The sequence below is a fragment of the Stegostoma tigrinum genome, chromosome 7 (assembly GCF_030684315.1).
Source record: "Stegostoma tigrinum isolate sSteTig4 chromosome 7, sSteTig4.hap1, whole genome shotgun sequence".
Lineage (NCBI taxonomy): Eukaryota > Metazoa > Chordata > Chondrichthyes > Orectolobiformes > Stegostomatidae > Stegostoma > Stegostoma tigrinum.
In genome coordinates this window covers 42279404-42504315 of record NC_081360.1, presented here as the reverse complement: position 1 = coordinate 42504315, position 224912 = coordinate 42279404, and the positions used below count along the sequence as shown (strand labels likewise).

The window sequence follows — 224912 nt, the reverse complement described above, 5'->3', positions numbered from 1 at the left end:
AGATCTGGCAAGAAAATTGTAATTGATGTCATACTTGCAATAAAGATCAGTGCCCCCAAGCTTTCTATGAAGTCATTGATGGTCATGTGGTGAAATATGCAGCAATTACTGAGGGCTGGTGCAGCAAGAATTTGTAGAGCGTATCTGCTTCATACAGAGACAGTTCCTGGCTGATTGCACAACTTGTGTTTTGACACGTCGATAATGGATAAAATTACAGATCTTTCAATACAAAAAATTGATTTTGGACATTAAGTTTCAACCAGAGTCTGAATTTGCTTATAAGACTGACTTTGATTGAATTTTAAAAATGACTGCTTGCGACAAGGCCTACTTGTGACAACAATTAAACAATTTTATGGGAACAATGACTTTGATTTACAGAAAATGGTGATGTTTACATCAGACATCTGTTATACTTGGAAATAAAGGTGGAGAAGCTGAATTCTTATGATCTGAAATCAAACATTTGTTAGAAAAGCGCTGTGTTGCACACAGAGAACATTGGAAATAGACATTATTTGGATGTGGGGAAAGTTATGCAATATGCTGAAACATTTCTAATGCCAGTGTATACAATGTTCAGCAGGTCAGTTATGAAGGAAGGACAATTTGAAGATTTTTCCAAAGTCACAACCCACTTCACCTTTAATGACAAAATATACAAACAAATCAAAGGAACACCAATAGGATCCCCAATATCAGGCCTGACTGCAGAAACAGTAATGCAAAGGTTAGAATGGAAAGCTGTCCCCACGATATCACCCAAACTTTGGGTCCGATACGTAGATAACATTTTTTTGTGATTTTAAATGCACAAAACTAGAAGAAATTCATTGACACATAAACAACATCCTCACCGGGATAAAATTTATAAAAGAAGAAGCGAAAAACTGACTACCCTTCCTGGGCATAATGGTAGAGCGCACAAACAATGGGGAACTCCAGACTAGCATACATAGAAAGATCACACACATATGGACCAGATACTCAATTACACCGGCAACCACCCCAACACCCACAAATGGAGCTGCATCAGGACACCACTTAAATGAGCCACAACACATTGCAGCAACCCGGAACTATGCAAAGCAAGACAGGAGCACATATACGGAGTGTTCAAAAGGAATAGATACCTGAAAAGCACAATCCACTGTTACCTCTGAGACACACCTCAACAACAAGACACAACACATCCAGATTCACTAATCACCCTACTGTACATCAAGGACATTTCAGAGATGACCATAAGATCACTCATCCCCTTTGGTATCAAAGTAGCCCACAAACCAATATCCACCTACAACAGTGACTGACCAGTGTAAAGGATCCCATACCCAAAACCAGCAAAACTGGGGTAATATACAAAATACCATGCAATGACTGTGAGAAACACTACATAGGTCAAACTGGAAGAAAACTGGCAACAAGGATACACGAACACCAACTAGGCACCAAGAGTCACGGCCGGTTTTCACTTGTCTCACTAAACACAGGCAACGAGGGGCATGAATTTGACTGAGAGAACACACCTATAATTGAACAAGCCAAACAGAGACACGCCAGGGAATTCTGAAGACCTAGTATTCTAATTGAAACTCCATCAACAAATGCATTGAATTAGACCCTGTGTACAAACCCCTGAGAAACAGAACCAGAAACAATACCAAACACCTCAGCAAATGGTAGCATATAAATAACAAGTGGGACAGAACACCAATACTTTACTGTCGGTGAACTGATGATGTTACTTAGCAGGGTGCAGCCAAACCCACTGGCTCATCGATCATGTCAACAACCTCAACCACAACCCAAGCTACAAATCTTTTTGAAAACTTTATACTGAGCAGGTCTGGCAGCATTCATCGAGAGAAACAAAGTTAATATTTTCAGCTCAGTGACCCTTTGTCAGAACAGCTCTGACAAAGAGTCAGTAGACTCAAAAAGTTAACCTTTTTTTAAGCAGATCGCAAGAGCAATAAACCAAAGACCCAGTATCTAGATGAACTTGGTTAGTGGAGGGATGAAGTTAAGCTCCTGCTGCTGTCAACAGTGATGTGGTCAATGTTGTTATCCTTTAATTTATTCAACAGTTATGTGACCACCTGGAAGGCAGTTTCCAGAAGGGGAATTAAGAAAGTGGCATGCATTTGTCTGGTGATTACAGCTTAATCAATATTGTGCAACTGATATTGAAACATTCCACTTGCATACCAAGCTACAATGAAAGTCTGGCCACAACATTTTTGACGGATATTCTGACTTCAAATTTATGGTTATGGAAAAACTTAAGATATATTCCATTCAGACATCCAGTGATTTAGTGGGCTATGCTCTAAAAATGACCAATTTAAAGAAATGTCTGATATTCTGGGCATTGTTGCAATATCTAAGGCATCAAGTGCTGACTATGAGCATGGATTTAGCCTCATTAACTTGCTTAACTGTAAAGCCAGAAAGAGATTGGAAATGGATCACTTAGACAATGTGATGTGAATTAAGTTACACATTTCATCTGGACAAAATGTCTACCTGAATGCAGTATATAATAATTAGACAGCAAATAAAGATTGGAGTGAAACTCTGCTAAGAAGGAGTGAATAAATTGTTAGTGTATACTTTTGGTCATGTACTACATGCAGTATACCTACTGCCATCTCTAAATGGGTACTGATATGGTTGGATAATTTGGTGATGGGTACTAACATGGAATGTGAATCATGCAACTAGGGTTGAATATAGAAAGGTGTAAGTAGATGTGTAACTTTTTCATTGGAAACTCTTATTTTCAGGAATAGACAATTGGAAGCTTATCTGTAAAATGATATAACACCTTAGTTTTATCGTAAGGATTTGAGCGGGATACCATTTTCTTGAAGTGTACATCTCCAATGCGCGCATGAATAAACATTTATAGAAGGAAACCTGCATCTTATTTCTCTAAGGAAATGAAGGGTTAAATTCACCCTTACAATGCATGTAACTGTAACTTAATATAAATCCATACTTTTAACAGTTAATCAGCTGCAAAAAAAATTGCAATATGATTTTGGCTTAATGGACGCAACATGCTGCTCAGATGACCTTGGGTTCTGCACAGGTCCCCAAAGAATCAGACAGAACATTGCTGATCACTGCTGACAAACATGACAGGCTGCCTGGCTTTGTGTCTCTGTTCAAGGTAAGACAGAAGAACTATAAGGCTGTAATTTCTGAATGAGATAGAAAAGTGCCAGGAGGCATGGTAGAGATGTTGTGAACATCCATTAGATGCAAAGTGAGTGAGCACTAAGAAATCAAGCTAACAGCCCTGTGATTCATCCTGTTCCAATGCATGAGATGGGTGTCTGTGCACATGAAGAGGTCTGTCAGCAGCATTGCAATGAAAGGTGATCTCCGATTTACGGTGCTGAAATAACGAGCTGTATCAAGAGTATTCAGATTTGTGACCTGATTATGCAGTGACGCTTATGCATGTCTGATGCCAACCTCTACAGATGGAGGGTACAAGCAGTTTCTGCCCGTAGATTGTGCCTAAAGATGTCATGGGATATTAGCCAAGATGGAGTTCCAGAGGAGCAAGTGATGAACTGGAGCCACATATGTGTCTTGACTTTTATGTCAGTTTTCTCAGTTTTTCTCTGCCACATGGGAGAATGGCAAATTGCATATAAATGACGTGAGAATAGGTAGTAATAGGATTAATACACGCAAATAAGCACCTTGTTGATCACTCATGAGATTCTTGCATCTGTGTTAAAACCTGAGGTAGCAAATTAGGCACTTCTTTTTTGAATTTGTGAGCCTAACGTTTCCTTTCTTGCAACACTTTCTGAACTGACATAACATTGCCCATATGGTTCAGGGACCAGGATGATTCGGCCAAGAAGTCTCCCTGAAGTAATTAAGATCTCAGGTTTTAGTGAGAGTGCAGAATTGAAATAAATTAGTATTAATTTTTTAAAAAGTAGTAGCAAGAAATTTAATGGTACTCAAAAGTTGCTAAATCACTGAACCCAATGATCTATGTCTGAGAGTGTTGGAATGCATCTTCTGCAATTCTATTAATTCTGCAATGGTATCTGCAAATTGTATGGTTGTAAACGTAACTCTACTGTTTAGGAAAGGAAGAAGAGAGAAAACAAAGATCTACAGATTTGTTAGCCTAATTAAACAGTAGGGAAAATACTAGAAGCTATTGTAAATGCTGTGATTACTAGTTATTTCAAAAATAATTGACTTCCAATAATAGAAAGAGTTGCCATGGATTTATGAGCAGCCAAGGGCCAGTATTTTGTTTTAAAATCAGTTGAGAAGAATCAGGAAGACAGTTCAGAAGGACAGTTTCCTTCTAGCAGAAGAATCAAGTTTTCAGTTCAGGAGAACTGAAGGATTTTAGTTCGTGGAATCTCCAAGCTGTAAGCATTTGTATAAAGGTTTCAATTTTTCAGAATAGAAGGGAGGTTCAGGCCATTCGAGTTATAAAGGAGTTAAAGCTGTTTCAACAGTCTAAGGAAAACTAGAAAGAGTTAAATAAGAATTAAGGAGGAGAGGTAGGAAGCATGATCTAGTCAGTCGAGGAATGATGTTGCAGAAGGATTTGTTGCAGAGTTACCACATGACAATGAGATCTTTGACAAGGGGAACCCACAGAGTAAATTGTGTGGTAAGTACATATTATTGTTTGGTGTGTTAATAGGGGAACTATACCAAGTGGAAGTTGCATTTATAATTGTGCTTTGTATCATTTATGCCAAAGTTTGGGGAGGATATTAGAAAGTAGGGGACCTTGTTTGACTTACAGGAGTTTGGAGTAAATTGTATAGAATTGTATGGTGAGACTGTTCCTTTTGCTTATGGAAGGATATTTGTGTCAAAGGAGGAATGCAGCAGAGGTACACCAGGCTGATTCCCAGGACAATGAGACTGTTCAATGAGGAGAGGCTTGGTTTGGTAGTATGAGAAGTGATCTCATAGAAACTAACAAAATTCTTAAAGGGTTAGGCATAGTAGATGCAGAAAGGATGATCCCCCGGTTGTGAAATCTCAAACTGAGGGACACAATCTCAGAAAAAAAGGCAAGCCAATTGCAGCTGAGAGATGGAAAAACAACTTCATTCAGAGGGTGATGTATTTTTCCCATAGGATTGGTGAAACTCAATCAAATTTAAAACACACAGATTGGTAGATTTCTAGTTACAAATTACATCAAGGAATATAGGAATAACAATGGGAATGACATTACTAAAACATTTGACAAGGTTCCTCATTGTAAGCTGGTCCAATAAGATCAAATTGCATGGAATCTGTGACCTATTTTGGAAAGGTGGGTACAAAATTGACTTGGCCATAGAAGATGGGGATTTTTTTTGACTGGATGTCTATGACCAGTGGTGTTCTGCAAGGAACAGTGCTAGGACCTCTGTTGTTTGTAATGTATATAAATGATTTGAATGAAAATGCTGGTGATCTGATTAGCAAGTTTGCAAATTACATGAAAATTGGACAAGTCTCGGGTAGTGAGGAAGGATATCAAAGGATGCAGGAGCTTATAGATAAGCAGGGAAGTTAGGTACAGAAATGAAGTTTAATCCAGATAAATGTGAGGTGATATGTTTTGGGAAGTCAAACACAAAAAGGTATGCTGTAACTGGCCAGACTCTTAGAAGCATTGATATACAGAGGGTTCTTGGGGTTCACACCTCCCTGAGATGGGCAACATAAGTGGTAAAAAAGGCATACCGCATGCTTCTGTTCATTGGTAGGTGCATTGTGTGTAAAAGTTGGCAAGTCCTGTTGCAGCTGTATAAATCTTTGGTCAGACTGCATTTGTACTGCTGCGCACAGTTCACGTCATTTGCAGGCGTGTGGAGGCTTTGGAGAAGGTTTACCAGGATGTTACCTGGATTGAAGTGCATTAGCTATGAGGAGGGGTGGGACACACTTGAATTGAGTGAGGGCAGTGGTCAGCAACCTGAAAGAAGTACATAAAATTATGATGGGCATGGATAGGGTGGATAGTCAAAGTCTCTTCCCCAGCTTGGAAATATCAAATACTTGGAGGCATTGGTTTAGGGTGAGACAAGGAAAGTTTAAAGGAGATGTGCAAGGAAAGTTTTTTTTTGAACAGAGGGTAGTACGTATCTGGAACATGCTGTTGGGGAGGTGGTAGAAACAGATACAATAGCAAAGTTTAAGAGGCATTAAGACAGACACATGAACAGGCAGACAATAGAGGGATACAGATCGTGCAGGCAGTTGGGATTGGTTTAGAATAGTATTGCAATTAATAGAAACATGACAGATCAAAGGGTCTGGTCCTGTGCTGTACTGTTTTATGTTCTAGCATGGGAACATGGCATTGACATGGATGATCAGCCATAATCTAGAATACTGGAACACGTGTGAGAGCTGAAAGACCTACTCCTGCTCTCCGTTTATATCTTCCAAATCTTCTACAAAATAGTCAAAACATTAAACACTCAAATTTTAGGGTAGTCTTTTACAAATGTCATGTAAATATTTAAATAAGAGTTGACATTAGAAACTCAAATTTAACTGTGATATTTGGGATGTTTATCCTGCAATAGCTTTAACATTCTAAAATCATAATGCTCATTTTAAAAGGAGTTAACTCAGCAATGAAGTGGTATTTCTTACCGAAATTTCTCCCAGTAATGAAATACTTCCAGAAGAGGCTTCACTGATATTGGAAATATGCATTTGCATCTCGAGTAAAAACAAAATGTGGGCTTGTTCATTCCAACGACACCCTGTCTGGACCTAACAAAAAAAAAATTAACTGGAATAAATGTCCACCAGAAGAATTTCTTCAATAAGGCAGAAACCAGTCCTTGGGTCCAAGTGGTAGCAAAATAGTAAATTAAGGTAAAGTTGCCATTGCCCTAGAGGACAATGAGAGAGGGACGACTGGTGGTAGTTTAACCTGAGGGTCACCACATCTTAGGCAAAGGACAAGGTTGAAAAAATGGGACTTTCACAGTAACCTCAGTCTCAGCAACACAGTAACCTCGATGATAGAAGCTATCAACATCTCAAGGAGTTCTAAAGGAGATAGCTGAAGAGATAAGTGGAAGTGTTAGTGGTGATCTTTTAAGAATCGCTAGAGTCAGGGAGGGTCACTGAGGACTGGAAAATTGTTAATGTAACACCCCGTTTAAAAAAGGAGTAAGGCAAAAGATGGAAAATTACAGGCCAGAGTCCATTGTAGAGGATGGGATTTCTGAATACTTGGAAGTGCATGGTAAAATAGGGCAGAGTCAGCATGTTTTCATCAAGGGGAGGTCATGCCTGACAAATTTGTTAGAATTCTTTGAGGAAGTAATGAGCAGTTTAGGCCAAGGGGAGCCAATGGCTGTTATCTACCTGGACTTCAAGAAGATCTTTGACAAGGCAACACACAAGAGGCTGCTGAGTAAGATAATGGCCCATGGTATAAGAGGCAAGGTGCTAGCATAGATAGAAGATTGGCTGTCTGGCAGAAAGCAGAGAGTGGGGATAATAGCGTTGTTCTCAGGATGGCAGCCGGTGACAAGTGGTGTTGCACAAGGTTCAGTGTTGAGACCACAACTTTTCACTTTATACATTAAAGATCTAGATGAAGGAACTGAGGACATTCTGGCTAAGTTTGCAGACAATACAAACATAGGCAGAGGGACAGGTAGTATTGAGGAAGTAGCGAGGCTGCAGAAGGATTTGGACAGGTTAAGAGAGTGGGCAAAGAAGTGGCAGATGGGGTACAACATGGAAAAGTGTGAGGTCATGCACTTTAGTGAGAAGTAAAGAAGCATGGACTATTTTCTAAATGAGGAGAAAACCCAGATGCCTGGAGTACGAAGAGACTTGGGATTTCTAGTCCAAGATTTTCTCAACGTAAACTTGCAGGTTGAGTCAGTACCTTACAATCCCTACAGTGTGGAAACAGGATCTTTGGGTCCACCCTGACCCCCAGACCCATCCTGCTATAACCCACCTAAGCTACACATCCCTGAATGCTCCAGGCAATGTATCAATAGCCACCACCTAGACTGCACATCTTTGGACCATGGAACAAGCCCACACAGATATGGGGAGAACGTGCAAATTCCACACAGACATTTGCCCAAGGGTGGAACTGAACCCAAGTCCCTACTGCTCTGAGGTAGCAGTACTAACCACTGAGGGACCATATCTTTAAACACAGTTCATCCCCACCAAGTTTTAGCATAACAGCCAACCAACACAACAAGCTACCAGCACAAGTGGCAGCAGTGGGATTTGAACCCACACCTCCTAGGAGACTGGAACCTGAATCTAGTGCCTTAGATTGATCAGCCAAACTATAACAAATAATATGAAGGGGACACCCAGAGTTGAACGGGGGACCTCTTGATCTGCAGTCAAATACTCAACTACTGAGCTATACCCCCACGGTTTAAATAAAAGCCTGAATTCAAGCAATCAGGGCTCATTTGGGATTTGAACCCAAGACCTCTTGTATATCCACCACATGTAATCCCCAAAGCAAGAATCATACCCCTAGACCAACAAGCCATTGCTACAAAGCAGAACATCTATTCCCTGACCAGGAATCAGACCCAGGTCATGGCAGTGAAAGTGCTACATCCTAACCACTAGGGAACACATAATAATTTCTTCAGTGTTCAACTTGTGGCTAGAATCCTACGCATTTGGTCATTACAGGGATTGAACCCATGACCTTAGTGTTATTAATGCCACACTCTAACCATTTGAGCTAACCAACTACCAAGTAAATAAGAAGGCAAATACAACTTTGGCAAATATTTTGAGAGGACTTGAATATAAAAGCAGAGATGAATTTTTGAGGCTTTATAAACCTCTGGTCAGGCCACATTTGAAGTATTATATACAGTTTTGGGCCACATACCTCAGGCAAGATGTACTTGGGCTGGAGCAGGTTCATAGGAGGTTCATGAGAATGGTCCCAGGAATGAAAGACTTAACATATGAGGGATGGTTGAGGACTCTGGGTCTATATACTCTATGTAATTTAAAAGGGTGAGTGGGGATCTAATTGAAACTTACAGAATACTGAATGGCCTGAACAGAGTGGATGTTGGGATGATGTCTCCATTGGTAGAAGAGACTAGGACCTGAGGGCACAGCCTGACAGTAAAGCGAAGGCCTTTTAGAATGGAGATAAGGAGAAACCTCATCAGCCAGAAAGTGATGAATCTATGGAATTCACTGCCACAGAAGGCTGTGGAGGCCAAGTCATTGAGTACATTTAAGACTGAGATAGTTAGGTTCTTGATTATCAAGGGGATCAAGTGTTACAGGGAGGAAGTGGGAGAATGGGGTTGAGAAACTTATCAGCCATGGTTGAATGGGGGAGCGGACTTGATGGGCTGAATAGCCTATTTTCCTTAGCTTTATTAATAAGGGTGTAAAGTACAACAGTAAAGAGATGATGTAAACCTTGTTTGAAGCAGTGGTACATCATCCAATTGGGATGTGAAGACCAGTAAGTATGCAGGAATCATGTAAGTGGTTCCAGGGATGAAGAACTTCAGATGTGAAAAGGTTACAGAAGTTTGCTTTTCCGAAAGTTGAAAAGAGATCTGATAGTGGTATTCAAAATCACAAGGGATTTAGTTATAGTAGATCAAGAAATCTGTTCCCATTGGTGGAAGAATCGAGGAGAGGGCATGAAGTTGAGGAAATTAACACAAGGATACATGAGGAAACATTATTTAATGTGGCACGTCAAAGATCTGGAATGTTCTGCAAGAGGTTGCAGAGGAGATAAGTTCATTTGAGGAACTTGCACTATCATCCTAACAGAATGTGCAGCATTATGGAAAGGTGGGTAGGTGCAGGGTGAATGGCCTCCTTCTGCACAGTAATGATTCTGGGACATGGTCAGGTCACTATTTTAGAAGTCATCACTTCTTGTCACTAGGCAAAAGATGCCCAGCACACAATTTACATTGTAAGATCGCTCACTACTCTTCACTGAATTTAAATATTAGGTAAAAACTTGTAGTTCATGTACTATAATTGCCTTGCAAAAAATCAAGAATTTAGCTTCCAATAGTATTCAAAACAATTCTGCTTGTCAACCGAAGTTCAATATTTGAATGTACAAGAATATTTATGTTCTTAAGATCCAGGATAAAAATCAGTTGGAAGATTAAACTCTGAACTGTTGTAAGATTGGAGAAATAAAAAGAGTAACAAATTGATAAGTGAAAATACTCAGAATACTGAACATACGAATTAGATGAGAGAGTCCCACTCCTCCCTCTAGTGGAAGAATAAAAAGGGATTAAAATGATGGAACACATGAGTTGATGTCAAAAAGAATTTTTGCATTTATGTAGAAGTATAATACATTAACTATCCAAATTCCATATTTAAGCCAAAGCAAACTTTCCTCGCAACTTGTAATATGGAAACCAAAACGTGGAAAAAAAAGTATGCTTACACTTTTGCTCAAGGCATAGGAAAATATCTCCCAAATTAGGTAGTGATGAGGATTGTGGAGAAATATGTCGAGAATTTAAAAAGATTTGATTCTCAATGTTGGGGCCACTTTTAGAATACTGCGTATAATTCTGGTTGCCCTTCTATAGGAAGGATGTTGTTAAATTTTAAAGGGTGCAGAAAATATTTAAAAGAATGTTGTCATGATTGGAGGATTTGAACAATAGTGAGAGGCTGAATAGGCAGGGTTTTTTTCCGTAGAGCGTTAGATGCTGAGGGTTGACCTTATTGAGGCTTATGAAATTATGAGGGGCATAGATTGAGTGAATAGCCAAGGGTGTAGGAGTTCAAAACTAGAGGATATAGGTTTAAGGTGAGAGGAGAAACATTTAAAGAGGACCCATGAGGTAGGTTTTTCATGCAGAGGGTGTTGTGTGTATGGAACAAGCTGCCAGAGGAAGTGGTGAAGGCGAGTTATAATTACAACATTTAATAGGCAGCTGGATAAGTATATGAATAGGAAGCGTTTAGAGGGATATGGGCCAAATACTGACAAATAGGACTAGGTCAGATTGGGGAGTCTGGTCGACATGGCCGAGTTGGACCGAAGGGTAACAACCTTCTGGGCTGTATGAGAAATTTTGCAACTTTTTCCATTAATGTTTCAATGGCATGATCAGTGTGTCACTGATAATCTGACCACCTTATTTCCACACTTTCACAACTCATTAATATGTCAACTCACCTCTTACATGCAGCTTTTGCTTCTTTCCTCTCCCGTGAAACCAGATATAATAATGTCCCATTTGGGATGGATTCCAATCGGTAATGGCAAGGGTGACCATTCCACAATCCTTGTAGAAACAAAATGTTCTATGGATGCATCTCACTTTTTTTCTCCAGGCCTCCAGGTCCCTTCACTAATATGTCTTTGAATGTTCAACATAAAGCATACTCCTCCCTCTTTTGTGCATGGAAACCAACCAGCCTCACCACATTATAATGATTCATCTCCGACCAACTTCAGAATCATCTTCAGTCGTTCACTTTTGAGCTCAGGCATGCCTTTGACTCACATGCTCCTGCCAGGTTGCCTTGTGCACAAAGTTACACAGTCATCTTACAGCTTCCAGTTTCATTTCTAAGTACTTCTGCAATTTGTGCTTACTTGGAGGCTACTAGACTGTGAACAAAGAACAATACAGTGCAAGAAAAGACCCTTCAGTCCTCTAAGCCTGTGCCAACACCTTTTGGCCTTCCATACTAAAACTATCTTCACTTACATAATCAGTATCCCTCTGTTCCCTTCCTATTCATGTATTCATCCAGGTGCTTCTTGAATGCTGCTGTTTTGTTTGCTTCCGCCACCTCCTCTAGCAACGCGTTCCAGGCATTCACCACCCTTCGTATGAAAAACTTGTTTCACACATCTCTTTTAAACTTCACTCCCCGTCCCCTCGCATCTTAAACCTGTGTCCCTTAGTAATTGACCCATCCACCCGGGAAAAAGCCTTATACTTTCCACTCTATTCTCACCATTCACAATCTTATAAACTTCTATCAGGTTGCCCCTCAACCTCCTGTGTTCCAGTGAAACTAAACGCAGGCCATCCAACCTTTCCTCACAGCTAAAATCCCCCATACCAGGCAACAAAAGGGAAACCTTTTCTGTACCATCTCTAAAACATCCACATCCTTCTAGTATTGTGGTGACCAAAACTGTACGCAATATTCCAAATTGGCCTGACTAAAGTTCTAGAAAGCTGCAATATACCTTGTCTATTCTTATACTTAATACCTTTTCCAATGAAGGCAAGCAAGTCATGAGGCTTTTTTCACTACCGTATCTACCTGTGTTGCCACCTCCAGTGACCTGAATCAATACTCCTAAGTTTCCACCTTTCACTGTATAATTTCCACTCGCACTTGATCTTCCAAAGTGCATCACTTCTCATTGTCCAGATTAAACTCCATCTGCTATTTTTCTGCCCATGCCTCCAACTGATCTAGATCCTGCTGTATCCTCTGACAATCCTCCTCACTCCCTGCAACTCCACCAATCCTTATATTGTACGCAAACTTACAAATTAGACCAACTACATTTTCCTCTAAATAATTTATGTCGACCAAGAACAGCAGAGGTCCCAGCATTGATCCCTGTGGAATATCACTGATCACAGCCCTCTGTTTCGAAAATCATTCTTCCACCACTACCCTCTGTCTCCTAGGACTAAGCCAGTTCTGTATCCATCTTGCCAGCTCATCCCTAATACCATGTGACTTTACCTTTTGTACCAGTCTGCCATTGTCAAATGGAACCTTGTCAAAGGTTCTACTGAAGTTTACATTGACAACATCAATGCTTTTCCCTCAAATATCTTCACCACCTCTTCAAACAACCCAATCAAGTTAGTGGGGCGTGACCTCCCCTGCATAAACCATCCTGTCTATTACTAATTAGGGTATTTGCTTCTAAATATGTATAGATCTTATCCCTGAGAATCTTTTCCAACAACTTCCTTACCACCAACGTGAAGGTCACAAGCCTGTAATTTCCAGGACTATCCCTGTTATCCTTCTTAACCAATGGGACAACTTTGGCTATTTTCCAGTCCTCTGGTACCTCACCAGTGGCCAAAAAGGGTACAAATACATTTGTCAATGCCTCAGCAATTCATTCTCTTACCTCCCTCAATATCATGGGATAGATCCCATCAGGACCTGAAGATTTATCTACCTTAATACTTTTTAAGATGCATAACACCTCTTACTTGTTAATCACAACTTGGCTTAGAAACTTGACACTCTCTTCCCTTCTCTTTAGTGAATACCAAAAGAAAGTATTAGGACCTCACCTAGCTCTTGTGGCTCCACACATAGATTCCCTTCTTTGTCCTTGAGTGTGCCAACCTTTTCTCTGGCTACCCTCTTGTTTTTTTTATTATGTACAAGAGGTCTTGAAATGTCATTAGCAAACAGGATTAAGGAGAATCTCATAACCTGTTTTAGCTTTTCTACTTTCTCCTTTAAGTTCTTTCCTACTTTCCTTGTATACTTCAAGGCCTTCATCAGTTCTTATCCTCCTAGACCTTTACGTATGCTTTCTTTTTCTTTCTGACGAAGCTCATAACATCCCTGGTCATCTAAGGTTCATGTAGCTTGCCATACCTATCCTTTGTTCTCTCAGGAACATGCCACTCCTGAACTGTTATCAATTACCATTTGAAGTATTCCCATGAATCTGATGTAGATTTACCCACAAACAGCCACCTCCAATCAACATTCTCTAGTTCCTGCCTAATATTGTTGTGGTTCACATTGCCCCAGTTTAACACCTTCACCTAAGGACTGCTGTAACCCCTATGCATGAGTATTTTAAAACTCATGGCATTACAGTCACTGCTCCTGAAATGTTCCCCCACTGAACTTCACTCACCTGGCCAGGCTCATTTCTCAAAACCAGGTCCAGTATAACCCTTTCTTCAGGCAACCACCTAGAAACTGATGTCCATTTCAAGCCCACCGACTCCCACAGCTACCGAGAATACACCTCCTCCCACCCACCTTCCATCCCCTATTCCCAATTCCTTCGCCTCCACCGCATCTGCTCCCAGGATGAGGTATTCCACTCCCGTACATCCCAGATGTCCTCGTTCTTCAAGGACCGCAATATGCCCCCCCACCCCCCGCAGAGGTTAAGAACGCCCTCGACCGTGTCTCCCGCAACTCATCCCTCACATCCCGCCCCTGCAAAAACCGCCAAAAGAGAATCCCCTTTGTCCTCACATACCACCTCTGGATACAATGCATCATCCTCCGACACTTCTGCTATCTACAATCCGACCCCACCACCAAAGACATTTTTCCATCCCCACCCTTGACTGCCTTCCAGAGAGACCACTCTCTCCGGGACTCCCTTGTCCACTCCACAATCCCCTCCAACCCCACCACACCCAGCACTTTCCCCTGCAACCGCAGGAAGTGCTACACTTGCCCCCACACCTCCTCCCTCAACCACATCACAGGGCCCAAGATGACTTTCCACATCAAGCAGATGTTCACCTGCACATCTGCCAATGTGGTATACTGCATCCGCTGTACCCGTTGTGGCTTCCTGTACATTGGGGAAACCAAATGGAGGCTTGGGGACCACTTTGCAGAACGCCTACGCTCGGTTCGCAGTAAACAACTGCACCTCCCAGTCGCGAACCATTTCAACTCCCCTCGCATTCCTTAGATGACATGTCCATCCTGGGCCTCCTGCAGTGCTACAATGATGCCACCCGAAAGTTGCAGGAACAGCAACTCATATTCCGCTTGGGAACCCTGCAGCCCAATGGTATCAATGTGGATTTCACAAGCTTCAAAATCCCCCCACCCCCACTGCATCCCAAAACCAGCCCAGCTCGTCCCCGCCTCCCTAACCTGTTCTTCTTCTCACCTATCCCCTCCTCCCACGTCAAGCTGCACCTCCATTTCCTACCTACTAACCTCATCCCGCCCCCTTGACCTGCCCGTCTTCCCCGAACTGACCTATCCCTTTCCTGCCTCCCCACCTATACTCTCGTCTCCACCTATCTTCTTCTCTATCCATTTCGATCCGCCTCCCTCTCTCTCCCTATTTATTTCAGAACCCTCTCCCCATCCCCCTTTTCTGATGAAGGGTCTAGGCCCGAAACGTCAGCTTTTGTGCTCCTAAGATGCTGCTTGGCCTGCTGTGTTCATCCAGCTCCACACTTTGTTATCCCAGTATAACCCTTATGGATTGCATAGCTTCTGAAACCTGAGAGACGTGCAGGATTAGTCGTTGTGATGGATGGGAAATGAGTGGACATGCTGTATGCAGTAGTGAGGTTGGTAGTCCAAGAACACTGGTGAAGTTTTTATGTGGTGGCAGAGTTACAGTGAGCATGCGTTAACAGAAAGGAGATGCTGCCCACTTATATCTGTGGAGCAGAGATCACTGAAACTTCTCCTGCACTGGTGTGTATTCTGCCTAACCTTGGAGATGGCATTGACTTGAGCTGCTATGTCCAGGCCAGCTGTATTTTGTACCTTGGCCTTCTCTGAACCCTGGATAGAGGTCAGTCCTCTCATTGACCATTCTATCAACCAGAACTTCCAGGTCCCTATCTGGAAAGCAGGGTGCCAGATTCCCTTCTGAGGCATTTCAGTTTCTTAAGAGGACAGCATGCAAGTTAGTAATAAAGAGTGCAGGAGAAAAGCAGCAGCTCAGGTAGTATCTTTACAGAAAGAAACAGAGTTAACATTTCGTCCAGTGTGACTCTTTGGAAACAACACTCAAAATGTTAACTGTATTCCTCTTTGCAGATGCTGCCAAATCTGCCGAGTTTCTCCAGCATTTTGTTTTCATTTCAGGTTCCCAGCAGTTGCAGAATTTTGTTTTTAATCTGAGCATGCAAGTTAGTTCCAGAATTGTAGCCAGGCTTCAGATATAGTGCTGATGTTTGAGTGCCAGAAGGTCCTGGCAGCAGCACAAATTTTGCCTCTCAACACACGTTTGCATGAGAAGAACATCAAAAAGGCCAAGTGCATAATTTAAAAAGTCAGAAGAGAAGGACAACACGAGAAAAATCACTGATAGCTATGATGGCACAACCACTATTGAAAATCCACAAAAATAACACTTCGCCAAGAAACTGGAAAATTAAGACTTTCTTTAGAATTTCATTATCCAACATCCTACATTTTGCTTGTAAAGCTTCATTTTCTTGATTTCAAAACAGGATGTGTTCTATAAAATATATTACTTAATTTCCACGCATTACGTTTGACAGTACTTTCACAATCAGCCATGAAGTGATTTTACTGTTTTACAAATCCCTATGTTAAATTCCACTGGTTTCTTACTGTAATATTCCTGTTATTTGCAGAATGATAAATAACGAACAGGTTATACACATATCCTCATTCTTTTGATTGTAGAATGAAACATTTGAACAATACACCATCAGAATTTCACCATGGGCGACATAAATATCACCAATTTTGAAATTAAATGAACACTGTTAACAGGAAATCTTTCTTTAACATTACAGAAACTGATAAGCAATAGATAACATTCATAAAAGTACACTTCTCAGAAAACAAAATGTCAGCTATATAATTTATACACAAGTATGTTAGGCAAATACAGAAATTAATTAAAAGTAGACATTTGATTTAAAAAAAGCACAATTGCACAGAGATTCACTGTGGCTATGGTCTGAAAATAATTCTGCTTCATCTCGTCAGAAAAGTTCAGTGACTAACAAACCACTCTAGGAAACCTTTGGTATTTTTGTCATTATAGGCAGCGGCACTTTACTGTAATATCATCACATTCTTCAATATTCTTTCCATACAGAGTAATTAGCTGTGAGTGGATCCTATGAAAGTCAAGTGAAGAAAACAATTCACAAAATTCAGAAGACAGCTTTCATTTAGTGATCCTATTCTACGCTGACCAGTAGATGGTGTTTCAATAATAATTTCTATACATCATGAGCTCCAAGATTACATTATTAATTTTTATTGTTTATTATTTGTTCATTAATAACAAATTAAAAGTTAAGAATTTAATCCAATATATGCACTACTTGAATAATTTTCAGATCACAGGAATAAACTAAGTGGCTTAGCAGACTTTTATTCTCTATTTGGTTTTTACATGTTTTCTCCTCACAAAGTTACTCTTGAATGAAAATGTGTAAAATATTTACATTCTAATATCAGCTTTAAAGAGCAGTACAAAAATTCTAACTGTTGCATGTGTCAATAGTTAATGCTTACTTTATATGAACTTCTGAAGTTCCCTCCATCAAGTTCCCATCAACATTCCATGGACAGTTTTCCTTCAGAGAATTCACAGAGGAGTGATATGAATGAGAATCAGCATTTTTGTCTGAAGTTATGTCTGTCCATCTGTGTGTGGTTCCTGGAAGAATTTTAACTTCCTGGACTGTATATGTCTGCACAAAGGGGAAATCAAACTGCAAGCAAAAAGACAATGTACAAATGTTCACTTAGCTTAAAAGTTAGATAAACTAGCTGTTGACTATTTTTAACATACAGGTTTATTCACACTGTAGTTGACACAGAGTAAGGGCTCACTTAAAGGAATGGTTTACAATGTTGTGATTATCCAGTGCAAAACCCCAAAAAGGTAACATATCAATTTGGAGATGATTACTTAAATCTAAATACATTGATTTTTTTGTTTAAAACACAGACAATTCCACAAATAACTATAGGTAAGAACAATGGATTGTGAAATCATACAAACAAAAATATACACTGATAAAACCTAATCTGGATTAGGTTGTGCGGCATTTTATATTAAATAACAATTCACTGCTTCGTGTCTTGTGACAGGGAATTAATCCTCCTAAGGAGGGAAAAAAACATGCTAACATAATTAGGAAATCTCTACAGGATTTGCTATTTATTGGAAAACTGATGAGGTGCATGTAACAAAAATACCACATGTTTCAGTTTACCTGGTTCTTCAAGTTACCATATCGTTTTAGGTGTTTTATGAAATCTGCTCTCGAACAATTTTGGACAGCAATAAGTGACATGCTTCCATTATCCAAACTAAAATAGAAAATTAAACACTTTCAGAAGGCAGATCATTTCAGTTTAAATAGTGAATTAAAAACTAGTATGGGAAATATTTCTGGTATGAACTGTTAGTAACCATATATATTACAATTACAATTGAGGATATTAGTTGGGTGAGCATTAATGTTGAATGGATTATTGAGACCATTTAAATAGTCGACAGGGATGTTCAATGAGAGTATTAAGACCTTGTCTGCTAATTTTGCTAACAATTATTTTTGGTTTTTAATAATAAAGCTCAGTACTGTTGATACATTGAAGTCAATGAATGCAACACTTAATACAAAGTTACCGATGCACTTCGAAGAGATCACAAATATTAGAAAAAAAATGCTGCAAGGTTCTTATAATATTTGATGTGTTTTTGGTCAGAATATTCAGTCTGTAGTACTTTGATTTAGTACTGAATTGGTTGGTGTCTTGTTTTGTCGGTAGCATTCAAGTGCTTTGAAAAACTTGGATTACCAATTTCAGATAAATTGTTTAGCAAGTTTGCACGTTACCTACAAGTAATAGAAGCAGGCATGATTTTCTAAAATCTAATTTATTATCTAGCCTTATCTGAACATCATCCACTGGTTATTTCAACTCTGACCTCAGCAGTTCCAACAGCAACCATTTAAAAACCACAGGATTACTGTGTCTACTACAATCCATGCCCTCATAAAGGTCTAGAATATCTACAAAGTATGTATTTCTGGAATGAGTCCAAAAGGTTATCAGAAGAATAAATATCATAGGCAATGGCCTAGACCACTTACCTGGTATAAGGTGCTAGGCCTCTTGGTGCCACAGTACAAAGACATGGAATAGCCATGATGCTAATATTGAGGAAATGTCCCTGTATGGTTTGCCATTTATCTTCATCATCTGGAAAGAGGCAAAAATTAATTTCTGCAAAGGAAACTACAAAGATATTTTCGCACTTCAAATTTTAAATTGTAGATGTCTTTTAGTACTCACTACATTGTTCAATAGCATTCATTTCATCTTCATTTCTAAAACAAATTGGAAAGACAAGGAAACCAAGATTATCTAAAGCAAATGTATTTTGTTCGGAAAATATAATGGCTTGTAATTTGTGTTAGGCACAGTGGTAAAGCTGACAACACTTGCTATTTCAATGAATGAAGTCTGACAGCAAAAAATACTTTTGGAGTACATTTATCATCAAAATTAGAAGCTGCCATCGGAGACATTCTGACCCCCAACAGAATACACTTTTGCATTCCTTGCTGAAAGATTTGCCATTCAAAGGACTGCAACAGCAGAAACATGTTGCACTTGGCACTGAAAGCAGCTGATACTGTTAGGACTGGTGCATTCAACAGTAAGTGAGTTTTTAAACAGTGTGAGAAATGATAAATTCTAACGAAAAATGCCTCTGATCCTTCAGTTTAACTTGACAAGTGTGATATCTCATTCTCAGGAAAAAAGTCACATTAGATACTTAGCTATTTATTTTCTTTTTATGTTTCTTTTCTGTCCCTTATTCTTTATGTCACTTTCTATATATCATTTTAAATCCAGTTTTCATTTCCTACTTTATACTTGCTGGTTTGAAATTTTCATGCCTGAGTAGTGACATTTCAATGTGCTTGGTTGAAGAGTTTCACTGCTGCTTGCCTCAATCATAGATGCCACATATCCCCTACAGAGGGAATCATGATGGAAAAGTTAATATATCAGAGAGAAAACCTTAGCTATTATGTCCACAACAGGTCTGTGGGCAGCTATTAACAGGATGAATGGTAAGTATAGAACGTTAACTGCTAACAGAAATAGCTGGGCCATTATCTGACATACACTTACCTAAAACAGGAAAGAAAAAGATACTAGTGTTTATACAGTTACTTTAAGGGCCAATTAAGCATATTCAAAGTAAACCACATCAGTTTCTAAGTATACTCTGAAAACGTGAAGCTTTTCCTCGTACCATTTCTCTTGCTCACTTTAAATTATGACTGGGCTGCTTGGCCAAACTTCAGTAATGGATGAATAAAAATTAAATACAGCAAACTTTGTTTTACCTGGCAAAAGTTATATACTTCAAATATCGTGATGTTTGAGTATTTATACTGTAACTAATATGTAATGTTTATACCCCTTGTATTACATTTCTATTATATAGAGTGTGTTTTTACATTGATTCCAGGAGGTGTGTTGTTTTTACATTTTTTTGAGGGATGTTCATATCTTGAAACTTTGCTTGGTCAGGATTTACTGTGGTTATATATAGCTCTTGATTGTCCAGAATATTTGATCAACCAGCACACTCCTGATTCCATAGATGCTGGTTAATAAAAGTTTGTGTTAGAAGAGTGAGACTAGTGGCACTTTCGTCACTGCCACAAACTCCACTCCCCAACTGCTGGCTCCATCCCTCTTTCTAGAAACAATCTGAGATGAAATCTATTTGCTTACAACTTCAGTGTCATATCTGATCTGCAAATGAGCTTTCACCCACATATCTGAGCCAGCACTAGGACTGATATGACTACATCCACTTTTGTAACATCACCCTAGTCAACCTCGACTTAGCTCCTCTAATGCTGAAACCCTCATTCATGTCTTTATTAATTCTGAAGTAGATTGGTGCCTAGTAAAGAAACACCTTGATTTTAATATTTTCATCCTTTTCCAAATTTCTGCTATGGCCTGACCCTCCCATCTTGTGTCCTCCGTTTACAACTCTTGAAATATTTGTACTCATCTAATCGGGTCTCCTAAGCATCCCTAATGATAATTACACTGACATTGGGAGCCATATCTTTCAGCTGCCTTGGCCTTAGGACAGGAATTTCTGCCCTAAATCACTCTGCTTATTTTCTTCCTCTATTACATTCCACAAAACCTATCACTTTTATCCAGTTTTTGTTCGTCTAACTTAAAGCCCCTGTATATAGGGTAGAGAGATAATGTGAACTGCAGATGCTGGAGAATCTGAGATAACAAAGTGTGGAGCTGGATGAACACAGCAGGGCAAGCAGCATCTTCGGAGCACAAAAGCTGATGTTTCGGGCCTAGACCCTTCATCAGAAAAGGGGGAGGGGCAGAGGGTTCTGAAATAAATAGGGAGAGAAGGGGAGGCGGATCGAAGATGGATAGAGGAGAAGATAGTTGGAGAGGAGACAGACAAGTTAAAGAGGTGGGGATGGCAAGACGAAGAGATTACAAGAGAGTTGCAGTGGGAGACAAATCCCCTGAGGTTTGTCTGGAGGGAGGAGGGTAACTTCTTCAGGTTAGGCATCCTTAGAAGAGGCTTCACTGTGAGGTTAAAATTGTTGCTGTGTTCATGCAGCTCTACACTTTGTTATCTTGGATTCTCCAGCATCTGCAGTTCCCATTATCTCTGATACAATTTTAACTCTTTAACTTGTCTGTCTCCTCTCCACCTATCTATTCCTCTATCCATCTTCAATCCGCCTCCCCCGCTCTGTCTATTTATTTCAGAACCCTCTCCCCCTCCCCCTTTTCTGATGAAGGGTCTAGGCCTGAAATGTCAGTTTTTGTGCTCCTAAGATGCTGCTTGGCCCGATGTAAAGGGTAAATGCCATTCATCAGAGCTCTTGTGACATTGTGGTAGTGAACCTACCCTAAGACAGGATACCCAGTTTCAAGTCTTATTTCCTCCACAAATGTCTAAGATCATCTCTGAACACCTGACTAGAAAATGTCTAGAAGTTAGTAAACTCAGCCCCAGGAGAACACTACAGGAGTTCCTCAGGTCAGTGTCCTCGGCTCAAATATCTTTTGCCACTTCATCAATGATCTTCCTTCCATCAAACAATCAGGAGTGGGGATGTTCACTGCTGATTGCACAATGTTCAGTACCATTTGCAACTCTTCTAGAAGAGTGTTCATGTTCAAATGGAGCAATATTTGGACATTTGGACATTATCCAGGTTTGGGCAATTAAGTGGCAAATAACATTCATGCCATACAAGTGCCAGGCATTGACCATCTTCAAAAAGAGAGATTCTAACCTTCCCTGACATTCAATGGCCCTACTATTGCTGAATATCCTAACATATCAATATCCTGGGGTTACCACTGACCAGAAACTAAATATAGCTGTAAAAGGCTAGGAATCCCAAAGGACCAACTAGGACTCCCCACAGTCTGACAACCGTTTACAAGGCACAAGTCAGGAATGTGAACGATGTACTCCCTACTTGCCTGGATGTGTGCAGTTCCAACAAAATACAAGAAACTTGACAAAATCCAGGACAAAGTACCCTGTTTTATTGGTACCACATCCACAAACATTCACTCCCTCCACCACTGATGTACAGCAGTAGAAGTGTGTATCACTGACAAGATTCACTGTGGAAGTTCACCAAGGCCCTTTAGGTAGCACCTTCCAAAGTTCGGTAATAATTGCTGCAATAATTGAAATCATAAACGGGTGTTTCAAGATAGATGTGGAATGAATGTTTCTAAATAAAGAAAATCCCACATCTCCAAAATTAATAACATAACAAGGCCAATCAATTTAAATTGTCCATGCTGTTTTCATTTTAAAATTCAATGTGTCTCTACCTCCTCACACTATTTAGCATATCCAATTCATTTTTCTCTCATCTCTTCATCTGGTTTCGTTTGCAAAGCACCAAATCAGCTATTTGACACAATAATTTCCCGTGACAGTGATGTCCTGATTCTAATCACTTTGAGTAAATAAATTTTTCCCCATATTCCTATTGAATATCCCTAGTTTTCGACTTTCCCCATATTCACTCCACATCCATCTTGACATATGTCGTTCAAAGACCTTTATCAGATCACCTCAAAATCTTCACTTTTCAAAAGAAACCTTAACGCATTCACTTGTTCCCAATAGCTGTAATCTCTCAGTTCTGATTTCAGCCTTGCATCTTTTCTGCACTGCATAAAGTGCTTCTACATATTTCCCTATGGTATGAAAAACAGAATTGTGCACAGTATTTTTAAATGCATCCTGACCAAGGTTTAGCATTTAGCATAAAGTCATTACTCTTGCATTCTGTAACCCTTAATTATATCCAACTGCTTCTACAGCATTTTTACCATTTTTAATTTTGTTCACATACAATACAATTGTCTTATAATTTGTTCATCAGTATCGGTGGATCTCTTTGCTCCATATCCCAGTTATTTCCTTGCTTTCTGTTTAAAAGGCCAGTTAACTCAATTGTCTAAATGGTTGGTATGGAGATTTATAGTAACAACAGTAGCACGAGTTTGGTTCCTGTTCCAGGATCTGACTCCTTGTTCTGTCCTTAAAAATGGGTGACAAAGGCAAACCACTATTAAGGAAATACAGGTCAGAAATGGCTAAGGGTACTGCGTCAGCAAACAGTAGCTAAGTACCTGGACATGGGGAGAGTGCTTATGAATGCAATGATAATTCTATCTTTCCTAACAAAATACACCATTCTACATTTATTTTTGTTAACTTGCCATTTATTAATTTATTAATGCAATTTTATTAATATCTTCATGCATCATGTACTCGTCCTTAGTGTCTTCTATTACCTCCAGAGCCCAAATTTCAGGACATTCTTGAATTTGGTACTGAGTTTATAGTTTCCATGTCGAAATCATTAGTGTAAATCTCAATCCGTCTTTATCTATTCTGTGTTGAAAATAACTGTAGTTACTTTAGTTTTTCTTCATAGTGTAGATCCTTTAGGCTTAGATTTATCCTGGTAGCCAGCACAACCAAAGACTTTTAAAGAAAAGTGTCTAAAACTGCTCAGCTCCACTTCCTTCTATAGCATGTTGGTGTAATTTCTTGAGTTTTAATCCATAAGACCACAGGCAATGATCATCTTCAACAAGAAAGAATCTAATCATTTCTGCTTGATTGTCAAACAAATTACTACAGCTGAATCTCTTTAGTCTCACCAATTTCTTATATTTTAGATGTCTTCTGTTGCAGAGACAGAAACAAAATACTTGTTTAACCTCTCTGCTATTTTCCTTATGCCTCAGTATAACATGCCCTATATCGCTATCTAGGGAATGCTTGTTTATTTCACTATTCTCTTTCTTCCTTCCAAACTTTTAGAAATTTTTAGGCCATCTTTTGCTGGTTTCTAAAAGTGCACCAACTCTTAGATATATTAGTCTTCTTTACAACATTCTAAGCTTCTCTTGACGAAAATCCTCTTTAGATAGTTGTGGATGCATTCAGGTAGCTTTTTTCTCTGTTTTTCCTTGACTTGACCTTATTCATTGAAGCAATATTATTTATTGCTTCCTGTTAATCCACTTGTATCTACCTAAAGTTGCTGCACTATGTTCTCATTTCTTCTTTTTAGATTTATATATATCGACTCTTACCTGATACATCCACACCCTTTTTTGTGCTGCCACCTAGTTATTTGATTCGCTAAGATATTGCTCCCAGATGTTTCAAGTTGAGCCTATCAGATTACACTTTCCTCAGTACTAGTGCCAGTGCTGTGAATCAACATCCTTGGCTTCCACACCATTCTTTCAAATATGCACTCAGCTTTTTGATTTGCTTGACATAATGCTATATTTTTATTTACCTCAGGTAGTATTACAGAGATTGTTATCTTTAAAGTACTGCTTATTAAACAGGACACCAGCTGCTTAAATCCCTTCAGTAGAACTTCATTCTTCATTCTACTTACGGGCTTGATTTTTGTGTGGACCACAACAAATCGAATTATCTGCCACCTGCTCTATGTTCTTTAGTTGTGATGTGACACGTTCTTACCTGGGCTCGGACAAGGAACACACTGTTCAGAATTCCTGATTGTTACTGCAGAGAACAGTATTTATCCCTCTCACTATAATGTCCCCATCATTACCACATTCCTTTGCACTCCCTGCTGCTGGGTTTATATCCTAAAATCCCCTTCCATCCTGCAGTTGGATGAACTTGGCTGGGATGAATGGAACTTCCATAAATAGATTATTTGGTTTATGTGAAAAATAAAGTTAACATGATGGATTATCTGATAAAATTCAGTTAATTGAAACTTGAACAATTAATGAGCAAATGAAACTGTTTATATCCTACCTTTTGCCTTTCTGAGCTACCACATGAACATCTTCTGATGGTAGAAAGGATAGTTCACAATTTTCAGGCCTAAAAACATGAAAAGTTATCAGTTCCAAGTTGTTTTTGTTAAAATTAAAATCACAGGAAATGTTCAAATATGAGTTATAAATAAAATGATAGGGATGTGTAGCAATTTTCTACCAACATAACATAATCTAGAGTACTGTCTAGGATTTTGGCCTTATATAAGGAAGGACAATTGGCTGAATTCTAGGGTAAATGGATTATCTTAAGATGATGGATAGGTTAAGTCTTATCTATACAAATGGTGACCTTATTGAAGCATAGAAGGATCTGAGGGGACTTGACAGTGTGGATGGTGAAAGGATGTTTAGCCTTTGGGAGGGGTTAGAATTAAAAGACACAGTTTAAAAATAATGGGTCTCCCATATAATATAGAGATGAGAAGTTTCTTTTCATTCAGAGGTTCTCAGCTTGTGGAGCACTCTTCCTACAGAGTGGTGGGAGCAAGGTCATTATATAACTTTTAGGCTGAGTTAGATAGATTCTTGACTGATGAGGGAGCTAAAGGTTATCTGAGATTGGCAGGTAAAGGGACTTGAACCCATAATCAGATCAGCTATGATTTCATCGAATAGCAGGACAGTTTTGAGCAAACAAATGTCTATTCTTGCCACTAATTCATATATTTGTCAGTTTGTAATTGGGCTAAATTTCCTCATAGGAAGAACCAAGTTGGAGCTAAATAAAGGAAATGTTTATTTTGTATTGAGTAAGGAGGGCAAAAGACTTCTTGGATTAAAAATGTTGTCTTTCTTACTTAAGATTTGTCAGTGTTTTGATAACAGCAAACTCCTTCCGCTGGCTGGAAGGCATCCAACGATGCTTTTCTGCTAAGGCCAGGGTTCTTCCGCCAAAGCCAAACATAGCTGAGAAACCAAATTGAAGTAGCCTGTTATGACTGCTAAAGGTGCAAACATCCACTTCTTGGAAGTTACCTTAAATGCAACAAGAAAATAAGAATAAAAAAAGACAATATTAAAATTTATCAACAAAGATCTGTTCTGTCATTCCACATCATCAAATCAAAATGACGTAGAAGTGTGGTAAAATAAAAATACCAGACTTCACAACAAAATATTAAACATCCTCAAAACAAAAGAAGACATGTAGAACGAATATACTAGCAGCATTGCACATAAAAAGGCAGCAAATTAAGCTAAACTTTTATGAATTAATGCCTGGGACCCTGCTCGAATATTGTGTTCAATTCAGATGCAAAACATGGTAAGTATTTTGATACCTCAGAGATGGCAGAGATGACATCCCTCACACCCCGCCCCCGCCACAACCGCCCTAAGAGGATCCCCCTCGTTCTCACCTACCACCCTACCAACCTCCGGATACAACGCATCATCCTCCGACACTTCCGCCATTTACAATCCGACCCCACCACCCAAGACATTTTTCCATCCCCTCCCCTGTCTGCTTTCCGGAGATACCACTCTCTCCGTGACTCCCTTGTTCGCTCCACACTGCCCTCCAACCCCACCACACCCGGCACCTTCCCCTGCAACCGCAGGAAATGCTACACTTGTCCCCACACCTCCTCCCTCACCCCTATCCCAGGCCCCAAGATGACATTCCACATTAAGCAGAGGTTCACCTGCACATCTGCCAATGTGGTATACTGCATCCACTGTACCCGGTGCGGCTTCCTCTACATTGGGGAAACCAAGCGGAGGCTTGGGGACCGCTTTGCAGAACACCTCCGCTCAGTTCGCAACAAAAAACTGCACCTTCCAGTCGCAAACCATTTCCACTCCCCCTCCCATTCTTTAGATGACATGTCCATCATGGGCCTCCTGCACTGCCACAATGATGCCACCCGAAGGTTGCAGGAACAGCAACTCATATTCCGCCTGGGAACCCTGCAGCCATATGGTATCAATGTGGACTTCACCAGTTTCAAAATCTCCCCTTCCCCTACTGCATCCCTCAACCAGCCCAGTTCGTCCCCTCCCCCCACTGCACCACACAACCAGCCCAGCTCTTCCCCCCCACCCACTGCATCCCAAAACCAGTCCAACCTGTCTCTGCCTCCCTAACCAGTTCTTCCTCTCACCCATCCCTTCCTCCCACCCCAAGCCGCACCCCCATCTACCTACTAACCTCATCCCACCTCCTTGACCTGTCCGTCTTCCCTGGACTGACCTATCCCCTCCCTACCTCCCCACCTATACTCTCTCCACCTATCTTCTTTACTCTCCATCTTCGGTCCGCCTCCCCCTCTCTCCCTATTTATTCCAGTTCCCTCTCCCCATCCCTCTCTCTGATGAAGGGTCTAGGCCCGAAACGTTAGCTTTTGTGCTCCTGAGATGCTGCTTGGCCTGTTGTGTTCATCCAGCCTCACATTTTATTATCTTGGAATTCTCCAGCATCTGCAGTTCCCATTATCTCCGATACTAACATTCTGGGGACCCATTTTCAAATCCTGTCATGGCAGAGTCAAGCAACAGCCCAGCATGTTCATACTTAAAGAATCATACCTTGCAATGTCCAAGACATAACCATTACCCATCCCTGGGACTCCTCAACATTGACTCCAGATCTCATGAAGTCTCGTGGCTTCAGGTTAAACACAGACAGGTAAACCTCCTGCTTATCACCACTTATCGTCCTCCCTCAGCAGATGAATCAGTACTCCTCTGCATTGAACAACACTTAGAGGATGCACTGAATATGGCAGGGGCACAAAATGTACTCTGAGTGGAGGATCACCATGTCCACCCACCAGGAGTGGCTTAGAAGCAGTATTACCAATCAAACTGGTCGAGCCCTAAAGGACATAGCTGCTAGACTGGGTCTGTGGCAGATGTTAAGGAAACCAAAAAGAGAGAAAAACATACTTGACATCATCACCATTATCAATCTGCTGGCAATAGATACATCTGTCCACAACAGTATCGGTAAGCGTAGCCACCGCTTGGTCGTTGTGGAGACAAAGTCACCTTGAGAAAAACCTCCACTGTGTTGTGTGGTACTAGCATTGCGCTAAATGGGACAGACAGATCTAGCAACTCCAGACTTGGTATCCATGAGGTGCTGTTAGCCATCAACAGCAGCAGAAATGTATCCAGCAAAACCTGTTGCCTCATGGCCTGCATATCCCCCACTCAACCATTGCCATCAAGCCAGAGGATCAAACTGGTTCAATGGAGTGTGCAGGATGGCATACCAAGAGCAGTACCAGGCACATCTGAAGATGAGCTGGTGAAGCTACCAAGCAGGATTACATGCAAACAGCTAAGCAGCAACTGATAGCCATAGCTAAGTGATCCCACAACCAACAGATCAGATCAAAGCTTTGCAGTCCTGCCACATCAAGTTGTAAATGGTAGTGGACAATTAAACAACTCACTGGAGGAGGAGGTTCCACAAATATCCCCATCCTCAATGATGGAAGCGCGTAGCACATCAATGAAAAAGATAAGGATTTTGCAGCAATCTTCAGCCAGAAATGTTGAATGGATAATCCACCTTGCCCTCCTCCAGTAGTCCCCAGTTAATTTGATTCACTTCATGTGATATCAAGGAACTGTAGGAGACACTGGATTCTGCAAAGGCTACAGACCCTGACAACATTCCAGCAAGAGTACTGAAGACTTGTGCTCTAGAACTTGCCACTCTTCTAGCTAGCTCATCCAGTACATTTATAGCATTGGCATCTATGCATCAATGTGCAAAATTTCCCACATATGTTATGTACATAAAAAGCAGGACCAATCACTGCCCCACCAGTCTATTTTCGATCATCAGTAAAGTGAAGGAAGTTGTCATTAACACAGCTATCATGTTGCACCTGCTCAGCAATATTCTACTCAGTGACACCCAGATTGCATTCTGCCAGGGCTACTCGGCTCCTGATCTCGTTACAGTCTTAGATCAAACATGGACAAAAGACATGAATTTCATACATGAAGTGAGAATGTTAGCCCCTTACATCAAAGCTGCATTGAACTGAATGAGGCATCAAGGAACCCAAGCCAAACTGGAACCAATGGATATCAGGAAGCAAACACTCCACTGATAGGAGTCAAACCTGGTATGTAGGAAGAGGATCATGGATGTTGGAGGTTAGTCATTTCAGCTCCAAGACATGTCTGCGGGACTTTCTCAGGGTAGTGACCGAGGCCAAACCGTCTTCAGCTGTCGTATCAATGACCTTCCCTCTATCATAAGGTCAGAAGTGGGAATGCTTACTGAAAATTGCACAATGTTCAGCACCAGTGGTGACTCCTCAGATACTGAAGCAGTCCATGTTTAAATGCAACAAGATCTGGAGAATAGAGATAATGGCAACTGCAGATGCTGGAGAATCCAAGATAACAAAGTGTGGGGCTGGATGAACACAGCAGGCCAAACAGCATCAGAGGAGCACAAAAGCTCACATTTCGGACCTAGACCCTTCATCAGAAAAGGGGGCTGGGGACAGGATTCTGAAATAAATAGGGAGGGAAGGGGAGTTGGACTGAAGATGGATAGAGGAGAAGATAGGTGGAGAGGAGAGTATGGGTGGGGAGGTAGGGAGGGGATAGGTCAGTCCAGGGAGGACGGGCAGGTCAAGGGGGCGGGAAGAAGGGATAGGCGAAAGGAAGAACAGGTTAGGCAGGCAGGGACGAGCTGTGCTGGTTTTGGGATGCAGTGGGGAGAGGGGAGATTTTGAAGCTGGTGAAATCCACATTGATACCATTGGGCTGCAGGGCTCCCAAGCGGAATAATGAGTTGCTGTTCCTGCAACCTTCGGGTGGCATCATTATGGCACTGCAGGAGGCCCAGGATGGACATGTTGTCTAAGGAATGGGAGGGGGAGTTGAAATGGTTTGCGACTGGGAGGTGTTTACTGCGTACTGAGCATAGGTGTTCTGCAAAGCAGTCCCCAAGCCTCCGCTTGGTTTCCCCAACGTAGAGAGAGCCACACTGGATACAATATACCACATTGGTGGATGTGCAGGTGAACATCTGCTTGATGTGGAAAGTCATCTTGGGGCCTGGGATGGGGGTGAGGGAGGTGGTGTGGGGGCAGGTGTAGCACTTCCTGAAGTTGCAGGGGAAAGTGCCGGGTGTGGTGGGGTTGGACGGGAGTGTGGAGCGGACAAGGGAGCCACGGAGCGAGTGGTCTCTCCGGAAAGCAGACAAGGGTGGGGTTGTAAAAATGTCTTTAGTGGTGGGTCGGATTGTAGATGGCGGAAGTGCCGGCGGATAATGCATTGTATCCGGAGGTTGGTAGGGTGGTATGTGAGGACTAGGGGGATTCTCTTTTGGCGGTAATTTCGAGGGCGGGGTGTGAGGGATGTGGTGCGGGAAATGAGGGAGACACAGTCAAGGGCATTCTTGACCACTGCAGGGTTGGGGGGTATGTTGCGGCCCTTGAAGAACGAGGACATCTGCGATGTGCAGGACTGGAATGTCTCATCCTGAGAGCAGATGCGGCAGAGGCGAAGAAATTGGGAATACGAGATGTAATTTTTGCAGGAAGCTGGATGGGAGGAGGTGTATTCCAGGGAGCTGTGGGAGTCGGTGGGCTTGAAATGGATTTCCTACCTGCTAACCTCATCCAGCCCCTTGACCTGTCCGTCCTCCCCGGACTGACCTATCCCCTCCCTACCTCCCCTCCCATACTCTCCTCTCCAACTATCTTCTTCTCTATCCATCTTCAACCCGCCTCCCCCTCTCTCCCTATTTATTTCAGAATCCTCTCCCCATCGCCCTTTTCTGATGATGGGTCTAGGCCCGAAACGTCAGCTTTTGTGCTCCTAAGATGCTGCTTGGCCTGCTGTGTTCATCTAGCCCCACACTTTGTTATCTAAGATCTGGACAATATTCAGGCTTGGGCTGACAAGTGGCATGTAACATTCATGCCACACAAATACCAGGCTATGACCATCACCAATAAAAGACAATTTAAACAGTGCTCCTTGACATTCAATTGTATTATAATGACTGAATCCCCCACTATCAACACCCTGGGGTTATCATTGACCAGAAACTCAACTGGACTTGCCATATAAATACAGTGGCTACAAGTGCAGGTCAGAGGCTAGAAATACTGTAGTGTGTAACTTTCCTCCAGACTCCCTAAAGCCTGTCCATCATCTACAAGGCACAAGTCAGGGTGGTGATAAAATATTCCCCATTGCCTGGATGAGTGCAGCTCCAACAACACTCGAGAAACTTGACACCATCTAAGACAAAGCAGCCCACTGGATTGTCACTATATCCACAAGTATCCAATCCCTCCACTGCTGATGCTTAGTAGGCACAGTGTGTACTATCTACGAGATAGTCTGTAGAAATTCAACAATGATCCTCTGCCAGCGCCTTCCAAACACATGAATACTTCCATCTAGAAGGAGAAGGGCAGCAGATACATGGGAACACCACCACCTGCAAGTTACCCTCCAAGCCATTCACCATCCTGATTTGGAAATATATCGCCATTTCTTCACTGTTGCTGGGTCAAAATCCTGAAATTCCCTCCCCATTGTCGGTCAACTCACAGCAGCAGTTCAAGAAGGCAGCTCACCACTGCCTTCTCAGGGGCAACAAGGAATGGGCAATAAATGATGGTCAGCCAGCAATGCCCATATCCCACAAATGAACTTTTAAAATCAGAATTTTTTTCACCCAAACAGCGGTGAGCCTGTGGAATGCTCTACTAATAGAAAACAGTTGAAGTTCAAACAACTAATGTTTTATAGTCCTTAAGACTAAAGGGATCAAGGATATGAAACAAAACATCAAAATTCTGAACTTCTCAGTTGTGGTAAGTGCAATGGGACTTCAGTGAGGTAACAATGCACACTTTTCAGGATTTGTCCAGTCTTGATTATTTGGAGGCCTAAGATCTGGGCTGTTATTAACTAATCCTGTCCTGCTTTCAACATATTACAAGACAGAAATTGACTGACAGACAAATCTTAGCTAGTACCGCATTTGCAGCAGATAGCAATCATCACACAAATCGGTGGCACATGTAATTTTCAAAACTGTAGCTACGTTTAAGTTGAAGAACTCAAAATTAACCTAATGAATAGTACTTTTGAATTTTTTTGAAATATATACTTTAAAATAATTATTTAAAGGCTTGAAGCATACATACCCATAATGATATGCATTGCTGCTGTACCTGGATGTTTAATTCCATGCACAGAAAATGCCAAGATATTTGTGGAACCTGAAAGATATTAAATATATCTGAGTACAAATAATAAACAAAACACATATATAAATTTAGTAAAAATTATATTATATATTAATAATTTCTACAATCGTGAAACCGTTGAGGTTGGTTGGCTTGCCGAGCTGGTTTGTTGTTCTGCAGACGTTTCGTTACCGTGCTTGGTAACATCCTCAGTGCAGCACCGAAGATGTTACCCAGCATGGTAACGAAACGTCTGTGGAACAACAGACCAGCTCGCTGAGCCAACCAACCTCAACACCCACAACCTGATCTACAGATCTACTCCAAAACCTTGGAGTTGTGAAATCATTTATTATATATTATGAGGACAGGCAACTAGTTTCACTTGCATTTCAGTTCAGTGGAGATATCATAGCAGTATGAGACTGAATGGCTGATTTTCAATTTCAACCAAAAAATGGCACAATTTGCCTGCTCAGTGCAAATGAAGCCTGGAGCTTAATGCTGACTTAGCCACAAGACATCTGATTTTGCTGACTTCATTTTGCTTCTTCAGTTTTGGGGCAGAGTGCACTTTCATAGCCAGATGCTTGAAAGAGTTTGTGTGCCCAGACAAGCCAAAATTTAAGAAAAAAAACATTTATCAATAACTAAATAAAAAACCGAAACAACTGCGGATGCTGGAAAGCAGAAACAAAAACAGAAATTGTTGGAAAAAAAATCAGCAGATCTAGCAGCATCTATGAAGAGAAATCTGAATTTATGTTTTGGGTTCAGTGGCCCTTCTTCAGAACCTGCTGCCAGATCTGCTCAGTTATTCCAGCAATTTTGGTTTCTGTGTCAATAACTAAAATGTGCTTGTTTTAATTTTGTTGCATGCTTTCCATTGGGTGTCAGTTGGCTCAGTTGGTTGGATGGCTGGTTTGCAATGCAAAAGGATTCAACACTATGTGTTCAATTCCGCAATTGTCTGAGGTTACCATGATGATGTATGGTGGCCCTCTGATTTAACCACCATTAGTTGTCTCTCTATAACAAGAAAGCAGTCCTGCAGTCTGGTAAAACCATGGTAACTTCATTCCTTTCCACAATCATCCATTTACTTACGTTTTTCTTTCCTAATTTACTTTAATTCAAATGATTTTTAAAAATGTATTTAATTAAATAAAGTTTTTATTGGAAACTAAACGCCATTGAAAGACTTTATATTTCCCTTTTTGGCTGAGACAATACACCTTGAAATCCTGAAGGCTACAAAGAAGTTCTTATTTTTACAAATTTCTTAATAGTTTCAACATTTCTTAAGTCTTCCTCAAGATTCAAAAAAAGTCTTTTGCAAATTTGGCATCTGCCACCTACTACCAACATCAGCACAGAGGCAGTCGGGAAGGTCGGAGAGTGTTATTTAAGTACTTACCTCGAAGCCAGCGGTCCTATTTGCAGCTGAGAGTGGCGGGAGCCGGGCGGAAGTGAGGTCGCAGCACAGAGACAGTTGGGAAGGTCGGTGAGTGCTACTTAAGTAGGCGTGTTCTAGGCCCCAGGTCCTACACGGTAGAGCCCCCCTCCCACCCTCCTCCTCTAACCTAATTAAGAGTCCACAGACTCGCAGCAAGAAAAAAGGGGGTCGAGAGAAGTGTCTGGTGAGAGAAGTGTGCGTCTTTGGCTCTGGAGTCTTGATGAAGAGGCAGAGTGAGGAGATTACACCACCGTTGAAGAGGGTGAAGACATGACTGCCAAGCTGATTCAGTGTGCTTCGTGCATGATGTGGGAGGTCAGGGACACTGATGGTGCCTCTGGCTCCTATAGCTGTGGAAAGTGTGTACACATTCAGCTTCTGAAGGAGCATGTTGCAGCACTAAAGAAAGAGCTAGATGACCTCAGGCTCATCCGAGAGTATGAGAATTTTCTGGACAAGACCTTCAGCGAGGTCATTATACCAAGGATGCCAGAAGAGAGAAGGGAGATGACGATGAGGAAGGAAGAGATGATTCAAGTACAAGAGACCCCGGGGGAAGTACCTCTCGTGAACAGGTTGACTCTCTTAGAAACTGTCGAGACAGACGACACTGCCAGTCCAAGAGGCGGACAGGTCTGCCAATCGAAAATTGGCGTGAAGGCAGAGCCGAGGAGGCAGACATCATGCAGAGCCGTGGTAATAGGGGAGTCCATAGTGAGAGGGACTGAAAGGGGTTTCTGCGGCAACAGGCGGGATTTGAGGATGGTGTGTTGCCTTCCTGGTGCCAGGATCCAGGACGTCACCGACAGAGTGCAGAGAATCCTCAAGGGTGAAGATGAAGACCCAGAGGTGGTGGTGCATGTCGGCACTAATGATGTCGGATAGAAGAGGAGGGACATTCTGCAGCGGGACTTCATAGAACTCGGAAGAAGGCTGAAAAGAAGGACTTCCAGGGTCGTTATCTCCGGTTTGCTTCCAGTTCCTTGGGCTGGAGAGGATAGGAACAGGGAGATAATGGACTTGAATGTGTGGCTGAGGAACTGGTGCAGAAAGCAAGGATTTAAATTCTTGGATCACTGGGATATGTTTTGCGCTAAGGATAAATTAGACAAGAGGGACGGGTTGCACCTTAATAGGTGGGGGACCAGCATTCTGGCAGGCAGGTTTGCCACTGCAACGCAGGTGTGTTTAAACTAAGTAGTGGGTGGGAGGAGACAAACTGGAAATGTAAGAAGGAAGTTAAAGGGAAAGTGAAAATAAGAGAAGTTAAGAAAGACAACAAAACCAACTGAGCAGAAAACTCACAAAGGGTTCATACAAAATGGCCAGGTGAAATAGGGATTGATTGGAAGGGTGAGGGGAATAACAAATTTAAAATATTATATATGAACGCACAAAGCACAAGAAAAAAGGTGGATGAGCTTGAGACTCAGTTGGAAATTGGCAGGTACGATGTTGTGGGGATAACTGAGACGTGGCTTCAAGTGGACAGGACCTGGGAAATGAATATTCAAGGCTATACGTGCTATCAAAAGGACAGACAGACGGCCGAGGGGGTTGGTTGGCCCTGTTGGTGAGGAATGATATTCAGTCCCTTGCGAGGGGGCACATAGAATCAGGAGATGTAGAGTCAGTATGGATAGAGCTGAGAAATTCTAAGGGTAGAAGGACCATAATGGGAGTTATCTACAGGCCCCCAAACAGTAATCTGGATGTAGGGTGTAAATTGAATCAGGAGTTGAAATTGGCCTGTCGCAAAGGTATTACTATAGTTGTAATGGGGGATTTCAACATTGCAGGTAGACTGGGAGAATCAGGATGGTACTGGACCCCAAGAAAGGGAGTTTGTGGAGTGCCTCCAAGATGGATTCTTGGAACAGCTGGTACTGGAGCCTACCAGGGAGAAGGCAGTTCTGGATCTGGTGTTGTGCAATGAACTGGATTTGATCAGGGACCTCGAAGTAAAGGAGCCATTAGGAGGTAGTGACCATAATATGATAAGTTTTAATCTGCAATTTGAGAGGGAGAAGGGAGAATCTGAAGTGTCAGTATTGCAGTTGAACAAAGGGAACTATGGAGCTATGAGGGAGGAGCTGGCCAAAGTTCAATGGTACAATACCCTGTCAGGGATGGCAATGGAACAACAATGGCAGGTATTTCTGGATATAATGCAGAAAGTGTAGGATCAGTTCATTCCAAAGAGGAAGAAAGATCCTAAGGGGAGGCAGGGGAGGCCGTGGCTGACGAGGGAAGCTAAGGACTGTATAAAGATAAAAAAGGAGAAGTATGACATAGCAAAGTTGAGCAGGAAGCCGGAGGACTGGGGAAGTTTTAAAGAGCAACAGCGGATAACTGAAAAGGCAATACGTGGAGAAAAAAATGAGTTACAAACGCAAACTGGCCAAAAATATAAGGGAGAATAGTACAAGCTTTCTTAGGTATGTGAAAAAAAAATGGTTAAGACTAAAATTGGGCCCTTGAAGTCAGAAACGGGTGAATTTATTATGGGGAACAAGGAAATGGCAGAAGAGTTGAATAGGTACTTTGGATCTGTCTTCACTAGGGAAGACACAAGCAATGTCCCTGTTGTAATAGTGGCTGAAGGACCTAGGGTAATGGATGAATTGAAGGGAATTTATATTAGGCAGGAAATGGTGTTGGATAGACTGTTAGGTCTGAAGGCTGATAAGTCCCCGGGACCTGATGGTCTGCATCCCAGGGTACTTAAGGAGGTGGCTCTAGAAATCGTGGACGCATTGGTAATTATTTTCCAATGTTCTATAGATTCAGGATCAGTTCCTGCGGATTGGAGGGTAGCTAATATTGTCCCACTTCTCAAGAAAGGAGGGAGAGAGAAAACAGGGAATTATAGACTGGTTAGCCTGATGTCAGTGGTGGGAAAGACGTTGGTCTCAATTATAAAAGATGAAATTACGAATCATTTGGATAGCAGTAACAGGATAGGTCAGAGTCAGCATGGATTTACGAAGGGGAAATCATGCTTGACTAATCTTCTGGAATTTTTTAAGGATGTAACTATGACGATGGACAAGGGAGAGCCAGTGGATGTAGTATACCTGGACTTTAAGAAAGTCTTTGATAAAGTCCCACATAGGAGATTAGTGAGCTAAATTAGGGCACATGGTATTGGGGGCAAAATACTGGCTTGGATTGAAAATTGGCTGGCTGACAGGAAGCAAAGTGTAGTGATAAACGAGTCCCTTTCGGAATGGCAGGCAGTGACCAGTGGGGTTCCACAAGGTTCGGTGCTGAGATGCAGCTATTTACAATACATATTAATGATATAGATGAAGGCATTAAAAGTAATATTAGCAAATTTGCTGATGACACAAAGCTGGGTGGCAGGGTGAAATGTGAAGAAGATGTTATGAGAATACAGGGTGACTTGGACAGGCTAGGTGAGGGGACGGATGCACGGCAGATGCAGTTTAATGTGGATAAATGTGTGGTTATCCACTTTGGTGGCAAGAACAGGAAGGCACATTACTATCTAAACGGAGTCAAGTTAGGTAAAGGGGAAGTACAACGAGATCTGGGTGTTCTTGTACATCAGTCAATGAAAGCAAGCATGCAAGTACAGCAGGCAGTGAAGAAAGCTAATGGCATGCTGGCCTTCATAATGAGAGGAATTGAGTATAGGAGCAAAGAGGTCCTTCTGCAGCTGTACAGGGCCCTGGTGAGACCGGACCTAGAGTATTGTGTGCAGTTCTGGTCTCCAAATTTGAGGAAGGACATTCTGGCTATTGAGGGAGTGCAGCATGGGTTCACGAGGTCAATTCCCCGAATGGCGGGACTATCATATGTTGAAAGATTGGAGTGACTGGGCTTGTATACACTTGAGTTTAGGAGGATGAGAGGGGATCTGATTGAGACGTATAAGATAATTAAAGGATTGGACACTCTGGAGGCAGGAAGCATGTTTCCGTTGATGGGGGTGTCCAGAATCAGAGGACACAGTTTAAAAATAAGGAGTAGGCCATTTAGAACAGAGTTGAGGAGAAACTTCGTCACCAGAGAGTGGTGGATACATGGAATGCTCTGCCCCAGAAGGCAGTGGAGCCCGAGTCTCTGGATACTTTCAAGAAAGAGATAGATAGAGCGCTTAAAGATAATGGAATCAAGGGTTATGGGGATAAGGCAGGAACAGGATACTGATTGTGGATGATCAGCCATGATCATAATGAATGGTGGTGCTGGCTCGAAGGGCCGACTGGCCTACTCCTGCACCTATTGTTTATTGTCTATTATCTCTGAGACTGTAATACTTCTAAGAACACAAAGTTGTAGCATGAATTTCTAACTTGGTTGAAGAATCCAGCCATGAGGTAGACACTGAAGACTTCAGAAGTAAACCTGAAGTCCTTCTGGTACATTTTCTTTATTGGTAAAGTCAAATTTTAATCTAGAATTATAAAACTGTCACCTGAAAAAGTTGTCCCTTTGGTCTCTTTTAAATTTTTCCTCTCTCTCCTTAAACCAATGCCCTCTAGTTTTGTGCTCCATTACCCTTGCCCTTGACTATTCACCCTGTCTATGCCCCTCATGATTTTATAAGCCTCCATACAGTCGCCTATCAGCCTCCAATGCTCCTGAAAAAATAGCCCAATCTATTCAGCCTCAGCTCAAACCGTTCAACCCCAGCAACATCCTTGTAAGTCTTTTCTGAACCCCTTCAAGTTTAACAAATCCTTCCTAAAGCAAGGAAAAGACCAGGATTGAATGTGGTATTCTAAAATTGGCCTAACCAATGTCCTCTATAGTTGCCACATGACATCTCAACTCCTACTATACTCAATGCACTGACCAATAAAGACAAGCATACTAAATGCCTTCTTCACTACCCTGTTGAACAACTTTACATTTATACAATTTGTCAACAGAAAACAATCTAAATGTTAAAATCATTAACCATGATATTTATTGCCACTCTGCTTTGGTTCATTGCTTGTGGTGCCAATATCTTGGTGTTTCACTGTGTAAAGTTACTGTCTGTGCTGAAAACACAAATTGTGAATCTTGATAAAAACTGAAAGAAATGTGGATGCTGTAAATCAGGAACAAAAACAGAAGTTGCTGGAAAAACTCAGCAGGTCTGGCAGCATCTGTGAAGAAAAAATCAGAGTTAACGTTCTGGGTCTAGTGGCCTTCCTTAGAACCCAGTTCTGAGTTCTACGGGAGGGTCATCAGATCCGAAATGTTAACTCTGACTTTTTCTTCAGTGATACTGCCACACCTGCTGAGCTTGACAATCTTGATGTTGGTTTTAAGAACAATGCTTAAGTGTCTGAACAAATGTAGAAACTCCAAGGTTCAAATACATAATTCCCTAAAGGTTAAGTGCAAGTTGAGGCCATAAATAAGGTTAGTGGTATGCTGTACTTCATTCCACCCAAGTACTTGATGACTGCAATGAACTTCAGCAAATTGGGAAGGAGTGCCTGCTGCTAGTAGTGACACCAACCTGAGGCCAGGAAAACAATGGATCCTATGCCACAGGTTGGGTGTAGGTGAAAAGGGAGATTAATGGGTTGATGGATGGGTGACAGGAGAGGGGAATAGCAACAAGGGTGGCTTTCAACTGGGCTTCCCCTCCTACCCTGGGCAAAGCTTTAGTATTACTTCAATTTCCTTTGTGGAAATGGCAATATGAGCATTAAGAAATTCTTAATTATTCTAAGCATATAAACTGTCTTTTTCATGTGGACTTCACAAAAGTATTAAAAACAGAAATTCCATATTCTGAAAAACAAAAAATCTGCATGCAACTTTATTTTATTTTGGGTGCTGAAATTCAATTATTTCATATTGAGCTGAATGTTTCATTGGAGAAACTGGGAATTTAACAGAAGTTTAAAAATGCTGGATGACTAATATGCCTACAAATAGCCTACAGATATTCTGTGCCCCAACGAAATGACACTATAGATATTTGTCAGTCTCTTGGTTCTCTGGGAATATGCCACATGCTTAAAAAAATGAATGCAGGTCCTACCTGGGTAGGCTCCACAACTGTGTTAGAGAGAGTGAACAGCTTGGGCATGGGAAGAGATGGGTAGTTAATTTTACATTTATGCCACTGTGAACATTCTCAGAGCAGCAAAAAGTGACACTGCTCAACATGGGCACTGATAAATTAATTAATATATTCATTATAAATAAAATCTAATTGCACCAATTTCAGCAGCGAAAGGAAAAGTCGATATCAAAGATACAATGGGGTCTCATTTATTTTCTCCCATTTGATGGCAATCTTTTCAGATAAAATCACGGTAAGACTAAATTGAAGACTCAAGACTTTAATAGTTCAGGTAAAGTATGACTAATGAATGAATCAAGCAGAAATTGTTTTAAAAATTGTCCTTGGAAGTGCGAGCACTTCTGCAGGACAATTAACTTAATTAACCAGATACATGCATATTCATAAGGCTGTTAATGTCTCCCTTTTCCAGGTGATGAATGTGTTGTAATGACTTTCTACTCAAGCATATCTGAAACTCTTAGAAACTAACTTAATACTAGCAGTTTAAATTAGGTTTTTTTCTCTTAATTTTCACTTAAAATAGAGCTAAGCAACATTTTTGCCCACAAAATTACTTGGCAAGTAAACAATTGTGAATTAAATGCTAAAAGTGTGCAAACTTTCATGTTCACAACCTGAAATATATACTCTTATGGTAGGTTGTTTCACATTGATTCATAAAGCTTTTAATTTGTTGTCAGCCTTAAACACAATGTATCTTAATTTTTTTTCCTTGCACGTCTATACATTACCAGACAACTGAGAAAGATTCTGCTTTGCAGATCTCAAAAAAAATTTCCTTTCAAATCTTATCTAGTAAAATATTTATGAAAAAAAGATTTAAGCTTCATTCTTTGAACCAGTTGACACTTTTAGGCTATTATAACACTAAATTTTAAACTGAAATGCTGCATTCAATGTTTTGTTATATACATAGCGCTTTTACATTCTAGTTAATAACAGATTTTACATATTCAGATCTAATAAAAAGTGTCTATAATAACCGAGGCAGCCACCATAATCATGCACCAACCCATTAGAAATTAAATGTGCAGGTTCACATCCTGATACTACAACGCTTCAAGTGAATAATTTTCCAGTAATCAACTTAATTTTGTTGATTATACTTAATAATACAATTAAACGTCTCACGCTTGCTTATTCTGTCTCATTTTATCTTTCCTCAGTATCACATAGCAAAGTCTAAGTGAAATTTGCACTCGATAGCCTCAAACGTTATACACACATAAGGATCAAATTATTATTAACTGGACGATGCTAATTACCTGAAATATTATTAAGGAAGGAAGGAGACTTGACTGACGCAATCTGTTATTGACAGTTCAGAGACATAGCCATACTCTGAATTCCCATGTGATTTGGGGTGGATGAATGAGCAAATGGTTATTCAAGGCTTCAAATTCACCCACTTATCATTTTACAGAATTGCACAAGTGATACATGTGAAGTGTTGGAGTGCAGAGTGCAATTAATTCAGGGGGACTTTAAAGCCAAAAGCTAAAAGCCAACATATATTTTAATGTCTGTAGCAGTTCAGTTAGGCAGCTAAGCTAGAAGGAAGAATACAGCAGATACTGTTAAGTTTTATTTCTCATATTACAGAGAAAATGAATTTCTATATATTATATGTATACATATACATACATATATAAACTGTATATATAATCATAATGTAGCAGTTCTAAAGTGATGTTAGGAATGGTAGTAGGAATCACCTAAAGTTTGGTGAATGGTGAGTTATAAGCACAAATAGCAATATGGGAATATGCTGTGACCATAATGAAATTGTGGCTTAAATTAAGAGGGATGGGTATATAAATACAAGGAAACAAAGTGTTCAGGAAATGAGAAGAGAAAATGGAGATAAAGTGGCATAATGATTAGGGAAGATGTATAGTTTTAAAGAGGGTTTTCCTCAAGGGGGTAAGGTCGGAGTCGATTTAGTTAGAGTTGAGAAGCAAAAAAGGTAAGACAACAATACTTTGGGCATTTCATCTAAAATTTTGTATTTGTTAAATGTATCCAAGGGATCCTGAGTCTCCTGGACCTGCAGTCTCCTGTCCTTTTGACAAATAGTTACCCAGAGGGTGAACAGAGGGAATTGGTGAGAAGTAACTGGAGGATTCTGGCAGAAGTTGGCTCAGTCACCACAAATAAAAAAGGAATTGTGCAGGGCCTGGTGCTTAGCAGGAGAAATAGCTTCCAACAGAGGGCAGCAGTAAGAAGCAACTGAAAAGAATTCTGGAAAGGCACTCTTTTGTCTGCTCAAAACTTGTCGGTCATTCAGAGCAAAAAGTTGATCACGGCTGAGTGTTGTGGACTGGCACATTGCAAAGTCTAGGACTGCAAGCTGAGGGATACACTAAAACATGGGGCAGCTACTGCCAAGGCACACTGGGAAAAGACCACTGTCTGAGGTCTTTCAGCCAAAATACAATGGGGGTCCATTCAGTTATCAGACCCTCCTGGTGTTTCAAACAGAAGCCTTGGGTGTGTTTGTTCTACACATGTGAAGACTGTAGTGAACTGAACTGCTCTAGTGACTATATATGTATATACAAGATTTCTTTATGAATAAAGTATGTTTTTGGAAAAAAGAATTCTGCGAGAAGTTGGTTCAGTCACAACTGAGAAGAGGATTGCACAGAACCCAATGCCAGAGAACAGTGAAGCCCCAATTGTTTACACTTCTGTAGTGTTTTCCTCTTTCTCCCCACCATGATCCAAAAAACAGAGAAGCGGTCTTAAGAAAATGGCTGTGACTTAGAAACAGCAGAACCTCAGTAGCGTGCAATATCTTGACAAGTAAAGATGGTAAGTAATAAAATGTGAGGCTGGATGAACACAGCAGGCCAAGCAGCATCTCGGGAGCACAAAAGCTGACGTTTCGGGCCTAGACCCTTCATCAGAGAGGGGGATGGGGTGAGGGTTCTGGAATAAATAGGGAGAGAGGGGGAGGCGGACCGAAGATGGAGAGAAAAGAAGATAGGTGGAGAGAGTTTAGGTGGGGAGGTACTTTGGGAAAGCTTGTGATGTATATGGCATGTAAAATGTGGGAAGTTTTGGATCCACAAGACATCCATGACAGTCACATTTACATGAAATGCCAGAGGATAGCAGTCCTTGAACAACGTGTGGCTGATTTGGAGCAGCGGCTCTCCACAGTGCACACCATACAAGGAGGACAGAAGTATCTAGAATAGTCTCACCTGATAGTGGTCACTCCACATTGTGACAAGCAGGCAGGAGGAACATAGAGAAGGCAGGTGAATTTGCCAAAAGGGAAGTAAAAGCAGGTTCGGGAAACCCAGAACTCTTTGAAGCTATCTAACAGGTATGAAATTTTATTTACTGAGCAGAAAGAAGAACTGAGTCAAGTGTAGATGTCTAGAGGGAAAACCACAATACCATGAGGTCTAAGGCTATTCTGGGGGGAAATACAGAGAGGCTGTTCGGCAGATTATTAAATAATCTTAAGGGGTGTCTCATTTGCAAGATAGCAGTAGTGGGTGAGTGACTGAATAGTTCAAAGGATGGACAGTCTAAATTGCAGCCAAGATCTTGATTCCTGTATGGTCTGTTGCCTCCCAGGTGCAAGAATTCGGGATGTAATGAAATGGTCGAGTAAACTTCTCCAAACGTAGGTTGAACAATCAATGGTTGTGATTCATATGGAAACAAACAACATAGGGAAGGATGGATGGAAGATGTGTAGGATCAGTCTCAAGAGGTAGCAAATGAAATGCAAGTCGTCCAGGATAGTATCTCAGAAATATCACCTGTGCCAAAGCCTTTACAATTTAAGCAAAGGCAGATCAGGGACGTAAATGTGTGGCTTGAGGGATGGTGTAGAATGGAGTGGTTTGGATTTTTGGGAGGTTAGGATCACTTTTGGGAAAGGAGAAACCTGTGGAAAATAAATGGGCTTCGCCTGAGCAGAAAAGGAACTGATCTCCTGGATGATAAATATTGTTGTGAGGGCAGATTTAAACTTGCAAGGCAGTTGATTAGTGCTTCTAGTTTTGTAAGTACCAGAAAGGGCTAAACATAGAAGATGGGAAACAGGAAAAAGAAAGTAGGAAGGCTTCAGTGTTGACAGTAAACAAAGAAATAGTCATCTTCCCAATGGCAAGAAAGAGGTAAGGGCAGGGTTAAATTGTATGCACACAATGCATGGAGTATAATGCCCAAAACTAGGGAATTGAAAGCAAAAATTGCTCTAGAAGCACTGACAGCATTTTAATTTGATTTAATGTAGTCATGTGTACCTCACACAGTGAGAAGTTTTGTTTCGCGAGCAGTACAGCAGATCATAGCAAACAAGGACACACAGATCATAGGGTGCTTAGACACAGCAAGGCATAAAAGATTATGATTATGCAGGAAGTGCATAAAGCAAGATCAATGTTAGAAAGATCAACATTATTTGAAGTTAAAGAGGTCCATGCAGCAATCCGATAACAGCAGGGAAGATGCTATCCTTGGACCTGTTGGTGCATGTGTTCAAGCTCCTGTATTTTATGCCTGAAAGAAATACAGCTCAAACTAGAACAGGACTGGATACAGGTATTTCTGCTATAATACTGGTTTTGTTAACATAAATTTGCTGTAATGCGATTGATAAATAGTGAACAGTCCTTGGATGATGCAAGCAGGGGGAGGTGATGACCTAAATGGTGATGACAATTTTCTTAAGAAGGGTCTAGGCCTGAAACGTCAGCTTTCCTGCTCCTCTGATGCTGCTTGGCCTGCTGTGTTCATCCAGCTCTACACCGTGTTATCTGAGGTGATGGCCTAGTTGTATTATCGCTGTTCTGTTAATCCAGAGACCTAGATAATAGTCATAATAATGCTTTATGGTCCAATGAGTGAAAGTTAGCATTATACGTTTGCCACTGTAGCAGACGGTCACACATTAAACTGGATGCCAAGCAACTCCATCAGATGCTTTGTGTTAACTGTTCAGTACACTAGAGCTACCAATGCACTACTTGCGCAACAGTGGGAATGCCTCTCAAACATCTTCCAAAGTTCACAGTTAAAACATGAAAGAAGCTAAAATATGCTATCACGTTGCTGACCTTTCAATTCAACTAGGAAAGCTTGGGAGGACACGATGGGGTCATGGTAATGTCAGAGCATTGTTAATCCTGAATTTAAGCTAACGGTCTTGGGAACATAGGTTTGAATCCCATCATGGAAAATGATGAAATTTGAAATCTGGAATTAAAAGCTAATCTAATGGCAACCATCAGTCAATTACTATAAAAACCTATCTGGTTTACTTTTACCCTTCCCTCCACCCACCATCCCCCCACAATACAAGAAAGAGAAAAAGGAAAAAACATCTGATGTGTTTTCATTAAAAGGATCCAAGAAGCAAGATGTTTCGGTCAAAACATCTCAGACATATATTGTTTTTCACCCAAGTATTTGATGAAATGGAAGCATTATTATTTCAGAACCTCTAACTCAAATGACATTCCTCTTACCAGCAACAGTAAACAGACATCCACAGTTCTGGGGACTGGGAAGACCCTAAGATATAGGAGCAAGATTAGGACATTTGGCAAGTTGAATCTGCTCCACCATTTCATCATGGCTGATATGTTTCACAATCCCGTTCTCCTGCCTTTTCCCTATAAGCCTTGACACCCCGACTCAAGAACCTATCTGTCTTATATATTCACAATAACCTGGCCTCCACAGCCTTCTGCAGTAATGATTTCACACATTCATCATACTCTCGCTGCTCTTGTAGCCACTGTATTTATTTGGCAAGACCAGTTGAGTTTCAGAACCATGGTGACCATCAGGATGTTGACAGTGGGGGATTCAGTGATGGCAAGACCATTCAACGTCAAAGGGTGGTGGGTAGATTGTCTCTTTTTGCAGATGGTCACAGCCTGGCATTTTTGTGGCTCAAATGTTACTTGCCATCTATTAACCTAAGTCTGGATATTATCCAGACCTCGTTGCATTTGTTCATGGACTGCTTTGGATTGAAGGAATCGTGAATGGTGCTCAATACTGTGCAATCATCAGGGAACATCCCCATTTCCGACCTTATGACAGAGACAAGGTCATTGATGAATTAGCTGACGATGGATGGGCCTAGGATACTACCCTGAGGAATTCCTTCAGAAATAAAAACGCGAATATTAGATTAGATTAGATTCCCTACAGTGTGGAAACAGGCCCTTCGGCCCAACAAGTCCACACCGCCCCTTGAAGCATCTCACCCAGACCCATCGCCCTGTAACCCACACATCCCTGAACACTACAGGCAATTTAGCATGGCTAATTCACCTAACCTGCACATCTTTGGACTGTGGGAGGAAACCGGAGCACCTAGAGGAAACCCATTCAGACATGGGGAGAATGTGCAAACTCCACACAGACTGTCGCCAGAGGCGGGAATCGAACCTGGGTCCCTGGCACTGTGAGGCTGCAGTGCTAACCACTGAACCACCGTGCCGCCCAATATCCATTACAAACCCACCGACTCCCACAGCTACCTGGACTATACATTCTCACACCCCACATCCTGTAAAGACTCCATTCCATTTTCTCAGTTCCTCCGTCTCCGTCGCATATGTTCAGATGAGGCCAACTTCGACAAGGGAGCCTCCGAAACGTCCACATTCTTCCTTAACCGAGGATTCCCCAGCTCCATTGTCGAGAGGACCCCCAATCGGGTCCGATCCATCTCCCGCACTTCTGCCCTCACCCCTTCTCCTCCCTCCCGCAATAGCGAAAGGGTTCCCGTTATCCTCACCTACCATCCCACCAGCATCCACATACAGAAGATCATCAGACACCATTTCCACCGCCTCCAGCAAGATGCCACCACCAGACAGATATTCCCCTCCCCTCCCTTGTCTGCCTTCCGCAGAGACTGTTCCCTCTGGGACACCCTGGTCCACACTTCCTTCACCCCCGACACCTTCCCACAGCCCTAAGGCACCTTTCCCTGTAACTGGCAAAGGTGCAACACATACATATTTACCTCCTCTCTCTCCAGTATCTAAGGGCCCAAACATACCTTCCAGGTGAAGCAACATTTCACCTGCACTTGCAAGAATCTAGTCTACTGCATTCGCTGATCACAATGTGGTCTCCTCTACATTGGGGAACATCTACGTTCTGCGTGCAAAATAGACCCTGAACTACTTGTTGCCTGCCACTTCAATGCACCACCCTGCTCTCTGGCCAACATCTCTGTCTCTGGCTTGCTACAGTGTTCCGGTGAAGCCCAACACAAGCTGGAGGAACAACACCTCATTTTCTGCTTAGGGACCCTACAGCCATTCGGGCTCAATATTGGGTTCAAAAATTTCAGGGCCTAAACTCTCCCATGTCCCAGCACCCCACCCCACACACCTGGCCTTGTTACCACATAGCCTGCCACTACACATCCACTGTTGGCATTTGATAAGGTTCCCCATGGCAAGCTGATGGAGAAAGTGAAGTCACATGGGGTCCAGGGTGTGCTGGCGAGATGGATAAAAAAACTGGCTAGGCAACACGAGACAGAGTACTAGTAGAAGAGAGTTTCTCAAATTGGAGACCTGTGACCAGTGGTGTTCCACAGCGATCTGTGCTGGGACCACTATTGTTTGTGATATATGTAAATGATCTGGAGGAAGGTGTAGGTGGTCTGATCAGCAAGTTTGCAGATGACACTAAGCTTGGTGGGGTAGCAGATAGTGAAGGAGACTGTCAGAGATTACAGCAGAATATAGAAAGACTGGAGAGTTGGGCAGATAAATGGCAGATAGAGTTCAATCCGGGCAAATGCGAGGTGATGCATTTTGGACGATCAAATTCAAGGGCGAACTATACAGTAAATGGAAAAGTCCTAGGGAAAATTGATGAACAGAGAGATCTGGGTGTTCAGGTCCATTATTCCCTGAAGGTGACAACGCAGGTCAATAGGGTGGTCAAGAAGACATATGGCATGCTTTCCTTCATTGGATAGGGTATTGAGTACTAGAGTTGGCAGGTCATGTTGCAGTTGTATAGGACTTTGGTTCGGACACATTTGGAGTACTGTGTACAGTTCTGGTCGCCACATTACCAAAAGGATGTGGATGCTTTGGAGAGGGTGCAGAAGAGGTTCACCAGGATGTCGACTGGTATGGAAGGTGCTAGCTATGAAGAAAGTTTGAATAGATTAGGATTATTTTCATTAGAAAGACGAAGATTGAGGGTGGACCTGATTGAGGTCTACAAAATCATGAGGGGTATAGACAGGGTGAATAGCAAAAAGCTTTTTCCCAGCGTGGGGGACTCAATTACTAGGGGTCATGAGTTCAAAGTGAGAGGAGGAAAGTTTAGGGGAGAAATGCGTGGAAAGTTCTTTACACAGAGGGTGGTGGGTGCCTGGAACGCGTTGCCAGCAGAGGTGGTAGACGCAGACACGTTAGCGTCTTTTAAGATATATCTGGACAGGTACATGGATGGGCAGGGAGCAAATGGACACAGACTGTTAGAAAATAGATGAAAGGTTAGACAGAGGATCTTGATCGGCGCAGGCTTGGAGGGCCAAAGGGCCTGTTCCTGTGCCGTAATTTTCTTTGTTCTTTTGTTAGTCACTAACAGTCCCCATTAACAACTATTCAACCTCCCAGCCTGATCGTTAGCAACTCCTTTGTCTGTTCAACTGCCTTTCTCTCTCTTTGGGCTCTATCCTATCGTTTACTCCGTACCCCACCCACCTCCCTATTTCCTGCATATAAACTGACGTTTTCCCAGCCACCATCAGTTCTGAGGAAGGGTCACTGAACCTGAAACGTTAACTCTGTTTTCTCCTCCACAAATGCTGCCAGACCTGCTGAGCTTTTCCAGCAACTTTGTTTTTGTTCTTGATTTAGAGCAATCACAGCTCTTTTAGTTTTTGCTTTTCTTCAGAAATATCCTGACTGTCCTGCTACAATTACAATCATTATTCTATGTGCCAGGTATGACTCCAAACAGTGGAGCGTTTGTCCTGATTGCCACTTATCCTAGTTTTGCTAGGATTCCTTGATGTTGCACTCAGTCAAATGTGACCTTGGCATCAAGGGCTGTCACTCATCTCACCTCTGGAATTCAGCGACTTTGTCCATGTTTGAACTAAGGTCGTAATGAGTTCAGGAGGTGAGTGGCTCCAGCTGAACCCAAATTGGGCATCAGTGAGCAGGTTAATCACACAAGAATAGACAACTCTGCCCATAAATTAAAAAAAAATCAGACTGGTACATGGCAAAATGTGGAACCAAAAAGGAGAGGCAGCATTCATAATCTGAAGTTGTTGATCCCAAGGTTGAGTCCAGAAGGTTATAAAGTGCTTAATCAGAAGGTAAGCTGATTCTCCTTGAACTTGCATTGAACTTCAATGGGACACATTAGCAGACTACGGGTAGAAATGTGAGTACATAAGCAGGGTGGTAAAGGGAAGTTTTAAGTAATTGGAAGCTCCTGGCATGTTTATAGATTCAGTTACTCTGCAATGGACTTCCAAAGGGAGAGAAAACTAGGGAAATAGTATACTACCAGTATAGTGCACTGCTGCTTTACCTGTAAGGAGTGTTTGGGACCACGGCGGAGATGTGATAAATGGCAAGTGTTATGCCTCCAGCAACTGCCTGGCAAGATGCTATCGAAGGTGGAAGATATCTGTTTGAGAAGTGGATCAGGGCCTTGTAGAGGTAATGGCCCCTTCAGAATAATCAATGGGAGGGGAGAGTTTTCACTATTGGCATTGTGTCGAAGTGGCAGTAACAGTGGTGGTAACATGATTCTTTGAATATGTAGGTTGGTGGGGTGAAAATTAAGGACTTTTGGAACCCTATTGCAGTTCTGCAAGGGAAGGGGTGAGAGCAGAAGTGTCAAAAATGGGTTGGATATGGTTAATAGGCTCATCTAATCACAAAAAGAGGGATTCTTAGGTTGAAAAAAAAAATCAAAATCGCCTTTGTGGAAGCTTGCATCATCAGGATAGATGCAGCAGCGAACCCAGAAACTGCGAGTAATAATGCAGCTCCAACAAGAGGCAGGGTTTTAGGAGGCATTAACTTCAGGAGATTCATCCCAGAAATGGAAACAAAGTTTAGGATGAGAAGGGAACTGTTGGAAATGAATCACATCAAGATGAAAGAGTGGGTGAAATTGCAAGTATGTTGATTTGCTCCCATTTTCATTCAGTGCCAGTTCGAATCTTGTTTTTTATGTCTCTGTTTTCACACAGTGCTGCTCAATATTCTGGCATTTACTTTCTCTCCGGAAAAATGCTTTGACTCTTTCCTCAACCATTGCCATTCCCTTTGCCTCTTGTTTCATGAAATCTTTGTAATTTACCCCTTTTGTCCTTCACAGTCTCCCAAATCTTATTGTTCTTTCTCTCCTTCACTCTTTTCATAACATATAACCAAACCACCACATCATGACTGACCTTTAGTTCTGAAGAAGTCATTTTCAACCTGTAACACAAGCTCTATTTCTCTCTTTATAGATGTTGCCAAATCTGCTGGCTATTTCCAGTATCTTCCATTTTCATTCCAGATTTTCAACATATGCAATATTTTGCTTTTATTTAGCTGATATTACGCTGTTCATTAATTTTTTTCTTGCTTGTACTTACATTATTAATGCAGTTAATGAGTTAAATGGAATTTTAGTTTTGAAATCATAATCCACAATGCTAAAATGGCACCTGCTCATGTGCAGACACAGTCCAATACGCCAACTCACCAGGACAAAATACACCCTTAAAGCCAGTGAATCATGATGGTACCATCTACAAGATGCACTGTAGTAATTCATCAAACATCCTCCAGGTAGCACATTCCATATTTCTACCACCCTCAGGGTAAAAGTTGGTTTTCTCAGATCACCTCTAAATGACTTACTCCTCACCCTAAACTCGTGCCTCCTCGTCTTAGGTATTACAGTTATGAGGAAAAGGTTCTCACAATCTGCCCCGTCTCTGCCTCTCATAATTTTGTACATCTCAATCAGATGCACCCTCAGCCTTCTCTACTCGAAAGAAAATAAACCCTGGCTATCCAGTCTCTCCTCATAACCAAAGCATTTCAACCTATGCAACATTCTGGCGAATCTCCTCTCCAGTGCAACCATGACCTTTGATATTGTTGTGACCAGAACTGCACACAGTATTCCATTCGTTGCCTGCGCAATATTCTTTAAATTTATAACAAGACTACCTTGCTACTATAATAAAATGTGAGGCTGGATGAACACAACAGGCCAAGCAGCATCTCAGGAGCACAAAAGCTGACGTTTCGGGCCTAGACCCTTCATCAGAGAGGGGGATGGGGAGAGGGAACTGGAATAAATAGGGAGAGAGGGGGAGGCGGACCGAAGATGGAGAGTAAAGAAAGATAGGTGGAGAGAGTATAGGTGGGGAGGTAGAGAGGGGATAGGTCAGTCCAGGGAAGACGGACAGGTCAAGGAGGTGGGATGAGGTTAGTAGGTAGATGGGGGTGCGGCTTGGGGTGGGAGGAAGGGATGGGTGAGAGGAAGAACCGGTTAGGGAGGCAGAGACAGGTTGGACTGGTTTTGGGATGCAGTGGGTGGGGGGGAAGAGCTGGGCTGGTTGTGTGGTGCAGTGTGGGGAGGGGACGAACTGGGCTGGTTTAGGGATGCAGTAGGGGAAGGGGAGATTTTGAAACTGGTGAAGTCCACATTGATACCATGTGGCTGCAGGGTTCCCAGGCGGAATATGAGTTGCTGTTCCTGCAACCTTCAGGTGGCATCATTGTGGCAGTGCAGGAGGCCCATGATGGACATGTCATCTGGAGAATGGGAGGGGGAGTGGAAATGGTTTGCGACTTGGAGGTGCAGTTGTTTGGTGCCTCCGCTCAGTTCGCAACAAACAACTGCACCTCCCAGTCGCAAACCATTTCCACTCCCCCTCCCATTCTCTAGATGACATGTCCATCATGGGCCTCCTGCACTGCCACAATGATGCCACCCGAAGGTTGCAGGAACAGCAACTCATATTCCGCCTGGGAACCCTGCAGCCATATGGTATCAATGTGGACTTCACCAGTTTCAAAATCTCCCCTTCCCCTACTGCATCCCTCAACCAGCCCAGTTCGTCCCCTCCCCCCACTGCACCACACAACCAGCCCAGCTCTTCCCCCCCACCCACTGCATCCCAAAACCAGTCCAACCTGTCTCTGCCTCCCTAACCGGTTCTTCCTCTCATCCATCCCTTCCTCCCACCCCAAGCCGCACCCCCATCTACCTACTAACCTCATCCCACCTCCTTGACCTGTCCGTCTTCCCTGGCCTGACCTATCCCCTCCCTACCTCCCCACCTATACTCTCTCCACCTATCTTCTTTACTCTCCATCTTCGGTCCGCCTCCCCCTCTCTCCCTATTTATTCCAGTTTCCTCTCCCCATCCCCCTCTCTGATGAAGGGTCTAGGCCCGAAACGTCAGCTTTTGTGCTCCTGAGATGCTGCTTGGCCTGCTGTGTTCATCCAGCCTCACATTTTATTATCTTGGAATTCTCCAGCATCTGCAGTTCCCATTATCTCTGATACCTTGCTACTATATTCTGTGTCCTGGCTAATGAAGACAAGCATCTATTGACAACTTCAGGGATCGATTGACTGGTACACCAAGATGCCTTTGTTCCTTGGTACTTTCTAGGGACCCAATGTTCATTATTAGATCCCCAAAAATACATCACCTCACACTTATTCGGATTAAATTCATCTGCTATATCCCTGGACAAATCAGCAGCTGATCAATATCAGACTGTAGCCTGAGATCAGCCTCCTCACTTCCAATAATTTTTGTGTCAGCTGCAAACTTTTGAATCATATCTTCTACATTCACATCCAAGTCATTAACGTACATAACAAACAGCAAGGGTCCCAGCACCGATCCCTGTAGTTCACTGCTGGGTTACAATGTTCTAATTACAAAAAGAACCATCACCCTTTACCTCCTATTTCCAAGCCAATTTTGGATCATGTATGCCAACTTGCCTTGGGGATCACATGGGCTCTCAACTTTTGGGACCTTATCAAAGGCCTTACTGAAGTCCATCTAAACCACATCAACTGCATGACCTTATCAATATGTTTAGGCACCTTTTGAAGAAAACTCAAATTGGTTAGGCAGGATCTTACTAACAGAACGTGCTGACTGTCCAGATTAATCTGTGCCTTTCCAAATATTGATTAATCTTGTTGCTCAGATTTTTTTCCTATAATTTCCCTATGGCTAACATCAGTCTAACTGGTCTATAGACACTTGGCCTATCTCTGCTGCCCTTCTAAAACAAAGGAACCCTATTAGCTATTCTCCAGTTGTCTGACACTTCACTTCTGGTCAGTGAAGCATTAAGTTTCTCTGCCAGGCCTGCAGCAATCTCCTTGCCTGCCTCCCATAGCAGCCCAGAATACATCTCATTAGGCCCTGGGGATTTCTGCACCTTTATGCCTGCTGAGACGTATAATACGTCCTTCTCATTAATCTTATCATGTTCTAGATAGTCATCATCCCAACTGAAATCTCTGGCGACAATGCCTTTCTCTTCAATGAATGCAGGTGAGAAATATTCATTTAAGACTACACCCACATCCTCAGCCTTCATAATAGGCCCCAATCTTTGCGTGGCAGTTTTTATTCTTAATATACTTTTAAAATACCTTGGGATTATCCTTAATCCTTTCTGCCAAAGATATTGCATGGCCTGTCTTTGCTCTCCTAATTTCTTATTTACATTCCTACATCCCCCTACATTCTTCTACATGTCTGAAGGGCGTCCTCCATTTTTAATATGCTGTACCTGGCTATTGTCCTCACTATTCCCTGTGATGTCAGAAGCTTAACAACACGCTATGCTTCCAAATTGCATTTTGACCACTCTCCTTGCAAACTATATACACTTGATAACAGATTTGTGCCAATGTTTGTGGGTCCCCTTTCAATCCAACTCCTTTTCATAGCCCACCTAATGTAACAGGATGATCACGACTGACTCATCATCATTTTGCCCCTGACCCAACATCCAGTCACTTGCACCTCCACCCAAGGTCCCAAACTGACTCAAGAGCAGCTTAAAATCAGTCTTATTGTTGAATTGAGCAAGTTCTGGGATCTGACTTCTGGGATCGACTATCCCCCAACCTGATGAAATTCACTGACAGCTGGAATAGCAACAGGAAGATGGCAGACAAACAAGCAATGCAATTCTTAATGTGTTCATGGTCACCTACAATAGGACCTAAACTTCTTGTCTCTAATTTCTCTAGGCAACTTTCTGATGAATCCTCCCTCCATCCATAACACAGTCACTGACATTTACTACATATAAAGTAGATGAGCTTATGATTGACAAGTACACCATTCTTGAAATGGTGATTTTTTTCCATTGGAGACTAAATTGTGTGACAGCATTAATGTCATAAATTAAACCCTTATACTTAATGACTTTGCCAACAAATCTATATGAAGGCATTACTTTATAGCGCTTACTTCTAAATTTTGTTTTGATCATCAGCAGTCTGCTGACAGTTGCCTTCTGCCAGGACCCTCCTCATGGGTCAGGCATCAGTTTCACAGTCATATTTTCTAATCAACCTGTTCAGAGACGTTATGGCACACCTCTGGAGTAGGTGGGACTTGAACCCATGTCTCCTGGTTTAGAGGTACTTACACTACCACTGTGCCACAACAGCCCTTTACTTCTTAATTCATGGTTCCCACTAACCACGGACAACTGCCTATATTGGGCAAATGGTACTGACCAGTTATCAGGAATTGAATTACAAGCAATAATGTCTACTTTGGACAGTTCAGAGTTTAATCACTGTTCCCACTCCAAAGTAAGAAAATCTAAATGATACCAATATGCCATTATTGTCCTTTCATGACTTCTGCAACATGCATCAAGCTTCCAGTTAACTACTGATCAGTGAGCATAAAACCTCTTCACATTAACAGAATCTTGGGAAGTCAAAGATCAAGCTGTTAATGAGTTCCCTAATGATTTCAACATGTCCAGTCAAAAGAAGGAGCAACTTTACTTTCCTGCCAGTGTCGCTGTCCTTGGGAAAGTCAGAGTCAGGAAAGGGTGAAGCAGACTACAACACAAGGACATCGGTCCCATTTCATTTTTTTTGTTGCACCTAACTTCTCTTCCAATTCAGGATCGGAAAATCCAGCTATTGGAGATGGGTCAGGCTGCAAGTTTTCAAATTAGTCATCAATTATTTCCACATAATGTATTCTTCCTGCTCCAAGACTCAAGTAAATACAGTATCATATTAGTTATTCTTAAAAAAAACAAAAACAGAATAATTTCACGTAATTTCTTCATAGTCTTCTACTACTACAGCTGTTAAATTTATGTTCACAATAAATTAATCTTTAAAAATAGTTTGTAGCCACCCATCTGCTATTTTGAATCGAGGTACTGAACTACAAAATAGCTGAGTAGAAAATGCTTTTTTTAACAAAAGACTATATTTCGTTAGCCCAGTTATTTTATTCCAATTTATCTAGCGTTGTTTGTAATAGGAGTAATGTGCCAGTAATCAAGACCCACCATGCCACGAGATGCACCTAAATGCCAATGTCTTTCTCTCTATTATTGTTATTCAGATCACGAGCGACTTTCAACAGGTTTTCTTGCTAAACTCAAAAATGACTGGTTTCTTAAACACAAACCTGTTCTTACAACAAGTGAAAAAAAAGACAGAACTTAGAACAATACAGCGCAGAACAGGCCCTTCGGCCCTCGATGTTGTGCTGACCTGTGAACTAATCTAAGCCCATCCCCCTACACTATCCCATCATCATCCATATGCTTAGCCAAGGACTGTTTAAATGCTCCTAATGTGGCTGAGATATTGTTATTTAGAATTAAACAATATCCTCTTTATACCAAATGCAAACAATCATATGATGGGCAAAACAATACAAGTCTTTACAGTTGATAAGGGCTTTAATAGAGGAAAAAAAAGGAAATGGAAAAAGCACCCCAGCGAGTTAAGAATCTGAATGCAAAGAATAAAAATGTCTCAGGTTCTAGTTGATTCCTTGTCGCCATGATGCGATTCTGACAGTTGTAGAACATAGAACATTGAACAATACAGTGCAGAACATGCCCTTTGGCCCTCGATGTTGTGCCGACCTGTGAACTAATCTAAGCTCCTCCCCCTACACTATCCCATCATCATCCATATTCTTATCCAAGGACTGTTTAAATGCCCCTAATGTGGCTGAATTAACTACAGTGGCAGGCAGGCATTCCATGCCCTTGACACTCTCTGAGTAAACCGCCTGCCTCTGACATCTGTCTTAAATCTATCACCCCTCAATTTGTAGCTATGCCCCCTTGTACAAGCTAAAGTCATCATCCTCGGAAAAAGACTCTCACTGTCCACCCTATCTAATCCTCTGATCATCTTGTATGTCTCTATTAAATCCCCTCTTAGCCTCCTTCTCTCCAATGAGAACAGACCCAAGTCCCTCAGCCTTTCTTCATAGGGCCTGTGCTCCAGACCAGGCAACATCCTAGTAAATCTCCTCTGCACCTTCTCCAATGTTTCCACATCCTTCCTGTAATGGGGAGACCAGAACTGCATGCAATATTCCAAATGAGGCCGCAGTAGCGTTTTGTACAGTTGCAGCATGACATTACGGCTCCGGAACTCAATCCCTCTCCCAATAAAACCTAACACACCGTAAGCCTTCTTAACAGCAATATCAACCTGCGTAGCAACTTTCAGGGATCTATGTACATGGACACCGAGATCCCTCTACACATCTACACTTCCAAGAATCTTTCCATTGACCCAGTATTCTGCCTTTCTATTATTCTTCACATTTATCCGCGTTGAACTCCATTTGCCACCTTTCAGCCCAATTCTGCAGTTTACCCAAGTCTCCCCGAAACCTGCAACATTCTTCCACACTGTCCACCACTCCACCGATTTTAGTGTCATTTGCAAACTTAGTAACCGACAAACAGCAGTGGTCCCAAAACAGATCCGTGAAGGCACACCACTAGTGGCCTGACTCCAGGCTAAATATTTTCCATCAACCACCACTCATTGCCTTCTTACAGAAAACCAGTTTCTAATCCAAACTGCTAAATCTCCCTCAATCCCATGCCTCTGTATTTTCTCCAATAGCCTACCATGTGGAACCTTATCAAAGGCTTTACTGAAGTTCATGTACACCATGTCAACTGCCCTTCCCTCATCCACATGCTTGGTCACCTTCTCAAAAAACTCAGTGAGGTTTGTGAGACACGACCTGCCCTTAACGAATCCATGCTGACTATCTCCAATCAAATTGTTGATGATTATAAATCCTATCTCTTATAATCCTTTCCAAAACCTTTCCTACAACAGATGTAAGGCTCACAGGTTTATAATTACCTGGGTCATCTCTACTGCCCTTCGTGAACAAGGGCATAACATTTGCAATCCTCCAGTCCTCTGGTACTAAACCTGTAGACAATGAGGACTCAAAGATCAAGGCCAAAGTTTCCGCCACCTCCTCCCTAGCTTCCCAGAGAATCCTCAGAAAAATGCCATCCGGCCCAGGGGATTTATCTACCTTCACAGCTTCTAGAATTGACAACACCTCCTTCTTACTAACCTTAATCCTTTCAATTCTAGTAGCCCATAACTCAGTCATCTCCTCTACAATATTCTCCTGTTCCTCAGTGAAAACAGATGAGAAATAATCATTTAGCACCTCTCCAATCTCCACAGGGTCCACATACAACTTCCCACTTCTGAATTGATGGGGGATCTCTCGATCAGACTTGAGTTTGGATTAGAAATAGGCTAGACTTAAGTCTTTGAACAGAAGTAACATTTCAGCTTTCCGAGTTTAAGAACAAAGTGAAGGCACTGACTTTAGGAACTTCCTCAGGTTCCCAGAAAATATTTTATGGCGAGAGATCTGTGCAAATTGTCTGGTTGTAAGGTCTTAGTTTTCAGGTCACAGAGATCTTATTTTTTGCTGCTGGCTTCTTGTAAGTTTGCTCCTTTAATTGACACATGTCGTGTACTAGAACAGCAACTTTAATTCAGAGGCTGTTTCAAGACCAGGGCTTCCCAAATCAATCTGTTCACAATTAAAACCAAAATACCCATCTTTTAACTCTCTTAAAAGATTTGCTTGTCTGCTTTCCAATGTTACTTGACTTTCAACAAAAAAGCTGGTGACTAACAGCACTCATTAAACTTTTGACTTCACTAATTATTGCTGATCACAACTCCCAGTAATCATATGTACCTGCAAAACCTTTTAATCCAAAATGGCAAAATAGTTTCATATTAAAGCTCATCACAATACTAGCCTGTAAAAAAAACATTAAAACCTTCGCTTGAAACATTTTTGGACTGTCTTTTGTGCACAATCACCATTTTTTTATAGCAGGGCTGTGTAGTCTTAGAACATTTCCTGCAATTGAGTATTTTGTTGATATTGAGTTTGAGACGTTGGGAAGAATGTACACAATGTGGGAGGATATTTTGTTCTAAATTTCAAGCTTCCACAGAAACTTAAATGAATTGAATTCTATTGTGATTACAATATTTTACTTCTGTGAAAATTAATTAAAATGTTGGTCTAATAGATTTGTTCAAACAGCTTATTCTTATAAAACTAACGTCTGCTCTGGAGCAAAATCACATTGTAATGTTTCATAACTTCATGTTTACAGATCAGATTTGTAATTTAAAACATAATGTGTGCAGTACTTTCCAATTACATATTAAACTTGGGAAACTAACTTGTTCTGGAGATTTTAGCGTAATATGTACACAGTCAGTTCTGTCTGTTATGTTGAATGTTTGGTGCAGATCTTAAACCATCATTTTCCATGATTTCCATGAATTCCATGATGGATATGATTTAGCTAGATATTTGAAGACCAGGCATATAAATAGAAATAAAAGAAATGCTTACAAAACATACTTTTTTTTCCAGGAGAAAACTTCATAATTAATTAACACTTTTCTAATACCAACATACATAATACGCATTCACACACATATATACATATATAACATACTAAACAAAAACTAGTTATTTAATATAAATTACAAAGAGGTGATAACCAGATAAAGGACAGATGTAGATGCAAGTGAGTCAACATTTTCAAAGCCCACCTGCTGGTATTATGCCGAGAGGAAGTGGTGCTCTGACAGGCGTGAAGTTGGAATCGATGTCCCTCCCAGCGTCAATCTGGGCTCGGAGGAGTAAACCATGGGCCAATTCACTTGCAGTCCCATCACCACCCACACACACAAGACTGTAGGCAGCAAACAGATTACAAGAAATAATGGTATAAGAAATATTGTGCATTATTTGAATAAGTAATACTACATTTTCTGGGAGCGGGGGATGATGGAAACATGGCCTATTTAATAATATTTAAATTAGACATTACACTTCTCTTCCTAATACTTGCAGAGGTTTCTTTAATGATGTAATTGTAACATTAATTTCTTATAAACATTTAGCTTGAGTTCTCACTACACTTGAATATGCAATATTCCAACTATTTACTTGAAAAATGTTCATTTTTTTCTGTTTGCACTTTAAGATCTCAAGGTTTAAATTTTCATCAAAACACGTTCAGCAGATTTACCAATGTTACTCTCTGACCAGAAGTTTTAAGGAGTATTTCAAAGGGGAAAATTGCAGTTGAGAGGCAGAGAGGTGTAGATAGGAAATTTCAAGCTTAGACCAATCAAAGACATCCGATTAGTGGTGGGGTACTTAAAATCAGAGGAGCTCAAGAGTCCAGAATTAGATGAGCTTAAACATCTTGAAGGCTGTGACACTGGAGAAGATTAGAAATAGGAAGGGCCAAGGCCATGGAGGGAGCTGAAAATGAGAACCAAAATATTAAAATCAAGACATTGCTTAACTGTGAGTGAGGACAGGCGTGATTAATGAACAGAACTTGTTGAATTGAAAATAGGCAGCTTCAAGTTTACCTGTAGCAAAATGTTCAAGACAAGCCAAGAGTGTGTCAAGTCGAAAAGTAACAGATAAATGAATGACAATTCAATAGCAGAAAAGCCAATATAGGGGCAACATTAGGTGATAGTAAAGAGATGGAAATAAATATCTCATTTTAGGCATAGAAATGTGATTAGAAGTTCTCCTTGGTTGAAAAATAAGACAGATATAATATATACATTAGTCACAAACTGCTGGTCAGGGATGAGGCAAATGTTGGAGATTGCAGTTCAAAACAAAATATAGTCAGAAAATATAGCTTTTATTCTCCTCAATATATAACTGGAGAAAATTTCTGGTCATCTAACACTGGAAATTGGATGAGCAATTTGATAATTTTGCAACAGTGAAGGAGTTGAGGGAGCTGGTGGTGAGGTACCACTGTGTATTGTCAGCATACAACTGAAAAACAAAAACAATGTTTCAGAAGGTGTCGCCATGGATGGCATGTAGATGAAAAAGACAGAGTGAAAGATTGATCCTGGGGGGACAGCAGAGATAGCACTGCATTGAGTGGGAAGAGACATAATTGCAGCCGATGTTCTGGCAACAGTTAAATAGACAAGAATGGATCTAAGTGAGAGCCACCACAACCACCTGGATGATGACAGAGGAGGATGCTGTGTCAACCATGCCAATGCTATTAACTATTTCACTTTTCACTTAGTAACTTTCAGTACTCATAACAAACTAACTTTGATTTTGTTTAAATTAAAGCATTGCACTGGTTATTTTTAAATTGGAACATGTAACAAAACAAGAAGGGAGCTAAATGTGCTATACAAGTTCAAAGTTCATGGACTATTGTGTGACACACCTGGTAAGGTTTTAACAGATGTTAAAGGGATAATTGTTAGCCAAACACTAGGAAAGTTCCCCTAAATGTTTTTTAGTGTTGTGGTATTTTAGCAACACCTAGAATATGTGCAAGACCTCACGTTAGTGTCTAATTAGAAAGGCAAGACCTCATGTATTGCAGGGCTGCTTCAATCTTGTACCGTAGTATTGGCTTTTTTAGAATCTTACCCAGATTCTTCTGAAGCTGGGAAAGAGGAAAATAATCAGTAGGGTTGTGGAATGAACTAGTAGAGAACCTGACTGTATTGGAAAAAGACACCCTTGGGGGAAAAAGGGATATAGATGGAAAGAGAGCCAAAAGTAAAGAGTAGGGGAGCGATGTAATGGAAGAAACAAAGACTCCGATTTTTGTTCTTGGGTCAGGTATCCATGCTCCATCCATACATTGCCTTAGAATCCATCTCCATGTCCCTTAGACCCCCATGCCAAGTTAATACCTTTTCTCCCTTCACCTACCACGCCAACTCATTGGCTATCCATAGGTAGTCATGTTCATAGGAGAAGTCATTTAGCTCTATTACTTAAATTTCAATATTGCAATTCTATTGAAAAAAGCTGTCTCATTGATAAATGCACATACTAACACTTGGCAGATTGATGCTTATTGACAGGTCGACATTTATTGACTCTTCTTGACAGGTCAACATGTAATTACATTTTGAGACTTCAACAAATAACACTTGACAAAATGATATGTGAAGACACTTATTGACAATTGACATACCAACATTTCTTGACTCTTAGTGACAGGTAAATTTTTTTTATTTGTTCACGGGATGAGGGCGTCACTGGCTAGGCAGCATTTATTGCCCATCACCAATTACCCAGATGGCAGTTAAGAGTCAACCACATTGCAGTGGGTCTGGAGTCACATGTAGGCCAGACCAGGTAAGAATTTTCTAAAGAAGGGTCTCGGCCCAAAACATCAGCTTTCCTGCTCCTCTGATGCTGCTTGGCCTGCTGTGTTCATCCAGCTCTACACCTTGTTATATCAAGGATGGCAGTTTCCTTCCCGAAAGGACATTAGTGAACCAGATGGATTTTTCTAAACAATTGACAATGGATTCATTGTCATCATTAGATTCTTAATTCCTGACATGCATTGAATTCAAATTCCACTATCTGCTGTGGCAGGATTCGAACCATGTCCCCAAAATGTTATCTGGGTCTCTGGATTAACAGTCCAGCAATAATACCACTTTGCCACTGCCTCCCAAAACCGCTTGACAGGTTGACATTTGTTATCATTTCTTGACAGGCTGATAATTAGTGACATTTCTAAACAGGTCAACACCAGTTGACATTCTTGATAGGATGACATTTCTGACACATTGTTACTTATCATTTCAACACTTGAAAACACTTCTTGACAAGTCAACGCTTGTTGACAGGATGACATTTTTGACAACTACTTTAATTCTGTTTTCGCAGAAGAAGGATCAAATAATTTCACAGAAGTGCTAAGGAGGCAAGGATGCTTTGAGTAGGAGCAATTGTCGGGGAAGGGGGTTGTGGGAAGAAAAGAGTCTTGGTAGGAAAATAGTGCTGTAGAAATTAATGCGACTGGAAGTTGAATAGTTCCCAGGACCTCAATCTACATGCCTGAGTATTATAGGAATTGGTATTGAAATAGTTCAAGCATTGGTTTTCATTTTCCAAAATTCTATAGATTCTGAAACAGACATGGCAGATTGGGTGGAGCCCATTATTGAAAAGAATAGGGAGCGAGGAAACAGAGAATTACAGGCTAGGGAGCCTAAATTCTGAATTAGGAAAAAATGTTGGAGTCTATAATAAAGGATGTGATAACAGGATTACATAAAGTTAACAAAAACAAAGTTGCTGGAAAAGCTCAGCATGTCTGGCAGCATCTGTGAAGGAGAAACAGAGTTAACATTTCAGGACTGGTGATCCTGCCTCAGAAAATTAACATGGACTTATGAAAGGGAAATTGTATTTGACAAACATACTGGAGTTTTCTGAGGTTGTAAATGGAAGAAAAAAATGAGGGAGAACCAGTGGATGTTGTGTTTTTGGATTTTCAGAAAAGCTTTGATAAAGTCCCACTCAAGAGGTGATAGTTAATAAAAAAAACAAAGCACATGGGATTAGTGGTAATACATTGTCATTGACTGAGAATTGATTGCAAGACAAGAAACAGTAAGTAGAAGTAAAGGATTCCTTTTTGGGTGGAAGGTGGTGAAAAGTGGAATGCCACAGGGATCAGTGCCTGGTCTCCAGATATTCACAGCATACTACAATGATTTGAATAAGGGAGTCAAGTGTAATATTTACAAGTTGACTGGCAACATAAAACTAGGTGGGAAAGTGAGTGGTGAGAAGAACAGAGAAAGGGTCAGGGTGATTTAGGTAAGTTGAGCAAGTAGACAAATGCATGATAGATGCAGTACAATGTGGTTAAAAGTGAAGTTGTCCATTCAGTAGGAAAAAAGAACAGCAGAATATTGTTTAAATGGTGAAAGATCGAGAAATGTTGATGTACAAAGGGACCTCTGTTTTCTTATGCACTCATCATGCAAAGAGACATGGAAGTGTGTTAAGTAGCTAGGAACAAAAATTATATGTTGACCTTCGTTGTAAGAAGGTTTGAGTACAGGATCAAGCAAGTCTTAGTACAGCTGTACAGGGCTTTGGTAAGACCACACCTGGGGTAATGTGTGGAATTTGTGATAATTATGTGGTCTCTTGACAGGCAGATAGGATACATTACAAATAAAGCATAGGTCAGCTTTGAATGAAATAGAGATATTGGAGGATGGGTGGATTTTTGAAGTTAAAGACATTAATAACACTTTTGAAAGAGATGGAGATGGCACTGAGTACAATGCACATCTGAAGGAATGGCAAGCTTGAGGCATCAGAAAATACAATCGAGTGATTAAGCAAAGGGTTTTTAGAGAAAGATAAATTTGATGGAAAACAGGGACTGTGACTACTCTTTCATGGGGTGAATAATGTAACCTGTTGCCAGTTGAGGAACATTCACTCACAGGTCCAGTTTCTGGTCAGAGCAAGATATCTCTCCATTCATAAACAAATAAGTCCTTGATAGGGCATACTGTTTGTTAAAGAGATTTTATGGAGCTCACAAGAGTGGGAAACAGTAGTTAACCCAGCAATGTGTTTTTAGCATGTTGAGCATCACGCTGGCTTGTAGCAAGTTCCTACCTATAGTATGAATTCTCATTATTTCAACACTGCAAGAGCCTCATAGCACCCAGTTCACAGTTGTTTAAAGGAGACATGCATCACTTGGCTTTGAACAGTTGTTTCCAAGAGAGCAGATTTCCATTTTGAATGACACAAGGCATTATGGTAGGAAAGGCTGACCTTTGTGGACAGGAAGATGTTAAGAGGTAAGGAATAGAGGACAGAAGTAGGCTTTTAGCTGCAAGGAGTTGCCAATGTGTGAAGGATGAAACATCCTGGTTGTGGTTGCCCTGTGGAGGGTGGGGCTCTAGGTAGGGAAGACAGTGACAGGGGAGCAAAATATTGGGGCCTTATGGTTCAAATGGAGGATACTAAATGGTGTAGGGTACAGTCACAGTAATGGGGAGGGTTGAATTCAGTCGGTGGAATAGATCCGTTGTCAACATCAGGTTAAGTCTTATAGTGTGAGATACCAAAATGAACAAAAATAATAACAGGTTTTCGGATCAGAGTCAGAATTTAATGGGGACAAACATAGAGACAGTTGGGAGAAATGGCATGTTGAGGGCTACGGTGATACAGTCCAGGGTAACAGGTGGTTGGGAGGGAAGGTGAACCATTTTTTTGGGTGGGTCATGGTCAATAGCCACAAACGTGTGAGTGATAGAAGGGTGGATACTAGAACAGATCTAAAATGCTGCACAAACCACCTTGCAGAGCTCAGGAAAAACCTGCTCCCAATGAACAGAATGTTGGCCTATTTGACACTCCCTGAACTTTACTGCAATGGATAAGACAATGGACATATTCTCATTTCTACATCTGCTCTCTTAACACAGTGCAACAGTGCACAGTACTGTTATCAACAAGCCAGAAATCATATCAAAAGGACAATCTATCATTACAATTTCTTCAAAATATCTTTCATTCTCAGATAAACGCATCACTCACTACCCTGAAACCCATTAGCATTTAAAACTCAGCCAAGCATTCAAAAACAGCTATTGCTATCCAAACAATAAGACTGCTTTCTGGAAAGAGAAAAATATCAGGTGTTCATTTTTAGAGCAAAGTGCCTATAAATTAATATCAGGAAGTAGGTGCAGCATTTGCATACATGAAATAATTTACTTACTTTTTAGAATGCCCCAGGCTCCAATACAACTTGCAGTTTTTTTCACAAACTTTCAATCCTACTGTGTCACAACATCAAATGAAAATGATGTGCGGGAGGAAACTTGGTTTTCACTCCTGTATAAAATAGCAAATCCGACTTCGGCAGAGGCGAATGTGTATTTCATACTCTACACACTCTCAACCCATAAAAAGGCATAGGAAAATGACATGGGGCTAGGAATGCAGAGAAAATTCGGAGTTTGTCTGAAAATAAACTGTTCCTGGGGTCATTTGTACAGCAAAGCACATTTCTATACCCAGATAAAAATTCAGCCCCTTAAGATGCTCTTGGTCAAATTAACTTTAATAGCCTTGTGAGGAGAAAGAATCTTAGGTTATATGAGGCAGCAACTGCAGGTTAAAATCATCAAAATCACACACTAACAATGTTTTCAGTCATCTTACTGAAGAATATTTCTTGAGACATGAAAAGCTATTCAGTAGTCAAAGGTCTGATACAAAATATCTCAGTTTTGAACAAATCATCTAGTTGAAGGAATTACAAGCGTAAGGTTTGAAGTAGGCAAAACTCAAAATTACTGTTTTTTACTTCACTAACAAAGGATGACAATGTTTAACTCTCAAACACTTACAGTCATATCACTCGAATACATTGTAAACATGAGCAGAAAATATCAAAGGAGAGCTAAACTTGACTCTAATGTAAACAGTGGGAAGATAAACAGTTGTATAAAACCACAATACAGTAGTCCTTTGCAGGACAGTGCTTCTTCACTGCTAACAGAACAAGTAATTAAATTCCCACCTGCTGTGACGGTACACAAAGAGCTCTTTGTTTGATTTTAAGAAATCAATTGCAAATGGTTGATTATTGTCATTTCATATTGCATTATTGATAGAGTATTGAAAATCCATTTGGAGACGTTACTTTCATCACAGATTGACAGAATTCAACAAATATTTTGACAGCTTTGGTTTAGAGTTTACATACCCATCAAATTCTTGAATTTCACATTCCTTGAGAACTGAAAAAGCATGTCCTTCATGGTCTGTAACTACAAAAGACAGACAGTCAGGAATAAAAAATTAAGTAATCTGCAGATTTGACAATTCTTAAAAAAATTTGGTACCTTTGAACTTGTACTTGCCATCTGTATGAACATATGGTAAGGCTATAAAAGGCAAATTATACTAGAATGTGTATTTTATAATTAAGAAAAAGCAATGCAAACACATAATTAGATGCCAAGGCAGTTAATAATGAATTTTACAAAATATGTTATAGAATCTTCTAATTATCTATCCTTAAAATATGGCACAGTTACAATTTGATTTTGTGCTATTTTACTTATAAGTTAACCCATACATTAGAGAAATAAGGAACAGAAATATTATTCAATACAAAAACATGAAGTACAGGAAAACACCAGTGACAACATCAAATGATAGTAGGGAGAAGGTGGCAAAGCTACACACCAGAGCCTGAATTCTCCAGAGAATCAAAATCTGTCATTCCACATTGCCATCTCTACTGTGTTTATGCCCTGTGTGGCATTCTAAATGCCAATGAAAATGGGATGAGCTGGCATGCTGCAGATGGCACTAAGCATCATAACTGCATTTAGCATTTTCTAGGGCAGCTTTGCCAGAAGAGACGACCCAGCTGGATCTACTCATCAAAGATTTCTGCCGACTGACATGACACTTGCAGATGGATTTTTTGTGTAAGAATGTGCATCATTATTTGCAAGATTACATTAATCTTTCATGCTTGTCTATTTTCCGGTACCAGTGTAATTCTGATTATAACTTCAACATTATGTTATTTAAAAAATACATAAAAGTTGTCCAAAGAACCGCTGAAGAATTAAAGATACTGTGTATAAAGCTTGATTTCCTTCATATTAAGTGCACTTACATAAATATGCTTGATATAAATACAACAGCCTATCAATACATAAATAGATCACATCCCCCTGAAATTCCGATATATTGGATTAGTAATAAGAAATATTTGTCTTTTAAAATGAACAAGACAAAAGTGATTAACTGTCTTAGTTTGACAAACTCCATCTTGCAATTAATTGCCAGGAAGTCCATCTGCATCACAGAATAATAGCAAATACTCCAGTCATTCAGTATAACTGTAGGGGGAGTTGTGAACAGTTAAACAAATTACATTATTGGATCAATGATTTTGACTGCACATGTGGCCCAGTTCTTAAAGCTCAGTAGAATATAGTCACATAACTGTGGTTATACAAGAACAGTGTAATTATTCATAGCTTAAAATAGCAATTTCATAATCCTTTGAAGTTACTACCTGATACTAAACCAAAAACACAAAGAATATGCAAAATATGTACCTTAAATTAAGAAACATGTTGTGTAATGCATTCATTTAATCTTATTTTTAGAATCTTTGTTACCAGCATGATAGAAAAATCCAGTTCATAGACCTCATGTTACGACATTAAAACATAAAATATAATGTAGCATTCAAAGGATGAATATATTGCTTCAAAACTTGGACCATATCAAAAAGGCAAAATAACTATTTTTTGCATCATACTTTGCAGATTATTGACGCACTTTTCACCGGACTACCATTTCTTTTTATTGTGACCAGGCACGTCAGCAGAAATGGTTTTTTTAAAAAGTACATTGTCATCCAGGCGTATTCAACTCAATTTTCTCGCAGATGTCAACATCAAGGCTCCTCATCAAAACTTATGACCTGATGTAACTGTGGCATTTGGTTTCCACTGCCTTTGGAGGGAAAGTATTCCAAAGCACCTCAACCTTCAGAGAGAAAACTAATTCTCGTAAATTTGTGTGCCATTCTTTTTAGACGTCACTCCTTAGTGCTAGATTCACTCATGACGTAACACTGGGTGGAATTTTGCATTGCCTTAAATGGTATGGGCAATGATGAGAAAGTCAAAAAAATGGCAAGAATGAAAAGACTCAGATTCCAAACATTCAGAAGAAAACTTTTTAATTTACCACTTACAATTTAAATGGTAAGTTTGGGTCTCATTAATGAGTGATGACTGCTGTATTTATCTTCATTTGCATTTTATTATTTGTTAATCTCATCTCTAAGCAGCTCCCAATTCTCCTCTCCTTCTCGAAAAAGCTAGGAGGGACTAATTCCTGGCATGAAAATCAGAGCTGTTACCAGTTAGCAGTAGCGAACCGGTTGTTTCTTTGCACCTTCATCCACTCCACCCTCACCATTTCCCTGCATGCTCATTGAATACCATCCTTTCTCATCTTTTGTTCACTTAAGAGGGCATCACCAAACTACCAGCCTCACTGTATTATCGTGGCTGCTTTTGGAGCAAATCTCAACACTTCAACCCTTCAGGATTTTACTTTGGAGTTAGAGAACATTTATTCCTTGCATAATTCTGCCTTGTCGCTTTGGCTGCAGAGAGGGACACCATTCTCATCCAAAATATGGGATGCAATTTATGGCACTTCATACCAGTATTAGGAATGTGGGTCCATTTATGGATAAAGCAGAACAACTCCATTGCTGTTTGACAGCACATGATCATTGATGTTCTTTGGACTTTGTTTTAAATGCAGTGAGAGTTTGTTTTGGACACAGAAAGGGTCTAAGGGAAAACTGGCATTTGTACTGAATTACGAAAGATAAAGTTGCCAAAGTCTTATCAGACAGTAGGGCTGCTTTCTCATCAGAGAGAGATGACTGGTAGTGATTCAACCTGCGGGTCACCATGCCTCAAACAAGGGAGAGGTTGAGAAGGAGGTTGAAAATTATACATTTAGAATAAAACCAGTGTGAATCTGAACGTCTTTTGCTGCCTAATGCAACATGGATTTCATGGATTAAATATAGTAACAAGCATGAACCTTGATCTCTTCAGATGGGAAGATAAAAAAAAGCAGAAAGTAATTCGTGTTTCTGATAGAAACAAAACTCCTGGTGGCTTTTCAAGATGCAATAGCTAAATCACACTGTAAGTTCAAGAATTATGTTTATCCACAGATGTTTTGTGAATGAGAGTCATTTAAGCAGCAGAAGAAGTTGAGATGTGCGCTCTAGTCACTTATGGTTAGTAAGTTTGCAGATAACACCAAGATCGGTGGTGTAGTGGGCAGTGAAGAAGTTTACTTGGGAATGCAGTGAGTTCTTGATCAACTGGGACAGTGGGCTGAGGACTGGCAGGTGGAGTTTAATTTACATAAGTGCAAGGTGTTGCAATTTGATAGGTCAAACCAGGGCAGGACTTACAAAATGTTAGGGCCCTGGAACAAAAAGATCTAGGGGTACAGGTTCATAGCTCCTTGAAGGTGGTGTCACAGATAGACAGGGTGGTGAAGGCATCTTTTGGTATGCTTGCTTTCATCAGTAAGAGCAATGAATATAGGAGTTGGGATGTCTTGTCGCAACTGCACAAGACATTGGTAAAGCCACATTTGGAATACTATGTGCAACTCTGGTCACCCTACCATAGTGGGGATATTATTAAACTACAAAGAGTGTAGAAAAGATTTACAAGGATGCGACCTGGGCTGGAAGGTTTCAGTTATAAGGAAAGGCTGGGACGTTCTCCCTGTAGCGTGGGAGACTGAGGGGTGACCTTATAGAGGTCTATAAAATCGTGAGACACAAGTAAGGTAGATAAGCAATTATTTTTCCCCATGGCAGGCAAGTCTAAAACTGGACGGCATAGGTTTAAAGTGAGAAGAGCAAGATACAATGGGTCCAGAGGGTCAATTTTTTTTTCCCACACAGAGGGTGGTGAGTGTCTGGAACAGTAGTGATGTAGTGGTGGAGGTGAGTACAATTTCATTATTTAAGAAATGTTTGGACAGACACATGGATGGGATTGCTATGAAAGGATATGAGCCTAAAGCAAGCAAATAGGACTAGTTTAATTGTTAAAACTGAGTGGCATGACAAGTTGGGCTGAAGGGGCTGTTTCCATGTTGTAAGCCTCTATAACTCTAATCCATTTACATCTTTAAAGTGAGAGGTTCTCTCCTATTCATGGCGGATATATAAAAATGACTTGGATGAAGGAACCAAATGCAATATTTTCAAGTACACGGCCAACATAAAACTAAGTTGGTTTGTGAGTTGTGCGGAGGATGCAAGAAAGGTTAGGGTGATTTATACATGTGCATAAACAAACATGTGGCAGATACAGCACAACATGGATAAATGTGAAGTTATAACTTTGCAATTGAATAGATAAAGAAAAAAATTATTTAAATAGTGATATATTAGCAAAGTATCGATGTACAATGGGATCTAAATGTTATTGTAAACTGGTCAATGAAAGTGAACAGGTAGGTGCTGCAAGCAAGTAGAAAGGCAAATTGTATACTAGCCATCAATACAAGGGGATTTGAGTTCAGAAATAGGAATAACTTAATGCAGCTTTACAGGACATTGGCATATTGCATGTAATTTTGGTCTCCATTTCTCAGCAACATATTTGCCATGGAAGAAGTGCAGCAAAGGTTCACTAGGCTGATACTGGTGACAGCAGGACTGTCAATCTGTCAGGTCAGATTGGTTCAATTGGGTCTGTATTCACTAGACTTCAGAAAAATGAGAGAAATCAGATTATAACGCATTAAATTCTAACAGGGCTAGACAGACCTCTTTGTAGGGAGCACCTTTACCCTGGTTGTGGAGTCTAGAGCCAGGGGTCATGTTCTCAGGATATAGGGTAGCCCATTTAGAACTGAGATAAGGAAATATTTCTTCACTCAGAAGGCAGTCAACCAGTGGAATTTGTGACCACAGAAGGCTGTGGAGGCAAATTCACTGACTATATTCAAGAAAGACTGATACATTTTTCGATATTAAAGGCATCAAGGGGTGTGGAGAGAAAGTGGAAAAAGAGTGTCGAGATGGGTAATCAGCAATGATCACATTGAATGGTAAAGCAGGCTCAAAAGGAGCAAATAATAATCAGGAACAGGAGCAGGGGCAGGGGTAGGGTATGTTCTATATTCTCTCCTGTGAAATTACAGAACTGTATCATTTAATGATCATGATGTCATCCAGAGTAACATACCAATTCTGCAGAGTACATCTCTTCACAACAATTAGGTCGACTGTGAAAGGATGCCAGAGTTATGGATAAAGTGTATAAATTCCTTGTAGAATAAATTCTGTTACAATGTGAGATGAGAATGTCAGCCCTTGACATCAAGGCCAAATTTGATAAATTGTGGTATGAAGGACCCTGGTAAAACAGGAGGTAGTGGGAATCAGGGTAAAAGTTCTCGGCTGGTTGCAGTTATTCCTGGCACAAAAGATAATGATTGTGATTGTTGCAGGTCAGTCATCTCAGTTCCACAACAGGAATTCCTGAGGGTGATGCCTTGGCCCAACCATCTTCAGCTGCTTCATCAATGACCTTCCCTCCATCATAAGGTCAGAAGTGGGGCTGTTTACCGATGACTGTACAATGTTTAGCACCATTCATACCTCCTCAGATACTGAGGATACACGTTGGTATATGTCCAAATGCACAAGACCTAGCCAATTTCCAGGCTCAGGCTGACAAAAGGCAAGTAACATTCACGCCATACGCAAGTGCCAGGCAATGATATCTCCACCAAGAGGGAATCTAATTGACTGTCCCTTGACATTCAATGACCTTAATGTCACTGAATTTCCCATTTCAACATCCTGGGCATTACCATTGACTAGAAATCTGAATTAGACTTGCCATATAAGTATTGTAGCTACATGAGCAAGTGAGCAGTGAGGAAGCTTGCGCTGAGTAACTCACCTTTTGACTCCCCAAATTCTATCATCTACAAGGTACAAGTCAGGAGTTGTTGGAATACTTCCTACTTTCCTAGATGACTGTAACTCCAACTACACACAAGAAGCTTGACAATATCTTGGCAGTGTGGAGGAACAGAGGGATCTTGGTGTGCAGATACATAGATCCCTTAAAATGGCCTCCCAAGTGGACAGGGTTGTTAAGAAAGCATATGGTGTTTTGGCTTTCATTAACAGGGGGATTGAGTTTAGGAGTCATGAGATCTTGTTGCAGCTCTATAAAGCTTTGGTTACACCGCACTTGGAATACTGCGTCCAGTTCTGGTCGCTGTATTATAGGAAAGATGTGGATGCTTTGGAGAGGGTTCAGAAAAGGTTTACCAGGATGCTGCCTGGACTGGAGGGCTTATCTTATGAGGAGAGGTTGACTGAGCTCGGTCTCTTTTCATTGGAGAAAAGGAGGAGGAGAGGGGACCTAATTGAGGTGTACAAGATAATGAGAGGCACAGATAGAGTTGATAGCCAGAGACTATTTCCCAGGGCAGAAATGGCTAGCACGAGGGGTCATAGTTTTAAGCTGGTTGGTGGAAAGTATAGAGGGGATGTCAGAGGAGGGTTCTTTACACAGAGAGTTGTGAGAGCATGGAATGCGTTGCCAGCAGCAGTTGTGGAAGCAAGGTCATTGGGGTCATTTAAGAGACTGCTGGACATGCATATGGTCACAGAAATTTGAGGGTGCACACATGAGGATCAATGGTCGGCACAACATTGTGGGCTGAAGGGCCTGTTCTGTGCTGTACTGTTCTATGTTCTATGTAATATCCAGGGCAAAGCAGCCCACTCTCAAACATTGATGTTCAGTAGTAGCAGATGTACTGCAGAAATTCTCCAAAGTTCCACACATAGCACCTTCTAAACTCACCACTATTATTATCTAGATAAGTAAGGGCAGCAGATAAATGGGAACACCACCTGCAAATTCTCCATCCCTCACTTGGAAATATATCACCTTCAGTATTGCTGCCTACAACAAATGTGTTGCATTTTAAGAAGACAGCACACTGTCAACTTCTCAAGTGCAACTAAAAAGGACAACAAATGCTGGCTCAGCCAGTGACAGAGTCATAGAGATGTTACAGCATAGAAGGGACCCTTCGCCCACTTGTCCATGCTGATTAGATAACCTAATTAAATCTAGTCCCATTTGCCAACATTTGGCCCATATAGTTCTAAACCTTTCCTATTCATATACCCATCCTGAAGCCTTTTAAATGTTGTAAATGTACCAGCCTCCACCACTTCCTCTGGCAGGTCATTCCATACACGCACCACCCTCTGCATGAAAAAGTTGCCCCCTAGGCCCCTTTTAAATCTTGATTCTCTCAGCTTAAATCTATGCCTTCTAGTTTTGGGTTCGCCAACCTGGGGAAAAGACCTTGTCATTTACCCTATCCATGCCCCTCATAATTTTATAAATCTCTATCAGGTCACCCCTCAGCTTCCAATGCTCCAGGGAAAATAGCCCGAGTCTATTCAGCCTCTCCCTATTGCTCAAACCCTCCAGCCATGGCAACATCCTTGTAAACAAATATCTCAGCAAGGGGCCCAACAATCACTTTCCTAGCTTCCCACAAAGTTCTAGGATGCATCTGGTTAGGTTCCAGCGATTTATCTACCTATTCGCATTTTAAGCTGTCCAGCACCCCCTCCTCTGTAATGTGTACATTTTCCAAGATGTCAGTATTTATTTCCCAACTTTCTATATCTTCCATTTCTTTCTTCACAGTAAACACTGATGTAAAATACTCGTTTAGTATTTCGTCCATTTCCTGCAGCTCAACACATAGGCAGCCTTGATGATCTTTCAGGGGTCGTAGAACATAGAACAATACAGCGCAGAACAGGCCCTTCGGCCCTTGATGTTGCGCCGACCTGTGAACTAATCTAACCCCCTATCCCATCATCATCCATATGCTTATCTAAGGACTGTTTAAATGCTCCTAATGTGGCTGAGTTAACTACATTGGCAGGCAGGGTGTTCCATGCCCTTACCACTCTCTGAGTAAAGACCCTGCCTCTGACATCTGTCTTAAATCCATCACTCCTCAATTTGCAGCTATGCCCCTTTGTACAAGCTGAAGTCATCATACTCGGAAAAAGACCCTCACTGTCCACCCTATCTAATCCTCTGATCACCTTGTAATTGTAATCTTGGTCCTATTCTCTCTCTAGTTACCCTTTTGTCTTTATTGTATTTGTAGAATCCATTTGGATTCTCCTTAACCCTATTTGTCAAAGCTATCTCATGTCCGCTTTTTGCCCTCCTGATTTCTCTCTTGAGTATACTCTTACTGCTTTAAGATTCTTCTCGGGACTTACTCTATCTCTATGATCTATACCTGACATATGCCTCCTTCTTTTTCGTGTACAAAGCCTCAATTTCTCCAATTATCCAGCATTTTCTATACCTACCAGTCTTGCCATTCACCCTAACAGGAACATACTGTCTCTGGACTTCCATCTCATTTTTGAAGACTTTCCATTTTCCAGCTGTACCTTTACTTGCCTGCGCCCAACCCTAGTCAGCTTTTGAAAGTTCCTGCCTAAAACCATCAAAATTGGCCTTCCTCCAATTCAGAACTTTAACTTTCTATCCTTTTCCATCACAATTTTAAAACTAACAGAATTATAGTCACTGGCACCTCAGTCAACTGCCCTGCCTTATTTCCCAACAGTAGGTCAGGTTTTGCTCCTTCTGTAGTAGGTACATCCACATACTAAATCAGAAAATTTTCTTGTACATACTTAACAAATTCCTCTCCAACCAAACCTTTAACATTATGGCACTCCCATTCTACGTTTTGAAAGTTTGAAATCCCCTTCCATAACCACCCTATTATTCTTACTGATCACAGAGACGTCCTTACAAATTTGTTTCGCAATTTCCCGCTGACAATTCCAAGAAGGTGATAATACCTTTCTGATTTCTCAGTTCCACCCTGGGTGTATTCCCAGGAATCAAAAATATCACTTCCCCTCCTCTCTTGTCCCTCTTTCTATCCTTCTTATCGCATTTATATCCTGGAACATTAAGCTGCCAGTCCTGTCCATCCCTGAGCCACGTCTTTGTAACTGCTATGATATTCCGGTCCTGTGTTCCCAGCCATGCCCTGAGTTCATCTGCTTTACTTGTTAGGCTTCTTGCACTGAAATAAATGCAGTATAATTTATCAGTCCTAACTCATTCTCTGCTTTGTTCCCACTTGCCCTGGCTGTTTGACTTGTTCCTTTTCCCAACTGCACCAGTCTCAAATTGACGTCTTTCCTCACTATCTCCCAGGGGATCACTGCTACTGCTACACGCAACACCCGCTACCGCACCGCCTTTACTACTTTAAATCCTCCTAAGCAGCTCTAGCGAATCTCCCTGCCAGTATATTAGTCCCATTCCAAATCAGGTGCAATCCGTCCATCTTCTGCAGGCCACTTCTACTCCAGAAGAGATTCCAATAATCCAAAAAATGTGAATTCTTCTCCACTGCACAGACTCCTGTGCATGCATTCATCTACTCTATCCTCCTACTCCTGCCTTCACCAGCTTGTGGCACCGGCAGTAATCCAGATATTACCATTCTTGAGGATCTCCTTTCTGACTGAATGAAATAAAATGTGAAGAATGTACTAAATGTTGAAAGACACTACCACACTTGCTCGTTGCTGTATTTTAGCCCATGAACTTGATGAAGCTATAGCCATGGACCTGAAAACATGGGACAAAGATTGGAATGCCTGTTACATTTAATAGATATAGTGACCAGGTTTGGCATATCCAGGTTGATAAACAATAGGCAGGCAGACTATCATGGACAGATTTATGGAAAAATGGAAAGGCAGAGACCTTGAGTGATCAACAAAATTCTTGCTATATAATGGAGATGAATTTATGAATAATGACTTTCGGGACATGTGTGAGATCTTAAATACTATGGGAACGTATACTGCTGTTCAGCAGTATTCAGCAGTGTTTTGTGCGAAAGAAGCCAGTCAATATCAATATGTTGCACAAGATACTGGCACATCAGGCAACTGTAAGTTACAAATAGGTACGGGGGTACTTGGAAACAACTTTTACAGATAACTAGAGGGAAGGCTGGGGGGCATACAGCTCAAAACAATTAGTTTATGGTCAGAATCTAAAATTGTCTTCAACACTGCAAGATGATCCTTCAGTGCTATAAGGAACAGTGATTGGCTCAATTTGTGCACCTGCCTTACAAAGCTCAGAGCTCCTGGAGGAGTCATGATATTTGATGCTTTGCAAATCCTCCGTTGCAGAGTGTATCAGGATATAACCTGTTGCTTCATACAGATGGATTTGAGGGCTCCGGAGTAGCATTACTGGCATGCTGTTATGTTTCTGACATTCCCTGCAGATAAACAGTTCTTGCATCTGACATGTAGCATACGCTCCAAAGGAGTGACTGGCACCTGTGGGGTACTTCTCAATCCTTGACGTATAAATGCATCCTCGATGTAACAGATGACAATTTCTCCAAAGCACCGTTTTACTTAGACTTCCTGCAAGATATGGACAGTCAAGCAGCTCATGCAGCAGGATTCTCCACTATTGCTGGCTTCCCCCAACTGCAGGGCCCAACAGACTGTATCCAAGTAGCTTCGTAACTGTTCCATCAACATTCTGCAAAGTTCTTTATCAGGAAAGGTTCCATTCCATCAATATTTGAACAATGCGCCCATCGATACAAATTTTGGAGGGGTGCGTGAGATACCCTTGGAGTTGCCGTGACTCTACCATACCAAAGAATTCACACATTCCAGTGTTCCAAGATCCACAGGGCATGAAGGAATAGTGGCTGAAAGGCAAATGTTAACTCCTACAAAATTAGCTCACAACACCTTTATAAAACCATTGACAAGACACAGAATAGAGATACAATACTACCCATGCTTCTCTCAGGACCAGAGTGAAACAGATTGTTGGCCTCCTCAAAACGAGGTTTTGATATCTGTACTTGGTGGAAGCTTGAAATGTAGGCCAAAACAAGCTGTGCTGCATCATTGTGGCATAGTCAGCCTTCATAATTGGAACTCAGAAAAGGGCACGGAATGTCCCGGAAGAAGAGAAAATGAGGGATTGAGAGCAATCCTCTGAAAATGATGCTCATGACATTAACTGGGTTACTTCCAGGATAGCATGATTGAAGTATGCACCATTTAGTGTGACAGGCTGAACAGAACTTAATAGAACAATGGTTCCAGAATGCATAATTTGAGCTTGGTCTTTCCTTCATTGTGTAATTTTCTATGGTTAGGTTCAATCAGCCCCTGGTCAGTACACAGTATATGTACCCCTGATTATTTCTGCACTACATGAATTTCTGTTGAATATGTTTTCTTCATATGCGTGTAGTACTGTCATGTGATCCTATCTTCAAGTATCTGCATATAACAAGCTCTGTTCACCATTAGGGAGAAAACAGCAGAGAGACAGAGTAGTAACACTGTGTGGCTCTGAGATAAGATGATTGTTAAGGCTTCACACAGGTAATGATATTGAAGTCTCTCATGATTGTCAGCAGCTTCGGAGCAATCTGGACACCTTTTTACCCATCATACCCATGTTCAATGTTTTATGTACACTGCCAAATTGCTCTAAAATATTTGAGCATCCTATTGGTCAATGTTTAACATGAGAGAGGAAACAGCTTGTGCTGTTTCTTACAATAGGCTAAGTGAAAGTGGAGATGCGAACTCCCCATTTACCTAACAACCTTGAAAATAATACGGTACCTTTAAAACGAGAAAAACTAAATGAAATGTTGTATGGTTGTATGGAATCATCACCAATTCCATTCCGTTGCTGAGAGGGCGGACGTAAGTTTGGATGATCTATATGTGGTGAGCTCTATCACTATGTCTGCCACCTGCTTGTAGCCTGTTATGTCCACATTAAGGTCAATGAAGTGTCCTCCATAAATGCCAACAAAACAAACTGGTCTTTGGCTTTGGGAAACGGAGTAGAAGGCATGCCCCTGTCTGCATCAATGGCGCTAAGGTGGAGATGGTTGAGAATTTCAAGTTCCTCAGAGTGATGATCACCAACAATCTGTCCTGGTCTACCCATGTTGACGCAATGATCAAGCGAACACAACATCTCTACTTCCTTTGGAGGCTAAGGAAATTTAGCATGTTCCATTACCTTATGCACTTTGTATGGTATCAAATGGTATGGTATGATCTACCTCCAATGCAAGCAAAACAAATCTTTTCACTGTACCTAGGTACATATGATGATAATCAAATCAAATCAAATTAAATTAAATTACAGTGCAATGCATGGCAGCAGCCAAAAATATGATGGTTCAAGGATCTATGATGGCTGATGCCATTCACAATGTCAGTTGTTTGCGAGATTAGCAATACTTGGCCATTATTACGTCTTTCATCCTTGGGATGTTCAATGATGCTGATCATTCCTGAATTTGGCGTATTTTCACCAGAGCCAACAGCTACAAAGAGACGACAGCAAACATTCTAAGAAGGTAAATGAACATGAATGTACAAAAGTACAGATTATTTTTTATAATTCATACCACCCATGCCATCTATGGGCCCAGAGGAATTTTAATCTTCCTTCCTTACCCACAATACCCAAGTGTAGTCCAAACATTTTTAGCTGTGGTGAAGGGAGTTTGCTCTTTAGTTGGCCATTGGCCTAGAAGACTTGATGGGTCATTCCCAGGGACATTTCGGCTACATTTGGCACTGGTGTGGGTCTGAAATTGAGGTACTTAATCACCATAGTGGCATTCCCTTCCAATAAAAGCTATCCTTTAACATATCAGAGCATGTCATTGTCTACCTACAGTTGGGACCTCTCATCCACCACAAAGAGAGAAAGAAAGTACATTATCCCATCCATGCTGCACATTGGCAGACATTTTGTCTCATTATTGCACAGTTGGCCTTGCTGAGATGGTGGCAATGTTTCAACTTCACGTCCTTGAGAGAGAGAGATGTAGGCTTCACCTTAGATGAATGCTGATATCCCCATCCTCCATTCTCCCTTTTGAGTTGTGGTCCCCGTATCCTCAATGGCCTTAATTAGAAATAATGCTTCTATTTATCTTCAGGTCTATGGCTCTGACTTGCCATGCTCTTGTTGACCATACTCATGTTGAGGACAAGTGATTGGATTTGAGAAACTCACCTCCTGCAGTCTCCCATTTCCTCCTACCCTTTATGGGATCTCAATCTTCTATGATGAATTGCCCACTTTTACTTTCTATCATCATTACCTTAGCAACTCAGTTCACTGAGTGCCAAGGCCAGAACCGAGCTTGTCATTTTCCCAGGAGGACTTTAACTGTACCTTTCTCCCTCACCTCTCTCCTCCAGCCCTGTCGTCATAAGCTCGCTGAGGATTAACACCCAAACACCCCGGAAATGACAGCATCCCAGCCTTCCAGGCTCACATGGAGACAGTCACTGACATAATTCTACGAAGGCCAGTATTCTGTCAATAAGTCACCCTTTATTTATACGTGCATAGCACATAATACTGATTCAGCTAGCTCAGAGCAGACTCCTAGAATGAACAGAACCCCTAACACTCCTGTTTGATCTGTCAACCAAGATTTGCTGATTGTACCAGGTAGTAGTCTCAATCAGGGAACTCATATTCTATGAGGTAATCTTGGCTGACCTCATTCCAATCACGACAGCTGCAACTGAGGATAGCACAGCCTCTAGGAATGCATGTCCGCAGCACCCCTACCTACATACGTCTGACACCTGAAATGATTGCAGTAGACCTGTGGGACTACCATGCTGCAATCCCTAGATTGCAAGAACGCTGATCCAAGGATACTGATTCATGGGCAATGGACAAATCACATGCCCAACTGACTGAATCAAAGCCCCTGGACTGAGATTAGATGAGCTCTTACACTAACGATCATGACACCCCCTGAATCACCATGGCAACCCTTCACTCCACTACTGTCCTTTGAAGTTCAGACATGGGCATTTGGTTGAAATGCATGCAGTGGGTTGGTCGCACAAGCTGCTGATACATGTTGCAGGTGTAACACTGACAAAGTTTGATACCATAGGAAAAAGTCCACCCCCTTGACTGTTCGGTGATCTGGAAAGTGACAAGCTCCCTCTGCACTAAACACCAATGCAAGCCAGAGAGGCTGTCAGCATTGCAAGACAAGTTTGAAGAGCCCACATGTTTCAGAGAAATGCAGGTTGGATAGTTTGGCAACCTGCAAGTAGCACTAAGAATGTAAGCTAAGAGCCATTAGATGTGTCCCTGCAGTCACAGTGACTTAGCAGAAATGTGCAAAGCACAAATTTTCCTTTCTATCAAAATGAAGTGCTTCGGGGCTGAAGTAGCTTTTGAGCTGATCTGAAAATCGGCACGATGACGCAGTAAGGCTGATGATACTGGAAAGAAACTCATGCATAAAAGCAATCACATTTTTTTAAACCCTTGAGTGATCAATCTGTTGTAAGATAATGAAATTTGACAATTACATCAAAGACAGACAATTCACTGATAACCACTTAAAACTGTTGATTAAAGTATAAATACATGCCACTGCTGAGAGAAGTGATTCTGGAGATATTGAAATTCAGCCACATATTCATAGTGGGTTCAGCTATATTAACAGACCCTGGTAACTGTAAACAATGGATACAACTGAAACTGAAAAACAGCTTTACTTTCAAGGTATACTAGATATCCTGTGAAAGAAGTCTGGGAACATTTGAGGGTTTTTTTTGTTTCCCTAAGTGCAAGTTCCTGAAGGATTCTGAGGACATTTTTTGTTTTAATTTCGTTAGACCTCTGGACATTTATATCTCTTTGTCTTATCACATTAGTGATCCCAAGTAACTTTACCCTTCCCCTCCCCAATTTCTGAAGAAGGGTCCAGACCTGAAACATCAGCTTTCCTGCTCGGCCTGCTGCGTTCATCCAGCTCTATACCTTGTTATCGCAGATTGTCCAGCATTGGCAGTTCCTACTATCTCTAACTTTTCTTTCAGTTTTGAATGCAGTGGAAACACATAGGAAATTAGTTTAATGCATCTCAACACATATATAATGCTATTCAATTAAATAGTCACTGTGTCTTGGTCGGAATCTACTACTTGCATCTAACTATTGAACCTGAAAGGACAGTTTTTTGTATTTCAAGCTCCCTCAGTGGGTGACTTGGAGTGGAACTTGAAGGTGATGGTGTTCCTCTGTATCTGTTGTCCTATTCCTTCTTGGTAATAGCTGCTGTGGATTTGGAAGGTAATTCAAGGGCCAGATGGTTGTTTCTTTAGGTTCCTCATTTGGGATTGGGTTTGTTCCATGGTCTGTGTCTATGAGGCCATGAACAGCATCTACCTACTAAAGTGGTCCAATCCCACAGAAAGTGCAACATGAGCTTGAACCACCGATGGCACAGGTGCAGTATGCAGACAGTTGTATCTGCATTCTGCCTCAGTGAAAAGGACCAGAGATGGGAACTTTTTTAACAATTGATATTCTTACAGGAATGTGCACTTCATTGGCTGGCCAGCATTTATTGGCCATGTCTAATTGCACTTGAGAAGGTAGTGGTGAGCTGCCTTCTTGAACTGTTGTAGCAACTTTTGCATGGGTACACTCACAGTGGCAGTGAAGGGACAGATGTATCCTGTTTAGATGTGTATTCCCTGCAGTAAAAGCAATGCAACAGGGGATTGAAAGTTATATGTCCCCGAGCTCCAAATTAAAAGACTGAAACCCTACAGTGGTGTATGAATTGGCCTAAAAGCAGTCTTGATAATGTGGTGAGGCCAGTGGTTTGATGATGCCCACTTGTCCTTGATGCATGCAAGGAGAGTGAGGGTTTGAAGGCCTGGAGAAGCAAGTGGTGAACTGTTGCCATCGATTCTTGTCACTTTGTTATGGCCAGTCCCCAATTTGTTATGGTTCCAGATAGAATATTCCAAATCATTAGGCTCCCAAGTGAGGAATGACGAATTAGCCACACTCGCAAACACCACAGCCTTGACCAGTTGCAACTTTTCTCCCAAAGCCAAATGAACAGTGATATATTTACAAGATAGTGGGTGACTTGGAGTGGAACTTGAAGGTGATGGTGTTCCTCTGTATCTGTTGTCCTATTCCTTCTTGGTAGTAGCTGCTGTGGATTTGGATGGTAATGTTGAAGGAGCCTTGGTATATCTCTAAGTTCATTTGCAGATGGTGCATACTGCTGCTACTGTGTATTGGTGGTAGCAGAATTGATTATGCATATGTGCTGCTTTGTTTAGGATGGTGTCAAACCTCTTGTGTGTTGTTGGAGCTGCACTCATTCGGGCAAATGCGAAGTATTCAAACACATTTCTGACTTATGTCTGACATATAGATGGACAGGCACTGCAGAGTTGGAATCGAAGCAACTCAGTGCAGGTTTCCTGATATCCGACCTAGTCTTGTAATGCCAGTATTTATTTGAATAGTCCTGTTCAGTAACCCCAGGATGTTGTCAGCAGGGGATTCAACAATAATAATGACATTGAATGTCAAGGGTAGATGGTCAGGTTCCTTCTTATTGGAGATGATCATTACCTGGCACTTGTGCAAGAGGAACGTTTCTTGCCAATTGTCTGTCCAGGCCTGGATATTGTCCAGGTCCTACTGCATTTCAATATGGAATGCTTCTGTATCTGAGAAGACATAGTAATACTGAACATTGTGAACTTCCCTACTTCTGACTTTGTAAGCGAGAGAAAATAAGCAAAGAAGTAGCAAAACCTTTTGGGACAAGGACACTACTCTGATCAACTCCTGCAGCAATTTTCTGGAGCTGAGATGACTCGCTTCCAACAAGCTCAACCACTTTCATTTGTACTAGGTGTAATTCCAACCAGTGGAGAACCTCTGCAAACACTTGGGAATCTCGGGATAAGATACTGTCTGCACGTATGATTTCCAAGTCAAAATAAAAACCAAAAGAACTGTGGATGTTGTAAATCAGAAACAAAACAAAGTTGCCGGAGAAGCTCAGCAGGTCTGGCAGCATCTGTGAAGGGAAAAACAGAGTTAACGTTTCGGGTCCGGTGAGCCTTCCTTGGGTCACTGGTCCCGAAACGTTAACTCTGTTCTTCCCTTTACAGATGCTGCCAGACCTGCTGAGCTTCTCCAACAACTTTGTTTTTGATTCCCAGTCACTTGTGCTCAGCCAAAATCTAGGCCGAACAGTTGAATCAGTTCACTATCTTATTAAGTCATACAAATTATGAAGGATTCCCATTTCCTAGGTATCTGTCCCAGGTAAGATATTGAGATTCACACATGAAACTCTGGATAACTTACTGCTGATGTCAGTCTTGATGTCAGCCAACTTGAAAAGAGGTGCAACTTGATCATAGTAGACTTGTTTAGCTTCCTTTCTGTGACTATATGGGTTAATAACAACTTTCAGGTATTTTGGTCTGTTTGGAAAATGCTCTGTAAAATAAGCAATATAAATATTTCATTTGTTATTCAACTACAGTCTCTTTAATTAATTTAACAATGTCACTTTAATAATAATTAGAACTATATTTTCCTTATAGGTCAACTTTCCTGCGACAAATTCACAATTTACCTGTGAGTATCTGTTTTATTGCAGTTCTTGCATTTTTTTATGCTTATCTGTAAACTATATCCACATTGGTTTCTAAACTTATGGTAAACTCTATTTTAGGCAACCTAACTACTATTTGGAAATGCAAGTATTCAAAGTTCACTGTGCAGTCACTTCTTTCATTGACCAGGAGAAGTTCCAGATACACAGTAAACTTGCACAACTAAAGTTATTTTGTCGTTTGTCATAGAATCCCTACAGTTCAGAAAGAGGCCATTTGGCCTCTCCACACTGACCTTCAAAAAAAGCGTCCCATCCAGACACCTACCCTATCCCCATATACCTGTATTTGCCATGACTAACCCACTTAGCCAACATGTCTTTAGGCACCTCAGAAAATTCAGCATGGTCAACACATCTAACCTGCACATCTTTTGACTCCAAGACAGTAGGAACTGCAGATGTTGGAGAATCTGAGATAACAAGGTGGAGAGCTGGATGAACACAGCAGGCCAAGCAGCATCGGAGGAGCAGGAAGGCTGATGTTTCGGGCCTAGACCCTTCTTCAGAAATCTGAAGAGAGGTGCAACTTGATCACTGTAGACTTGTTTAGCTTCCTTTTTGTGACTATATGGGTTAATAACAACTTTCAGGTATTTTGGTCTGTTTGGAAAATGTTCTGCAAAATAAGCAACATAAATATTGCTTCAGAAATCTGAAGAAGGGTTTCGGACCAAAAATCCAGCCTTCCTGCTCAGCCTGCTGTGTTCATCCAGCTGTACACCTTGTTATCTCATCTTTTGACTCCCATCTCTTAAAAAAATGTTATTTTTATAGATCAACTGCACTCGTCTAAAATCAAAACTGGAAGATTGTTACAGCTTCTTTAAAAAGCCAAAATTCTGTAATTTGCAGCTTGGCTCCTTATCTCCAGAAAATACCATCTTGTCTCAGAACATATCGCAATGCGATCTGTTTCCAAAGCATATATAAAACAAGAACAATGAACACTAACCATCCACATGTGTTCTGAATTGAACTCCTTGTTTTGATAGTATTTCTGGTAATGAGTGCATATTTCTGGACTGAATTTTCTCATTTTTGGCAGAGTTCCTTTGAATGAGACTTATTGCAGGCAGTCTGTCATGACTAATATCAACTTTTTTCATGCAAACTTCCACTCTTCAGCTCATTAAGTATGTAAATGCACTGGTCGAGCACCAGTCTCATGGAATTGAATGGCGTGAGAAGCGTAAGTGCTTACCATTGCAGACTCAACATTCATGCTACTGGTACCATATTTAAAAATTGAACTCTACACCATTTCAGACAATACATCAGGTGGAACTGTCCTTAATACTGTGTTATATACTGTTATCTAGATGAAAATGGCTGGATTCTTACACAAAGATCTGGTGGACAGGACTGACGTAGCAGAGGGCAGTGTTTCTTCTGCTGACCAGCAAAGGAAGCGACACCACAGGACTTAGCCAACGTAGACCAAGATAGCTGCCTGGGTCAGCGCTATCGCCAAAGTACAGATCAATCTTCTGCACTCCACAACGATAGGTGTCACCACTTTCTCTCTGATATCCAACACTCACTTGCAAATTCTGTGAATGTGCACTCATTTCATCAAGGCTCATAGACTACAACTCTTTTTATTTCATATGTCATGTCAACTCCAGGACCCTCAATCACCTCACCTACCCAAGGTTATAATTCGTGCTCTCTGACCTTCCTATTTAGTGGCGACACCATATTTCCTCTCCTGCTCATGCATCACCAATAACTACTCTTCCATCATACTAAATAGCTCCCTTCGTCTCACTGCAGGGAAAAATTTACCCGTTCACACAATTGAGGTCTCCAGCCCAACTAATATACCTATAACCCAGCAGGATTGACTGGCCAATCCAAAGGACTGAAACTGTACAAGCACCATGTCTTGATGGCATCTTTTGCATAACCACATTTAATCTTGATTCCACTAACGACGTGTTTCCTTTGACTTTCATACATGGTCATTTGGCTGAAGCATATGTATTGTGTTTACCACGCAAGCTGTTGCCACATGATCTAAGTGTGACACTGATAATAACATAGTGCCATAGAACAATATACACATCCCATTGACTGTTTGGTGCCCCAAACCACTATAAGTTGCTTGTATACCATCTGCACCAAAACAAAATGCAAAGCACGGAAACTGGTAGCCATTAAGTGGCTAGAAATTGAGTAAGTATTAAGAACGTGCCATTAGATGTATCCGGTTTAGATGAGTGTGTATCCCTGCAGTAAAAACAATGCAACTGGGAAATGAAACTCGTATGCCCCTGATCTCCAAATTAAAACATTGAAACCCTACAGTGGTGTATGAATTGGCTTAAAAGAAGTCTTGATGATGTGTTGAGGTTCATGGTTTGATGATGCCCACTTGTCCCTGAAGCATGTAAGCAGGGTGGTGAGGGTAGAGTTGTTTGAAGGCCCAGAGAAGCAAGTCGTGAACTGTTGCCATAGATTCTTGCCACATTGTTATGGCCAGTCGCCAATTTGTTATGGTTCCAGATGGAACATCCTAATTCATTAGGCTCCCAGGTCAGAAAAGATGATTTGGCTGCATTCTCTTAACAACACAGCCTTGACCAGTTGCAACTTTTCTCCCAAAACCAAATGAAATTATGTTTTAAAAAGCAGCCAATTCAACCAGGCTTGCTCGAGTTAACAAAGAGTGAGTTTATTAGTTCCTAAACTAATAAAAAGTATCACAAACACACATGTACAGAGATTAAAAATAGGTGGTGAATCTAAAGAAAAAGGAAAACAAAAAGGTCAGTCTCTGAGATGATCATATCAACAGAAGACTGTTGCAATTTTTACATTGGATAGGTCAGATAGCGTTGATGGTGGTTGAGTAGTTGATTTTGAGATTAATGGTTTTGCAGGTTAATTGAATTCTTTTTCATCCTGGTTCTTTTTGACTAACACACACATTACAGCAGCTGCAGTCAGTTTTTAACCCCTTTTTGTTTCACAAGCCTGGGAGACTAATATTGGCTTCCTGCAGAGAGTGGAGTGGGTCATCAACCTCTCATTATTCCTTCTTTTTCATTTTTTTTCCTTTAAAGTTCCACTGACTTTGCACAGATGTGATTCTACACATCTACACAAGGCTCTGCTAGTCACTGAATTTACATCCACAATCATCCTTTGGTTGAAATGCTTATTTTGTTTAGAAGAAGATGAGAGAATCATATTAAAAGTTTACATTCAGGCTTCTGATCCATCGTCATGACAGCATATTCCCAACTTTCTCGACATTGTTCATCCTGCTTTAGCGATTGCAAATTTATACCTTCTGATTCAAACTAGGGATTAAATAGTCATCTTTCTCCTCATCTTCAGTTCTCTGAAGGCTGACCCACCCTGCAATGCAACGATCTCCCCCCACTGGTAGTGAGAAGACAGAGCCTTAATCCATCCAAATCAGTACAAGAATTGACTTACATGTTGGTGGCACAAACTCATTCAGGTCAGTCACCCGGCCAAGCGAGAAATCAGAGTTTCTCTAGCAGCATGAACTTTCATTTCCATGTTTTAGTCTGGATTAGTAACAGTAGAGGCTCTGATTTTTTTTCAACCACTCAGATGGTCAGGAATCTCTCCCATTTTTACTGCCTGCCATTGGTATATTTTAGAAGGAGTTTGGAAATTTACACTTAGACTGTGTTATGAACTAATCTCTCCTGGCCAGCAAGTCCTAAAGTGGGATTTGAACCTGGAGCTTCTGGTTCAGAGGTAGGAATGCTACTGACTGCTCCGATTGCTTGAAATAATGTCATGCAATTTCAGTAGTGACTGTTAGTCAGCACATTGTATTCAGTAGCAAAGTGACACCAGCCCAATCTTACTTCAAAGATTTTATATCCATTACACTTATAATTTTCTCCATTATGCTGTCATTTTCATTACGGTACAAACTAGACAGGATGTCTGGTATAACACAATCCAAGCTGAGCCAATCAGATTGGAGAGTTCTCATAGACTGCACAGCGAGAAATTAAAAGCATTGATTATTACTCACATTTCAGTCATTTCACAGGAAGTGAAACAAATATTACAGCATTCCCATAGGATCAAAATAAAAACTAAAATGTAAGGAAAAGTAAGATTAAGCATAACATTTTCATTTCATAAGTTAAGGAAATCTTTCATGATGGAATGGTGAAAATGTCATTCAAGGCTTCAAAATTTACCTTTTCAGAACCAAAGTGATTGTTCGGCAATAATTCTTACAAGGCATAACAATTCAAAACTCAGTCACACTTAAATCAATAAAGATTAACTTTTAAACTGTTCTTTCATGTTAATGTTAGTCTATGAAAAACTGAAATTCACATCAGGTCTACTGGTGGTCAGCTGACTTCACTGGCAATGATGACAACCATGTATCCTGTGAAGCAACATGGTATCACTGGCTACAAAGTTCAAATTTTGTCATGCATGCAAGCATATATGCTGAAGAATGCTACTTCTGTTACATAATGATAGTAAGCGCTGATGATGTTGACAAATGTTGAGTCTGTAAAACCTAAATGCCCAAGAGAATTTGCCTTAGCCTTCTTTAGGTGCCTTCAACTCACAAATCCTAATCAAGATCCATATGTCTCCTTATACTGTTCTGCAATTGGCACTTGTCAGGCCACAATCAGTCTCCCATAGCCCATTCTCCACGTGTAACTGTGCCTCACATCCATTGTGAATATTACAACTGAACCACAGATCCACTGGCACGTGGATCCAGAACTAATTATGCATAGAAATCACACTCTGAATCCAATTACTCTGCAACACAACACCACTTGCAAATTGATGTGTTGTGCCATCACAATGCTTTACACTACTAAAAAGTCCAGCCTAACAAAACCTTTACAATGAACTCTTATTTATTAATCAGGGCGTATCACTTACAATAAAATTGTAATTTGTTTCAAAATTTGTTTTAGAATTTATTTTCACCTTGTAGAACAATCAGGTGCTGAGCACATATCAGCAAAAATTCAAGGTTCTAAACAACTGGAAAATGGTTGTTTGCTGTATAATCCTCTCTGCAGCATTAATATATGCAGGGATAAAAAACCATTCCTAGTTGAAGGTTTTCAGTTTTTTTTTCCTAGCATGGTAAACATCATTATATGCTAAGATAAGAAAATATTGTAATGGACTATTTTCTAATTGGCTGAAGTTCTTAGTGTTCAACAAATTTAATTTAGTTTCAATTCCAGCCATGGAAATTCCACAAAAGTGGAAAACACTGAACATATACTCCTTATTTCCCTAAGTGCATCACTCCTTCGTGACCATGACACCTGAATGACCTTCTGGCCATTGAGGCCCTGACCTGCTAATGAGCATAAAATAATGGTAGAAGAGCTGAAATTACTCATGCCACCATCCCTACAGAATTATAGAAAGCATAAGATATGAAAATGCTAGGATCATAGTTCAGATCAGAAACTGTAGGCAACAGAAAAAAAGTTTCTCTCCTGGGGAATAGAAGGGCAATGCCTCTCAACAGGGATTCAATGATAACCTTGGCGCACAGTTGGTGATGAGATCTGATACTACAATTTGCTGCATTTCTAGCCTGCCAAACACTGGGGCCACAGCAGGAGCAGGTGCAAAGGAGATTCGCTGCTGTTAGTCCGGCTCAGTAAGGGGATAACTTCAAGAGGATAAAAACGGAACAGAAATGAGTTGAACTTTGAATATAATCTAGAAATTAAAATGCTTTATTTTTACATGCCTGTACAATATTTGACAGCTATTCATCAAAATCTGTATGCTAAAAACATTTGTAAGCAGTTAATGTTCCAAAAACGTTTATTGAAATGTGTGATGTTTTATATTTCATGAATCTTATCCTTGGGTTGTTTTGTTATTTAAAAAGACAGTTCCTATCAGTGACATACTTTTGGGAAATGAAACAATGTTACCACTTTCATTTTTATAACCAATTACACAAATTTAAAACGGCCATTTAAGATGGACTGACCCACAGTTAAATGGTCATAACCACAAAAATGTTTACAAATTCATAAGTAATAGATATGGGAATGAGAACATAGCATGATGCCGCTTTGCACCATGACTCATATTTGCACCAGGGCCTGGAGTTTAAATCTTGACTACTATTTCAGTTTCAGCTTTAAGTAAAGCAAAGTTATGGCGTTTTGACTTGTTGATAATGAATGAACAAACATGATGCAAGTCTTGCTACATTGCCATGAATAAATTATTTTTAAACTAATTTTACTTCATCTTACAGGCATGTAATTTTCTGGGCATAAATGTAAATACAACACTTATAGATTGGAAATAATTCATCTATTACAACTGGCATGAGTCAAGGTACACTCCACATGAATGTATTAACGGCAGCAGGACATCAAGGATAAAACAGCACCACAGCTGACTGAAAATCCCAGGAGCTGTTACAGCCAGGAGGGTGAACAAACAATATGCCACAGCGTTCCAATCTGCATATGAATTGGGTTTGAAGGACTGGCTTGAATAGCAGAAATACAACACTGGAGGCATAACTGCTTTAAAACAACAAGTTTTTTAAAACTAAATTGAGAAAGTAGAATGGGAGAACTATCCCTTTCCTGATAATCCAGAATTGATCAGGTTATTTTGAGCTCCATCAACATGACCTTTGACTGATTCTAGTAACCACTGAAACTCTCCTCAAGCACCTGTCTACCTTGCCATCAAACAGAATTTACTAGATCTTTTGCTGTGACTCTTATGTTGACCTTACCAAACAGCCCCCAAATAAGAGAATAAAATTATTAAGAGATCTGAGACAGAGCGAAAAGTGGTTCTGTTCTGGGTGCAGTACTTCTTGAGTCAAGACGTTGAAACTTTGTGTTATCTTAGAGCTGAAAGCATCAAGATAATTTGGCACTCTGTTTAAAGGTGGATTTCCCACTTGAATTTAGAACGTCTTTGGACAGATTTGATTCACCTATTGAAAGCTGCACCACCAACAGAATAATTACTTACAGCAGAGAGAGATGGGAATGGCAGCAGTTACTAATAAGGAATCATGATGGGTACATTTAGAGGACCCTACCTTTCTTTGAATAATGAACTGGAACAGAATGCCAGAACACTACAAGGACCTGGAATTCCAATTTTGTCAAGCAATGTACAACTGAAAACTCTTTAAGATACCAATATGACTATGCCATGGGCATACGTACTAAGCCGAGAAAGAGGAATGATTTCCATGCATTGCACATCTTATGAATGTATCTTTGTTCCATTTACTGAGTATGTTACCGTGCAGTTGACTTGCCAGTTTAAAGGTGCCATTTAACAAGCATCCATTATCAATTTCTGCAAAAATGTACATAATTTTGATTGCTTTTATTTTTACATTGAATACTTTTGAAATATAGTTTCTGCTTTATGCCAGTAAATACAGTAGCCCATCAATATAATATCATACAAACAACAAAAATTAAATGACCAATTATTCTGCTTTTAATACTTTTGGTTGAGGGAAGAATATTGGCCAGTCAAGTGGGAGAACTTTTTGCCCATGGAGTCTTTCAAATTTACACAAAATAAAAATCAACTGATGACACCTCCAACAATGTAGATAATATGTTAGGAAGGTCAGTCATAGTTCAAGCCCTGAATCCATAGCTCTTTTACCTTGGAATCAGAGCGTTATCACTGAATAAAACAAATAGAGTTTAGATTTTTACTTTCAAAGTTGACGAGCTGTTTTACATTCAGCAAGAACATACACCTCTATTACAACATGTCAAAAATGTGACTCTATAATCAACTTGTCTTCAATGCTGTATTTACTAATGAGAATATGCAGTTGGAACAAAAATCAGTTTTGAAAAATGTTTCTTCTATGGCATAAACAAGCTTAATGACAAAATACTGGATTAGGGGCAAAACTAGCATGCTTCATTCTCCCCAATAAAGAAAATGATCTCAAAACGTACTTTATACAATGGTATCCTTTGGTTTCCATTAGAGAGTTTTGTCAATAAGACATATGCAGAGGTTTTATTTCATGTAATAAGAAACCACAATGGAAAAGCTTTGTTTTTACATGGTAGACATAGATTCAAATTTGCCTTTTGGGAATTGTACAAGAAATATTCCAATCCCCATCTGGAATAGTTTTTGTAGTCTACTTTCATTTAGAACTAAACAATTTATTTTAAAAAGGTTTATAATATTGGAAGATTTAGTAGTCATGAACGTAAAACATGTTTTCCAACAACAAACTTATAAAGTTTCATTATCATCCTAATTAATTGACCACCTCTTAAATTTATAAATACTGCATCAACCCACAGATATGTTGCAGCTATATATGACTACATATTTTTAAATAAAATTAACTACAACAAATTTTAAGGTCAAATATCAGGATGGATGACAAATACAAAAGGTTGTCTAACATTTCTTTCCAGTAAAGAGATTGGAGAGTCTAAATATTTGATGTAAACTTGTTATATTTTGGTATTTATGATGAAGTTCAAATAATTTAACCTTTCCCATTACCTCTCTAAATTTGGGGGGAAAGAAAAGGCACACAATGCAGGACCAACTGTTCCTCTAAGAGTAACAAATGTGCTAATGCACACTAGTTTAAACTTGATCTATCAGAGAACTACTGAACCATGAAGACTGAAGGTTAATCAGGGTGTTGAGGAAACAAAGGCTGTCAGACCAGCAAAGACGCTACTTTTAGCCTACATCTGTGCCTTTCTTCACACTCTTTTCTCAGCAGCAGTTGGTACCTGTAGACTAAAACTCAATAGGCAAATATACACACATCCCAACTATTTTCAAATTTAATGTGAAAGTTGTCCAGAATAGGAGACTTAAATAAACAAAAGCTAAGCATAAATTGAAAGTATTGCAAAAGGTGACTGCTGATTTCTGTTAATATAAAGTGACCAAGGTTAATATGTAACATTCAAATTAAAGATCATGTTTCACTGCCTGGGAACATATGCACTAGGCTGATCTATATCTTTGCTAATTGTGATATATGTTGATAAAAGCACTCATGAAAATCAGAAAATAACATGAGGTAGTAATCGTATTATGACCCCATAAAAATTTGAGGGATCCTTGGTGAAAAATGTGGACCCTGCCACCCCTCTATTAGTGTCCAGGATATTATTGAGTTAAGAATAAAATCTTTATAATTGTTTTTAAACTCTACATGTAATTCAGAAAAAAAGTTATGAGTGACATATCATAAAATTATCTGGTCAATTTTGTCATTTGTGTTGAGACTTCCACTAAATGTTTGAACGGAAACACAACATTAATTTAAGATAACAAAGTGTGTAGCTGGATGAACACAGCAGGCCAAACAGCATCTCAGGAGCACAAAAGCTGACGTTTCGGGCCTAGACCCTTCATCAGAGAGCCCCCCCACCCCCCGCCAGCTTTTGTGCTCCTGAGATGCTGCTTGGCCTGCTGTGTTCATCCAGCTACACACTTTGTTATCTTGGATTCTCCAGCATCTGCAGTTCCCATTATCTCTGACAACATTAATTTCATAGGTTTAAACCACATCTTCACCAATTACCATAATTTAGTGATCTTTGGACATACAATTTAACTAAAACCAAGTGCATGGCCAGCACAGAAGCAGAAAAACAATAAACATTTTATGCTAAGATAAATGCTAATAAGTAGAATTACTCACAATTATGCATCTCATATTAAACAACATAATTTTTGGAATTAAGAATAATGTTCAGCTTTTTACATTTGTATTTCCTCTGAAGTCCCTTTTACATTAATGACCTGGTGTACTTTTATTATAATTTCTCGAATGGATATTTTTGCAATTATGCATCTTAGATTTCAAAGTTTTCAGAAAGCACTTTTTCTTTCCATTAACAGTTCCAACAACAGGCTTGGAGACAGAAGTAGGGGTGCTGTCTCAAAGTAAGGAGGAGTAGATTTAGGATGGATTTGAGGAGTAACTTCTTCACCCAAAGGATGTGCATCTGTGGAATTCCCTGCTCAGTGAAGCAGTTGAGGCTGGCTCATTGAATGTTTTTAAGGCAAAGACAGATAGATTTTTGAACAGTAAAGGAATTAAGGATTACAGGTGTGGGTGGATAAGTGGAGCTGAGTCCACAAAAAGATCAGCCATAATCTTACCGAATGGCAGAGCGGGCTTGACAGGCCGGATGGCCTATTCCTCGTCCTATTTTTTATGTTATGTTCAACCAAATCAAAGTGTGGAAGAGAAGCAAAATACTTACTTCCTGATTATATCTTACGAAATACATATTCTCCATTTCCAATTCTCAAAATTACATTTTCAGACTTAACTAGTATTGGTTTTATTGTCATAGAGTCATACAGCATGGAAACAGACCCTTCGGGCCAACTCATCCATGCTGACCATGTTTCCCATTCCAAACACTTGCCTGCATTTGGTTTATATCCCTCTAAACCTTTTCTATTCATGTACCTATCCAAATGTCTTTTATATGCTGTGACTGTACCTAGATCTACCACTTCCTCTGTAAATTCATTCCACGTATGAACCACATGTGAAAAAGTTGCCCCTCAGGTCCCTTTTAAATCTTTCTTGTCTCTCCTTAAAAATACAGGCCCTAGCTTTAAATTTTGTCTGGCCCTCATGTGGCATGTTATTTGCCACTTGTCAATCAAATGTGGATATTGTCATGATGGCACAGTGGCTCAGTGGTTAGCACTGCAGCCTCACAGCGCCAGGGACCCGGGTTCAATTCCCGCTTCAGGCGACTGTCTGTGTGGAGTTTGCACGTTCTCCTCGTGTCTGCGTGGGTTTCCTCCGGGTGCTCCGGTTTTCTCCCACAGTTCAAAGATGTGCAGGTTAGGTGGATTGGCCATGCTAAATTGCCCGAAGTGTTCAGGGGTGTGGGGTTAGAGAGGGATGGGTCTGGGTGGGATGCTTCATGGGGCAGTGTGGAGTTGTTGGGCCGAAGGGCCTGTTTCCACACTGTAGGGAATCTAATATAAATAATATGACCATTTGGGTGAGCATGGACTGCTTCAGTATTGAGGAGTCATGAATGGTGCCTGAGCATTGTGCAGCTATCACGATTAGCCCCACAATGACCACGAGGTCATTGATGAAGAAGCTGAAGATGTTCAGTGCTAGGACATTACCTGAAAAACTCTTGCACATATGTGCTGAAGCTGAGATGACTGACCTCCAACAATCATAACTATTTTCCCTTATGCCAGGTTATGACTATAACCAGTAGAGGGCTTTCTCCCGATTCCAACAGACTCCAGTTTTGCTACGGCTCCTTGCTGCCATACACAGTCAAATATGGCCTCACCTTACCTCCGGAATTCAGCTCTTTGTCTAAACAACTAAAGTTGTAATGAGTTGAGGAGCTGAGTGTGGTATTAGTGGAACCCTTACTGAATATTGGTGAGCAGGTTATTGCTAAATAAGCGCTGCTTCACAGCAATGCTGATGACACTTATGATCGAGAGTAGGCTGTTGAGGTGGTAATTGTCCAGATTGGTTTTGCCCAACTTGTTACATACAAGACATATCTGGGCAATTTTCCACATTGTTAGGTAGATGCCAATACAGTAGTTACACTGGAACAGTCTGGCTGGTCTGCTGCAAGCTGTGAAGAACAAGTCTTCAGTACCATAACAAGGACGTTGACTACGTCAACAGCATTTACAGCATCCAGTGCCTCCAATTTTCTTGATTGAGTGTACTGAATTTGATGAAGACTGGTATCTGTGATGGGGACCCTCAGGAAAGGTTAAAATAGATCATCCACTCAGCATTTCTGGCTGATGATTGTTGCAAATATTTCAGCCCTAACTTCTGATCTGTAACCTAACCGCTGTTCTTCATCGAGTGGAGTTTGTCTGTTATCACTAGGGATAGGGAACAGAAAAGTAATCTGGCACTTTGTAACGATAACAGGAACCTTTTTGTGTCCATGGACAGGGTATTAGAAAGGAGGGCAATACTTTATCCTGCGAATCAAAGGAGGCTATGCCACCAGATCTAGTCAGCCTAGTCTAAGATAGCAGTTCAGGTCAGTGCTGCATCTTGGGCAGAACATAATGCACAGCAGTGTAGGAAGATGGTGGTTGATCTTCTGCACTCAGGATAGGTGTGCACTACAATTTTCATTCTACTATCTCATGCTCACCAGTGCCACCACTCACCCCCTCACTCATTGAACACATCTCATCAAAGCTCACAGACTACAGCTCTCACTATTGCATGCAAGATGTCCAATCAATAGCACTTGCCCATCTCATCCTCCCAGTCTACTAACTTTTCCTACCCTTTGTGTTGCATATACACTCACAGCAGGGATACTTCACTACTAATGGCCCTTCAAGCCACTTCAATCATATTCTCAGAAGACAACTCACGTGAGGGCAATGATGATGGTTAACTGTACCAGTAAGTATCAATGAACTGTACTGTTCTCCATCGTGCACATCTAATTCCATCATGGGGACCCTCAGCTCCATGTCGGAGCAGGAAGTCACTCAATCCTCAGAGAATGTATCAGCAAGGCTTTCACCAGTAGCCTCCACCAGCTTGGAGACTTTCAGCTCACTTGGAAGGGGTTCGACAGTAAACTCAGGAGTAGAATCAGGTGAGCACCACATCACTGACATGTCTTCACGGCGGAGGAAGGAACACCCCAGACCTCTAACACTCAGAAGTGTACGGGAGGCCATACATTTACATCAGTCCAGGCAGAAGATGATCATGTGGTTTCAACCACTAACAACTATGAAAATGCACAAACAAGCCAAGGGAACAGCAAAGCAGATCTTCAGAGGCAATCAATAAAGTGAATTGAAGGATGGAGGAGTAATTAAACATTATCAGTACTGTGCTGGCCCTGGCACACAACATCTCTAGTTATTTCACAAAAACGTTTGTGACCACCATGTAGACTCAGTCCAGCATACTCAGTATCTGCTGGATATGCAAATGAGCCTGCACTCTAACCGTAGATTCTTATTGTTTATGGCAAGGTGAGAGGGGACAAGGAGTTTCAATCGTGGTTAGGGTGCCACTTCCTCTAAGGGAGATAAGGTAATGCCAGTCGGGGTTACTAGGTGGAATAGCCGCAGAACGGATCTCTAGAAGCTTCCGCTCATGTCATTCCAGCAACACCCAATTCCTTCACCTCCCCTAGACTAAGATGTCAGAGTGTGCAGAAGTTGCAGTCAATGATGATTAGCCTGCATCCTGGCAGGACACTTTCAAGTAGGTACAGGTCCTCAAGGTCCAAATCTTGCAGGAGAAAACCACCCAAAGTCTTCTAAACCAATAGAAACTTTCACAGCCAAAAGCCTTCCATCCCACCTTCAGCAGTCAGGATTGCCGTCAGATATAGTGGGATGGAGAGGAAGAAAAACTTAATGAGAGGACATAGGTGACATGGATGACACATCTTTATAAATAATATTGTATTTTTGCAAATACATATGCACTTCTGCTCTTAAAACGCCTGCGAATGAATGGTCAGTCCTCAGTAAAGGGCTAACCTTTATCCCCCTCCACCCACATATCAACGAATACCAGTCACGTTTGGACATAGAACCGCCTTCGCTTTCACGTTTAGTTCTTCAACTGTGAGCCTAACGTTCCCTCTACTGACCCCCTCTCCTGCCTCCAACACACCTCCTCCTCCTGGATACCACCCCAATGCCTCCTACCCTCCCTCGACCTCGTCATCTCCAACTGCCATGGTGACTTCAATCACCTCAACCTCTTCACCACTCTCACCCACTCCAACCTTTCCCCTGCAGAATGTGCAGCCCTCCGCTCCCTCCACTCCAAACCCAACCTCACCATAAAACCAACGGACAAGGGAGGCGCAGTTGTAGTATAGCGCACTGACTTCTATATCGCCGAGGCCAGAGGCAACTCTCCGACTCTTCCTCCTACCGCTCCCTTGATCATGACCCCAACCCTGACCACCAATCCATCATCTCCTAAACCATCCACAACCTCATCACTTCAGGTGACCTCCCACCCACAGCCTCCAAATTCATCATTCCCCAATCCTGCACTCTCAGCTTCTATCTCCTTCCCAAAATCCACAAACTTGACTGCCCTGATTGACCCCCTGTCTCAGCCTGCTCCTGCCCCACCGAACTTATCCTCACCTATCTGGACTCCATTTTCTTCCCCTTGGTCCAGGAACTCCCAACCTACATCCATGAAACCACCCATGCCTTCCACCTCCTCCAGAACTTACAATTCCCTTGTCCCCAACTCCTCATCTTTACCATGGACATCCAGTCCCTATACGTCTGCATTCCGCATACTGATGGCCTAAAGGCCCTCCGCTTCTTCCTGTCCCACAGGCCCGGCCAGTCCCCCTCCACTGACACCCTCATCTGCTTAGCCGAACTCATCGTCACCCTCAACAACTTCTCTTTCAATTCCTCCCACTTCCTATAGACAAGGGGGTTGGCCATGGGTACCCACATGGGCCCAAGCTATGCCTGCGTCTTTGTAGGTTATATGGAACAATCCCTTTTCCGTACTTACACTGGCCCTAAACCCCACCTCTTCGTCCGCTACTTTGATGACTGTATCAGTGCCGCCTTGTGCTCTCACGAGGAGTTGAAACAGTTCATCTACTTCACCAACACATTCCACCCCAACCTTAAGTTCACCTGGACCATCTCTTATTCCTCTCTCTCCTTCCTGGACCTCTCTGTCTCCATCTCCGGCAACCAGCTAGAAACCAATATCCATTTCAAGCCCACCGACTCCTACAGCTACGTAGAATACACCTGCTCCCACCCAACTTCCTGCAAAAATGTCATAATCTATTCCCAATTCCTTCACTTCTGCCACATCTGCTCCCAGGATGAGGCATTCCACTTCTGTACATCTCAGATGTCCTTGTATTTCAAGGACCACAACTTCCCCCTCAGTGGTCGAGAATGCCCTTGACTGTGTCTCCCGCATTTCCAGCAACTCATCGCTCACACCCCGTCCCCGCAATAACACACCACCCCACCAACCTCCAGATCCAATGCATCATCCTCCGACACTTCCGCCATCTGCAATCCGATCCCACCACCAAAGACATTTTTCCCTCCCCAACCTGATCTGCCTTCCAGAGGGACCACTTTCCAGGACTCCCTTGTCCATTTCACACTGCCCTCCAGCACCACCACACCCTGCAGTTTTCTCTGCAACCGCAGGCAGTGTTACACCTGCCCCTACACCTCCCCCCTCACCCCATCCCAGGCCCCAAGAAGACTTTCCACATCAAGCAGATGTTCACCTGCACATCTGCTAATGTGATATACTGCATCCGCTGTTCCCGTTGTGGCCTGCTCTACATCAGGGAAACTAAGCGGAGGTTTAGGGACCGCTTTGCAGAATACCCAGGCTCGGTTCGCACTAAACAACGGCACCTCCCAGTCGCAAACCGTTTCAACTCCCCCTCCCATTCTGCAGATGACATGTCAATCCTGGGCCTCCTGCGGTGCAAGAACGATGCTATCCGAAGGTTGCAGGAACAGTAACTCATTCTGCTTGGGAACCCTGCAGCCCAATGGTACCAATGTGGACTTCATGAGCTTCAAAATCCCCCCTCCCGCTACCGCATTCCAAAACCAGCCCAGCTCATCCCCACCTCCCTAACCTGTCCTTCCTCCAACCTATCCCCTCCTCCGACCTCATGCCCCACCCCCATCTCCTACCTATTAACATCATCCCGCCCCCTTGACCTGTCTGTCCTCCCTGGCCTGACCTATCTCCTCCCTACCTCCCCACCTACACTCACCTTTACTGGCTCTATCCCCGCCTCTTTGACCGGTCTGTCTCCTCTCCACCTATCTTCTCCTCTATCCATCTTCTATCTACCTCCCCCTTTCTCCCTATTTATTTCAGAACCTCCTTCCCCTCCCCCATTTATGAAGAAGGGTCTAAGCCCGAAATATCAGCCTTCCTGCGCCTCTGATGCTGCTTGGCCTGCTGTGTTCATCCACTCTACACCTGGTTATCTAACGCGACTGGAATCTACTTTCTCTTTGCAGAAGCACTAATCGACCATTAACCTTTGTTGCCAGATAAACCAAGGATAAATGTTAAACATCGTGAAATATTATAAGATCAATAAAATAAGTAGCTAATCTGCAAGCATCAAAGTGAATCCATTTCAGGTCAACAGGTCGCAAAGTGCAGTTCTGCACCCTACATCCCCTTATTACTTGTTGTGTCAGATTAACATTGAAGATGGTAGAAGACTCAAAATGGTACCGCATTGATGAGGAGTAGAGGATTAGTTACAACAGCTTCATATGAAAATAAAGATTTCCTACCTTCCTGATTTAATTCTTTAATTTATATGAATAAATATCAAGATGTAAGAGACAATAGCACCAACACAATGCATTATCAAATGGAAGCACAAAATATTTCCAACAAAAAGCAGGAATTTGCCACTAGCTTCAGAAAGAAAACGGTTAACATCTCGGAGATTTTTTTTGCTAGGGAGAAGTCAAAAGAGAAGGCTTCTCCTGAAAATGTTTTCATTCACATTACACCTGTGTAACTCCTCCTACTCCTGTGCAAGGGGATCTATACCATAAAATGTCATTTACTAAGTTATTTTTGTGAAATCAGAGACCTGCAAAACATTTGCAATACAATTAGTATTATTACTGTTACCGCATTCTTCGAATTCCTATGTAATGCCAATCCATTCATTCCTACGCCATCTCTCTTTTGCCAAACCTATTCAATTTCTTTTATCCCTCTCATATCCTCCCCATTCCATCCTCAGCCCTATTCCTTTTTCAATTTCACATTCAATTCCTCCCATGTGGTTCCAATTTCCCGATCTGTACTTCCATGCACCATGTCTACCTTTTGCTCATTTTACTTCAGTTTAGGGATGCAAAATAGTAAACAGTTAATTGATAATTGTTAGTCTCTCCATTAACATATAAATTAGAAATTTTTCCTTTTCACTGCTCGTTAAAGTTAAGGGCATTAGAATACATAGTGTTATTTTATTCTTACTGAAGTCAGTCAGACAAATTGGTCATTTGGGGAGTCTCATTGGGGTTTTAAACATTTATGCACTTTGTGGCAGTTTATGGAATAATAGGATTTCCCAGTTCAGTTGTGACAAAGCTACATAAAATTCAAGTCACCTGTGATTATTATGGTGCTTTTCTCACATATCTCATTTATATTTTCCTGTATACTCTGTCTTACAGTGTAACTACTGTTAGGGGGCCTATAAATTACTCCCACAACTGACCTCTTTGCTTTTTCTTTCTTACCCACACTGACTCGACTTTGTTCTTCTGACCTAGGGCTGTCATACACTAGTATAATAATGATATCCCTACTTTACAAAGCCATCCCACCATAGTTGTATCACATGTCGCATGTCTGACACAGTCCACCTACCACTGAAAACTTCAGCTATGCTTTTGTCAGACTCAATTACTCCAAAGTGCTCCTGGTCGTTCTCCAGTTCTCTACCTACTATAATCTCATACTTTACACCACACCAAGTGTTAGGTGTTCTGGTTCACACAGTTTAGGAATATATTCTTAAAAATCTTGGAACTTGATCAAATGTATTTCTTTCAACTTTCTATGTGACTTGTGGACTAATAATAGGCTGATTTGTTATTATTCGACACATGGCTGCGGTACAGGAGCAATACATGGCACTCATGAGGTATGCTCTCATAATAATTAGTTGCTATCCTTTAAAAGAAAGGTATAACACCATCCCTCTTCCTTTAAAAAGTATGTCTTTACATCAGTATCTCTATATCAATATCTATTCCAATCATGCTTAAGGGAAACCTGAAGTGGTATGGCATCAAATCTAAACTGCTGAAATAATCAGCACAGGAAGCTCATTGAAGAGCTCTGATCTGAGGCATGATTCTCCCAATTCCGAAAAGGGTCACGTCGATGTCTCATTGCTGCCCATGAACAACATCATAAAGCAGCATCTGGGCCATACCACAACATATAAGTTCCAATGTTTTTTTGACTCTACACATCCACACTGAATCTACATAGCCATTTCCATGTCCATCATTGCTGAGTTTGTGCATCCATCCTCTAACTTGAATGATAACTATCATCAGCATTCCAATCATGAACAATTTTAAAAAAAATTATGGTATCAGGGATGACTCCTAACTTACATCATACTGCATCATCAGATTTTTACATCCACCCAAGCAGGCAGATGAGAGATAGCAAGAACTGCAGATGCTGGAATCAGAGATAAAACAGTGTGGAGCTGGAGGAACACAGCAGGCTAGGCATCATCAGAGGAGCAGGAAAGTTGACGCTTCCCTTCGGGACCCTTCTTCAGAACCTCTGCTTTAACATCTCATTTAAAAGACAGCATCTCCAAAGCAGAATCTTATTTCATTACTGTACGGAAATTTCATCCTTGATTTTTGAGCTCAAGCCTTGGAATTGGATTTGAACACAGAACCTGGTGATTCAGAGGCAGGATTACCATAAGCTGAGCCATAAGTAACTCATTACATCCCCCTGTTCACCAGTGCAATGACCTTACTCAATTTCAAAGGATATTTCCTTGGATAACCATATATTCATTATTTTTCAAGAAACGATCATCTGGTATTTATTGAGTGGGATGATGTTACTCTGCACTCTAGTATTAAGCTTCAATTTTGGATTTATATCTGTTTCTCACTCTGTTGATAATTTGAATGGCTGTGTGAATTTTTCTTCCTTGGAAATGTAGCGTTTCATGGTTTTCCACAGTTCCTATTCCTATGATGACTCAACTTCAGCTTCCAGAATAAATTTTTTTTAAACTTCTTATTCATCCTACTGTTCTGTCTCATATTACATTTATTACCTTCTTTTTAGGCTGTGTATCTTTTATCCCCAAGGAATTGGGCATTCCACAAGTTCTTAAGTCTGATCCACATGCAGAGCATTTGCTGACTGTGGTCAGCCATTGCTAAAGAACACTCTTCCTTTGGTCTGGTATGTATGCTTTTGTTGTTGCTAAATTGCACTAGCCTGATACCTTTCTCTTGACTTAACTGAAAGCTAGCTGTCTGGGTTAGTCGGCATCTTCACCTGCATATTCATAATTTCATGTGCACTGGCGGCCTAAAAAATTGTTAGCTTGCCCTTTCCAATTAAATACTTCTGAACATCAGGATGTTAAGAATCCCAAATGAGTTACCCCGGCAGCCTTTCATGTATATTCTTAAAATTTATATTTATGGCTGTATTTCTCAATGTTGCAGAAAAAGAATTGCCAGGAGACTCACTCAATTTCTACTTCAGGCCTTGAAATTCATGTCAGCGAGAGATGTGGGCTGAATTTGAAAGAAAATCATACCAGGGTATCTGCTGTTACTTTCACTCAGCTATCAAAAATTTGACCCTTTCTTCCCTGCCCATGAAAGATAATGTAATCGATCTGTTAGTCTTTGCTGGTGCCTTTTGAAAATTTTTGTTTAAACTTCTTGAAAGCCATTACATCTCAGGTCCCCAATTCACTTTGGGCTCATGCTGTGTGTTTATTGCGGGGCAGCAGTCATATGAAAGTGTTCTATTTGCCTAAAGCTAACCAGGATTTCCTCTACTTTAGTCCACATTTGGCTCAGCAGTATTTGGTCAATCAAGAATTCCATGCAGTGTCTAGTGAAGTATATGAGGCATATACCGTAAGTTAAAGATAATAACAGATCTTGGATTATCAATTCAGAACTGAGAAACCAGTGAAGCTAATACACATCCACATTAATACATTTATCAATGGGAACTTGATAAAGCCAAACAGTTCATCTTAGCACAAAATGGCATTTGCGAGCACCGTGTTAGCACTAGAAACACAGATGCTGAGACAGCTACAATTACATGGGGGATACCATTTGAAATATTTTCATAGTTACAAAAGTGACAGCTGAGTTTTTATTTCCTGATAATGAAAATGAATCTTAAGCATCTCAAGAGACAGTAATTAGAATCTCTTGACTGTATTCATGAAAGGTAGGGTACAGATACTGCTGTTTCACCTACAGAAAGACCATTTTTAAGAAGTCATTGGAGACACCAGAGTTTGATTTTTATTCAACCCACTTTCCAATATCTCACTCTTCCAATAGTCTTGGCACATTAGCTGAAGTACTGACCTACTGTTGAAGCTGATGCGATATGTCCAAAACATTATCAACTTGTGTTGCCAAACATGCATATACAGTTCTAAGAATGTAAGCACGTCAAGGCCATAGCTCTGAAAATGAAATGTCTCCTGACACATAGAGAACGTCCTTAAGAAGTTATTCATGTAGTGCTCTTCATTGACTTTCCATGATCATTTGCTTAATTGCCTTAGGTAACATGTTCCACCAAATTTCTCTGCTTAATCATAATTACTAGATTTTGCACTTGTGGACAGCTCAACACAATAAACCTGTCTAGATCATAATTGTCAATTCTCTTTATCGTCTTCAAAATGTCATCATTTCTGAAGTAACATCCAATTTATCCTCTTCATCACCATTTAAATCCCTGATCAAAGATACCTGTTGCAGAACATCATTAGGAGACTTTAAATATACAGAGTTCGGTCAGGTATGTTGGAGTTTTTAACCAGACAAATGACACTCAGTACCTGCCATTAGCTCTGAATTCAATTACAGAGGCAACAGTTAGATTGGTTATTGGTGGCAAAGAAATAATGTTTGACGTCCATCTTACTGAAAGTTTACCAGAGCTTTCGTACACTTCTAAGGAAAGATTACCATTAATTCAGTGTGTTTATCATCACCATGATGACAATCACAGACTCATAGATTACCTACTGCTCAGGAGATCATTAGGCCCACTATGACTTCTCCGATTCTCTGAACATTCATTGTGACTCAGTGTAATTCTCCTGCCTTTTTGCCATGGCCTTGAATATTATTCCTACTTAAATCATCGTCTAAAGCCTTTTGAATGCTTCACTTGAATGTGTCTCCACTACACATCCAGACAATGGATTCCAGACCCTAACTACTTCTGCGAAAAAGTGCTTTCCCACATCACATTTGCTTATTTTACGAACTACCTTATATCAGTGCCCTCTCTTTCTTGATCCTTTTGACAGGGACCAGTTTCTCACCACCTGTTCTGTCCAGCTCACTCATGATTTTAAAATTTCTATCAAATCTGCTTTTAGATTGGACGGGAGGAAGCTATCTTCATAAATGAAGTTTCTGATCCTGGAACCATGTGTGTCAATCTCTTCTGCACTCTATCCGTTCACATCCTTGTTAACGTGTAACGCCCAGAAATTTACAGAATATTTAGCTGGGATCTTACATGTGTCTTAGTAGGGATAAAGATTGTCAGAAGCTTGGACAAAGTTCAGACAATGCAATTTCTTGGAGCAGGAAACAGGAGTGGAACTTACAGTGATACGTATAGGGGATTCAATAATGAGTGGTTCAGAGACTAACCTTTGCAGGTTCATGAATACTGCAAGGTTTTTTTTCAACTACCTGAACCCAAAGTGAAGAACACAGCAAACTGGCTTTGAAGAATTATGGAGAGGAATGGGGAGGGTCTCGTCATTACGGTCCCTATTAAGACCAACAACGTAGCAGGGAAGGCAAGTAAAAGAGACAATGAGTGAATAAAACATGCAACAGCTATGATATTTCATTTTCTAAAACGAGACAACTTACTATGTAATTTGGTATTGGAAAAAGTCAACTGTCACGTTTAAACTGACAAACATTTTTATTACAATAATATTGTACTCACCATTCAGAATATCTTTCAGATGCTTAAACCAAACATTGCAGTAATCTTCACTTAAATTGCTTAGATGAATTGCACGACTTTTGAGCTTATTTTGTCCCTTTTTAATACACTCAAAGATGGCGATTCCTAACAAGGTTCCTCCCTTTTGTTGCCTTGCAGACCGTCGACGTTTCATCTTTACACCAAATACTTCTTTCAGCTCCACAAATTCCGTCTTATGTCGGGAAACCACCTTATCGTCATCTGTATCAAAAGTACAGCATCTCTTTTAGGAGCGCAATTTGCTATTTATGGATTAATAAGTCATTATTTATATTATTTCATTTGAAATAGTTTCGGTCATGAAGTTAATAGTCTTCCTGCTGATTTCTCATTTTATTTTTCTTATGTCTCTTTGTCTTCGACCCTTTGGATTTCAATTTCTCATTGCTTCTCCCACTTTCACATAATACCAGAGTCCTTTTACTTTTGCTAACCATCTTTTAGGAAATTATTATTCTCTTTGATATGTTTACTAAAGTTCACATTCTCTGTATGCATCTCATCCAAGTTGTTTCACTGATATATTCAACTAATAACTTTTGATTATAACATTCACAGTTACCAAGGTTTGGAAAAGGCTGCAACAATATCCACACATGAAAACAGATGGAAGGAAAGAAGCAGGGGATTCAGATTGGAAATAGACCAGGAGGAGACTGGATACATAACAGAAACAGAGTCATACAACTAAACAAACCTTTTGGTCCAACCAGTCTTTACCAACCATAATCTCAAAACTAGTCCCACCTGCCCCAACTAAAAGGTCACCCCTCAGCCTCCCATGCTCCAGTGAAAGAAGTGCAAGCCTATCCTGCCTCTTCTTATAACTTCTGCAACATCCTGGTAAATCTTTTCTGAACCTTCTCAAGCTTATTAATATCCTTCCTATAACAGGGTGGCCAGAACTGGACACAATATTCTAGAAGAGGCCTCCCCAACCTCCTGTACAACTTCAATATGGCATCCCAACTCCCACACTCAAAGATCTAAAAACAATGAAGGCAAGCATGTTAAACACCTTCTTAACTACCATGTCTACATGTGATGCAAACTTCGAAAAATATTTACATGAACCCCTCGCTGTCACTGTTCTATAACATTACCCCAGGTCATACTTTTAATTGAATAAGTCCTGTCCTTATTTTGTTTTACTAAAATGCAGTATCTCACATTTACATAAATTAAACTCCACCTGCCACTCTTTAGTCCACTGAACCAATGGATTAAGATCTCTTGACATCTCTCCTAGAGAACCTTCTTCACTATCCACCATACCGCCAATTTTAGTGTCATCTGCAAACTTAATAAACATGTCTTCTGTATTCTCATCCAAATCATTTATGTAAATGACAAACAAAAGTAGGCCCAGCACCGATTCTTGTTGAACACTGCTGTTAACAGGCCTCCAGTCTGAAAATCAACCCTCCACCACAACACGTAGACATTTTAATATTATTTGTATGAAAAATGGTTATTCATTTTATATAATCATGTTCAGTTTTTAAACTTCATTGCATACAGGTATCATAAATAGTATGGAGTTAGTACACCAACTGCATATCAATTAAAATAAATCAAAAATATATCAATGCAAAACGTAGCTGTCCAACTGCTGTTCTTGTCAATGGTAGCTCCAGAATGGAACTATCCAATCGTATTTGCTGTTCTTTTCGTCATATTAGGCTAAATATAGCACAGAGTGTTATAAATTTGTTTGTTAATGGCTTTACAAGTGTATCAAAAACCATACAGTGAAATTTCATTGATTTTGCTTTAATTTCATTATTAATGCCTCCCAGGAGAAAAGAATTTTATTAAAAACCAATTCTTGATCTCAGGATATCCCAAAGCATTTACTTGTTGGATAAAGGCAAAAAAGACACCTGGTTACAAATATTTAAATTCATATCATAAACAGGACATTATTTAGTAGAGAGAAGTGAATCTCATCTGCCAGCTGAAGATCTGATGAATGCCCTGCATGACCATATTGCTTTTTTTCATGACAGCCCATCATATCAAGTACCACAGAGGAACCTAAGTAGTTATGGTCTCTGAAATGCAAGTCCCACGGGCTGGCCATCACAGACTAGAGGCTGTTCATTACTTAGCACTGCCATGGTACTGTGACTGATTCCAGCAGAGATTGAAGATTGAAAATGGACACAAGTTTAGGTGTGTAATGGTGGGAGGTGGTGTTGGAGCAAAAGGGGTTGGCAACAAGGAGAGTGGGTGGCACTCAACAACACTCTCCTACCCTGCCATCCTGATGGTATGTCCCTCAAACAGACTCTTCCAATTTTGGTATATGTCACGATTTCATGGTGAGAGGGGAAATGTTTCAGAGAGATATGCGTGGATAGTTCTTTAGTCAGAGGGTGGTGGGTGCCTGGAATGCGTCGCCAGTGGAGGTGGTAGGGGCGGACAAGATAGCATCATTTAAGATGTATCTAGACAGAAAAATGAATGGGCAGGGTGCAGAGGGAAACAGATCCTTGGAAAATAGGCGACAGGTTTAGATAGAGGATCTGGATCGGCACAGGCTTAGAGGACTGAAGGGCCTGTTTCTGTGCTGTAATTTTCTTTGTTCTTTGTTCATAGACGTGCTGAGCTTTTCCTGCAACTTTGTCTTTGGTCCTGATTTACAGCATTCACAGTTATTTTGGTTTTTATTTAGTATATCTGCATTGTTTGATAAGCATTCAAGAACCTGCTCTTCAATAAGATTTGGGAACATTCTTTAAACATATTTTTCATTTAAGATTCTTCATTATCCCTCTACTTTTGATGTCCCTCTAAATTAGGCAGTTAATTACAAGAAGTAACTAGAATCTCCACTAACTGATAATTTCAAGAAATAAAGTAACTCTATCTGGATAAGCAGCTACTAAAATGATCAGGACTTAACAATCATAACACCGACAGTACTCAGGCATTAAGCAAAGATGCAGCAGACATATAATGGGTCACTGTTTTTTCAAACATTATTTAAGCTGAGGACTTGTCTTTTCAATTTTGGCACATCTGTCTGATGTAGACCGTAAATAGGATTAAAGTTGGATTTATCTGCTTGATACTAATTGTGTTCACAGCTTCAGCACATGTCCATACATTGTTTAAAATGGCTCATAATAATGTTGTTCAATATGCAAAACTCTTTAAGGAAGTGACAAAATATGTGTACATGTTGCTTTGAGACTAGTAGATTAGAATTGACCGGGATATCAGCAAAAAGGAACTTGTTTCTCAAAATATTATGTTTTGCGGGAAGATTCCTGTACTATTGCTATTGTAGTATTAAGTAGGTCTTCAAGCAAGGGTCCAGACAACAAATGGAATACATTTTAGACTATCAGAAAGGAATTGGCAACTACAAAGGTGTCACTTTGCTGGGCATTTCAGACACACATATTGAAAGCCTCAATCAGTAGTTTGTCACAAGGGCCAAATAAATTATCACTTAAAACCACAAATTTCAGCTTTCCACAGTACTGTGCACATTATTAGGCAGCTCATTTCTTCTCTTTTTCCTCAAACAAGGGTTGCCCATCACCATTGTCGACAAGACCCTCAATCGTGTCCAGCTCGTTTCTGCACTTCTGTCTTCAGCCCTTAGCTTCCCTCCCACAGAGATCCCCTGGTGCTCACTTTCCACCCTATCAGCCTCCATCTCTAGAGGATCATAAGTCGTCAATTCCACCACCTCCACTGGGATGCGACCACGTATTACCCTCCCCTTCCTTATCGTCACACCCCCACAGTACCTTTCCCTGCAATCACAGAATGTTTGCCTATTTACTTTCTCCCACCTCACCATCCAAGGTCCAAGACACACCTTCCAGATGATGAGGCAGCAATTTACCTGCATTTCACTCTGCCTAATCTACTATATTCACTGCTCACATATATGCTCTCCTCTGCTCTGGGGAGATGAAATGCAGACTAGGTGACCATTTTGCAGATTACTGATATTCCATCCATAAAAATGACCAAGCTTCCAGCCTGCCACTTTAACACACCATTGTGTTACCATGCCTGCATTTCTGTCTCAGGTGTGTTGTTATTTTCCAGCAAAGCTTAATGCAAGCAGGAAAAACAATAACTTGCCTTCCACCTACATATATTACAATAGTCAGGGCCCATTGAATTTAACAATTTTAGGCCTCCTACAGTTTCTTCCGCTGAGGTGGTGGAGATGACTGCTTATGATCCTTTGAACTTGCTGGCTGATGTGGTAGAAAGTGAGGACTAGGTGGAGCCTACAGTTGGTGTGCAAGGGAAGGGGCTGGGGCAGAGGTGCAGGAAATGGTTTGGACATGGCTGAGGGCCCTATGGACCACAGTGGTGGGGATTTCTCGGTTGAAAAAAAACATGAATATTGCTCAGACTCCCCTGCGGATGGCTGCATCATCGGAACATATGCAATGGAGTCAGAGAAACTGGGAGGATGGAACGCAGACCTTACAAGAGTTAACTGTGGGAATTGATAGGTTTGTAATGAATATCAGTGGCCAGCCTATCAATCCCCTGAAATGGAAACAGATGTCAAAAGAGGGAAGGAGGAAGTCAGAGATGGACCAGGTAAAGGTGAGAGAAGGATGGAAATTGAAAGCAAAATTGATATATTTTATAATATAATAAAACAAAGAACTGTGGCTGCTGTAGATCAGAAACTAACAAAAGCAGATATTGCAGGAAAATCTTAACAGATCTGGCAGCATCTGTGGAGAGAAAACAGAGTTAGCATTTCAATCTTGTGACTCTCCTTCAAACATTTCTGCGATCCTTCTGCTTTCTCTCCATAGAAGCTACCAGATCTGAAGAGCTCCTCCAGCAACTCCTGCTTTTGTTCGTTTCTGAGGAATCCCCACCACTGTGGACCATAGGGCCCTCAGCCATGTCCAAACCATTTCCTGCACCTCTGCCCCAGCCCCTTCCCTTGCACACCAACTGTAGGCTCCACCTAGTCCTCACTCCCCACCACATCAGCCAGCATGTTCAAAGGATCATAAGCAGTCATCTCCGCTACCTCAGCAGAAGAAACTGTTTGAGGCCTAAAATCTCCAGCATCTACAGTTCTTTGTTTTACTTTAGTCCTTAATTCACTGCCACATCTCTTCTGGGTATGCACACCCTAAAGAAGTTCTGATCCTATTCCCAAAAGGATTTCTATTTATATCTTTCCTGCTGTTCACCATCATTACTTTCAATTTCTCCCTTAATGTTTTACAAGGTATTTGCCAAAACTCATTTCCACAGCCACGTCTCATTACTCACTGACCACCTCCAGCTCAGATTTACCCTATGTGGATTCCAAATGAGGTTTCATCCTTTGTGTTTTGAATCTACCCAGGATCGCAGCAATGTCCATGTCATAAAAGTCACCATTGTCTTATCAGACTTCTTCTCATTAGAGATTTAAGCTGCGGGTCGCCTTGGTTGAAGGGAGAGGATGAGAAGGAGAATTCTGCATGATAACCTCAGCCAATTTGAGAATTGAACCAATACTGTTAGCATCACTGTGCATTGCAAAGAGTCCACCCAGCAAACTGAGCTAAACTGCTGCAAATGCATCTGTCTATGACCATATCTGTCAGAGCAACCTCCGCACTGTCCCTTTAGAGATGAATTCTTGTCACCATGTTAAATAACATACTATATTTGGAACAGATTGGGCATCCATGAGACACTGTGGGCCATCAGCAGCAGCAGAACTGTACTCCACCATAATTTGTTACCTCATGGCCTGGCATATCCCTCACTCCACCACCATCATCAAGCCAGGGGATTAATCCCAGTTCAATTAAGTGAGCAGAATGGCACGTCAGGAACAGCGCCAAGCACCTAAAAATAAGGTGTCAACACACCATCTTCTTCCCAAGCCAACATCTGTCTCAGGCTTGCTGCAATGCTCCAGCAAAGATCAGCACAAGCTAGAGAAACAGCACATCATTTTCCACTTGGGAACTCTACAGCCTTCTAGACTCAATATTGAGTTCAACAATTTTAGGTTCAGAGGCATCTTCTTCACCATCCTTGCCCTAACTCCTACAAAACCAGGCCTTGTTTTCACATGGTCTGCTATTACACACAACCCATTATTAGTAATTAATAATCCCCATCAGCAGCTATTCATTCTGCTAGGCTGATTGTTATCATTCCTTTGTCTGTCCAACTGTTCTTCTCTCTCTTTGGTTTCTATCTCCACCTATCATTTACTCCTCCTCCCCCTTCCCACCACCCTATCTTCTGCATAAAAACCAGCTTTGGCTACCATTAGTTCTAAGGAAGAATTACTGGACTCGAAACGTTAACTTTAATTTCTCTCCACAGATGCTGCCAGGCCTGCTGAGTTTTTCCAGCAATTTCAGTTTTTGTTTCTGAGCTTATTACAGCCTTGTTTCAAACATGGACAAAAGAGCTGCATTCCAGAGGTGAGGTAAGAGTGACTGCCCTTGACTTCAGGGTTACATTTGATCACGTGGGGCCTGAAGGAAATTTGGCAAAATTAAGTCAATGAGAAATCTCTCTACTGATTGATGTAAGACTGAGCACAAAAGGAAATGTTTTTGGGGGTGAGTTGCCTCAGTTCCAGGATATTGCTGTACAAGTTCCTCAGGGTAGTGGCCTACATCAAACCATCTTCAACTGCTTCATCAATAACGTTCTGTTGATCATAAACTCGGAAGTGGGGACACTCATTGATGATTGCCTGATGTTCAGTACCATTTGTGAAACTTCAGTTGCTGAAGCTGTCAATATCCAAATATAGGAAGACCTGAATAATATCTAGATTTGGACTGGCAAGGGGAAAGTAACCTTTGCACCATGTAAGAAACAGGTAATGGCCATCAGCAACAAGAGATAATCTAATTATCATCCTTTGATATTTAATACCATCTCCATCACAGAGTCCCTACAACCAACATCTTTGGAGGTTACCACAGGCCAGAAACTGAGCTGGATTAGTTGTGTAAATAGTAAGGTCAATAGGTGGGGTGGTAGGTCACAGGTCACAGGAATCTTACAGTAAGTAAATCACCTCTTAACAGTCTAAAACCTGTCCATTATCTACACAGGACAAGTCAGGAGCATTACTGAAATTCAAGGACAAGGTGATTAGACTGTCAAGACTGGGGAACTGAAACCATAGCTGAGACAAACAGTGTGAGATAGAAAAGGGAATTGTCTGTATGATGCTTGAGTACTGTAAAGGGAGGGCTGTTGGGATGAATGGAAATGTAGTTAACCATGTGTTCCAAAATTTTTAAATGTGTTATATATAAATCATTTAATAGTACGATTCATTCCTTTTGCATATTAAACATTTCATTTTATTATTAAAACAAATCTGTAGCAACACAGCCTAACTGAAATCTTGCTTGTATATTTTTCTATTTTTAATCTAGGATCCAACTTGTCCAATAACAACAACAGCATCAGCTGGGACCATAACACAGCCCAGATTAATTTAAGGATTGGGGATAAGGAGAAGCCAAACCAGTACCCAGCTGCTCTTTGAAACAAGACCCTGGCATAAATATTCAAGTAACTATGCCCTTGATGGCCACTAGGGTAGGATTGTTACCCAGACCCTTCTAAACACTGATCCCGTTCCAGCAGATGACACAGCTTAGTGAAGATGTGCCAGGGTATTATTAATTCATGCCAGCACTACCTTTCAAACAGTTGAAGAAAATGACAAGGCCTGTAGAAAAGCGGTCTCATATCTCTCCTCCCTCTCCTTGGGAGATCTTCTACCCTCAGTCTCTCCCTCTGGAGGCTGTGCAGCAAACATTGGAGACTGCTACCTAACTGACCAAGTTGCAATTGCAGTCTCTTCTATCTAGTCTTCTGAATACACTAGGCCACAAGGAACCCAGTCACATAAATCTCTACATCAGATGCAGCAGCAGATAATCTATGGGGAATATTAGAAAGATGACAATAACACTATCACAATCAAGCTTCTCAACAGTGTGGCATGGAGGCTTCCTGAAGAGGTTGTCCTCATGCTTTCATAAGGAGGTCGGAGATATGTGACTTTATCCAACTGTTGATTGCACAACCAAGGCTTTCATGCTACAATGAAGGAGTAGCCATATTTCAGTAAGTGGCCTTGATAGACTGAAAAACAAAACTCCCCTTCACATTACAGACCATGTCCTTGCACTCTTACAGTTCAGTGCAAAAATGTGGCAGCATATGAGATGTTGCCTTTCAGTGCTAGCCACAGAACGTGCTTGTGAAATTATAATCTCAGGTGCTGCTTCTAAATGCCTTTGTCAGATTACATTTCCATAGTTTACATTACAAGGAGAGAATGTGTGCGCACTAAGTAACTATCATGACTGCTGGAAGCTGTGATTCTTAAAGTACATTCTTGAGGTAATGAATGCCCTGTCAATGAACAACAAATTGAAGCCGGATGAGTGGCATTACTGAATCAGTGGAGGAATAAATATTGTTATTGCTCTTAGCAGGACCTCAAATTCTACAGGTTTTACTTCACTCCCAAAGAAAAAGATCTGCAATTTACACTGACTACATTGTGCATGGTGTTAGCCACCCATGTGTGTAATTATTTCACAGTTGACATTTGGTCTTTCATGGCAAATTTGCAACTTTGTTGCAATGTGAATGACATGCAGTTTCCACATGTAGCATAAGATTTTCTCTCCATCCTCCTTCATGTTACCTTTTTCATTGTTATTTACGTGCCCCATGACCTTTCAAATTCCCACCACGACCACCGACCCCTCTCTATGTTCACTGAGGCCCTTTATACAACTATTAATGTTCTCCAGGTCCATGAGTTTAAAAATTCTCATGCCATTACTGGTTCTACATCCTCCCATGTAGATGCCAGAGTTACCATGACTTGTTTGAAAGCTTCACCCACCCCCAACCCAAACCAACCATTTCCTGGAGCTTCAAATCCACTCCTAATCATTACAATATTCCATTTCACTATTTCCAATGGGCCCTAATCACAATTATCACTTCCTCAGTGTACCTAGGACAATGAAGCCCATCCAGAGACTTGAGCTGCCTAACTTCCTAGGTCTCCAGGGACTGTTCCTGATAAGCAGTCTCAAAATCCCTAAGCAAACCACAAGGACTGGCTGTGGCCCACCCCTCAGACTGACATGGCAGGATACCCCCAACTGACCATGCCCTAGCCACCAGACTGACGTCACCAAAGCACATTCACTGAACAACCTGTAATCTTCCAAACTAGGATTATACTTGACCTGCAGAACCGATTGAAGCTCGATCCCCAGATTGTAAGCAAAGGGCCCTCTGAAATCTGGTAGGACTAAAACCCTGACAGACTGTGACCAATTCCCCGTATTAAATTGAGAAACCCTTTTCACTTACTGGTGCCGTAAAGCCAATTGAGTGCAGTCCCCTTAGCTTCGATAAAGACTGCTCCTGTTTCACTTTCACATATCAAATTGGTTTGAAGCACATTTGCCATACAAACTACAGGAAGATGCTGCATGTGTGACACTGACATCACACAACATTGCAGAGCAACATGCCCACCCCCTTGACAGTTCAGTCTTCCCCATCATTACAAACTGCCCAGCATTCCCTCTGAAAAGCAATGCAAGCCACAGAAACTGGCAGCCAGAGGTCAAGCACTATGGATCCTAAGCACTAAGCAATGTAACCTATACAAAGACTGGCTGCCTGGAAGTCAGTTCCGAAGCAACTGAGTGTGCACTAAGAAAGCAATACAAGGTGGAAAAAGGCTGGCAACTTCCAAGGAAGCTCTGAATGAGTGAGTACATAGAAAGCAAACTAAACGTAGTAAGATGCATCTTGTAAAGAATCATAAGATGCCAGGCATCCTGGCAAAAACATGCAAGATGCAGGTATACCTAAGCCCAAGCAATATGTTGAAGGGCTGATGTAAGCGTTTCTATGACCAATGCTCACTGAAATACGTTGGCTTCCAGTCTAGTACTGTCTCCATCTTAATATTCTATTGTGTTTGCAAATTCCTTCATGGGCTGAATATCTTCTATAAACACTGTTACAATTCCCATAGAAGACAATAATATTTTAAAAAATATGAATTTTCCATTGACCAATGGAAAGAATCACACAACAAAATTGCACATCAAGGTTTTGAAAATTATAAGCCATAAACAGATAAAAATCATGTTAACTAAATATTACATACTATCCAACTAACACATTAAACCACAGAAGAGGCAATTTCCACAATAACTAATTGACACAGCTGAAAACCCAATGCCAGATTAATACATTATGCTATACTGTCAGCAAATGTATAACCTTGGAACATAAAGTCCTAAACTCCTCTCACCTATTCAATAGGCTCTCTTCCCCACCGCAACCAGTTCAAATTTTGCAATTCCCTTTGAAAGTCCCTTCATTCAATCACCGAAGAACCACTGAACAGACTTCCTACAGCAAGGTACCCACTATTTATTCTTTGGTCTTTATATCTCTTAAGTTCCAGCTTTTCAAATAGCAAATTTGTTCTGAACATATTCTGCTTGATAGAAACTTATTAACAGCTTTCCCCTTTGCTTGGCATTTCAGCAGCTACTTTCACTGTTTCTCTCTAGGTCTGTCTGCTCCCCTATCCACCCCCCCCCCCCCCACTGCTCCCCACAACCGACTACCCCCCCCCCCCCACCCCCAGCCCCCACCTCACTCCCCAAGTCAGAGTGTCTATGTCCAAATAGACATCCTACCTCTCTTTTCTTCTCAGGTATAGAAATTGGCACTTGAGTTTCTGTGGCTTTTCACCTAGCTCCCTGTCTCCATACCAACCAAATCACATCAGTCTAAATCCAGGCTAAGCTCTGTAAACAATTTTCATTCCAAGAATTCTTAAAACCTTCAATTGAAGGTGATAGTGTAAAACATAATCATCTCATAATATATTACATTTGGATTGCCTCCCCCACTTAAGCAATCTTCCAAGATCATTCTGTTCTCCAAATTCTGGACTCGAACATCCACAGTTTTAAATGCTCTTTTGAGGTAACAAGAACTGCTGATGCTGGAGTCAGAGATAACACAGTGTGGAGCTGGAGGAGCACAGCAGGCCAGGCAGCATCAGAGGTGCAGGAAAGTTGACTTTTCAGGTTGTGACCATTCTTCAGAAATGGGGAAATCCTTTCTAAAGAAGGGCCCCAACCCGAAACGTCAACTTTCTTGCTCTTCTGATGCTGCCTGGCCCGCTGTGCTACTCTCGCTCCACTCTATGTTATCTTTAATGTTCCTTTGTTGGCAGCTGTGCTGCTTCTATCTAGACCCTGAGTAATGGAATTTCCTCCCTCAGCCCTGTTAGCTACATCTCTCTATTCTATTAAGGCACTTATTAAAATCTACCAATTTGGCCAAAGCTCTAGCTACTGTCTTTTTATTACATACTATGGTGTCATATTTTATTTCATGACATATCTTTGGCATCTTAGTACAATAAAGGCATGTTAAGGATGCAAATTGTTCTTGTTACTGACTACTCATTTTCAACTGCCTTTTTTTTGTTTTAATTACTATTCCGTTGCATATACATACTTTCCACAATAACTAGTTCAGAGATGTTACTCTACACCTCTAGAGCAACTGGAATTTGAATGCAGGCCTCCAGACTCAGATGTATGAACACTACCGCTGTGCCACAAGAGGCCTTTTTGGTATTTTTTTTAAGTAACATGTTATGACACATCTCTGGAGCAGGTGGGAATTGAACTATGGGTCTTCTGGCCCACAGGAAGGGATCCTACCAAATTTTTAAACTAACCTGTTTGGACATGTTATGACACGCCTCTTTGGCCAACACATCTTGAGGTGAGGCTTGATCCTGGACTTTTCTAGCTCAGGGATAGAGAAACTAACACTGGACCACAACAGCACTACACTATTCAGTTGTAACTGTTGGCTTTAGTGTAACTGACATTATATAATTGTATTAAGTGGTTTCCTATGTTGCCAACATTAATTGCACTCGACTAATGTCTGCTCTCAAAAGTCCACAATTACTTTTGTCAGTGGAAGGAAAATTCACAGCTGACTCTGCAGAAATGCAGAGCTGGATGCACCGGTGGATGCTCATGGTATTGTTCATGTTATGTTGGAAAACTAGCTTGATGACAGCAAGAAAACAATGAAAAACAATAAGATACTAACCTAATAACAGTTAGGATTTTTTTGGAGCACGAACCCATAAGTTTCATTCTGGAGAGTAACTGTCCCAGTCAGCTTCTGTACTTACTAATACTTCAGTATTAATTCACAGTAAGTTTTCATGTGTCAGTGTTTTTAAGTCTCTCAACCATGAGGGAAAGAAGCTCTAACCTAGTGCAGTTTTATTAATGCAGCTGAAAACTCAGTTGTTACAAATAAATATGTTTAATCAGCTGTTCTAGAAACACCTGAGTAAAATAATTTTAGATAACTCCAAACAGTACATTTAAAAAACTGCTGAACTATTTACTAGTTTTATTAGTGCACAATAGTAGTTGTAGTAAACTTGAAATATGTTCAAAAGCTCTTAAAAGCTGCATATTGCTGCACTCAGAAAAACTCTAAATTGTAAGACCCTTCTCGAACTTTCAAAAAATGATGGTAATTAACAGAAACTCTCAATATAACTAATTTGGTAGGGGGGCATGACCATTTCTATCAGCAGAGTTGGCTTCAAATACAAATGCTATTTCAAAACTAAAATATTGACACATGGCCTTGAAATTTCTCAATTTTACCACTGTTTTGGTGAATTTTGGGCAAGCTGTAAAAGAAAAAGAAAAACAGAAATTCATTTGTTAAAAATCTACTAGCACAACTTCTGAGTTGTTGCTCACACTAAAGTTGGAGGATATTCAAAGTTTGAACAACCAGAATCTTATCAGTTATAAAATGATATTGTGTTCCAGCAATTTACCTCTTGTAAATTTATACATTTTTCAGTGGAAGCTGTGAATGTGCATACTATTTACACTCAAATGCTCTATTCTTAGTAAAGTCTAGAATATGCAAGATGTTAAAAATAGCAGGAATGTTGCCATTAGCACCACTGAACATGAGGAAGGATCATTCAGCACAGTCAAGGTAGTAGCACTTTGAAAGCTCTTGGTGCTGGATCCTGGAATACAGCACAACTGGGAAAAGACCATCACTTATCTATACTGAGGACAGGGAAACTGAGAAATTCTAGCAAGGAGATAGGATCTAATGGTTTTACAGAATCTGTTTGGAAAATTTCAGGATTTAGCAGCACACTGAAGATTCCTTCTTCAGAGGACCAATATTTGGGTCATTTTAAAATATAGTATAACCGAAAGACATTTCACATTGGCAAGCATTTTGCAGGCAGCAGTGAGCAAATGGCACTCATTATTCAGACTGTTGCCCATAAACCTCTAATATAGCTTCTGAGAGGCAATGCACAGTCTTCTTTAGTCAGATATAGCGCAACACTCTCAACAGGGAATCTCTGGCATGTGCAAGCAAAATCCTGTTTCTCTAACCAACTAATTAGATTTAGAATTATTTTTAAGACACACAGAACATAATCTTACTTCAAAAGCAGAGGAAAATGTTAAGGTCAGAAAGTATTGTTTTACCTCGGGTTCTGTCAAATTTAACAATGTCCAGATGTCAGTTTTTGCTTCCATTTTCCAGTTACAATTAATTACCTGGCTATTAGATGGATAGAACACTGGCATCAGACAATAGCCCAAGAGCACCTGGTGACAGAGGGAAAGTTCAGAAAGACCACTGAAAGGGAAGGGAAGGGAAGATTGGAGGCCAAAAGGGAGATGAGAGGTGAGGGTGACAGGAACATCTCAGAACAGGGTAGAAGAAATTTGGAGTTCAGGATCAAAAATGATGGCTTTGAGGATCCTTTCATAAAGAGTAAATGAAGAAGTTAAACCAGATGTAACAAGTTAGTGTAAGGGTACTTCACTGTTGGATCAGCAGTTGTCACATACTCTTACCTGCCAGGTCTGTAAGGTTTGGTAAACCTGGCTAACCACAACAAATTTAAAATTTGCATGTCCACATCAAGATTAGCTGCCCCATTTCCATCACACCTCCATGAAAGGAAGAAGTGATTAGGATTAGGCTTTGCATTAATACATTCCACTTGACCCAAATGCATCAGGTTTTGAGGACTGAAATTTCAGCCTTCCCCCATTCCCAAGCTTGTACCAGGAAATATACGCTAGAGTACTTAATTCAAATTAACATCACATATGAACAAAAAAGTGAAAGAAAAATGGAATTGGGAGAGATAAAGGAGAGAGATAAAGCAAAAAAACATGCTTGATTTTGTAAACTCTACACCACTTGGAATCTGCAAAAATGAGGTTTGTAAAAGTGAATTTCCAATGATTTCACAGGTTGCTTGGCCCTCATTAAGATTTAACACACTGTTAAAAATTGACTTGGACTTTAATGGACAAGCCTACGTAATTTATTGCAGATGCTGGATTTCTGAAAAAATATCATAAAATGAGTTTTATTTCCCTCTCTACAGATGTCACCTAACCTGATACACATTTCCAGTCTGTTCTATTTTTAAAAAAGCCAGTGATTCCCAAACTTTATCCTACTGTGACCTCAAGTTGAGGCTGGAAAATGTTCGCAGTTTGTGACCTCTCAGCAAGACTGTTTTGAGAGGATGGGGGTTTTGAGCGAGATATAGCTCTTTAAGAGCAGAGATTGTCAGGTGCACACACCTGTGGATTCACTGTAGAGACCTGTGAAACTAGAATATGGATTGAGAATAGAAGGAAATTGGAAGTGCTGATGCCTGCTGGAGCAGGAACAGAGATTTTCTAACTTGGTTGAAGGCCCAGAGGGGCATAAGACCGTAAGACATAGGAGTGGAAATAAGGCCATTTGGCCCATCAAGTCCACTTCACAATTTAAATCATGGCTGATAGGCATTTCAACTCCACTTCTCTGCACTCTCCCCGTAGCCCTTGATTCCTTGTGAGATCAAGAATTTGTCAATCTCTGCCTTGAAGGCATCTAACGTCCCGGCCTCCACTGCACTCCGTGGCAATGAATTCCACTAGCCCACCACTCTCTGGCTGAAGAAATGTCGTCTCATTTCTGTTTTAAATTTACCCCCTCTAATTTTAAGGCTGTCCCCACGGGTCCTAGTCTCTCCGCCTAACGGAAACAACTTCCTAGTGTCATCATGGGGCTCACAAATTCAAATTTTGGACTTGCAACCCCACCTAGTGTCCTGACCTCACACTGGGAAGCACTGAAATAAGTTCCAATCTTTTCAGATATGTTTAGTGGATTATAGTTAGCACATACTGCAACTTCACCCCTTTTGTACGTTCGCGCGACAAGTCTATCAGTGAGGTATGGTGAAATAAAGCTTTTGTAGCAGCAGGTCACAATCTGCTGATTTCTGCATTTGTCAATGCATGTACAGACACAAAGTCACCACCTAATTCATTTCAAATTAATGGTGAGCACATATAGCATAGCCATTAATCATACTATAAAATCCAGGCTACTTTCTATTTGTATCTTCATTGATTTCATCAGTAAAAGTCAATGGATCAAGTACTACAACTATAAATGATAAACTACCAATTCAGATATATAAAGATTGTACCCTTTTAATTACTGTCTTTTGATTGAGGACCAAAATGGAAAGAATAATATTTTTAGGGTAAAGTATTGTGGAAGGAATCATTGTACTTTTAAGAGTATATTACTAAAACTCACATATGTGGCGTTTATGCTGCTGCATTGTTCAAGCAGTGGGAGAAACCGTTAGTAGATGGCCCGACACTATGGCGTAGTATGCAAAGTGAGATTTGGCTGGGAACAAGAAGCTGATTAATTTGCACATTGTACCAGTCATGGATGCTGGAAATCAAAAGCAACATTGCAAATTATCAGGAGGGGTAGCAAGAAGGAGAAGAAAAGAGACACAGAGAAGGAAGAGAGACAAAAACAAAAGAGAGAGAGAGCTGAATGGAGAAATTAAGACAGTTAAGAGAAAGGGAAAAATAGACTGACATAGGAAGAGGAATAGACAGAGATCTACAGTGCCAGAAAGGAGAACATGATTGACAAAGACAGGGAAGAGAGGTGGACAGTGAGAAACAGGCCAGATAGCAAGGCTTTTTTAACTCTCAGCTGTACAGTTATTGCAATTTCCCGATAATGTGATTTTTCTATCACTATTTTCTATAGTGCGCGGTCATACAAGAACACAACTATCGTGTTGTAGGAGCCTCCAATTAAAAAGCCTTGCTATCTGGCCTCTGTTTCACACTGTCCATCTCTCTTCCCTGTCTTTGTCAATCATGTTCTCCTTTCTGGCACTATAGATCTCTGTCTATTCCTCTTCCTATGTCAGTCTATTTTTCCCTCTCTCTTAACTGCCTTAATTTCTCCATTCAGCTCTCTCTCTTTTGTTTTTTGTCTCTCTTCCTTCTCTGTGTCTCTTTTCTTCTCCTTCTTGCTACCCCTCCTGATAATTTGCAATGTTGCTTTCGATTTCCAGCATCCATGATTGGTACAATGTGCAAATTAATCAGCTTCTTGTTCCCAGCCAAATCTCACTTTGCATACTACGCCCTAGTGTCAGGCCATCTACTAACAGTTTCTCCCACTGCTTGAACAATGCAGCAATGTAAACACCACATATGTGAGTTTTAGTAATATACTCTTAAAAGTACAATGATTCTTTCCACAATACTTTACCCTAAAACTATTCTTCTTTCCATTTTGTTTTATCTAAACAGTGTCCATTATTCATCAATCACATTACAGTCAATTTGTGTTAATGAAACACATGTTGTAGCAGAACTATGTATATTGTGTTTTCTTGTATTACAAAGTTAACACGTCAGATCAGCCTATTTGAAGTGCCAAATAACCAAGTGGCAAGTCAGTGAATGTGAACAATTAGTATTTTGGGATCACTGGATGGAGATGTTACGGTATATTTTTGTCAGCCTTTTGTTAGATATCTAATTAGGATGATATGAATCCTAGACATCTGTTCAAGGCTATAAAATTCATGGTTATTTTTACATTGTTTGTAATGTAAAAACAAAACTATCTCAGGCATGCTTCATTTCCTTCAAATACTAATTTAAGCTTTCAAACCTTCTTTCTTTCCGATTATAGATGGTGTACTTTCCCTCTTTTACATTAAGTGTCGACACAGCAACCTATAAGTTTTTTTACACACTTTCACTGTTGTTAGGAAGACGTTTTCGTTTAATATTGCTTGAAGGACCTAGGTTTTGAAGGATGGTGGAAAAAACTTACTTCGAGTTATGGTCATACCTGCAGTGATTTCTTTAGAAGAGGTCAGTTAAAGATCACTGCAGATATTGGAAATGTTGTTTAATGAGGCTCCCTAGAAATCACATGACTGGTGAAAACTGCTTGCTTTCCTGTAGAGGCTATAACGGCTACTTTGAACAGCAAGTGGCATGGAGAAGTTCTTTTGTTATGTTGAATGATGTTGGAAGAAGGCCTGCTGAGATGAAGCTAAGTTGGAGAGAAGACTGCTATGAACAAAGTGAACTCGAAGGCAGCCCACTAAGAACAAACTAAGTTGGAGAAAAGCATGCTATCAACCAGCTGTCCAGCTGATCTCTCATTTCTGAAATTTCATCAGTTCAGGATGTGAGCTATTTGTTATTTCAAAGAGTGATTGAAAGATCAAACATTGTAAGATTCTATTTTATGACCAAGCTGTGTCTAAAAGACTTCAGAAGTAACAGTGCTTGATGAGTGATTTGATCATGTACCACAGCATCGGGCTTCAGAACATCCTCTACTTTATTCTGTTGCCTGGAAGTATAACTGAATGACTAAAATGAGGTTCTTTTGTTTTTTTTTGTTTCTTTCCCTAGAAAGCAAGAGTAGGTATGTATATGTGATGGCATGTAGTTTGTTGGGGGTGGGGGGTCTTGTTGGGATAAGCATACCTTTATGATACTGACTGTATATGTTAACCAATGATTGCATCTTTATTCAGTACATTTTGTTTTGGTGATAAATCCATAATTGTCTTTTAATAGATCTTTTTTAATTAAGACCTATTATAGCTATGGTATTTAATTGGTCATCAAGGTTACTGCAAAACACAGTTTTATTTCACGTTTTAATAAAAATTGTCCTTTAATACTTGTATTTATTTTTACAATGAGTTCTTTTTTGTTCAATACAAACGTATAAATATTCTCCATGTTAATTAAGAAGGGTATTGGAATATATGCAACAAGAATTAAAACTTATGTTTTAATAATGAAGAAAGCCAAGTATAAGACAAATTTGTGTATTAATGCATTTCGTATCTGTTAGGTCAGTCATATAAAAGCAAGCAATGAAGCTTGAGTCAGCAAGACTTAGAAATTCATAAAAATATCTGCATATAATTTGTTAAACCATATTTATTTACAGACAGATTATCACCAACATTCCAAATTCATCTGGATTTTATTTAATGATTCAGTGACAGTAAGTAATCTAAATTGCAGCAGCTATTTCAAAGATTTATTCCTGTTATTTGTAACCCTAAATAGAGAGATAATAATGCTTCTAAGTGGTCTTTTTCATTAAAAGTTTTAGTCCACATTTAGTAAAACGTTATCATGAAATCACCATTTTCTTCTGGTTTTGTTATGCTTTAATTCCCTTTAAACTACAGACTAAACCACCATACGCAGTTTATGAATCTATGTCTCCATAAGTTAAATAACTGGTATCAGAATTAAAATAACGATGAACAGAAGATTTCACATTACACTAAATTAAGCTTCAGTACACAATCAGGCTCAATTTTTCCATTAACATAATCAATATGACAAGATGGGTTTGGATCAAATCTTAATTTCAGGCACAGTAAGAGGTCTAAAGATTAAATAAAAAAAACTGTCCAACCCTGTATAAAAAAAAAGTTACTCCTTCCAGATGGATACCAGCTTTATCGGAACACTAATTACATTCACTGTGTGCACAGGCTAACCAGGACGTAATACCAAAAATTGGCAAAATACCTTGCCAATGAGTCACAGTAACAATCACTATCCTAATCTTCAAACACATTGGCTGCTACCACTTAATCATAAGTATTGTTATCATGCCAAAAAGACTGCTGACATGAAGAATTACACTGATTTTCTTACTATAATCAAAAATAACTTACCATTGCATATTTTGTAAATACTTTTTTTAAAATCAATAAACGAGTACAGTAAAATAAGGTTTCAGGTTGAAAGAAAAACCAAGAAATTTTGGCAACCCTTCTTTTGTTTTAAATCACTGTTTAAAACAAAATGTTAAAAATTCACAGCTAGACAAAGAAGCTTTATTTTAAGAAAACAAAACTACAAGATAGTTTAAGATAAAATTGTTGCATCCATTACGGAATATTTATACAATTTCTGATGTAGATGGAATTAGCAAGTTACCTTTACGCAAATCCTACAGCCTTATACATTACATATACCTTCAAGTTCGCTATTTCTATCGAAACATGCTTGCTAACAGTCACTGATTGTTTTTTACATGCATATTGCTTATGTATTAAAATGAAAGAGCAGTTAATAGAATTTTTGAAGTGGATTGATAATTAGTAACCAAGTTAGAAGAAAAAAAACACATCCATGGAAGCAAAGATTAAGCAGTGAGAAATTAGAATGACAGATGCTGAAATCCAGTAATTTTGCAGGCAGTCCAATATTAGGTTTCTCCAAAATAGCATTATTAACAAGAAATATATTTTTGTTATATAATTTAGTAGATGAAAACACATGCAGAAAATATGTTAGTATCTCTGGCTGTACAATACAGCCAAGTGTTGACATTTTAACTGAAATTTACAATAGTGTAATATAACATTCTACACAGTAACATTGTAACACCAAAATGCACACAATATACAATTATTTCAACTTATGACTTGTGCATCTCCTATGGCATGGCTCATATTGGCTAAAATCCTCAAGACTTTATTTTATTTGTCTCTGTCATCATGATTTGCGGCTGTTTTCTTTTTTCCTTCCTTCTGTTTTCTAGTTCTCTTGATTTTTGTTTGCTTTGGGATGGAAAATGGCATGGTACTGAATGACTGAGGAAAGGAACCTGGGAGAGGTCAATAGGCTGAACTTTTTGTTGGTGAAGTCAGGTAAAACATGAACTTCAGCCTTTTGATGTAGCCTTTCTAACATTTTGCTCACTTATAATAACCATTTCATCTCACCTATCTCCAACTTTCCAGTCCTTCCTTTTGTATCTAAGGACAGTATAACTGTGGCTGAAAGAACTTTTGACGAGGACTCGTCTACTGAGGTGGTCTGGGCTGAGGTCAGAAACAGGAGAGAAGAGGTAACACTGCTGAGAGTTTTTTATAGGCCCCCGCAAAGTTCCAGGGATGTGGAGGACAGGACTGGCAAAACTATTCTGGGCAGGAGTAAAAACAACAGGGTGGTTATTATGGAAGACTTTAACTTCCCTAACATTGACTGGAAATGCTATAGCTCTAGTATGTCGGATGGATCAGTTTTTGTCCAAAGTGTGCAGGACGGTTTCCTGACTCAGTATGTCGAAGGGCCGACAAGAGGGGAGGCCACACTGGATCTGATACTTGGTAATGAACCAGGCCAGGTGTTTGATTTAGTGGTGGGTGAGCACTTTGGAGAGAGTGACCATAATTCGGTTATGTTTACTTTGGCAATGGAAAGGGATAGGAACATGCCACAGGGCAAGAGTTATAGATGGGGGAAGGGCAATTATAATGCGATTAGGCAAGACTTAGGAGGCATAGAATGGCTTAGCAAAATACAGGGGATGGGGACAATTGAAATGTGGAGCTGGATTAAGGAACAGATATTGCGTGTCCTTGATAGGTATGTCCCTGACAGGCAGGGAGGAAGCGATAAGGGAACCGTGGTTTACTGAAGAAATTGTATCTCTTGTTAAGCGGAAGACAGAAGCTTATGTGACGATGAGACGAGATGGTTCAGACGAGGCGATGGAGAGTTACAGATTAGCTTGGAAGGATTTAAAGAGAGAATTAAGAAGAGCAAGGAGGGGACATGAGCAGACATTGGCAGGCAGAATAAAGGAGAACTCTAAAGCTTTCTATAGGTATGTGAGGAATAAGAGGATAACTAGGGTAGGAATAGGGGCAGTCGAAGACAGAAGTGGGAAGTTGTGTGTGGACCCTGTGGAGATTGGAGAGGTGCTAAATGATTATTTCTCATCTGTTTTCACTGAGGAACAGGAGAATATTGTAGAGAAGATGACTGAGTTATGGGCTACTAGAATTGAAAGGATTAAGGTTAGTAAGAAGGAGGTGTTGTCAATTCTAGAAGGTGTGAAGGTAGATAAATCCCCTGGGCCAGATGGCATTTTTCCGAGGATTGTCTGGGAAGCTAGGGAGGAGGTGGCGGAGCCTTCGGCCTTGATCTTTGAGTCCTCATTGTCTACAGGTTTAGTACCAGAGGATTGGAGGATTGCAAATGTTGTGCCCTTGTTCAAGAAGGGCAGTAGGGATGACCCAGGTAATTACAGACCTGTGAGCCTTACGTCTGTTGTAGGAAAGGTTTTGGAAAGGATAATAAGAGATAGGATTTATAATCATCTAGCAAGCAACAATTTGATTGGAGATAGTCAGCATCGATTCGTCAAGGGCAAGAGATAATGGGAACTGCAGATGCTGGAGAATTCCAAGATAATAAAATGTGAGGCTGGATGAACACAGAAGGCCAAGCAGCACCTCAGGAGCACAAAAGCTGACGTTTCGGGCAGAGACCCTTCATCAGAGAGGGGGATGGGGAGAGGGAACTGGAATAAATAGGGAGAGAGGGGGAGGCGGACCGAAGATGGAGAGTAAAGAAGATAGGTGGAGAGAGTATAGGTGGGGAGGTAGGGAGGGGATAGGTCAGTCCAGGGAAGACGGACAGGTCAAGGAGGTGGGATGAGGTTAGTAGGTAGATGGGGGTGCGGCTTGGGGTGGGAGGAAGGGATGGGTGAGAGGAAGAACCGGTTAGGGAGGTAGAGACAGGTTGGACTGGTTTTGGGATGCAGTGGGTGGGGGAGGAAGAGCTGGGCTGGTTGTGTGGTGCAGTGGGGGGAGGGGACGAACTGGGCTGGTTTTGGGATGCAGTAGGGGAAGGGGAGATTTTGAAACTGGTGAAGTCCACATTGATACCATATGGCTGCAGGGTTCCCAGGCGGAATATGAGTTGCTGTTCCTGCAACCTTCGGGTGGCATCATTGTGGCAGTGCAGGAGGCCCATGATGGACATGTCATCTAGAGAATGGGAGGGGGAGTGGAAATGGTTTGCGACTGGGAGGTGCAGTTGTTTGTTGTGAACTGAGCGGAGGTGTTCTACAAAGCGGTCTCCAAGCCTCCGCTTGGTTTCCCCAATGTAGAGGAAGCCACACCGGGTACAATGGATGCAGTATACCACATTGGCAGATGTGCAGGTGAACCTCTACTTAATGTGGAATGTCATCTTGGGGCCTGGGATAAGGGTGAGGGAGGAGGTGTGGGGGCAAGTGTAGCATTTCCTGCGGTTACATTGATGACTGTATCGGCGCCGCCTCTTGCTCCCCAGAGGAGCTCGAACAGTTCATCCACTTCACCAACACCTTCCACCCCAACCTTCAGTTCACCTGGGACATCTCCAGCACATCCCTCACCTTCTTGGACCTCTCAGTCTCCATCTCAGGCAACCAGCTTGTAAATGATGCCCATTTCAAGCCCACCGACTCCCACAGCTACCTAGAATACACCTCCTCCCACCCACCCTCCTGCAAAAATTCCATCCCCTATTCCCAATTCCTCCGCCTCCGCCGCATCTGCTACCACGATAAGACATTCCACTCCCGCACATCCCAGATGTCCAAGTTCTTTAAGGACCGCAACTTTCCGCCCACAGTGATCGAGAGCGCCGTTGACCGCGTCTCCCGCATTTCCCACAACACATCCCTCACACCCCGCCCCCACCACAACCGCCCCAAGAGGATCCCCCTGGTACTCACACACCACCCCACCAATCTCCGGATACAACGCATCATCCTCCGACACTTTCGCCATTTACAATCCGACCCCACCACCCAAGACATTTTTCCATCCCCACCCCTGTCTGCTTTCCGGAGATACCACTCTCTCCGTGACTCCCTTGTTCGCTCCACACTGCCCTCCAACCCCACCACACCCGGCACCTTCCCCTGCAACCGCAGGAAATGCTACACTTGCCCCCACACCTCCTCCCTCACCCCTATCCCAGGCTCCAAGATGACATTCCACATTAAGCAGAGGTTCACCTGCACATCTGCCAATGTGGTATACTGCATCCACTGTACCCGCTGCGGCTTCCTCTACATTGGGGAAATCAATCGGAGGCTGGGAGACCGCTTTGCAGAACACCTCCGCTCAGTTCGCAACAAACAACTGCACCTCCCAGTCGCAAACCATTTCCACTCCCCCTCCCATTCTCTAGATGGCATGTCCATCATGGGCCTCCTGCACTGCCACAATGATGCCACCCGAAGGTTGCAGGAACAGCAACTCATATTCCGCCTGGGAACCCTGCAGCCATATGGTATCAATGTGGACTTCACCAGTTTCAAAATCTCCCCTTCCCCTACTGCATCCCTAAACCAGCCCAGTTCGTCCCCTCCCCCACACTGCACCACACAACCAGCCCAGCTCTTCCCCCCCACCCACTGCATCCCAAAACCAGTCCAACCTGTCTCTGCCTCCCTAACCGGTTCTTCCTCTCACCCATCCCTTCCTCCCACCCCAAGCCGCACCCCCATCTACCTACTAACTTCATCCCACCTCCTTGACCTGTCCGTCTTCCCTGGACTGACCTATCCCCTCCCTACCTCCCCACCTATACTCTCTCCACCTATCTTCTTTACTCTCCATCTTCGGTCCGCCTCCCCCTCTCTCCCTATTTATTCCAGTTCCCTCTCCCCATCCCCCACTCTGATGAAGGGTCTAAGCCCGAAACGTCAGCTTTTGTGCTCCTGAGATGCTGCTTGGCCTGCTGTGTTCATCCAGCCTCACATTTTATTATCTTCGTCAAGGGCAAGTCGTGTCTCTCTAACCTCATTGAGTTTTTTGAGAAGGTGACCAAGTATGTGGATGAGGGAAGGGCAGTTGACGTGTTGTACATGGGCTTCAGTCAAGCCTTTGATAAGGTTCCACATTGTAGGCTATTGGAGAAAATTAGAGGCATGGGATTGAGGGAGATTTAGCAGTTTGGATTAGAAACTGGCTTTCTGTAAGAAGGCAACGAGTGGTGGTTGATAGAAAATATTCAGCCTGGAGTCCAGTTACTAGTGGTGTGCCTCAAGGATCTGTTTTGGGACCACTGCTGTTTGTCATTTTTATAAATGACTTGGACGCAGGCATAGGTGGATGGGTTACTAAGTTTGCAGATGACACTAAAGTCGGTAGAGTGGTGGACAGTGTGGAAGAATGTTGCAGGTTGCAGGGAGACTTGGATAAACTGCAGAATTGGGCTGAAAGGTGGCAAATGGAGTTCAGTGCGGATAAATGTGAGGTGATTCACTTTGGGAGGAGTAATAGGAAGGCAGAATACTGGGTCAATGGAAAGATTCTTGGCAGTGTGGATGTGCAGAGGGATCTTGGTGTCCATGTACATAGATCCCTGAACGTTGCCACCCAGGTTGATAGTGCTGTTAAGAAGGCTTACGGTGTGTTAGGTTTTATTGGGAGAGGGATTGAGTTCCGGAGCCATATGTCATGCTGCAACTGTACAAAACGCTAGTGCGGCCTCATTTGGAATATTGCGTGAAGTTCTGGTCGCCCGATTACAGGAAGGATGTGGAAGCATTGGAGAAAATGCAGAAGAGCTTTACCAGGATGTTGCCTGGTCTGGAGCACAGGCCCTATGAAGAAAGGCTGAGGGGCTTGGGTCTGTTTTCATTGGAGGGAAGAAGGCTAAGAGGGGATTTAATAGAGACATACAAGATGATCAGAGGATTAGCTAGGATGGACAGTGAGAGTCTTTTTCCAAGAATGATGACTTCAGCTTGTACAAGGGGGCATAGCTACAAATTGAGGGGTGATAGATTTAAGACAGATGTCAGAGGCAGGTTCTTTACTCAGAGAGTGGTAAGGGCGTGGAACGCCCTGCATGCCAATGTAGTTAACTCAGCCACATTGGGGGCATTTAAACAGTCCTTGGATAAGCATATGGATAATGATGGGATAGTGTAGGGGGAGGGGCTTAGATTAGTTCACAGGTCGGTGCAACATCGAGGGCCGAAGGGCCTATTCTGCACTGTATTGTTCTATGTTCTATCACCTTCTCACTACCATTGCAGCCAGTAACCAATTCTCCTTTACTGAATGATTATATGCTAGTCTCAATGCAATGTTCTCTATTACTATTCATTGCTTCAATTTGATCATTTTCTCCACATCATCTGTCTTGTTCCTCTTGTCATCATCAATGCTCTTCAATTGCCTGTCTGGATTGCATTGCCTTTTGGATCACAGGTAGGAAGACAGCCAGTCATGGTTCAGAACACTGATCATTCAAGGAGACGGACGTGTAGTTGTACAGCACTGTGCTACGTCAATGTCAACAGGTCCTCCATTCTGAAGAAGGGTCACCGGACCCGAAACTTTAACTCTGTTTTTCTCCTTCACAGATTCTGCCAGACTTGCTGAGCTTTTCCAGCAACTTTGTTTTTATTCCCGATTTACAGCATCTGCAGTTCTTTTGGTTTCTATTTAGCAAATGATGGAATTTGAATTCAATAAAATATCTGGAATTAAGAAACGAATGATGATCATGAAACCATTGTCAACTGCCAGAAAAACGCATCTGCTTCACTAATGTTCTTTCGGGAAGGAAACTGCCATCCTCACCTGGTCATGCCTACATGTGACTCCAGAGCTACACCAATGTAAGTGACTCTGAACTGCCCTTTGGGCAATTCGGGATGGGCAATAAATGCTGTCTCTTCAGTGATGCCCTCATCCGATGAATGAATAAAGAATAAAGAATCTGATAAGCCTTAAATCCTGCCTTTTTTTCAATAAACCATGATTGTCTTGATGATTAAAAAGCTGTCTATCTTAGCACTGCAATTTCCTATAGGCCAGTGCTAAGGAATTCCTCCAATTCCCTACCCATAGAAGAAATTCCTCTTCACCTCTATCTTTAATAGGTGATCCCTTACTCTGGCATAATGCTTTCTTGACTTTGCACCAACCTTGTCAGGTCTCTTAGAATCTTACATGTTTCCATAAGTTAACTCCCATTCTTTTAAATTTCAATGAGTACAAGCCCAACCCATTCAATATCAAATACGAAAATCACTCCAAAAACAGAAACAACCTCATGAACTTTCTCTGGGCCACCTCCAGTACATCATACCTTATATAAGGGGACCAAAACTGTTCACAGTGCCTTGCATGATTTTGAATACAACAATCACTTTGAAATAATGGCCAACATTCCATTTGCCTTTCCTTTTACTTGGTGAACTTGCATGAAAACTTTTTGTGGTTTATGCACAAGGACCCCAAGCACCCACTGTGCTGTATTTTTTGCATCATTCCCCATTTCAATAACATTATTTTTTCTGCCAAAGCGCATAATCTCACATTTTCCGACATGATATTCCATCTACCAAGTTTTTGGCTACTCTCTTTAGCTGACTACATGTCTCTGCACAGCATTTGTGCCATCCTCGCCACTTGCCTTCCCACCTATTTTTGTGTCTTTCACAAACTTGGCAACAGTACAGTCACTTCCCTCATCCAACTCATTAACATACGTTGTAAATAATTGAAGACCCCACAACGATTCCTGTGGCACTCCAATAGTTACATGCTGCCATCCTGAAAATGCTTACTAATCCCAACTCTGTCTTCCATTAGTTAGACAATGCTCTATCCATGTGAATATACTACCATCATTATCACATGCTCTTATCTTATTAAGTAGTCTCAAGCATGGAATCTCATTAAATGTCTTCTGGAAATTGAAAGGTATTACGTCCATTGCTTTCCCTTTCTCGACATTGCTTGTTAACTTCTCAACGAATTCTACTATCTTTGTAAGGCATGATTTCCCCCTTCAAGAAGCAATTTCTGATCATATTATGTACTTGTAAATGTTCTACCACTGCATCCTTTATAAAAGATGCTAACATCTTCTAATAACAGCTGTCAAGTTAACTGATCTATAATTACCTTTTTTTGTCTCCTTCCCTTTTTGACTAAAAGTGTTACATTAGCACTTTTCCAAACTTCTGGAACATCCAAGAATCTTTACATTCTAGGGAAGATTATCATCAGTGTATCCACAATCACTAACTAAATTTTATAATATCCTGATGCATCCCATCAAGACCACAGGACTTAGTCCTAAGCCTTAGTTTCCCTAATATTTTTTCACCTGATAATTATTGGAATTATTTCCTCTCCTCCTTTTGTCCCTTGATTATTCAGTATTTTTGACATGCTAATAGGTTTATCTACCATGAAGACTGAGGCAAAGTATTTATTCAATTCCTCTGTCATTTATAGAGTCAGAGAGTTTAAGAGCACTGAAAGAGACCCTTTGGCCCAACTTTTCCATGCCAACCAAATATCCTGAATTAACCTAATCCTATCAGCCAGCATTTGGCTCATATCCCCTATATACTTCCTATTCATATATTTATCCCATTGACTCTTAAATATAGCAATTGTACAGCTTCCACCACTTCTTCTGGCAGCTCATTCCATACATATATAGCCCTCTGCATGAAAAATTTGTCCCTTATGTCCCATTTAAATCCTTCTCCTCGCACCTTAAACCTATGCCCTCTAGTTTTGGACTCCCCCACCTGGGGGAAAAGACCTTGGCTATTCATCCTATCCATGCCCCTCATGATTTTAAAAACCTCTATAAGCTCACCCCTCAGCGTCGAACGCTCCAGGAAATGTAGCACCAGCCTATTCAACTTCGACCTATAGCTCAAACCCTCCAACCCTGGCCACATTCATCTAAATCTTTCCTAAGCCTTTTCAAGTTTCACAACCTCCTCCTGTAGAAGGAAGACTAGAATTGCACAAAGAATTCTAAAAGTTGTCTCACCAATGTCCTGTAGAGCCATAACGTGACCTCCCAACTCCTGTACTCAATGCACTGACCTATAAAGGCAAGCACACGAAATGCCTTCTTCGCTACCCTAGCTATCTGTGACTCTGCTTTCAAGGGACTATGAACCTGCATCCAAGGTCTCTTTGTTCAGCAGCACTCCCCAGGATCTTACCGTTAAGTGTATAAGTCCTGTCCTGATTTGTCTTTCCAAAAAATCAGCACCTCATATTTATCTAAATTAAACTCTTTCTGCCACTCCTCGGCCCATTGGCCCATCTGATCAAAATCCCGTTGTACTCTGAGGTAACCTTCTTCACTGTCCGCTACTCCTCCAAGTTTTGTGTCATCTGCAAACTTACTAACCACATGCCCTGTGTTCACATCTAAATCATTTGTATAAATGACAAAAAGCCGTGGATGCAATATTAATCCTTATAGCACACCACTGGTCACAGGACTCCAGTCTGGAAAGCAACCCTCCACCACCACTCTCTGCCTTCTACCTTTGAGCCAGTTCTGTTTCCAAATGGCTAGTTCTCCCTAGGTTCCATGTGATCAACCTTGCTAACCAGTCTACCATGAGGAACCTTGTCAAGCGCCTTACTGAAGCCCATAAAGTTCACATCCACCTCTCTGTCTCATCAATCCACTTCATTACTTCTTCTAAAAACACAATCAAGTTAGTGAAACATGACTTCCCACACATAAAAGCATGTTAACTAACCTCAATGAGTCTTTGCCTTTCAAAATACATGTAAATCCTGTCCCTCAGGATTCCCTTCAACAACTTGCCCACTACCAATGTCAAGCTCACTGGTCTATAATTCCCTGGCTTTACCTCATTACCTTTCTTAAATAGTGGCACCACATTAGACAACCTCCAGTCTTCCAGCACCTCACCTCTGGATCTAAAACTGTGAATCCTTCTCCCCTGCACCAGCTCCTCAGCTATGCCTTCATCTGCTCCATCCTCCTATTCCTACACTCACTATCTCGGGGCACCAGGAGTAATCCACTGTTAGTACCCTTGAGGGCCTCTGTTTTAAATTCTTGCCTAACTTCTTATATTGTCTCCTCAGAATCGCATTCAGAAATAGTAAGAACTGCTGACGCTGGAGTCTGAGATAACACAGTGTGGAGGTGTGGAGCTGGAGTAACACAGGAGGCCAGGCAGCAGAGTAGGAAAGCTGATGTTTCAGGTCAGGGCACTTCTTCAGAAATGGGGGAGGGAATGGGGCTCTGAAATAAATAGAGAGGTGGGGGGGGTCGGGCTGGGGAAGGTAGGTGGGATGGTGATAAGTGAGTGCAGGTAGGTAGCGGTGGGGATTGTGGTCAATTGCATCCGTTGTTCCCGATGTGGCCTCCTCTACATCAGTAAGACCATGCGCAGTCTCGGATACCGCCTTGTAGAGCACCTGCACTTGGTTTGCGACAAACGACAACACTTCCCACTCCCCTTCCCACTCCCTGAATGACATGCCCATCCTGGGCCTCATCCAGTGTCACGACGGTGCCACCTGGAAACTGGAGGAACAGCACCTCATATTCCACCTTGGGAGCCTACAACCTGATGGTCTCAATATGGATTTTACTAGCTTCAAAATCTCCCTACCCCTGGCCTCATCCCATGACCAACTCTCCCTCTCTCCTGCCTCCTTGACTGTCTGTCCTCACTCCCACCAACTGCTCCTCCCACCTCACTGACCAATCCCTACTACTGCCTACCTGCACTCACCCATCGCCATCCCACCTACCTTCCCCAGCCCCTCTTATCCTCGCCTCCTTGACCTGTCTGTCTTCTCTCCCACCTAGCCGCTTCTCCCACCTCACTGACCAATCTCCACCCTACCTTCCTGCACTCACCTGTCACCATTCCACCTACCTTCCCAAGTCCAACTCCCTCATCTCTCTATGTATTTCAGAGACTCCTTCCCCTCCCCTATTTCTGAAGAAGGATCCCAACCCAAAACATCAGCTTTCCTCTTTTGATGCTGCCTGGCCTGCTGTGTTCCTCTGAATCTCATCCTTTTCTCTTTCTATGTTGTTAGTTCCAATGTGTACAATGACCTCCTGCTGGCCCCTCTCCCCTTTGAAAATACTGAAAGATATCCTTGATCCTGGCATCAGAGAGGCAGCATTTTGATGTCAAGCTATCAGCCGCAGAAACATCCGTCAGTGTCTCACTGGAGAGTTCCCCATTACAATCGCTCACTTAGAACCTGGTGTACCCCTCATTACATGAGAGCCAGTCTTGGTACAAGTAATCTGGCTGTTAGTGCTACATTGCCCTAAGAGTCCATCAACCCCTACATTTTCCAGAACATAATTGTTTGAGATGGGGATAGCCATAGGAAACTCCTACACTACATGCCTCCCTCTCCTACTTTCTAACCCATCTATCTGATTGTTTCTTTGATTTATCTATCTTCCTGCTACTGCCATCTATCACGCTCCCTAGCTCCTGTATATTCTTTATTGCCTCTAATTGCCGCTTTACTAATCTGATAGGATTCATAGCCAAACACACTTTCTGCAGACATAATCATCAGTTACAAGGAAACTCTCCCTAATCTCCCATGTCTGACAGGAAAAGCTCATCACTCTACTAAAGGCCATCTTTGCAGCTTAACAATCTACAGACCCAGGAAATAGCACAATCTTACTATTCTAAAAATACGTTTCAGGCTAATTTAATAGCTATGTTTTTGTATTTTTAAAGTTTAATCAAGAGGCAGATCTCAATAAAAACATATAATCAAAGAAGAATCCACTCTGCTCACTACTGTAGATTTACAAACAAAAACAGTATGATAACACTTAAAAACTAGTCACTTAGCTGCTGACATACAGGTTTCTCTGAGATCAGCTGTGAATTTCAATGTTTGCTAATTTTTCTTAGGCAAACTCCAGTGTCTAGAGATACTTGAAATCAAACAACAGAGGTAGTTAGCTGTGCAGGTTACTGCTGGATCAGATAGCTATGCAGGTTTATTACTCCATTTGATTCACTTCCCATGTAGTCATTGCCTTTGTCTCTCTTCCTTCTTTTTAAAGTGCCGTTGTTTTGAACTTTTGGAATAATGCGTGCATTTCTGGTCTCCCTGCTAATAGGAAGGATGTTGCGAAACTTAAAAGAGTTCGGGAAAGATTTAGAAGGATGATGCCAAGGTTGGAGGGTCTGAGCATAGGGAGAGGCTGAACAGGCTAGAAGATTTGCCCTGGAGCGTTGGAGGCTGAGGGGTGATCTTACAGAGGTTTATAAAATCATGAGGAGCATGGATATAGTGAATAGCCAGTCTTTTCCCCAGAGTGACGGAGTCCAAAACTAGAGAGTATAGGTTTAAGGTGAGATTTAAAAGTGACCTAAGGGGCAACCTTTTCACATAGTGGGTGGTGAATGTGCAGAATGAGCTGCCAGAGGAAGTGTTAGAGGCTGGTACAATTACAACATTTAAAAGGCATCTGGATAACTATATGAATCGTTATCCATCTCAGGAGCTGCTTGTCCTGCTGTGTTCATCCAGCTTCACACTTTGTTATCTTTGATTCTCCAGCATCTGCAGTTCCCATTATCACTGATAGGGTTTAGATGGATATGGGCCAAATGCTGGCAAATGGGACTAGATTTATTTAGAATATCTGGTTGGTATGGAAGGTCCATTTCCGTGCTGTACAGCTCTATAATGCAATGTTCCTCAACTGTCTTTGCTGCAAAACCCATTTCCCAGTCCACTCCAGCTGGCTCTGCCCTCACCCATTTGTAATTACCTTTATTTAAGTTTAACAACTGTTTCTGATCCTGAGTTTCTGTCTCTCAAACAGAATGCTAAATTCTACTGAGTCAACATCCTGTCAAGGTATCAGTCCAGCAGGTTGACCAATTATTCCTGGAATGAGGCAAAGGGAAGTAAGACCACAAGACCATAATACATGGGAGTGGAAGTAAGGCCATTTGGCCCATCGAGTCCACTCTGCCATTTAATCATGGCTGATGGGCATTTCAACTCCATTTCCCTGCACTCTCCCCGTAGCCCTTAATTCCTTGCGAGATCAAGAATTTATCGATCTCTGCCTTGAAGACGTTTAACGTCCTGGCCTCCACTGCACTCCATTGCAATGAATTCCACAGGCCCACCACTCTCTGGCTGAAGAAATGTCTCCTCATTTCCGTTCTAAGTTGACCACCTCTAATTCTAAGGCCGTGTCCACGGGTCCTGGTCTCCCTGCCTAATGGAAACAATTTCCCAGCATCCACCCTTGCTAAGCCATACATTATCTTGTATGTTTCTAATAGATCTCCCCTCAACCTTCTAAACTCTAATGAATACAATCCCAGGATCCTCAGCCGTTCATCGTATGTTACGCCTACCATTCCAGAGATCATCTGTGTGAATCTCCGCTGGACACGCTCCAGTGCCAGTATGTCCTTCCCGAGGTGTGGGGCCAAAAATTGGACACAGTATTCTAAATGTGGCCTAACTAGAGTTTAATAAAGTCTCAGAAGCACATCGCTGCTTTTATATTCCAACCCTCATGAGACAAGTGACAACATTACATTCGCTTTCTTAATCACGGGCTCAACCTGCAAGTTAATCTTTAGAGAAGTAGAGCATCTGATGAAAGTAACTCAAAGAGCAGTGAGTGGTGATCCTAGAAAAGAGCACAAGATGAGATGTGCCAGTTGATTAGTAGGAAACAAAGAGTGCAGGAATGGTCAGCAGTTTAGGAAAATAAGAAAGGGAAGACTGTTGAGTGGAGAAGCTGCATGGGAAAATGAGACTTACAGTCCATGAGCCTTCATGAGAGGAATGGGCAATGATAGTGAGTTCTAGCCCTGTAAGCATGAAGTAGAGAAGGAGGTGGCACATGGCATTGCAGAGGTCACACAATCATCAACCTTCTCCATATACTGTTGTGCATTGTGTTTTGCTCAGCACATTGTTCTGATCAGGCCACTATCTTCATCCAGATTTGCTGACTATGGTGGCCTTCCTTGCTGGTCAGCCGGAGAAAGCTCAACCCTCTTTTCTACCATGCCATTCACCAGCACCGCCAGGTCGCTGTTGACAAACTGAGTTAACTTGCCTTTCTGGGGCATTTCCTCAGAGACATCAGTAGAACATCAGTGTTAAGGGTACTTTCTTTCTTGTAGCATCTGAAGTGCTGTGGAGCTGGGTTTTAAATATGTTGCCAGCATCATGAACATGCCAAAATCCCAGGAGCAGCAAACTCCTCCATACCTCCTTCCACAAGACAGACATAAGGCAATTTGCATATGTAATGAGATAAAGAGTGAAAGGCAGCATGAGACAAGTCAACATAGGCCATGGTGGTATTATGAATTATGCTATGAACCTCACTTGAGAAAACACATCTCCAAGAAAAAGAAGGAAAATTCAGCTCAAAGTAACAATTTAGCTAAGATGCTTCTGTGTGCTGTTCCATAGCTGAAATCTTCACTTCAAAAGGGGCAATATTTTTTCACTGCTTTGAACAATACCGCCAAAATGGTCATAAATTTTCCAAACCGGCAAACAAAATGTATGCAGAAGTGAGAAGCACAATCATTTCTTTGGTTCAGAAACCTAAGAAATATCTCAGAGTAGAAGTGACTAAACAATGCCTCTAGTTGCTCTTTCAAGAGGATCACAGCTGATCTGATCTTTGTCTCAGTTCCATTTTCCTCTCTGGCCCATGTGACTGCATACTCCCCTTTGTTTCAAGAAATTATTTCTCAGCTTTGAAGCTATTCAATGTCTCAGTCCAGTCCCCACAGCTCTCTGGGGTGGAGAATTCTAAAGATTTAAACCCTGAGAGGGAAGAAATTCCTGCATCACAGTATTAAATAGCAGATCCCTACACTGTAACTGTGCCCCAATCCTAAATTCCCAAACAAGGTGAAATGTCGTCTCAATAGCTACTTTGTCAAGCCCTCTTAGGACTTTATGCTTGAAAAAATCAGCTGTCAATTTTCTAAATTTCAATGCGCATAGGTCCAACATCTCCAAACTTTCTTCATTAGACAATTCATTCATTCTTGAAAGCAATCCGGGAGAAAGCCTTCGCTGAACTGCTGCCAATACAAGCAAAACTCTTGTTAAATAAGGAGACCAAAATTGTATGCAGTACTCCAATTATGGTTTTATTAATATCATATAGACACAATTGTAGCACTATATCCCTTCTTCTATATTCCATTCTCCTGCAAAATAAGTCAACATTCTATTTGCCTTCCAAAGAACTTGCTTTGCCTTTTATTGATCTTTATGTTTCATGTATGAAGTTACCTAGATCTTGCTTTACTGTAGCATTCTCTATCCTCTCTTCCTATTTAAGCAATATTTTCCTTTAATTTTCTTGTTCACAAAGTGGATAAACTCACATTTCCAAACATCATGTGTGATCTGACAAATTTTTGACCGTTCATTAGCCTTTGTGTTCTCCTCACAACATGCTTTCCGACTAGTGTTGTATCATGAGCAAATCTGATACGTACAGTCATTTCACCATGGTCATTAAAACAGGCTGTTAATGATCTGTGTAGCACTCTACAATTTAACAATTTGCCAGCTTGGAAATGATTCACGTATCCTACTTCCTTTTTTTTTTCCAGTTGTTTACTCAATCCTCTAGCCACACTAATATATCAGTCACACTGAGCTCTTAGATTGTACAGTAGCTTTTAACATGGCATCTTACTCAATGCCTTTTGTAAGTCCAAATACAGCACATTCACTTGATCCCCTTTCTCCAAATACTTTGTTACATCCTTTTCAACAGTCTGCTTGATTGAATTATGATTTTTGTTCTGCTACTATATAGAACAAACAAAGAAAATTACAGCACAGGAACGGACCCTTTGGCCCTCCAAGCCTGCACCGATCCAGATCATCTATCTAAACCTGTCGCCTATTCTCCAAGGATCTCTATCCCTCTGCTCTCTGCCTATTCATGTATCTGTCTAGATGTAAGTTAAACGACGCCACTGTGCCCGCCTCTACCAGCTTCACTGGCAATGCGTTCCAGGCACCCACCACTCACTACGTAAAGAACTTTCCACGCATATCTCCCTTAAACTTTTCCCCTCTCACCACTTAGTACTTCCTTAATAATGGTTTCCAGCATTTTTCTCAATAACAAATATTAGGCTAACTGGCCTACGATCTTTGTCTCTTTCCTCCCTCAAATAGAGATATTACATTTGCGATTTTCCATTCTATTGGCACCTTTCCAGAATTTAGGGAACTTTGGAAGATTATAATCCATGCATCCACTACTGCTGAACCACTTCTTTTAAGACCCTTTCCAGCAGTTATCAGGTCAAATGGACTTGACAGTGTTTAAACCTGTTAGATATAAAGGACTACAAAAACTAACAATAATTGTTTTTCAGTTCATCACTCCTTTTTGCCCCTTGATTTTCTACTATTCCTGGGATGCTTGTCTGTCTTCTACTATGAAGTTGGTAAAAAATATTTGTTCAAAGTTTCTGCTACCTTCTTGCTTCAATTATTAATATCCTCCAAGGGACCAAAGCTTTTTTTTACATTATTTGTTAGCTGATTCTTATAAATCAATTTTTTCCCTTTAAGTCATCCTTTGCTGACTTTCAAACATTCCCAAACACTTGGCCTAGAACTAAACTTCACAATATTGCATGTTTTTTCAATGTGATACCATCTTTATGGAGCAGAGGGCAGTATTTCACACTGGCACAAAGGGCAGTTGATCGTAGATGAAGTGAATAGCCACAATCAGGGAGATTGTAAATTGTACTGGAGCTATCACACAGGAAATTCAATGAAGTGAACCAAAATGGGATCAGCTGTGTCAGGTCATTCTTCAACAAGCTACAACAGCAAGAGCAAGTCAACAAAACTTCTAATGTACAGAGCCCAGTCACTACACACCCACGCTGCTATAAAACCCGAAGTGTACATTAGCAACACGAGAGTGCTGGAGAAACTCCCATCAGATTTCCTTCTGCCACATCCACAGGAACAAACACAAGTACCATTCTTAAAGCTGGTTCCACAATCATTCAAGAAAAACTCCTGGAAAATCAATATTGATGGACTGGACACTGTGTCCCGTTACCTGCAAAAGAGTCTCACCATCAGGTTCCATTTTTCAACACACAGATGGTTAGGATTTCAGAGGAGGACAAGGAAAGCACTTCAAAGACTCATTGAAGTTTTCTTTAAAGTGTAGGCACAGATAACTCAGGAAGCTTACTACCATTTATTCAAAATGGTTCAAAAGGCCAGTTGCAGAGAAGGAAAGAAAAGGAACTTGTTTTAATCATTCATGGGATGAAGGCATCACTGGCCAGGCCAGCATTTATTGTCCAACCCTAATTGCCCAGACAAGAAGTTAAGATTCAACCACATTGTTATGGGTCTGGATTCACATGTAGGCCAGACCAGGTAAGGAAGGCAGTTTCCTTCCCTAAAATACATTAGTGAACCAGTTGGGTTTTCCTGAAAATCAACAGTGGATTCATGGTCAACATTAGACTCTTCATTCCAGATTTATATTGAACTCAAATTCTACCATCTGCCACAGCAGGATTCAAACGTAGGTCCTCAGAACATTACCCGGGTCTCTTAGGTAAACAGTTTAGCAATAATACTATTAGGTCATTGCCTCCCCAATCTAAATTCAGCACTCCAGATCCCACTATCTCATGGGACATTCTGCTCTTTGTACACAAAGATTTGTAGGTCACAAACCAGTTTGCTTAATCACATGAAGACCTCTGGCAGAGATCCTGAGTCAGTCACCCTCAAACTGAGGGACAGCTGACAACTATAACTACCTTTAACTTTCTACTTCGCCTCCTTAAAAAGGTCTCTCTTTTCAATTCAATACATTCTTGTGGAGAATTATTAAGAATCTGTTTAAATGTCTATCACTATTTATCAATTATCCTACCTTTGAATTGTTTTCCCTATTCCTCTTAAACCACTGTCTTCAAACCTTGAAATTTTAAGACAGTAGTTTCACACACGTTTCTTATTAGATTAAATTAGATTTCTTACTATCTTCATATTAATTGTGAAATTCTTTACAGCAAGATCATCAATTAATCCTGGTTCATTACACATACCTGAATTTTAAAAATCTGTTCCTGGTTGATTCTACAATGTGATCAGAGATAATGGGAACTGCAGATGCTGGAGAATCCAAGATAACGAAGTGTGGAGCTGGATGAACACAGCAGGCCAAGCAGCATCTTAGGAGCACAAAAGCTGATGCTTCAGGCCTAGACCCTTCATCAGAGAAGGGGGATGGGGAGAGGATTCTGAAATAAATAGGGAGAGAGGGGGAGGCGGACCGAAGATGGATAGAGGAGAAGATCGGTGGAGAGGAGAATATAGGTGGGGAGGTAAGAAGGGGATAGGTCAGTCTAGGGAGGGCAGACAGGTCAAGGGGGTGGGATGAGATTAGTAGGTAGGAAATGGAGACTTGAGGTGGGAGGAGGGGATAGGTGAGAGGAAGAACAGGTTAAGGAGGCGGGGACGAGCTGGGCTGGTTTTGGGATGCAGCGGGGAGAGGGGAGATTTTGAAGCTGGTGAAATCCACATTGATACCATTGGGCTGCAGGGTTCCCAAGCAGAATATGAGTTGCTGTTCCTGCAACCGATGGGTCACATCGTTACAGCACTGCAGGAGGCCCTGGTTGGACATGTCGTCTAAGGAATGGGAGGAGGAGTTAAAATGGATTACAACTGGGAGGTGCAGTTATCTATTGCGATCCGAGCGCAGGTGTTCTGCAAAGCGGTCCCCAAGCCGCCGCTTGGTTTCCCCAATGTAGGGGAAGCTATAATGGGTACAGCGGATGCAGTATATGACATTGGTGGATGTGCAGGTGAACAATTGCTTGATGTGGAAAGTCATCTTGGGGCCTGGGATGGGGGTGAGGGAGGAGATGTGGGGGCAAGTGTGGCACTTCCGGCAGTTGCAGGGGAAAGTGCCGGGTGTGGTGGGGTTTTTTGGAGGGGAGTGTGTAGCGGACAGGGAGTCCCGGAGAGAGTGGTCTCTCCAGAAGGTCAGGGTGGGGATGGAAAAATGTCTTTAGTGGTGGGGTCGGATTGTAGATGGTGCAAGCGTCGGAGGACGATGCGTTGTATCCGGAGGTTGGTGGGGTGGTATGAGAGGACTAGGGGAATTCTCTTTTGGCAGTTATTGTGGGGGCATTGCCCTAAGAGACAGCCCAATATACACTTTATGAACTTGTCCTCACGTCTACTGTAGTCAAGTTTATTTAATCTAGAAGAACATTAAAATCTCCCAAAATTATTGCAGCATCTTTCTTATAAGCCATTATTTCTATCATAGAGTGTAGCCACTTCATACCTAAAATTTTGCTTGGAGCACTTAGGTTTTGAAGGATTGTAGAAAAATACATTTATTTTAAATCTTATAGAAATACTTACAGACTGGTTAAGGTATTCGGAAATTCACTCTGAACATTGGAATTTCTTTCTAAACAAGGCTTCCCTTGAATCACATAACTGGTATTAACTACTTGTTTTGCTGTACACCCAGCTTGGTCTGTTCCCAAACAATGAGTGGATTGGAGAGATTCTGGTTTTAGCTGATTCACTTAGAGGAAAGCCTGCTAAAAACAAGTGTTTGTCAATGCAGGGAACTCAAACCCCATATACACCCCATTGTGAAGGAAAACCGGGAATGAAGTAATCCAGTTCAACAGACTCCAGAGTTTAAATACCAGGTGGGAAAACACAATGGTGCTTCATTGGAAGTTGCAACGTTGATGTTACCCAGCAGGCTAATGAAACGTCTACGGATCAACGAACCAACTCGGCGAGCCAACCAACCACATAAAGCTAATGTTGATATTATTCGGTCACCTTGTTAACTGAAGAAAGCATTTGAATTTCATCTTGTGTCTTATGAAGTGGTGCAATTAGAACAACATTCTATCCCTCCAGCATCACTCATAGCAGTGGGGTATTGTAGCGGTACATCAAACAAGGACATAATTTCATTGGAAGCTTGATATTAGTAATTGGAAAAGGATACAAGACAGTACACCAAGTTTTCAGCGCATCATTTTATCAAAATGCTTTTGACGGTTGCTAATTTTTTTTTAAGAGGCAAGAGGTTTATCCCTCAATAATTTGTAAAGAATAATTAAAGTTAGGATAACTGAATTGGCTGAGAAGTGAGGGCTGAAGTAAGAGTAGGGCCGACAAAACTTAAAATAATTAAGGCACAACTTTCGAAGTTAGTAGAACAGCAGCAGACAAGGCAGACAATGAATCAACTGAGCTAGCAAGGATTCAATTATAGCTGAACGGCGTGAAAAAAAACAAATTTTTAAATCTCTAACTTGAGGAAAACATAAATGAACATTTCAAAGGGAGGAAAAAGAGGAGGATTCAGACAAAATTAAGAAAAAGAGAAAGAGAATGTCAGTTTAAAAAGGCAAAACTGAAGAGGTCTCCAATGCCAGGGAACGTTCTGATAAAGAAATATCTGAGTCTAATCCAAGACCCAATGGAAAGTTGGAGTTCACTGATAGGGATACAGCCTGTACCACATGGTTCAACCAGATTCTGCATCAACTGCAGAAAGGTCACTGCAGTAACAAAATTAGAATCTTTGCATAGAAGACTGAATTAATAAGGTTGCAAATACCAGATTTCTTGCCAAATAGATTTATTAAAGGGATACGGAGATGTTCCTTTACACCCAGAGATAAAGAGACATTGGCCTTTAGTGACACCATACAGTCTTTTCCAACGCCTAAAGATGCCATTCTTGCTTAAAGAAAATGTGCGAGCAACTTTCCAAAGACTAATGAGCCAAGTAGTAACCAGGGTTCGTAATTGGGTGGCCTACATTGTTGATGCATTTGTATGCAGTTACACTTGAGAAGATAATTTGGGACAATTGGAAATTTTCTTTAGAAAACTAAACATCAGTTGATTCTGTGATAAATCTGACATAATATGAATTTGCAAAGGATATACAGTAGGATAAGCGCAAGGGCCACCAAGAACAAAAAGTAGTGCAAACATTATAGGAGTTCCCTGACCAAGTAAAAGTTAACGAGAAATAATGAATTTTTGGAAATGTGCAGTTTTTAATCACAGGTTTGTAACAAATTTCATTACTATATTTGCTCCACTGCTGGATTTGCTACAAAGGAACGCCAAGGCATTTAAGCTGGGCAGTCATTTAAAAATTGAAAGCTATTTTTAATCAATAAACCAGTGTTCAGCGTACCAAATTTCACTATGCTTTTGAAGGTAGCAATTGACACTATTGATTTGCAAGTGGGTGAAGTTCTATTTTAGAAACTGGGGTTGGGCATAGAGAAGCTACTAGGATACTTCTTTAAAAAGCATAATATACACCAAAAGAGATACACTTTGGTGGAAATAAGAATGAATGAAATTGCTACAGTTCTTAAACACTTTTGTGCATATTTCTACCACGGCTACAGAGAGTCAAGGTTATATACTAAACATAACTCCATAGTCCTTGTGGAAAAAAACATATTAAAACCAATGTGAGACAATTTCAACAGAGTTTGTAATTACAAACTTCTCTAAAAGACCACTCACAATGAGGAAAGAAAGAAGTGTTCTCCCCAATATTTAGACAATTCAAACAAAATTATACTCTTAACAAAGTACTAAGTAGTAATCAGAGATAGCTGCATTGGTCAAATGCAAGAGCAAATGAAACTGGATATGTTAATGTGTCTCAATTTTTAAAAAAATGTTATTGTGGCCACACGTTTTACAAAATCAAGCCATCACAGTTAAAAACGTTTCATTTTTCCAAGAACATAGGTGTTAAAAACATTCCCCATATTTAGTATTCCTTGAAGGACTTCAGTTTTCAAGGACTGCGAGAAAATACATTTATTTTGAATTTTGTGGAAACACCTTGAGAGACATCTTTAAACTAGATAATTGAACTGTTCACTTTGGTATAGATGCCTGCAAGGATTCATATTGAACAGATAACAGCTTGAAGAGATATTTGTTTTATCTGGTCCAGCTGGAACAAAACTTGCTAAACACAAGCTGCCCAGCTGGTTGCTCTTATTTTTGAAAAGAAAACACACTTTTTGAATTCAGTGTTAAATTATTTATTCTTTCGAACAACTGAAGATTATATTTCCCAAGCAACCATTTTTCAATGTACCAAATTTGGTGAGCTTGGGAAATGTGTACCAGACATTAAAGTAACACACTCTGGAACTCTACAATTTATAGCGCTGCCTTCAAGAATAACTGACTGGTCAGTGTTTTTTTTCAGAGGGCTATTGTCTGCAGCGGCATGTTAATTTCTGAAAAAAGTAGAGTATGCATGTATCCATGCGTCCATGCGTGCTTTCAGATAGTTCGAGGGATACATTGTTTCTTTACCTGCTGTGTTTGTTAATAATTATTGACTATCTCTTGAAAATGTTTTGTTTAAATAATAATTAAATAAATGTATTTATGAAAGAAATCTTGATGATCGATCTTGTTTTTAAAATCTGATATAGCCATGGTATTTAATTGAGCATTTTGGTAATTTGTAAAAGAATTTTTATTCTGTATTGTCACCTAGAAGTATTGGGACTACAGCATTAGTGCACACCTCCAGCCTTGGTCATAACAACATATATGAACTGGAAGTATTACGAGCTGTAGCAGTTTGAGTTCTGGGTTTCAGTGTTTGGCCAATGGTTGGCATCAGTGCAGTGCATCCATGAGGCTCAGAGCTTTGTATATGGATGAATTTACCTCCAGCTTAAGAAAATGCAGGGGAGAAGGAATGGATAACCACCAGGCACTGAAGAAAAAAATAGGCAAGTAGTGGAGCAGTCTCCAGTTCATGTCATTCTCGAACATTATTCAGCTCTGAACATTGATGCAAGTGATGGTTCCAACATGAAGTAGCCGTAGAATCAAGTCCATAGCACCACCGCTGCGCAGTTGCACTAAAGGGCACAAGGAAGACAGGAAAAGCAATACTGCAATGATGGATGTGAATCCAAGGAGATATGTTTCCTCGTTAGTGCTAGTGTCAAGGACATCACAGAAACTTCAGAGTATCATGAGAGGACAGCATAGACAACATGCTATTGTGGGTCAATATGTGTACCAACGACATAGGTACGGAAAATAAATTAGGAAGCTAAATAGCAAATTGTCAAGCAGGGCTCAAAAGTAGAAATCTCCAGATTCTCAAACTACATGGAACTAAGTACAGAAGTAAAAGAATAAAGCAGGTGACTGTGTGGATAGAGAGATGGCGTAGGAGGGAGGAATTTAGATTCCTGGGACACTTGAATTGGTTCTGGGGTAATGGCACCTGTCAGGTTGATAGGGTACACTTAAACAAAGCTGGGACCAGCTTTTAGTGGAGTAATGGGGTGTATTTAACATACTTTAGCCAAAGTCTGGGTATGAGGAAATAATACTAGAGACAGATACCAAGGTACATAGGATATTGGGAAAAACATCAGTACTACAGCAGGAAATAGCATTGCATCAGGTGAGTTCAGCGCAACATAGCAAATATTGAAGTCTAAATTGGAGTTTAGTGTATGTATATGAAAACGCCCTATGAGACTGACAACTGCAGATGGAAATAGCATTTGAAAATATGGCAATAACAGATCTGACTCAAAGAACAACACGATTGAGTATTAAATGCTCCTGAAAACAAGGTATTCGGCAAAGAGGAAATGATGGAAGGCAGGAGGGTTAGCAGTATTAAAGGAGATGCCATAGAGGAACTAAACATAGAATCTATTTGGCTGCAGCTAAGAAACAAAAATGGAAAAAGAATAATTACATTGCTTGGAATAGTCCTCAAAGTAGTAGAAGGGGGAAGAAAAGGGAAAAACAAAAAAAAATGAAATCATTGCATGTAAACCCACCTGCCTGCAGACAGTTAGATGGTTAAACTGTACCATTTCTCTCTGGGGCCAGTAACTATGACAAATCAGTTTGTTTTGTTTCCAGGGAATGTTACACGAAAGATTAAAGTTGATGTAAATATGAGTAGTTCTTACATTTCTCAGCAGCAGTGTTTAAGTTCTAACTGCAGCTCCATGGCTCTCCCTCAGATGTCCCAACACACACTGTAAGGGAGTGAGAGAGATGTGGTGGTGAAACAGAAATGTTTTAACACTCTTTGGTTTAAATGAATGCACTCCAGAGCAGACCACCTTGCATCAGCTCTTTCAAAAAAATATATAAAAAGCAGTGCATCTTCTTGGCAATGCAACTAAGTTCCTGAAATGACAAGTTCCTGCCCTTAAAAAAAGTGATACATCAGTGTAGGCTCCTACTGAGCTCACTTCAGCACGGGTGCTCCTGGTTTGTGACATACAAATACACCTCCCAGTCGCGAATCACTTCAGCTCCCCCTTCCACTCCTTGGTCGAAATGTCCATCCTGGGCCTCCTCCAGTGCCACAACCATGCCACCCGAAGGCTGGAGGAACAGCACCTCATATTCTGCTTGGGAACCCTGCAGGCCAATGGTCTCAATGTGGACTTCACAAGCTTCAAAATTTCCCCATCCCTGACCGCATCTCAAGACCAGCCCATGTCATCCCCACCCCCTTGACCTGTCCGTCTTTTCTCCCACCTATCCACTCCTCCCACCTCACTGACCAAACCCCACCCCCACTCCCTACCTACTAGCCTCTTCTCTGCCTCCTTGACCTGTCCATCTTACCTCCCAACTACCCACCCCTCCATCCCCACTGACCAATCCACATCCCAACTCCCTACCTACGTTCACCTGTACTGGTTTCATCCCTGCCTCCTTGGCTTGTCCGTCTTCTCTCCACCTACCTGCTCCTCGATCCACCTTCCATCATCGCCTCCCCTTCTCTCTATTTATTTCAGTGGTCCCTTCCCCTCCCCCATTTCTGAAGAAGGGTCCAGACCCAAAACATCAGCTTCCCTACTCCTCTGATGCTGTCTGGCCTGCTGTGTTCATCCAGCTCTACACATTGTTATCTCAGACTCCAGCATCAGCAGTTCCTATTATCTCTACTATAATGACTCACCTTTATAGTTATCTCCGGTACATATACATGTACAACAAAAATAAAGAAGCTTTCATGAAGCATGAGTGCATATACCTATTTTGGGACAAACAAAGTACTAACGAATACAGAAAGATCTAACTTGTAGGGTTATCATTCTTCTAACAAATATCCTTTAATCCCAGTCACTGTTGTTTAAAATCAAATTGTAGTTTTTTTTTCAAAATAGTTGTATGCCATCCTCTTAAATTGTTTTTCGCACTATTCCAGATCATCCCCACAAACCCACACTCATGTGTTCAAAGCTAGAATCTCTGTCAACAAAATACATTTAATAGTCAGCTTCCAGTGCCAGTCATGGTCCAATTTTAGCAGTCTCAGTTATGAGTTGGAATCTCGTGTATTCATGTCACAAACCAGAGATACAACCACAAAAACTAGCCTGACATACAGTCAGAAATGATGTCTATCAAAAGAGACAATAAAACAAGATCTCATCTTTCCTTTCGGGAGGAATGTACTATACTTAAAACTAAGGAGATCTCCTTTACGTCCTATCTCTCAAACAACACTACTATAAAAGATGTTCTAGTTGTTTGTTCATTGCTGTTTCTGGGACATTGTACTTCTCACAATACAAGAATGAGTACACTTCAAAATGTACTTAATTAGTCATACATTTTCTTCAAAGTAGGGGTGCCCAAGCTATGGCTAGTGACGGCCCACCAGAGAATTACAGCTCATTTATATTGGCTCCCTTATTTAATAACTGCATAACTTTACATGAGAACGATCATAGACCAGGAAATACATAAAACAAAAGTTGCTTTTTGAACTTGTTTCAGTTTTATATTTTATTTGAAGCTGGTGTTTCAAATACATGCAAGTATAAGTGGAAGATTTTATAAGGCGCTGCTTTGACAGAGACTATTTCCCTTCCATGTGTGCTGCTGGCCTACTGATGAGCCTATCAGCAGCAAATATGGGAGAGAACCAGTCTGTGATTGGAGAACAAGTGAGCAGCATGTGGGGCTTTGATGAAGGGTCATCTAGACTCGAAGCATTAGTTTGCTTTCTCTCCATGGATGTTGCCTGACCTGCTGTGATCTCCAGCACCTGCAATAATTTGCTCCTATAATCTGTGGGCCAAGTCTGGGAATAGGAGGCTATCAGGGAGGCTCGGGCTTGCAAGGAGGGGAAGGGGATGAGAATTGCTCTGTGGGGAAAAAGCAATTTCAGGTGAATGGTGGAGCAGAAATACAAGTCAGGCTGTGGTGGTGAGGGGTTCTAATTGTATTTACCCCACTCTGGGAAAGAAAACTTGGCCACTTTCATTTTAACGCAAAATGTCTGCCAGTGGAGAAATGGTGCAGATGGAAATTTTTGGTGTGAAAAGTTCCATGGATTATTTTCTTGAAGCTAACCAAAATCTATTTTGACTAAAGATGCAAAGAATAGCTTTATTATTAAATTTTGCTGCTTAGCACTTCTAAAATAGTTATTTCTATTAACTAATAGCTTTTGGGATTTTTTGATAACATTCTGTTTCCTGTTGTAGGAACCCTCATTTTTCTAAACTTTGATCACCAGCCCCCACCCACCATTTCTCTCGCTGTCTCTTCAAGCAGAAGTCTGCTTAGTGTCACACAAACAAAAGTCTTTTCCTATAATTTTCACAGCTGCAGGCATTATTGTTTTCCTCTTGAGTATTTCAGCTCAGAGAACCAGCTGTCCTTTTCAGTGTTGAGGTGAGTGTAGTGATTGGAACCAGATGGACCTTGTTGGTTACTTGATCCTTGATTGGAGTTATTAGCCTGGGTCAATCAGGAAGCCCTGACTGACCAATATTAACAGGGGATTTAGAATCTCCTCAGTTTAGGGAACTGGCTGGCCACAGTGCACAAGTAAATAAAGGGTAACTTGGTGACAGGATACCGGCCTCTGTGGAGTTATTTCAATGGTGATGGGGGGGGGGAAGAAAAATCAGTATGTGCTTGATGAGCATTTGCTTGTTACAGTCATCTTGGTGAGTATTTTTGACATCATGCTTTTATTTGGGAAGCTTGACTCATTTGATCTTGTTGTTGAAGACAGTGCCCAGCATTTGGAAAAATTGTGATTTTTTTTTTCCAGGCAAATGGTGCTGTGGCAGATGAAAAGCAACAAGTAATCATTCTAACTGCTTGCAGGCCTGCAATATTTTTGGTTATAAGGGGCTTAGGTTTCCCAGAGGCACCAGGCAATAAAAACCATCCAACAGTTGAGAGTCGGCTAACAAATATAATGACCCCAAACCTCCTCTAATTCTGAGACTCGATCGATTTTATTCAGCTGTTTGAAAACTGGGGAATCCATATCGGGATTTTTGACAAGGTAATGACAATGGGCAAAGACATGTGATTTTGGGTTAACCCTGAATGAGATGCTGAGAGCCTGTTTGGTATGTGAGATTAATGATGTAACCATGCAGAAGCACCTCGTAGCTGAAGCCCAAATGGACTTCAAAAGTCACCACAACTGGCTTTGTCATTAGAAAAAATGGTGAGGAACTTGAACTACAGGGCATCCCAATGGAAGTGGACACCGTCACCGGGTCGACTGAGCTTGGGAAGCACCTTTCGAGTGCAGGCAATCACAGAGCCTCAGGCAGGGCACAGTCTGAGCAGAGGAACCCCAGGCCCAGCCCACAGCAGAGTCGCACAACAAAGCCGAGCTTCGGCTAAATGGCTAAAACGTTCTTCAGGATCTGGGCCGCACGGCAAGCCATTGTAGTTGCTGCCAGTAGACCATACAACATAGGAGTGGAAGTAAGGCCATTTGGTCCATCAAGTCCATTCCGCCATTTAATCATGGCTGATGGGCATTTCAACTTCACTTCCCTGCACTCTCCCCGTAGCCCTTGATTCCTTGTGAGATCAAGAATTTGTCGATCTCTGCCTTGAAGGCACCTAACGTCTTGGCCTCTACTGCACTCCGTGTCAATGAATTCCACAAGCCCACCACTCTCTGGCTGAAGAAATGTCATCTCATTTCCGTTTTAAATTTACCTTCTCTAATTCTAAGGCTGCGCCCACGGGTCCTAGTCTCCCCGTCTAACGGAAACAACTTCCCAGCGTCCACCCCTTCTAAGCAATACATTATTTTGTAAGTTTCTATTAGATCTCCGCCGCCCCCCCCCCCCCCCCCCGCCGCCGCCGCCACCTTCTAAATTCTAATGAATACAATCCGAGGATCCTTAGCCGCTCGTCATACGTTAAACCCACCATTCCAGGGATCATCCATGTGAATCTCCACTGGACACGCTCCAGGGCTAGTATGTCCTTCCAGAGGTGTGGAGCCCAAAATTGGACACAGTATTCTAAATGGGGCCTAACTAGAGCTTTATAATGTCTCAGAAGCACACCACTGCTTTTATATTCCAACTCTCTTGAGATAAACGACAACATTACATTTGCTTTCTTAATCACGGACTCTACCTGCAAGTTAACTTTTAGAGAATCCTGGACCAACACTCCCAGATCCCTTTGTACTTCTGCTTTACGAATTTTCTCACCATTTAGAAAATAGTCCAAGCCTGTATTTTTTTTCCAAAGTACAAAACTTCACATTTGCTCACATTGAATTTCATCAGCTATTCTCTCTTGGGTACCCAAGAGACCACTCTCCTAAACTGTCTAAATCTTTCTGCAGCTTTCCCACCTCCTCAGTACTACCTGCCTGTCCAACTATCGGCAAACCTCACCAGAATTCCCCCAGTCCCCTCTTCCAGATCATTAATGTATAAGGTGAATAGCTGCGGCCCCAACACTGAAACCTGCGGGCCACCACGCGTCACTGGTTGCCATTCCAAAAAAGAGCCTTTTATCCCAATTCTCTGGCTTCTGTCAGACAGCCAATCCTCAATCCAAGCCAGTAGCTCACCTCAAACACCATGGGCCCTTACCTTGCTCAGCAGCCTCCCGTGAGGCACTGTATCAAAGGCCTTTTGGCAGTAAGGGACTTCAGATGGCAAAGGAGTCCTACAAGGCCTGACTTGATTAAGAAAACTTGTAGGCTGGTACCCAAGAGAGTGTACATCCTGGAATGTCCTCCTACATGTGGATTGGAGCAATTAAATTGTTTAGCAATGTCCAAATCAGAACTGATTAAAATTCATAAAACTGGAAGAACTGTAGATGCTTTAAATTAGGAACACAAACAGAGGTTGCTGGAAAAGCTCAGCAGGTCTAGCAGAATCTGTGAAGAAAATTAGGGTTAATGTTTCGGGTCCAGTGACACTTCCATAGAACGTCCGTTGGGACATCCTGTAGTTCCTATGCTCCACTTGATGCGTTAAAATGAATGTTTGGTTGAATGGTCCCCCAGTTCCCATGGAGTTCGATACCAAAGAAGCTGTATCTGTGGTTGCAGAATCTGTCATTAGCAAGATTTGGTCAGGTCTCCAACTCTTAAGTTTGCGCAAGACTCAGCCAGACTAAGAACATATACTAGCAAATTAAGGGTATGTCTTCTGTTACGGACTCCTAATGAGAAGCAGGTCATGTAGTAACTGAGGGTAGTAAGAGGCTCAGGCGGAAGCCTATTGGGATGGAATTGCTTGAGAAAGATGCATACAGATTGGCGTGATATTTTTCAATTGGCAAATGGCTGCCTCAGTGAAGTCCAAGTGAAATGCCCAGGAGCTTTTCAAGAAGGGCTTGGAACTATCAAAGGGGACAAAGCCACTTAACATGTTGACCAGGAAGAAATTCCGCTATTTGCATTGCGGGCAAAAGTAGAAGTGAAATCAGGAGGCTGAAGGGTGAAGGAATCATCAAACCAGTACAATTTGTGGAATGGGCAACACAAGTTGTAATGATTACAAAGCCTGATGGCTCAGTTCACGTCTGTGGGGATTTTAGGCAATGAGTAAACAGTTTCTCACAGGTGGATAAATACCCATCACTCATATAGAGGACGCTTACACAAAGTTGGCAGGGGAGCCTGTTCTTTATGAAGCTGGACGAGAGCCACATCTACCAACAACTGTGATTGGATGAGGAATCCCAGACAAACGTCACAACCAACACCCATAAGGGTTTATTCCAAGATACAAAACTGTCATTTGGGGTATCATCAGCCTGCGCCCTTTTCCAGCGGACCACGGAGAACATTTTACAAGGGCTACCCCAGGTTGCCATTTATCTGGATGACGTGCTAATAACTTGGAAGGTCAATAAAGAGCACTTGGAGAACTAAGACATAGTGCTTAAACATTTCCCTTCTGAGGCGTACACCTTAGAAGAGAAAAATGGATGTCCCAGACACCCCAAGTGACCTACTGGGTTACAGAACTGACAAAACCGGGGTATACCCATTGGAAGATGAAATGAGGGTGATCAAAGGAACCCCGGCTCCCACCTCCACATCGGAGCTTAGGTCTTTCCTTGGCCTAGTGAATTATTACGGAAAACTCACATGTAACCTTGGCACCTTTACACCTGCTATTGAAAAAGGGTCAGGCTTGGAAATGGCCAGGTAGCCAAGAAGTAGTCTTTAGGGAAGCTGTTAGCCCACTACACTCCAAAGCGAGAGGAGGTGCTGACATGTGATGCCTCCCATACAATGTCAGGATAGGGTTAACTCCCCAATGGACAGGAATGCCCCATAGCAGACGTTTCCCAGACTTCGGCTGATGCCAAACGCATATATGCCCAAATAGAGAAGGAAGGTTTGACAGTAATCTTTGGTGTAAGGAGGTTCCACCAGTACCTATATGGATGGGAATTTGTCGTTGTAACAGATCACAAAGCCCTGCTAAGGCTACTGAAGGAAGACAAGGTGGTGCCACCCATAGCTTCCAGTAGAATTCAGCAGTGAGCTCTTATCCTCAGTGTGTACAAGTACAAGTTGGAACACCATCCAGGAAGCCAAGTGGCTAATGTGAATGCCTTGAGCTGCCTCCCACTGGCAGATAATCCTCTGGTGGTGCCTCCCCTGGAACAGTCCATCTCTGTTTTAAACTTCCTAGACATCCTTCAGTCACCAGTGACGATCTCTGACTGTGGACACAAGAAGACCATCCTAGCAAAACTACAACATCTGGTGGTAATGGGGAAAACAGAAGAGCCATCGCAACAAGGACTGAAATGTTTCTGGACCCAGCAAGACCAGATCACCGTACAGGATGGCATATCACTTTGGGGAGCAACAGTGATTGTCCCAGGTAGAGGGTGCCGCTAGCTACTGGCCAAACTCCATCAGGGTCATCCAGGGAGTTCCATGATTAAGATGCTAGCCAGAAGCTATGTCTGGTGGCTTGGGTTGAATGCTGACATAGCTGCATCGGTGGGGCAGTGCCCAGAGTGCCAACAAGGACAAAAGTTACCACCAGCAGAGGATCCACATTTGTGGGGATGGCTGGAAAAACCCTGGACCTGGTTATACATTGACTGTGCCAGTCCTTTCATGGGGTCAATGTTCCTGGTCATTGTGGATGCACATTCAAAGTGGTTGGATGCGCATAAAGTCCATTTGGCAAACGCCAGGATGACACTGAAAAGCTGTGAGCATCGTTTCCGAAACACAGCCTCCCAGAAGTACTGGTCACTGACAATGGAATGTCATTTACTAGCAGGGAATTGGAGTATTTCCTGAAGCCAAATGGCATTTGGCACATAAGGACAGCTCCATACCATCCACCTTCCGATGGTGTGGTGGAAAGAGAACTCTAAATGTTGAAGGCAGGCTTAAAAAAAAGCAGTGATGTGAGGTCGGATCCTGTGAATAACAATGTTCAGGTTGGTGTTAACAGTCCTGAAAAAACGTGTGAATCACCTGAAAGCTGTTACCTCAAAGGAGCTAAACATATCTGGGTGCTCAGAGCAGCCAGACACCCTGTCTCCCTCTCTGTCTGGTATCAAGGAAACTTCAGAGTCCGAGATAGATGCACCACCAAAACAGGAGGAGAAAAGACTCCCAAGACAGGCTACAGTCTGGTACATGCCGGCTGTGTCACGGTCTGAATCAGAGGAATCGGACCTAGGGCGCAAACATTGCAGAAAAAGCTACAACAGAAAGATCAGGGCTAAATCCCTGGACTTGGAGGGTGTCGGAAGGACAGTGTAGAGATTGGAGCCAGGGCAACCTATTTGACGAAGAGATCCTTGATTGAGGTTATTAGGAGGTCAATCAGGAGGCACTGGCTGACAAATACTAACAAGGGATTTTGAATCTCCTCAGTTCAGAGGATTGACTCCAAGCCGGCTGGCCACAGACTATCTACCGTGAAGAAGCAAATAAAGGATGACTTGGTGACAGGATACCTGCCTCTGTGCAATTATTTCAGTGGTGAAAGTTGGTATTTGACTTTCTATCGGTTTCAGTTCATGATCACGTGGGCCTGTCTCTAGCCAGAATTAAGTGTAATCTCCATCTTCCCTTTAAGGAAAATCAATTTGACATTGAATGAGACAATTTAACAAAAAAATCTTTAAAACTCTGGCATTCATAATGGTTGGCTAAGTTGACAGATGTTCAGACTACACAACCTAAATTCAGCCCACAATCCCAGCCCCGGGCAAAAATCTAAAATAGAGGTTTTTACCACAGTCAAAAGAATTTCAAGGAGCAAATTTAGAGAAGATATTAAATGGCAATTTCAATACATAAATACATATGCAGGGAACTCTGCACTCATCTTTTAAATTTTGATTAAGTGTTTATTTCAGACTCTGGAAATTTTAGTTATTGAAAGGGTAAAGAAAGTGATAGAAACAACACAGAAAAAGTATTTTGAATAATTTATGGAAGCCTGGTGTTCCACCTGAACAATCATAAGGTAAATATTCAAACTGTGAAAACAGTTGCCACTCTGTGACATCTTCATTCCTCCTCTAGAAATCACTGCCCAAAGGTCAGTCCAAAACATAGCATGCGATATCTACCTGAGGTTGAGCAATGAGTCACATCCCAAATTCTCCTCCCATCCTTACATCTGATCTAGAATAGGGTTTTAACCCACTGTTGTTGGTCTAATCTGATTGAAAAAACGTGCACCCTGAGAGTTTGAGTTGCTGCGAGAACTTATACTTCTAATGCATATTGCAACCTGCAGCCATGGATAGTGATGGTAGAAGTTACACTTTTTTTCCATCATTTAACCAGAGAAATTTTTAACCACTCTTACCATTGGTCATTAGCTTACATAGGAAGTATTTTTGACACTCAACATGTCTGTCTATGTCATAAATACATGTATCATGTCAGTGGAGGTGGCATGTGTGTGTGTGTGTGTGTTGGGGGGGTTGGTGGCTTGAAGTGGAGGAAGTGGATGTGAAGGAGAAGAACGCCTCATGGGAGCATTTACCAAATCAGTGACGTCTATCACATCGGACGTGGACAAAGTATGTATAAGAATGTCACTACTTTGCAAGATCCTCCCCAGTACCCACAACAGTTCTAATAGAGAATTATATCACCATTACTTCATCATTGCTCAAAGTCCTGGAAATCCCTTTTCAAAAGCATAGCGGGTGTACCAATAGTAAACAAACTAGAAGTAGGCCTTGCAACTCAGTAAACATACTTTACCATTCAACACACTTCATCATTCAACATCATGGATTATCCACTATCTCAATGCCATATACCTGCTCTCTCCTCATGCCCCACCATTGCTTTCTAGAAATCTGCCCATTTCTTTCTTAATTACATTCAACAACCACCTCTATATAGCCTTCTGTGGTGGAGAATTCCACAGGTTCACAACTCTGACTGAAAAAATTTTTCTTCATCTCAGCTCACCACATATTCTGAGCCAATAACCCTTTGTTCTGGATCCCCTTGGCCAAGTGAAATATTATTTCTACATCCAGTCTGTCTAGCCCTGATAGAAATATATACATCTGAATGAGAATCAGTCTCATTTTTCTTAAGTGCAGTGAATACAGGTCCAGTGAAGCCAAACTCTCCTACAAGACAAACCTGCCAAGCTAGGAATCAAACTGGTGGACTCTCACTGCACTTGCATTAAGGCAGGTACATCTTTTCTTGGGGAAGGAGGCTAAAACAGTGTACTATAGTACAGTTGCACTCTCACAAAGGCCCTATACAGCTGCAGATAGACTTACTTGCTCCTATACTCAAATACTCTTGCCGAGAAGACCAACAAACTATTTGCCTTCCTAAATGCTCTATGCATCTGCATGCTTGCTTTCAATGAGCAATGTATAAGGAGACTGAGGTCCCGTTATACATTAACCTTTCCAATCTATCACTGAATAAATAATACTCTGCCATTCTATTTTTCCTGCCAAAGTAGACAACTGTACATTTGCCCACTTTATGTTGCTTCTGCCATGTATGTTCCCACTCAATCCACTTGTCTGAATCATTCTGAAGCCTCTCCAAGTTCTCCTCGGCACTTTCATTTGCTTCTAGTTTGTTATCTCAGCAAACTTGCAAATATTCCCTCATTCAAATTATTAACATATGTTGTGACTAGTTTGGGACCAAGCACTGCCCCCGGCAGTACCTTACTTGTTATGATCTTCCATTCTGAAATTGACACATTTATTCCCATGCCGTTTCCTGTCTAACCAATTCTTCTATCCGTGCCAGTATATTATCACTGATTTGAGCATGCTTTGATTTTACACCATAATATCTTAAATGGGACTTTATCAAGCTTTCTGAAAATCAAAGTACATCACATCCGCTATTCACCTTCATCTATTCTATTAGTTGTCCTCAAAAAAACTCCAGTAGTTTTAGCAAAGATGATTTCCATTTCATTAATCCAAGTTGACTTTGTCAAATCCTGCTGGTAGTTTCTAAGCGTTCTGTTATCAAATTCTTTCTTATAGTCTAGCATCAAAAATGAACTGTAGAGGTGGGCTTAACATCACCTTCTCAAAGACAATTGGGATAAGTAATATATGCTAGCTTCATTAGTAACATGCACATTCCATGAACAAATAAAAATAGTCACATCCTCTCTGATGAAGGGTCTAGGCCCGAAACGTCAGCTTTTGTGCTCCTGAGATGCTGCTTGGCCTGCTGTGTTCATCCAGCCTCACATTTTATTATCATAGTCACACCCTCGTTCTTTTCAAAATTTCTGCTAATCACTGCTTTAACACCAATAACAAACACAACCTGCTTTCTTCTGTGTGTTCCAAAATGTTTCAGATGAATGTTTAATTTCACATAGCTCTAAAAATGGCACTCAAAGATTAGCTGTAAATTCAAAGAAGGTAATAAATTTTTGAATGTGTGGTGCTTTATTTCAAGTCATGTAGTAATGTGAACTAAAGAGATGAGAATATTTGTTGTTGCAACACGTGTGCTATAAGGACCATTCCTCTTTAATACCTTGATTTCTACCAGCATATGCCTTCTCCTGACTGGGAAAGTGGTTAATGAGGTGGAAGTGAAAATGTCTGTTCCTGCTGACAATGATAATGAACCTTTTGAGGGTAGACTAAAATGTTTCAGTTTCACTGATTTGACAGTAATGAGATCTGGCGGTATATATGTGCTGTGCACAATTGTAACCTTTATCTGACTCTTAGCTTTGCCTACTTTTACAACCATATTTACTCCTCTATTCCTGCAATTTCTTTTGAAGTTAACACCATTTTGTGGTTTTTCTCATAACATTCTCGGAATTATTCAAAGAACAATGTATGAAAATTGATAGAAATAATCCATATTAGTCACAAGGATGACTGTGCAATTACCAAGAAAATGATATTCAGTCTTCACTTTAGGATCTCAAGTAACCCAAAATGAAATATGAAGGTATTTTTGGGGGACATCACACTATTTCAATACAGGTTCCCAACATATACTCTCATACTAACAGCAAAAGACAGATTCCAGTTGTCTGGTTGTGCTTATCTTTAACACAAGTGCTAGTCTTTTTTATCTACAAGGTAAGAAAGGGACACAAATGTTAAGTGTCCAGATGCTGAAAAACTGGAGGGAGACAACACTCAAATGATGACAATGTCAATTAACTTTACCTTAACAAACACTGAATCAAAGACTGATGCTACACATTATTTTACTGGCAAAGTTAATGACTCTGCACTTCAAGATTCTAGGCATTAATGCACAAGGGTATGGGCACAGAGGTGTGACAACTCTAAAAGAAGCTTGCCAGAGGGAAAAGTTGGATCCTCGCTATGTTGCATTGGGCACAGATGAAGACCTCGAGGGCACAGTCTACATTAAAAGAATGATTCCTGCGCAAAAGAACCTTTTAATTGCTCTGGGCAGCCTGCCAGAGATATTGCACACAATAGCAGCTACCATGCAACTAAATATTCAGGGAGTGGATCCCTTTCCTGATATGAAATGTGGCGACTGTTGATGAGGACACTACATAGCAAAGTAAATGCAACCAATGAATCATCGTACACAAGAATTTCAGGAATGCCAGAAAATCTAACAGCTCTCTCACCCTGCAATAGTAGGAACTGCTGATGCTGGAGAATCTGAGATAACATGGTGCAGAGCTGGCTGAATACAGCAGGCCAAGCAGCATCAGGGGAGCAGGAAAGCTGACTTTTCGGGTCTGGACCCTTCTTCAGAAAAATGCTCAGCTCTCTCATCCTGATTTCCAGCCTGCAGTGGGATGATGTTGCTTTTCTGCCTCATTGTGAATAAGGCATTTGTCACCCTGTTTGATGGTCATAAGATCAGCAAACTCACCAAAATTACTCGTGCTATCTGTTGCAACCTGTTATGAGCTGGAAATATAAACGTTCATGGTCCCCATACAACACAAAGTTAAAAGTAATGCTGCCTTGATATTTAGCTTCAGTTTCTGCTGAAGCAGATGAATTAAGACAGTAAATACCTTACTGCTGGCACACAGCCTCCACATACCATAGGAACAGTGAGAACATCCTGTTGTGAAACAATTGCATGCTGCAAAGTCTCCTTTTCCCTCTTCAAGACATGTTGCCTTATGGCTATACTGCTACCGTTCTGCCTGGTTGGCAGTCAGTAATGATAATTCAAACTACATATGAGCTTTGTAGTACCTCTTAAGCCGTTGAAGTGAAAGAGTACAGCAGAAACAACGACAGTCACTAACATATTTGTTGCAGATTAACTCATTAACTGACATCATTTATTCAGGATTCTGTGATCTTGCCTGTAAATGGCAGCGCTGTCTCCTTGAATCAGTATCCACTGTCCTGCTTCAGGTGACAGTAGAGATCACCTCTAACTATCCAACTCTGGCAACATACTTGTAAATCTTACCTGAACCCTTTCATTTTTCACATCATCCTTCCTACAGCAGGGGGACCAGAATGGGACCAGAATTGAATGCAGTATTCCAAAAGTATTCGAACCAATGTCCTGTACAGCTGAAACAGGATCTCCCAACTCCCACGTTGGGAGTAAAGAAATTTCAGTCCTAAATGGCATGCCCTATATCCTTAGACTGTGCCCCCAATTCCAGAATCCCTGGTCACTAGGAACATCCTTCCTGCATCCTCCCCTGTCTCGTCCTGTTAGAACTTTACAGGTTTTCATTATATCTCCTCCCAACTCATTCTTGTAAACTCCAATAAATATAATCTTAAGTGATCCAGTCTCTATCTTCATACATTAGTCCTACCATGCCAGGAATCATTCTGGAAAACCTTTATTGCACTTCCTCCATTGCCAGAGCCACGTTCCTCAAAACAGTGCATTGAGTGTGGGAGTTGGGAGATCCTGTTTCAGCTGTACAGGACATTGGTTTGAATACTTTTGGAATACTGCATTCAATTCTGGTCCCCCTGCTGTAGGAAGGATGATGTGAAAAATGAAGGGGTTCAGGTAAGATTTACAAGGATGTTGCCAGAGTTGGAGGGTGTGAGCTAGAGGGAGAGGCTGAATAGGCTGGGGCTATTTTCTCCCTGGAGTGTCGGAGGCTAAGCGGTGAACTTGTAGAGTTTTATAAAATTATATGGGGCATGGATAGGGTGAATAGTCAAGGTCTTTTCCTCATAGTAGGGGAGTCCAAAACTAGACAGCATAGGTTTGTGGTGAGAGGAAGAAGATTTGAAAGGGATCTAAGGGGCAACATTTTCACAGAGGGTGGTGCATGTATGGAATGAGCTGCCAGAGAAAGTGATGGAGGCTGGTACAATTACAAATTTGAAAAGAATCTGAACGGGTAAGTGAATAGGAAGGGTTTAGAGGGATGTGAGCCAAATGTTGGCAAATGGTACTAGATTAGTTTAGGATATCTGGTCAGCATGGGCGAGTTGCATGGAAGGGTTTGTTTCTGTGCTGTACATCTCTGACTCTATAAAGAGACCAAAGCTGTATACAATACTCCAGATAATAAAATGTGAGGCTGGATGAACACAGCAGGCCAAGCAGCATCTCAGGAGCACAAAAGCTGACGTTTCGGGCCTAGACCCTTCATCAGAGACAATACTCCAGATGTGGTCTCACCAAGACCCTTTGTAATTTCAACAAGATATATCTGTGCAAGGACACCTAAGTCTCATTGCACCTCCCCCTGACAAAATCTATCACCATTCAGATTATAACCTTATATTTATCTACATTATACTTCATTTGCCATCCATTTGCCCACTTGCTCAACTTTTCCAAAGCACGTGGAAGCACAATTCCATCTCCTAGCAATGGATCGCCTGCAAACTTGGAGATATTACATTTGGTTCCCTCCCTTGGAATTTTCTGACAAAGAAAGCAGTTTAGGCCAAAATATTTAATATTTTTGATAAGGAGTTAGATATAGTTATTAGGACAAAACGAATCAAAGGGTATGAGGGAAAGTGGGAGCAGGCTATTGAGTTGGATGATTAGCCATGAACATATCGAATGGTGAAGTACACTTGAAGTGACATGTGGCCTACTCCTGTAACTATTTTAATCGTTTAAATATAAAAGCATTCAAACATTTTTATTTTGATTTCCTATTTTACATGCTAGAATAAATTATCATGATTGGGCTAGGATAAAAACTAAAATAGCAAAACTTTTTAAAAGTATAATTTAAGTGAATTTTATAAAATTATAATGGAAATATGTTGCATTCCACAAATACATGATTAACTTTGCAGAATAAGTGATGGTGTGTAATAATAATTATGCTGTATATTGCTAAATTATGTAAATAATGGCATATGTAAGTTCAAATATTTTCCACCAAATAGAGTCTTGGGGGACCTTAAAGCTCACCCTGTGGAGAAGCACATAATTGTTTACTGCAATTTCAGGATTTCCCTGATAATCTGGAAGTCTCCAGAGGCTGCTGTCAGTTCCAGTGGATTAACGATTGTGAACATTGACAACTTTGCCATAATTTTCACTGCAAAATCCAGGCCAATGACATGTATTGGCAAGGTGGAGCGTGTACAAGTTCTCTGCAGCAGAAGAGAGCCTGTTCTGCATCTCTCCTTTCTTCTTCCCCTGAACAAGAGAACTGAATCTACATTTCCAAAATTATAACTGTAACTGTAATTTTAACTATTTCTTGGCAAAGGTGAAGAAGATAACAAAAAAAAATCAGTGGGCAATTCATTTGTCTGAAGCCACAAAATGAAATGCTGCTTTCATTTAGGATCTAAAATTGATTCCAAACGCTTTCAGACTTACTTATTGCAAAATATATCTGACTCTGAGAGTCCATCTTCAAGGATGATACTGATATACACATTTTCCTGCAAAAGGCTGTCTATCCCAACATAATTTGCATTTATTTTCATATTGAAATTAGATCCTCACTTATTTTAGGGTAAAGCAAAGTTTGACCAGTAAATGATACAAATGAACAGAGGTTTGAAGGAAACAACCACCACAGATTATGGATAATCCATTCTATGTTTTCCATTACTAATATTAAAGGATCCTACATTTAGGAATCACAATACTGTAATGATAACTACATAAAAAGCTTCCTATTTTCCTTTATTTCATGAAATAACCTTCTAATGGGTTTGGTCAGACTTACTTTCACATACCTTTTGCAAATATTTGCACAAACAGTTGTAGTATCTTGTCTTGAATCGGATTATAAACACACCAGGTTTTGTGCTTTTGAATTAATTCTAACATCTTAGGCAAGTTTTCAAAGGATGGAATGAGGTATAGAACTAGTTTTGAAAATTAACTTAGATCACACTGTCAATATAATTACCTAATATGTCAAATATTGTCTGTACAATGCTTGCGACAAAATGTAATCACAAATATAAAGTGAATTTTCCACTTTATACCAATGATTAATCTTTCATCTACATTATTGAACGGAGAATATTTACCTCAGTGTTCCCCTAATATTCTATCATCATAGTTTGACCCGAGGTTACCCCACTATACATCAGCATTTTTAAATATAATTTCTTGATATCTTTTACTTCTCCACGGGTCAACTTTCTCAAAATGGAAAGAAAAATATTCTCAGCCACCTACTATATCATTCCGTAACCAGTTAATAACCGCAACAACAACTACCTGTCTCATTGCATTGACCTCTCTTTTGCTAGAAGGAAGTGATAAAGCCATGCTCAATATCCTCTTCACAGGAGCTCAGATTAAAACTGTTGACCAGAAATAATAGTACCTAGCATGTAACAAATTGTTTTTGAAGGTAAAGAGATATTCAAATAGTGAATTGCTCAGACAGAACTCAGATACTACTGATAAAAGACACATTTTATCAAAGTTTTTCATCTTGCATCGATCAGGACAAATCTGCAAAGAATACCAATTTATGGAGAAATCCAATAGCTATATCACATGAGAGGAGACTGCTAATTGGTAGAGGCATAGTCATGGAGAATGCATCTTTTCATGATGATTGACAGTTAAAATCCAGGCTATGTTTAAATTTTAAACCAGGGTAGCCTGACTGGTTAGTCAAGACAAGACCTGAAAAAGGAACGAATGAATGGTTGTGACCTATTTTGTTGAATTGAAACAGCATACAGTATGTACATGTTCTTTCTGTCTGCAAAGAACAGGGGCACAATACTACTTCAATAGTAACCTAAACAGTAGTTGGTTAAAACATGCCAGCACCATAAATTCACTGAAGTAGAAGTAATTTTGACAATGCAATTAACAATGCCACCAAATGCATAGTAGAAATGTACTGCCTGAATGTAAGGACCTGGTCCTTCCACATGGTTTCAATTTGGTGTGACTTCATCCCACATCAAAAAGGCAAGGTGCTCACTGAGTTCAAACTCCTCTACTGTCAACTATCCCACCACAGTGTGCTGAAGATAGTGAATCTTTGATGCCACACTTCATTAATCCTGTACAGACATATTGAGGGCTTTGGACAGACTTTGAACTTTCAAATGTTACTTGAAAGTCTAGCATCATTGCAAGGCCTCAAGACCAATTTGGACATATACATCAGTAAACATTAGAATTAGCTTTTATTGTCACATGTACTCACTCACTTGAATACAGTGTAAAGTTTACAAGCTGCCATCTACAGTGCCATTTTAGGTACAAGTGTACATAGGCAGAGAATCTTAGTACAAAGTAGAAAAACAAAGAAAGTAAGCCAAGAAGTTAAACATTACAGTCCTTCTTAGTAAAGCATCGTAAAAACAAAGAAACACAGTTAATAGTTCAAAATCACCGTTCTGGGCTCACCCTCCTTGGAAGGCTCACGTTGCCTCAGGGTGCCTATTCCTACTCTCGCTAGGAACCTGCAGTGAAAGCCTCAAGACATGATGGCGGAGGAATAGGGCTCCTGAGCTCAGGACTTGTCCATTCCATCTGCTTTTCTTTTTGTTCCTAACCTTTTTTCTATTCCTCTTTTACTTACCTTTTACTTTACTGACTTAGAAGAGTTTGCACAGCATCAGCAGCGAGTTGTCCTGGTGCAGATTCATGGCAGAATAGAGTGAGACCAGCACAGGAAAAATCTGTGCCTGGCATGGGGGAGAGTGAGCCCTTAATTTTATGGGGCAAGCATGGGACCAGGATCAGCAGCTGTTACATTGGTGGAGGCGAAGTTGGCAAGGTAGGCCCAGCAGCAAAAGATGGTGCCTGAGGATCAGCAACTTTGTTGTTGGTTGGTTCCGGCACTGGCGGCAGCAAAGCAGTGGCAGACGGGCTTCATGGTGACATCAACAAGGTGGGCCCAGTGGTGAGAGATGCACCTCTGATGTTGGTGGGACCAGCACAGGCAGCAGCAAGGCAGTAATAAAGGTGAATCGGCCCAACTGGCTCAGAGCTCAAACATGATGGCCTTCACTTTAAGCTAAAGCTTTCATTTCTTTTTGTAAACTATCAAAATGCCACCATAAAGCCATTCAAAATCCAAAAATCTGCAAACATTCAATCTGCCACTCAACATGACCAAATAGCCTTTCTTGAAAGCACGGAGTACCAGGTGATGTACAGAATAAGATTCATCACCAAGGTTCACTGCATACACAGACATGCAAGTTGGCTTAGACACACATGGGTTAGCTTACCTATAACTCCTTCTGCACAACCTGAATTGGCCACATGGTTGGGTAAATTGCCAAATCCAGTCTTGTACAAGTTTTCCACTTAGATGGTGAAGGACACCTTCACATTTGTGAAGCCATACAGGACTTATATAACAATAATCACAGTGTCCATTTGATGTTACCAACCTATTCACTGATATACCACTCAAGAAAGTCATGCACATTTGCACAGCAGCATTATGTTATGGTGATCTAGTCACCACCACTGTGCAAATCAATATCCATTGAAATTATGAAGAGAGCAACTCCTGTAGTTGAGTTTAGTTTTAACAGTGCCATGAACACCCAAACAGATGATGTAGCCAATGGACCTCACCAGGCCCAGGACTTTCAAGCATCTTTGTTGGATTGCATGAGAAACTTTTCTTTTTGGAAATGACACCTAACTTCCTATCCCTTACATGTTTGCAATGTGGAGGTGTTGCATTTTCTATATTTGTATCCACAGACACATGTAAGAATTCTCTTCTATGTCTTGATAGGCTCCTTCATTGGTCAGGGCCTGATTCATTCTGCAAACATGTAAGAAATAAGGTGCATCAAAGCCAGCATGCAGGACAACAGCTACCCTGATCAGATCACTGTATATCACACAAACTCATGAAAAGTTCCAAGGCAGTCACCTTAGTCCTGAAAAATAGCCACTGTATCTCAGCTTATCCAAAATGGTAAGGTATAGATATTGTCTGCTGAACCTGCTCAGAGATTTTACTATGCACTTCTGCAGTATGACTTTCAGACTTGAAACTAGCTGACAGGTAAGGACTTTACCACTCTGACAAGAGCCCTAAAGATATATTAAAAGTCTGAACAGGTGAATCCCATTGTTTCACACTGCAACTGTGCCGTAACAAGTGGGGATCACCAGTAACAGGATGTTACCATCAAGTTAAAAATGCATTCTAATGATTACAGATTAGTAACGTGATATATACATTTCAGTTTTCATGCAATGCTAGATAAGTAGGCAATGCATCTCAAAGAATGGCAGATAATCTCAAACCGCACATCGTGTTCACAGCAAGAAAGATATTGACCACACTCAACAAGCTCATCCTTGCAAAATTTGCAACACAATTCCAACATTGTGCTTGCACCAGTGGACATTTGCTGAATAATTCTGAGTGTACAAAGAACTATAAGGACAATCAATATAGGATTATCCGTGGAGCTCTGTGTTGTGCACTTCCATGTACTGAAAGCTGCATGTAGTAATGCATAGGGCTTTCTTTTATGCAGACAGAAAAAAACATGTACACGTACCGTGCCTATTTCAACTCAAACTGGTGACAACTATTAAAATTATTCAGAGTATTGGTTTATTATACAGGGCATTGCCCAGGCCAATCAGAGTCAATCTGACTGATTGAAAATTTAAACCAATCTTGGCTACTAACTGCTAATAATTAAATGTTGCATTCTCTAATTAGCACATTCCGCTCATGGACTATCAAAGTCGGTTTCACCCATGAATTTGTATTCTTGAAAACTGTCCTGATGAATGGCACAGGAGGTTCAAGGGGCCGGGGCTCAGAGGAGGAATCAAGTACCATTACTATCACTAGACAAACTAATGCGACTAAAGGCAGATAAGTATCTTGGCCCTAATAGCTTGCATTCTAGGATCCTAATGAAGGTAGCTACAGAAATTGTGGATGCATTGCTTGTAGTTTTCCAAAAATCCTTGGATTCTGGGGAAGTACCAGAGGATTGGAAAACTGCCAGTATGACACCCTTATTCAAAGAGGGAGGCAGGCAAAAGACAGGTAACAATAGACTAATTAGCCTAACATTATTGTTGGAAAAGTATTGAAATTAATTATGATGGAATATTAGAACATTTGGAAAATCATAATCTATTCAAGCAGAGACAGCATAGTTTCATGAAAGGGAAAGCATTTTTGAGGAAGTCTTAACCAGAATGGACAGGGAGGAACAAATAGATGTATTGTACTTGGACTTCCAGAAGGCATTTGACATGATACCTCACTAAAGGCAATAAACTGGCATGGATGGAGAACTGGCTCATGGGCAGTAAATAGCTAGTGGGGCAAAAGGAGGACTTTTTCAGGTTGGCAACCTGTGACCTGCGGGGTTCCACAGGAATCAGTGCTATGAGCACAACGGTTTACAATATTGATTAATGACTTGGAGGAAGGAAGTGAATGTACTGCAGCCAAATTTTCAGACAATAGGTGGAAAGGCATGTTGCAGAGGGATACAAAGAGTTTCCAGACAGATTAAGTGAGTGGACAAAAATTTGACAAATGGAGCATAAAATAGGAAAATGTGAAGTTGGTCATTTGGAAGGGAGAACAAAAGAACACTATTTTTTAAAAGGAGAGAAACTGCAGAAAGCTGCAACACAGAGACTGGGGGCATTTGTGCACGAAACACAGAAAGCTAGCACACAGGTACAGTAAGTAATGAGGAAGTTTAACAGAATGTTGGTCCTTATTTCAAGGGGTTTGGAGCATAAGAGTAGTGTAATTGGATATGGTGCTAGTGAGACCACATCTGGACTACAGTCAATAGTTTTCATCCCTTTATTTAAAGAAAGGTTTAATTTCATTGGAGGTGGTTCAGAGAAGATTCACTGGGATGATTCCTAGTATGGAGGGACTGCCTTATGAGCAAAAGTTAAATAGGTTGGCACTCTATTTATTGGAATTTAGAATAAAGAGAGGTGATCTCATTGAAACATGTAAGATTCTTAAGGGGCTTGACAGGGTAAATGCTGAGTGGGTACTTCTTCTCATGGAAATGTCTAGGACCACAGGGCATTGTTTTAAAATTAAGGGGTGCCAATTTAAGAATGAGATGTGGAGGCATTTCTTCTCTGAGAGGGTTTAGTACATTGGGAACTCCTCACCACAGAGAGGTGTGGGGGACAGCTCTTTGTGTATATCCAAAGGCTGAGATAGATAAATTCTCGATCAGTCGGGGTAGCAAGGGCAGGAAAGTGGATGTGGGGTGTGTCAGAACAGGCATGTTCCTATTGGATAGCATAGCAGGCTTAAGGGGCCAAACAGCCCACTCTTGTTCTACTTCCGTACGGTCATATGGAATACAAGTCAAAAACCTTCAGCAAAATGTGTCTTTTTTCAGCAATACTAACATAGTGTTATATACAAATATTTTGAATCTCACAAAACATTCTCAACCCAAAGTTGAGCATTTTATGTACCTACAATCTAAATTAGTCCTTACCCTAGCCTAACCTATGTGTCCACGACGAACATAAGATGACATGCTAGGAAATGCAATTTTAATAGAACGGTACACAAAGGAGAAGTACAATCAAGGACCACTAAATCAAATTTAGCATGTAGAAAAGGTAAAATAATTGATTGAAGTAAAGTCTGAGAGAGGAGACAACTAGATTGTATTCCGAACAAAGGTGTGTAACCATAGGTGCATACTTCAAAAGTGAAAACAAATTTGTCAGCAGTCACAAGAGATCTATTTTACATTTCAAGCAGAGGTTAAGTCTCCATATAACTGCTTCTTGGGCTCAGATCGAATGCAAATGTGCTGTAAACTTCAGTAATCCACTCACACCCAAGTTTTACAAATTACCAAAAAAATGCATTCACAGTATAACAGTGGACTGGCATGTCCTAATTATGGAACAGAATAAGAAGAATTGAAAAATATTAATATTTCAATATCCATTGAAAGATGTGGCATGACGCCAAAAGTTTTTGAACTTCTGGGAATTTAAATATAGATAAGTATTGTTTTACATGCCCCACAAGTCATTCAGATAGTGAAAACAAAATTATTTTTCAAATTCAGATGACTGAGTCAAGGAACAATATTGCCCTTCTAATAGGTATTCGTCACTTGTACAATAAATTCGATACTTATATGTCTCACATTGTAAAACTGACGCGTTGAGGAAATTGCATATCAGCATTTGTGTTATATTTTGTTACTTTGAGGTTGTACTTTAAGGCAAATGGTTACCAGTTAAACTATCTTAAAAACAGAGTTGCGGACGCTGGAAATTTGAAATAAAAACGGAAACTGCTGTAAAAACTCAGCAGGTCTGGCGGCATTTAAACATTTATGGAACGGGGGCGAGAACGGGAGGAAACTTTTGGGTTCTCCTTCTGTTCCTGTGGCCATTTGCCGGTTTGTTTCTGTCACTGGAAGCGTCCAAACACGAAATTACAGGAGGCCTTTAGTTATTGTATTCATCAGGAAAGTTATCTTTTAAGAAATATGTTCCAGATAGCTTTCTTATAAGATGGATACTTTCGAAAATCTAAAACTTAGCAAGCGCCTGCAAGTGGTGCCCGGTTTTTCGAGAGTTTGAGCATAATGCATGTCCATGTGGGCATTTGCAGCAGTAATACTGAGCTCTGTGAGAGCTGTGTTGGATCCCTCGCTCTCAGTTGCCGCAACGCAATGACCCACCTGCCGGGCTCTCCGGCTCAATCGGCGTCCATGTCAATCTGCTCGATGTCAACACGACGTCGCAGCTTCTTTTTTCGACCTGAAATATGCCCCGGCAGATCGGATCTTCCGGACCGGACCCTCCTGCGCCCCTCTCCCGGGACGGCTGCGACCTCTCCCGCCCGCTGCCCGCGGTCTCGGCGTACGGAGCGACCGCTCGCCGACCGCCCGCAAACATCTCGGGGTGCGCGCCGGCCACGTTCTGACTCGATGGGCCCCTCACTGCAGGACCCCCCCGTCCCTGCAGACGCGGTTGCCATCGCAACAACGCTTCCTCCTAGTGCACGCCGCCGCCACTAAGCGCGCGACCAAAGGTCGAAGGAACAGCGCACCTGCGCAAGGGAACGTGCAGCACTGACCGTTGGAAGCGCTCCTTCGCGCCAGCTCGCTTCTCCCTCAGCGGGGCAAGTGAAGTGGCAGTCGGTGGAGAAGGAAGATGAAAGAAAGCAGCTTCAAGATCGAGAAGGTTCTTTCCCCATGAGACTGAAATGTATGCAGTCACCTGTCCACAGAGGAGGTGATCTTTGCAGGTTTGGACCTGAACCTAATTTTCCATGCCCCAAATGCTTTTTTTATCTGGTCGTTCCCAGCATTTCTTTTCAATACTTTTACGAGAGCGAACCACAACCATAGCAAATCGCTCCCAGCCAGTCTCCTCTTTTCTGATTTGATGCTGTCGTTTCAATCGAAATAAACGGATGCAAACTTTTAAAAACAGTATTGCGACATCTACTTGAGTTGAAAATTTCACCCCAAACAACTCGTCCATGTTCCTTTCCGCCACGGACCATCTCTGGGCGGTTTGACAGAAATTTTGTAACGCGGAAACAGATGACAACATAATTCTTGTATCACACATTATTCTTGCTGTATTCGGGTACTGATATGTTACCACGTCATGCTGTTTCGAGTATTAAAATATACTGGAAGTACTGTTTTTGCTACCCTGTTAATTTCAGATTTCCAGCAGCTGCAGTGATGCAATTTTATGTTGTTCGCAACTGAATGAACACAAACGTTATAAAACAAACCCTAAATCAATTTGTCTATCACGTGCTTCACACTTGTATGAAGGATTTGCTTATGTTATAAAGTGGAGGTTGACCCCGCTCTGAGACCTAAAACTGAAACACCCAGAGAGGAGTGCCTCACCCGATAATCGCTTTGAAAAGAGTGTGAAAAGTGGTGTAACCTGTGATTAAATAAAACAAATCCCTGACACTTCTTTGACAATCAACAAGTGACAATTTATTTAGAAAACTTCAGTGGTGAACAAATTAACTAAACTACTAACAAATCAAATAAACCCTGTCTAACTGCTAACTAGTGCCAAACAAAACAAGATCCTAATGTTATGCTGCTCCAATAAGTACAAGTCTAACTTACATCGAATAAAAGAAAATATAGAATTCAGTCTCTCAAAAATTACAGCCAGATTATGTGTCTTCCGAAATGCACTCTGCCTTTTCCATCAAATGTTCTGTCAGGAATATTAACTAATTGTGCTGTGGGCACCTTTGATTTAAATGATGTTTTTTCTAACACGTAGAGAAGACTGACAGGGCCAGCAATTCCCTTGCAAACTGACAGCTGTTAACTCTAGCAGATGGCAGTTAACTCTCCTGATTTTCCAAATGTCCCTTCTTGTATACCTTTGATGATGCATCAGTTTCTTATGATAGAATTGGCCCCATGTTGTCAGAAACATCAGATTTAAATTTAATTGGTTTTGATATGGTTTTGGTTTTTAGGGGGTAAATTTAAAACTGAACTGAGATGACATTTCTTCAGTCAGAGAGTGGTGGGCTTGTGGAATTCATTGCCACGGAGTGCAGTGGAGGCCGGGACGTTGGATTGCCTTCAATGCAGAGATCGACAAATTCTTGATCTCACAAGGAATCAAGGACCAAGGGGAGAGTGCAGGGAAGTGGAGTTGAAATACCCATCAGCCATGATTTAAATGGCGGAGTGGACTTGATGGGCCGAATGGCCTTACTTTCACTCCTATGTCTTATGGTCTTATGGATATCTAAGTGCCTAATTCAAATCGATTGGTGAAAATCAAAACTTGTTTTGATAACAAAACAAAACTGTTGCTTGGCCTGCTTATCTGCACAGCCTTGTGATAGAAATGTTTCAATTTGAGGGCTGTCTGTGCATCTGCAAACCCACAAACTGCTGTCTGCAGACATATTGTTTAAATCTCGAAGCATAGAAAAAAACACATCATCTCTTAAAGGGACCATGCCCTGCTTTCGCCTCGCTAGCATTTTACAACCACCAAATTCTTACTTCCTGCTTTCCAATCCACAAGTATTCTACATAACTTTGCTACACTTAGATTTCCTTCTTGCCTCATTTCTAGTATACGACAGATCAAACAAATTGCACATTCCATATGAAAATTGATTTCAGAGTAATTTTGTCAGAACTTTGCAGTGTTGGTTCAAGTGTAGATCCACTTCAATGATGATGGAAAAACTAATAGATTGGTTTTGAAAGTTTCATGCATATTTGATGGAATTAAAATTGATTTAGTTGAAACTTTTATTTAAAATGTTTTCCATGGATAGGTTCAGAAGGATAAGGGCTGAGAACAGGGAAATGGGCTTAGCATGGATGGATATCTTGGTCAGTACAGACCAGTTTGGGCCAAAGGGCCTTCTCCATGCTGTAGGACTCTATGACTCTATCACTGTACTTCGAAAGTACTTCATTGCAGTAAAGTGCTGTAGATGTTCAATAGTTGTGAAAGGCAGCATTTTTTATCTTTAACATATAATTGTACAGAAGTAAGAAATTAATATTTTATATTTATTAAATTCAGGGCCAACTTGTAAACACAATACTGCCTACAATAATTTCTGAATTACTTGTATGGAATGTTTAATTGGTATAATATAAAAATTCAGAAATGTTCCCCATAAAAATCTACATGATTTCCGTTTTAGCTACTATTTTGGAAGCAAAATATTGTCAGAAATTTAGTGTCAGATAAAGCCTATTATAGCGAGTTTTGAGAAGATTTGTATCTCAGGTTGAGGTTCTGGGTGTAAGTTTGCTCACTGAGCTGGAAGGTTCGTTTTCAGACGTTTTGTCAACATTCTAGGTAACATCATCAGTGAGCCTCTGGTGAAGCACTGGTGATATTGTCCCACTTTCTATTTATGTGTTTAGGTTTCCTTGGGTTGGTGATGTCATTTCCTGTGTTGATGATGTCATTTCCTGTTATTTTTTCTCAGGGGGTGGTAGATGGGCTCCAAATCAATGTTTTTGTTGATGGAGTTCCAGTTGGAATGCCATGCTTCTAGGAATTGTCATGCGTGTCTCTGTTTGGCTTGTCCTAGGATGGATGTGTTGTCCCAATCAAATTGGTGTCCCTCCTCATCTGTATGTAAGGATACTAGTGATAGTGGGCCATGTCTTTTTGTGGCTAGTTGATGTTCATGTATCCTGGTGGCTAGCTTCTGCCTGTTTTTCCAATGTAGTGTTTGTCACAGTTCTTGCAAGGTATTTTGTAAATGACATTCATTTTGCTTGTTGTCTGTATAGGGTCTTCTAAGTTCATTAGCTGCTGTTTTAGTGTGTTGGTGGGTTTGTGGGCTACCATGATGCCAAGAGGTCTGAGTAGTCTGGCAGTCATTTCCGAGATGTCTTAGATGTAGGGGAGAGTGGTTATGGTTCCTGGGCACGGAAATGGAGGATGAAAGCTGTGTTGTTGATGTAAAATGTCATAAATCACAGAATTATTACTGTACAGAAGGAGGCCATCCAGTCTGTCATGCTTGCACCAGCTCTACTACATAGTCTACTCAATTATTGTATATCAATCTACCTTTTCTTCATAGTCCTGCGCACCATTACTATTAAAAAAAACCCCAATGTCTTCTTGAATGTCTCAATAAAACCTGCCTCCACCACATTTGTAGGTACTGCATTCCATACTCACTGGGGAGAAGTTTTTTTTCATATTGTCCTTTCTTCACAAATGATATGTCAGCTGTTACCACAAAAGGAATCCAGGAGTAGGAAAATCTCGCTGCAGTTGTTCAAGGCTTTTGTGGCACCACACCCAGAGCACTATGTGCAGGTTTTGCCTTTACACCTTATGAAGGGTATACTTTGTAGAATCCCTACATGTGGAAGCAGGCTATTCAGCCCATCAAGCCCACACTGACTCTCTGCAGAGCTTCCCACCCAAACCCACCTCCCTACCCTATCCCAGTAACCCTGCATTTCCCATGGTTAATCCATCTAGGCCCCAAATCCCTGGAAACTATAGGCAATTTACCATGGTCAGTCCACCTAACCTGGACATCTTTGGACTTTGGGAGGAAACCAGATCACCTGCAGGAAACCCAAACAGACACAGGGAGAAAGTGCTAATTCCACACAGGCAATTGTCCAAGAATGGAAGCAAACCTGGGCCTGTGGTATGGCGAGGCAGCAGGGCTCGCCACTAAGCCATCATGTCACCCCAAACTTTCTCCCAGTAGGTGTAACAACTTGCCAGTAGATTGATTCATGGAATGACAGGACTTACTCTGGAGGGAGTTTGTTTAGTCAAAACCAATATTCCCTGTAATTTCAAAGAAAGTGAGGTGCTCTCATGGAAGACCTTAGAGGTCTTGATCTGACATTCACAGCCACCAGCACAGATGCCAACACTTTTGAGGGAAAAATAGAGCCAGGATCAGCATGCGTATGGTTCTTCTCTTGGGCAAAAGGGGGTAGCAGTCATTTTGGAGAGGTTCACCTGTCAGTTCTTTGGAGCGTGAGCTCACAGGTGAGTTCTGCTACAGATGACATAGATGAAGGCCTTGTTGGAGAGGTGTACAGGAGAATTTGTCTCTCTGCAGCCTGAGCTCTATCTTATTATGCTGCAAACCAAGAGACACTTCACTGCTACTCCCACACTTGTTTAGCTTTTGTATGTGTTGGTCATCTACTTTCCAACCATCTTTGTGACTTTGAAGCAACATACACTGGCAAATCCAGAACATACCACAGCACCTTCAAAAACACTTAGTAGTCCTGATACTTTTCAATCATGGATTTAAAATTTACCCTGCCTGTAATTTCAGTACTTTTAAGAAAATTTAGACCCTAGTTTGCAGTTTGTAGATTGACATATTAATTAGTTTTCTTAATCTACATGATCCAGAACAGGGTATTTTAGCATTGCATCAAAAGAGTGCAATTTATAATGTACAGAGAGTATCCTTCCAATCTTCCAACACATCCAGGAAATGTTGGCAAATGAGTGGGCAAGGGGCACCTTCTAGCAACAGACGTATTAAATTCTTGTTTATTTGTCTTTTGAATTTGCTAAGTAAGAAAAAAAAATACTCATTTCAAAAGTTATTTTCAAAAGTCGTGCTTTCTGTCATTAAATCCATGCATTAAAATATTTAATTCAGCCCCATAATGTGAAACTTTATCAGTCCCTGTAAATTAACTCAAAGGGAAAGAAGTTTATTGGAGGTACATGTTTTTTCAAAGCACTTTACCTTTTTTCAAAGAAGTAAACAACATGACATTCCTTCAATTTTGTTTAAAAGGTTAGATGTAGCATCATGGTCTTCCATCTTATAATGATTTGGTGACATCAGCTAAATGCCAAAACAGTTTTGTGTGAAGCAGTGTCGGGTGTGGTGGCAGGAATCTTTAGGTTTGATTAAAGATTGCTTTGGAGTTTCCCAGTGCCAGGAAGGTTACAGTAGTCTGTAAACTTTACATGCCAATATACAACAAGATTTCCCAGAGTTGGATAATTTAATCTTAATTGTCAAACTGAAAATAGTCTTTTTTTGTTATCTGCAATGGAGCTGCTCAAGTTTATTTTTCCAATAAACTATGTTATTGAAGCGGTTTATGGAGATAGATCCTGTCAAGTGGTGTCAAAATTGACATCTTAAAACTACACATTGAAGAACGATCTGGTGTTAGTGTAACGTTATATTACAAAAAAAGGGTTTGTGCATTGACCCAAATGTTTCCCTTGCATTTTACTGTAATTTCCTCTGGAAGACAGGTTGTATCATAAAGTCTGGTGGCAAAGAGGTTGCCAGATGAGTAATCCTCATGTCTCTACTATTAATTTGCTTGAGTTGATGGACAGATTGAGTGGGAGAAATGTAGAATGATGTTCCTATTCATTTCCCTTTCTTCCTCTTGAGGTATACCATTTAGTGTTTACACAGGGCATGGACAAGATCAGCATCTCATGAGAATTTGTACCTTAAACACATGTATGTGTGCCATAATGTATGTCATGCTTTTTTAAAATTGAGCCTGATTTTATGCTTGAACTGATGCATTTTCTTTATTTTTACCTTTTAAAAATCTGCCTTTTTTTGTAATTACTTCGATCCTTAAACCCAGGCTGTTTTCTCTGTCTACAGATTTCGTTCTCCCTGCTCCTCCCTTGCCCAATCTGTGAAGCCTTGGTTCACTTCACAACCAACCACAGGCATGTGCAGGTTGCTGCTACAATTGTAATACTACAGCAGCTGCTACCTCTTCCAACCATTTTGTTGCTCTTTCAAGCAAAATCTCTATTTTAACTACCTCAATACGGACAGATTATTGAAGATATAGATTTGTTTAGTATTTACATTATCCATTTCAAAATAATTCTTCACTGAGCATTGAAATTGTTTGAAGCTATGAAGAGAAAAGATGCACAGACAGATGGAGAGGGCAGGTCCATTGCTGGCTCGTTAAGAACGAAAAGCAAAGATTCTAATTTTAATTACTAAAATCTGATAAAAATTTATATAATGAGAGAAACCTCATCCAAAATAACAAAATGCTGACTGGTTCCAGGAAGAATATATTAATGAGACTAATGTTATTGAAGAGACCGCTCAATAATAATTAATGCTTTCTACGTGGCACATTGTAGATGTCTAATAATGCTTATGTTAATATACTAAAGTGGGTGGAAAACATGTCACAATCAGGTATATGAAGGGATCGTGTTTCTGTTGCATTCAAATGTTTTCTGTGCTAATTAATGGGCTATAATGTATTAGGATGAGGCAACATTGATATATTTTGTTTTGCATGAATACCTATAATACTAAATTATTTACTGATTTATTTTTAATGAACAATTAAAATCAATGTAGATTTATAGTCAACATTAATTCCATAAAAATTGTAGAAGCCACAAATCTAATGTTGTGTATTATTTAATTTATGTGTCAAGGCAAATTGTGCAGATATCAAATTATATTTTTCACTTGCAGAAAAATAAGCAATGTTATTAATGCTGCTTGTGCCAACTATAGTAACTGTAAGATAAACCATTACAGTTACAGCAGTTGAAGGTACCAACATTCATTTTTGTCTAAATGATTAATCTTAAAGCATGATTAATTTGTGTAAAACATGATTATTTACAGTGTTATGGATTTTCTGGAATAATTACTATTGTGGATATGATCAAATCTGGCATGACTAATATTCACAAACTTTAAAAACCTTTTTTTAACAGATAAATTCTGTTATGCTTTCTAAGCCCTCAAAGTTATAAAACATAATGATTATTATTTATTATTTGCTTCCAATTTCAAAATTAACAAGAGTGCAAGCATTTATCCTAGTTTTTAAAACAACTTTTCTCATTTCCTTTAATGCTGTTCCACAATCGAAAGGTCTCAGACAAAAAAACAAGGGGATATCAAGTGAAAAGTCACACTGGCACCTCTCAGGTAGTTTTACATGTGAAATGGGTAAAATGCTTTAGTAAGTTCTTTTTATGCTCTCCAAAATAGCTACTGGTGTGTGGCATGGGCAGAAATCAAAACATTAAAGTCAACTCAAACCATTGGTCCATACAGAATTATCTGACACGACAAACTGAGGAAAAGAGAACAGGCTGCAAATATGATGTAATGGCCATGTTCTGAATGAGAATTCAAGTGATTCACCTTTTTTTAACAGATAAATTCTGATAAATGAAAGATATATTTAAACAGTAGTCAGCAGATGAGTGAAGGTTCTGTGGGCTGAATGGCCTCTTACTATGCTGTGTAATTCAATGTACGATGATATGACACGAATTACTTGCAAAAATGTTTTAAAGGATACCTGTTGGGGTTCATAAGGGAACTAAATCATTGATTTGGACTGTGGTTGTTAAGAAATATGTTGTTTTCCAAACAGCTTTAAAGAATTTATTATTTTTAAATTATTGTTATTTTTATTTGTAAATATAAGGCATCCTATTCTGCGAAAGGCTTAAATTTAAATACACTTACTTCTTTTAAAATTGTGACTAACCTATTTTTTAAAATTCATTTATGTATATAATCCAGGTCATGCTTTTATCCAGAGCAATTGGAGGGATGAGCTCAATATGAGATTATCGTGTCGGTCACTACATATTGCACTGCTTGGGGAATGAGGTCAGGTTGCAAATATGTGAAAGTGGGCAGCTACAGTCTGTTCATTAAAACTGTATTAAAAATTGCATCTCTAGTTGACTATCAAAAATGCTACACTTTGAAAATTAATCTAAAAATAACCACCCTTTTAATTACTTATTGTAATTTGGCAGCAATATGACTCAGTTTAAAGTTAATAAGTAATTATATTCAATTAGTTTTGAAGTAACTGCGTGAACTGCAGTGTAAAGAAATGCCGTATTCATATCTTCAGCTACAATGCATTGGAACTATCATGAAATATGCTTTGTTTGTGGGAAAATTTAAGGTTTCTTACTTATTGGCTTTCTCAAGGGCAACCACAGATGAGCAACAAATGCTGTCAGCAATACCCTGAATGAACAAAAAAATTTAGTGTCTGATTTAACCTTGTCCGCAAGATGGGTTTTGAATGGGTTAAAGTGCGACTCTTTGACTGAGCCCAGATATATATGGCATATTTTCAGTGGCTTAATTATCCTCAAAGGAGATCATTGCCCACATTGACAAGTCAGATTTCTCTAACTTTGCTGGCTCTTACATTTCTTTTTCTAAGTGTGAGTGGCATTGGGTTTTTTGGAGAGACTTTTGCTGCGAGGCCTTGCATGTTTTCTCACTGTATCTTCCCAAATCTGCCTCATTTACTACCGATCCACCCTTTTGGCACCTCTCGTGTACAATTCTGGCCCCATTTTACCATGTGCTATTCCCAGAACAATTTGTCACTCAACGAATATCCACCAAAAGACCTTTGTGTTTGTGCTATCTTTGAAAGGTTTCTGTGTACCCGGACAAGCATTGGCAATCCAGCATTGCCCCTCACCAACAATATAACAATGCAGCAGCAACAAAACCATGCTTCCTGTGACACAGAGCTGGCAGGGTGGACAGTTCCTCACACTTGCAATCCCATTCTGTCACCCTGTTTGACGCTCAACCATCACACCACACACTTGACCTATTTGTACTTACATCCTATCTGAACACCCTCTTTAAATCACCACTACTCAATACCAAATGCAAGCTTATCATTGTCCGTTAGAGGAACACTACATAGATGCCAGCAATCAGATAAAATTAAGTATGAACATTTATTTAAAAAAACAAAACAAAATGAATAGAAGTTGAAGTTCACCTCCACATTGCAAACTAAATTCTGGCATGATGACTAACGATTATTTTACAGTCCACAATTATCTGCTTTATCTATTCACAGAATCCCTACAGTGCGGAAGCAGGCCATTCAGTCTACACTGACTGTCCAAAGAGCATCTCACCCAGATTCACCCCTGTATCCTACTCCTGTAATGCTGCATTTCCCATGGCTAATTCACCCAGCCTGAACATCTTTGTACTGTGGGAAACCTATGCAGATGATGGAGAATGTATGTAGGCAGTAACCCAGGGTTGAAATCGAACTTGGGTCCCTGGCACTGTGAGGCAGTAATGCCATCCTATCGGAAGCAGGTGACAGTCGGGTCCTGTCTGGCTTGTAATGCGTAATGCAATTAAGCTCTATCATGGCCAAGGACAGCTTCTTCCTTTCCTTCTTTGGAAGACTGCTCCCATTCCCTCAGTTCCTCAGCATCTGGTCTCTTGTATACTCAATTCTATGGAGCACAGTGCATTGGGATGATGCAGCATACTCTGTCTGGGCAATACCAGGAGGACCACACAGACCAGTCCAAGCACCAGAATGGCTTTCTACCAGCTGTAAGCTCTTTCTGAGTTGGGTTCTCTTCGACCCCACAGTGGCCCAGTGCTACTTCTGGTCTTGGTATCAACCGTGGTCCTCCTGCATGTGTCTTTTCATTCTTAGGAAGGCAGCTGTAGAGACCAACGTGCCACCAGTGGCAGGATACAGGTTCATTAGTGGACATTGCCTACACTGAGAACAGAAGGAGTAAAAGGTTCTTGGATGACAGAATAGTCTCTGGTGGCATAGCCTGCACATGAAGTCTGAGAACAGTGAGACATGCTGGACTTTATCAATGAGGGCCATGTCACTGTCATTAATCTATCTTCAGACTCAACATGTACAACAGCTGAGTGAAGGTGCTGCATTGGATGAGTGACCAGCACATTACATCAAAAGGAAGTGACCGCCGCTCTTCAAAAGCTTTACCGGTCCAGATCCACATCAACCATTCTACTTTTCACTGAATTCAGTACAGGCGGTTGTTAAAATTGTGTGACAAATGATGAAGCAATGGTGTGTGACTCCCACAGGACCCTTAAAATTTGCAAAAAAAACTGTTCGCCTTTGGCCAGCATTGGCCTTTTTTAAAATATCTTTGCTGCTAATTTCACCATTATTGAGATCCATTGTTCAATTTGTAAGCATCGATGATAATGCAAATCACCTTTGACAAACATCTGGCCCCTAAACACCTTCACTGTGCATACTTAGCAAATGGGTGGTGAAACTCTTGCAAAGTAAATTAGCAGTGGTTTACAAATGGCTGCTTCATGTATTTCTGCCTTCATTATCCTAAAGTCCTGAAAATGTAATCTCAAACTTTTGTGAATCAACCTGACACTGAGTCTGCTGACTCTGTGCATTGCCTCAGTCATTATGTGATAGCCCTTCACATCTAAAGAATGGCAAGTGCTGACAGGGAACACAGCTTGCGTTGGACACCATCAGCACTAGACACTATATGGTTGCCAAATATACCCCCAAAGCCTCTGTGTCTCCTTTTATCCTGGAATATGCCAACAGCCCATTTCTGCCCATCCCTCTCGTGAAAACCCACAACATCTAACATCACCTAAAACTGTTCTCCCTGCTCTTTGAACCCATACATTAAACATTAATGACCCCTTCTTCATTGCTCCTGTAGAGGTCACTGTGACGCTACTGCCACTAACCATTCCCCTGCCTGGCATTGCCTACTGTGGATCCTATGTGACTGACAAATGACAACTCCCTAGACTGCAGTTGGACAGATGTCCTGATGACAGTCATCCCAAGTGGAAAACTGTCTATGGGCACGTCCCTGGACTTCATGAAAACTGTAACCGTGACATGCAGTACCAGGACTCCTGAGATTCAGTGGCCATACAATGACTGGACTGAGGACTTAACCTCCATCTGTTTACAACATGACCATTTGGTTGGAAAAGCTCACAGGGTGTTTGCCACGCAGGTGACTGGGACATGTTAGACCATAAGACATTAGAGTGGAAGTAAGGCCATTCAGCCCATCAAGTCCACTCCGCCATTCAAATCATGGCTGATGGGCATTTCAACTCCATTTCCTTGCACTCTCACCGTAGCCCTTGATTCCTTGTGAGATCAAGAATTTGTCGATCTCTGCCTTGAAGGCATCTAACGTCTTGGCCTCCATTGCACTCCGTGGCAATGAATTCCACAAGCCCATCACTCTCTGGTTGAAGAAATATCATCTCATTTCCGTTTTAAATTTACCCCCTCTAATTTTAAGGCTGTGCCCAGGGGTTCTAGTCTCCCCGCCTAACGGAAACAACTTCCTAGCATCCACCCCTTCTCAGCCATACATTATCTTGTAAGTTTCTATTAGATCTCCCCTCAACCTTCTGAACTCTAATAAGTACAATCCCAGGATCCTTAGCTGTTCATCGTACGTTAAACCTTCCATTCCAGGGATCATCCGTGTGAATCTCTGCTGGACACGCTCCAGGGCGAGTATGTCCTTCCTGAGGTGTGGAGCCCAAAATTAGACACAGTATTCTAAATGGGGCCTAACTAGAGCTTTAGAAAGCCTCAGAAGCACATCGGTGCTTTTATATTCCAACCCTCTTGAGATAAACAACAACATTACATTCGCTTTCTTAATCATGGACTCTACCTGCAAGTTAACATTTTTAGATTGATCTCTTGGTGTGCTGTACAGCAAGATGTGCCCCTGGGATAGATCCCTACTGACAAGAATCACAAAAAGCCTGTCTCTGTGTCTGAGCAAAAGAGAATGTCGATATGGATTTTTAATAGCCTTTGTCGCTGGCTGAAGCACCAACATGCTAACTCCTATAGCACGACATGCAAGGCAGGGATGCACTGTGTGGGCAAGTAGTATGAAGTGTGCAAGCAGTAAGAGAGCAAACAAGCAGCTCTGCGGTGCAACCTTGTCCAATCCTTGAGCTGGGAATCTCTTTGCATGCAAGATGTTCCTGCTGCAACCTTTCAATGCTAGTTGCTGATACACGCTGCAATGCACGATTGCACTTTCTGAGCATCTTGCAAGTGTATCAGAGAGGTACCACGATGACTTTGTCAAATGCCCATGGCTGAGTGCTGCATGAAGCTGATACCTGTAACAGGCAATGAAATGGTTTTGGACCAATGCAACATCAAGGTCTTTTGGAGCGAGCAGCAAGCTGAATTTTCCAGGTAGCTGCTTTGATTTCCACATTAAGTTTTCTTAATGTCTAGCTTATTTGATATATCTGATATGGTAGGAAGCGGGGCATTAATGAGGAGAGTTGAGCCATTAACAAGATGTTTTTCAAACAATAATTCCATGTTAACAGGCATTTCACTATCTCTTTGCAACAAACTCAGCAGGCCGTTTGTCAAAAGTATAAAAAATAGAGTGAGATACTCTTGATTTTGAGAATGCCTTGCTGGACATCTCATCTGAAACTGCACACATCTTGCTATAAGACTGCATAAGACTTCGCACAATATTTCCTTAATTAATTATTAGCTTGCACTTCAGTGCACTGCAATGCAGATGCAGTGTTACTTTAATTAAAAATAGAATACTGTGTCTGCTGAAAATCTGAAATAAAACAAAATGTTGTCTACAAAGCAATAGCAATGAGCTTAAAAGATAATGTTGGTGCGTTCTAATGGCAGAAAAATGCATTAATTTAGCTTTTTTTGTCTGTAATGTGAAAAGTTATGAGCAGGTCTGTTTCTTTTCCTCTGATCTCAACTGGCAGTTGTCTGTATCTAGCTGTTTTATAGTGATACAGCTGTAACTTCCTATATTAAACAGAAACTGAAATGGCAAGACAGTATTTATTTTCTTACAACACATTTTAGTTTTGGTAAAAAAGTGTGGAGCTGGATGAACACAGCAGGCCAAGCAGCATCTTAGGAGCACAAGATGCTGCTTGGCCTGATGTGTTCATCCAGCTCCACACTTTGTTATCTCGGATTCTTCCGCATCTGCAGTTCCCATTATCTCAGTTTTGGTATGAGTTTTCAAGCGACAAAATCATCCGATTTCTTGTAAGCCAAAAAGGGTGCTGGAGCATTCTGCATACTGGAACACCATACAAGGATACTTTTCTGTACTTAACAGTTGTATTTTTGTTAAAATTTGTCCATGATTTAGGTCTGAATGAACTTATAAACAGGCCAAAACAACTCTTCCTTATTCCTGCTATAGAAATTCCAAAGATAGAGCTATTCATGAGTTAAATGGTCACTAAGATGGACATAAGTCGTGAGTATTAAACAAACATTGTTGTATAATTTTTAAAAATTCCATTTAGAATCAGTGAAATAATTCATCTTATTGGTTGTCAACAGTAATTATCAATGGACCATTGAGGTTTGCTGAAATGAAAGATATGTTGTCAAAAGCTTTTTGACTCACACCAGAAGAACGAATGCAATGATTCTACGATTTAAATGATCACAGCATTTTTATGGTACAGGAGAGTTTATGGGAATCCCAAGCTCTCCAAGCTCCCAAGTAATTATACAAAGGCATGAGTTTGAATATATTCCTTTTCTTTGCAGAGTATATGTTCCTATGTGTGAATGTGTGTTTTTACAGGACATGAACGAATAATATACAACATAAAAATTCCAGTGGCCAATGCCTATACAAACCTCAGTTTATTCCATTTTCTGAGTTTCGTTTTAATTTATGTATGTGAGTCCAAAACTGATTTCAAACACTGACAAATTGCCAAAATTTAATAATGAAACTTGTTTTTTACATCATTTCCATAAACATTTTTCTGACTTTCAAGTGAAATATTGAACTGAACTCCCAAACACCTGTTCAGTAGGATGTAGAGGATTCTATGGCACTATTTGAAAAGCTATGAAGGAGCTCTGGCAACATCTGGAAGGGTCACTCACCTGAAATGTTAACTCTGAATTCTCTCCACAGATGTTGCTAGACCTGCTCTGCTTTTCCAGAAATCTCTACTTTTGGTTCTGATTTACATCACCAGCAGTTCTTTCAATTTTTATTGCGTTGGGGTGGAAGTGGATTATGTTGCAGAGATGAAAGTAGACAATATTGGTAAAGGTCTTTCACAAGATAAAATGCAATAAGTTTACAACCAGACTTGTTCAGTTCTAGATTGTTGCTCTGAAAATTAGTTTGTGGCAGGAAACAAGTGCAATGATTTTGAACTTCCCAATATTTGGCTGGAAGAAATTTATGATTCTCCAGCGTGGATGTCAGACAAACAGTCCAACTATTTAGACAGTGGAGAAGTTGTGTGATTTGATGGCGAGGTAGAATATTTGTTAATGTTTATATGGAATCTGACCAATATTTATTTCTCGACTAATACTAAGAAAAACAGGAATTAATTGGTTGTTTATCTCATTATTGTTCATGTGATTTGGTATGAGCAAATTAGCTGTTGTGTTTACCTACAAAGAGTATTAAATTAAATGCACTTCAAAACTAATTCAGTTGATTGTAATGTCCTTTGGGATGTCTTGAGGACATAAAACAACTTGCATTTATATAATGTATTTCTTTATGTTGTACTGTGGAAGACTCAACCTAAAACTAACAGCAGTTAGTTCAACTCATTATTTGGCTAAATTGCTGAGGCAGTGCATTATATGAATTACTTAAGGTATTTTGTCATTTTGTGCGATGGTTATTCTCTAATTCTTAAGCCCAAGTATTAATGTGATAAAATATTTTCCTTCATTTTAGTTGATTTCCCTTGATAGACAAGTAATATTTTCTTATCAGCAATGAGATTATTTGAACATAAGAACAAGGCATAGGAATAGGCCTTTTGCATCTCAAACCTGCTGTGTCATTCAATAAAATGGTGGCTGATGTCTGCCTTTTTCGGACAAGAACTGAAAAGACTGGCTCCAAGAGGAAGAAGTTCATCTTATCTCTGTTTTAAACTGTGGCCCCTTGCTCTGGATTATTTTGTTAAAGAAACATCCTCTCCATGCATACTTTGTCAAGAACCTTAATAGAAACATAGAAAATAGAAGCAAGAGTAGGCCGTTCAGCTTTCAAGCCAGTTCTATTATTCAATGTGATCACAACTGACCTCCAACTAAGAACTCTACCTGTTTCTCCACTTACCCTTTGATGCCTTTGGCCCTAAAAACTCTATCTAACTTCTTTAAAATATTTAACGTTCTGGACCTCAACCGCTTTCTGTGACAGAAAATTCCACAGGCTCACCGAAGTCTGGGTGAAAAAAACTACTCCTCCTCTCAGTCCTAGGGTCCCTATAGAATCATTAGGATTTTGTATTGTATGTTTTAAACAAGTTGTCGCTTAATCTTCTGAACTCCAGCAGATACAAGCCTAACATGTACAGCCTTTCTTCATAACACAACCTGCCAAATTCAGCAATTAGTCTTTTAGGCTCATTGGTCTAGGGCTATGATCCTCGCTTAGGGTTGTGTATGTCTCTGACAAGCGAGGGGTCCTGGGTTCAAATCGTGGATGTGCCCAGATTTCTGGAGTGGCAAGGTGGCTCAGTAATTAGTACTGCTGCCTCACAGTGCCAGGGACTGGGTTTAATTCCAACCCCGGGTGACTATCTCTGTGGAGTTTGCACATTCTCCCCGTGCCTTCACGGGCTTCTTCCAGGTTTCCTGTTTCTTCCCACAGTCCAAAGACGTGCAGTCTAGGTGGATTGGCCATGTTAAATTGTCCAGCGTGTTCAGGGATGTATAGATTAGGTGGATGAGTCTGGGTGCTTGCTCTTGAGTGTCAGTGTGGACTTGTTGGGCCAAAGGGCCTTTCCACACCGTAGGGATTCTATGATTTGGTACTAGGGAGGCAGGGTTACATTTCATAAATTTAAAATAGTAAACCATAGCATCTCTTCATAAAACTGCTCAGATGCTAGGCATGTTTATTAAATATTAGAGTTGATAAACGTGGAGCCGGAGGACCGCAGCAGGTAGGAGCACAGCAGGTTGGACAGCGTCTGAGGAGCAGGAAAGTCAATGTTTTGAGGTGAAACTCTTCAGCCAAACTCGGCCTGAGGCATTAACTTTCCTGCTCCTTGAATGCCATCTGACCTGCTTGCTTTGCCAGCTCCACATTTATTTACTGTAACTTCCGGCATTTGCAGTCCCTACTGTCTCCAGTTTATTAAATATTAGTCACATTACACTGAAATCTATCTGTAATGGTAACAGAAAGTCACTGAATTGTATCTCCTGGTTTATTCTGCGCTCAAATTGAATAATAATTCATCCCATTTCATTTTAAGCCACACAAACTGACCCATCCTGTAATGTTGTGTGCTTCAATTACAACATGTAGGCACAAGAGCTGCTGCACAATAATTGTATTCAATTTGCAATTTCAGTTTGTACCCTGTTTGTACTTTCCTGAGCGTTTTGAAAGTCCTTTTTAGATTCCAAGCATTCGGTGGCATGGACTTACTTGCATGTGAGTCTTACGTGAGGTTGAGTTGTTTTCCCTTATGGGTATTCCTGAACCAAATCCAACGGCCCAAACACTCAATGAATAATCTCCTGGGGTGGAATGGTGGCATAGTGATTCGCACTGTTGCCTCACAGTGCCAGAGATCTGGGTTTAGTTCCACCTTCAGGTTATTGCCTGTGCAGAGTTTGCACATTCTCCACATGTCTGCATAGGTTTCTTCTGGGTGCCCCAGTTTCCTCCCACAGTCCAGAGATGTGCAGGCTAGGTGGATTAGCCATGCTAAATTGTCCATAGTGCCTGGGAATGTTTAGGTTAGGTGGGTTAGACGTGGGGAAATATAGGGGTAAAGGAATGGGTCAGGGTGGGATGCTCTTCAGAGCGGTGGTGTGGACTTGTTGGGCCAAATGACCTGTTTCCACACTGTAGGGATTCTATGAGATCTTCTCTGAACTACTTACAATACATTTTCATCCTTTCTTAAATAAAGTGACCAATACGGTATATGCTACTCTACATATGGTTCACTAGTACCGAGTACATCAGAAGCAGACCTTCCTACTTTTATATTCAATCCCCTTTGCATATTATTCGCCTTTTCTCTTCAAAAGCTTTCTCCCTTTATTCATTTATGAGATCACAAAGCTTCAATTTATGTGTTACATCCCACAGTGAAATTGCAGTTCTTCTTGAAATTGTCAGTGTAGAGCCCCCTAGTGAAGTTTTTACCATGTTAATTCTTTAACAACCATTACAGCTCTTGGACTGCGTGCTAGACTTTGGTGGCAATGTCCAAGGATCAAAGGGTCTTTTGGCCTCACTGAAAATCTAAATACGCCTTAGTAACACATGAAAACATATCCAAAACAGTTACGTTAGTTCAGAGTTTTTATTTAATTGGATTAAATTATATAAACTTTAGTTAGAAATTTTCTGTTAAAAAATACACATACACTCAATTTGACAACAGAGAGCAATGGTAGAAGGAAATTTCTGTGACTAGAATCTGTTTCCAGTGAGGCTGTACAAGGTTCAGTGTTGGGTCCCTTGCTGTTTGTGGTGTACATTTACAATTTGGATTTAATGTATGGGGTATGATTGAAACGTTTATGGATGACACAAAAATTTTAGCTTGGCAAGAAAGCATATACTGGGTTTCCTTTATTTGCAAAGGTCTAGAATATAAGAGCAGGGAGGTTAAGCTGGAAGATAGAAATTAACAGACTTCTTACAAATTTAATTATAGATTTCTTTTGGACATTCTCTTGCTTACATCAAAAAAAAACTTCTATTTATTTAACTCCCTGAGAACTCTGTGAGAAACTAGGGAAGTAATTGCTGTGCCCTTTGTTGAGAAATTTGTATCATCAATAGCCACAACTGAAGTGTCAGAAGACTGGAGGTTGGCTAATGTGGTGCCAGTGTTTAAGAGAGGTGGTAAGGAAAAGCCAGGGAAGTATAGACTGGTGAGCCTGACATCAGCGGTGGGCAGCTTGTTGGCGGGAATCCTGAGATAGGGATAGTCAACATGGCCTTGTGCGTGGATAATCACGTCTCACTAACTTGAATGAGTTTTTTGAAGAAGAAACAAAAAGGATTGATGAGGGCAGAGTGGTGGACGTGATCTATTCGGACTTCAGTAAGGCGTTTGACAAGGTTCCTCGTTGTAAGCTGGTTAGCAAGACTAGAGCACATGGGATACAGGTAGAACTAGTCATTTGGATACAGGTAGAAGACAGAGGGTGGTGGTGGAAGGTTGCTGTTCGGAATAGAGACCTGTGACCAGTGGTGTGCCACAAGATTGGTGCTGGGTCCCTGCTTTTTGTCAGTTATATAAATGATTTGGATGTGAACATAGGAGGTATAGTTAGTAAGTTTACAGATAACAATAAAATTGGAGGCGTAGTGGACAGTGAAGAAGGTTATCTCAGAGTACAATAGAATCTTGATCAGATGATCTAATGGAGTGGCAGATGGAACTTAATTTGGATAAATGTGAGGTGCTGCATTTTGGAAAGGCAAATCCAGGAAGGGCTTACAGACTTAATGGTAAGCTCCCGGGAGTGTTGCTGAACAAAGACCTTGGAGTGTAGGTTCGTAGTTCCTTGAAAGTGGAATCGCAGGTAGATAGGACAGTGAAGGAGGTGTTTGGTACGCTTGTGTTTATTGGTCAGTGCACTGAGTATAGGAGTTTTGAGGTCATGTTGCGGCTGTACAGGACATTGGTTAAGCCACTATTGGAATACTGTGTGCAATTCCATTCTCCCTGCTATAGGAAGGACATTGTGAAACTTGAACGCGCTTGGAAAAAATTTACAAAGATGTTGCCATGGCCGGAGGAGTTTGAGCCAAAGGAAGAGGCTGAATAGGCTGGAGCTATTTTCCCTGGAGCAATGGAGGCTGAGTGGTGACATTTCAAAGGCTTATACAATCATGAGGGGCATGGATGGATGAGTAATCGAGGTCTTTTCGCCGAGGTGGGAGAGTCTAAAACTAGAGGGCATAGGTGAGAGGGGAAAAATTTAAAACAAACCTAACGGGCTACATTTTCATGCAGAGGATAGTTCATGTCTGGAATGAGCTGCCAGAGGAACTGGTGGAGGCTGGTACAATTACAACATTTAAAAGATACCTGGATGAGTAAATGAATTAGAAAGCTTTAAACGGATGTGGGCCAATTGGGACTAAAAGTATCCAGGATATCTGGTCGGCATAGATGAGTTGGACCGAAGAGTCTGTTTCTGTGGGGTACATCTCTATGACTATGATTCTATAACTCAGTGAAAATGTGGCTCAGCTCTTAATGGTACCCATTTAAAATCGGTGTCCTAGGAATTTAACATTTTGTGTTGCTGCCATTAGTAACTACTTGAAAAATGAAACACAGAATCATATATAAAGTTTTGAGAAAACAGTCAGTATATTTCTCCAAACTTTATGTTGCAGAACAGTACTGTTGAATTTTGGCAAAGATAATTTCAAAGAGCAATTTTCTTTCATTTTACTGTACATCACTGCCATCAACACTGTGACAATTTAAAAATACCCCTCACAGACTTTTTACTGTTACTTATTTAACAGAGTTGTGAAACAGATCATTTTAATTATTATCAATCAGTTTGTTCAGTGAAATTCTTAAATTTCACAGCCTCTCAATCATTCAGTTATGGTTGCAATTCCAAGTGGTAGCCAACTTCATACACTCTAACCTCAAGGGAAAAAAATTGAGAATTAGATTTGATGCTTGGGATGATCATAAAACTGTCATATAGTGTGTCCAGACATTGCCATCCTGGCAACAATTACTTCACTGTCTTTATAATCCAAGTTCATTAAAGAGATAAAAATTTCTTTCCTGGATGCTGGAATTTTGCCCACTTGCTCTGAATGCCCCATACACTTTAGGGATAGCTAGCTGTAATTGATTAGAATCACTATATCAGAGATCTATTATTGTATGTTTATGATTCTGATCGACCCATATTGAATTCAAGGAGTAAAAGTAATGAGTACTTGGTGTGCCTGTGGTTTGAATCTTACCAAAAACTGACTAAGGATCCGTTCCATCTAATATCAGAGAAGTTTTCACTTCACAAGGCCTGGTGAATTTCCTTGCATGACCATCCCACAATCACCTAAAGACCATGCCCTGCACAATTGGAAACATTTGCCCCAAACATGGTAGACGAGAGGATATTGGAACCCCACTTTGCAGACAGGTATCTGAAATGGGTAGGAATGGTTCAGAGGAGGGACATCCTCTTCCCCAGGCAGAGGAGGCCATGGGACTAGACTCTACCGGTTGTCTAAAGTTATCACCCAGCCAATGCATTCTCTGTGGCCTGGAGAAATGCTCAGCAGTGGGGAAAAAGCGTCAAACACTTTCTGTACTCCAGTATTATTAGTGTGATCATCTTCTCCCACTACCTCAGACTCAGTTGACCTCTGCTGTTGCACCCACCTCCCACCAAGGCTGATACTCGAAAAATCTTAGTGTCACATGCAACATCTTCCTTCATTGTCTTTCAGCTCCCAAACCCCCAACACTGTTAATGTTGCATGCCATCTATGCTGTCTACTCAGTCTGAATACCTCACTATTTTTCCCCTCACTTGCACCAGAACAAACAGCTACGCCACCCACTTTCACCTCACTGAATCCCTCTCTTTGTATCATATTAGAGTCAAGAGCAGCTGCTGGTGAATACATCGCTGCCATGACTCTGCCACTGGTCAAGGGAGAAATGTCCCATGTCGCTCGTGCTGCAGGAAACCTTTATACAAATATTTGAAATCATGCAATTGCTCAGCGCCATTGGCAAGGTGACAAGACAACAAGGGATCTTGACCTCACTCCAGTTGCCGTTCCTCATAAGCTGACAATAGGCATGCATGTCGAGGTGGACCTGCACTCTGGCCCCCAAGAATAGTCTTCTTAGGATTCCCCAGAGGTGGTCAGGCCTTCCACTTTCACCCTGCCTGTAGCCCTCAAACCTGTGGGAATTGAAGCCGAGGAATCTGCACCTGCAAATGGACAGGACACACTCAGTTTGTGTAGGCTCCCAAGGCACAAATATCCCCAGCATTTCTCAAACAAACTTTTAAGGCCAATGAATTCCACTGTAGGGTAGGTGCCCTCCATTCCAACTGTGGAATGCAGGATTTCACTGAGACGTACTGGGTGGAAAAGAATGAAGGAAAGCTTCTAACAATACTTAAGTAGCATGAGTGAAACGTCAATGTAAATGAATTTTCATATTTGTAAATATATGTTCATTTTTCACCATCAATTGTGGTTGCGAGAGGCTGTGTTGTCACAATTGTAACAGTGAAGGCACAGTATCCTTCATGCTACATGATGTTCCATGGTTCCGGTTGTGGAATAAACAGCTCCTGCTCCATGCGCAGGCAATAGGTAAATGGCAGGTGACTGGTTCTATGGCAACTAGGCTCTATCTTTACGGGTAGGTAAACATTGCCCATTGCATCACAGGCATTAGTGAGATTCATTTGTTATCTTGCATAATATGGTTTGAGTGCTAGGGATAAGGACTTTGACTTTGCATAGTAAGCTAGTGAACAAGGTTCACAAAACATATATTACTTGCAGATATGTTTCAACTTCAGTTCATAAGTGTCTGTGTAAAGGTATTGTCCTTTGAAGGGCCCCATGTTGCTTGAAAATGAAGCCCCCTTCTCACAGAATGAAGTATTTACTCCACGTTCTCTGGGCATGGTGACAGCCATTTTCAATTCCATTGCATACTTGTTATTTTCAGCATGATGGAAAACACCAGCAGTCACTCCTCAAACAGAGAGTTGCCGGCTCAGCCTCTTCACATTGTTGAAACCCCAAATGTAAACATTCCCTGTCATCCCCATAGGTTTTGCACTTCCCCAAATTCCCAGGCAACCCATCTATCTTTATTTTTATTTCCTCGATTTACACCCCCAGCCTACATCTAGTAAACATGTTAGATGTAGCAGTCCCTGATCCCCCATGGAAGCTGGACAGTGAGTCACAGATAATAATCAATCCTCCTTCATCAGCCTTTTCCTCTTGAACAGAAGTTTTTTTCAAACTTTTGATCCCTTAAAGATCAAAAGAGACTGATACGTATTTATTTCATATTTAATTAATGCACGCATGAAAGGTGTACCCTTCAAAAATGGCACACCATGCTACAATTTATTACGAACCAATAGTCTTATATTGTTTTTACAGATAGCAGTTATGCAATAGAAAGGTTGCACATTTACACTATCTTTGTCGTTACATTCCAAGTTAGAACATGCAACTATATTGGACAAGTATATGGATGTACATGGAATAATGTAGGTTAGGTGGGCTTGACATCGGTATGACAGGTCGGCACAACATCGAGGGCCGAAGGGCCTGTACTGTGCTGTAATGTTCTATGTTCTATGTTCTATATTATCCAATTATGTTCAAATTTGTAGACATTATTATAATAGCCAATCAAATTATTGCATGTTCACATGAGTATCCGATCTATTCGTTGCATATTCACATCGACTGATAGTAAGTATGCACTTTGTGATTATCAAAAATCTTTGACTGTCTTTTACTCACTTTCACTTATGCTGTATCATCTCCCCCTGTAAAATAGTGAGTTATCCCTTCACCAATGCGATTCCATCTCCATTCAGCATTCTGATACCAATCATCACAAATATGTTACCAATCATCACAATTATGTTTCCTAGCCTCCCTATTGCAGAACTGCCTTCTGACATCCGCTCTTGACATTTAATGCATGAACTGCAGAACTGACCATGGATTACCCTCTTAATAGACTTGGCTAAACATCCCTGAATGATGAGTTACCAGACTTCTGACTGATATCTATGCAGTTCCCTAACTGTGTTTTGTCAACTCCTCAAGCCAGTTATTTTAGATCCACAGAGCTGGCATTACCCACTTTCCAGACTGAAGAGGTAAGTACACCCTGACTCAAACAGCCCCAACCTAGTTGATTGACCATAGCCAAGTCTTTGGACTGATATCAAAGGCTGCCTTTAAGTAACTGTGCCAGGACCCCCTACTTGAATGGTATCTCCCTGACTGTCAATGAAACCTTAAAACTTTGAGTCTTAGACATTTTCTTGCAGCCAATTCAGTGCGTTGGCTGCACATGTGGCTGACACATTGTGTAGGTATGAGGTTAATGTAGCACAATGCCGTGCAGTTGGTTGACTGAGGACTGCTGACAACCATGACAATCCTCCTGGCTTTTCTGAAGAAGGGCACAGAACCAAAACTTCAGCTTTCCTGCTCCTCGGATGCTGCTTGGCCTGCTGTGTTCAACCAGCTCTAAACCTTGCTATCCCACCTGGCTTTGTGATTGTTTTACACAACAAGGCAAAACAGAAGTTATTTGATCATTTACAGTATATCTTGAGGCCAAAGTGCAAAAACGTACTCCAAGGCAGGGATACTGTGAACATCTGGGTAGCCATAGTATGAATGAGCTCTAAGAGTTCAATCATGTGGCCCTGACATGTAACTTGATCAAAATTTATGAGCTGGGTGCCTGTCCCTGTGTGAAAAGTGTCTGTGCAGCAACATTTCAATGACAGAAGTTGATGTGCTTCATAGTACAGTATGTAAGTGCAGACGCGTGCTATTTGTCGATTGGAAATGTGCCATAATGATGCAAAGAGCCTGGTACTCATCTTATGCCAATGTTTGTGGACATAATGTGTATTTTTAAAATTTATTTGTTCTTGGGATGTGGGTATCTCTGGCTGGACTGACATTTATTGCCCATCCCTAATTACCAGTTGAAATAATTGGTTTGCTTGGGCCATTTCAGATGATAGTTAAGAGTCAACCACATTGCTGTGGGGCTGGAGTCATACGTAGACCAAGCTGGGTAAGGATTAGTGAACCAGATGAGCTTTTATCATAATTGACAGTGGTTACATGGTCACCACTAGACTAGTCTTTAATTCCAAATTTTCACTAATCCGAATTTCTCTATCTGCCATAATGAGAATCAAACCCGTGACCCCAGAATATTAGCCTGGGTCTCTAGATTACCAGTCCAGTGACAATACTACTGCATATTGTCCGCCCAGAACTTGATAGAGACTGGAGCATGTGGCTTCTGTCAATGAAGCATGCCTGAGATGTTAGTGTCAAGGTGGAGATCTGGTGGAGAGAAGGCAGTGAGCTGGAATCGCCAGGTACCTGCTCAAACTTCCATGTCAGGTAGCCTCAATGCCTAGTTTCTATCTGATGGGTTGGAGAATAGAATACTTCATATTATCATCTCAAATCTTCTCAAAACTTTATATTAATTAGGTAGATTAAGTAGTAATGAGGGTAATGATAACTAATAATCCATGTTAATAGGCCTCTCACTGCTTACCAGCAAGATTCTCAACCCAACATTTGAGACTTGTTTGAAAAATGCAACTTTCAGGCCTCAGTGTTGAGAAGGTCTGTACTCCGCATCTCAGCAATTTTCTCAAATTTCTCATCATATTAAACATCGCTCAAGGTCTGGTAGATTCTGTCTTATATTGTCTTTACCTCTCAATACTGCTGGGCATATTTTCAAAATAGATCTACAAGCTGTATCACACATAACTCATGGAGCATTAGAACATTACAGCATAGTACAGGCCCTTTGGCCCTCGATGTTGTGCTGACCTGTCATACCGATCTCAAGCCCATCTAACCTACACTGTTCCATGTACGTCCATATGTTTATCCAATGACGACTTAAATGTACCTAAAGTTGGCGAATCTACTACCGTTGCAGGCAAAGCATTCCATTCCCTTACTACTCTCTGAGTAAAGAAACTACCTCTGGCATCTGTCCTATATCTTTCACTCCTCAATTTAAAGCTATGCCCCCTCGTGCTTGCCGTCACCATCCTAGGAGAAAGGTTCTCCCTATCCACCCTATCTAACCCTCTGTTTATTTTATATGTTTCAATTAAGTCACCTCTCAACCTTCTCTCTAATGAAAACAGCCTCAAGTTCCTCAGCCTTTCCTCATAAGACCTTCCCTCCATACCAGGCAACATCCTAGTAAATCTCCTCTGCACCCTTTCCAAAGCTTCCACATCCTTCTTATAATGCGATGACCAGAACTGTACACAATACTCCAAGTGCGGCTGCACCAGAGTTTTGTACAGCTTCACCATAACCTCTTGGTTCCGGAACTCGATCCCTCTATTAATAAAAGCTAAAACACTGTATGCCTTCTTAACAGCCCTGTCAACCTGGGTGGCAACTTTCAAGGATCTGTGTACATGGACACCGAGATCTCTCTGCTCATCTACACTACTAAGCATCTTACCATTAGCCCAGCACTTTGCCTTCCAGTTACTCCTACCAAAGTGCACTTGTCTGCATAAAACTCCATTTTCCACCTCTCAGCCCAGCTCTGCAGCTTATCTTTGTCTCTCTGCAACCTACAGCATCCTTCGTCACTATCCACAACTCCACCGACCTTAGTGTCGTCTGCAAATTTACTTACCCATCCTTCTACGCCTTCATCCAGGTCATTTATAAAAATAACAAACAGCAGTGGACCCGACACCGACCCTTGCGGTACACCATTAGTAATATTAGTAATATTTCATCTTTCATTTTTCTTATGTTCATGATTGACCAATTGTACAATTTGGATCCTTTCAATTGTTCGTATTTAGATTTCCACATATCCATTGGACAGCTAGAAATATGAACAAAAAAAACTGTTGCTTATTCAGCTGGAGCTGGCATGCTGTACAGGATCCCTTAGGACCAATTCACAACTTCTGTTTCCTCAGTACAATTTTTGATCTCTTCTGTGGTTTAAACCATAGTCAGCAAGGTGTAATAGTAAGGGTCTCTGAGAATAGAGCTTCCAGGTGAGAGTACAAATATATTAGTGCCTCCATGTACAAATTCAACTCTAAGCCAACACTTTAGATGAGAGTGGCAAGCTACCAGGTGCATTGTGCCAGCTATAAGTATCACATGATGTGTAAGCTGTGGAACATTGCCAACATAATCCATGCCGCTGCCAGAGTTGTTGTCCTCACTGTCATTGAGGAAAACATTCAGAATGCCAAGACGCAGCCTCCAAGAGGCCTGTGGTGCTCTTAAGCTGAAACCAAAACCCAAGTCACTGCTGATCCAAGAAACACCTGATACCATTTTTAAATCCAGAACTAATACACCTTTGCTTAATAACAAAGCAGCTATCCAAAATTCTTTGTCTCTGAGAAGACATTGAACCAGTGGAGTTTCTTTTTTAAAATGATGAATCGTTGATAAAATAAATCTTTGTTTTCTATACTACCTTTCACAAATTTAGGATGTCTCAAGGCATGTTACAATCACCAAAGTATTTTCAACTGTAGTCACTGGTGCAGTGTAAGGATTATAGAATATTAAAAATGTATGAGAATTTTAAGCCATAAGACTTATAGTCAAAGCAGGAAAATGTACATTTTGTTACCAAATAGACTGAATCTTCAGAAAACATTTGAAATAATTCTGCAATGGTGCCTGCAGATTGTAAGATTGCAAACATAACACCACTCTTTATAGACCTGACAGCCAATACAAGTGTTCAGAAAAATACTGGAATCTGATAAAATATGTGATTACTGTATAATTGCAAAATATTAGACAGAACATGGTCAAGGTGTAGTTATGAAGTGGAAATAGTGTTTGAAAGCTGAAATGGTCAATGACCGGGATGGTAGGCTAGCTGTTTTGGGCCAGGGAAGATGCTCATTGAAACGATCACCTAGTCTACGTTTGGTCTCACCAATGTAGAGAAGACCGCATCAGATCACTGGATACAATAGATTAGGTTGGAGGAGATGCGGGTGAAACTCTATCTCACCTGGAAGGGCTGCTTAGGGCACTGGATGGAGTTGAAGGAGGTATTGTGCAGGCAGGTGTTGCAGCTTTTACGGTTACAGGGGAAGGTAATGAGGGGAGAGTGGTTAGAGTGGTTGGTGGGAGTGTGGCCCAAATTAAGGAGTGACAAAGGGAATGGCAGAGAGGGGTTGGCCATGGAATTCGCATGAGCCCCAGCTATGCCTGTCTCTTTGTCAGTTATTGCTGAACAGGCCCTCTTTAGTACATACACTGGTACTGTTCCCCAACTCTTCTGCCTTTACATTGATGACTCCATCAGTGCTGTATCCTGCACTGAGGATGACCTGGAGCAGTTCATTGACATCATTAATAACTTCTACCCGCCAAATTCACTTGGCCTTTCTCAGATATCTCCCTCCCGGTTCTTGACCTCACCGTTTCTTTTTCTGGCAACATCTTACAGACCAACATTTACTATGAACCGACAGATTCCCACAGCTACCTACACTTCACCTCCTCCCACCCTTAATCCTACAAAAACTTCGTCCCTACATTGGTGAGACCAAATGTAGACTAGGTGACCATTTTGCCTGGCCTGAAACGGCTAGCCTAACTTCTCAGTCACTCCCCATTTCAACTCGCTCCCCCCTCCGCCCCACTCCCCCTCTGATATGTCCATCTTCGACCTCCTCCAGTGAATCAGATCGCACATTTGAAGAACAACACCTTATTTTCTACCTGCGCACCCTACATCCTGGAGGACATAACATTGAGTTCTCTAATTTCAAATAACCTTCGCACCTATCCTCTGGCTCATTTTCCAACCCCGCCTCCTCACTTCCATTCCACCTACCAACCCTCCCTTCCAGCTACCAACTGGATTCATCCCTCCCATTGACCACCCACATCATACCTACTACCGGTGTCCACCTATATCACACATTCCATTACCCTAGGGGATCCCCCGTTCTCCCATAAGGCGAAACATTTTCTCCATTTCTATCTGTCATGTGGGTTTACCAGACTATACCAGAATTTTATATATTTCAGTTAAGTTGCTTCTTACTCTTCTAAACCTGGCTTCTGCAACTTTGTAAATCAACCCATTCATTCCATGTAGTCTGGTAAACATACATTGAATTGTCTCCAATGTACTTGATTCTTCCTTAAGTAAGGTGACCAGCACTGTGCACAGTATTTCATATCACTAGTACCTTATATAAGTGAAGCATAACTCCCTACTTTTGTATTCAGTTCCCCTCAAGATGGATGATAATATTCTATTAGCTCACCTAATTACTTGCTATCCTTAACAAAAAAACAATTTTTGATTCCTGTATGAGGACACCCAGATCCCACTGCATCTCAGAACTCTGTAATCTCTCACTATTTGAATAACATGCTTCTTTTTTATTCCTACTGCAAAATTGGAAAAGTTACGTTTTCCACATTAAACTCAATTTGACAGATGTTTGCCTACTCCTTTACCTACTTATATCATTTTCTAGCCTCTAAGTTTGCTCTTCACAACCTACTCTCCTACCCTACTTTGTATTATCAACAAATTTGGCAACCACATCTTCTATCTCTTCATCTAAGTCATTAATATAAGTAGGAAACAGTTGAAGTCCTAGAACAAATTCCTGTGGAACACCACTCATTACATCTTGATTTCTTGAAAAAGACCCATTTATGCCTATTCTCTGTTTTTTGTTAGCCAATAAATCTTCTATCCGTGCCAATATGGAACGCTATACACCTGATGTGACACTTTATCAAATACTTTCTGGATATCTACTAACACTACATCTACTGGTTCCTGTTAATCCACAACAGATGTTAACTCATGAAAGAGCTCAATAGATCAGTCAAACAAGATTTTGTTGCCCATCTCTATGGAGTGACAGCATATACATAAATGAAGATACACAGAACAACTTAGAGTTCTATCAAACTCAATTTATTAAGTACGTATGTAAATGATACACACCTTTAACTACTACAGATATCTTAACCACTGGCCTTTACTACCCTGTGTTCTGTAACCAACCCCACGTTATTATCCTGTAGAGTTGGCAGCTGAGCAGGCTGGAACTCTTGTCAGTGACATTACCATACCTCCTGATGTAAGGTACCACTTCACAGTTGTTAATCTCAGAGTTACTACTGAAATCGGGGCTTTCCCGGGCTGCCGGCAGTTCAGACCTACCGAGTTGGCATTCAAATTTTCTTATTTGGAATTGCTTGTGAAATGTGTCCAATTCCAAATAGTTTCACCATATATAACCAGCAATTGTCAAATTCCTTTAGTTTTTGAAAATCTTTCTCCCTTTTATGGTCTCAGTCATAACAAACCCCACACCCCACCCCCACCCCGGTCTTTGCTGTAGTTGAATGTCATTCTGTTCATTTTTCCTAACTGCATCTGGAACTTAGGTGTAGTAACCAACTTACCATGGAGAACCACTTTCGACAATGTCCTCTGTCTGGCTTGCAGCTAACTTCTTCCAGTACACTGTGACGTTTCATATTGATTCTCATATTGATATTGATATTGATTGGGGAGGCAGTGGCCTAGTGGTACTATTGCTGGACTGTTAATCCAGAGACCCAGATAACATTTTGGGGACCTGGGTTTGAATCCTGCCATGGCAGATTGTGGAATTTGGATTCAGTAAAATATCTGGAATTAAGAATCTAATGACCATGAATCCTTTGTCAATTGTCAGGAAAAACTCATCTGGTTCACTGATGTCCTTTAGGGAAGGAAACTGCCATCCTTACCTGGTCTGGCCTACGCATGACTCCAGACCCACAGCAATGTGGTTGACTCTCAACTGTCCACCAGGCAATAAATGCTGCCTAGCCAGTGACACCATCATCCCGTTAATGAATAAAGAAAAGAAATTCTCATATCTTCGGCCTCATCCAACAACTTCGACTTCACAAAAACATATTGTCTTTGCCTGGTTACCTTGAACTTATCGAAGAGCCCTGAGATAACTTATTTAATAGTAGCTTCTAATATTTTCCCCATGACAGATGTTAAGCGAACTGGTCTGTAGTTTGCTATTTTTTGTCTCCCTCTCTTTTTGAATAAAATAATTACATTTTAGGGCAGCACGGTGGCTCAGTGGTTAGCGCTGCAGCCTCACAGCGCCAGGGACTCGGGTTCGATTCCAGCCTCGGGTGACTGCCTGTGTGGAGTTTGCACATTCTCCCCGTGTCTGCCTGAGTTTCCTCCGGGTGCTTTGGTTTCCTCCCACAGGCCAAAGATGTGCAGGCTAGGTGGATCGGCCATGCTAAATTGCCCGTAGTGTTCAGGGGTGTGTGGGTTATAGGGGGATGGGTCTGGGTGGGATGCTTCAAGTGGCGGTGTGGACTTGATCGGCCAAAGGGCCTGTTTCCACACTGTAGGGAATCTAGTCAAAAAAACATATCCTATCTTTTAGAAAATTAAAACCAATGCATCACTACCTTACTTTTAAAACCCTAGGAAGAAATCCCTCAGAATCTGTGCACTTGTCAACCCACAGCTCCAATAAATTATTCAATAACACTTATCTGCTGATTGACTTCAGTTTATTTCCTGAGTTATTGCTGCATCTCGGGTATTACAAGCATCGTGTATTGTAAAGATGGATGTAAAATAAATTTCAACTCATTTGCCACTGCTTTGTTTTTCATTATTAATTTGTCAGTCTCATTTTATGGGACCTATGCTCACTGTGTTAAAAATTTTCTTTTTTCCATGTCAATAGAAACTCTTACTCTCTGGTTTTACATTTCTTGGTAGCTTTTCCTGTACTCTAATTTTCCCATCAATATTAATTTCTTGGTTATCCTTTCTTGTTTTCATGTTCTGTTCAACCTGTCATCTGTCTTTTCTTTTAGTTTGAGACTATATTTAATACTTCTGGTTTGCCATGTATCAAAGGTCCATCCCTTATTTGAATAGATTTGAAGACAATACTAAATACGAAGTTTTTCTGGTTCTAATTTAGTTTTTACAGTGCAATGAAATTGTACTAATAACAATTACATCCACTATTAAATTTTCAACATATGAAAAATTGTACTCAGTGGGTGAATAATTTGAAAAAGATGTTTGTTAATTAAAACAATATCACATCCTCTAAGAGTAAAAATCTTGTGTGTTCTGTGCCTGACTGACGATCACATTTTGTATTTAATTTTTAGCTTGAATCAGAAGAAACAATATGTTGCTTTTTAAGCTTTCAAAATTTTTTTTCTTTATATTTCATTCTTGGTATTATTGGCAAGGGTACTATTTATTGACCAAATTTTTAATTGCTCATGAATAGGTAGTAGGGAACCACATATTAAATCACTGCAGTCCATGTGATCTAGCTATACTAATAATATTATTAGGGATAGATGTTTAGGATTTTGATCCAGCTGTCGTGCAGAAATGATGATACAGCTCCCATATCAGTGCAATGTGTAACTTGAAGGGCAGGTAATGTGGAATGCAAGTCATAGTGTTTCCATTCATCTGTTACCCTGTTTGTCTAGGTGATAGAGATAGAGATTTGAAGGTGCTGTTGAAGGAACCTTGGCAAGTGCATTTTTTATTTGTTACACACTGCTGCCACTAACCATAAATTATGAATGTTTAAGGTGGCAAATAGATTCTGTTCAAGTTAGCTGTTATATCTTGATTAGTGTTAAATTTCTCGAATCTTGTAGGAACTTCACTCAACCAGGCAAGTGTGGACTTCCCATAATATTTCTGACTTGTATCTTACAAAAGGTGAACAGTCTTTGGAATTCAGAAAATACATTAACTACCATAGATTTTCGAGCCTCTGACTTGTTCTTGTACCCATAGTATTTATACAGTCCAGTTTTGGACAAAAGTAACTCCCAGGATGTTGTTTGCAGGAAATTCAGTGATGGTAATGACATTGAGTGTCAAAGTGAGATGATTAGATTATCTCTTGTTGTAGATTGGTCATAACCAGAAATTTATGTGGTACAGCTGTTATTTGCTACTTATCAGCCCAAGCCTGAATGTTGCCTAATCTTGCTGCATGTTGGCACTGACAGCTTCAGTATCTGATGAGTTGTGAAAGATTTTGAACAATGTGCAACTGTCAGTAAACATACCCACTTCTGTCCTTATGTTGAAGGTCATTGATGAAGCAGCTGAATGTGTTTGGGCCCAGGACACTATCCAGAGGAGCTCTTGTAGTGATGTCATAAAGCTTTGATGATTAGTTTCCAACAAATGCAACCATCTTCTTTAGTATGAGGTATGTGGTACAGTCTTGCAATTAAAATAATTTTTTTGGTATGTTATTAGTAAAAATATTCATTAAGTCTACATCAATTCAAAATTTATATTACACTGTTTATAAACATTTTAAAATACCATTTTGATCCTATCATAAACACACCAGATAGCTGTATTGTGATCTGACTTTAACATTTCTTAGGATTTAATACTGTGCCACTTTTAATAAACTTCTTCAATCTTTTGACCGATAAATAGATTTCTTTCACAAACATTTCTGTATTAGAAAATATTCCTTTTTCAGATATTTAGTTTGCATTTGATTACATATAAAATATACTTCGCACACTATTGATAAATGCAGTCAATACTCCACAAATGCCAAAAGAATCAGATTGTTCAAAAAAGGTTTGTTGTGGCTGAAGATGCTTTCCAAATAGTCATTAAACATTTAAGCGAATAAATCTGCAGAATATGTTCCTGACATTGGCACTTGTTCTGTGGTATTTCTCTGATCAGATGGAAGGACTGTGTGTTATGCATAGTGCATTCATGCATAAACAATATCATTTTCATAAATTAAAACCTCCCCTGCAGAAGCAACATCTGTGCCTGCCTGGGTTTGAATAAAAGATGGTGGCATGTGAGTTGCCCCTCAACTGACTGAAAGAATCCTTATGCTTTGAAATCTAGGTATAACCAAGGGTCATTTATACACTTATGTGCCAGGGTTTCTTTAATCAGCCTTTTGTAGTCTGCTGGAGGGTTGTATTGTTCTTAGTAAAAACATTGAAGCAGTACAAATATATTAAATTCTGTTTGATCCCTACAATTTCTATGTTTACTTATAGTGCTTTGTGTAATGAATAAATTAGCTGGAATTATTTCTGCTCTAGCTACTTTTAAAATCTGTTTTGACTAATTATCTTTAAAATACTTGCATTTAGATAGCTTTAGAAAGTATGCTAATTCTAATATTGGCTAACTCCTGTCTTTGTTCTCTTATGCCTAGGTGTTTGTGAGTCTACCAATAGACACAAGGGAATAGAAATGGAACAGGTCCAACTGCAGCTGAATGAATTTGCGTTACTGCAGAGCATGTTCGCAACTAGCAGTGAACTATTTGTCTATGATGTGATAGAGCTTGTCTCAATTTGTAAACTGGAATGCTGATTTTACTCTTCAAATCTTGCATTCTCTAGTAATACCATCTCTAAAGGTGAAAGTGTTAATACTACTTTAGCTCTATGTGTAGAATGTTGTTATCTCTTAGCTTACCTAAGCAATTAACAAGCTGTGTCTATTAGGCATGGAAAGCTTGCTCAAAGAAACATTTAGAACAAAAAAAATGGTGAACTCTGTTTAACGAATATATTGCAATATTTCTAGGATCATATCTTTAAATATATCATAATAGACACAGATGCTTATAATGAGAACAGAAAGACGGCTGAGGGGCAAGAAAGTGAGAATGCTGCCAAGTACATATTCTCTAGACACCTAATTCAGAGCCATGACATATATGGCAAAGACAAATGGTGAAATATTTTGGACTGGACAAGAGCGTTGTCCCTCACTAGATAATACGTTCCAGGAAAATCAGGTTGCCTCTACACGTAGGATCGCAAACAGGATTGAATGATTGTGGTCTTAAAAGATATGTGGACATTTTAAAATTTGGTTAGAAAAATATCCTGAGAAACAATATCAGGTATAGCCACACATTCATTCAGGTAGTGTTGTTAAAGCATTCTTTCAGTTGATCAATTCAACCAGCTGTCATACATGACAAATTAAATCCAGTTCATAGATTTTTTTAAAAAATTGAATAATCTTCATATTCCTATTTCATTTTAAGCAAACCATAAACATTATGGGTGCCAACTACAAAATAACCCTATTTGAAAAAAAAATTAGATCCACACGTATAAATTTCAATGCCTCTAACTTGTAAAAATGACAGTGGGGTACTCTGAACGTTATCAACCAACCGTTCCCCTCACCATTGCATTGGAGATAATGGCACTCTTTGTTTTTGTAAGGCAAAAATCTTACAGCTCAGAATATTAAGACTCCTATATTTTCATTTGTTGCTAATTGTGGGAATATGTACAACCAGTGGGTTCAAAAATTTATAAGGTAAGTAATCTGTCAGTAATTCCTGAACTATCCATTTTAATGTTTTAAACAACATAGGATAAAATACTTCTTTAGTTAGGATTTGTTATTTTAAATCATTGGAATCTAAATCTGTCTACACTTTGATCTGATTCTTGGAGAGGAAACATTCTCAAGATGCTGACACTGACATAATTTTCCAAAACAACATTTTTAACATAGAATATTTATTTTATGTTTATATGTAGTGTAAAATAATTAACCATGATCATTTACCAATTTAGAAATGCAAATATTTTCATTTTTAAAAAGACTGTATTCTCTAAGCTGTTTACCTTTAAGAAAAATGTAAAATAAATATGTAAATTGGTCCACATATTCTCCATAATAAATAAATTAGGAGAACTACAGTTCAAAATGCAACAAATGTTTCAATATTGTAGTTATTAGCTCTCCACCATGAAACTTAAGCACCTTCTGTGTAGTTTGAAAGTTTTGCTGATAAAAAGATGCTTTGTCATTCCTTTCAATGAATTAAGGCAAAATTAGAGCAGCTACTTCATAGTTACCCTGATAAATTCATATTCTGTGCATGTATATTAGTGTAAATTGGCTCATACTGGTATTTTCATTCAGGTGTTATTTTCTGGTAGCAGGAAACTACATTGGTGCAAATTTATCTATGTTCTTCAAGGCTTTTCTAGTAACTAGCTTAAAACATATGTTTTTTTTACATTGAAGAACTGACCATAATGGTAGTGGGAAGAATGCCATGAATAAAGGGAAATGTCATCAATGCCAAGTGACTCATGAAGTACATGTCATGTCAGTATTTTATTTTAATGTGGATGGAAAAGGATTTCTTTGGATAAACAGGAGATAACGACTAATTATGCTCCCCACAGAAAGGAGACAGTTGGCGCACTGACTGGAATACTGTGGGCATTATAACATGTATGACAGAATATTCTTCAGCAAAGGGGTAATTGATTATTTTAGATCAAAAAGACGAAAGTTAAAGTCATGGTAGTTACTGTAGGATTTGGTCTATGGGATGAAAATAAATCAGACCATGGGAGTAAATGTTTGTTGTAATCAGCTTTTATTCTACAAATAATAAATTTTGCACCTTTCATGAGCTATCAAAATAAAACAATAATCCCATAGGAATTACATACACTAAGAAAAATCACATTTAATGAAAATGCAACATTTGACAAAGATGAGATTACTATTTCAATAAAAGACTGCATGATTGTGATCTCAATTCCCAATGCATTGTGGCATTACATCATAAAATACAGGATTACAAACAAAATTACAGTACCAATTTATTTCAGTTGAACCAGCATTACACTTTAAACAGCACTTCATCTGGACTGCATTGTACATGCAATATCTATTGTTCTAATTACGGAATAAATGTGAGATTTTTAGCTACTGCACTAATTAACTAATATATAGCCCAACATTAATAAGCCTGATTATAGCTGTAGCTTTTAACTCTCAGATATGATAAGACGCCGTGTGCGCGCGCGTGTGTATACCTACGTGTAATATGGGAAGTCAATTAGTTGATAAACGGAATAAACAATTCCTCCGCTGGTCTTAGAGTCGAGTTAACTTCGCTGTTCTAATAATGTTTGATGGAAATGGTTTAAAGGAAATAGATACAGTGCAAATGATTTGTGATAGTCAAGCAACCGTTTAAGAAACTGAAAATTGGTATTTGATAACATTATATACACATTTTGTGCAACTACTATATCCTTTTGATATGATCTACCAAAGATAGGTCTTTTCTAAAATTTTATTTTCGATTTGCATCCTGTTAGGTAAGGTTTCACAACCAGGAAAAGACTAAAGCGGGAAAATAATTTGTCAGGATTGTGCAACTTTGCGTGATTTTATAGGTAGGAAGTCCTAAGGCAACAGAATATTATTCTAAGCACTTTTCTGCTGGTTAAAAATTAAATTACTTTTGTATAAATTATAGATAATCCTACTCTTGATATAAAAAACAGTGATGGAGCTGCATGGTTAAAATAGGAAATCGACCTTATAAAAATTCATTAAAAATTCTGTACAAAATCACAACAAAATAATTCAGCATGGGAAAGGTAACAGTAGTAAAATGTTGGTTGAAAAATATATTTTTAAATTGGCCCATTATTAGTTTAAAAATTGCATAGATTCCTAATTATTGCTTGTGATTTTGTCATGTGGATCAGTAATTACCATTATCTGAATAGGTGCTACATTGACTTTCATGTAGCCCACAGAGAGAAGCGCTAGTAGAATATTGTACATGTGATAACGGGAAGTGTTTTCATTCCCATTTCTCTTAAAGGCAGTAACAATAATAAATACAAGTACTAATTTAAGCGTGAAACATTTGCACTCCGCAGCAAGTGATACCGGTGTGCTGCCGTGTGTAAACAAGCTATTCACGAAGTACATTTAATTCGATTCGTTTACAATACATTGTTGCTGATTTCCATGTTAATCATGGAAGATGGCATTAAGCTGGGCACTCATAACTCGCTCATGATGCGAGTGGGCGTCGTATGGCATAATGTTGTCTATGGGGATTTCACACCGAGGAGTAGCGGAAGAAAACATGGAGCTGTGTCCTTGGGGTCCGGCCAGCGTGGCTGCAGGGTAGTGCATGGTGAACGTGTAGTTCTTTTCAAACTCTTGAGAAGGCTCTTGCTTGAGAGAGAAGTTCCCATTGATGCTTAAAGGTGGGCTTAATGGTCCGTCAAAGGACGGACTAGTGCATTCAGTGAGAGTGCTTTCAAAAAAAGGTTCCAGGGCTCCAGCGTAACTGTGCGGTTTAATATGAAATATGTGGGAACTGTCCATTGTACCGTAGGGCGGACTCGGAAGACCAGGGGACTGGTAGGTGTATGGATGAACGGAGAAGGAAGCACTGGCCGTTTGCATATGTGGCATGTCCTGGTTCTGCTCTGGAAGGAAAGTTCGAGGGTTTAACTGAAGGCAGCCCGCTACGAGATTAGTGGTGGGCTGAGATAAACCTTTACAGAGCGTCTGCACAAACGACACGAGATCTGGGCTTTTTCCAGAACGCAGAATCTCCGATAAAGCCCAGATGTAGTTCTTAGCTAGTCTCAGAGTCTCAATCTTGGATAGTTTTTGGGTTTTCGAATAACAGGGCACGACTTTCCGCAGGCTATCCAGTGCTGCATTCAGACCATGCATGCGGTTCCTCTCTCTGGCGTTAGCTTTCATTCTCCTCATTTTAAACCTCTCCAGTCTGGCTTTTGTCATTTTCTTTTTCTTGGGGCCCCGCCGTTTCGGTTTTTGATCTTCATTCTCGTCCACTTCATCCTCTTCCTCATCATCATCATCTTCATCATCCTCCTCCTCCTCCTCCTCATCATCCTCTCCCAGTTTATCAAGTTCTCCCGTTTCCACCTTGAATGTGAGACTCATGGATTCGTTTTCATCGTCTTTTTTGTCGGCTTCATGCTCATCTTGGGAACTGAGACAGTCATCCGTCCAACTGGGATTGCTCTGCGTTTCTGGCATCATGTTTTCTGTGTATGATTTTGTCATCGTCGAGATCCTAAACAATTAAAACACGCAAAAAAGTACATGATTCAGCAAAATTGAAACCCGAACCTACCAAGCGGTAGGATTTGCAGCAGGCTGTAAATTTAGCGTTACCACATAAAACTCGACTAAGTTATGAAGTTTATTTTATTTTACCTTAGCGGCATTTGTCGCAGGGATTATAATTCTAAAGCTAAACTGGGCAGTGTAATCATGCAAGATCCGCTGCATAAGTGGCAAGATGTACATGAATTTGGAACAGCAACAAAAACACTACAAAACCCTGGATTTCGTGTACAGTTTTATGGAGGGGAACGGAAACTTCAAGTGCAGTTAATATATTGAACAGACCGGGTAAAAGGCTCCAACATCTGTCCTTCTTGATAAATGACACGTCGCACAGAATGTCAATACGAAAGACCTCATTCAAAAAAAACGCGAATCCACACGACCAGAAATGGCTTGGAAGGACTTTACTGCTTCTCCGATTCGTTTCCTGTCGTACTAGAATGAATTAATCCATTTGAGAAGTGTTCACCCTAATGTTTCTGTAATAGAGAAACTTGGGGATAAATTATACGTATCTTTGGCCACTGAAAACTATTACAGAATCGGGAGTGGCGCGCAGTTTCTGAACAGGGTGCAGAGTATTGATTTCCCTTGCTTCATGCTCAGCGATGTGAAATGAAATGCAATCCTATCTACTGTTCCTGATTTAACAGACGAGCATAAGCAGATTATGCACAATAAAATGTGATTGACTGGTTTAATCGGTTCATATCTTAGGGCAACTGTTCTTGTCAAAGTAAAAGGTCCCAACTACTTTGCGAAATGATTTCAATCACAGCAAAATTAAATTGGGTCCAGATCCTAGAGGGAAAAAAAGAGTGGCAGAGATCGTACATTATTCGTAAAAATAATTTTTAAACTCAAAAAAATTTACTATTTCAAACCTAAGTGTGTACGCAAGCGCAGTAATCCACAGGGATCAGGTGCTGAACTGTCTTTATTAAATATCCCCAATCCGCTGGTTTTACTGGAGCAGCTTCGATGCCCAACTAAGTCCTGGTTCAAAATGTTACAGCTGGGGTATTGGGTGGAGAAGTGAAAAATAGGGACTCCTCGATTTCAATTCGTGCACTCGCAATGCAACACTGTACGAAGCTTGCTGCTAGGCTGCCCTGCCGTCTCCTGATACTGTAACAGGTAGCATATGTTTCTAGATTTCATGCCACTCTTCCTCACCTTCCGCCCAAATTAATAATTAATATAGAGCATATTTTGCGCGAATTGTTGCAGCATTCCAATCTAGCCCCAAAATACCCAGATACCGACAGCAAAATGCCCCGCTCGGTGACATAATTAAAATTCGTTTATGGCAAACGGAATTCAGCTAATTGAAAACAAAATGAAATGGGCTAAGTTAAAAACACCTTTCCTCGGTGTAACGGAAAAGTGTATGACAACGAAATGATTGCTGTTCCAGAAGAAGAAAGCACCAAACACACACAGACAGATGAAAGATGCTACAACATTACAAGAAATACCTTTGTAAATATTGAGTCTAGAGTAGTCTCATAGCCTGAGCTATAGTACAGTGGCAGCTCCGAGGTTCTTTGCGGACTGCCCGCTGGCAGCAGCCCCGCTGCCTTTTATACTGGGGGAAAGGTGCTGGGTTCCTGGAGCACGGGCCCGCCCGCCGCGGGGGCGGCGCGCCTGCGCAGAGCACGGCGGCGGGCACCGCCGCCACCGCCTCCGCCCTCGCGCCATATGGTTCTCAGGACGTCACAAGAACGAGCGGCGTCACGTGGGTCGCTATTTGTATTCCGCCGGCGCGTGCGCCCCCTCCCCCTTCTCCATCGCCCCCTCCCCCCGCCACCCCTCCCATCCCCTTTGTGGCCATCTGTCGCCAGCAGAATCTGAGCGGAGCCGCTCGCGCCCACTCCCGGGGATCCACCCAAACAACGCAGCCAGGGCAGGCAGGGAGGGAGGCCACCGTCTCCAAATCACATTGTCCTGCAATCGTCTTCTCCATTACTCACCGCGTCTCTCCCTCTCCTCGCCAACACACCCCGCGCGCGCACCCACCCACCAACCATCACCCCCACCCCATCCCCGCAGAATCAATGCAGCTGACACATCTAAAGATCAATCAACTTGCCATTAGTTGAGAATGAAAAGGTGAACCCGGTGTCAACGGTCCTTGCTCGTCGCTGTGTCCGCATTAACCCAGAGGCTCAGAAATCTGTTGGCTGGCACAGTTTGCCACACAGGTCCCTTGACCATGACAGAAAGTATAGATTTAATTAACCACCACCACGCGAACACACGCACAGTGTCAAAAGTTTTTTAAAAATTTTTTTTCCGGTGGAGGATTGCATTACTTGGCCTTGCAAACGATTAAGGGCCGGGGGTCGGGGCGGGGGGGGGGGGGTGAGTTAATTATGTGTGGGAGGGTAGTGGAGGGGAGTGTGGAGATATTATTGGAATAAAGTTTCTGGCTTTCGCCCTAATTGAGGCGCTTCTTTCTTGCCGGCACGCGAGTCGCACGCACGCAAACAAAAGCCTTTTCACGGCCGGGCAAACAGATCTAACGTCCAAATATGCTCACTTCTGTCGAGATTTTAAATAATAATGCAAAGGTCGCCAAACTGACCGTTAGAGGGAAAAATTGTGAAAAGACACACTAAGCGATTGGAACAAAATACAATTGATTTTCTACCCATTATTATTCTAAGCACCAACGGTACAATGCAACCGTCATTCAAAAAAAAATGCGGTTTGGTTTTTGTTGCCAAATTGGAAATTTCGCAGAACCGGGCTAAGTATGTTATTTGCGCTCAGAATCCGAAACATATTTGGGCTTAAGTTTTTGAATATTTGGTCCTGATTAAGCGATCAAACAACATAAGTGCTTCGATGTATTTGTGCAATATGCCGTTCGCTCTTTTCAAAGTGAATATTTTTGCAAAAGTGGATTTCGTGCATGTTCTGGCTATTGTCTCGCAGTTTGATCTCGGTTTGCCATCGGACGGGAGTTCGTGGTGTGCCAACAATTGTGTTTGCAATTTTTTAGCAATGAAACGCAGCTCCTGGCCCCAAATAGGTCTTCCTTCTAATATTTGCTTGTATGCTCGTAAAAATAAGAGGAAATACATGGAGATTTCATAACAACTTTTCAATTACTACGGGTCACCGCCTGTTTTACTTGGAATAGACGCAAATAATATTAAAGATCCAATTCAGTTGTCCACGGTGCAAAATCCATCCGATTTAAATCTCTTGGGTATGCGGCATTATCTTAATTAAGATAATTGATTCATATTGCACCTGCGAGAACGAAAAAATAGAATTTATCAAAAATGCTGTAAGCTATCGTGTGCGAGAAAAATTGGCCCCAATTAAGAGCATTATCCCAGCAATTTAAGCCATTACTTTACTGCGTTTATGTTCTTTAGAGGTTGTAGCGTTGGTTTGAAATTGTGAGGAAATTGTATTTTCATATCAAATGCTATATCTTAATTTTCCTTGGCTAAGTTAATTCCTGAATTGGCTGGGCAGCCTCATCGAACCAGTGCATTCTCAAAACAAATATTAGACTCTAGCTGAGATTTCTGGTATTAGTATTAGCCGGCCATCAAAGTAAACGAAATCTGTAGTGTACCTATTTTTATTCGGGCTGAAGAAAACTCATTTGAAGCTTTCAGTTGGACTCATTTGCTTGACTAAACGTCAGCACGGGTGTTTTGTTTACTCATTAGCTATTTCTGTTGAAGGTTTCTTTACGACTTACGCTCTGCAAAGACTGCAACTTCAAGATTTAATAACACTAAACTTCTAGATTTAAAATAAAACCACAACTTCGAAACGAAAAGCAGCAAGTTCCTACGTTGCTGGGCTTTTGCACAACCTGGTAACCGCTGAGTGTTTTTGCCGGATAAAAAGCATCGTAAGCACTATCCATCTTTTCCATTTCACACAGACATCAGGAAGGATCTTCTGCACCTACAACAGAATTGAGGAAATATTTCACTGTATCATGACATTTGTCAGTATTTGAAGTGATAATGGCCTTTTGAGGAACTGGACACACGTAAATAAGTAGGCACAGACGCACACACATACACACACAAACATATTGACACGGATACAGAGACACAGGCACACACACTGGTACGCATAGACACTTCCAGACACAGGAGCCCACACACGAGAACATACACACAGACTCAAATCCATAGGTACACCGACGTAAGAACAGAGATATTCTGTCACTCCATCACACACCTATACGCTGATATGTATCGACACTTAGAGACGTACACTAGCATACACACAAGCGCGTACACACAGACTCAAACCCATAGGTACGCGCAAACACAAACATGCTTATTCATTCACAGCCACACAAACAGTGGTACGCATAGACACTAATAGACACACAGTGGCTCATAACTCGCCTAGCTTCAAACCCATAGAGACATGGACACAAACACACACAGTTATACTGTCACAAAGACATCCACTGAAACACAGACGTACAGAGAAATACAGAGGGCACACACACATGCAGAGTCGATATGCAGACACAGCAGCACAGGCACACATACATACACACACTTTGCACACAGATGGGATCAAACTACAGCACCATAAACAGCTCCTGGTGTCCAGAGACAGGAGGCGGCAAGCACGTGACCAATTCCCTGTAACTTTAGAAGTTGGCGATATTTAACCCAACACCTGGCAGCAGGTTTGCCGTCCGATCGTGATTTAATATGGACCTGTTTCGTGCTGCTGCAATTTAGTTTCAATTGGGAATTCAATCAATGGTCGGAGACAGAGACGCAATAACAAAATGGATACTCTAAAAAGTACCCGATGACACATCTGGTGCCCCGACATTTAGGATTAGTCTGTTGAGTACGAACAGGGGGATTTAGACAGTAATGTTAAGCTCAGAAATTTGCAAAATATATATATACATAGGCATTGTATACACATTTCAGTCGTATTAGTCACTCCCTTCTTCTTGCTTAAATAATGTGCTACTGTGGCTTAAACGTTGATATATTTCAACCTGCTTATCGAGTTTTAGCATGTGAAAAAAAAATAAAATTTTAGTAATCGCGTCCAACATCTTTCCGGTTGAATAGGTGTTTGCAAGGAACTAAGCCATTTTACTGCACCCCTTCTCTGCTAATTGCTTATGCAAAAATGCAGATTTGTATTAATTAATTACTCTAGTGATTACTTCTTTGGTATTTTTGTGCAATAAATCATGCTGGAATAGAGAAGCGGACATGAGATTTTTTGGCACGTCTTTCAATGAACATCTAACTGAGGCGGCACTGAGCGGCACCAAGGTTTCTGTGAAAGCTCTCCTAAGACCATTTGTCACTGCAGGTGTAGACACCTGCCGCAGACACCTGTCACTGTGCAACTTTCTTCATTTGCAGCACAGAATTAAACAAAAAAAATCGCATTTCTGACTGCGACTTTTGCGAAAAATAAACAACTCCTTGGAGTCCAAAACGACAGGAACCAACAAAAATAAAACTATAAGAGGTTTAAGCCAGACCTACACGGACTAACACACTTAAATCAATGCCTCGTTATTCTTTCGCTCAAAGCGATTGTTGTGTTTTCGAGCTGCCATTTTATAACAATTTCAGAGGGTCACAATTTTAAAGAAATCATAAACCTGAGTTCACGGCCGGTTAAACGCCGCAACTACGCGGAAAGCGGACATCTACTAACTTTACAAAGTTGACAGTCATATCTAATTATGCTTTTTTGTAATTAGGAACACTAATCTTCGCTGTACTACTCTCAAAGCAATTTTTAGATGATTATATCACAAATGTCACTATCATGGCCTATTTCCAAAATATGTGGACCTAGCGTGAAGTTTATTCCGATTGTAATTTTTTTTGTCTTTTAGATCTTCATGAAACAAGATACTTCCTGGAAGAAAATGAATAATAAAAATCCCATTTTGTATATCCATCCTGTGTTAAGTCCGCAAGTGCGCGGCAGCTTCCTGCCTTCACATTAAGTTGTACTCTGACGGAGCCCTCATAACATCGCTTGGCCACTGCTTGCCTTGAACTTAAGGATATTGACTTGAGTAGATTCAGTTGCTTTCTAAATAGCGAAAAGCCGAATGTTTCGTACGCGAGGGGTGATCTTTTAAACGCTCACAGCACAGGAATTAAGGAGGTAGAATTTTGTGACGTGGTCAGGGATTCGCTGAAGCAAACATCGCTTAGGTTTTGACAGGGCAATGGCTGTTAAACTGGGTTGCAAAATGATTCACTTTGGACCTATTTTCGCTTAACTGAAACTCATTAAGAAGAGTTTCATCCCCTTTCTCTCCATGTTGGCAGTGAGGTATCCCAATTCTCAGTGTTTAAAACTCTTTTCTAACCGGGACTGTTAACGTTTCATCCGGGTAGGACCTATAGAAAAAGGATGACTGCAGCTCGTAATGTAGACGGCCAACATTCAACCATCGTCAGAGTTGTTTTTGCAAGCGATGCGTTTAAATTCAAAATACGCGACGCAGTATTATCTTCTCGACAGTTTTTTTCGCGGTGATTTGTCGTTGAAAGCTGCTTTCGAGACAAACAATAATCTGAGAATGTATTAGGCACAAATATAGAACAGCCGCCTCACCAGCAGATTAACACGGCTTTTCAGTTGTTACACTTCCCTTGAAACACAGGTTGACCTCAGTAACTAGTGCACTTTTTCGACTTAGCAGGTACCGACCGTGACACGGAAATTGCCTTTCGAACATATGGCATATTGCGTTGACAACGCATACACTACTTTCTTAATATTGAAAAAAAAAATTCTATTCGTATAGGGTATATACCATTCGTTATGGCAAATATTATTCCGAAACTTGTTATGGAAGGATGCCTTAGTATTTGTTGGAAGTGATAGTAATACAAAGTCACAAACATAACGTAACGCCAATGAATCCCAGAAATGTCAGTGGCCGGGCTGTTGCAATGGCATTGCGTCACCTAGCGGTCTCCTGCAATTGCTGCATTAAGCCTCTGACTGAGCTAAGCACCATCCAGCGGTGAATGACAAGAAATGCTCGGTCACCATCGAAAGCCCAGGACGGTCGACTGCTGTCTCAAAGATACTGCTCGTCATGACGTTGTTATTTCTAGTAACTCAAAATTAAATCATATTGACAACATACGTAAATATATCTAGCTTTCCCCTTTATCATAAGCTGTAAATGAGATGATACGAGAGATGTAAAAACACATAACTGGGAGGAATTATCTTCAGTCATTGTGTGAACACCGAAGTGCAAAGTCATTATTTTACTTGATAGGATCGCTTAAACCACCTGTTGTGGAAAGATATTAAAGTGATTTCACAAAGTACTTTCAGAAAAGAAACACCAAAATACGACACAACAGATGATAATATGTATAATCATCCGCAGCAGCTGCAGGAGCAGGGGCTAACGGACAAAATCCTGGATGCCAAGTTTAGCCCTGTGATAGGATTAGAACATGGATCAATGTGCATCTATTTAGTTCTACGTATTTAGTGTGTGTTGTTTGGATGGTACGAAATTGGGAGCAAAACTAAAAGCAGCTGCAAGTTAAACAGTGAAATAGATTCTGACTCCGTTAAAAGCATAAGAAAACATTTCTGCGGAGATTCCAAGTCTTGTCATAGCAAAGTGTTTGCTTCAATAGATCTTTATTTGTAAGCTTCAATATATGAGAGATAGAACTCCAGATACTAACACTGATGAATGCGAATTCTATAGGCTCAATTGACTTGTAAGACTATGTCATTGATCTTCCATATGGGCATTTTGTATGGATACAGACCATTTAGATGTAATTGAAGAAGCTTAGTTGTCCTAGAGAAAAATGGTGCATGTATCTTACATTTGAGCTGTCATTGCAAATATAATCAAGTAAGCAACTACCATTGTACAATGAGATAGCAGGAACTGCCACAGCTGGAGTCTGAGTTAACAAAGTTTGCAGCTGGATAAACGCAACAGATCAGGCAGCTACAGAGGAGCAGCAAAGCTGGCGTTTTTGGGGCTGGACCATTCTTGACAAAAATGACCTGCTGTGTTCATCCAGTTCCACACCTTGTTATCATTGTGCAATGTTGCAGAAGATGGAATTTAGAGCAGAGTTAATCTCATCCAATCAAATAGTTTGAGGTTTTATAAAATGTTTCCTTTTCACACCAGTACCGCTGTGTCTATTCCACTCTCCCTTCCTTCTTTCCTCTTTTCATTCTTTACCTTGTTTCCTTTTTGTGTTACAATTGTTTTTCATGCCCTTCCTCATCCTCATGTCTCCTAGCACCTTTTTTACAGATTGTCTGGTTGGAGGTAAAAAGCTACTTTTAGCAGGGCACTTCAGTTCAGTGATACAAATCAAACATGGCCTTATATTACCCATTGTTTAGGACTGTTGAGAGCCTTTAAAGGTGAAAGGGCTGGCCATTCATTTTGAAATTGACTACAATGAACAATCTGCTTTAACTTAAAGTCATGACTGCAGCTTGAGACCAAACCGGGGAATACAGTTTTAATCTTTCCCATCTTTAACTGGAAGTGTTGTACTCACCTGGCATTATCTTATCAGGCTTCTGTTCGATGTCCAAAGGCAATAGAGATTGAGGGGGGTGCAGAAATTACCATAGCACAGATGCATAAAACAATACAATATTTGTGGATGATGTCCATAAGGGCAACTTGCAGATGAGGAAGAGAGGACCAAAGATAGAGAGTTGGTGCATTCTTGACAGCAGTAAAGTAAGATGGTTCTCTGGAATGATGAGGCTACGGACAAACAGGAAGAATAGAACTAAATAACAGCAATCTGAATAAAATAAATAATAGAGGAAGATATTGAATGAAGTACATATGGATTCACCATGTTACCTGCAGGAAAATTGAACAGGAAAGTGAGGCAGATGCATCATATTCAAGGATATTAAGAAAATCAGTTTTGATTTTACTTTGGATCATTTCAGTACAAGATGGAAGCCTCATTGGAAAGATTCAGACACTGACTAACAGTGAAGAAAGGTTAATCATACATTATTGTTTTGAAATTTGGATTTTCAGAAAAAATGGATATGTGTCAGTTCTGAGATCATTTTTGCTTTAAAACTCAGCAAGTCAACTTGGAACAGTAACCGAAACATATCTGTTTCAAGAAAGCATGTGACTGCAGGTGTATGCCTGGGAGAATCCTTATGGTATTAATGTATATTGTAGTTAATACTATTAAGTTTATTTAGGCTGAAAAAATGCATTAAGGCAACTAGTTTAGTTTTGATTTCAGAAAGACGGTTCAAAGTTTTAGTTTGGAATAATCCAGAGTTCAAATAGTTTCTGCCAGCAGGAAATTCAAGTCAGTCAAATAGAAACAATCATCTCAGGTGGAGTGGTTTCTGGTCTGTGGAGCTTCCAGACCAGAAAAGTATGTACAGAAATCTTCAGGTTGACTAACCAATCATGCAGGAAACTAAACATATAGCCAAGCCAGGCTGCACTTTGGCATCTTGCTTGTTCAATGTTATAATCAGCTCAGACCACAACACAGGAAAGCATGGCCCTTTTTGGGAGGACAGAACATTCTCAAGTACCTTAGAGATGAAGAGACATTGGAGATGCATTTTTAAGAGCTTAGAGTTGAGGGTGTGGTTTTGAGGTGATGAGGTAGTGATGGTAGTTTGGAAAGAGATAGGGAAGTTGGATAATCAACGCTATAGTCAACTAGGCTGAACGAGGAACAACCATAAGACCATAAGATGTAGGAACAGAGTAGACACTTGAGCACCATTCGATGAAATCATGGCTGGCCTGATAGTCTGCAACTCCACTTTGCTGCTTTATCTCCATGAACCTTGATTCCTTTACTGCCTTGAACATATTTTGTCACCCAATCTCAATGTCTGTCTGCAGCAAAGAATTGTACTGATCCCCTTGAAAAATAATTTCCTCAATATCTGTCTCCTAACTGAGTGATACCTTAATCTGAGATTTACCCTTTGGCCCTAGACCTTCCCAAAATGGACAATAACCTCTCTCGCATCTACCTGGGCAAACTTCCCAAGACCCTCATATGTTTTGTTAAGGTCTTCTCTCATTCTTTTCAACTCTGATGTGTACAAACCCAGCCTATTCAAACCCTCAGAAGAAAATCCCTCCATACCCAAGATCAGCCCAGGGAATATTCTGTGAACTGTTTCCAATGCCACAACCACTTTCCTTGAATAAAGGGACTAAAATTGTTTACAGTATTCCAGTTGTGATCTGATTAGTGCCTTTAATAGTATTTTTTTCAAAATTTCCCTATTTTAAAACTCCATTCACTCTAAAAAATTCTGTTCCTCTTTCCCATTTCTGCTGAACATGAATATTGGCTTTTTAGAATCATGCATGACAATCATCAAATCTCTTTTGTTTCTGTAGCCTTTCCCACTTAAGTGCTATTTTGTTTTTCTATTCTGCCTGCCAAAGTGCATAACCTTACATTTTTCCACATTAAATTACATTTTTCAAGTTTTTTGCCTGCTCAGGTAACTTGTCTATATCCTTCTGTAGACTCTCTGACTAATCCTGGCTACTTGTCTATCTACTTATTCTTGTGTCATTTGCAAACTTGACAACAGTATGAAATGGGTCTCATGGACATGGTGAGCTCAGAAAGTACATATGTGACAGATATGTTTGTTATAAATGTGTGAAAATTGGCTGTAACAGCACTATTGATTAAAATAAAGAAATATTGAGTAAATATTTTTATGCTTTAAAATGGCAGAGAACAGTGGCGATTCTATACCCCACTTTTCACTGTATTTTGCAATGAAATAAATGAAACAAAAAGAAGATCAAAATACTTGAAGATGTAGGTGAACAGAGGTATTAGTCTCACCAGGTACTTTTACTTTCCATTGAATAATGTTACACGTATGAAATTTATTTTGCATGATGTAATAAATAACAATGATAAAATATTTTTCACTCACGTAGCAGGTGCCTCATCTCCAACAAATTAATTCATCAACACGTTTATTTAAAGTAAGGTAAATGTGAAATAAATCTAAATAAATCTGACAAAAAGATATGAACTGGAAACAAATTTGCATTTGTATTAATTTTACATAGTACTTTCCTGGGCCTTACTGAAGTTATAATTATTGTGTTTGAAACCGTAAAATTAACAAAGTTTGGACAAAATTAATGGGCTATGGAGCACAACTGTGAAGTTCTGAGAGTGACTAGCCAAATATGACTGTGTATATTCTGATATGCAACATCTAAACACAACCACTACATTGACAAATAATCCAATTAATTCTCTGTAGAAATTATTCAAATTTACTGTTTCAAAAAGCAGTAGCAAAGCACTAGATCTCTGCTATTAAATGTGTTAGTATTATTGAAGACAATGACAAGTAACAAGTTACCTTCTGGACAAAATGCCTTGGTGTCAAATTTCTTAAATGTCAAAATTTTATAGAAATCAAACATTTATTAAACATATTTTTAGAACAAATACTGCATGAATTCTGAATAAAAAATGTTTGTACCATATTAACAAAAGAAAGCTAACAAGTTGTAAATAAAAAACAAAGTTTACAGGATTGCCAGAACCATAACAACTTTGTCTAGAGAACACTTTTAACGCATAAATTGCCGGCATGGTATCAGGGTTCATGGCATCTGCTTAGGGCTGCAAAGGAACTTGCAATGGAAGGAAGAGGACCGAATGTTTATGGTTCCTGTGGGTACAATGACCTAGGTGGAATTAGGAAAGACATTCTGAATAGAAAGTATGAGGCGCTAGGCACCAAATTAAGAAGCAGAACCTTGGAAGATTACAATCTCCAGATTATTTCCTGAGGCTTGTGAAAATTAGCACTATATATATATTTATGAAGTTAGATGGAACAAAACTTGTCTCAAAGACTGTTGTGGGAAAAATAGGCTCTAATTGGTTGCCTCTAGCATCAGAGGTGGGGAAAGTGGGCGGTGTGTACCATTGGAAAGATCTACACCTGAACTACACTTGACCCAATGTTCATGCTGCAAAACTAGGAAACAGAGACGGTTTGAAATACATTACTAAATCCTCCAAGGGATTAAATGTGAAAAATCAGAATATTGAAAAGCAGGAACAAGGACAAGAGTTAAAAGTGATAATATGGGAAAAAAATGTCACATAATGACAGGAAGGGGCAGAGAAGTGGCAACAAGATGGGCTACACCATCAATAAAGACAAGATGTTACAAAAGTAACAGGAAGACCAAACTAAAGGTTCTGTATGCCTTGCTTGGCAATCAGAAGAAAGTGAGCAAATTGATATTGAAACAAATAAATGTGATCTGTAATCCAAAAAGGAAATGTGGCTGCACGATGACAAGAATATTGAGGGGTATATGACATTCAAGATGAATAGAGACTGAGTCATAGTGGAGGGGTTGCACTGTTAATCATTTGTTCAGTAGTTGGAGATCTTCACAGTTTGGGAGATCAGTATGTAGAATTGGTTTGAGTGGAGATGAGGAATAGTAAAGCAAACAAGCCAATAGTGGGAGTGGTCTACAGGCCACCTAACAGCATTCACAACATGAGAAAAGATACATAAGAAGAAATGTTAGCTGCTTTTGACAAAGGGCAGTTGGCAATATAATGCATCGCAAACTAGCCAACCAGCCAATACTCCTATAATGTTCAGAAATGTTCGAAAATGAGAAGGCATCAGTTATGGCTAAATAAAGAATTTAGGGAAAGCATCAGACTGGAAGAAAAATCATAATTGCACAAAAGACAGGCAGGTCAGATAATGGCCAGAATATAAGAAACAATAGAGAATGACTATGAAGTTGATCAGGATGAAGAAATTTAATTATGAGAGGAAGCTACCTCGGTAATGTAGAAACACAGAGCAAGGATTGAATTTTATCAAAAATAAGCTCAATTTCAGGAGTTTCAGGAAGGGCTTTTCTGAGAGCTCTAGGGAATTGTCTTATGCAATTCTCCATAACTCACTGCTTTACATATGCACCACACTGACCCATTCAGCCTATCGGACGCCTCTCGGCATCATTTTTAAAGTGCAGTCGTGCATCAGGTCAGGGTCAGCCAGCCAGGAGTTGCCCTTTACAGTGCATGTTGTGGGAAAGGAATGAAAAAAGAACATGTCTAAGGCAATATAGGTGGCGTGGGTGACACATCATTGCAAATACAAGTTCACATTTGTAAATGTATTGGTATTCTACATTATTACCTGTCTGATTGACAGCCATTGTAACTGCAGGTACAAGAATCAAGCTACACAGGTTAGCTGTTCTTAGCTGTGTACTATCTTAGAACAGTCTAAAGGAGTGCTACTATTTCTCTGATGCCCAGTGTAGCATCTTATTGTTCGGTGTGAAAGCATCACGTACTGGAAAACTTCCATCACTTTAAAACATTTACTTTTATTCAGCAACAGCAAAAGTGAAGAAAAAATCTGCACTGGGTTCTGGGAACAAACAAGGATGGCTAGCTTTTTGCACAAGAATAATGTTGCATTCAATGAGTGATCACTACACCCAGCTCTCATCTATTGAAACCAGATGTCAGTTATGTTCTTTCGGCTTATTGTGACCAATGTTGCAACACTCTGTCATGGCGAAGATGATGCCCCTCCTGCTCAATGCCCTCTTCTTGGCCCGTGGAAAACTGCTGTCTCTTTTTCTTCAATGCTGAGCCTCCGTACATTCCCATCCAACTTTTCATTCACCTTTTTGTTGAGCAACACAACTCCTTCAGTGCTGGCCTTAGAGCTTAGCCATATCAAAAGTGGATCTGCATTTGTGGTTGTTTATGAACCCTGTCCCACAGTAACCCATGTCCTCCAATGCATTACTGTCTTTTGTGTTGAGTTGCCCCCAGCTTCACAATTATTGCCGTCTTACTAAATCAGCTTTCTGCATCCAATCCTCCTAATTGACTTCCCTATAGCTCCCCTTTCATTGTGTGGCCACTGATTAGCCGCCTTGACTTCCATAGAGCTGACCTGTAGGACTGACGATGACCCACCTCCTGATGGACCAGCAAGGACAGCCCTGAATGATCCCTAAATCCCTGAATTATCTATGTGTAGTTTACAAATTGACATACAACAAATCACTGGTCTGGCCCGCAGGACTGACCATGGAGCACGCCTCAGACTGTGGTGATAGAGAGCCCCAGATCCCATATGCCACAAGTGGTTGACTGATTATATCCAGGTTCTTGATGAGGCCTTTACTAACTCTAGTGGGTCTCCCTGACTGATGAGAGTCCCGCCCCCCCCCACACCTACTCACCCTGCCTTGACTTGACTAAAGATTAATCCCTTTAAATTTAGAGACAAAACCATCTGGCTGAAGCACATTCAGTGGCTTTGCCACATAAGCTAGTGGCAAATGTTGTAGGTGTGACATTGATTTTAGCACAGTGCTGCACAGCAACTTGTCCTTCTCCTTGACAAATCATTGCTGACAACAATGACTGATAACCAGGCGTTGTGTCTGTGCTAAACAGTAAGGCAAGACAGAAGTTCTATTTGCCTTTAAGTTCTAAATGAGGTGGCAAAATACAAAAGGTAAGGCATAGATGCTGTGACCATCCAAATAGGAGTAAAGAGAATCAGGTGTCAATATAGCAAACAAGCAGCACTGAGGTGCACCCTGGACCAATGCATGAGGTTGGAGTTTGTCCCTGCAACTTTACAATGAAAGGCACTGAGAGACGTCAATGAGCAGCATTGAATTGGTGAGCTTTTTTCCAAGTGGGTGGAGTTGTTTCATCAGGATGTGATAAGGCTGGTCTGTGCCTGATATCACCCTTTGGATGGGGGTGGGTTGCAGGTGTTCACTGCCCATGGACCATTTGCGGAGATGTCAATGACTACTCTCCAAGATGGAGACATGGGGGAGCAAGTGGCGAGCTGGAGTCACTAGGTAATCGCTCTAACTTTCATGTTGGGAATTGTCAAGTTTCTATTTGGAAAGTTTCTATTCACGTGGGAGT

The 224912-nt window shown here is 40.8% G+C and overlaps 2 protein-coding genes and 1 long non-coding RNA gene across 8 annotated transcripts; 1 reads left to right on the top strand and 2 right to left on the bottom strand.

Annotated features, from left to right (window-relative positions):
- Positions 1–16017: 16017 nt before the first annotated feature.
- On the bottom strand, positions 16018–171785 carry cerkl (ceramide kinase-like). 4 transcript variants are annotated; one of them, XM_048535329.2, is made up of 13 exons: positions 171446–171784; positions 105316–105558; positions 83198–83332; positions 66025–66088; positions 59009–59151; positions 32292–32366; positions 25950–26127; positions 25127–25195; positions 19054–19088; positions 18852–18960; positions 17967–18063; positions 17260–17459; positions 16019–16856 (listed from the first exon to the last, which is right to left on the bottom strand). In XM_048535329.2, exons 1-13 carry the CDS (start codon positions 171660–171662, stop codon positions 16775–16777), a joined length of 1647 nt encoding a protein of 548 aa, XP_048391286.2. In that variant the 5' UTR covers positions 171663–171784; the 3' UTR covers positions 16019–16774. The 4 variants fall into 4 exon arrangements, with proteins under 4 accessions (XP_048391288.2, XP_048391286.2, XP_048391287.2 ...); XM_048535331.2 differs by lacking the exon at positions 105316–105558 and having other exon boundaries at positions 16018–16856; positions 171446–171785; XM_048535330.2 differs by lacking the exon at positions 83198–83332.
- Positions 171462–206516, top strand: LOC125454487 (uncharacterized). Its single transcript, XR_009445936.1, has 3 exons — positions 171462–172014; positions 204038–204160; positions 205154–206516. It is a non-coding gene; the product is annotated as an uncharacterized LOC125454487 (long non-coding RNA).
- An 822-nt stretch (positions 206517–207338) lies between these two features.
- On the bottom strand, positions 207339–212186 carry neurod1 (neuronal differentiation 1). Of its 3 annotated transcripts, XM_048535147.1 has the most exons (3): positions 211383–211461; positions 210187–210383; positions 207339–209848 (listed from the first exon to the last, which is right to left on the bottom strand). In XM_048535147.1, exons 2-3 carry the CDS (start codon positions 210204–210206, stop codon positions 208762–208764), a joined length of 1107 nt encoding a protein of 368 aa, XP_048391104.1. In that variant the 5' UTR covers positions 210207–210383; positions 211383–211461; the 3' UTR covers positions 207339–208761. The 3 variants fall into 3 exon arrangements, with proteins under 3 accessions (XP_048391104.1, XP_048391106.1, XP_048391105.1); XM_048535149.2 differs by lacking the exons at positions 210187–210383; positions 211383–211461 and adding an exon at positions 211997–212186; XM_048535148.1 differs by lacking the exon at positions 210187–210383 and having other exon boundaries at positions 211383–211506.
- Between the last annotated feature and the right edge of the window lie 12726 nt (positions 212187–224912).

What these genes read in the sequence shown, in the direction of transcription:
- neurod1 (XM_048535147.1), bottom strand. Translation starts at nt 210,206, where the DNA reads ATGTTGGAGCCTTTTACCCG. An exon ending in ATGTTGGAGCCTTTTACCCG is followed by an intron (nt 209,849 to 210,186) that starts GTCTGTTCAATA and finishes TTAATTGTTTAG; the next exon opens with GATCTCGACGATGACAAAAT.
- cerkl (XM_048535329.2), bottom strand. Translation starts at nt 171,662, where the DNA reads ATGTTTGCGGGCGGTCGGCGAGCGGTCGCTCCGTACGCCGAGACCGCG. An exon ending in TCTCGGCATAATACCAGCAG is followed by an intron (nt 32,367 to 59,008) that starts GTGGGCTTTGAA and finishes AATATCTTTCAG; the next exon opens with GTTCCACAAATATCTTGGCA. An exon ending in GTAGCTCAGAAAGGCAAAAG is followed by an intron (nt 19,089 to 25,126) that starts GTAGGATATAAA and finishes AATTTGTTTTAG; the next exon opens with AAATGAAGATGAAATGAATG.